Source organism: Leuciscus leuciscus, assembly GCF_965113295.1.
Source record: "Leuciscus leuciscus genome assembly, chromosome: 5".
NCBI classification, from domain to species: Eukaryota; Metazoa; Chordata; class Actinopteri; order Cypriniformes; family Leuciscidae; genus Leuciscus; species Leuciscus leuciscus.
The window spans coordinates 37,635,135-37,923,492 of record NC_138729.1 but is presented as its reverse complement, the minus strand read 5'-3'; the positions used below and the strand labels follow the sequence as shown (position 1 = coordinate 37,923,492).

Here is a 288,358-nt window from a genome sequence, read left to right as displayed (position 1 = left end):
GATTTTGCACACTAAGTACAGTCTTAAGGGTTTTGGTAACAGATGCTACCTTTGTTTGTTGTTTGTTTTGTTTAGTTTTCATCCAGGGAGACATTCTGATTCATGAATAAAAATAAAATAAAAAGAATTAAAAAAAGATTTAAAGAAAATAAAAATAAAACAAAATAGAAATGTGTAGTATGCATAAGAACTTCAGTAGACATCTGTGGCCGCACGTGAGTTTTTGACTCAAAAACACACAGACATCTGCTATTTCCTTCATGTTAAGTGTAGGACTAGTTTATGCTTAGCTGATATATTCATACGGAATTAGTCTTCAGCAAACTTTCAAGAACCAAAACATTTAATGTACGCATGCGCAGACGCGAGTGCTGTGCTGTGCTTGGTCAACGCACTGACAGCTTTTACATTGATCTGGCGGCTGTAACAAGTCTCAAGGGGGAGATTGAGTTACATTCAGGTAAGTTCAGTTGCCACAAACAAACATACTTTAACTAATTGTAGCTCAGCCACGACAGTAATTGACCTAAAAGAGAGAACAGACCGCAATAGAATATATTTTCGCTAATTCGCGCCATAACGCCCCATGCGGTCAAGTAGAGCTTGCGTCTGCGTTCACATACTTGCGTCGTGTATGTTTTGAACTTTAGTGCCCTTATATTATTTTACTCCTACACAATAAGAAATACTTTGTGCTTATGTCAGTGTGTGTCCGAACAGAATTAAGAGGGTGTGGTGTTTTCAGTCAACATCAACCCAGAAACATTCAGAATAAAAACGAGCCCGTAAAACCAACGCCCCCACCCCTACCCTCGTTGCCCACCCCCTTTCAGCAACACATAAGAAAACACAAAAGCCCAAAGGTTTCATTATTATGAACCAGCATGCAAGAATAACTGAACAACAATAGGCTAACAATATAATTATAATAAAATAAAAATAATCTTAGAATGCAAAGATGACTGTAGTAAATGCTTCCAGTTATTGCTACAGTACCTAACAGTGTCAAACCTCATATAGATACAAATTCCTCTCGCCCTCATTTCACAGTCTAATACAAAAAGCCTTCATCATATGTTTGAAATGATTTCTGACTGAATCCATTTTCTGTAATGAGCATAGAAATAGATAGAGAGCAGCTTATTCATGCTCTGTATAAATAATCTAACTTACATAAAATCCATTTAATTTCAGGAGATGCTTAATAATTACATTACATTTTAATTTGGAGCTCAGGACTGGCACCATTGCTGGTACACTGCTGCACATTGATATTTACAGAGAGAGAGCTGTTTGCTGGGACGTGCAACAAGCGATGCAGTGTGGCAATCGAGCCTGTTTCACCCCTCACCGATGGGTACACGCTTTACACACACACCAAAGCCTTGTCTGGGTAGGTTTTGTATGTGAAGAAACCGCTGTGATTGTATTTAATTCCCTAAAAATGTCCATATTTCTTTTAAAATAGTACTCTCTTTCTATTGAAAACATTAAAAGAGAAGTCCCTGAGATGGGTGCCAAGAAAAAATGCACCCAGAAATGATTGTCTTGAACAGGACACTAACAATGAAGGAATTGGAAACATTCCTTTGAAGTTGGGCTGAGAGCGTTTGGTTCAGGACTTGAACAGGTAGTATGATTGCTTCTCAGCAGACAACATTTGTGCATGTATTTAATACCATGTATCTGTAGTTATTAATCCTTCATACAGTAGTTAAGTGCTTTCAAGTGCATTTCACAATATAAATGCATCAAGATGTACAAAAAATTCACTGATCGGTGTAACCGAATGTCCTAGTTTGTGTATTTATGTTTTTTTTTTCCTTTAGAAACTGACATATGGCTTTACATCCTGTACATGCCAAGAGAAGGGGAAAAGCGCTCTTAGTGTCTCCACCTGGTGGTAAGAGATGGTACTTTATGAGATTTATGTTTGGACCAAAAGGGTCCAAACCCAAATTGCCCTTTCAGAATTCCTCCAATTGAACTACCAATCTTCCTACAGTAGCTGCTTTTGTGGTTCTATACTGCAATGTGAGAACTCAAAGATGATTGTCATTATTACCACTTGCATTAAGCTTTTATAAAGTATTTTAACAGTGGATTACAGCAGTTTAAGGATGCTCAGTGTATTGAAACATCTCTGTGCTTAAGAATGACTGTTAATGCTGTCATATTTAAATCTGCTTTCCTAAAATGGATTCTTAACCCGTTAAATTCCTAGACAATCACCTAATCCGAATTATATTCCTTTTTTATTCACAATTAAGCAATTTTCTCTCCCCAAAATAAATTAAATAAATAGATAAATAAATAAAAACATGAACATTTTCCATTTATCCAGTAGGATCTTGTTTTTGTGTGTAGAAATTCTATTTGATTATGATAAAATAGGATTAGTTCCAAATTATGATTAAAAATTCCAGTGGAATTCCTGAAAGAATGTCTTTGAATTGGACAATGCTCCAAATGATTGCTTAAATCCCATGATTGTTATCTTTGAATTTTTTTTAATAATGTTTAGATGTCTTCAGATATTCACCTTAAATTAAGTATTGACAAACAGAAAATATGTTATCTAATGAAATAAATTGATGTTCAAAATAAGGATGAGTACTTTACAATTAGCATATGGTTAAGAATACCATAGACCCAGTCTGACCTGGGTACTTAATGACACAGATTAGAAATTATTGCTCAAATCAGAGAATCTACTATAAAGGCAGCAGAAAAAAGTTCAGTACGCTTCATATCGGTGGCAGTAAATGATAGAGCTTATTTTGTAATAGCTATTTATGCCTTCACAGACAGAGGGCTGCAGCTTCACATACACTAGTGCTGTTTTATTTTTGGCAGTAAGAACAGCATTTTGAGGCATTAAGAGCAAACGGGATTATAGAATCGAAGTAGTTCTGAGGGCTTCCCATAATGTCACATTTGACTGGATTGTTTTTCAGCAGTTACAGAAACTGTTATTGCAGCTATGACTGACAAGATGGTAGTCGGCCATACAATTTTTGTAAAATATATATCTCTATATTTTCGTATGGAAAATAATCATTATCAATTATTTTTCCACTTCAAAAATCCTTAGTGGTAGGATTAATGTGGTGCTGTTTATACATATCTACATAGCCCAGACAAGGCTTTTAAACGTGACCAAACAAAGTTAGTCCCCCGTTAACCTTATACCAGTTTCAATTTCACATATTATGTACAGGTAAAACTACAAAACAAATACGAAAAATTACATTGACAAGGTACGGGCCTTTCAGGCCACCGTTGTTTTTAAATTATGACTAAAATATTAACAGAACAAAATTTAATACTGGAATACCGCTTTGTACTAAAGAAATGACTACATTATCATTTTTGAATGCACTCCCCACCTTCTCATTTCAATATACCAATATTTTATATAAAAAAGAGAGAAATCAAATTAAACAAATTAACTTACCCAATTTAAAGACAGCTTAAATTGTCCTAAAGTCTGTACATTTCTTGTCAAACTGAAGGCGCCTTTTGCTGCTGCCGCATATATACATTCTTATGACTGTACCGGTGAAATTGAGTTGTATTTTTGAAGTGCAGAACATTCCTAGAGTTTGTTGTTGTTGTTGTTGTGGCTCCAAAATCTGCGGATGCTGCGACACGGTGTTCATCTTCTGCAACACCTTCCAGGGAGGGACAGCCTGTCGATTGTTAAATGAAAGACGTAGAAGTGTGTGGGTAAATGTGTCCGGTCATTTGGGCATGACGCCAGCGGCGTCAGGATTGAAGAGCTCCTTATAGAGAGGAGGAAAGAGCATGTTAACGGTCTCTGGGTGGAGCTGCTGGAAGGCCTGAAGCTCCTCCGTGTGGAGAGTGCACAGAGCCGACAGCGTAGGGATCCGGCTAATCAGCTGCGAAAACAAAGACGGGTACAGTGGAATAAGGGTCACATGCCTAAACATGATAAAACTGCATCTATTTAAGTCGTGATCAATTCCTGTCTGAACTGTGTCATGGTCACTTGAGACGTCCTACCTTGGCCAGGGCGTCCTCGTCCAGATGGTTCTTTTGCATGATGTGCTGCAGGGCAAAGTAGATTTTCTCTTGCAGCTTCTGCACTTTCCTGGGCTCCATTAACCAAGGCCGGTCTAGAAACGCAAGATAATTATATATAAATATCTGCTGGTGTGTGTGCTATGATATGTAGGTCAGGGTAAGGGTAAGTACTGAATGTTGATTTGACCACATTAATACTCAATGAACACATCTTTATGTTCCAACTAAGATACTTGTCAGTTTTGTAGTCAGGTCTGACCTGTAGAAATGAGCACCGCAGCAGAAAAAAGGGCGATCTCCTCTTCCGTTAACTGCAGTGAACACAAACTCTTGGCAAAGTCAAACACCGCACTGACCAGGTCGTCACAACCTGCAGGAGGTAAGTATGTTAGAATCCATGCTTAAATGATCACTAATAATTTACAATTAATGCAGTTTTTATTAACATGATGTTAGACTATATTTATAGCGTTTACATTTTGTAATGCCGTAAATGATTGAGCATGGGAAATAGTTGTACCTAGAGCTTTAAATATCTGCATGCCTCCATATTTCCCCTCAAACAGAACCATGTTGTTGAGAGGATTGAATGCCCGGCACATTCTGACCAGCACTACCTCCAGACAACCTGAGTTTGAGAGAAAAGTGTTAAGCAGGCCAATTTGAATCATAAAATTTGTAATTACAGTACTACAGTCTTAATCAGTGTGTAATAGAGTATATATGGTATGTTCTTTACCTGATTTCAGCAGCAATATCTGGTCGTTCTGGCAAAGCTCCATGAAGCCAGTGATGCGCTTAGCAAACTCGACCACATACTGAATGGCATGAGTTATCTGCATAGCACACTGCTGCCACAACACGTCCCGTGTCTGAAACACACACACATAGGCCTCATAGGTAAGCTTGTCATCTGTTTTGTTCAGGAGAAATTATTACATGCTTCTGGGAAACTTTTTTTCTCTGTTAATAATTGCAGTAATTGTTCATTTTAAAGTAGACTCTTATGCTCACCAAGGCTGCATTTATTTGATCAAAAATACAGTGAAAACAGTAATATTTTGAAATATTATTGCAATTTAAAACATTTCTTTTTTTATTTTAATATACTTTAAATGTAATTTATTCCCGTGATGGCAAAGCAGATTTTTCTGCAGTCATTTCTCCACTTTTCCAATTAGTGAGGCGAAAAAAAATTAATATAGAATTTTCTGCACTCTTCTTTATAACAGCTAAATTAAACAAGTAGAGTACACTTTTACTCTTTAATTTAGTTTTAAAAAGTAATGATTGAAATTTTCAGTGCTCATCATGAAAAATCACAACAAAAAAGGCAGAATCTGTAGTTTCCCATTTATGAAACATCCTTACAGAGCACACAGAATACTGAAAATGTGATATCAGCAAATTGCTTTTGTGAGCTCTGCAATTCTCTCCCCGTATAGCGAATCTTCATAGGCACTATTTCAAAGGGCTTCTCGGTAATTACCCATAATCCATTTGACACAGGGAAATGAAGAGGGCTTGTAGTGCGTCTGGCACCCTCCCCTATTGTGCTTTGAGTGTTCGTTAGCTAAATCCGTTAGCTCTCTTGCTTTCTCTTTTTCTCCATATCAGTGCGAAAGCTGGATAGGATCAGCTCTAGGGGGCTGAGATACTCTAATGAACTCTGATCTCAAGCGTGCAATCTGACTATGAAGAGGGAACGAAGTACGAGCAAAGAGGACTGAAAGGGTGAGAGATGAGAGAGTCTGCACCAGGTGTAAAAGCATGTAAATGAATGTGCGACTGAGAACTAGGTGTCGTGAGGGGGATATGGGGACAGCGGAAGTATTTAGTATGTAAACTGAGGTATTTGCTCATTGAGAGAGTGACCTCGCACCTTGCTTTGGTACATCTTGACCTCTTCATAGGAGTGCGTCTGCCAGGCTAGCTGCTGAAGCTCTTCCGCTGTGTACTGACACGTCTCCAGGTGGGACTTTATGATGTTCTGTGCAATTCGGTCTGGTAAAGAGAAAAGCAGATGGGAATGACTGCAGTTGAGTTTTAAATACAGTGCGATGTAAGGAAAATCAAATATTAGATCACGATTTCATGCAACCAAGGTAAATGTGTTTGCTAGAAATTGTACATCCATGAACCATAAAACTCTGAGGGCCAAACTGGCTTTACTATTAGTCGTACCTAATTCCCCCATAGACACTCCAGGTGCTAGCTGGCTATCTTGATAGGAGCCGTAGGTGAAAAGGTTGGGAACAGGGGTGAGATCATATATGGGTTCCTGCTTGATCTGCTTCATTCCAGTCATGTCCAGTCCAGACTGATCCGGGCTGGCCTGTGTAGAGTCCATGCCATAGTAACCTCCAGGAGCACCGTTCGTCTGACCCTTGGGCATGTCTATAATGTGACCATTGGCGTATGTCCCTCCAATTTCATGGTTGAGGGTGCTGAGGCCGTTGGTGAGACTGGAGGAGTAAACACGAGCGAGGGCCTCCGCTTCGCCCGTCTGCTGCTGCCGCTGCTCCTGCAGCCTCTGCTGGTGTTTTTGAACCTCTGCGTACAAGGAGTCTCTCTGTTTCTTGGACATGCGGCCAAACTTAACAGCTGATGGGGGAAGGCGAAAGAAAACTAATTAGATTAGTGCAGATTTTAAAGCTATCAATAAGATCAATCCAGCTTTTCGACAAGCAGATTATTAGTATGTTGTTACAAGTTTCCTATGCAGTTCGGAAAAGTATGGAATTTCCAGGATGGAGAAGTATGGAAAAGCAGAGTATGGAAAAGTAATTGTGTTTCCAGACTATTGCCCCTGTTCAGTTTTTTGTAAAATATAAAATAAAGAATTACTATAAAAATAAGTGTTTTCATGTAAAAGTTTAGAGATCATGCAAAATTGAGAATTATGCAAAACTGTTTTCTTTACTATAAGCAAGTCTCTTTTGAACTTCACTAAAATATTGTTTGCTCAATTGCAACAGATAAAGGAGCAAACTATCATTTAATTCAGACTGTACTTTGTTTTTTGGTGATCGTGCAACATCAAACCACGTTAACAGTATCAAACCAATGTGTCAGAGGTTAATATATGCAGGTTATAAAGCGTTTTAGGTTTATTCTGATGTTATCGCCGTTATCAAGTGCATGTTATCCCTTTGAGAAAAAAAGAAAAAAAAAAACTTAACTGTACTATCCCAAATATAATGCAGAAAATTATGCTGTATGAATCATTTATGTTAAATATGGTCTGAAAAATCAGAGAGATTTGGAAAATTAGAGTCTGGAAAAGTATGGAATTTTGAAATGGAAAATGTGTAGGAACCCTGATGTGAAATCTCTCACCATCCCGGGACATGCCCAAAGCCAGGCACTTTTGGAGCCGACAGTGCTGGCAGCGGTTGCGGTTTGTTCGGTCAATTAGGCAGTTGCGCTGACGGGGACAGGAGTAGGAGGCGTTGTTCTGTTGACTGCGCCTAAAGAAACCCTACAGAGGGCACAACAACAACAGTAGATTTAGATACATTACATGCAGAAAAATCATATCTACACTGTCTAAAACAAAAAGAGTGGCAGAAATGATTACACTGCAAATGCATATTCTTTTTATTTATGATGATTTGCAACATCGAAACTGTTACTGAACTGAATTAAATCAATTCAACACTGAACTGACTTATTGACTGATTAATGTATATGTTTGCAGTGTAGGACCATTTGGAAAAGTCAATGGATGGCTGAATCACATGGATGACTAACAAATGTTCAGAAGAAAAGGCATATCTTTCACTGACCTTACAGCCTTCACATGTGATGACTCCATAGTGGATGCCTGATGACTTGTCTCCACAGATTTTGCATGGTATGACTTCAATTTGGGCTAAAAAACAGACAAAAATGAACAAAAAAATGCAGTTACATAACTATATGCCTTTGTTCCCGTGATAAAGACTGTACATCAGGGTTCCTCTCTTGACCACCATCATTCTAAGAGTGATCACTTTTAAAGTTGACAGGGATGTGCCTTTTACATTTTTGTCAAGACACTTTGACATTTTGTAATCTGCGGTTCTTGAAAGACAGAAAGAAAAACACGAGAGGCCATTCAAAGTCTAGTATTCTCTCAGGTTCACCAGTAAACCAGAATGGATTCTCAGTTGTGCTTTTGTCACCTCTTCTTCTATTATTCATTTTAAGCATAGTGTTTGAAAGATTTCCTTTATGAAACACCTTGCTCATGTACAAGGAAAAGGCTGGAGCAAGCTACAGTACACACTGAATTACGTAATCAGAACATGGCAAGTTGTTTAATGAGGAAACGAATACAAATACATGGCCGTGAGGCTCAGCTCCAACCTTTCCATCGCTTGCACGTGTGACTATGAAATGTAAAAGAAAAGATAAAAGGAGACAGAAAACCTTTAAGAGAGAGAAAGAGCAAGGGAGAGGAACACAGAGAGAGAAACCCATCTCCCTGCTGAGACGGCACATTCACAATAAAGAGATTAGCCACCCAATCTAATCCTAAATTATTTCTACACATGCTTGTTCCCCTGCTCTCAACTGGCTTATCTGATGCAACAATTCTCAATTAATCTTTCTTGCACTCAAAAGCAAATTCACATCTGCCTATAATGAAAATTTACAAAAAAGAACAAATGTTATATTTCTCTTCCACTCTTATAGGTCACTACAATCTTGTACATTTGAATTTATATATATATATATATATATATATATATATATATATACACATATCTATATATATATTTTCCCCCTTTATGAACTCCCAATTAGTATAAGCACCTAGCTAGATGAAACGCATACATTGCAACAGCAGTCTCAGATGAAATTCTGATGTGGTTTAGAAGTAGAGACCTCTACAATGCGAGTTACCATGCCAGATCCATCACTGCGTGCATAAATATAACTCACCAAAGATTATCACAATATTAATAATGTCAATAATAAGTAGTTTGAGCTGAGATTTAACTACAGTATTAGTTTACACACATTTTTGCTTTAGATTAAATCAGTTCAGCATAGAAAAGATGCATCTGAGCTATGATTCTAGATCAAAATTATTACATTTCTTCCTCACTTGCGAGTTGTTTAGTTCCGTCTCTGCATCACAGTTTACAGGAAACTGAATTAAAGAATAAGACAATACATAAAACAAAATGAAACAAGATATTGTTTTTGGAAATCAAAAAGTTACTAAATACACAAAACACAGGCTATTTTTGTTACCTGCCAAAATCATTATTAAGAGTAGCAAGTTGCTTTAGATAGAAGTGCTAAATTAAATGTTACTGTACTTGCTTAAACGTGAAGTGAACGAATTAAACTGCAAAACGAACTAAGATCTTTTTAAACCTGAAATGTTGTCTTACCTACAACATCTGTCTTCATTGTTAGACAGAAGCACTGTTGATGGAAACACACACCTGACTTGAGACTGCAGTATGAAGCTCAGAGGTTTGTAAGTGTGAGTGCATATCTAGTTATGTGTGTGTGTGTGTGTGTGTGTGTGTGTGTGTGTGTGTGTGTGTGCGCTGCTAATCTGACTGTGAGAATATAACTCAGAGAGACTGACTAGTCTATGCATTGCATGTTGGCCAGTTTGTATCTTGTATTCATACTGTGAATAATATACACATTTCATGACCGAATATGTACTTTTGTGCAAAATTTATTTAATATACGAAAAGTTTATGTTTGCTGTAAAGGTACATACACACTGTGAGCAATGTAATTGGATTAACACACACATACACGTTAACTAGTCTGGACTGTAGAAGCTCTTCCTGTCTCAGTCAAGCCCACTAGTTTTAAGCCATAGTGTCTGTGGGTTTGGTGGTTATGGGGGTGGGTGTTTGCCCCCAATGACCCTCAGCTACAGGAAGCACACACAAGGTCGTTTCCATGGCAATGTCACCTTGAGTTTACCCCTCTGTATGAAAATTGAAGCAGATTTTTAGCTAGATTTTTTACAAGGAAAAAAATACTTGGAGGAACATTTCAGTGTTCTACTGGGATAGGTTAATGCTGATGGATGCAAAATATTAAAACAAATGTTAAAAACTAGTAAATATAATTAAAAAAATTTAATACATTTTAATGTCTTATTTTTTTGGCAAATTTATTAATGTCCTTAATTAAACATCCAATCTTTAATATTTATATCTAATATTTTATTTTATTTTACAGTACAATAGTAATATTATGAAAGTAAGATATTTTTATCAAACATTTCATTTTTGATTAATTATGCTGCCATAGACCTAAGGTAAAAAATTATTCAAATAAAGCCTTTTTTTGGCAAATTGTTTTATTACCTTTTAATATTTTTACTCACCGATAGATAGATATATCTAGACCTGCTTTGCATCAAAACCAAAACAATTCTGCTTAATAGTAACTTATGAATGCTCCTGAGTGTTTTAATTTTACTCCATTACAGAATGAGTTATGTACACTTTAAGGGCTCTTCAGATAGATCATTTACTCTGTTATCACTGCATTTCATCTTGAGGCGCTAATACTATCATCTGCAGGGACTGTGGTTCACATTAAAACATGTGGAAATAGTTTTTCAAAAAGAAAAAGTAGCACACCCTGTCCTTGCTTTTAAGGTCATTGCAATACAGCATGATGTTTTATGCCCTGGTACTTAAATCTTCAGGCTTTGTGTGTGGTAACGAGGACTGTGAGTTCTGTGTGATTGGCCCCAGACTCAGAACACTGGACCGGTTCCTCTCATGACCCACTTTGACCAGTGCCAGAGCCAAACTGGGTCAAACAAGCACAGAGACTTGAACCTGTTTTGAACGCAATCAGACACAAAACGGTGTTATAAAATACTCGTTTAACTTTAAACTGCACACGACAGACATCAAGTTATGTATAGCCCGTTAAAAGCAGGGCACTGGATCGCTAGGCCATGGCAGTATTGACCACCGATAAAATATGCCATGCTGCGCGTGTTGATGTTCTGTTAGTTTAGTTACTATTATCAAGTAAAAATGTAGATCTACATGCTAGCTAAACGAATGATTTACAGATGAAAGTTGAGAAATATTCAGTTAATGTGTGTTTGAACGTTTTGTGTGTTGCATATGACAGTGTTTTGGTCTGAATGAATATATTGGATGAGTCTGTTTGTGTGAGAATGGCCACAGGGCCTGTGTGTGTAGACCTGTCATATGAAATAAGGAGACGTCCGTGTCTGTGTCACTGTTGCCAGGACGACCACAGCCTCCCTGGGTTTATGGGTAGGAGGCCTGTATAGTCTGCCTGTCAGAGCAATCATCCACACCACCATGACATTCCAACAGGACATGATGTCATCGCCATCCCTACCAATACAGCAATGCTGCACATTTGTCATTGTGGTACCTATACAGATTTTACTTCCTTAAAGGATTAAAAACCTAAAAGGACGAGATGAAATATGTAAATAGAAAAACCTAGAGGGATGTTAGCGCAGGATTTAACTACCTCTTTAAATGTTAACATCTTAGTGTTGCTAAAACCATTACAGATTTGCAAATTCGTTTTCTATTTAACTACACCAAGATGCGTGCATTTTGCATCTGTCAAAATACATCAGTGCTGAACCAAGGAATCAGAATTAGTGTACACACGTTATATATTCATAAACTACGCTATTATTGAAAGAAAAAGAAAAACTAAGCTTGTGGTTGTTCTTGTAGGCTGCTAGGCTCCTTGCACCTGTCCGCGGTTACGCATAAGGGTTAGGCCTATCAGAGGGTTACGTAAGAGAGGGAGTGCAGCGCTGGCGATTCCATGGTTAAGAGGAGCTCAGCCCTGCAGGCTTAGCCGAGGACAGACAGGAGCTGCCGAATACCGCACACATGCTAGTCTCACAGTCAGCGACAGCAGCTTAGCACACTCAAGTTACTGAGTGGGAACTAAAAGATTCATAAGGAGAAAATGTTTTGTGTGTATATTGCATCAATAATGTTGCTATATACTGTACATCTAAAAAATATATATATGAAAGCAAATATAGACAGTGGGGCTGTAACATTAAAAAAATACCATAAACAAGTTCATATGACTCATGTGCTATATTCCAAGTCTTTCAAAGCCATCCAATAACGACTGTGTGATTAAAAAGTTAAAGCGAAATTAGTCTTTATTCAGTCTCCTGTTCTTATAATCCTTTTGGCTTGAAATGTAATATATAAATCATTTAAAGAGCTTTTATGATATGTTGGTGATTTTTTTTTGCCATTGTGGAGCTTATTTTTTGCCATTATTCACTTATTCAGAACCTTATTCACTCATTACACTCTTAAAAAAGGTTATTTATTGGCATTGATGGTCCCATAAAGAACCTTTGGTAACACTTTAAATTATAATAAATTTCTCACTAACTAACTATCAACTATGACTTTTGCCTCAATATCCCCCTAATTACTGCTTATTAATAGTTAGTAAGGTAGTTGTTAAATTTAGGTATTTGGTAGGATTAAGGGATGTAGAATATGGTCATGCAGAATAAAGCTGCTTAATAAGTACAAATAAACAGGCAATATCCTAGTAATATGCATGCTAATAAGAAACTAGTTAATAGGGAGAACACTTAAACTAAAGTGTTACAGAACCTTTAATATCCATGGAACCTTTCCATTCATTTAAAATGTAAATAAAATGTTCTTCACAATAAGAACGGAAAGGATCTTTTGGCAACCACAAATGGTTCTTCTAATGGCATCACTGCAAAAAAAACACCCCAAAAACCCACTTATTTTTAAGAGTGTATATGGAGAAGAGTGGCCAAGATGTTCTTTAATATTTACTTTTTTACTGGATATGTTTAACAGAAGCAAGTCATATAGGTTTGTAACAACGGTAGGGTATTTTCGTAATTTTAAGCGAACTATTTCTTTAATTTGTGTGTGAGTGAAAAAGAGACACACACGTGGATTGTATAATTGATTCCTAATGATATGAAGCTCTTTTCTGTCCCAAGAGTAGTTCCCTCTCTCTCTAAATAGTTCTTTAATTAGCTTCATTAAAGTGGATATGAGTACCCCTGCAACTTAATTTATCATCATGCATGCACACCCGTACACGCTGGAGAACACTGATAAATATTTGCTGTCGATACCAGCTGTCTGGGTGACAGATGTGTACCAAGACACAATGCAATCATTTTGTAATTCATAATATGATACCATCACTTGTGCCGTGTCTTGAAAATGATAAAGTGATAGAGATGTAACTTAACAGTATTGTACCAACAGCTTCCTTCTGATTTCTGCCTGTGCGTGTTATACTATTTTTGTGTATTAGTTTGATGAGATGATGATCTTATTTATCAGTTGCCTCAAATGATATCCGCAAACCTTGTTTGCAGCATTCCTTCAGGTGAATATGCTGATAATCTCACCGTCTTTTAATTTTAGCCTGCAGATGGAAGGCCATTTGAAGTCTTTGTTGTAAATCTTGCCTGTATGCATATGATAAGATGTTGTTTTGTCATTTGGCATCTGGCCCAATGATATTCCAAAGCCTTTTTGGGATATGCTAAACAGTGATACTAATACATCGTGTAGGTGGGAGATTATCTTCAGCTCTCACACTTGTGAGCATGTCAACAATCCACGTCTCTTTAATACAGACAAATATTAGAGGACGCAATCATACTCAGAATGCCTGAGATTGTCCATCGCAGACAAATGTGCATGTGTTTTTGAAGGTTTAGGGGTGAGCTGGGGTGAGAGGGTAGCTGTAACGGCAGCTTGTCACCATTAGGTGGCACATTGTCCAGATTGACAGAGGCCTAGGGGGAAGTGGTTGCAGAGGGGCAGCCTGTGACAGCATGTGGTGTTCATCCATGTTTTACATCATTTCCTTCAGGGAAGGACTCTGAGATGAAGGCCCTGGGCACTTAGATACTAAACAGCTTTCACTGTCAGCAACATTAGCATTCTGATCTAACATTGATCCCACTGTGTATTGCTAAGAAAATAATTAGGACAATTCCACAGGGAAATAGAAAAGATATTCCACCCAGAGCTTTAAAATATTCAGATATGTATCTGACCTCCTGCAATATCATTACTTAAATATCACTTATAAAGTCTTCAAGTTTGCAAGAGATCAGCTTCTGTACATGCAGCCTAACAAGCCAAACTTCCCAATCCATCCGGATGAAACCCCTGCAGCATAACTAATCTTCCGGGCAGTCTCGTGGCTCATTGATATAATCCTTGACATGAAATCCTTAGCAATTGTAAATCATGTAAATGAGCTAATAATTAGCGTATATTGTTGTGAAACCCAGGATTGTTTAATATTCCATCAGAATGCAATTGCTCTACATCTCCTTGATTAGCAAACTGCCCTGTTGTTCTGCTACTTTTTCAGTCCCAGCACATCTGTTTAACATGTTGACATTTATTCAAATGAATGTATATGGCTATATGCTAACATATACTAATTAAGTTAAATTTTGCTGTACATTTCAGGCCATTTTGGTGAAGCCATCAGTTCCACCTGCTTGCACTGTACATCTTTTTAGTCTGCTGTGTAAATCTTTGTTTGATAGCACAGGCTAACTTTATCACTGAGGCCCTCTGACACCTTCATTTATGTTATGTCAAACAAAGACGGTTTCATTATGGGTAATAATACCAGTACCCCCATTCATTATTATAGTTAACCGAAACTAAAACCATAAAAAAGTAGAAGAGACCTGTGTTAGCAGGATCCCAGGGCATGCTCCCTCATGATATTTGTTTGTTTGTTTATTTATTTATTTATTTTTGCAAAATGGTCTTTTGTGGTCCACACATGCAAAGTTAGTTGATAAAATAACTGCAAAAATGTAATAGCCTCGTAAACAGTTAGAACACTTGTTTACATAGGATATATAATGTATTTTATATTATTTAAGCACTTGGAACAGTATCAGTTTGACATAAATTTCTAATTCAAAGTGCCATGAGAAGTCAAACTAACTCTACTTAACATTTTCTTATATTGAAATTGTTTTCTCCTCTTTTCATCAGTTTTTTTAGTTTATGTAGCTGTTTCAGATTACGTTTGACTTTCTCCATAGCGTTTTAAAGTTGTAAATTCTCAATAGAATTCAAATGGGTCGCGATAGGAGAAGCTCACACAAATCTTATCACACTTTTGGAGCGCGCTATTGAACGTACGCACATGATACAGTGATTCACGCACCACTCATGTAAATAAACTGGGCTTCAGTCATATTTTGCTTGGTGTGTTCAGCTCAGATGGGAACTTAACTCTTATAAAAGCTCTGAATGGGCAATGTATATATCTGATTAATAATTCTGTTTCCATTAATCGTGGTATATATCATTACATCACCTCATCCCCCCTGTAAACTACGCCCATGTGCCAAAGCAACATTTCTCATTTCATTTAACTTGATATACTAAAATAACTAAACCTGAAATAAAAATTAATAAAAACTTTATTTACATATTTAAACATAATTAAAAATGACAAAACACTACAAAATAACAAAAACTTTCATATTAAAGGGATATTTCACCGCTGGAAAGATGAATGTGTATTTAAATTGGGTCATTTATGTAGTAGAAATGTGAAATTATTTGTGAAATAAGTTGGTGCCTTCTATAGACTGAGAAAAGCCAGAAAATTTATTTTTGGCTCATGTGGATGAAAGATAACAACTCCCAGAATGCACTTGCTTCGCTGCCCTACGAGGCCACTCCCAAGCCACGTCTACCGGTTACAGAGGGCAGTATCGGAAGAAATGATACAACTAGGCTACTAGTTGACTCGAAACTGAAAAGACAACGTTTTATCGTGAGAACATACAGATCTAGCTCCTACTACTGGCTGTAGTCTCTAGCCTCTGACCAAAAAAGCCTTCGATGACGCAAAATGACGATTTTTGCGTCATCTGAGTTTTTTTTCCAGACACACAATACAGAAATCTCTGGTCTCAGGGGGACATGAGGGAGGGAAGCACGGTCATTTGAAAATACTACTGGGTTTCTACTAATACAAAGCTTAATGCTAATTGGTGAAGTATCCCTTTAAGATTAAACACAAATTCAAAATATTAATAAAAAACTATAACAGTATCTCAATTATACAAAAATTATTGTGACCCCACTACATTGGCTGTCTTTGCATCTTAACAGTATATTATTCATACACGTGTGAATGAAAGAGTAAGACAGTTAGAAAGTGCTCTCTACTGTATGTGCAACTTTCCCAAATCATCTTGCTCCGCCACAGTCTGTGACAGAGTTTACTGGGATTATTTCTCTAAGTATTTGTTGATGAGGCTGCAGGCATTTCCCCATTGGCTTGTCATCAGCTGTGCCAGACTCAGGCATCTTTGATCTGAGATGTGATTGGCTGCCTCAATGAGGCTACAGAAGGGGACACGCTGGCATGCATCCAACATTTGAACCATATAAAACAACATATATCTGAACCTACAGAAACTATATACTACATACTCTGCGTGTTTAACCAGTCAGTGTATGCTACAATACTGAATTTCATTATTGCAGTTAGTTACAGAAAGTATTAAGATACCAGTAAAACTACTCTACTGAAAGAAGTATCTTATGTTCGCTGGGGCTGCATGTATTTAATTAATAATACAGTAAAAATAACTGTGAAATACAATTACAGTTATAAAATTCAGCATCACATATGATTCTAATATGCTGATTTGGCTGACTTCTTTTCAATGTTAAAAAGAGTGGTTCTGCTTACTTTTTTAAGTACTTTTTTTCCACTCAAACCTTTATGAAATAAAATGCTGAAAAAGTTGAATTGAATTTATGTGTACATAAACATCTGTGTATGTATGAATTAGTAGTGCTAGTACATAAAAAGCATTTTGACATCTCAGCTTCCACTAAACAACTTTGCACACAGGTTCTCCCATATATTATATATATATAGATGTATAAAAATCCCAGCTTTTTAAAATACTTTGTCTAATATTTTGTATTAACATTTTTTGGGGCAATTTGTTATCAAAAAATGATAGTGATGCAATAACTTGGCAAAGTTTCATAGCAATATCTCATATTTCAATATTATTTTGTTGTTACCCTATTCACCTGTTGTGTCTCCCTAAGAGGTGAAAAGCACATATAAATACAGTGAGATACAGCAGTCAAGAAAGAACACCTATAGTACTAGCAAACAGTCTAATAGTATATAGTCTAACTCTGTGACCACTCGTGATTTTATCGCTGTTGGTGTGAACAGCTTTTATCTCAGAAAATTTCACACAACTGAATTGCTGGAACTCAGAAAAAAGAAACAGAATCAAGAAACTGCACGGAAGTCAGTTCTGATCATGTGAGTGTAACCGTTTACTAGCCACAAAAGGACTGGTGCTCCAAAAGTCTGACCTTTATGACCTGCCCGGCCTCCGCCAACACAAACTCATTGACCTCTTCAACCTTTGAACTTTCCTTTTAGATACTTTTGTGTGTGTGTGTATGTGTGTGTGTGTGTGTGTGTGTGTGTGCGTGTGCGTGTGTGTGTGTGTGAGTGTGTGTGTGTGTGTGTGTGTGTGTGTGTGTGTGTGTGTGTGTGTGTGTGTCTGTCTGTCTGTCTGTCTGCATGTGCAAAGCTGGAAGTGTTTTCAAGTTGTTGTTTTAAATTTTACTTTGTTTCAGTTAACGTTTATTTTATTTCGATTCATGGAGATGTTTTTGTGGTTTTAGATTCAGTTTTAATGAACTATAATAACCTGAATAGGTAGGCATAATGAGCTTATTACATCTTATTACATGTTTTTGATAACCATTTATAGGTTGTTTCTTGTTGAAAGCTAAATATATGCAGAAGCTTCATAGAGTGAGGTATGTCACCGTGGCCCAATGGGTTGTGTGTGTGTGTGTAAACTGTTAAAGTGGGTTAGTAAGTCACTCAGCCTAAGGGTAGCATAGCCATGTCATATCTGGGTGTTTGGACAGTGTCCTCTCTCTTCAGAATTACATAATCCTACATGATTGGTAAAAGGAAGTATATGGATGCACTGTAATGCAGAAGAGATGACTTTAGATAAGGAGCTATTTAATTGAATGAATCAGAAACAATACACTGTGAGAAAAAGAAAAAAAAGTTTAATGTGGCACTCTTTAAAGTAACAGGTGTTATATTCAAAAAAAATGTTTTAATATGATCAGTGTTGAAAATAGAAAAAGTAATATTCTCTCTCAAACTCATGAATGAATCAGAAACAATACACTGTGAGAAAAAGAAAAAAAAGTTTAATGTGGCACTCTTTAAAGTAACAGGTGTTATATTCAAAAAAAATGTTTTAATATGATCAGTGTTGAAAATAGAAAAAGTAATATTCTCTCTCAAATTAGAATATTAATATTTGATAAAACTCATGGTAAATCTTGAGTGCCTCCCGTAGCTGACATGCCTCTGATTATTGCCTTTTTAAAATATCTGTACATTATTGGTTTATGGCATTTTTGTAACACATTACATGCTATGGAAAAGGCTGGTGCTGTCAGCAGCTAAATATAGATTTATAGTTATAAATTGCCCTGATAATCATCAAAATGCCTGTTCTCTAAATGTTGGTATCTCGTAGTGTGTGTGTGTTCTGCATGCCTCTTTACGGCTTCCCTCTCAGGACGGGATGGTAATAGCTTGCCTTAGGCCACAATTTAATTCCATGTAACAAGGTCCTTCCCCAAAGTGGCCCCAGGAGCCCCTCTCTGTAAGAAGCAAATTGATCACAATCTAAGGGCCTCTCTTCACCTGAGAGCGCAGTCTCTCTCTTTCTCTCTGTCTCGTTCATCTCCCTTGAACACTCTATCTCAGTATCCTTATCTGTCTTAAGCTTTCTCTAAGATCACTCTTGCTCTTCATCTAAATCTCTTTAAGGGCCTCTGTTTCAAAAGCTCGCACAAACAGTTCTTCTGTTACACACCTTTTGTTCGACGTTTCCTCTTTACACTCAATGCCGTTCCTAATGTAATTTTCCTACAGGCTTCTTAAAACAGATATAATCACATTAGCATGCTTTAAAAATCTGGTTCAAACAGTTCACTGTGCAAGCATGTGCATGCAGTCAGGAGTCTTCAACACAGGAGGGCTGAAGGTACAATGGATCTAAGCTAATGAGATTTCTATGTATATACAGGGAGGTTTCAAAGTTTAATAGAGACCCCACTGAAAATGAAAAATGGATATACGTTTTTTATTTTTATTTTTTTTATTTTAATGAGCAGAAAATATGTAATATTCTGCATGAACAGGTTGGTAATTAAAAAAGCAAATTTTTACCATTGAGTGCTACAGCAAGTATTAAAAATACTTAGAAATTCAAATTGTCACACAAATTATGCTGATAATATAATTTATAATGATATAAGCATTTGCAGTGGTCTCTTTTCTATAGACCTCTCCATGGACAGTCTGTCTATGACCAAACAAGTCTATGCAAACTAATTTTCTGATGCAACTGAAAGTGAAAGAAGTGGAAGTGAGCATTGGACAGACAAACCTATAGACTTTAGGAGGGAAAGAGAGAGAGAGCTTCAATCTAGATCCGATTTCTGTGTTACATAACTATGTGTTTTAATTCTTTCTAAAGCGAAAAACAAATGTTCTCCTTCCTCCGTGCCAGAGGTAGAACAGTAAGCCTTATAGCGGAAAGTTGCTTTCTGGACAATATATATCACGCTGAACTGACTTTGGGATAAAACCAGCTCCATTTTAAAAACCTTACAGAACCCCCCCCCCCAATATCGTAAGCTCAGAATGCAACATCACTGTTATGTAGAGGAACGGTCCCAGTGGTGTCAGGTCCCCTTCTGCACCATATCAAAAGCCCCAGGTGTCACTATCCAAAGCACACATTACTGAATGAATGAACACCTAGTGAAGGGTGAGACCAGTCGAAGAGAACTAATAAAACCGAAATGCAGCAAAGCAGAGAAAACATGCAGAAGTACTGCAGGGAGGGCAAATTGAAAACATTAAATGGACATGTTTAGCCTTACAATTCAGTCTCTCTCAGAGCTTCTCTCATGCAAACTCAACAATCTCAAACAAGGGCTCTGCCAACATAGTCTAGTCGATACCAAGATGTGCTCACAAAAACACTACAGGGGACAAAAGCCGACATGGTCACACTTGGAAATAGATGACAAGAAGCTATCTGGTTGGTGTTATGTAGTCACCTAGAAAGTAAAGTTCACCTCTGATCTCAGTATGCAGAATACATTTACGTTGCATCCAGAATTTTGTTATTTAAAGTGTAAATGCAGATAAAAATGAGAATTAAATAGATCGAAAAAAGAACACACACTGAATGGATTAGTTTTGTGCTGGCTGTGCAACTCTGTTTCTGCCTCACTTTTAGGGATTACATATCTTGGTTTTCTTTGTGTAATCTTTCTCAGGTTACGTAAGAGCAAGCCATTAGTCAACCAAGCAAAGACTAGCAGCTACTATAAACAATTGACCAGATCATATTAGTACCTATATAAACCTGGGCTTTAAACTGAAAGATCAGACCTCTCTTGCAGTTTCACAGTCAGATATATTTTAAGATTTGATTTGTCTTTTTAAATTTCACTGAACACATTGGATGTAGCGGTAACAGCTGGTGATTGATAGTTTTACTTATAATGTTGGCCTACTGCCTGGTTAGAGATTTGAAACAGTTTGAAATGCGTAATCCATGTCTGTAATAATGTCATGTGTATGTTGTCAGTCAAACAAACAGTGCTGTGCTTATTGATCTGCCTCCAAACTGCAATATGAAAAACACCTTTAAAAGGAACAAAAAAACAACACGTTGGTAAGCTATATATATATATATATATATATATAATATATACAAACACATGGGACAAAAGATCTGTCGACTGGATCCTTCACTTCACACAGCTATAATATCTATACACACGATTTATGTTAGTTTATAGTAGGAATAAAGCTTATGGTTGAGTGGGCCATGCATATTGATCCTACTCTTTCGCAAGCTGAGCCACGCAACGTCAAGCAGGTCGATGGAGAGATGGCCTCTCACTCTGGAAGCCAATGTGATGCTAAAAGCTATTGGCATTAGCAGTTCATGCGTAACTGTCTCTCTTTGTGTCTGTGGCTCAGAGTTTCAGGGGTGCCGTAATCACTGAAATGAGCATGGACAAAGCAACAAGGCAACGCAGCTATGATTTTCATTTGTGAAAATCACAGTCAGATATGAAGTAAACAGAGGCCAGATATGTTTCTGTGCTTTAAAGACAACCGACCAAAACGCGAGTCAGAAAATTAAAACTTCTTGTGCTGTGTGTGTGTGTGTGTGCAAACGCAGTTTTAATGTGATCTGCGTGTGACAGAGTTGTGGGAAAACTAACACCAGCCCTGAAGCAGCTCTGCACACTGTAATGGAGAAGACAAGGTTTGGAGCGGATGTAGATCTAGAGTTACTAGATTGGGTACCACAGTCTATCAGATATATGCATTGGAAGACACTGCAAGTTCATCTCTGATCAATAAAGGAAACTGATAAATGTTTTGACCATAGGGCACATCTGTGTACACAAATGACACCCTCAAACACAAAAACAACAAACAAGTGCACTAATGATGTGTTACCATAAAGACAGTTTTACTTAATCATTTTCTACCTCTTATAAAAACTTTTTGTACAATTAATATTTAATATTGACAAAAAATCTGTAAATATTAAACAAAATAGATGTTTTAAGATTAATTTAATATAAATGAAATCATAGCTGTTCCCAAACACTTAAAACTTTTACCCAAAAAGGAAAATTCCATCATAGCATATATACCATATGACTTTATTTATTCAATGAAAAGAGAAGTTAGGTAAAATGACAGTCTCAGTCCCCAGTACTTTGATTGTATGGAGAAATGAAGCACACAAAAAAAAAAAAAGAAAGAAAAGAAAAGAATGGTGACTAAGACTTTCATAATATCTTTTGTGCACAAAAAAAAAAAAAAAAAGATTTAGGTGTGGAACAACATGAAGTAAAGTAAATTATGATTTATTTTTATTTTTTTATTTACTCTTTTATTTTATTTTTTTATGAACTGGCCCTTTAAGAATAAGCTTGCTGCAAAGTTGTGCACGTCCATAATCAGCTCAAAGGTGGAATCAACAGACAGATACATTAATTATAAACAAACATACGGATTCAGTGTGTGGTAATCAACACCCACCATTAACTAGAAATAATTAATAACTATGTGTCACTTTTACTACATATCAACAATCAGTGAAAGATTTATTTTTTCTCATTATATCGACTAAAATGTTTCTCTGTAAGGCAGAAGTACAAACGGTAATATAAAAAAAAGTTTTAATTGATTAATCCCATCACTAATTAAAATAAATAGCAATTATTTCCGTCCTGACACTGACATTGAAAAGACAAGTAGAGCGTAATCTGGTCTAAAACCTATGGTTCGTATTTCTGAACACACTGCCCATGCAAGGAACAAAACAATAATTGGACATTGTATAAGTTTGTAAGTAGATTTCGTTTGTAAGAAGGTTTCCTCACAGCGAAGTAGTTTAATTGTTATTTTAAAATCGTGAAGCCCGCGCTATGATTTATGTCAATGTCGGAGAGTCGGGCTCCGTGAGAGGCCCCAGATACTGATGTGATTCTATCTGACACGGTCCTCTGGGGCTCAGAAAGAGAGAAGCAGAGAGGTGCTCTGGGGGCGTGTATAGGTTGTGAACTTGTGACACAGAGATGGGGAATAAAACGGAGTTTTTGGTGTTTCTCAGGGCACACGCACTAAACTTTTTTCCTCCTTGCAACGAATAAGCGAGAAAAAAAAGCTGCAAATTTACAGATTTTGGCTAAGTGAAGACGCGGCCTATTGGAAAGAATCCAGGATATGTTGATTCGTGTAGGCTAATGTCATGCGCGTGCGTTGTGTGCTGTGTTTGTTTTTATATTTTACTATGAAACTAAAATCGAATAACGAAATAACAGCAGAAGATTGGTTACAATACAAATAAATGTATTTAAATCAATCAGTTGCCTATGAGCAAAATCTTTTAATCTGTATTTTAATTAGGTCTCTAGTTCAACATCTGCATTTCTTTTTGTAATAATCTGAATAGGCCTATATTTAACAGTTCAATGATAAAGACCTGGCTACGAACTGTAAACATTCTATAGCCTAGATCTTTAAATGTTTAGAAAAGGATTATATCTAGCCTATTTCAAAATATCATCCATAATCTAAAATAGGAATTTAAACGCCTATTGTAACAAATGGCAGAGCATAGGTAACACTTTAAAGCATAAAATAGACTACGACAAATACTGGAAGTGTTCTGACTTTGAATTAAAATTTACAAGACACATTCTGCTGTTATTTTTGTACTTTATTATTGATGCATATCTGCCGGGTTTCTTTACAAAAGGTCAATAAACACGTTTGCGTTCATCCATTCAGGTGTAACTGCAATAAGTCCGAAAAGAGCGCGTGGGATGGGCAAAGCGCGCGCTGCCCCACGCGTGTGTGAACTCTGCTCGCGCGGACATTGCTACTGCACTTCGACGCTTTCAGCGCGCAGCGGCGCCTGACTGACGGAAATGGGTCAGTAGATCGCACGACACTAACTCCACTTTACCCACACAGTGATGGTCTGACCGTCTGCCTTAACACTTACAAAAAATACCACGAATAAGTTTTGATACAACTGTCTCCCAAATGTGATAACCTGCAACAGTCTAAAAAAGCAACAATTTCTCACATGCATATAAATTAAACACAAAGCCCAAGGATCAGAGTAAAATACACAATTGTACATTTTCAGTGCTAAGTCTTTATAGGCTCAATGAATTTCCACTCTTAAGGAAAGTTGGAGTGAAGTTGTCTCAGATGAACTGTCTGAGGAAGTCGCGTGCACTCCATAAACACGAGACTGGGAGTGATGTGCGGTTCATTTCTCTTCGGATGTCTTACGAGTGCCTGAATATAAAATACAGCTGACCAAAAACACGTTTTTTAAATTATTTTTTTTATTCATGTGCACATTAATCTGGCAGAATTCTGTATCATATATCGCATATATGAATCACTTCACTTCAGTATGACTTTATGAAACAGACAGAACCAGGAAGGATATGGTCTCTGGGATGAGACTAAAAAGACACCCTTATACTTCATTATTCAAATGAGCTGTCACAAACAGTTGTATTCCTACCTCGCATAGTGGTGGCGACTCGATCCCGAACGTTTCAGTCATGAAGAAACAAACATAAACCAGAGTAAAAAAACAAAATCCTCGGTGGTGAAGTTTGGTCTCGTCAAAGTGGGAGACTACTGTGCAAAACCATTCCAGAAGTGAGTGAAGCGGTGCTCGGACTCTTCAGTTGTGCGGTAAGGCCAGCATGCGGGTTTTCACATGACATCTGCGAGCGCATATACCCAACGGAGGTTTTCACTGCCTCTGTGAGCGCAGGGGAGAGCGCACAGCAGGCTGAAGGCAGCCCGGATTGGGCTGACACTTTTCGCTCCGCCCACTTTCTAGCGTCTTCAGAGGCATGGAGCAGATACGGACACTGTGCGGTCGGCGCGTACGCGAGCGCGGCGCGGCGCGGGGCTTTGAGTTCATGCGCAGACTTCGTTTTACAGCAACGCAACAGAAAACATGTAAAAACCTTATTCTACCTTTCATGTTGTTATCCTTTTTTTGTTTTACCTTTTCACGGATTGCTTTTACTGTTAGTAGTAATTGTAGAAATAGCCATTACTTGTAGGCCTAGTCTGAATATGACACATGAATTGTGTTGGGCATAACGGAGTAAAAATATGTGCATGCTTTTTTAGTTTATCTATGTATTTAAGTTTCAAACAAACTTTATGGCAGTAGCTATATTTAAACACTAGTTATTGTGAAATGTATATTTTATAATTTAGAAATGTTGCCTGCTAGAGAGAGCAAACCACCTTAAAAGATATAATATCCTCCTCCTACACACAACACATGGGCCGCTTTCTGTCATTTAAAAAAAGAAAATTAATGTATTTTTAATATCTGGTGTCTTAATGATGGACATTTGGCCCTCCAATACAGTGTATAATAGAAAACAGAAGCTATGCAACCAGATTATATAGCTATATACATATCATAATGACCCACTGATGTTTTCTTTAAGAAGTTCACCTGATCAGCAAAGATGGCTCAGTAAGATGTTTGATTAATGTGCAGTAAGATTTTTTATTTTCTTTTTTTCAGTGTAATGTAAGGTGCCAAATCAGACAAGAGCAGTAGTCTGTAAAAAAAAGTTTTCTCTATGGTGCAAATAAAAAATAATATATATATAAACAAATTGTATTATTATTATTTTTTATTGCATTATATGTATTCATATTTCTATAAATCTGGCTGATGTACAAATAACTAAATGTTAAATCACTTTTTCATTTTGGTTAATCTACGAGCCATCAGTTTAAACAGCACATAACTATAGGAGAGTGTGAAATTGCCCACTGCCTGTGTGTTTATGGGGGGAGGTGGAGACAGAGACTGAGCTACAGACCCATCCAGGGAAAGGCAGAGACTAACTGCCCAGAGCACATCACCACTGACCTACATTTCCTTCCCCCTTTTTTATTTTCCATTTCCCCTATATGAACAAACTCATAATTGTGATGTAATGACAAAAAGCAAGCATGACAATAAAACTAGACCAGTCCATTGGAGATTGTAAAGCACTGTCCTGGAGTGACAGCACTGTTGTTGAACAAAAAGCTTTTCCTGGCTATTCAGGAAAGGGCTGAGTGTTGCAAAAAGAAATTCATGTAACCTGTGAAGTGGAATTGATAGGTTAAAGTGCGCGTCTTTTGTGAAATCAACATGCAATAATTTGATCATAAACAGAATTAAAAATCATTCTGGCACTCCCCTTATGAACTGTATTATATTTTTACAGAGCTGCAGATTCACAGCAGACCTACAGGAATAAATGAATGATCCAAAGACGGATGCAGCCATATGGCGTCTAAAAACCAATCAAAGTAAAGGTAAACATTTTTGGCACTACAAAGGCTTAAGAAAGCGTAGCACTATGTATTCATGCTTGTTGTGAAAAGCTTGTGTATTCTCTTCTTTTTATTCCACTGCATTTGTCTACTTTTATGACATACTGCTGTCAAACAGAATAGCTCAAGAACGTCTAAATTGTGATGTTATTTCACATAAGTGCATTGTTCTCCTCTAACTGGACTGTTGGTCGGGCCACTTCACTGTTAGTCATTATTTTTGAGAGAAGACAGAGGTCTAAAGATAGAAGCATTAAATGAGTTGATAGATCTCCCTGGTTTTAAGGTTAAAGCATATTTGTGCAACTCCTTTGTCCTTGAATCGACCATCAGGAAGTTAACTTAAATATAATTGGATAACTTTCCATTGAAAATAAAAATTAGGGCACTATTTCTCAAAGGGATTCCCCTTAACTCTCAAATGACACATGCCTTTATATTGTACTCTGGAAACAAGCAGGTGTTTTTTAAAAAGAGAATGTTTTACTGGGAAATTGATTTAGTATTATATAGGCCTGCAGAACATGATGCTTATTAATATACGTAAGGTGAGTTTGTGTTTGAATCTCTTATCACTGATCAACATAGGTATATAGATCAGAGTTCACTCAATAATTGTCTCCCCTTGCAAATCTACATGTGAAATGTCAACATGCTGAATCTCAGACAAAATCCTTGCTGTGGTAATGAGTCGAGAGAGAGAGAGAGAGAGAGAGAGGGAGAGAGAGAGAGGGGAAAAATACACTTGAGAAATTTACAGAAAGATACCACAAGTGACAGAGGCAATTTTCTGGGAAAAAATTACTTCATCATAATTTCAATCCCAAAAAGAATTGGAAAGAAAGCCCTGAAGGAGCCGAGTCGTGTCACCTTGAAAAATGGCAGTGGAAAAGATCACTAACTTCTCTACACACACACACATTCTTTAATGCACACATATACACATGTACACAAGCACACACAATCAAACTAATAATTCAATCTATACTGTTTCTTTTCCACAATTTTGTTCTTTGTATTACACTGTTTTATAGAAATGCTGTGATTTCCTCATAGTCATCAACAGTGTTAATACTGTACCTTTTTTCCATACATAATTACACTATAAACCTTGACAGCTTACTTATCAAAAATATTAGTACAATTTTATATAATTAGACAGTCTAAGTTTTGCACACTAATAAATGATCAGATCTAGTATATGAAATCATTTCAGCTGGTTGTCAAAATGGCCCAAATAAAGCCAAAGGGACTGTATTATAATTTTATTGCGAGACTAATAAAGTTGGAGCCCATCTCATCTGTATCAGCAAGTAATAAGCAGATTTCTCATCAAAGCTCTTAATAAGACCAATCGTGCAAAATATAACTGCCTTCCCATCAACATAGTACAGAAGACTGCCAATCAGTTGATTTTAATTGGATTTTTTTCTTAATCCATGATTTTTTTTTTCACTCTCTTCTAACAAAGCTATTAAGATATTGAATCTAATGTTACATTGGTTTTTTTGTATGACACATTAGAATATCCTCATATGCCCTGAGGCAAACTCTCAAAATAATTTCTCCTGCTGATTTAGTTTTCAGAGCCTAATAAATGTTGATGTCGGATAGGTTGAGAGAGACTTTTGTACAAAACACTGCTTTTAAAACTCTTGCCTTTGAAAACACTGATCTCAAATCACCACTACTAACACAAGTCCAGCTACTTCTGTATATCATCTAATTCTTACAGTGATAAATGTCTGAACAGCTTCTGGTATTAAGACTGTCAGAAACTGGCTAAGACAATGATGCATGAATGAGGAAAAGGTTCTTTAAAATGTTGCTCTGAAATGTAGGCTACTCACCTGATTATGCGTCTCTCCGGAATACTTGATTCTAATTGGTCAATTGTGCCATCTAGATCCGCTGCATCATCCATGGCAACTCAGTGTATCAGACCACTTTTTCAGATAGTGGCGCAACTTTCAAGACTCTCGTATCACACTGTGGACTCTCGTCTCGTTTCATACATATGCAACTATTGTGTCTCAGTTATCTATTGAAAATGACTTTGGAGGACTTCAGTATTAATATTACGGTAATATTGTAGCGATGTTCATCTTGTTTGTTGGCCGATTGTTTTTTTTGCAGATTGTTTTGTATCTGTTTTCATAGCAGAAGCTTTAAGATAATTGACTGTACAGGTAAGATTATTATATAACTTATATTTCATGTCCATGTTTTTATTAATTTGGTGAGTAGATGTGAAATATTTGGCATAATGTATAGTCAGCCACAGTCATTATCGCAAAATAAACCCAGACAAGGTGATAAGGACTCCGACACGGAGCGCAATTTAGTTGTAGGTCTAAAATCCCATTCCAATTCAAATCCTCATTTGTTGCAGTTAGAGTCACCCGAAGCGACCGGATTCTGTGTCAAAGCGTGACCTCCGTGTCCTACATAAGCCAAGTTCAAACAAATCGACACTTCTCAGAACTTCTTACTCTGCCACAGATATACACCCTTAACTTAACATTCCTTATTCATCCACGGACATAACTCGCCGTTAATAATTCACACCTACATACTTGATTTGCGCAATCATTTTTAAGGGACCATTATTGCAAATTGGCCTTTCGAATTTATGAATCTAAAGGGACGGATCTAATGGAGAAGACCTTCACCTCTCTACACCCTAAAGAGGAAGTGTCTGATGAGGAGAAGCTAATGGCTGCAGTACAGTCACCTCAGGGGCTGAAGACTGAAGTCAGAGGGGTTGAGGTAATGGAACATACGCCTGCAGTAGCTGAATTATTCACTTGATCCACTGATGCAATATACACGAACACGCAATACACACACACACACACACTACTGGCTGTCTGGAGTGAGACTAAGTTTCTCTCTCTTCTCTGATGAGCAACTTGCTGTCGTGTGCACATTTTCAAAGAGTCTCCCTGCGTTTTAACATCCCATTCTTCACTTTGATGTCTGCCATTTATCTCTCATTTGTTAGTTCCACAGATTGTCACCGTTCAACTCAACACGTTCCTGGCTACGTTTGGCCGATGACCAATCCAAATCTCCTGGCATGATTTTAAACAAAACACAACACCGTTACGGATTCCAGCACTCCTTCCCTCCCTCCCGCCTTCCTTCACTCGCTCATGAAAAACAGATTAAGTTAATGAATTGATGGGCATCTTGCCTGTGCAAGCTGAGAGTTAGGCTATGCGGACAAATAAAGTAGCATTACAATACAAGAGCACAGACAGAGACAAAAGAGAGGCTGCATAGCTTACCTATTGTTCGGCTGGGAGAGTATAGAAAGGCTTACAGACAGCTTGCCTCACGAGCCAAACGTGAAACAAAGGGGAACTTGTTGCCAGTGTTGAGGAGAAATTACAGTAGTGTCAGGATGCTTGTAGGGCTGTGGGGGGACCAGACTCATAAACGCACAAACAGAGACATGTTTACTGTAGCAAACATCCGAGTGCCGCTGACAGCTTGGACCGTTGGGGGATTATGGGGCTTCTCAAGGGAGTCTGAGTCTCGGAGAGCCATAGGAAGAGGATGAGGGTGGCTTGCTTTTATCATCCTTGATATAGATGCCAGAAAAGCGAGGAATATGTTAGTGATGCAACCGTAGAACAACTCTCACACTCTCTGAAAACTGTGACTGAAGAAACTGAAGAAAAATCTGTTATATCATGTCACAATTTGTCATCTCCATACAGCACTCATGACATTTGCCCTCTGACCATTGGCATCATCCCTGAACCCCATCAGAAATCACGTGGGCACCAGGGGCTGGGGTCTTGCTATATCCTCTTAGTGTCTGCCCAGTCAGCAATTGCAATTTAATCTTCACTAGAACTGTATAGTGTGCAAGTGTTCGCAGAGGAGTTTGAGGGGGACTGGTGTGTGCCATGTGTGTGTTTCTAATGACAATGACGGGGGGTGATGAGACCTTCTGTTTTTAACTCCACCCTCCCTCTCGGCCCTGGCTGGCTTAATCCTGAGTCTAGGAGAGGGATTAGAGGGCACTCGACCATTACAACATCTCACAACAGGCAACAATTCTTACCGCACACATCCAAGATTATGTATATAAGCAGTTTAGCGTATGATGGCTGTTGGAATATTATAATCTGCTGGGTGATAATGATCTTTTATACACAATTAGATGATGCTGAAAACACAAGCATGTAAACATGTAGACAGACACACAGATAGTAGACAGATTTTAAAAAAAAAATCTTTTTTTTTTTTTTTTGCCTTGGGAAAAGTCTTTCCTGCGCTCTCTTTCTGATAAACTGACTGGTTTAGAGCAATTGCAGGGGTTATATTTGGACACTTAATCCAGACTTAAAATGTCTGAATGTCATTGAATTAAATGCTGAATATCAAATCAAGAGGCATCTGCAAACAAATGATGCTAGAGCTTTTCGCAGAAAAAAACAAACATTTTCGCTATAACCAGCTGTGACTTCAGTGGATGTATGAAGTCATTTTGTGTTTACAGGTGTCCTAGCAGATTTTTGGAGTCAATGTACACTACAGTGTTAAAAGTAATATTTTATACAGCATGGGCACATTAAATGGATCATATGCGTCAAAATAATGCTCTTTTGAATTTTCTTTTCATAGAATCCTGAAAAAAATGTGGCATGGTTTTCACAAAAATATGAAGCAGTTTTCAACATTGATAATAATAAGAAATGTTTATTGAGCACCAAATCAGCATATTCGAATGATTTCTGAAGGATTGTGACACTAAAGACTGGAATAATGGGCTGCTGAAAATTCAGCTTTTTCAACAAAGGAATAAATCACATTTTTAATTATATAAAAATAGAAAACAGTTGTACTAATATTTCACAATATTGCTTTTATACTATATATCTGATTAAATAAATGCAGCCTTGGTGAGTATATGTGAATTCTTTCCAAAACATTTCAAAATCTTTTGAACGGTAGTGTATTCATTTATGTATTTCTGTCTTTACCTGATTCCTCTTTCCTCTCTGTAACGCTGACTGCCAGGCAGATCATTTGTCATGTCAATTTGTCTTTGTTTCGGCTGAGGAAAAATTGTTAATCTTGAGGATTAAGTAGTTGCAACAACTCTAACAACTGTGTGTATATGTGGGAGAGGAGGGGGAGGTAGAGTGATAATAAAGGGATGGAGAAAATTCCTCAGCTTTCTTATTGAAACAAACTATACACACATGTGTATAGCTGATTCACTTGAACAACAACAGCAAATTTGACATTTTTGATATTGCAAACATGACAAATGGCTTGATAACTGAAATAAACAAATTTGCGGCATCATACGAAATTATTTTTCAAGTGCAAACGCTCTCATAATCTTCCAATGTCTCTTATTGTCTGTCTCTTATGTCTGATAATTTGTATTTGTGGGAGGACGAAATGGGTCGGGGGGTAGGGGGAAACACAGCTCCATATGTAGGGGATATAAGCCTTTATTTCTGTGGTATTATGTCTGCTTTAATGTATGCCTCAGAACCACACACACTTTTGTCTAATTCTGTATGCTGTCTGAGCTCAAAAACATATTTTTTCTACACACGCACACACTCATTCGCGCAAGCACGCACAGACACAGACAAATACACATTAGCACACTCCAACTGACTCATTCAATACGTAGAGAAACTGAATGCAGAAAAATGAAATTTCTTTGACAGTCTCAGTCTGGCTCCTTTATCCTCATCTGAAAAACACGGGTGAAATATGTGCTCTTTAGACTATATGTTTGAAACTTAATAGGTCATGTGACTTGAAGTGCATTTCCCCCCTAATCTGTTTGCTTCCTCCAAACAAGGCTGTTGTATTTTCTATTGTGTCATTTTTTTATATTCTATCTATGCAATGCCTTCGGTCTGGATGCTTGATTCTTAAAAGGACAGTTCACCCAAACAACCATGAGTAAATTATAAAAAAAATCCTGCCATGATTAACTCATTCATACAATGATAGTGGATGGAGATGGGGTGGTCAAGCTTCAAAAAGGACAAAAAAGCACCATAAATCCATCATAAATGTAGTCTATACTACTTGTGCACTATATTCCATGTCATATTTAAGGGGACAGCCGTAGTCCCTATTCACTCTCATTGTATGGAAAAGAGCAGCTTCTCTTTTTGTATTCTATTAAAATAAAAGAATCAAGAAAGCCACACACTGTAAAACAGTCAAATTTACTATATGAAACGAGTTCATTTTACTCAAATATTACTTAAAGTTTATAACAAAATTAAATGGAATGGGTCACAGCTGATTTTTAATTCCCAGCATGCTTTGCTTCTGACGGTTAAAGGAGAGTAATGTTAAAATTAAGAGTTATTTTATGTATTTTGCTCAAGAGTAATATAAAGGGGGTGATCTGTTACTTTTTAATGTTGTTATGTTTGGAATTTAAAAGGGTTTCTGATATGCCTGAGTTTTACATTGTGGTGTAGAATGGAGCCTGTGGTTGGGTCAAGGATTGGCCAAATACCATTAAGAATATGTGTTGCTTTATTTAAAAAGGCATAGCTGTGCACTTCAGGACAACAATTGTCTCTTTGTTAATTACTTTAGTAAATGCAGGTGTGCTTGTGCTGTTACTAAGTTAACAGTAAAAGATTTGAGTTAACTTAAAGATTTTGATTTTAATAGTTTTATACAATTTAATTAAGTTTCAGCTACAGAAAGTATTTAGGTGGAATTATAATTTAATAGTATGTGGACTCAAACGGAGTGATTTCACAGTACTCATAAATATTCGTTTTTAAACTTAAATGGTTTAAGGCAATCGGTTTCCTCAAATGGTTTGAGTTAAGGCAAGCTCACACTAAAGAACTATGATGAGTCGCCAACACTATACAACAAGTTTTCTTGTTGTTTGTCATCGTCTTGTCTTAGCAGCACTCATACTACACAACACAACGGTGATAAGGTGTACAAACTATAAGACCTTTGGCCAAGAGGCAGCCCTAGACCAACAACGAAAAAACGTTTTCTCACATGAATTCACGCGAGACCCTCATACTCGCTGCCCAAGTAATATGTGCAAAAAAAAAGATGAGACAAAAAAAGAAAATTGGGCAGAAATACACACGAGCTGGCTGTCCATATCTGTTCAGCAAAAACTGATGGTAACTAAAATATAATATAATGTTAAATATAAAGCAAAGAAAAAAATATATTTATTGTTAGTTAGTGTAAACAATTATTACCAAATTGTCACCTTGCATTCTTGTACATTAAGGTACATGAGTAGTTTGCCATGTTGTTTCATGAGCATCTTTGACTGCTCGAGACAGGCTCTGATCACGTCGCTGACCTGCTCATATATGACAAGCATCAGCGACCCCAACGAGCACCGATTTGGCCACGATCTGGGGGTTTTGTCGCAGATCTTGGATATCTGTCTGCGACAGAAAAATCCAGCCAAAAGTCATGTAGTGTGAGCCTGCCTTAACTTGTTGGGTTTTACAGTGTACAGATTGTTAAAGATATGTGAATTTATTTAGTCCTTTAATTGTTCTTGCATTTTGTTTCTAGTTAAAACTACCCTAAACAACCCATATCACCTCATTATCTGTGAACAAACTGTACATCTCTCTGTTTGGTTTCTCTTTTATATTCCACATCTTTGTTATGCTTCTTCCCCAACTCACTCTGTCCTTTCTCCCTCCACACTCTCACATGTTCCCCATCTCTCTCTCTCTCTCTCTCTCTCTCTCTCTACCCCCCCCCTCTCTCTCTCTCTCTGTGAATGGAATGATGTCTGTAATAGTGGGATGTAGGTCATCAGGGCAGCTTGGCTGGCTCGTGTCTAGACTCAGTCTTCAGGGCATGAAGTCACAGAATTGTGCACATTGACCAGCACAGTCAAAACTCTGCTGCTAACTGTGCTCACACACACTAGCACGCAAAAGAGTCAAATATCTGACGAGCCTTCATGCAAACTGCTTGAAGTGTCTGATTTGCCAAAATGTCATTAAAATGCCATGTGATATTTACATTAGGGTGCGGTGTCCTGCGGTCTTAATCATTAACAGCTTAGAAAACAGCCATTGAAATTTGCTATGCTGACAAATATGCATGCCAGATTTGTTGACAGTTTCTGTGCAGTTTTGAACACACACACCCTCCTCTGATGCCCCAGGTGAGCATTTGCAATATGCTTGTTCATCTCTTAAACTCACTTAACACTCACACTAACATTGACAGCGCAGCAGAAATGTACGCAAACTTCTCATCTGTATTTGATTTTAATTGTGGTCAAAAAAGGTGAAAAATGGGCTGGGAAAACAAAACATATAGGCTAAGTATAACAGAGCTATAATTTCTGTAAGCCCATTCTCAATAAGCATTAACTGACTGTCTTGTTTAAATCCATCATCACTAGCTTAGATAGCTCCATCCATTATTGTCATCATGCTCTGTCCGTCAAAGCTTGTCACACCTAATATCAGTCTGTAAACTCAGTCAGTGCAGTTAGCGCATGCAACATGTATTCTCTTCACCCACAAAATAATCTGCGGCCAGCGAGTGTACAATAGCGCTCATATTCACAGCTAATATTCAGTGAGTGTAGGTGAAATCTGGTGGCCCAATCTGCCTAGCAACGCAGCCTAGTTTCTAACTATAACACTAAAGTATTAATTTATGCAAAGGATAAAACCGTACATCACTTAAAGCATGTCTGTGGGGTCAGATTTTGCATTCGTTATGGGGACCAAATGTTCTCACAAGGATAGTAAAACCTGAAATCATCTCCAAATGTTGGGATCAGCCAAAAGCTTCCACAGGAAAAACAGCTTAATAATCATACCAAATAATCAAATGATCCCAAACCACAAATGTTCTTTATTGTGAAAAATATGAGTAGAAAATGTGATTGAAGGACTTCAAAAGTTGATTTTCATGCTATCCACCATTTCTATCTTTCTCGCTTTCTCACTTGCTCTCTCACTCTTTCTCGTCTCTCATGGGTTGAGATGGTAAAAGCTACAGTCTGGCATACTTTACGATATTTTATTCATGGCTATCAGACACTGTTTTTTACACTAATGGAAAAACCCTAAGTGACCTTTCACCCTCTTACTGCAGCATAACCAAGAAGTGACAAGGTCCAACATGTCCACATCAATTTAAATCTATGTGTATATAATATATATAATATTAATCTCATGATTCCATGCCTTTTGTAACCTGGTGTTGACCACATTGTTAAAGGAGCGTCTGACTTGGCACAGTTCCGAAACCATGACTCAAATGCAAATGTTATAGAGAAACAGCTGAAGGGAAAAAAGGCCCTCCATGACCTGTCAAAGCACATTAACACACGAGGACTGCATGCTGCATGTTTCTTTGAGACAATATTCTCCTGTAATTTTCTGTCTGTATGTTGATTATTTAATATTTCCATTCCATCTGAGTGCACACATCAGTGATGATAATTAAGCAATTTCACACATAACTTTTTCGCATGACTTTGTGCCAAATGCTTTTTGTTTTGTTTTGTATTCCATATGCGGTCTGTGATCAACTCAAAATTCCTTATACACTCACATTCTTTAAAAGGAAGTCTGGCTGCTTGTCTCAAACTCCCTGCCCTTCCCTGCTGCCACCTTCTTAGGCTCCACCTTCTCAGGGGAACCCCCGGGCGGTGCTGTCAGGTTCCATCATGCAACTCCTACGGTAACGCAGTTGCCGGGTAGCTAGCCGTTAGCGGATCCGTGTGTAGGTTTAGAGCTTAACTGTTAGCGCCAGGTTTAATTATAGATTACAATGAGCTACGAGCATCCACTCTCTTTTGCAGCAGGCATGCTTGGTCATGCATGCAAAGCCTAGAGCAAAAATGACTCTGTTGTAAAATTCGTAAGGAGGAGGAAGTATAAAAACTAGAACCTTATATGCCCAGTCTGATTAATACCCACATAAATGACTATACCTGACCGTATGCCTCGTTTGTTCTTAATATAGCAATAATCAGTGCTGGGTAGATTACTTACAAATTGTAATCGGTTACTGATTCCAAATTACATGACAAAAATTCTAGTTAGTAACGTAATCCATAACTGATGGTGACTACTGATTACTTTTAGATTACTCGGATAATCGGATAATCTTGATATAAAAATACAAAGAGAAAGAAAATATGTTATCAACAACATGAAGTGCATTAAATATTACATTACATCAGGGTTTCCCAAACTGGGGTTCGTGAGTTTAATGAAAAGCTATTAAATAATTAAATCTTTTAAAAAAATTTATTATTAAAATAAATGATTTTAAAATAAAAACAGATGAAATGTTATCTGACCATGTCATGTGACCATTAACCGACATCAGAGAACTGTGAACATAATTTTATTATTTCATTATTATTGACTTAATTTTATTATTGAAAGCAGTAGGCTTTTTTAGAAGTGAAAATTTAAAAGATAAAAAAAAGTAGTAGGGAGAATCAATGAATTATGAATAATTGACTGCCATTGTGAAAATAACATATCATGTAATCAATAAAAAAGTAACTGTAGTCTGATTAAAATGTAATCTAATCTAATTACAAGTACTTCATATTTGGAATCTGATTACGGTATCCAGATTGCATGTGATCAGTTACCCATCACTGACTTTAATTGTATGACAGGTTGCATTAAAGCCTTCACATTATCACCAGCTATCATTAGTATGACCAAATCCAGGACTAAGCATGATGATTTCCCCATAAATCACCCTTTATAAGTCATTAAATGGATAGTTCACCCCAAAATGAATCTTCTGTCAATACTTACCCACCCTGACGTCGATCCAAACCTGTATGACTGTAAAATCTTCTGTGGAACATTGAATTGCTCCCTCACGACGAGCCGCTGACTGCCACACTGACGGCTATTACATTTGTGATTTTTTTTTTTTTTTTCAGTGAACATTTTGTACCCCAATGACTTTCATTGTATGGACAAAAACTGTTTTTCAAATTCATTTTTCATCTTATTTTGTGTTCCACAGAAGAATAAAAGCAATACAGGTTTGGAACGACATGAGGGTGAGTAATGATGACGGAATTATCATTTTTAAATGAACCATCCCTTTAACTAGCACTCTCTCACTATTCATTAGGCTACAAGATATTCATCCATCCATATCCTGTCCCTCTCTGTTTAGTCTTACTGTATCCATAAAATGTAAGTCTGTCACTCTCATATTTGTCCATTTGATTTACCCTCTCACACTCCTGCTTGAAGCCCCCACCCCCAAGTCCTCCATTAAACTTTAAGATCTCAAGCAGACTATGCATATTTCATTTGGCATTTTGCAAACAAAGGCTAAATAAAATATAGATAAAAACAAAGGTCTGAACCCTGTGTGTAAGCGCATCCCTCGTCCCCTCCCTACCTTGTCTCTATATCCCCCTATCTTTATCAGCAGATGAGTAATGTGGGTTCAGAGGTAGTCGTCCGGCGTTGTTCGAGCTGGGGAACATTGTATTGCTCCCTCACGACGAGCCGCTGGGCTGCCACACTGACGGCTATTACATGCATCAGCCATTGTAGACCATTATTTCTGAGATGCATTTATATAATTTGTCTGTCCATTAATAGACAATAACACACAGGCCTTAGCAGAGCAAATCATATAATTACTGTGTAGAAAAGAGTTTCCATTATGTTTCAGAGAGATGAAAAACAGAAAAAGAAAGACAGGGGGAAAAAGAGACCTTGGGAGGGTGTCATATTGCTCTCATCTTACATCGAGTATAAAACAGCTACTGTATTTACAAAACTAACAGTTAATAATTCAGGTCATGATGCTTGATTTAAATTTTCCATGCATTTAGGTTTCTACAGCTAATTATAAAACACTTCAGGTGTGAAAAGCATGCTATGGATTTTATTCTCAAATTTAACAGTTAAAAACAGATGAGATGGGTGATACAACATCATTTCTTTTCGGTCTGATTCCATTATCACTGATATTTACACTGATACCTCTTTTCAATTGATATTTTTTTTATTTTTATATAATTTAATTATGGCCTCTAAACATTACAAATAGGCCTAAGCCGCAAATTATCTAGTGTCTATTTATGTTTCCCATTTACCACAATTATAGAACATGATCAGTAATTTTTCAGCTTATACACTACAAAAACCTACTGCATGCTTAGTGCACTTCTGCTCATTTCTGTCAGGACCACTACCGTCAAATACGATTGACGATTAGCATACAGTTTGGATTGGCGGTATGGTTCCGTTCTGGGCGAGAACTCCCTGCGCATCCATGCAGCCTAGCATGGATAAGAGCAGGGAGAGCAGCAATAATCCCCCCTTAGGGTAAACAGAACAGAACCAACATGAATGTTTGCAAATATATTTAATTCAAGATTTTAAAGTACAACATAATTCAAGAATTTATTCTGATTCAAGGGGAATCAGAATGCCAAATCCTAACTGGGTGAGAGGAGGAGCTGGGGATGGAGGAGGGTAATTATCTCCTGAGAAACGTGATAGCTGCTGATAATACTGAAGGAGCTTATATAAGTATACAGTGATAGGCGTCATATTCCTATAGGTAGATGTGGATCAGCTGAGAGTCAGCTGATGCGAGCTTGACTAATGACCTGCCAAAACTAACACTACGCTTGATATTCACAACAGAAGAATAGTTAGAGAAAATGCATCAAGAGCATAGAGAATTATTATAATTAATTATAAAACATACAAATTAAACAAAGAAAACATTAAAACACTGTGGATAAAAATATGAGAAACAATGCACTAACGTTTTAGAAAAAGAAAGATAAGAAAGAAATAATCTTCAGATAATCCAGTCTGCTGAGAACTGACCCACTTGATCTGAAAAAAGGCTGAGCACCTGTAAAATGAACCGCTTAGCTACAATTAAAAAGTTAATGCTGAATAAAATACATGATATTGAAAATTATGGACAGACGGACGGATAGATGCAAAGGCAGGACAAAAACATGCCCATTCTGAGGAACTCATTGCCTGCAGTGATGCTAAAAGTACAGTCTACGTGTGACTCAGACACCAAACTGATCAGACTCTGTCAGAATCATGAATGACCTTCAGTCCCTCTGTCTGATGGACAAGACTGAACATGTCAAAGAGGCCCACAGCAAAGACACACGGACAGCAAACAACACCAATTCAGTCATGTTTCTCCAAGGCAGCGTGTGCTCACGTGATCGTAGATACTGTAACAATAGTGCATATAATTGTCGGTCAATAATTAATGGCTGATGTCAAATGTTAAAGACCAAGCATTTCATTTGTTTTGCAGACTGATGCTCTCCTTGCTGAACCCCACAGGGGACCTTCCAGCTACAAGATGTAAACTACTCTCTATAATTTATGGCTCTTTTCATTATAGATGTCCTTAGAAATGATGCAAGCCAAATCTCTGACATAATGGTCGACAACACTGCTTCCTTCTGATTGTGACTACTAGAGGAAAAACTTGGGTTGAAACCATTAAAACCAATCACACACTTTAGCAGTCGTTTGAAGCACTCGACCAGACAACCTCTTCAATCAGGAGGGAATATATTGTGAGAAAAAGCATTAATGCAGTTGAAGTGTATTGTTTTTCTCTTACAAAAAATCTATTTCTCTCATCCTCCTTATTGACAAAAATATTTGTACACACCCAAAGGAAGGTTACTCTCTCATAGCTTCGCCATTGTTTCATTTAGGTACTGCATCAACTATATTTTTCAGATGTGTCTCCTAAAATAAAATGAAAGTGCGGTTAATGTTCTGAAGAAAAAAAAAACAGCTCATACTGTAATCACACACTTTATTCAGATGCCTTCTGAAACTAGAACTGGTCTTTTTCTCAGCAAAAAGCAAGAGAATTAAGCAAAATATGACGTCTCATTTGTGTTATTCTTTCCTATGGGCAAGTCATGATACATACTTTGGCTGAATTAACTTTATTTAAAAGTCATTGTATAGGAGTAACTCATTAGAGCGCGCCGCAAACTCCAATGCGAAACGACTTAGTTTTAACAAATAAACACTGCAAATGGTTAATGCCACAGGACATTTGTGCAGCTAACGTGGAGTGGAGTGTTTATTGATTTTACTAGAAATGTGTAGTGTTTGCCAAGCTTGGCTTTTAACAGAGCAAAGCTTGTGTTTTAATGGAGAGTCAGAGGCACAACAGCATTGGTGGAGGAGCGTGTGTGTGTGTGTGTGTGTGTGTGTGTGTGTGTGTGTTTGTTGTGGGGGTGAGGGGAGGAAGTGGGTGTGGCTCTGCCTCTCACTGTCATCCAGATCATGATTATTATGTTGGCAGGATCTAAAAGATTAGACACATCAATAGTTTATGATTCTGTAGAGAGTCTCACTCAATTCCCACATCTATAAATTACTAAACAGGGGCATTTACATCTCTGTTTCTCAACTTCTATATCTCTGTTCTTTTTCTCTCTTTTCTTCTCTGTTCTTTGCTTTTGTGCCTTTATTATTTTTTTAAACTAATGTTCCAATGAACCATTGAAACTTTTAAAGTGATATTTAACCTTTCTGTAGGGGCACTCCATTACTTCCAATGTAGTTATCGGTCGTCTTTTAGGCAGGAAAAAAAACATATCATTGTAAAAATGTAAGCACCTAAAAAGAAAGACATAATTAATAGATGTGGTCTGCCGATACACATGAATAATGCAGCTTTTATATTCAAGAAAATTACAAACTATACCCATCGGGAGAGAATGGAGGGGAATCATTAACTGCAAACTAGAACCTTTGCAAAAAAATAATCCAGCAAATTTTTAATAATTTATCCACATAAACAAATAACACATGAATAAAGAACATTTTTAAAAGAAAACTATTCTGCCACCCAAGCCACAGAAGCTGTGCTCACTTCACTTTCTGTGCAACTTTTTGCATCTGGGAGAAAAAAAAGGTGGAAATAAATAAATATATATATAAAAACAAAGTTTAGATTGAGCATTATTCAAAGGAAAATAGTTAACTTTGCCTTTCTAAGTTTGCTTGAGTGTTTCCCCCGTTGTGTATAAGTTCCCTTTTGTCGGAGATCTATAGGCCTGCATGCAGAAACCTTCTGAGGTAATATATAGTAAACTTTAGTATGCTGTGGGAAAGTTTCATTCAACTCATATCTGTTTAGAAGAGATTTTAGCTTCGGCATTGACATTACAGGAACTGAATGAGTACTGTATATAAACACAACTGTGAAAAACATCTGCTTATTAGATTTTTCCAACCTCTAGAAAAATAGCAATCTGAAAATGATGGGATTATATGATAAGAAATACAAGTCTGAGATCGACGGTAATCCATCACTTTGAAGCCGGACCCATTAGTAAATAACTGGATGAGATATGCAATACAAGACACTAAAGCACTACTCTGAAACAACACTGATTTGCTGATATTTTGATCTAAAGCTAACAGAAATAACTCACTTTGAAGTGGGTTTCACTGTGGTTTATTAATTTTGCCTAGGTAAAGTGTGCGTGATGTGGCTGTTGGTACAGGTCGGGTCATCCTCCCTTCACATCCGCCTGGTTGTGATGAATGGCGGTTACATTAGAGTCAGCCTCACACACAACCTTGATATCCTGCTGTGTCTCGGACACATGGGAAATCAAGGGCATTCATCAGCTGCAGTTAAACACACTGTCAATTATGTGCGGTAGTATGTGGGTGTGTATTTGGGAGGGCGGGGGAAGGGTGTGGAAAGACACCCTGCGGCGCTGATACCGGAACGCCCATGGAGATGCAGTTACTAACTGGAAATGACCAACCGAGTTGTAACACACATTGCACTTGATTAAACCATGGCAAATATATTAACAATATCCAATGTAGGAGTTTTGGTGTTTGTCTTCTTTGCACTTGAAAATAATAAAGTAAAACAAAATAAATCAAATCAGTCCAAACAGGTCTACAACCACAAATGTACAGAATTCAGTCTTAACTATTATTTCAGTCCTATTAAAATAGGCAAATGTTTTAATATTTGCAAAACTCTTAATTTTACATCTAGCAAGATGCATACTGTACTATACAAGATGCGTCTTACAGTAGTCAACATTGAAGTTCATCAAAGTTATACATGAATTTTGAACAATACTCGTTCTTGTCTTAGGACAACTTTGATGAACTTTTTTGATCCACTTTAAATGTTGACTACTGAAGATTTTTCAGGGTCATTTCCTCTTTTTAACCTTCAGTACCCCTCCCAAAAACCCACATAATTCAAACAGATAGTGTTTTATTTTTATGCCTGGGAGTCATGGGATGGCTGGTTATCAATGAGGTGTCCCATTATCTTCATACTGAGCTTTGGGTAATTGCCTCTGAAAACATGATGATCTCTCATTGTACTTATCTAAAAGGATGTATTTAGATAAGTTGCCTAAGGAAACTATACACAGTTATTCCCATTTACAACACAGTCATTGAAAAGAGCTAATTAGAACATGCAGACTATGAAAAAATTTACGTTTTGCTTTTGTCAAGACTTTTCTTAACAACTCTACACAGAAATGTATGCTATAAGAACAGCAGTTTGAAAATGGATAGAAGATTGCAGACTTCAGTCAGTAAGCTATCTGAAAGTGTTTAATACTTTTTAAAATGACTAAAATGATAACCGAATAATGATACTGTCACTAGTAGTTTATATATTTATATAAACACAGACACATACTCATGGCTGCATTTCCAGTATGAACAATAAAGACAGATACTTTGAGTGTTATTAAAAAGGTATTTAAATGCCAACTGTCCACTGTTTAAAACACTGAAACTGCAACTGTTACCGTAAAGAGCTATATCTTATCTAACCCTGAAATTTAGCTTTGTTGGTTTAACTTAATTTATCTAGGTTTATTCAGTGATTTTAAATATTATTTTTGACTTATTTATAACCACATTTTTGGGTTAACATTATTAAAAGTTAAAAAACGCTTTCCTTTTAATGGTTAGACTTAATAATGTTTTTATTTTATTTTTTACATTAGTTAACTACAATAGGTAACGAACTAACAATGAAACTTGTACAGCATTCATTAATTTTAATGTTAATTTCAACATTTGCTAATACAATTTTAAGATTGAATTTTTTTTATCTGTTATTATAAGTTAATGCACAGTGAACGAACATGAACATTTTATTAACTAACATTAACTATACTGTAATAAATGCTGTAAAAATAAATGCTATAAAAGTTAATAAATGCTGTAAAAATGTATTGCCCATTTTTAGTTCATGTTAGATCATGCACTGAGACCTTATTGTAAAAGTGTTACCAAAACCACTACGAAAAAAAAATTGTGTTCATATTCCGGCCAAAACTTTCAGTTTGTTCACATATATTTGGTTTTCTTCTTTTGAGACGTGATCTACATTTCTGCGTCATGAAACAGATGGAAAATTCTATGGATGTTTTACCCTCCAGGTCCTCGTGCCAGTCATGTGACTGAAAAACTATGAGTTGTAGCAAGAGAGCAGACATAATGTGTGTGGCATCATGTGGTAAGCATTAAACAAGACACACACACGAACACACACACACACACACGCGCACACACACGCACACACACGCACACCCACACACACACACACACACACACACACACACACACACACACACACACAGGGGAGAATACTATTTGTAGCTATATATGTCTTGATATAATTGAGCATATAATGGATCCTCAGAGCTTTCCTACAGCCAGAGGCCTTTCTATTAAACTCCAATGATTCACACTTATCAGTATCAATGCTTTGTTTGCACCCAGCCATCATGTCATCCCTCATTCCTCCACCTCTTTCTCTCTACCTCTCCATCCATCCCTTTTTTCCCTGAGCCTCTCCAGTGTAAACACTCACTTCTCTTTTCACAGGAGCACAGTCATTACAACATTTATAATTTTTTCATTATACCACCATTTACCAATTACCCACAGCACATGTTCCCTGCTCTAGATGTCATTAACCTCTCCCGAAACTCTCTTCTCGCCCCGTTCCTCAGACTCTCGCTCCGTAAGGGGAAGGCTGAGTGTGCCGATCTGCTGGACTGATACAGGAAGAGTCTCAGTGAAATCATCGGAGTGCTCCTCGGTTCTGCGGCTCCTAATTGCTGTGTGCCACAGGGTCCTTATGAAGCAATCAAGCAGGCAATCTCAGAAGACGCCTGTGCCGTAACACGTTAACAATCCTTCCCCATCCTCTCTCGCTCTCTCTTTCCTTCACCTCTTAGTGGAGCTGGGCTACCCCAGGTCCCAGCTGCAATTAATGACCTTGCTTGGGACCGAGCTAATAAAATACAAGCATGTTTAATGACAGAAAGAGACAATGGAGAACACTATAAATGTTAAAATTCCCTTGATGGACAATCAAATAAACCAACAAGGTAATAATCCACAGGCATCCCAAACATACTCTGGGGCGAATTCACTTAACAAGTGGGCCACTTTTGTGTGAGGTGTTTTAACAAAAAAGGCTCAGAGAGCCGGTGGTAAATGGATTTTCATTTTAAAAAGACAACTGTATATTTTCTTTTAATCATGGCAGCAGTAATTCATCAAACAATGATCAAATAATGGAAGATAGTGGTATCACTGGGCATATATCCAGACATGAGTTGTATATGAACAAAGTTTCTGTATTATAAAGAGCCAGTTCAGGTACCAGGATCGTGGAGTGATGATGAGACTCAGACTTGAGTTGCACCTAAAGGGACAGTTCTCTCAAAATGATCCACTGACTTTTACTATATGAAGAAAAACAGTTCAAACTTTCTTCAAAATATCTTCTTATTGATATTTCTGTCGAAGAAATATCTTCGTGAAATAAACTTAACACGTTTGGAACCATCCCTTTAAGTCACAAAGACATATTCAAACTAGACTATATATATATAAACAATATAAATAATTATCAATCAATAAATAAACACTAAATATAGATTTGAGCTATACATATATCTTATTTTAGATGAACAAGGAAATATGTGATATAAATTCATATAATACTGTATGTATGTATATATATATATATATATATATATATATATATATATATATATACACACACACATACAGTATTATATGAATTTATATCACATATTTCCTTGTTCATATATATATATATATATATATATATATATATATATATATATATATATACACTGCCCAGCCAAAAAACAAAACAAAACGCTGTTTTGATTTAGATGGGCAAATGCTTAAGAGTCAATGATTGGATCATTATTTCAGTGATTATTATGTTTCTAGCATGTTATATGTTTGGCAGCAGTTCTTCTAACCCCAATTGATGGAGTATGTAGCTTTATATTTCTTAAATAACCATGTAGGAAGATACAACATGACCATATTCCAGGATGACAATGTCAAGATTCATCAGGCTCAAATTGTGAAAGAATGGTTGGGAGGGAGCATGATGAATCATTTTCACACATGAATTGGCACCTCTGAGTCCAGACCTTAAATTCATGGAAAGTCTTTGGGATGTGCTGGAGTAGACTTTACAGAGTGCTTGACTCTTGTATTGTCAATACAAGATCTTGACTAAAAATGTATGTTATTTACGTAAAGACATGAATCAGTTGGGGTTAGAAGAACTGTTGCCAAACATATAACATACTAGAAACATAATAACCACTGCAATAATGATCCAATCATTGACTCTTGAGCATTTGCTTATAAATCCAAACAGGGCCGGACAGATATAATCAAAAGGGATATGAGATTTTGATTTAACTTGTGACAGAAGAAGACAAAAGAAGAGACTTGACTTGAGAGAGCTATAGTTTTGAGACCTGACTTGGATTCATGACAAAAGCCTTAACTTAGACTTAGTGTGTGCAAATAATAACACTATCTGCGGCCACAAATACATCCCCCCTCAGTCTGTCAAAGAAAAGACTGCATTAGTTTTGGTTTACAATCATTTTGTCAGACAGCAAAGATGAGTGCTGAATTACATTTAATAATAGTTAATGGCCCAAGTCCAAGAACAGTCTCCAAAATCAAATAAAGAGCTAAAAACCTGCAATGACCCCAAATCATACACATCTTCCTCGTCTTCTGTGTGAAATTGGCTCTGTGGGACAGGTAACACAGAGTTCAGAGCTGTGTTAGGTGTCGGACAGCCACTCCCTCAGCCGGCAGGGCGTGAGAACAGACCAGCTGCACTCCACACCGGACCCAATCAAACCCAAACACCAGCCTAGAATTTCATCTGCCTCTTGTTTTGGACCATAAATTTGGCAGCGCCGGCGTCTCTGTGAGGGAAAACCACTCTTTTGTTCACTCCTATCACTCACATTGTGCTTTTCTCGTCTCATTGTCAGCTGAAAATGTAGACTAGAGAAGTTCTGTATCGCTCACTATTCCGTTTATGAAGTGCCTGTTTTAAAAGATTCCCTCACATGCAGCACAAAGGCGGCTTTGTGGCGTCTATGTGAAGACGCGTCTTTTTACTGCCAACATGTTTTGATGGTGGCGTATGCATGAGCCAGAGTCAGACGACACCCCTGGGAGTCCCCAAACTGAATTGATTTCCTTTCATTTGAGTTAATCCAAACTTGCACCTAAAGCAAGGAGATACAGACAGCCTGTTCCAAACAATCACACGCATGATATTATGAATTCATTCCTCATTACGCTTTCTACTGTGGAATGGATTTATCAGATCAAAATCAAACAATCGCACATATATGATAATAAAAACAACTTTTTTATGAACTTATTAGCATATGAAGTTTTTTCGTAATACAGTAAAAATCTTCCTTAAAGGCACATGCTCAAGAAGAGAAATTTAAGTGTCCTACGAACATAAAAATGAAAAGCATTAGTTACTTTTTAAAGCAAGCACTCTCTTTCATTTAAGTCACTGTGGTAGGAAAGTACTGTAATATACTCTAAACTTTTTATGCCTGACTTGATATGACTTTCTGTCCATTTTTTCAGCATTCAACCAATGGATTCCAGGAAGCCATTTACTACCTAAGGTAAGAAGATCTGATAGATAAATTATAAACACAGGATGGGATTTAATTGATCATAATCAACATTATGGGGCGGGATGAATAGTGATTATGAGGAAGAGGAAAGATTTTCTTATATCTCTCTCAAAGCATCAAATTAGCAAAACAACTAGCATCTTTTATAGGACAGATATTACAGCCATGATTATGCCAGAAGTTAAATGCATTATCATCATTAATTTGAAACATGCAACAGCATCTACATGTGCATAATAAAGACTGCACATGGAATAGAATAACAGCTGACAGATTTAGAAATTTAAGGAATATATATTTAAAATATATGGTTATTAGCAGTTACATACAAAGAAACATCAAAGGGAGGCTTGAACAATTAATCTAAATTGTGTTGGTTGATAAATTAATTTCTATATAGAGCACTTAAAAAATTCTATAACATATTCTATATCAGTTGCTATTTAAAAAATAAAATATAATCTCATTATTCTACATACCTACTTTTCTGCATTGTGACTCAGACTTGGCATTGTGTTTCTGCATTAACTGTTATGTTATGATAAACTGCTTATAAGGTTCCTCCTTTTTTTAAGTAATTTCGGATAAAAGCATCTGCCAAAGGTATACAGTAAATGTAAATATAAGTGATTTCAAATTTAAATATATCAAAGTTCAACAAGGAGAGGAGCTCGCACACAACACTGTTACGACACTGATGACGATGTGAATCGAAAACGTTTTGGGCCCTATCATACACCCGGCGGCCGGCGCAATGCGGCACCAGGCACCACACAAGTGTTTTTTGCTAGTTTCAGCCCGACGTAGTTATCATTTTCACGTCCTGCGCCACATTGTTTAAATAGCAAATGCATTTGCACCCATTTGTGTGCCCATGGGCGTGCAGGTCTGAAAATAAGGTGTGTTACGGCGCATTGTTGGCGCGTTGCTATTTTGAGGCAACTGAAATAGGGCCCTATTTTAACGATCTAAGCGCATGGTCTAAAGTGCAGGGCTCAAGTGCACTTAGGGCGTGTCTAAATCGGGTTGTCCCCATTCTCTTAATGAGTAATGGGTGTGTTTTGGGCGTAACGTGAAATAAACCAACCAGACTCTGGTTGACTGATGACAATGTAAAAGATTAATATTGTGTACATAAAAATATGGTGGAATCCGGCTTGTCCCGTAGATGGTCTGCTTGCGCGCTTTAAAGGGATACTCCACTTTTTTGGGAAATAGAAACTTTGCTGCCATACCATGGCTCCAGCAGGCGTCATGATATGATGCAGCGCCTGAAAATTGTCGACCCTATAGTCTACCGAGCTGGGGACTATTTTCAGGCGCTGCGCCTGCTGGTGGTACGGCAGCAAAGTTTCTTGATTATTACGCAGGAATGAGAGTATAGTTCCTAGCCATATCAGCCTAGAAAATCGCAACTTTTCATTTTCCGTCGGTCTTAGTACACAATGTAAGTACAGAAGAGTCAAGTTTTAAATAGGAAAAATATCGAAACTCTTTGGTCATTTTTTTGAGAGATGCTAATGGTCTTGTCCGATTCAATGATCTATGCTAAGCTATGCTAAAAGTGGTACCGCCAGACCCGGAGATTGGCTGAATGGATTCGAAATCGGTAAAATGAGCCTATTTCCCCAAAAAGTGGAGTATCCCTTTAATCTCGTGCACGAGCAGATCCGTTTCCTCGCCAGGGAAGCTTTCAGTCTTTCCGCTTGCAAATTCCACCATCTAAATAGCGAATCCACTATGGCGTGAGTGCAACTGGCTTTTAAAGGGAATGGGAGATGACTCTGATTGATTTATTGCACGTTATGCCCAAAACACACCCATTACTCATTAAGAGAAAATCTTCTACGATTATGTCGCTCCACTCCTTGTTGATCGTTTAAGTTTTTTTGAGCTTACACACCAAAGTAAGTTTTATCTACTAACACCTTTACCATGGACTGTTTGGCTGTTTAAAAAAAAAAAAAATTATGAAAATAAAAATATAGAATGTTTAGTGTAGAAATTCAACATTCAAATGTGATTCATTCTGATATGTGAACCTTGAGGGGACGGTGGCTAGGTGGACATCAACCAAAACCAAAGGGTGGTATTTTCTATAAAGAATACTAGCAACCCAAACTAATTATCATTATAATGATTCAGCTGAGTAGTCTCGTAATGGTAAGCTATAGTAACACCACTCAGTATCAAATCCACACTGCGGCCCTAATGAGAACTTTCACCACTTAAGAATAAAGCTTGGGGTCGGTGACTTCCAACAGGGGACAATAGGAGGATAAATCGGCGGGACTATGCCACGTTAGACTGACTGGAGTTTGGATAGGACACGCTAGTCTGGTAGCAGACTGTGGGATTTTATAGAAAGACCTGCAATATCACCCCATCGCCCCCCTTAGGACCTCCAGAGCCCCAAACCCAGTGTCCCACGCTGACCGAGGGGTCTCTTCTGACGGAGAAGCAGACCGCTGTTTCCCAGGATGTGCATGCACTTGTCATGTAAATGAAGAAGTCACAACCAATTAAAATAATTACACCGCATCGCCTTGTCTTCGCTCAGTGAGTCCAAGAGAGAGGGAGGGGTGAGGGATGCAGCAATGGGACCTCTACTCTCTCCTCTCTGTCTCGGTCTACTCGTTTCCTTGCATGGAAATCGTGTACGTAAGTGTTTAGAGAGGTGATATACTTGAATACATGTAAGAAAAAGGCAAGAGAGAGAGAAACCGAATGGACGGTTCACTTTGAGACCACTGAAAAATAAAAAGAGTGACTGTGTGTGTTTGGGGGGGGGGCATGGCACAGCAGGTGGTGGGACTAATGGAAGCCCCTGGCAGTGTAGCTACAGAGTGAGTGAGTGAGTGCATGTTTAGTAAAGGGAGGGAGGTAATGGGTGGATCCTCTATGGGCTGGAACCACTGATGTATCTTTATTGACAGAGCTGCTTCTCGGCCGAATAAGGGGATCTACGGCTCACGGCCACTGCCATGGACAAATGCATGAGAGAGAAAGAGAGCGACAGAAGCACCGATGGAGACTAAGGAAAGCCAGGAGGCAGATCTTTAACACACCATGTCCTGCAATGGCTCTCATCTAATCCATTTCCCTCCCCCTCTGTACCACCTACCTAGAACACACTGGTTATTACACACTGCTGCAGGGGATCCATTCACCTTCCATAGACAAACATACACACATGAGCAGAGACTGAACAAATTGTTGGGGCAGAGGGGTCCAGCATCAGACCTTTTATGTTTCCTGTTACCCAAGAAAAGCTGAAAGTCCTTTCATTGCCATTCATCAAACACAAACACACTCACATACATCACAATGTAATGTAAAAAACACATAAATCAATGTACGGTAAGCAGATCATTATCCTACTGACTACAGCTTCCTCTTCTTTCCCTGTTTTCCTGATTCTAAACATGGACATGAGTACCATACATGCAAAATATTTTTTATTTTATGTGCTCTAATACCTCATCTGCATTTTTGCATTTAAATATGTGCTTAAAGAGACACCGCAGGCTAACAGAGACCTTTCTCTGGTCACCATGTCAACAAATGTCTTACTCTCCTCTGCTCCTAGAGGCTGTATATTTAATATGTGTATATATGAAAATATGAATTAGTACATCACATTATTTTTTTCTTAATTCATGGGAATGTTGACCATAAAATGGTTTTATCTCAATTCACTTTTAAAAATCATGTTGATGCTTCTTCTCTTCAGTTCAGCCCACTTATTTTCAACAGGGTTCAGGTCTGGGGCTGGGACGGTCATGGCAGAAGCTTCATTTTGTGCTCAGTGACACATTTTTGTGTTGATTTTGATGTTTGTTTTGGGTCGTTATCCTGATGGAAGATCCAACCACGGCCATATTATAAGATTTTTAGCAGAGGCCGTCAGGTTTTGATTCTTTATCTCTTATTTGCTAGAATCCATGATACCATGTATCTGAACCAGATGTCCAGGACCTCCAGCAAAAAAACAGGCCCACAACATTAAAGATTCAGTGGTATATTTTAACCGTGGGCATGGGTTACTTTTTATCCCTGTTTGCACCAAAGCCATCTGGTGGGTTTGCTGCCAAAAAGCTCTTTTTTAGTTTCATCTGACCATAGAACCAGGTCCCGTTTGAAGTTCTAGTCGTGTCTGACAACTGAATATGCTGGAGTTTGTTTTTAGATGAGTGAGGAGGATTTTTCTTGAAACCTTCCCAAATAACATGAAACCTTCCCAAATAACATGTGGTGAGGTAGTGGTTGATTGGTTTTTGTTTTATAGGCTTCCTGACCCCAAGACTTAACTAATCTCTGCAATTCTCCATCTGTGATCCTTGGAGAGTCTTTGGCCACTCAAACTCTCTTCCTCACCTTGCATTAAGACAATATAGACACATGTCCTCTTCCAGGCAGATTCCTAGTTTATTGGAACTTCTTAATTATTGCCCTGATGATGGAAATGGGAATTTTCAACGATTTAGTTATTTTCTTACAGCCAAATTCTATTTTGTGAAGCTCAACAATCTTTTGCTGCACATCAGGTTTTACTCATTGTGATGGATGATTAAGGGAATTTGGCCTTTGTTTTTTCTTATATTTATACTTCTGTGAAACAAGAAGTCATAGCTTGACAATTTCACCCTGGTGTAAAAAATATGAATGGGAATATACTTCAGAGATATTTTTCTCATAAAAATGTCTAGGGGTGCCAATAATTGTGGCCAATTTTGGAGAAATGTGATAAATAATGTGTGGTTCCCCCCACTTTCAATTATTTTACTTTTCATTATCAATATCAATTCAATATCATTTTTTTTAATGAAAGATTAAAAGGATAAACAAAGCAGATTTGTTTTTACAGCCATCTTTGATCATAGGTGCCAATTTTTGTTTTGTAGTTACAAATAACATTAATAAATTGTAAATATACTAAATACTACAAGTACAAGTCCTCCTGCTTTATTGCTTGTGAGGTATTCTGAGAAGAGCTAATGGTAGAGGGAGTTAAACAGAACTGCATGAAAAAAAAAACTAGTCTGAATCAATAATCCACACAACCAAGTGTTTTCTGAAAAAGTTAAGTCTTAGATAGCTTTCTTGGAAAGACTAAGAAAAAATCTTCAAGCCTTGATCAAAAATAACATTAACTGAGGATGAACACAGATGCATTCACATGTATTTTAATGACGGGCTCTTTATTTCGGTCTTTTATGAAATGAAAGAAGAAGCTTATGTAATTGATGTGTTTGGACAAGCATGTATAGTTATGAGAAGCTATTTTTGTAAGATAATATTCTGAGCTTTTGGTTGTTGCTGTGTCAAACAGAAAGATGTATCATATTTGAGTAAGCAAAGAACTCAAACAGATACAGTATAATTTGACAATCAGTAACGCACATATTTTTTCAAGAATGGAAGTGTACGCATTAAAACATGCATCCATATGCAGCACTTTAAAATCCTTCAGAAACATACACTTTCAATAATAATATAAACAAATCAAATAAAATCCTGATAGATGAAAGAACAAAACAAAAACAGAAAATGTCATGAATATGGAACGCATCATTTTCCATTTGATATAAATATTCATTACACAGCGATTAGGATGTCATGATGCTGTTATTGGCTTGAACATGATTCTGGATTAAAAAAAAATAGAAAAGAGGAAGAAAAAGACTCTCAAGCTTGATTAATCTCATCAGGACATCATCAATAATGGATGTCTCCAATCATGAGAGTGGGAACTTACTCTCCTGCTGCGTCAAGGACTCACCACTCAGAAGGGGTCTCTACCTTATAGATCTGCACCCCACAATATTCAACGGCCTCTCACGCTGGGCAGCCTCAGAGTGTTCAGATAGACCCCGGTTCAGTCACACACTACAGTACGGGATGATCTCACATGGTGCCTCATTTTGTTCACATTGATTTACTCTTTCTGTGTTTTGCTTTTAAAGGGTTAGTTCACCCAAAAATGAAAATTCTGTCAGTAATTACTCACCCTCATGTTGTTCCAACCCCGTAAGACTTTCGTTCATCTTCGGAACACAAATTAAGATATTTTTGATGATATCTGAGAGCTGGCTCACTCCTCCATAGGCTGTTAGGTAATTGCATCTGCCGGAGCAGAAAAGTCAGTAAAGACATCGTTAAAATAGTCCAAGTGACTACAGTGGCTCAACCTGAAGTTTATCAAGCGACAAGAATACTTTTTGTGCGCAAAAAAATAACAACTTTATTCAACTATTCATTTTCTTCTGTGTGGGCCTCTGAGTGAGTTCACGTAGTGTAACAGCGCAGCGCTTCTGGGTTGTACGTCAGAGTGTAGGCTCACTACATAGGCGTAGGCTCACGTCTATGGAGAGGACCCACAAAGATAGTGTAACCGAGTGTGTGTGTGTTGTTCATGATTTTCTATCACTCATTGGGACTCACCATCGGATCCTATATTGAGGTCCCCATGAGGAAACAAGCTTATAAATCATACATCAAAATGTAAAAATGCAGAAAGTTTTCTGTGATGGGTAGGGTTAGTGTGGGTATAGCTTTCCTGTAGCTCATTGGTAAGAGCATTGCGTTAACAATGCAAGGTTGTGGGTTCGATCCCAGGGGATTGCACATACTGATGTATAAATGTATAGGATAATGCAATGTAAGTCGCTTTGGATAAAAGCGTCTGCCAAATGCATAAATGTAAATGTAAATGTAGTGTAGGGGGATAGAAGATACAGTTTGTACAGTATAAAAAACGTTACGTCTATGGAGAGTACCCACAAAGATAGCGAACCAGATGTGTGTGTGTGTGTGTGTGAGTGAGAGAGAGAGAGAGAGAGAGAGAGATAGAGTGTGTATGTGTTTGTGTGTGAGTGTGTGTGAGAGAGAGAGAGAGAGAGAGAGAGTGTGTGTGAGTGTGTGAGTGTGTGAGAGAGAGAGAGAGAGAGAGAGAGAGTGTGTGTGTGTCAAAAGCAAACTTAACCTTTAATAAAAATATTTAATAACTTTTTGTGGTGGTGGGGTTCAAATACAAATCTGAATTACAACTGAACAACAAAAACTACTGAACTACAACAACAACAACAACAATAATAAGAAATGATAATAAGTCCAGATGAATGAATGAAACAAGTGCAACAAGGCCATTCAAAAGTCTAGAGGTCAACTGTAAGAGGAAATGACTTGAAATGTTTTTGAAACTTAAGACAGAATGACTGTGACAACCCTGCAGTATAGTCTCGGAAATGGAGCACTGCGGTTTGAGTAAGAGTCTGCTGATATGATGCTGAATTAGTCTCAATCCCTAAGCCACAGGGCTAGAGACGCTAGCCTCTGCCTGGTCCGGCCCACCCCCACACATGAGCGCAGAGTTTGCCCACGGGCCTCGGCTGACAGACAGATAATGCAGAAGTCCTGCATTGAAAGGACTGAGCTGAAAGAGGCAGAACTGGGTTTCACTGCTGGCTTGTTGGAGTGTGGAGCGCATCACTCTCCTCAGCGTCTAGACATTCTTATACATAAAGCTCACTCTGTTGAACTTAAAAGCTTTCCACACTTGTTTCTCTTTGTATCTTCTGCTAGGTTATTTTGCCTTGCAGGTCCAACATGTTCCCATAAGCCACAGTGTATGTGAATTTAACCATATTCTAACTTTACGTACAGCATGTGACAATCTATAAAATACAGATCAATATATTTTGTATAAATACACACTGCAACACTGAAAGACACCAAATCTTAAAACCACAAGGTACAGGGTATCTTTTTAACAACTAATCATAAAGACACAGGCTAGCACAGTATTTGTCCCTCATTTGGACACTGAAGTAAATAGACTATACACTGTAAAAATATATATATATTCATGATTTTTAATTGCAACTTTTTATCTTTTGTCAAATCAACTTAGATAATGTGGTTCAAATAACATAATATTTTGAATTTCTATTTATTAAACCAATCTCCTTCATTGTATTAACTAAAATTTTTAATTTCAATGAACTTACTTTTTTTAAGTTAAACCAACAATATATTTTTACATTGTAGATGCAGTCAGAAGAAACAATTCAATGTTGCAATTGCATCACAATACTTCTCAATAGAAGGTGAACAGAAAGTGAAATATTAAAATTTCACTTAAAATCACTTTTTAATCTAAAATATTAAAATCAATCAAAAACGATGGGGGTAAAAAAAAATTCCAGACTGGTTTGCTGGTTACTTTAAGCCAGTGGTTCCCAAATTTTTCTGCCGGGCCCCCTCCCACCTACATTCACCCACATAAAGACAATCTCAGACATGACCTTGCTTGCAAAATCATAAAGTTTGAAACATTGTAATTAATACAGTACTACATCTTCTCAACTTTCTTTGTGTTGGTCTCTAAATGGTGTAAATCCGCAACCAAATGCAAGAGATACTACAACGTTGGCTTGATTGAGAAGCTGCAAAATGGACTTTTCATGATCCGAGAACGTATGTGGTAAAGAGATATTTCATCCTGAAAAAAAAAAACTCAAGGAGCAACAATACTTCTTATTTGCTGGCAGCATTGATGGCTGGAATGTTGAACAGTCTCGCATGGACAGCTGTTCCCTTGTGCGGCAATTGTTTAGTCCAGTATCAGATTGGACAATAATTCTGTTTCATTACAAAATGTAATTTTTCCAAAAATTTGCCAAAACATTTGATCATATTCAAGGTTTGAATTCCATTTCCATGTTATGCTCCTTTTGTGGCTCCTTGAAAGTTTGCTTAACTGTCTAGAAATGTGAATGATTACTTCTAAATGTAATGGAAAAAATAGATTCACCTCTTACAGAAATTAAGATAAGAAGCAAATGAAAAAACGACTAAATAATAAATACCAAGTTGGAAGAATTTACTGCACAACGTTGCTTTGTTGGGTGTATTCATTTTACCTCTGTCTCATCTCTCTTTGCCTAGAGCACAAGTAACATCTACATCTTAACCCACTAAATGAAAGGACTTACCACAGAACGTTAAGTCTGTGTTCTGAAATCCTTCTTGAATAGATCTGATAGTCTTTATTTGTATCCTTACATGACAGGTCTCAGATCTTCCTTGGTTAAAGGCGCATTTGGGCTTTTTATTTTACTTTGTATAATCCGTGGAACTGTCATCGCAGAAATGCAATAGTGACATATGTTTGTTCTGTGTTTGCATGGTTTAAATTTCAGATGACAGATTCAGATGAACAACAACAACAACAACACAAAATCACACCTTCCTCAGCCTACGGATTCCTTTAGAGACCCACAAAAGTGTTGCTTGTGGTCTGATATTCATTTAAATATGAAGAAAGACAGCAAAACCCTCTTTTCAAAGCATGTGCAGTGTTTAAAATCCAAATGCCAGCACGCTGTCTTCACTGGGGCATATTTAGCATTTCTGTGTCTCAGACCAGGAGCACTAACATTTATGTGCAGAAAAGGACACACGGAGCCACATTCCTACAGGCCCCCAGGATCTGCCAAAGGGAAGTTTTAATTCCCGCCTTTACGGTTCATTTGCTTATGAGATTCCTAAGTTGAATTTCTATAATGGCCTTTCGTGTGTCGTCATTCTCATAAATCATAAGTGGGAGAGAGTGGAAAGAGGATAGGAATATATATTTCTGAAGGATGCTGAAAATTCTGCTTTCCCATCACAGCAATAAATTGCATTTTAAAATACATAAAAATAGAAAATGGTTATTTTAAATTGCAATAAAATGTCACAATATTATGGTTTTTATTGTATTTTTGATCAAATAAATGCACCTTTGGTGAGGTTATGGAGATTATTTTCATAAACATTAAAAACTCTTACCGACCCCAAACCTTTCATTTATAGCATATTACATAAAAAATGTGCATTCGTCTGTCACGTTTATGTTCTGTCTGTTTCATTATCATGGACTTTTAGTTTGTTATTTTAGTCAACTGTGTTCCTTTGTTCAGTTTCCTGACACTTATTAGTTACTATGGAGATTCATTAATCATCACAGGTGTTTGTCATTATTTTCTTCATTTGCTTTGTATTTAAGTTCCTCCTTCATTCAGTTGCTGTCTGGTATTGTTAGTAGATACTGTTACGTTGCCTTCTCACATTTGAATTATTTTGGAGTTTGTTTTATTGATTAAATAACCTTTTGTTTGTAGAAACCTGTTTGTACCTTTTTCATCTTCATCAGAATGAACCGTGACAATCTGAAAGAAAGAATGAAGCATATGAGAGATTAAGTGGAAAGATCATATCAATCTTTCATATCTAGTAGAGATTGAGTTCAGTGTTCCTGGACACTCTTTCATGTCACATAATAAGATAATTTTAATATAACTCAAATCAATTTTTAATGTTTATTTATTATTAATTATTTATATTGTTTTTTATTATTTATATCACATGTATCTAGTTTGAATTCAAGTCTCAAGTTGATTGCTTATGAGCATAAGAGACTTCTTTCAAAAAATGTTATTGCCCCCAAACATATAATGGTATACACACACATAAACATACACACCTAAACAGCTGTTTACATTAAATCAGCTGTTGCATTACAGGCTTATACTTTTTCAGCGTTTATTTTATTTGACAGGGGTAACAGCAAAGCAATTACTGGTAGCGTAATTTATAATATATAAATATAGTCCTCAGGCTCTCAGTACACTGAAAAAAATTTGGAGTAGGATTTACTTGAAAAAAGCTAGGCAACTTTTTTCACTCAGAAAATGCTAGTAAATTTACAAAGATTTGCCAAGTAAAAACCTAAACATATTTATCAGTAGCTTTAATGAGAAATCTTTAAGTTAAATTTACTTGGAATATGGAATTAAGTAAACTTTACTTAACCTAGTTAAGTGAAAGTAACAAAGAAAATAAGTCATTTTAACTTGGCTAGTAAAAGGTTGATTATTATCGATTTAGTTGAAATTTCCTTTGCATTACATTTCACTCAAACAATAAAATTGAATTATACCAGTCATTTATAATATGTGTTTTACTTAGATTATCTTAGTAATTTGTACTACATCATGTCAGATGTTAAGCATCATGTGAATGCAAAGACCTCAATACTTGGTAGACAATACACAATGACGGTAACATCGTTTTTGTGTTTGAATGTGTCATTTTGAGCAGAAAATTTACTCGAAATGTCACAAAATGGCAAGTTACTAATGCTGACAACAAAAGCAATGATAAAACAGTGTAAATACAGCTGGAAACCAGTGAAAAATGAACCTCATTAATTATTCAAGGTCCAGTGCATGATAGGAACCCCAGTATCAGAAAAGTTTAGTAATTTTTACTTAATTTTATTGAGTTGATATTTACGCTTTCATTTCTACTCACTTGAATTAAGTACTGATATGGAATTTACTTAGTTTTTTTAATTCTTGCCTGAACTAACTTTTTCATGTAAATTACATAGTTTTTTTTTCAGTAGTATTTACTTCACCAAAAAATCCTTTTTTACAGTGTATGTTATTTTCATCATAAACAGACAACAATTTTCCCCAAAAAAACAAAAAAACAGCTAAGTGTGTGAGTCCCATGTAACATGTAGCAGGTGACTGTATGTAATGTAATGACGCTGAGAGGTGGACGGTGATATCAGATTCAGGCTCTCGGTGTACTGAGCAGTAATTAGGCTAGAGTGACACAACGAGAGTATATTTAGGTTTCCTCATTATTGAGAGGGGACCCCTTGCTCTCCGGGATCATTGTTTCAGCTCTGCAACCTAGTAACGTTTGTGTGTGTCCTCCTGCTGAGCCAACCATCAAGGGCGTATCCGAGCTCGCACCTCCGTTACATCACCTGTAAATATCCCGCAAGAAACTGCACGAGGATTCAAACTCACAGTCAGACACATAAGAGCACGTGCACTACTCACAAGACACACTTACAATGACTGTGCATCAGTAATTATGCCCAAATCTCACAAAGATCATTGCATCACGCACCAGCAACAGACAAAAACACCAGCGAGGGGGAGGTTGAGATTAAAATTCAGACAATTCAATTGGTATACATGCACACACTAGGCAGACCAGATTAAAGCTGGGCGTCTTAACTTGCCACAGATAAAGCACCAGGAGAGGCCAGATTACCAATCAACTCATCACTAATTACAAGCAGCCTACAGGCAGAGAGCACAGCAGATTAAGCAGCCCTGCTGGCACTGGCTCCACACTCTCCCCTCAGACTGGATTTAATTACTGTACAAACCAGAACCAGCTTGTTCATGCACAAAGATTATTTACTGTACCGTCTACCTTACTTTCCCTTGTAATATCAAAGGAAAACTAGAAGCGATGTACACACTCCTAATACACTTAGCTGTCACACCAGATTATATTAGGTAATATATTAGTCATATTATTTTGATTGCATCATAAATCGTCTGTTTTCTGGGAAGCGATCAGATAACATTTTCTTTCATTTGGCGTGTAAATATTCCCACATATTTTACAGAAGAGTGAAGATAGGAATCTGATGGGCAAAAAGTAGAATGTAAGTAAAATCTATTCAAATCAGATTAGGAAAAGTCTCTTTCTGTACAGTTTTATAATTTCCAGTATTGCACAGACACAGACTCATGAGTATTTTAGGGAGAGTGATGAAGAAAGGGAGAATGAGATTCATTCATTGAGTCATCTGACTTGATCCCTGTAGACCCAAACACACACAGCACTAATACACATATTCTGTACATTACAAAATATACTCAAAACATACTTTTAAATACACTCAAATATTGAAGTACTCAAAAGAATTAAACATTTAGCTATTTTGCTAGTTTAAATGTAAAAATAAATACACTCATTCAATATTTGGGGTCAGTAAGATTAATATATATATATTCTTTGGAACTTTCTATTCATTAAAGAATCCTGAAAAAATGTGTCAGTTTCCAGAAAAATATTAAGCAGCACAACTGTTTTGAACATTAATAATAAAATTCAACCAAATCAGCATATTTGAATCATTTCTGAAGGATCACTGAAGACTGGAGTAATGATGCTGAAAATTCAGCTTTGCCAACAAAGGAATAAATGACATTTTAAAATATATCAAAATAGTAAACGGTTATTTTAAATTTAAATGAGATTGCACCATATTTCTGTTTTTATACTGTATTTTTTTATCAGATAAATGCAGCCTTGGTGAGCAGAGGAGACTTCTTTCAAAAAAAATTAAAAAATCGTAACATCCCCAAACTTTTAAATGGTTGTATATTTATCAATGAAGTCGGACAGTTTTTGAGAATAATCTCAAAATAGGCCTTTTCCGAGAATAATGTTGTGTGGAAAAAAATGACAAGAATAAAGAGTAAATGCAAAAAATCTAAATGCATTTTGATTTTTAAAGGAGCAATAAAACACTGTAAAGATCAAGTCAAGTCACCTTCATTTATATAGCGCTTTTAACAATATGTGACCCTGGACCACAAAACCAGTCGCATGGGTAAATTTTTTATACAAAGATGTATACATCATATGAAAGCTGAATAAATAAGATTTCCATTGATGTATGGTTTGTTAGGATAGGACAATATTTGGCTGAGATACAACTATCTGAAAATCTGGAACATTGAGAAAATCGCCTTTAAAGTTGTCAATTTATGTTAACGATTGTGCTGCATTCACTCACAAAAATAAATGTTTTATATATTTACGGTAGGAAATTTACAAAATATCTTCATGGAACATGATCTTTACTTAATATCCTAATGATTTTTGTCATAAAAAAAAAATCGATAATTTTGACCCATACAATGTATTGTTGGCTATTGCCACAAATATACCCGTGCGACTTGTGACTAGTTTTGTGATCCAGGGTCACATTTAGATTGTTTCAAAGCAGCTTTACAGTGATAATAGGAAATTAAAGTAACAGAGATTGTTTTGGCTTTACAGCAGCTCTAGAATAAAGTTATTGTCCAGCTAAAGTTAGTTTTGTTTGATTCACTCCCGTTGCAAAGATCATTAGTTATTAACTAAGGGGCAGCTTACACGACACTTACAGAAAACCCTTAACGCGCTCCGGCCCTCTCATTCACACAACAACAGTGCCTGGTGGCTCGAGAACGCAAACCTTGAAATAGGTTCCAAGGTGCAAGCGTTGACATAAAAAAAAAAAACGTTATCTCCATGTAAACTTCAAAAACGCGAATCTGTGAAAACGCTGACGGCGTGCACATGCGTATTACGTGTTTAGTCTATAGGTATTCGCATTTGAATATGTACGCATGCTGCTTTCATGAGCGGTGCAGACCAGAAAACCAGTCACTTCATTAAAGCACAAACACAAATCCGCAACCTCCTGACCTAATAAAAGAAGATGTTTGTGATTGTGTATAGTTTATATCAGTACAGAACCAGCAGTGGTGATTTAGTGAGCAAGCCAGGGGCTGATTAATTAAGCATGTGTGCAATATGGACTCTTTTTGAAATTAGTACCTTTAATGATGGCTACATGCTTCCAATCAGGCAGTTTAAAGGCAAACCATCTGCCTGAACTTGGCACTTGGATCGGCTCCCCACCCCCACGCACTCTGTCAATATGATCCGACGCGATTCTGATCATGCAAAGACTTATAGGAAAAGTTGAACACATAACTGCACGAGCACAACTGCGATCTGAAACTCTGATCTATAATCCGTCTAAAAACTCTCACAGTGCAACTGTCTTGCATTTAATGTTGACATAAACACATGCAGGCGCACATTTGGGAAAGAAAAGGCTGTGTGATCACTGGAAAGAATCCACGCGCATGTTACATGTTAATGAAAAGGAAATATTCATATTAGGGGAAAACAAACTATTGAAAAAGTGCTCATTAGACCTTATTAATAAATGCAAGTGCTGGTAATTAGCGAAAGGACCTTGGAGCCTGTGTTTCTTCTTTTCTTTTTTCTGCTTCTTTTTGTGTTTGTTTATTTGTTTTTTTTGCCTTGTTGTTTTTTTGAAGTTGATTCCACGCCGTTCCCTCGCTTTGAGTGCTGACCTTATCTCTCCGCCCCTCCACTTCCTCTATGGACGCAGCCTCATCCTTTCATCCACACACTTCCCTAATTCCCGTGCCCAGAGGAGGGCCGCTGGTCCAGTCGCTTTCCCTCTGCAGAGAGTCCTGGCTATGGCTCTCTTGCTCTCCTTCTACCCGAGCATCTCTCCATCCACCCCTCTCAATCAAAAGCCCAAAGGCTTAGACCCACTTCCTGTTAAACTTGCGCCCTCGGTGTGTAGCTGAGTGACATACTCCATATGCCCTAAAACTTCTGCGGGCTTATAGAGCTTCATAAACAATTCATGTATGGAAAGATGATACAATTTGTGCTTTGTAAACAAATTGAGATTTTGTATTTATTTCTTGATGCATAATGAAATTGGATAATACAGTTTTGAAGAATTAATGAAGTGCTATTGTTGTAAAAAAATATTTAGTTATAAATGATATTGTTTTATTATCAATTATTAAATAAAAAAAAAATAAAAAAAAAGATTATTATCATTATAAAATGTAATAAAAAGCACTACAAAAATAAATGGATTTTATTATAAATTGCTGACTAATTTATAATGAGGCTTCTGACTATAATTCTGACGTTCTGAGTGATTTCAGTAACTGACTCATTCATCAGATTTCCATGCCTTACACTATATTTATCTGTTTATTTTTGTTATGCTTGGCTCTTTTAAAGCGTCACCTTCTGCATATCTTTTTTAAGTAATGATTCACTTTGCTCAGGTGATATTAAAATAAGGATACAAGTGATGATGAACGATCAACATAAACACTGTTGGTTGAATCAAAAGAGAAGCAAATATTAATCCAACCCAGAATATGCCTATGATTATTTCAATGCTGCAAAACACCCTCCGGTTGACCAATTAAGATAAACGACAAATAAAATGAATTTAAAATGATCCCTGGTTTACGTCCACAAACAGGAATTTACTGGCACAAACTTTACTAGTATTTCTTCCTTACATCTCTGGCCATTTAATCATTCACTATATGCCTGAATAAATGAACATGAAAAACACTCTCAGATGACTTTAAAAAAGTATTAGCTAATTGCAGCTTAAAGAAAGTTTTTTTTTTCTTCCTTTCTACTTTTTTTTTTTTTTGCATTGTACCATCTGACTTGTTCTGCTTTCATGTCACTTCATTACATTTAATTTATTAATGTCCAATACTTAATGTGCCAAAAATGTCAGATTCAAAGCTGTGAAAATGGGGCACTTTTTTATGCTTGATAAGGAGAGGCTCAAGCTGTTTGGAGCCTGTTGTTTTGGCTCATGGGGCTGAGAGAGAGAGAGAGAGCGAGGTGAGGGGAACAGAGGAGGGTAGTATCTGTCACACACACACACACACACACACACACACACACAGGCATAAAGACAAACCCATCACGCCAAAGGACACAACTTTACACCAACTCACTTAAAAACACAACACATCTCTGGCTCCAGATGCTCATCCAAAGGTTTGTTAGATTCAGAGTGAGCAGACTTAGACTTCGCCAATCACTCATCATCAGTCACTTTGTACTGAGATTAGCACAATGTTTTCGAAGTATAAACATAAATCAAGCAGAAACAATCATCTAACTGAATTGTGAAGAAGGGTTGGGTAAATTTCCACTAACACACATTCTGGGTGACTGCAGTCATTATGCAATAAATCAACACTAACAAACACCCTCCATGGAACCTAGCTGAAACTCCCCCTCATTAATCGATCGGCTCTCAGAGTTTGTCCTTGACATCTGTCCATCTATCATCACCACTAATTGATCTCTTATCGATTATCTTTTGTTACTAACACATCACAAAATGAGAGTTTCTCCACTACAACCGAGATAATAACAGGCAAAGGCTTAGATACTGCAGCTCTTTTCAGGTATTGTAAAAATATATATTTTTTTTGTTATTGTTGTTGTTGCTTGGCTGACTCATGGAGTAGTTAATTAAAGGCCTGCTTTACATCCCTTTGATGCTGTCCTCTAAAACCCATTTATGCACATCAACAGCCATCCGACGAGAAGAACTCCACAGTATAAATGAACATTATCTGATTCATTTAACATGCTCAGAGACACCGAGCACATAGAACTCGTGTTTTTGTTTTCATGTACAGTGCAATCCATCTTTATGTGTGCTTTAAGCCCAGTGTTATGTCATTAAAATTAATTAAACTACAAATTAAAATCTTCAGTGTGCTAGCAATAGGAAGTGAAGAGGCTATAATCATTGTTAATCGCAGGGCAAAGAGCTCTCAGGGCTCTCAGCTCCAAGCATTTCAGGTAATAAAGAAGTGTGTCTGTGTGTGTGTGTTTGTGTGAGTATGAATGAGAAAGAGTGTGTGTGTGTGTGTGTGTGTGTGTGTGTGTGTGTGTGTGTGTGTGTGTGTGTGTGTGTGTGTATGTGTGTGTGTGTGTATGTCAAATGCAATAAGACAAGGCATATCGTTAAAATAGCATTATATTCTTTTTGTGTGAACCCTATAATGCAGATGTGTTCAATTTTGCTTCACTTGTTCTGTTAATTAGTTACTTTTGTAGAGGGTCAGTTAACAAACTACTTGTATACTGCTATTTTATAATCCAAAATTAGCTTTCAGTGACACTTCAAAGTGGAGTCATATTACTTATTACCTCAATTACAGCAATGATGTTATACTATTATGAATGCAGTACTAAAATCCTCTAAAAAAAGCTTCAAATTTAACCTTGAATGAAGCAAAACTTTTTGTTTTGTCGAAATTGCGGACTTTTTTCAGTGATAGAATGTGGAAGCATTTGTAAAAATGTATTGGAAACTACAAAACCTATCAGTAAGGTTTGCATTGCATGTTCTTCTCTTTCCAGAAAAAGTGTGTTTATTAATTTAAAATGATAGCTGTATCTCTCTCTCTCTCTCTCTCTCTCTCTCTCTCTCTCTCACACACACACACACACACACACACACACACACACACACACACACACACACACACAAGTCAACCCTATCATGGCAAAAGACACAACTTCACACCATCTTACTTAAACACACAACACATCTCTGGCTCCAGATGCTCGTTCAAAAGTTTGCAGGTTTCGTCTGTGTGTGTGTGTGTGTGTGTGTGTTTTTTTAAAGTACACTAAACAATTAATGAAAATAAAATATTCTAGCAAATATAAAAATGCATTGGTAAAAAATAAAAATGTATTGGTCTTTTGTGGAAGGGCAAGTAAAATCGGAAGCCATCTGCCCTATTGGACAAGTAGAAAAAGTCGTTTTTGTCAAGCTGATACTGTTGTCTCCTACTATCTAAATCCTGCAAAGCATCAACACTAGTTTGAAATTATATAATATCTATAATGTTTTTGTACATTTGCTGAGAGTATGACCTATAAAATTCTGAACTAATTATGACAGCGAGACAACAGCTGTGCCCAGAATTCCTACCAGCTGAATAAATCAAAATAGAGTTTTTCTGTTTTCATATTTTCCTTCGTTTCCAGAAGTTATCTACAGACTGGTTTAGAGTCGTCTGTCTCTATAAAGACAAATACTTATAAAAACATTCACTCAGCCGTCTCTAACATCTCATGCACACGGACACGCACAAAAACTATCGTTACTATAGTAACGTCAGTGAAGCACTGAATGTTCAAGAGCCAATTTTTCGTACCATTTGCCCATTTCATTAATTATATCTTTGTGCAGGAGAGTACAGAACAGCCCCCCCCCCCCCCCCCCCTAAACACACACAGACACACAACCACTCCCCTTCCCCCCAACACTGCCCCTTTCCTCTGACCAAATCCTGAGCTATGGATGTAAGGTTGTCCTGTCGCGGACAAACAGTAGCATTGTTTGGGGCAGCCGGTCCCAGCCTAACCCCTCCCTTTAGCAGAGTCCCAGGGCGCTGGCGGACAGAGAAACAAAATGAGCGTCTTCTCTAATGAGCTGCTGCCTGTCAGCTACAGTTAGGCACTCAGAACAGAAACAGAGAGCTAGAGAGATCGGCGGGTAAGGCCTCATGTTGGGGGACGTTACACTGGCACACGTGTTGATACGTAGACATGCTTTCTCATGAATTTTGCATCAGCCTATTTTAAGACACCAAAATTAACTTTTTAATTACACCTGCCAATGGTGAATGAATTGAGAAAAAGTCATGAAACTGTCCATGTAAATGCAAACACTTTCATCATTATAGACGGTACCTCTATAGTAGAGCACTTGTATGACTTTTACTTCATACTTTTGTTCTTGCAATTAAACTTGGCAGGAAAATTCCCAAAAGTGAATTACATCCACTGTATTTACTCAGCAAAGCCAAACTGTACTCGCATTTGGTGGATGCCAAGTACATTTTGAACCCCGCGCACACTGCTGATGGAGGCTTAAGTTAAGGCTGGAATTCACTTCAGGACTTTAATTTATCTACAGGATTTTTTGAAAGGTTACAGATATAAAACTGCATTATACACTAAACGACTGTATCAGACACCACCTGACTTTGAAGTCATTCCGAACACAACAAATTAAGGCAGAAACGTGCTTCTTTGATGTTTGACAAATGAAAAACAATGTGTTCTAAAATCAGCTTAAAATGTCAAACATGTTTGATATCCCTCGACTGGATGGGATCATTGTCTTAACGAAGCTAAAAAAAATCTGACTATGTGGCCAACTTCACGATTTTCTGTGAAAGCGGTCAACTCTGACTGCCCATAATCAGCAGACTGGCTCTGACTTTCAGCAACTAGAGTCGACTCGTCCAGACTGAAAATCGGGTTGTGTATTTAAAGTAGTCAAACTATTGTCAAGCTGAAAAACTAGCTAGTTGTAATTTGTGTACAGGTACATTTACCTTTAAATGTAATAAATCATAATGACATTTTATATAGCCTATATTGAATTATAGCTCTATATGTATTGTGAAATCTCATCATAATTTTAAATACTCAAATACACCCTACAGTGTACATTAAACTAGCCATTATAGCCGTAATACCATAATGCACCCTACATAGCATTAAATGAAATAATTTACTATTAAATGATATGCCATACTGGGCTGTGATTTTTTAAAATTTTGGTCATTTACAGTTTCACAAAACATCCGAAACAAGTTTCAAACATGACATATACGAGTGAGTAAAAAATGGGTGGTTTAGAAGAGCATGTTTAAAAATATATAATAAAAACTATAAAAAGCAATACAAACTAGATTGTTACTGGAAAAGCTAAATTGTTCTGAAAAGAAATAAACTATTGTAAATTCATGAAAAAATTATTGAAGTTAGCAGCGCCACTACCTCTAGTTTAATCACTCTCCTAACACTGTATACTGAAATACTGCTAATTTATTGCATCAGTAGAACTGTTGCATGACTGAAGTTCATGTTCTTTCAGTGGCGAAACTATAAAAGATATCAAATGCTGACATACAACCTGCTTCTTCATTTACAAGCGAGTAGACGTTGTAATCCTAGGGGAGCATTTAACTGAGGCACTATAGGCTTCATAAATATCTTATGAAGGAAACTTTAATGCCATCAAGAACAATAGCTCAAGGTACTGTAGGAGAAAATCAGTTTCAGTATCAGTCTGAAGAACTAACAAATACAAACGTGTCTGAAATAAAAGCTGTAGCTTTCATCATCAGTGTCTGCAAATGTTCATGTTCTACAGCTTCTCAGAAACTGAGATGTGCAGATCAAGGCCGTGTCGGTCTTTACATATTCAATCACGGGAATCTGCTCTATCAAAAGACTAGGTGATTAATGTTGAGTTAAAAATGCCATCTACCAAATCTGAATCCAAACATGTTTTCTGGTCTCAGGAGGCTGTCTAATTTGAGCTTGTGTACGTTGAGTGTGTTTCCTCACACGTGTGTGTGTGTGTGTGTGTGTGTGTGTGCTGGGGGTTCAGATGTATGGACATTACTTACAGTGGCTGGGTCCTGCTGGGCAGTGCATATGTTTGGTACGTTTCATTCCCGCCATTATGAGAATGTGCAAAACGGCGCTCACACAATGACAGCCATCTGTCTGTCTTTGCTCTCAGATGACAAGAGACGGTCAGTCACTGAAACAATCCATCTATAAACAGATCAATAATCCAATGTCATGATAAATAAGCTCATAAAGCATGCCTTGACCAATCATCTCTCCAACTGATAACTTTCACATTTTCTGCTGAAACAGACAGAATAATCTAAAATATTGGGTGTGGCTGAAATGGCACACCAGCAAAGCCCTGATCACACTACCTTAAGGGTGTTAAAAATGTATTTAGTAATTGTGTTAATTATGAGGCCAGACGATAAATCTGAAAAATATAAAGACATATGAGCACAGATGTTTCATTAAAAAAAGGCTGCCAGTCACACTGTGGGCCCTATCATACACCCGGAGCAATGCGGTGCCAGTGTTTTTCGCTAGTTTCAGCCCGACACAATTTCCTTGCTAGAGAAGCGTTCAGTTTTTCCGCTTGGGAATTTCCACAATGTAAATAGCGAGTCCGCCATGGCGCAAGCTCAACTGGCTTTTAAAGGGAATGGGAGATGAGACTCTGATGGGTTAATTGCACGTTATGCCCAAAACACACCCATTACTTATTAAGAGAATAGGGACAACCCTTTTACACCATGTGCCGGGTGCGGCGGCCATTTTTCCCAGTCGTTAAACTTGCAGAAGTGGATTTGGACACGTACTTGCGCCATGTGCTTTAGACCATGTGCTTAGATTGTTAAAATAGGGCCCATTATCTCTCATACCCTCATCATCCGCAATACATACCCAGAAATACATCTAAACCTTCTGTTCCCTTTCTGGAGGTTAGACATTACTTTTTCAAGGGGGTTCACGCAAATAGGCAGGATGAATGGATGAATGGATGGACGGACGGACGGACGGACGGACGGACGGACAGACAGATAGATAGTACATTTAATTAATGAAAAACATAAATATTCTAGCAAATAAAAAAATACATTTCTAAAAATAAAAATTTATTAAAATGTATTTTTATCAATCATTTGTGAAAAGGCAAGTAAAATCAGAAGCACTTGATTTGGCCCAAATGGTAAAAAAAAGTCATTTTTGTTAAGCTGATATTGTTAGTATTAAAAGTAGTAATTTCTTTAAATAAATAAAAACGTACAGATTCCAAACTTTTGAACTGTAGTCTAGAGTGTGTATATATAGATGAGTACAATATAAATGTTGTTAAAGTTTGTAAACAGCACAAAAAAAACTAAGTTACAGACTTAAAAAGTACTACAACCATCCTCAGTCTCCCCAAATAATGAGCCGCTATACGTGTGTGAATTAATGAAGCGTTTGAGTGACGAGTAGGCTTTGGACAGAAACATACATCTTAATCCCGACCCTTAACATTTCACGACCCCCTCATCAACAACAGACAGCTCAGTAAATAAGAGCTGCTGATGGCTCGGTTTGCGATCATTTCAGTGAGAGTCATGATCAGTGCTGAACCAGAGTAGATGAACTCGTGATTTTATCTATCATGAGTTATTAGAAGTAAAAAGCACCTACAGTATAAATGAAGTGAAAGCTGTCTGTGTGAAAAGCTCCATCAAAAGAAACAGAGGCAGATGATGGTCAGAGATATAGGCTCTAATGGCTTGAGGATCAGTGTAGAGTACAAAGAGACAATATAGTGAAACCTGAGAGTGACAGACAGGTTGCCAAAGAAAGACCAGATGATGCTGTCACATCCTCCTCTCACATTTGAGAGATACGTAGTAATAGTTGTGTCACAGTGACAGACTGAAAAAGAGAAAGGGCAAAGTTCAGAGCAATTAAAAAGAGCGTGCTGTTGTTATTTTGACTAATAGATTTACCAGTTTATGTTTTCTAGCCATCATGGGTAATCAACAGAATGTGTATGGATCAAAACAAATTAATCCTAATGGTTTTTCCAGCACAAATAGCAAACTGAAAATTGCTACACACTATTCACGATTGTCATAACTGAGCGTTTAAAATCAAAAATAAGTTTGTATGCATGTTTGTTTGCGTGTGCCTTCGGAAAACACGCTATAGCAAACAAAGGTTTATCAACATTCATTTGCATTTTGTCTAGACGCGACATCACATTTATCCTTTTGTTTTACATAAACAATGTATTGACCCAGTATCAGCAGGGGTAACATCTCCAACTACAGTGCAAAAACATGAAACACTCTTTTGTCTTGGGAAAATGACTCACGTGGGAATTCTGAAAACTGCTTCCTGTGTCTTTCACGTTTGCAACCACAAAATGTGCAGAAAATGCCTATTGTCGGAATGCTGCTGTTCACTATGACTGCTGCGTTTACCCGAGAAGTCTACAAACTAATGATGTCAACGAGGGGGAGTGGCCAAATAAACTCATTCTGACTGTTAATTAACAAACAACCACTGCATTATTAGTGACAACAGAATTATATCCACTTCAACAGCAAATTGAAAAAAATGAGGAATTACTTGATAGGTATATATTTGGTAACACTTTGCAACTCTTTATATATATATATATTTATATATATATATATATATTGAAGCATTAGTTAATGCAATAGCTATAGCACATATTAATCTATTCTTAGTCAATGTTAACTTCAACATAAACCAATACATAAAAAAATGTTAAGTTAATATTGGGATAAATGCTCAATAATGTACACTACTGTTCAAACAATTGGGGTCGGTAAGATTTTTCTTAATGTTCTTAAAATAAGCATTTTATGCTCACCAATGCTGCATATTTTTGATTATACAGTAAAATAGTAATACTGTAAAATATTATTACAATTTAAAATAACTGTTTTCTATTTTAATATATACAAAAATGTAAATATACTAAAATGTAGGCCTATATATACTAAAAAAATGATTCCTGTGATGGCAAAGCTGAATTTTTCAGTCTTCAGTGTCACATGACCCGTTAGAAATTGTTCTAATATGCTGAATTGCTGCTCAAGAAGCATTTCTTATTATTATCAATATTAAAAACAGTTGTGCTGCTCAACATTTTTGAAGAAACTTTGATACATTTTAAGATTCTTTGATGAATAGAAAGTTCAAAAGAACAGCATTACAAATTTTTGTAACAATGTAAAAACCTGTACTGTAATGTTAATCAGTTTACTGCATCGTTGGTAAATAAATTAAAAGAAAAATCTTACTGACCCTACAATTTTAAGTGATAGCATATTATGACCTAACATGACTGAATAAAGAATTGTACAAATGTGAACATTTTTATAATATATTTATAAATTAACATAGGTTAATACAGACTGTAAATGTTGTCTATTGTTAGATAATCAATACCTAATGCATTAAGTGCACAAATTGAAACTTATTGTAAAATATATTTCCCATTTCACAATTTCATGATCCGACATAATTCTTTCAAATAATAGAAATAAATCCAAATGAACAAGGTGATCAGTCCATGTGCTACAGTTAGTGCTCGTTAAACTTAACACTTTACAAAAATACAGAGCAATTAGGGCCCTAATGAGAGGGTAGATGGGGAGGGGACTGTTGGCGAGGGGAAGGAGGTGAGGGGAGGACAGAGAGGACAGGACTTTCTCTCTCATTACCGGACAAAAAGGTTGTCTTATTCAACACCAACAGCCTGTTGCGTCATAATGATGCTCGCATCACGAGTCACTGGTAATCTCAATAAATCACTTTACAGTGCGCTAATGTGCTTTTGCTTTTCTCACCAGTTACCTGGATTGGAGTGAAAGAGCATTCTAATCTGATGACTAGACCCAGATGGTATCAATGTTGAATTTAGGGGAAAATGTGGAATAGACTCAAAAGTGGTAAAATGTGGTACACAGAGCTAAAATTGTTATTGAAGGAAAAAAAATGCCAAAATGTTTCATAAATGAACAAGTACAGGGTGGGGCATGTGTAAAACATAAAATTGTGAATGAAATGTTCCTGTCCGCCTTACAGTTTTGTTTTTTGGGGGTTTTTTTGTCTATGGAGATTGCAACAAATAGTAAATGCATTGTAGGAACATTACACTAATGTTATGAGCAGCAATCAAAGCTTTTCTTCTCAAATAAAGCTTTTCTTTCAAAAGTTTGTGGTCAGTAATATATATATATATAGAAATGTATAAAATAAATGCTGTTATAAACTTTTAATTTATCAAAGAATCCAAAAAAATAAATAAAATAAAAAGTATCATGGATGGCCGGGTTCCACAAAAACATTAAACAGCACAATTGTTTTCAACATTGATAACAATTGGACATTTCAGACTTTGTAAAATTCAGCTTTGCCATCACAGGAATACGCTACTATTTCAATATATATTAAAGAAAACAGTTTTTTTAAGAAAAACAGCTGATAAAAAGACTTTGTCAGAGTTCATTCCAGCCAACGTGAGAATATCGTCAAATAAATTTTTACCACTTTATGAGCACATTAAAAATCCCCTATTAGGAGCTTAGTGAAGGCCATGTGCCATGTGGGCCTGCTGACAACCCATAACACTTTCTCAAATGGAGAAATAACACAGATGACCAAAGACTGACCATGCAGTATAATGTTTGAATTTCACGACTGGCCTTTTCTCGTGGGTCCAGTGATGCAGTTGAGTGATTCACGTTTATAGTTTTGGCAGGCTATTCAATGGCATTAAGAGCAGGAAGACACCCTCTCTTAATGAGCAAGTCGCTGAAAGCCCTCTGATTAGCCCAATTAAGGCTCCTTCCCATCACTGAGGAGTGCCACTGTCCAAATCAGTTTATTTGAGCAGCACATCTCTTCAGTACCAGCCCCCTATATCACACTCAAATGAATAATATGGTCAAATCATTGTTTCCTTGGTTTCGCGCAACTGGAACTTCTCTCAGTAAAAATTATACAGTATGAAGCACAAGCAAACAAAAGAAACGCAACTAGAGAGACAAATGTTTCTCTCATCCTCTCTGTGAGTGGACATGGTTTGTCGTTTCGCACAGACCTCCACTCCTCACACCTACAGTCACAGTGAGACAGTTCTCTGTGTTCTTGCAGCCTGACCAGAGCTTCACAAGTTAAGCCACGTTTGGCTCAATAATGTTATGATTTGAGGAAACAAAGCCCTGTGTAAGCCTGGGTTTAACCTGTATTGGATCATCCTAAAAAATGCATTTCATCAGATATTTTGTTAATTCCTACACTTTTCAAAGACAAGCAGTGAAAAAAAACAGACTGAGCAGTGGGAGAAAAACATTTTAAAATGATTCATTAATTAAAAATAAAATAAATAAATAAAAACAATATACTCTAGATAAATGCAAGACATTGTTTCTTACATGTGAATTTTTTTAAGAATATCCTGGCCGCTCTTTACAATATCATAAAAGTGATGAGGGCCAGAACTGTCAAGCTCAAAAATGACTTAAAAAGCATCATAAAGTGGTCTATACAACTTATGCACAATATTCCAAGTCATCTGAAGCCATACGATCACAATATGTGAGGAACAGACTAAAATGTAATTAATTAATTAATTTAATTCATTATAAATCTTGTTGGCATGGCATCACAAGAGTTCATGAGAGAAGAATTGAGGATAGATGATATAAGACTTGGAATAAAGTGCATGACGGACTAGCAGGCTATAATATTTTATGCTGATTTGGCGTCCTTTTTAAAGCTTCAAAGCTCCCATTATTTGTAATTGTATGAAAAAAAAAAAGAAAGAGTTGCATTATTCAAAAATAATTCATATGGCACAATATGCAAAGACTGTGGGGTATAAAGTCCGAATCTCGGTGCTCTTTGGATGCGGGATAGTTCAACTTGCAAAAATGATATGAGGCCAAGGCACTCGAGAATTTTTGAAAATCATATGGGTTTGGAACAAAATAAGGGTGAGTAAATGATGAGAGAACTTTTATTTTTTTATAATCATCATCATTTTTTCATTTATACTTCTACGCCTTCTATACTTACACAGAAGTATAAATTGGGCTTTAATTGTCACTTTCTCTCTTGACCCTCAAATTTTTATTTTCATGTTTACAATCATACATTTTTAAGCATGGAGCCAAATTAAATTCATAAATCCCGCACTGAAGGATAAGCATAAGTCATGCAGCACTGTTTTGATTTATCATCGCCTTTTGACTTTGGAAGGAATTATACCAATAAAATAAAACCAGCGACTTTGGCAAGGCCATCCTATAATCACTGAGACACAAGCTCATGATTCCCCATTCTCATCATCCAAATAAGTCTGTGGATCAGTATCCAATTATATCCCAGGATACACCTCCACATTCATTGGTACATCCTTTGGGTCATCACTTTTGAAAGTCAAGCACTGCATTCCTCTCACATACCCACAATCTGGCTTGTTAAAGAAACAGACAATGGGGTCCATTTATGTCTTCAGAAAAGGACATTGTGGCAGGATCAAATGTTTTGTGCTGTTAGAAAGGTCAATCGCTTTAAAGACGTTGTAAACAATTTCGGAATACTAATTCAAATCTTTACACAGTGTTTTACATGAGATCAAATTCAGGCCATTCACTGACTCAGTACACAATAATGGAGGTTTAAATGACACATTATAGTGACTAATTGGGCTGTATTGTGAAGCGGGTAATCCCTAACCTTTTCTACAGATGTTATTAGAAGATTAGAAGAAACTTGAGCAGCTGTAGCCCAATAGCACAGCAATCCCTACAAACCACTGGAAAACCACTTTCTCTCAGTGTCACAAGACTCTGCTCATTTAATGACACTAAATATAACAACAGATTCAGTTGTTTTAAAGGATATCTTAACCACTAATGAAAATTCATAATTTACTCTATGTTGTTTAAACCCATATGACATGAAATATTCCTTTTGTGGTACACAACAGTGAACTGAATAAATGACTGAAAAGAATGATTTTGGTCTCGAATTGGAAATCACTAGGCCTACTTGTTATGAGCTTTGAAAAATTACAAGATTTGTAGTAAATTTCTTTAAATTTAGTTCAGCCCCTATTTACAGTAAATGCATGGAAAATGAGCAAGAACAATAAAATTAAATATAAAGTCTTTCAACATTAAAATTGAACTTTAAAATGTACAATAATTACATTTCTGTGAAATGTCACATCCAGTTTGTAGCAGTTACATTTAATGAACACGCCATTGAAAAGCACCCTTTGGCCTGTCATTTCCCGAGCCGGACTCCCCACAATGGCCGGCCCGACGAAGCGAATAGAAATAGTATTTTGAATCACGCTGCTGTGGTCCGATGAACATCCCCGCTCCACACTCTGAGCAAAGAATGTGCAGTGATGTCACAGGGAGGCAGGGGTAAGAGAGAAATGCTGTGATTTAGGGACAGGACATGGCGGAGGGAGGGAGGAAGGGGATGAACAGTGGGAGCAGTGAGGGGGAAAGAGAGGGGGATGAAATGGCGATGAGAGAGGTCTGCGGGCTTCTGCTGCCACCGCCGTAATGGCCCAAACGAGGTGGAGGGGAGAGCACTGGAGTGAAGACAGGGGTGAGGCGGTGGTGACTCTGCTTCAAGGCCATATGAGCTGGCAGCTTGTCACAACCAAACCCATCACACAAAGGCAGACACAGACACATTCCCATTATCAGATCAGACCTGCTTCCTCAGCCCTTACATGTTACCAGCACAAGTGTGATAAACACATCAGAATCAACCAGCATTCCTTGTCCACACCAAGTGCCATCATCAGGCCAAAGATAATCAGTTACACGTTCTCTAAATTGCTTGTTACAGCAATATTCATCATCATCATCCTGATTGACGTCTTTTCTCTAACAATCACTGAAGCTTCTAGAAGTATCCAAGGGTCTGTCAGTCTATCCATCCATCCATCCATCCATCCATCCATCCATCCATCCATCCATCGTATCTATCATATATACATTTATCTGAATATATCTATCTACTATATCCATCCATCGATTGTATCCACACGTCCATCCATCCACTGTATCTATCCATCCACCCATCTATCTACTGTATCCATCCATCCATCCACTGTATCTATCCATCCACCCATCTATCTACTGTATCCATCCATCCACTATATATCCTTCTATCCAACTGTCTGCTGTATCCTTCTACATATCCATCCATCCATTGTATCTATCCATCCATCCATCCATCCATCCATTCAATGTATCTAAACATCCACCCATCTATCTACTGTATCCATCCATCCACTATATATCCTTCTATCCAACTGTCTGCTGTATCCTTCTACATATCCATCCATCCATTGTATCTATCCATCCATCCATCCATCCATTCAATGTATCTAAACATCCACCCATCTATCTACTGTATCCATCCATCCACTGTATCCACACATCCATCCATCCATCCACTGCATCCTTCCATCCACTGTATCTATCCATCTATCCAACTGTCTACTGTATCCTTTTACACATCCATCCATCCATCCACTGTATCTATCCATCCACCCATCTATCTACTGTATCCATCCATCCACGGTATCCACCCATGCATCCATCCATCCATTCAATGTATCTAAACATCCACCCATCTATCTACTGAATCCATCCATCCATTGTATCCACACATCCATCCATCAACTGTCTCTATCCATCCACCCATCTATCTACTGCATCCATCCACTGTATTTATCCAACTGTCTACTGTATCCTTCTACACATTCATCCAGCCACTGTATCTATTCATCCATCCATCCATCCATCCAATGTATCTATTCTACCCATCTACTCGACCTCAGTGCTGCATTTGACACTGTCGATCATAACATACTTCTTGACAGGCTGGAAAACTGGGTGGGGCTTTCTGGGATAGTCCTAAAATGGTTCCGGTCATACTTAGATGGGAGAGGTTATTATGTGAGTATAGGAGACCATAAGTCTGAGTGGACATCCATGACATGCGGAGTCCCTCAAGGCTCAATTCTTGCGCCACTCCTGTTCAACCTGTATATGCTCCCAATGAGCCAAATAATGAGGAACAACCAAATTGCTTACCACAGCTATGCAGACGACACACAGCTGTACTTAGCCCTATCGCCTAACGATTACAGCCCCATTGACTCCCTGTGCCGATGCATTGATGAAGTCAACAGTTGGATGTGTCAAAACTTTCTTCAATTAAACAAAGACAAAACTGAAGTTATTGCGTTTGGAAACAAAGATGAAGTTCTCAAGGTGAACGCATACCTTCACTCTAGGGGTCAAACAACTAAAAATCAAGTCAGGAATCTTGGTGTGACACTAGAGTCAGACCTTAGTTTCAGTAGTCATGTCAAAGCAATAACTAAATCAGCATACTATCATCTGAAAAATATTGAAAGAATTAGATGCTTTGTTTCCAGACAAGACTTAGAGAAACTTGTGCATGCTTTCATCACCAGCAGGGTGGATTATTGTAATGGACTCCTCACTGGCCTTCCCAAAAAGACCATAAGACAGTTGCAGCTCATACAGAACGCTGCCGCCAGGATTCTGAGCAGAACCAGAAAATATGAACATATCACACCAGTCCTCAGGTCTTTACACTGGCTCCCAGTTAGATTTAGGATTGATTTCAAAGTATTATTACTGGTATATAAATCATTCAATGGCCTAGGACCTCAATACATTGCAGATATGCTCACTGAATATAAACCCAACAGATCACTCAGATCATTAGGATCATATCAGCTAGAAATACCAAGGGTTCACTCTAAGCATGGTGAGTCTGCTTTTAGCTATTATGCCAGCCGCAGCTGGAACCAGCTTCCAGAAGAGATCAGATGTGCTCCTACAGTGGTCACATTCAAATCCAGACTCAAAACACTTCTGTTTAGCTATGCATTTACTGAATGAGCACAGTGCCGCCTGTACTGTACTGTATTTCATTTTATTTTTCTAAACTGTTTTAATTATTCTTATTTCTTTTTATTATTTTAATTTCTTCTATGTAAAGCACTTTGAATTGCCATTGTGTATGAAATGTGCTATATAAATAAACTTGCCTTGCCTTGCCTATCTACTGTATCCATCCATCCATACATTCACCCATCTATCTACTGTATCCATCTGTCCATCCATTCATCCGTCCATCCATCCGGCTTATAAACCTTAAACATTAATAGTTTGTCTGGACCTACTTTTCTAGCTAAAATTACAGTTTCTATTGATTACATTATACTACATTTCTATTCAAAAAGAAATGTAGTATATAAAAATCTAATTGCAGTTATATATCTTGCTTGCTATCACAATTCAAATTCAGGAATGGAATTTAAATTTAAAAGGAATTCTAAATGAAATTCTGTTGTGTTTGACAGACTAAGCCACTACTCATGTATTGAATATTTGCCTATGAATATTTATGCAGATTAAAGTCAGGTTGGTAAAAATAGCTTTATATGATTATTGTGTGGGCACTTGGTTAAAAAAAGGAACAAAAAAATTATCTCCCTTTACTAGGGAAATAAGATGAGTCTGACGTGATTATTCATCTTTTTAACCACATGCATAAGCACAGGATAATTTTAATTATTGGATATACAGTTTCAATCAAAATAATTCAACCCCTCAGAGACTGTAATAATTTACAAGTGTAAGCTTTTCTAAATATACAGAGTTAAAAAAAAATGCATCTATCTCAAAATATAATGTAATGCTTTTGAGTAATAGTGTTTTTTTTGTTTTGTTTTTTTGTAATACAGCGGTTACAATTATTCAACCCCTTTTCAATACTGCTGTTTTTAAGTCACTTATTTGTATGGTATGGTACAAAATAGTGTTAAAACACAATTAAGCCTTTGGAAACTCTATAACTAAACTGAACTAGCTTGTGCTGTGACACATACATACATTAAGTTCACGCATGTGCTAAAGTTGAGTAGCAAATATATAGAGAACAGATGGTTTTATTACATTAGAAAGTCTATGGCTACAAGAAGATTTCCAAAACACTAAAAGTTCCTAGAGACACAGCCGGCAGCCTTATTCATACGTTTAAAATGTGTTGTACCAGAAAACCTTTGAGGGTGGTGAAGAAAAAGCACAATATCATTAAGGGGAATAAAATGTTTGATCAGAGCAACTGAGAAAAACCCTTAATTTACTGCCAAAGATTTGCAAGATGACCCGATGAAAGGAGAAAAAAATAAAAAATTCAAAGCAGAGAATAAGAAGAACAGTAGACAAGCATGGCCTTAATGTTGAGACATCTTGCTGAATGCCACTCTTGACCAAGAATAACATAAAAGGCAAACTTCAGCGTGTTCAAATTCATTTGGATCGACCTGTGGAGTTCTGGAAGTATGTTTTATGGAGTGATGTGGCCAAACTGGAACTTTTTGGACCCATGGATCAGCGGTAAGTCTAGTGCAAAATGTTTTAAAGCTTATGAGCAAAAGAACACAATCTCCATGGTCAAACACGGAGGTGGTCCAGTCTAGTTATGGGGGTGTTTTGCTGTTCCAGGAAGTGGAAAATCTTGACTGAATGAATGACATCATGAATTCTTTAAAGTATCAAGTCATTTTGGCAAAGATGGGGATGGGGTGTAGATGGGGTGTAGAGACTGAAGCTTGATGATCAGTGGACTTTCCTGCAGGACAGCCATCCCAAAGTATACACCCAAATCTACTGAAGCTTGGTTCAGGGATCAGTCGTAGAATGTTCTTGAGTGGCCTGTACAGTCTTCAGATTTATATTTCATTGAAAATATTTGAAGAAACCAGTGGTAATGTGAAAACCAAAGATTATCAGTCATCTAAGCTTTTTCAAGCGAGGAATTGGCCAATAAAGTAGAGAGGTGACAGTAGCTTCTAAGCACTTACAGCAGCGTTTTCTTGGAGGTTATAAAGAATAAAATATTCAGACAAAATTTTACTTTTGAAGGTTGAATAGTTTTGTACATGAATGTTTAGAGTCAATTAGATTTTTTTGATTTTTCATCAACTTTAAATTCTCAGAATCACTCATAATAATTTACGGATGCCTTTGTTGAATTGTTTTCATAAAATGTTGTTCTCAGCAGCAAAATGTCTTGCAGGTCAAGGGGGTTGAATCATTTTGATTGCAACTACAAATGATACTCCATTTCAAGAAAACAACTGTTGGCCAATCTAAGTCACTGAAGCTTTTTCTTGTAAAACGACCGCAATTAACCAGCACAGACTTTCAATATGTTCTCAGACTTTCGAACCCTTCTATGCTGTATAGTTCAATTAGCAGTGAGGAAATATTTGGGAACCAAAATATTGATCTCAAACCTGCTTATGTTCAACATATTGACTGTCCCGTGTGCTGAAGAGCGGCAACATGACCTTTAGGTCATCTCAAGCTTATCCATCTCCCTTCATCACAAACAAACAACAACACCTTTTCTACAATGTTGGCACACAAATGAAAGTGTTATACCTCCTAAATAATAGACTGCATTATGTAAATGATATCTGAACAGTTCTGAGAGGGTTATCAAATTCAGTCAGAAATATTCAAGAACAGGTGCACAGACTTTTGACAGTGCATGAAGAGTTTGGAAAGGCAGAGGAGAAAGAGGAGGAGAAGAGGAGGAGGATGATGAATAAAAAACGAAACAAAGAGAGGGGCAACGTGTGGAAAGCAGATCTGATCTGGCGACATGTATATATTTCGCATTCGGCAAACAAACAAAAGGCCGGTAAATAGCAAGAGAGGAAATGCGTGGTTATCCGATGCCGCCACTCCGCGCTCAGCCCGCACCTCCCGGCTAGGGTTTCCCTGGAAGACAAAGAGCCACCAGCGCATTCTGCCGGCCTGCCCACAAAAAGCTGCGCTGAAAAAGCCAACACCTCTTCCCTTCGGGGGCTCCACAAAACACTTTTGTTAGTCGATATTAAAACATGTTGCAATATCAGCCCGTCTCACGAAGGAAACTTAATCACGTGCATGAGGAGGAAGCTAGCCGGCTGGGTCCCTTTTAATACAGGGACTAAGAACATCATCAGAGGAGAGGGTTAGTCAATTTATGATGGTAGGGTTAGTTAGAGTTAACTGTTAAAGGTATAGTTCACCCCAAAATGTTTCATTTACTCACCCTAATGGCGTTCCAAACCTGTACGAATTTATTTCTAATGTGGAAAAAATAAGATATTTTAAAAGTCAATGGGGTTCAAACAACATTGGACTCCACTGACTTTTATTAAATGGACAAAAACCCTAGGACATAAGAAGAAAAAAACTCTACGTTCCACAGAAACAAAAGTCATACAGGTTTGAAACAATGAGGTAATATGAATAAATTATCAAAGCTTTTTCCTTTTTGGATGAACTATCCCTTTGACACAAAAGAGTGCATCCCTTAATGATGGGCATAACTTGTTATTCTATTAGGGCCAACAATAAATATTAAACAACTCATAAGAGGTTTTAAATCACAACCAGGGTTATTATAGTTAACTAAAACTAAAACCATAAAAAATATTATTGTTACTTGAAAATAAACATTAACTGAAATAAAATAAAAAATATAAAACACCTTACATTTAATAAAATAAATCCAAATGAATGCTTTTATCCAAAGCGACTTACAAATGAGGAATACAACAAGAAATTCATCTTAAAAACGTAAACTTATTATTTATTTTTTTGCAGCTAGTTGCCAAGGAGACTCATGTTTATTTAGTTTAACTTGATGTACTAAAATAACTAAAAATGAAATAAAATGTATAAAACTATACAGACAATATTTATACTTAACTTTATAGACTAAATTACTAAAACTAGCTAAACGTTTAAATGAAAACAAAATATGAAATAAATTAATAATAATAATTCAAAATATTAATTAAAACTATAATAGTATCTCAAAGATACTCAAATTTTACTGTTTACATTAAGGATTCGGAACGGTCAAGTTTCAAGTGAAAAATATTGTGCAAAGTTTGGATGAGACATGCAAAGACAGGCTGAAACTGAAAGCAGCAGAATGGCTTTGGTGACTGTACAGTCTCTGGACTCACTCACTCAGCTGGACAACTCCTCCCAATTTCTCGGACCCAGTCGGGGGTCTGTCTCCAATCGACACCACGAGACAAACTGTCCCTTTACTTCTCACTCTACACTGTGTCCTTTCTTCTCTTCTCAGCTTATTTCCCAAAGACCTGAGGCTCTAATGCTTCTTTCTGCTCCCAGAAAATGGAAACTCAATGCCTGGGAAAAGCACAAGAAACAACTTGAGGTCTGTTTCATGTCATACCTATTGTTTGTTGCTATTAGGTAAGACAAGTCAATTTACAACAGCTTTGCTACCTTAAAAACAGTTGGTGGTCACATTCAGCTGTCTGTAAATGGGAATCCAGGGCACATTTCATACCCAAAAGCTAATTGGAGGTTAACTGGCTATTTGACCAAAGTCTAAGGAGAAAACAGAACAACCTATGAGGCTAACAATTTAAGAAAATGTAGGCAGTGTTCATTAAAATAATCAATACTTTTTATTTTTGTACCAACAGAAATTCTAACCACAAAAAACAGGCAGAGATGGATTCGACAGACTACAATTTACATTTGACATATTTAACATTTATTTTCACATGTATTTCCTGTGTTGGTTTTGAAGGAAAAATCAGCAGAATGGACCCTTTTCACATATCTGGGGTTCTCAGATGCGGAAGTTGTCATAGTTGGATAAACTTCTGGTTAAAGGAAACTATAACAAAGATCATTTTTGCATTCCCATTTGATCCAATAGCCCCAAAAAAATCCATATTAGTGTTTCTATGATTTTACAAAAGAGAAAAAAATATATAGAGTGATTCAATATATTAGGAGATAAAACGCAAAGTATGTTGTTGAATTAACTAATAAATGTCAATGTACATAAATTCTTTTTACATGAAAATAAAAAAAGATTTATGATGTTGATCACTGTAAAAAACGCATTATCACAGACTGTGCAAAGGGTCAATTGATTTACTGTATACATTTGTATACTTTTTCATAGCTGAAAGCACAGCCAATTTAATGACGTGACATGTGAGTGACATACATTCCATTTTTGCTAAAACATGTGGACCCAGATTTAACATTTTCCACCGTAATGTACTTAAAGCAAGCAACTGTTTCTGTTTCTGGCTAAGAGCTGAAGAAACTATACAATACATACTGTAAAATAACTGTAAAAAGTGATCAGTTAACTTAACTTAAAAAAAGTGAGGTAACCCGTTGCCTTATAATTATTAAGAAAGAAACATCATGCGTAATTGAAAAAAAATAAGTTATGCGAACTTGACAATTCCACGTAACTTTTATAACCACATAACAATTACGCATGAAGTTTATTTAAAGGCAACGGGTTTCCTCATTTTTTTAAGTCAACTGATCACTTTTTAGAGTGTAATGCATAGTTAATCTATATTTCTGAATATACTTTTGAAGACTATGAAAAAACCTGCTGGAGCTCAATTATAAAGGTGCATGTAAACATACACACTCTCCATTTGACAAGTTCTCTTGTTATTTTCCGAAGGTGAAGTGTGAAGAAGACTCTCCCTTCCTTTCTTCCCTGTCCTTTTTCTCTATCTAAACCACCCAGGAAATAATGTCACAGTGAAAAGGTGAAGTGCAGGTCTATTCATGAATTACGCAAGGACTCCTAATCCCTTTGACAGATCGGGAAGAATCACCTCTCTGTCATGGTGAGGGAGAGTATACAGTGTCATGGTAAAAGCTGGGGATATGGTTCAATCCCATCAACAACATACGGTTCTACAGTTATTGCGTCATCTCATGGGGAAACATCGCCAGGCTCCATCTGGGAAAATACTTGAGTTGTTAGTATTTCACTCTGCTTTAGATCTTCAGAGCAGTGTATAAACCACAAATGTACACAACACAATATTGGATTTTCTAAAGACTAAGGTTAAGTCTTATGGCCCAGGATCTCTTGATAACACAGACTAATGGCTTTTAATTCTTGTCTGATAAGCTCACAAAAGTACAGGCACACACTGGGTTCAGTAATAGCTTTTATTTTTTAGTCTCCTACATGTATAGTCAGGGCTAATGTCCCCAAAATATGTTTTGTTTGGTAAGGCCTTTGTTAATCAGAGTATTTAATGATAACCATCAATTGGCCATACCTTTTTCAGTTATCTAATAAAAGGATGAGCTTTGAACCATTTTAAAAATGTATTATTCAGTTGTGGCTGTCTGTTTCTATTTCTAAAAAAAACAAAAAACAAAAAAACAGAAGCATTGTTAACATGAACCCAAGAGCAAAATGACACAAGACTATCCTACACTATACAAGCATGGGAAACATTTACTGTAAATGGGTCCGTGTACGCGGTGTTCAATTGTTTGTCGATTTAATATTGAAAGAAGAAAATTAGAAAACGGCTCATTTATGTGCGCTTCGCTACAACATAAAATGATCCGATCCGTGCTGTCCAGTGGGTCACACAGCTTTGCCACACAGATTCTGATAGTTGGACAACTAAATAAAACCAGTGTTGTGCTGAAGAAGTAGGCTGATGGGTAATGTGGGTGCAGATGAGAGACAACCAACATTAACATTTCTGAAATAATCAGATAATATTTCTCTGGGTTGTCAAACCCATGTCGTCCGGTTGTTGGATGAGAGAGAGATTATTTGTAATAAAGACTTTAAGAATCCATCCAGAAGCGGAGGACTTTTATTCTGCACGGAACTGTGGAAGAATGGGTTGATCTTTGGTTGACCAATCAGAAGAAAGGGGCGTTTCATGCCCTACATGTGGTCTAAAAATCTAAAATCAAGCCGAATTCTCGTATTTTTTGTTGTTGTGAAAAAACTAAACGAAAAAAAACGAATAAATATTCCTAATTTCAATATTAAATCGAAAAATGAATGAACGCATTGAACGTACACAGACCTAATGCGCTTTATACATGTATAGTTGCATTTTCATTTTTTTTTTTTTTTTGCAATTAAAATTGCCCTCCAAAATTTGTATAAAGAATTATAATATGTTATAGATTCAAGGTATCTTAAACACATTAGTTATGGCAAAATCCACACGTATACCCATCTAGTCTCAACAATATCTCCACATGTTTTGGCTCTGCAATAAACTATATAAAAAAAGTAAGGCAATTCAAACATATTCAAAAATAAAACATGGCTCAGGAAGATAGTGACTCAGGGAATTACCCACAGTCCTTTACAAGAACTTAAGGATTAAGTTTTGTATATCGATTCATGATGATAGACTAAATTTCACTGACTCAAGAACCTAAAAAAAAAAAAAAAAATCTTTTTCAGGTATGATGAGAAGCAGTTATATTGAAAAATCAAGAACAAATCTGTGTTATTGCATAGGAAATGCAGACAACTCACTATACAAAAAATACATAATTTTAAACAATATAGTATTGGCTCAAAAAAATGAGCTTGATGAGTTGACAGCTTTCAATGTAGCATTCAACTTTCAATGTACAGTATTTAACAGACATTAAAGGGGTCATATCATACTTTTTTGAATATTTTTTTCCCTGAGGTCCACTTACAATGTTAGTCAAGTTTTATATATCAAAACAGTCCTAATTTAGTATTATCATGACTGCTCTCCACCCTCTTTCCAGCAATTTTTGGTGTTGTGCCTTGAATACGTAAACACAGTCTAGGTAAGTGAAATGAGAAATAGTTGGGTCACGTTTTCTGCTGAGCCATTCTTTCCTAACATTTCCTAACAATCCTAGAAAGGATAAGCAGATATTCAGGTGCTATACACAACCAGGAGCAGCACAAGGTTTTTAACTCTCATCACTAATTCTTGTGGAGTTAAGTCATATTTTTGGGAGTTCCTGAACTACAAATAAGAGTCAATGTATAACATTGTCAAAAGGAACAGTGCTTTTTCATAGTACATTGAACTTTTATTTTCCCGTGATATGACCCCTTTAATACAAGTATTGCATTGAGAATACAAAAAAGCACTCCACTAATCATAGAACCATAATTCAATGTTCATACTGCTTCCAAATTTGCATGACTCTGAAGTCAAGCGATTCTTAAAATCCAGCATGCTGCTGATTGGTCATTAAGCTGAATGGTGTCTGCGATTAAAAACTAAAGGCATTTCTAAGATGAATACATGCTGCATATAAGGAAATGTGTAAATGACTAGGGTGTGTATAACTAAACCAAACTATACTAGACCCTTAAACAAGCTTTAAACCTTTTATGACTAGTACGATTCTGTTGAATTACACATTTAGCATTGTCCATTATAGCAAACAATGGATAAACCATTTGGTTTTTTTTTAATGAACAACTGTTGTCCTTCAGACAGACTACATAGCATGCTCACAGTGTTGCCATAGCTCAGTCTGCTTGCCATTCAGGATGACTTGTTTCATAAAAGCAAGTACCTTTAAATAGTTGACTATATGTGGCTGTTAAACATTTGCAGTGTTTTTCAGAGGTACTGAGAGTGTGCATGTGGCTTATGTCTCGGACAATGCTGGTTGTGTCATAAATAAATACAAATAAAAACAACATATTTGCTTGTCTGTCTATTTGGTCACCAGTATCTTATTCTAAGCATACGATTCAATCTCGCTCTCTTTCACCCAGACATTAACTCACTCAGCCCTCTGAGGCTCACACTGGTCACAGTGGCTGGCCTTTAAGCTGCTCCTTCAGGACACCAGTCTCTGTGGCTCTCCACACGTGCAGTGCACTGCTGGAGGTGAGGAAGAGGAAGATGATGAAGGCTATGGGAAACCCCACAGTGTCCACCATACCTCCAGCAAGGGCACTAAAACTCAGTTTGCCTAGGACCTCCAGAGTGGCCAGAAAACTGTAGTGGGTGGCCTAAAGATTGACAGACAGAGAGAGAAAAATATAGAAAGAGTTTTAGCATTAACTTTTGACTCAAGAATAGTGAAAAAGGGACAGTAAATTATAAAGATAAGGGGAATGTGTTTTGCTATTAGGCTAGACACAGATGTTACACGTGTACAACTGTAATTTATTCGCTGATCTCTACTTTTTAAAAAATGTTTTCAGATCCAGGTCCAGCACTTAATTACAAAAGAGATCTTTACATTAAGTATGCACTGATTTAAAAAAAATTGACCAATAACCCAAACATTTTTTTCCATGTTATGGCCGAAAACCAACAAATGACTTATATTACAATTCTACACTATATTGCCTAAATAATAAAAAATCTGTCATGTTAAATAATACAAGTGAATTTAAACACTACAACATGTAATGCTAGGCATATCATTTTTCAGTTTTGTCGTTGTCTTCTAAAACTATGAAAAAAGTTTCCATTGACTGAAATAAAATATAAATGTTAGATGACAAACTGTAACAAAAATGAACAAAAACTGTAACAAAATGTTTTTCCTTAGAAACTAACTGAAATAAAATAAGTTGAAGTACTTAAATTACTCAAATTAAAACTGAAATAAAAATAAATCAAAGATAAATAGATTTTTTTTTATGGTAAAAATTACATTTTAAAATTTTAATTTTAATTTAAAAGCTGAAAATATTAAAATAAAATTCAATTCAAAATATTAATAAATATAAGTATTTATAGCATAAAATAATACTAAAATAACACTATAATGTACAGTATGAAAATGGATATTTAATTTAAGATTATTAAAAAGTGTAAAGGCAAACTTTAAGAAGATGTTAGATGATGGCAAAGGTAATCTAAATGTAAAAATAGGGGAAATGAGCAGGCACAATTGAACATGCATAATTAAATATACAATATCACAACAAATAAAAAATATCTCCAATATTGTACGATAACTAATATACACTGTGCTATGTTAATTTAAATGTTATGACCCTTTATGTCTTCATAGGACAGGACAGTTAGAGATAGTACAGGAAACAACGGGGAGAGGAGGCAAAGTAAAAAAAAAAACTGAGCAGGATTCGAACTCCGGTGTAACACTCCAGATTACACGCACAACAGAAATGTTTGCTTTCCTTTTTGACGTGGTTTGATACTCTTCAAAATAACAGATGACTTTTTAACATGATTCTTATTTATCAATTTTTTACTTCGCCTCACATCAAAACAATTCCAACAGGAGGATCAAAGAGCAGTCTGAATCCCTCTCTTGTCTGGACGTTAGAGACTGTCTCCATACTCTATTCCTTCGACTTAACACACAGAATGGGAAAGCAAAGCCAAGTCCATTCCTTCACATGGCCTCGCCACCAAAGTTAAGTGAAGTACCTTTATTCCTACAAACTTGTTTAAGGTGTTCAGTTTCTCCCTCTAGGGCCTTTTCACAAACATTCACAGTATCGGTTTTCGGTCATCTAAAACCACCTTAAAACAAACACACACAAGCTGCTCTCGCTACAGTATGTACAGTATGTTATAAGGACATTTCGAATTAACCTACAGTTTACAATCATCCTCCTGGTTATTTTCTTCTAAATGTGAATCTGAAGTTTTTAATTGCTTAGAGGCTGAGGAAAAACATACAAGCACTTTCTCTTATTGTGTAATGAGTTTCGTTAGTACCATTAATTCAGCAGGTATTGAGCTGGTGAAGTGACAAATAGCAAAGAGAGCAGTGAAAGATCACATGCAAGCAGCGCAGGCACATTTAAACAGGACAATACTGTCATGTCAAAGATGAACGATGGGACGAAACGAGAGAACATGGGAGGGGAGAGATATATGAACAGTGAGAACTACCGTTTATCATCTAGGGGACACATAAATAAACAAATAGAGAGAATGAACAACTGAACTAACAAAGAGAGAAATTAGACAACACAAGATTAGTGGGACATAATAAGGAGTGGAGTGTTGTGAAGAACAGAGGTGATATAGATGGACTGTTTTTGATAGACAGGTAAGCTGTCTTTACACTATAAAAGTGGCACAGGGGTGCGTTTCCCGTACAACTATATAGCTCGCTGCTTAACTACCATAGTACGATGCATCGTTGGAGAAATCAACTAGCTAGTCACGACTGTTTCCCGAAACCGTATGTCGCAAAGTATCATTCAACCACGTTGGTTTATGACGTCTCGCACGTGGTGGACTAATAACTTATTTTAATTAATCTGTTTGAGATCGAATAACCGCTAGATTTTGTCATATAAGTTACAGACATGGCATCTGAAGACCATTTCAAATTTTTCTCAGTTATTTTGCTTTATTACCAGACTCAATACTTGGCTCGTTCTTACATAGTCTTACATAGTCTTCAAAAACGGTGCTTTAAATCTCTTGACAAACTAAAAGACGTAAATTACATTTGTATGTATTCTAAATACATAACACGGGTTGTACTGAATGTCAGCTTGCTTATTTTGCTAAAGATAAGGATTTATTCAGTCTACATCTCATGTAAACTAGAAACTATGTTTCTAACCACAGCTCGAGAGCTGTCGTTCCAACCACACAAGTTCGCGATGCTGTTTGCGAACGTTCGTTGGAACTATGGTTTCGGGAAACACAGACTCGTTGAACTATGCTGATAACGACGGAACTTGCGACCATAGTTGGCTAACGATGCTTTCGGGAAACGCACCCCAGAACAGTACATCTGAAGAGAAATACAATGTGCAATAGGTTTGTTTCACAAACTATCTGCTGTTTATTTATCTTATGCCCATATTCAGAACAAAACGGCACTGATTGTCACAAGAGCAAACTTTTGCACTGTATGCCATCTTTGTTTATAGATTTACAGCATGGATTTCATAAATACTATAGCTGTATAAATAGTGATATAATTCTCAGTTACTAAAAACCTTTTTTGATTTTTGAAGAACAAAATATTAATATTATCTCTAACATGTATAATAGAATAAATGCCCAATTGGCAACCAGAAAAAAAAGTTTAAAAAAAACAAACAAAAAAAAACAGAATCTGCCCTGGAAATGAACCCCTATAATCACTCCAGCAATTAATATTCCTGGAATAATAAATGCTTCATTCATTTACAGCCAAATGTTTAAAAGTTGAGTTGTTATGCTTTTATTAATGTATTCAGTAATGATACATTAAACTGATCAAAATTATCATTTATAATTCAAAAGATTTCCATTTTGAATGAATGCTGATCTTTGCTTTCCATCAAAGAACCTTGAAAAAGACAAACATATTACGCAGCAAAAGAGTTTTCAACATTGATAATAATAAGAAAAGTTTCTTGAGCACCAAATAAGCATATTAGAATGATTTCTGAAGGATCATGTGACACTGAAGACTGAAGTATTGATGCTGAAAATTCAGCTTTGTCATCACAGGAATAAATTATATTAAAATGATTGATTGTGCTTTCTGTCAAATATAAAAGCCTTAGTGAGCATAAGAGTTTTTGACACCATAAAATCTGAAATCGAACTTTTTTTCAACGGTTGTGTATATACAATCTTTGCAGACCTTTGCTAGGAAGAAAGTTTTGAAACCATTTGTGGAACGGAGTCTGGAAATAACACAAATCAATCTTGCATTGTTCACATAAGCACTAATGTACAATGTGTCAGAGCATGCAAACTAACCACTGGGCTACACATTAAAAAAAGAAGAAGAAAGAAATCAAAATGTCAAATCTATGAATTTGAATATACTTTCTGATGAGTATGCTTTGTAGGTGATTGATGAGTTGAAATGAGTTGACGTGCAGAGCTAAAGAGAGTGTTAAAACTGCTCAGTTCTCTGAGTGGAGATATTGACTGACAGATGAATGAGATTTTGACTGCTGTGATGTGCTCACGTATGTGGCAGACAGGAAACACTCTCAGGCTTTCTGCAGCTCACGGCCTGTTGTGAGACTCTACCTGTCAACAACTATCAAAAACTGTAAGATGCATGTTTTGCTGCCTTTGGAGCTTGGCTGCTGAAACTGTAGAGAAAACACAACAGACACAAACACAACATTTGTCCTGCTGTTGACCTCAGGTGAACATGTGTGATGCTGTTGAGCAGCCTGTTCTGACCTGTCAGGGAGAAAGAGTGGTCAGTTGAAGAGGGTGGTGTGTGATACCTGTATGCTCTCCTCGGCTCTCTGCGTGCAGTTCATCATCGTGGTGAAAGTGAGAGTGGTGATAAGACCCGCTATGAAATGCTGCAAACTCATACTCAGCACTGCCATACCTGAGGAAGAGCGGACACAATACACATTAATTCAACATTTCAAATTCTGCCCTTGTTTTAAGCCTGCGCCAAAAAGCCTCAGAACGCAGACACACCTCAAGTTTGAATTTGTGACTCTGAATTTAGATATTGCATATAAAAACTCATAATGCCTCTGAAATATTGCACTGAATATCTGCCAGTGTTAATTGAGAGAGATGGCCTGTGGGAAGAAATGTGTGCAGGGTGATGAGTTTCTGTCTTGTAGTTTGTGCTTGGCCTTACTCAGCGTTTACCGGTTTGACGATGAGCCATGATAAAAATTCCAGATATTTAGTATTACCTGTCATATTTAATTTACCTGACTATGGTGATTGAAAAACTCGCGGTAAATACTGTTCAGCATTAAGCAAAGTTAGCAAGTCTCACGCAGGCACAGCATGGGTTTTGTTTTGTGTGAAAACATGACAGAAGGAACGGTGCTGAGAGAAATTATATGAAAGAGTGTATGAATGAATGAATTCTATGAATGTATAAGAGGGAGCCTACTGTCTTCAGAAAAGTTTAGATTGCCACTTTTTCAGCGGTGCTGATTCCAGAAGTATTTTTTCCATTCATCTCTCCCATAGGGATTTAAAAAAAGTCTTTGTTAAAGCGCTATAAGCCATGAACAAAGCCAACCAACAACAAGGGGAATCATAAAAATACTAAGAAAAAAAGTATTTGAAAATCGGACAAAAATACAAAGGAAAAGACTGTGTGCTGAACTCTTTCCCCACCAGTGTTTATAAAAAATAAATAAAAAATAAAAAATAAATTGTCAGCCAGCAAAGTGTTTTTGGTAATTTTCACAAAAATGTTGTGGCCCCCAGAATATTTTGTTGTATAAATATCTGAACATGGAATATAAGAAAGAACAGACCCTCTGCATAGTATATAAACATATAAACATATTTCAAAATCAGCAACACAATCTGACATGAATTGTCCCATAAATGTTGTTTCTTATGCTCAAATAGTGTTAAAAAAGCTTATTTTTCAGGTTAGACGAGTCAATGCGCAAATAGAGTCCCAAGTGCGAGAACCGGAACTTCTAACGGCAGCTGCAGTGACAGAATGACTTTATCAATCAGCGATTGGCTCTTTGCTGTACAATAAAACATTGAGCATATAAAAAGAAAGCATAAAAAGAACCTATGCAGCGAACAAAATATAAACACATTAAACAGAATACAATCAAATAAAATAAACTTTAAAAAAACTTTTGCATATCTAATAGAAGTTAATCATCTTTCTACAGTATATCTATAGTCTGGCCCATATTAGTAGATAGAAATCATGTTTTGTTGTAGGTCACCAAAGTAATATTTTTCGTTCATTTAAAATCTGTCTGTGGCAAGCAGGGCGTGACCGAGAGCCGTGGGGGCGGAGCTCCACACCTGTCTCGAGTCACACGGAGGAACTCCGGATGGATAAAAAAAGGAGTGACAACAGTGCAAGACGAGAGAGGACCAGGCCTGAACTTTATGTTGCTGCTTTTTATTATGTTTATATGCAGCAGTCGTCCGTGAGGGACTGCTGCTTTACTGTTGTTTTGTAGTGTTTATTTATTTTGATATTCAGATTTATGTTGAAAGTTCGCCAGTTCATGTTATTTTTATGCAGACAAAAAGTGCATAGTGCTAATATTATTTGTTGTTTGTCTATTTTCTGCATAAAACTTGGTGAAATGATTTCAGTGTACATATGAGTACTTTTTGAATACTTCCAGCACATTTTAACAATACCATGAATATATTGATAATCATGACAATTTTGATCACTATATCATGATATGAAATTTTCATCCAGTTTCATCTCAACTCAGACTCAACACTGTCAAACCTGTGTTAGCAGGAACAGTACTGTACATGCTTGATATTATAACACTGAGCTCTCCCAGACTATAATTTATGCAGACAGAACCATGTCAAACTACTAGCAGTTTAACTTAAGACACAGTAAAATCTGACTTTATATGTTGCCACAATTGACGCTTAGAAATCGGTGTCTTTTTGGCCATTTTGAAGTTGATTATTAAATTCACCTGAGTAACGTCCACCCAGAGCATGAGACAGACCGTCTACCATTAAAGCCTCTAAAAATTATGAATCTCAAATCAATCATTACCAGAAGCCCATTTGCAAAAAAAAAAAATCATGAAGCTTTCACATCCAGCTCCATCTGAATTATTCACTGGAAATGTTTAGTTCTGCCTAACAAGACTTCTCCATTACTTATCCAGGAACCACAGGAAGGAAAATCAGCTCTTCTGAGGCATCCAGTCTCATACAATATTGAAAAATATTTTCTGCAGAACTTTATCATTCTTTTTTCCTCTTTTTTTTTTTTTTGAGGGGGGTTAGATGGGGTGCAGAGTTGCTTTGTTCCATTTCGTTTGGGAGAGTGGCAAAAAGAGAGACAGAGAGAGAATAAGAAAGACAGAGAGATGAGGGAGTTGTCAAACAGAAGCTCGCTGACAAAAACATCTTGACTAAAAAGCAACGACATCCTGGGGAAGAAGTAATACAGTGGCAAAAAATACAGAGTGAAACAGCTAAAGCGCAAGAGTTTCCCCATTTCCTTTTTTCATTTTCATTAAATAAACATTCAAAGCACCTGTGAGAGAAAGAGACAGCGCAAGGAAAAATAAGAGAAACAGGCAGAGGGTATGAATATGGGTTTATTCATTTATCAAAGTGAGCCGTGAGAATACTCAAGGTAAAATAGCGTTAGCTTCCGCAGACAGAAACAGAAACGCAAATCCACTTAAGCAAGTTGAACCGGGAGAGAGTATGTTTGACATAACTTCTGTATGATCACTTCTACACAGTTCATGCATAAAATTTTGCTTGAATTATGCTGAATCCAAGCACTAGGACTATGAAGATGGTTATCAGAACAGATCTACAGGAGTCTTACAAAAGATTTATGGAATAAAAGTTCAAGATAATTTCTCAGAAAAGAAAGCACACTGATATAAGTTTGGATCAATACTGAAAGTTTGTCTTCGGTAAGAAATCAGCCTCTGGTACTATGGATTTTGTATTAAAACAGATACCTAAGGCAACAAATAAACAGCCTTGAGCAGCTGATGAAATAAAACCATGTCTGTTAACAGACTCAACAATTGGCAATTATTTAAATTAAATATATTTAAATATTTTAAATATATTATATACATTTTTGTTGTTGTTGAATTTTCCTTTTTGATTCTCCAGAGGTCGCTTAAGTACCAAATAAGTTTTTGCCTTTATCATGTGATGATCATATTAATGTTTGCATTTTTTATTTATTTTTTTTACACGTTAAGCTTTGATAATTAATTATTTCTGCCATATAAAGAGTGTAAATATCTTTATTATCCTACCCATCTGCATTTGATATAGATACATTTAATTAATTAACTTAATTAAACAATGTTAAAATAACATATTTTTAATCGCACACATCAACTTTAGATTTTTTGTAATTTTCTATTCTGATCTCACCATACAGCAAGATGAACTCTATGCTGGTCTGTATGACATCCATATTAATACTCTCCCTTTTTATCAGATGCTGTTGTTTAATGCAGTGTTGAGAGTTTTATTCAGACACACTCTGCCTGAACACCTGTTTACTCTGTGCAAGGTGCTGAAATGGACACTTTAGCCTGACAGTGGAAAACGCGGGAAACCGGAGACGGCCCTATGGATTCTTAAATGCAGGGGAACAGTAGAAAGCTCAGCGGAGAACAGGTCAATTTCACTTCTATATATACATAATTACAGGTGAGCCATTTGACTCTTAAGAACAAACTGTACATGGAAGTCATAAACCTGTTTTGAATGCATTGAAAAACTTACAGTGTACAGAGTTTTTCCCTGGCCTTTCATTTATAAAGCAGTGAACTATTCAAAGAGATAAAGTAAAATAAATAAAAATGCAAAAAAATTCAAAAAATATATAAAAATATGCTGGTCCTATAGAATGTTCATCTATGCAAATTTCTCACCTTTCATCAAGGGCGAGGGCTCCAGCACTACGAGAAGTGAGCTCTGAAAGATCATGCCGATAGTCCGCATCATAAACACACGTCTCATCAGCAGGCCAATACTGAGGACATAAAAGAGAGAAAGTTCAGTTCATATCATCTCATACTACACAAATACGAATATGAATAGTATAATATACATTAAAGTTACTTTCATTTACTTTCATGAGTCACAGGACACTTTACAGGACACATTCATTTAAATTTGACAGAAGTGATAGTAAAGACATTTATTTAGACATCACAGGTAGAGGTTCCACAAAGTGTTTCTTGAGCTGCAAATCAGAATATTAGAATGATTTGTGAAGGATTATGTGACAAGGACGACTAATGGCTGCTGAAAATTCACATTAATAAAAAAAAAAAAATTGTATCAAATAAATATTGCCTTGTTGAGCAAATCTTACCAACCCTAAACTTTTGAACAGTAGTGCAATATAATTTAACTTTAAAAAAGACATATATAAAAAATATATACCAAACAAACTATAGGCTAATATTTTACAGATCAATTATTGTAGGACATTAATGAGGGTCAACCACACAGGACTGCCACACTGAGACAGAGAAGCACTCCTGTACACATGCTTGCATGCAGTGTGTTTGCTTACACACTCTAATTGATTCTCTATTAGCAGTTAAGAATCCCACTGGGTGAACTTCCGTCACAACATAATCAATAACCCGACAAGATCCACAGACACGGGCTGATTAACCCCCCGGCTAATTAGTGACCATCACACACCTCAATTTCTCCCAGTTCCAATCAGAACACCCGTGGGGCCCTGTCAATCACACACAGGGTCTGGAGTCACATCAGTTGTTAATATTTCCAATTATCAGTACAGTTCACATAATTTTACATCATGCTCTCTAAAATGAACAAATGTATTAATGCTTAAAGCAGTCAGGCAGAAAGATTAATAACCAGGCTTGAGTTAAGCTCTGGTGACAGCATCTGTTGCCTGAAAATTACTTTGACTTGTCCCTAAGGTTGTAAAAAAAAAAAAAAGTATAAAATTGCATCATCAATTAAATATCCTTTCCATGTGAATAAACTCCAAGGCCTCTGACAGAGAAAGCAAGTCGAGAAAGAGAGAAGGAGATGCGGGTAAAGGTCAACTGAACTTTAAGAGAAGAGTAAGGAATCGTCTGTCATCTTAAACCAGCCTTTTAGATCTAGATGAACCCAGTCAACAACAGCAGCCGGTCAGACAGAAAGCCAATCTGCCATCATTCTCATGCAAACACCCTCCCTGCATCCACTCAATAACACTCTTTCATATTTCACTCAGATGAGAGGAGAGAGAGAAAAAGAGAGCTGTAAGAAAGACAGACAGAGTCTTAAAGAGGAAAACAAGCAACTTAGAGAGAGAAGGATGCAAGAGATCGAAAGCAAGTCTAAAACAGGTGTATCACACGAGCAGTTAGGCCCGATAAGATTCGTACTCTCAGATTGCTGATGGCGATCAGTGTATGGGGGTCAGTTTTTGGCCACTCAAGCATTTCAGATGGGGCCGGGATAAGTGTCCAAATTAGCTTTTAGTGGCCCTGAACAGACAACGACAGAAACCCAATCTGTGGGAAGCAAGGCCTGAATGCACGACTGTGTCGAATGAACAAGCCCTCTGCGTGTGAAACTTTACATTCCTCCTCATTCACTAACACTGCCTTTAGCATAGAGACGGAGAGAGAGAAAGGGAGAGAGAAAGGTAAAGCAGGAAAAAGACGAAGGGGCCGAGAATAATAGAGGTTAGAGAGAAAGGGAGAGATAGAAAGGTAAGAAAATTTGAGATAGAGTAAAGTAGATATTTAACTGCACATATGTCCCACTCACCCAGGTCCTCATGTATAAACATTGCACAAAATGGCCATTGAAATATACATACTCAATCTTCCACGCACATATCGGGACTTGTAAAAAAAATCTATTTGGCGTAAATGTCAAACCGTCCGCACACTCCAGACCACACTTGTTAACCGGTGTGAGTGAAATAATAAAGTAAACTAAATGATTTTAAATCTCTGTTTTTCCATTTGATCTACACATTTATATTAAATATTCCACTCTCATTAATGCACTCAAATTACATTAAATCATTATCCACAAGTTAAAAAGTTTAAAATTGAAATGTGAATATTTGTAATGGATGTGCTGCTTTTTACCAATTTTCCAGTGCAATGCTACATAATTCTGCTTTAAATTGTATTCTAAATAGCAGAACAAAATATTTCCACACGAATTATGATCAGTGATGCGCACTTGACTAAGATGGCTTAGCAACACAGGCAGTATAACGACAGACACTCACGGACTCTTGTGGTGTTCGAATGGTCCGATGACACAGTACTGTACAACTGCTGCCAAACTGCACACAGGTGTGCGGCTTTTCCTGTGCAGACTGACAGTAGCCTATTGATAACACCTTACGCAGTCTTCCAAGCATCATGAAAATGCCTATTTAAAGGAATTGGTAAGATTTACACTTTTTTTTTTTTTTTATGTTCTGTGTGAAGCACTGATGTCTGAAAATTGTTAGACTGAAAAATAAGTATCTTTTTCAGTCTAAACATTCTAAAATATGCACAAAACTGCATACATTTGTTTTGTTTAAAACAATTAAAAATAGTCTATTTTGCCAAGAGGAATGAATGAGAATAATTATTTTCTGAAAAGTATTTTATACCTACAATTTTGGGGGACATTTTTTGTTTTACAGATTTTTTTTATTTTAAACAAGACAAGGATGCTAAATGAGTCTTAGCAATGTAATGTGACGGCACAAACAACATTTACAGTCTCAAATATCTCAATCTCATATTGTCCAAGTGTCTTTGAAAGCAGTAGTAGGCTATTACATGGAAGGAAATATGGATATGGAAATGATATGCAGGTGAGGATATGAATAGTAGAGTTGTAAACTCCTTATATGGTTATTTTTGGGGAGGAGGCGGGGTGGAGACAGGTTCTCGGCTGCTGTACATCTATTTTTTTACAGTCTATGGTGTACATACGGTTTTACAAATCTGAAAACATTTGTGAACACGCACACTTTTAGGATGAAATCCACACAAAGTTTTATACATGAGTCCCCTGGGGTTTTGAAGGCATGCTCATTTACAGTATCCATCTACATTTCTTAGAGACCACAGCATCTCAAAGCCCCTGAAATGAATATTCCCCATAATCACTCTAGCAATAATATTAAATGCACATTTAATTTAATTTCCATACAACATATTGGCCTGCTACCCAGTACATGATTATGATTGTTTGGATATTTGCTTGAAGGAAATTTAGAGACTGGACCTACTGAAATTTTAATTAAATACTAGGCTAGTGACTATTTGTACAATAAATATTCACTACCATTCAAACGTTTAGGGTCAGTAAGAATTTTTTATTTTTTAAGGAATAAATACTTTTATTTGAGAAGGACACATTAAAGGTAGAATAGGCAATTTCAGAGAGGCTAGCAATAGCACGCTAGCTTTGAAAGCGTAAGATCCCACCCTCCCTTCAGAGCGTCTCCAAAGCCACGCCTTCTCCAAAACACATGAACACACACAGCAGAGTCTGCAAAGCATCACAAGAGATGGTGTTAAATTACCTGTTTCAAAGCACATAGCTTTACAATAATAATGAACGTTAACAACTTGAAACCACCTGACTGCTGTAGATTTTCACCGTTGATAAGTGTTGAGATAGAAAAGTATAAATCCGAGTCTTATGACGTGAACAGCTCCGAGTAGAAAGTCACGGGTTGCCATTTTGTAATTATGGTTACGACATGGGAGTGAACGCAGCATAAGCTTGTTATTTTGGTTCAGGAGGAACTGTAAAAGTCGGCTGATGTTTGTTTGTGGCACTCTACAGTCTTGTTTGTGACTGTCTGTCAACAACTCTGCATATTCTCATGGAACTGGAGCGGAGGTATGGAAATACATAGGTTTACAGGCAGGTAAGACCTCGTAGCATTACATTCGGACTAAAGGCAATGATTGGACGAACATTTTTTTGGTTCAGAGACTTTCACAGAAGATATTTATTAAAAAAATATATATATGTTTAGACCATCCTAAACATTGCTTCTATTATTGATTGCAATCAGGATGTGAAGAGAGTTTCAACCATTATAAAATAAATATTTTTGAAAAACACTGCCTTCCCTACCTTTAAAATGCTTAAAAGTGACAGTAAAGATGTTTATTGTTATAGAAAAATCCATTTAAAATAAATGCTGCTCAATTATATAGCTTTCTATTTATTAAAAATCATGAAAAATGTATCTGTTTCCACTGTATTCCAATGTGATTCCTTAAAAATATTAAGCAGCACAACTGCTTTAAACATTGATAATAATAAATGTTTCTTGAGCAACAAATCAGCATATTAAAATGATTTCTGAAGGGTCATGTGACAACAAAGTAATGGCTGCTGAATATTCAGCTTTGCCATCATAGGAATAAATTACACTATAAAACAGTCTTGATCAGATAAAAGCAACCTTGGTGAGAGACTTCTTTCAACAACATCTTACTGACCCCAAACTTTTTGTTCTGGATGTGATGGCCTCTGATCTAGCCAATGTTTGGATCACCTCAGTGACTAATTTGTGTAGATGGTTAAATATCTCGGAAATTGCAGCTCATAGAGACAGTAGACTAAGGTTGATATACTGTCAGGCTAATAATAGACCAACATTACATCATTTTAACTAAGGTACACACCAACAGGCAAGTGCAGAGGATAATGTAATGCATTCCAGTGGTGTGTAAAACTGCATTAAAATGTATTTTCATAATGCCATAATGTAAAGAAAACCTGCCTGGAGAAAATGGCACAAGTCCAGTATAAAGAGTATCATTTCACTTTAAACTCTGATACATAACTAGATGTCTGCCCTCAAGTCTGGAACAAAATAAACACAGAACCACAGCACTTGTCTTTCTCCAAAATCCTCTTCCTCATGCCTTTCTCTGAGCACACTAACAGGTGTGTGGGCTTATCAGTCAATACCGCTCCAGGAAGATAAGCGACTTCGACTGCTCTTGGAACGGGTTAGACCACCAAAATCCTATCTTAACTATTACAAGACATAACTGGTAAAAACCGGTCTCAGGTCAGTAGACAAGGGCAACGTATCAGCAACAAGTATATCTCCATTCACGCAGTCCAACCTTATGCATCCTGGAGGCCTTTCAGCTCACACCTGAGCCTGCTTTACTCTCAGCTCCCACAAAAGGCTGTGTTTACTTCCATTACTATCACTCTTTCTATCTCTCACACACACTCTCTATCTCTTTCTCTCTCCTTCTTTCGCACCTGGGGCTGAGATGGGTGTAGAGATATAGTGAGAAAACACTGAGAAAAAGAAAAGGGCCGTGTTTCTTTCACAGAGAGACGGTGGGCAACAAAAACCGATAAAGCAAGAGGGGGTTTAGAAAAAGATGTAAGGTGAAATCCACACACCAAAGTCTTCAAACACAATTCCTGCAACATTAATGGCAAAGCGTGACTTGGCTGAAAGGGTGTTGCAGCAAGAATTGAGTCAGTTTCACCATCGTTTTATAACAAAACACACTCCCTACCTGTACTGAGAGAGCAAGAAGCCCCCGATTGATGAGCCGCAGATGGAAAATGCCATGGCAACCATGCCGTTCCACACCCCCAGCTCTCTGGCCGTCATGTGGTGGTCCAGCAGGAAGAGAGGAAACATGGTGATAGCCCCCTGTTCGCCTGGACACAAAATATAGGATTACATCAGGGCACACACACGCTCGATTGTAAATGCTCTTTTCTAGGTAAACTCTGGACTTTAGTTAGAGGGAACAAAAAGACCAAGAAAATTGACCGGATTATTGAAAATGTGTTGCATTCTTATCACATTGCATCAGACTTTTAAAAACCTGATATTAACTACATATCACAACAAAACGAGCAGAGGCCACGTTTTGTTTTGTTTTTGCGCACTTTACTCCTCAAAGGATCAGTGCCTGGATTGCCTTCCAGTCATTTTTTCCTGAGAGTTTGTCACTTAAACTCTTGACAAAAAAAAAAAAAAAAAGCTGCCAGAGAAAACGTTGCCGTTACATTGCGCCGAGTCCTGCCTGGCTGCCTCGCTGCATGATAGTGGGTGCACAGAGGCCTCGGTAACCCGCCGCCGTGTATTATTTAACGCCATTGTCATTATTTATGGAGTCTGCCTTCAGTTTGACAGCGAGACAGCCCGCTGACTGACAGCTCTGAGACCGCCGTCAAACAGAAACTGCGCTTACGGGGATCCCGGGATGAAACCGGTGAGAAACAAAAACAGAAAATCAAATCAAAAATCAGACGCTTCTGCCTGAGTTCTGCTACGGTCGCTGACAGTGGCACGTGAGCGCTTTGACGTTGCTTTCTTTGTGGAGGATTGAGTCTGACAGTAGAACTAAATTTGTAAAGAATGTTGTAAAGTCTGTAATGTGGTGGCAACAATGAACAATGGAACTCGTTTTTCACATTCAGCACATCTTTCCTTAGAGAATCATAAGGTAGCTACGCCACCCAGGTCCAATGCCTTCAAGGAATAAGAATGCAGTTCTATGTGGGATGAACATAATGTATGTTTGTACCTTGCACACATGTTACTTTGCTTATATTGTGTGTTGATTAATGTTAAAGTAGTCATTTATAACCTAACCCTTGTGAAAATTTAGCACAGTTCCTGCATAACCATAATTTATTTAAGAGCATAGTAAACACAGGTAGAACTACAGAGGCTATTACCATAGTAAAAATGTAATCGAAACTACACTTGCACTGTATTATATATGGGGGGAAAAATGATTAACCATTTAACATTTTACTATTTTTTTACATTTTTAAAACTAAATTATGAAAAGATAATATGAATCTGCATTTCTGCTAAAATCTCACAATTATTATAGTTGAAAATGTATGTAAAGGGAACACTGCGAAACAAATAGTGATCAGTGTCAACAACATGGTAGTCTAAATGTATACAAAATGGCAAAAATGATCATTGAACAGTTCAGATGCTGTAGATCATCTCATATGTGAAGTCCGGACATGCGCTTCAGCGTTCTGTCTCAGTCTTTTTATTTTCTCCTACGCTGCTTCAAACTAATTATTTTTTAAGCAGGGATTGAAAACAAACAACAAGGCTGCTTATTTATTTCTATAAATAATCTCAGAGCAACAATTGTCCATTTCACATGGGATTTCATTAGACATCCACAAAAACACAGCAGAAGAGGGGAGGCACTGGGAGGAGAAATGGGGGAGTTAGAGAGAGAGCGGGGAGAGATGCTATATCAGTTCACTCCGGTTAACAACGATAGATAATGGGGAACAGATGAAGACAAAAATGGACAACAGATTCAGGATGAGACTGAACAATTATGACAGCAAGAACTGTATGACAATCATACTACAGTGGTACTGATTGAAACCCGATGAAAGATTGGAGGCTCCTTTTAAAAAGTTTTCTGCCACTGCATTTTATATATATAAAAAAGAAAACCTGTTAATGATTACAATTAAATGGATAGTTCAAGCTAAAAAAGAAAATAGTCTTCTTGTTCTCACCCTCATGTTGGTCCAAACTTTATTTCTTCTATGGAAAGAAAAAGAGGTATTTTTAAGAATATACTGGTTATTTACATGCAATTAAAATGAATAACGGACTTTCAAGTCTCAGAAACGACAAAAAAGCACCATAAATGAAAAGACTGAAATGCATATGATTATCAACAGAGATCTTTCAATCCAATGTGTTGTTAAAATGTTCAAACTTGATAGCCCCAGACCTCAGTTATTTTTATTGCACAGAAAAGAAAGGCCAGGATATTATTTAAGTATTCGCCTTTTGTATTCCACAGAAGATAGAAAGCCATACGGGTTTGGAGCAACATGAGCGTGCATTTCAATGTAACGCCACCTGAACTAGATGCTGACTAAAACCAACTCTACGATCCAAAGTCCCAAGAGTCTTCAGCATGGGAACAGCCTGAGGAACCTGGGTCCCTCCCAGTTCATGTAGGTCACTGTGCCGTGTGTATCTGCATCTGTGTGTACTTGAGCAGGTCACACAACTCCATTGTAAATGCTCCTTAACCAACGACAAGCTCCGTACCAAGTCTCTACGGACCTCTGAGGTTAGAATACGCAAAGGTCTAGGTTATTCCCTTTACGTTCTGGGACACAATAACAATTGTTCGGATGAAACAAAAGCATAGCAAAACTCATGAGCGAAGATACGGTGGTAAGGATAGGGAACGGAGACGCATCCTATTCATAGTGTGATGTAAGCTCACATATCTAAACAGAATGCTTTTTAATGTTCACACCCGAGTTACACAATGGTCCAGACAATGGGAAAACAAGGTAGGTCAACTAAAAGACATCACATACTTTACTCATCTTCTTCCTTGGAATTCTCTTTTCTCTATCACCCTCCACTCACACGCTTTTTCATCATACCCGATGCCCCCTGCACCCCACCATCTCTCTCGCTCTCTTTCACTCTCTCTCATAGTTGACCATGTGGTGGGTGTTCATTAATTCATCCCCCCTGCAGTCCTCTGCGTTCCCTCTAGAAAATATTTGCCTCCTGCTCGCGTCACCCCTCCATCCCCCCTGCAAGCCCCTCCTTTCCCTGGCCCCTGCTGTGCGGGACAGAGGGAGGGCAGCATCAGGCGATATACATGCATATAAGCATGTATGAGTGTGTGTGTTATGTATATATAGTTAGAGAAAGAGAGTGAAAGACAGAGAGACACAGAGCAAAAGTGGTTTTCTACTCCCATACAGAGTCCAATTTGAACCCCCCCACAAGTACACTCCCATCTCCAGCTGGACTCTTCCCAGGGAAGCACCACGTCTGGCAAAATCCCAGCCCCCTCCATCCCATCACTGTCCCTCCATGACCCTTTATCAACGCTTGGGCTGAACACATTTTGGTAACAACCTGTGATGCAATACGCTCTAGATGACATACAACACCGTAAAGTGTGATTGATTTGACAACTTAGTAAGACAATCACATTATTCTACAATCCAATAAACATGTTTTTAAAATCTTGGAAGTAAATAACAGGGAACTATAGTTTGTGAATTCCTATGTACTGTAATATATGAAGAGTTCAGATGCAAAAGCCTCTAAGTGCCATCTGAAATTTTCTTCTAGAATGATCATTTTTAGAAAGCTTGTATATTTAAGTTAAGTAATTTCACTTAAATGACAATTAATAGGTAATTTGCATTGCCATTTAAGTGAAATTATTGAACTTAAATATACAAGCTTGATAAAAATGATTATATTGAAGAAAATTTCAGATGGCACTTAGAGGCTTTTGCATCTGAACTCTTCATATATGATCATATAAAGCTTTCGAGAAACAATCAATTGAAGTTAAATAAAAAAAACTGCAAACGACCATTTAAATGCATGGACTTTCTATCTCCACTCAACATCAATGTGTGTTGATAGTTTTAAAGTGATTTTTATTGTCTTTTAATTATTCTAGAAGAAAAAAAAAATCATACTAATATTTAAAATTAATCATGAGATGCAAACTCCATTAGATAAGACTTGTTATCAGAGACTAAAAAGTAAAAAAAATTATCATCCCACAAGCAAATTGATTTGTTGTTGTTTGCTTTAAACATGACCTGCACAAAATTGTTAGATTTGTGCTAAAAAAAATATTAAGATTTCTATTAAAAAGGAAAAAATCTATTTGTCAATGGAAAACAGAAAATAAACATGTCAATCCATGCATATTCTCTAAAACAAATCGTATGCAAAGTATCTTATTTAAAAGATTTGTACATATTTTTACTGAACAATGAGACATAATACTGATTAGGAGAGTGATGTTTTTGCAGTGTACTTTGCTAGCACACTTGTAAACGAAAGATGTTATTGCATTTAGAGTAATTGGTGTCATCCGAAGTGCTGTTTAATAATGATTGTGATGATGATCAGGGGGAGAAACCTTATAAGACGGATTAAGAGTGGGTCTGCCGCTTGTCCTGTCTGATTTTGTCTGCTGGAGCTCATCCGATTACAGTGCCACCTCTCTCTCTTTGCCAGAGACACATACCCATATACATACACAAGTTGCACAAAGCCTGGTTTTCTGCTTAAATTGATCAAATGTGACAAAAAATATTTCACTCAAATGAAGAGACAAAAAACAAAACAAAACAAAACAAAATTTTTCAATGAAAATACCAGACACAAAGAGACTAATCTGGACATAATCCCCTTCTGGTGCCAAACACCACATTCAGCTTATTGAAAGTGATTCATTAGCTGCTATGTATGCCTATATTATTGATTCAAATCATAACATAGAAGTTAGGCTTTTAGTTAAATGCTAGCTCAAAGTTGAATGAAAGATTTCAATATCAGTTTCAGTGCAGACATTCTGAACAACTGGATGACCCAACTGTGTATGGTTTCCTGATGTTTAGCAGCTTCAAAGTCATAGTGAATAATGTGACAGTAAGGATGGAAAAGGGCAAGGCTGCCATCTTGTGGCAAAACAACACATTACCATGACTGGCCATGAACTAAAAAAATTATATATATATTTATATATAGACAGTGGTGGCCAAAGTTATTAGAACGGTAAGATTTTTTTTTATGTTTTAAAAGAAATATCTTCTGCTCACCAAGGCTTCATTTATTTGATCCAAAATACAGCAAAAACAATAATATTGTGAAATATTTTTAGTTTAAAATAACTGTTTTCTATTTGAATATATTTTAAAATGCAATTTATTTCTGTGTTGGTAAAGCTGATTTTTCAGGATCATTACTCCAGTCTTCAGTGTCACATGATCCTTAAGAAATAATTCTAAAATGATTATTTGATGCTCAAGAAACATTAATTATTATTATCAATGTAGAAAACAGAAAGCTTTTGTAACATTATCACTACCGTTCAAAATTTTGGGGGTCAGTAAGAGTTTTTTGTTTGTTTGTTTTTTAAGAAATTAATAATTTTATTCAGCAAGGATGCATTAAATTGATCAAAAGTGACAGTATAGACATTTATTATGTTGCAAAAGCTTTCTATTTCAGATAAATGCTGTTCTTTTGAACTTTCTATTCATCAAATAATCCTGAAAAGAAATTGTACACAACTGCTTTCAACATACAATACATAATTAAATAATAATAAATGTTTCTTGAGCGGCAAATCAGCATATTAGAATGATTTCTGAACCATGTGACACTGAAGACTGGAGTAATGATGCTGAAAATTCAGCTTTGATCACAGGAATAAATTACATTTTAAAATATATTCAAATAGAAAACAGTTATTTTAAATTGAAAAAATATTTCACAATATTACTGTTTTTGCTGTATTTTGGATCAAATAAATGAAGCCTTGGTGAGCAGAAGAGACTTCTTTTAAAACATTACAAAATCTTACCGTCCTAATAAGTTTGGCCCCCACTGTGTGTGTGTGTATATACTGTATATATATATATATAATCTGCTCAGTTTTAAGTTCATGATCAGTCACAGTAATATGTTGGTGTTGTTGCTGTAGTTTTTGATTTATAACTTTCCCTCTGTCCCACCATTCTAAAATAAATTAGTCACTTTCCTGCTAAATAACTTTAGGAACTTTACTTATAGCTGTATAGCACAGCACATAAATAATATTTAACGTTTACAAATAATTGTATTAAAATAAAATGTATACACACATAAAAACAAAATAGATTTTAATAAATTATTTGTAAATGTTAAGCAGGAAAGTGACTAGTAAATCAAAAGAATGTCAGAATAGTAGGGCAAAGTTATAAATGTTTGGGGGAAAACGGCAATTTTTTCTGGTGATGTAGAAACAACACACTTCACCTTTACAAATTAAACTGTCTGAATATAATTTATTCAGTAGACAACTACAAAACAATAGGTTAGTGTGAACTTGTGTGAAACTAGTGTAAAAACGTAAATCATGTAAATTGTGTTGAATAATGACATATCTCTTACCTAGCTTGTAAGTAAGGACGTAGAACATCGTCCATGGCGTTCCTGGCACAGACAAGAGCTTCCTCCACACCTTCCAGGGCTGCATCACATCCTTTGGCCCTCTCCGTCCTTCTCCCTGTCCCCGCGCCGACTCTCCGTCCAACACAGGGGCGCCCCACACAAACAGAGCAACACCACCGTACACACAGGCCAGCAGTGTGAACATCCAGCCCCAGCCTGCAACATCAATCACAGCCAGCAGCCCCCCTCCAGCAAACACAGACCCAGCTTTATACCCTACCACCTGCACAGTGTTCCCCAGACCCAGCTCCCCCTGCCCCCTGAGCAGCCGCACGGCCACCCCATCAGCTGCAATGTCCTGCACGGATGCCAGCAAGTTCATGGCAAGCAGGGAGCCCGCTACAACCATGTACTGAACATCAGGTGAAATAGTAGCGCTCACCAAACAGGTGAGGGCCAGACCAGCCACCGTGCCCACCAACCAGTAGCGCTTGGTGCCTGTCCGGTCCACCAGAGGGGCCCAGAGCACCTTGAGCACCCAGGGGAAGTAGAGGATTTTGGTGAGGCTGATCCGGGTGAGGGAGTGACCGGCACCGCGCAGGTACACTGGGAGCAGGGATGACTGCAAGCCATATGGAATACCCTGGATGAAGTAAAGGAGACCCAGAAACACCAGCTTGTCGTTCATCATCGAGAAAGGCGGGTTTGGGGAGCCTCAGCTCATGGCTGCACTCTGGAACGAACACAAATAGAGGGTTTGACATGGACATGTCATTCATTCACGACACTGACATAATGTCACACGTGGATATAAATGATAGAACATGTGCAAATGTTATTAGACATCTTTCATAGACGTTCTGCAAACTGCTTTACACTACAGTTAAATCTTTGAGCACAAGAACGATTCATTCACAGTCATAAACAGTCCATCACTGTCCACATTTGCTCTACTTGAAGGAGACTTTCGAATAGGACTAGTACGAACAACCGAAATTATACATCAATGAACAAATGACACAATTTAAGTAGAGCAAATACCTTACTGTATTTACAGGTAAATGTATCCTTAACCCGCTATGCTCAATGCTGCATAACCTCTCGTATTTTCCAATCCTCGTTACTTCCGCGGAAGCGCGTGACGTAACGTACTCATTCAACCAATCAACATACAGCCCTCGACAGAGCCCCTGTTTCACAGCCAATAAATGAACAGCGCCACCCGGTACTGCAACCAGCGTAGGCCAGGAATCACAGCAAGACTTGGTTTGTGCAGCTGACACCTATCCGATGACATTATGAAGTACTAAACTTTTCCCAAGTCCATTAAGTAAGTCAATACGCAACTTAGTCAATATTTATCTATTTCCCACCTCTCCCATTGTTCCAGCCAAATGTGTTTCTTCTGACATCTCACAAGTCTTTGTAATCCTCAATCTTTCGTGGTAATAGTTTCTATACTGCAGGTAAGTTTATAAACCCTGTTGCAAAGAAAATGTAATTCATTTTTAAAGAATTTAGATAAATATACAGGCATCTAAAATAAATATGAAAGCTTTTACTTGAATCAAATGGTAATTCTGTCTATAATAAGCATTCATTATAAGTCAGGGGGGACTGTTTACTTAAAAAACCTTTAGGCACATTTTCCTCTCTGTAAATAGGCACTTTGTTTTTATGTCAAAGTTATAATAGATAGATTGAAAAGATTCTTGAAGCACCAATTGTGGTTTCTCAGATTGCCACACTGGCAGAACCTTCTGGAGCACCCTTTAAAAGTAAACTTAAAGACTTGTGTTGTTCAATAGGCTCTTTCATAGATATTCATTGATACACACCACATTAGAAGTGTTGCATAATTTACACACAAACATAAGATACATTAAGACAAGTTTTTATTTCTAAAAAACATTTTTTAATCCAATATGGTTGTTACATGGGGTGTATAATTCATATATTGATAGCTGGTGGGTCTTCATTTGTATACATTCATTGTTGGCACCAATTAATTGCCACACAAGGCTAGCAGGATCGCCTCGTAGTCTCCTTTGGTGTCATCCTAAAACAAACAAAACAAACAATCTTTAACAATTGAATCTTTACAGGAAAGGACCACAGTATCACACTCACTATTTTGTGTTTATGTATTGAAGAGTACAATGACAGCACAGAATAGAAAAATTTGCTAACTGAGAATTACAGTATTTACCTGGATGTCCTGGTAGAGACTCTTGCCAAACTTTTTCTGATACTCTTGCTTGATTTTGGCCAAGTCTATTTCAGAGCGGCTCACCAATATTCTGGTCAAGATCTTGCCTTTGTAACCAGAGCCCTGTGAAAACACAAAGTCACACTGATGGATCTTGCTACTGTATTTCCAACACATTTATAAAAGGTGCAATTTAAAATGTATGACTCTAGTGATATAAATGTATCAATTATATGTCGAGTTACACTTGCCTTCATTGCTAGATTCAGTTTATCAGCAAAGAATGCAGATTTGTTTCCAGCACATTTTACTGTTGAAAAGATGACAAATGACAGTGTTATGTTTTTTCTTTCAGAAATGTCATGCAGCTTCTGTTATATTGCTCAAAGCTTTCTCTTAAAATAACATTCTTGTCATATTGTTGCATACAGTAAAGATAAACATTAAAATAGCATTCTTGTCATACTTTAAGAAAGTAATTCAAGTCTTGAAAGGTATGGTTCATCTAAGGCCATTCACAGAGAAGTATACAGTGACATTATTGCATGTCATACCATTTTATAATGAGATATGTAAAGCTATAGACAGTCATGAAGGTTTGAGTGTCTCACCAACAGCAGTCAAGCAGTTCTCAATATCACCCTTCAACTCCAGATCAATGGCTTTTGCAACATCCACTTTACTGTACTTGGAGTACAGCTGAAAAACTGAATATGAAGAAAAAAAAAAGACATTATTATGTATTAGGTGGATTAGAAGACAACTGCTCTACTTATTTTGAAAACAGGGAGGTCAACCATACTTTTCCTCAGCTGAAGAGCGTTCCGTGTAGTGAGGATGTCAATGAACACAGCACAGTCTGTGCCTTTTCTTTTCTCTCCTGCCTCATACAAGGCCTACAGGCAAAATGAGAGTTCAAGAGAATGTACATACAACAACCCACCACATATTCACAATAAACACTTGATTACCCTGGCATCTTTGTCAGCAAGGTCATCTTGCACAACCTTGTCTTCACTTCTGGCAGCCTATGAATTTAAATGAAAAGAAAGTTTATTAACAAGCCAATTCAAGTCACAAATCACTCTACTAGTGAATTGAGGTGCAGAATCAGATGTGTTCGATAAGACAGACATTCAAGACATGCAGTACTGGGAGGGGCAGAATTGAGAAACACTACTAGAAAATGTAAGGCGGGTCATCTATGTAAGAAAAGCCAACCTTGCAGAGAGAAAGTAGGGCATTCCTGAAGTCTCCACTTGTCTCAGACTTGATCGCCGCCTCTAGATCATTTTTGTAATCTATAAATGTAAGCCATACATTAATTTACATGTATACTCTACTCAGATGCCATAAACCAGGGGTGTCCAATCCTGCTCCTGGAGGGCCACTATCTTGCACAGTTTAGCTCTAATTCTAATTATACACACCCGAACGACCAGCTAAGAAAGATCTTCAGGATAACTAGAAACTTCCAGACAGGTGTGTTGGAGCAGACTGGGGCCAAACTCAGCAGGATGTTGGCCCTAGAGGAGCAAGATTGGACACTCCTGCCATTAAAATATTTAAAAGACAACTGCCTAATAATTAGCATTAATGTTACCTTGTTTGTAAACTTGTTTAAGATCTCGAATCTCTTTATTGGTTCTAGAGGCCAGAATCTCGACAAGTGTATCTTCATCTGTGCCCAAACCCTGGAGAGAAAAAGACTGCGTTATCAGGAGGGGTTGTGAAATTGAGAAGATATGCAAGTATTTAAAATATTACAGGGTAAAAATGTGAAGTTTATCTTTATCTACATTTGGGAAATAATGTTACCTTCATGGCATTTTTGAGCAGAGAGGCATCATACTGAGCAGGAGGCATCAACAGGCTCAGAACCACATCTTCCAGCTCACCTTTAAGGGCAGCTGTCAGGGCTACATCTAGAGGCTGCACAGAGGAGAAGAGGTCATTTAGATGAAGGTGAATCCAGAGAGAAAGAATGTGTTCATTTCAGGTCCACTGAATGTAATACCTTGCCGGTCGCTTGCTGGTAAGCAGCCTTAATTTGCTGGCGCTGGGCATTGCTTCTGTGGACCAGTGTCTCAATGATTGTGGCCTCGTCCACACCTGTGTACAAACATTTGTGTCAATAGAGCAAACAGATGCACAATGCACAGACGTAAACGTGTTTTATAGATTTTCACTTTTCAACATATACCAACCTTTTGCCTTGATAGCTTTGTCCAGGACACCTACATCTGCAGCCGCATTAAACTGAGCAAAGGGCTTCACTGTCCCCTGTCCCTCCTAAAGACATGAGACACACTTAATACAATCCTTTAAACATAGCACATATTACATAACCTACAAACTAACTAATAGCAGATAAACGTAAGAAGTCTATAGAAATTCAAGAAGCAAATTTTAGGAAGGAAACCAGAAACATTGAAGCTCATGCCCTTTAACAGGATGGCTGTGACTATAATGGGGAGTGGAGTACATTCCTATCTCTGACTCATTCAGTCTGGATCTGCTCAAATTTTCCAGAAAGTTAAAGCAAACTTACTGTAATGTCTTGAACTGTGTTTTCTTGCATGCCCTGATAGGCAAGTTGCTCGAGAAAAGCATGGATGAGGGACATGTTGACACTTGGAACTGAACAGACAAACCTACATGTTGGCATGTTAAAATACATATATCAAAAAAGCAGAATCCTTAAAAAAAAAAATACAGTTGTAGTTTTAAGGAATTAAACATATTTTATATAGCCTACGTTCTCTAGCAGTTTTAAACTACTGGAAGGACATGATTCACCAGTAAAACAGAACATTAATACACGTACAGTCATAAAAATATTGAAGACGACAGAACAGTTTACAAAACCAGGATGTGGAGTTTTAGAGCTCAAAGTGTGCAAAGTTGTTTATAACTACTTTAAGCAACTGCATTGCATTACTTTGTTGCATAATATTCATTAGCAATTTTTTTCCGATTTTTCTCATTTGCATTATATTTTTCAGTAAACAACACAACGCTATCATAAAAATGCAACAATTATATATTTAAATAAAAAAAACCGACAGCATGTCGGGAGTAAGACGACGTGTAAGAAATAAAGAAAATACCAGTTCCTCACTTACCAAGACCGAATGCACACACACAGCAAGCGAGCAGAAGAAAAGTTTCAGCTGTATTTATACACAGAACCCCACCTAGCAACGTCAGCTTAACTCTTGCGCTACAATTGGGCGTTGTCTCCGCAAGTCTACTTTCCTCCGTCCTTCCCGTATTAAACACCCAGTTCCATTGTACGCAAAAAGAAAATTTATGGGATGCATATTTTTTTTTTAAAGGTATATTCATTCATTTATTTCCAGAAAAAAATGCACATAAAAAATAGCAGTGAAACAGTAAATAATCTACATGCCAGACGGCGATGAAGTTATTTTAACGTTGACATTCGTAAGACATTCGGTTTCATTAAACTCTCAGCCCAAACCAACTAAGATTTACACAAACAATCAAGTGCCCTTTGCATAGCACAAGGCTTAATTTCAAGAAATAAAATATATATTAATTAGCCCTATAAATGAATTAGCCTAAACAATTTAACTATATGACATTATGATGTATTATAATAGTAAAATGTTTAGAAAAATATCAGTTTTATTGCACAAGGCTCTGTTTTTGGAATTAGCATTTCATGTGTTTTATAATCATTTTGGAACTTTAAATGTATGCAATAGTCTATGGTAAATGCATTAAACTACAACACAGTTTGGCCTAACAGTATAAAACCAACTGTAGATTACTCAGAATATTATTCCCCAATGCACAAGGCTTGTTTTTCAGATTATTAATGTGATAGAAATATTTTATGTAGGCCTAATGGGTATTTTCAACATTAAATGTACAGAGATAAGTCTGCTTTATGCAGACTAATGATGCTCAGGTCAAAAGCCATATATACTTAACCAAACAGTGCTTAACACAGTAGAACTAACATATATCATATGATTAGCTTAGATCATTACAAACCAATCACCAGATCAGATCACAGTGAAGAAGACTTGAGTGACATTGATTTTTACTCAACTATATGATTTAAAATTACATGTATCTTTCTATTCAGGAGACTCACTTGGTTGTTGTGGTCAGTGATCTCCCGAACGTGAATAACTTCATTTCTACAAAGAGCAACCTATGGGAGTCATGTCAGATATTTGCTGCGCAGCTGAGGAAGAAGTTGGCCTACTAAAGAGTCTACGGTCAAAAGACCACCGCAGAGACAGTGATAGTGTTGGAAGACTGTGAGGCTGTAATACTCTGAGTTAGTATTAATGATCCTGTGTCGGACCAGCGTACACCTGAGAAGGACGTTGAGAGTGTATAGATGCTAAAGACCTGTGTGCACATGTGTGATTGAGGTTGTGATAGTAGCTTCTTGACAGGACGCCGTCACCTTACTTCAGGGAAGTGTTGTATTGTAAGTATTCAGGTAATTCAGGTAATTACCTTGAGATACTGTAGTTATTATTTTTAACAACTGGAAGTTGTTTAAATTGCCCGTGGTGAAGAAGTCAGATTAAGTAGGTTGTATTCGTATTAAGAATTTCCACGACATTAATCTTTTTTTTTTTTTTTTTACATATAAAGTAGGCTACTGAACCCATTTAAATCTAATAAACTGCAACACTGTTTGACCTAAAGGTATCAAATGAATATGGAATAATATTCTGAGTAATTTACAGTTGGTTTTATACTGTTAATGGATTTAAATAGGTTCAGATTTAGACAGGTTATGATCACATAGGCCAACTCACTTCATATTACCAATTTATTTAAGCAACCCAGCAGGTATATTCCTACCTGTAAATTGTTTTCCATTGTCATGGGAGCCAGAATGAGTCGTAAAGAATAGCCAGCCATTGTCTTCTTACTTCCTGCAACACTTAGTGCATTATTGTTGTTGCTGGGAGAGAGCCTTATAATTGGGTAATCATTTCTATTGGCATTTTATTTTAAGTATTTTATTTTGAATGTATGTGTATCTGTGTATAAATGAATATGTACGTATGGATATTGTATGTTTCAGTGTGTGTATATGTACTTGTACATGCATATGTATAGGCATTTGTCATTATTATAGTTTTTTTTAAATAATTTTTTTATTTACTTTATTTATTTATTTGTTACTGATTTGCTGGCATTGGGTGGGGGTTGTTCTGTAAAATGTGAAAAGCTTTAAATATGTTTTTTTTAATGTCGTTGCGGTTCTAGGGTCAGCTTTTCAATCTCCTGCTGTATTAGAGCACCTTGCTATAAAAAAATAAAAATAAAAATAAAAAAACCTGATAATAGACCAGCAGTCATGCAGCTTTATCCCAGAGCATCAGAAACAGCAATAACAACTATAAAAAATTATTTAAAAAAATATATTTTTTAAAATTCTAAAAATGAAAAATACATAGAAAAATAATTAGGATTCAGATTCAATTTGTTTTATCAAATAATGTATTCCTTTATTCCTTTATTTTCCTGTTATTTAATTTATTTATGTTATTTCTGCAGGTTTTGGCCTCCATATTAAAAACCCTTTTGCTCTGAAATGTATTTGTTCTCAGGAGGAAAACAACTGGAAAAGCTGTTGCGAAAAGTATGCAATGTGAATACTCTGGCTACACGCCATCAAGCATGCAAGACGGAGGCAGTTTGCACAATTCTTGGAAGCTATTTATGTGAAGTTTTTTATTGCATTTATTTACTGTGTTGCGCAAATGTTGTTGTTTTTAACCATGGTTAAGTAGCTATGATAGCACATTACGATCACCTTGAACAGTTAGTTAATTAATTGAATTTGTGAGAAAAGGGCATTGATAACAAACAGAGACGGGCAATGCTTCGGAGGTTCTAGTTCTCCTGCATTCCTCGATACACACCGACTGACTGCAATGAGGCATCTTACCTATCTATTTACATTCCTAGGACAAAAGGTTGACTGTTGGAAAGATACAACCAGTAATTGCTGTTTTCTGAATGCAGACCTGTCTGTGCACGCATTTATGAACAGGACTGACCTAACACTGCCCAAACTGATTGTGACATGTTCTCTGCCTTTGGCATTTGTTCAGTATTTCCCCACACCTATTGTAAACCTTTAGTCTTGTAAACTCTCTTGACAAGTAAATGCATCTACTAGGAATTTGTGATGTTTAAACATTTCTGCCTAGCATCCGCTAGCACAACCGGGTGATGTTGATTTACTATTTGCTAAGTGTGATCTCCATATGTATTGGAGCTTGATTTTCAACACTTGCGCAACTCAGCGAGATCATCTGGGTTTATTCCAATAAGTGTAACTCACTTGACAGCTCTTGACAGCTATTTTTTTCCCCACTTCACTGAGTAAGCATATTAAATCCTTGTAATATTTTACAAAGGGAAGGTGAACTATAGGCCTGTACTGTGTTATATTTTCAATGCCTTCAAACAGGACAGATGACTGCATACACGCTGTATAAAATGTTAAACCAAAAATAATGGGGAAATGCTTCAATAAAAAAAAATAGACCGTCCATAGACAGTCTGTATTGTAAAAAATCTTCTGTATTGTATATATATATTATAGTGCAAGGTGCATTAAGACAGAATAACATGATGTCCAATCATATGGTTCTCAGTTCATTTAAAAATATTGAATCCATTATTAAGGGAAGACAGTAATTCACAAAACTGACAGATGAGCACAGTGGAAGTTTTTCATTAGTATTGTCCCAGAGAGATAGACCAGTGTAGATCACATTACAATCTCTATCACACACATTGGAAACCTGATGCAGCTTGTGTCGGCCATTCAAGCAAACTAATCCCACCTGAAACCTCATCCACTGAGGTTAATATTTAACAAGTGTTGAGAGTTTGGTTCCTCACCAAAACAAGCATCTTTCCAGTTTTTCTCCATTATGTTTGCCAGTCAGGTCTTCCTACAGCTATAACCGCAGTCAAGTGTCATCTTGAATCCAGGTAATCCCTCTGATTTATTGATTCATTAATTTCTTTATTCTGATTCGTAAAGCGGATAGTGATGGTTTCACTGATAATGTTAATGATTATCTCTCCGATTCAACAAAAGCTATTAAATGCAAGTCTATATGTTTAGCCGGAGGTAGCTTTTGTTTATATAACCTGTACTTTCATTAAATGAAGAGGTTGTTAATCCTGGTTAACCAGTGGTACAGTAAAATGTTAACAAAGTTAAAAAAAAAATTACATCAATGATACACTAGGGGATGCTTTTATTGTTCTATTGAATATATATTCAGATGGATAGGGACTATGAAATAGTTCTTAAAATATGTTTTAAAAAAGCTATCATTTAAGTTGCATTCACCTTATTAAACTGCATTGCTCAGTTTACATGTTTGTTTGTGTGAAGGAATCCGGCTGGTACAGTCACCTCTGAGTGTAACCTGCAAACAGAGTTTCAAGGTATAGGGTGCTTTGTACCATTTCCAAACAAAACAGCTCGAGATACGAACACTCTGGCATCATGTATGTCAATTCTGGAGCAGAAAATGCGTCCATGTCTTTGAACTTCATGGGCAGGAAGTTACGTAACCACACTGTTGCCCCAGCAGCAAAACAACGTAAGTAAATATCACATGCACACAAGTGCCTACTCCTTCCGTTCATCTTAATATATCATTTGAGTCGTGTAATCAGACTGGAGTGTGTTATATTTGGTGCAATAAAGGTTTGTGAAATAGTTTTTCCTAAACTACTCCGGAGTCATTATCAATGTTCTGTTGTTCCTGTTAATGGGAGTCATTTTAGAAGAAAAAGAATATTATTGCATCAGAGCAGAGGATTCATTTCCAAAACTACAACCTCTGGCTTTTATAATACCAATAGACACCAAATGTTTAATACTTTGTTGAAGAACATGTCTGAGGACAGGCTAAGTGTTTTCTTTAACTATATAGGTGCCTGGGAGACCACTGACCTTTCTCGATATCAGGATGATTCAGTGGTCTCCACCCGAGTGGTGCTTTCTCATCCCATTTCATCAGAGGAACTTCCAGGCAGCGTGCCTGATCTGAGAGGAGAGGTTCAGTGGCGTAGACCGTGTAACATTCATAATACACTCCTAGACCAGGGTAAAGATAGAGGTGAGTTGAGTGTCCCTGTAACCTCCCAGAATCTCAAGAATCTAATATTTGCATAACATTTAAACTAACACCTAATTAATCATAATAACGTAATAATCTTAATACCACCTCACTAAAATAACTTGATGATTCATCTAAACTTGTAACCTAATTTTAAACCTAATTTTAAAACATTAAAAATGACATTCAACCAACTTCTTCAAAAAAAGTTTCATTTATTTACATCGGTTTTTCTTTTCTTTTTTGTCTTTTAAGCAAGTACGTCTGGAACAAACGTTTCATCATGATGTTTATGCCGCTGAAAATATTAGAAGAAGAAACTACTTGCATAAAAAATAAGTGAAAGTAATCTCTGTTGTGAAGTACTTAAGGAAGTACTTGTGTTTTGTCATGTACAGACATGTTTAAGTGATTTAAAAGGTCTATTCAGTGCTATTGTGGAAATATTATGATAAATAATGATGTAATTGTTTATTTAATAAAGTACATCCGGTAATGACTTTGTGCTCAGCTCTCGCCTAATTGCATATTTAATTAAACACCCTAAATCTGTTCATGTAAATTTAAACAAAGGAATAAATAAATAAACACTAAAATGAATGTGTTTGTAAAACGGTCACTTTAAGAAATAAATCAATACTTGAAATGTATAACTTGAATGATAAAATGTATAAATTAAAGATTTAATACATTTGTGTTCTGAATGGTATTGTTTATTCCGATGCATCTCAGTGTGTGACTATATAAGATGAATACCCAGATGACCTGTCTAGCTAATTAACTTTTTTAACTAATTAACATTTACTGCACCCTATTGTTTAGCATTCATCAAAAACTGTCACTGATCTATCCCACATCTCTAAAGGAAATGTTCATCAAGGCTTTGTAAAAAAAAAAAAAACCTCCAGATTCCCCAACCGAGTCCAGTATGTGAAGTATCGCTGCCTGTAACTGCATGTTAATATTTAAAGGTGCAGCTAATTGTGAGTTCTCATGGCTGAGGAAAGGTAGACTCAAATGGAACACGTTCAGGCACTGGATCGGCGCAGACCGGCACCGGGATCCAAAGCGAAGTGGCAAAGGTATAGGTTCTACCATGCAGTGGAGATTGGGCATACTTAAGTGCCGATAAAAGTTATTTCATTGTCATTGCATTTTCAAATTACAGGACCCAATGTGCCTTCTATGAGTGCAAGCGTAAGACATCCTAAAGATGAGGCTCCAATAGATGTCAAGATGTTTATCCCATATGACTCTGCCAAGCTATGCATAACCCAAGTATGTAGATATCATTCCTTTTTCTTTCGTATATGGATTATTGGGTAGGCATTGTTTTCTTTATCCATTAAATGACCTAAGCCAATATATTTTGGTCAAGACATTGGAACAGGAAATTTATTTTGTTTCTCAAGAGTTTTGGTTTGCTTCTTGCATTAGTCACATGTCTGTCACTCCCTCTGTTGCCCTGGAGCATGGGGTGGGGATGAGACATCTCATCTGATGTCATGTGTTTTAGATTCTTCTGCGAGCAAGGCCCTTTCATAACTACACATTATTAAACAACTCAAACCCCATAATTCATATTGATTCACAAAAGGACAAATCTCATCAGGTTCCAGTACACACCCCATGTAATCTTTGTTTAGTTTGCTAAATGTAGAGCTGTTAGCATTATGCCATCATGTACTGTATACTCACTTGTATGCAGACAGCTATAATAATGTTTCCCAACCTTGATTGATTACCTCTTCATGAACACCAAACCAGAAATATGTTAGTTTTAATTAATATTATACTGGATATAATTCAGTGTTATAATAAAATGTATTAAAGTGGTCACAATTATTTATTTTACATAAAATAATTTATATTTTGGGTTAAACTAAATTGACCAATAGGCTTCTTTCTTTAATGAGAGCTTAAATTGTGTACTATTTTAATGTTATGTTTTGACAGGCTGGTATGGGCCGATCATGTAGAATCTTTTTTATCGCCAGTATAGTAAATGACTGTTCCCTATACAGATAACAGATGATATGATCGCAATGAAGAGCAGACATCAGGAGATGATTCAAGAACTGGAGGAGAACTTTCTCATTGCATCAAGAGTGAATCAGGTGATGAGCTTGTTTACTGATCATTCATTTATTCAGACAAACAACTGATTGTATGCATGGATGCTTAAGTTTATTTATGTGTGTGTAGGAAAATACAGCTCTTAAAATTAAGAGGTATTACCAAAATAAGCTTAACACCCTGAAGAGAATCCTAGATATTTACCAGGAAAAGGTGGCCAGAAAAAACACATACTGGGAAGAGAAGGTCAGGGTGAGTCACAAGCATCATCAAATTTGTTTTACTTCCTCAATTTCCCCAAATTCTCAATGGCTTGATCACAGCACATGTAATTCCTAATTCAGGCCTAAAATACATGATGTAATCCTACACTGTAAAAAGTGATTAGTTGACTTAACCTAAAAAAAAGTGAAGAAATCTGTTGCCTTAAAATTATTAAGTAGGCTACAAAAACTTCATGCGTAATTGAAAAAATTAAGTTATGTTAATTGTCAAGTTTATTTACTTCAGGTTTGCTCACTTTTTTTTAGGTTAAGTCAACTGATAACTTTTTACAGTGTAGTGTCTGTATAGGATTTGTATTATATGTTTATTGTTTTAAAGGTTTTTTTTTTTTTTTTTTTTACTGTAATATTTCCTTTTCCTGTGATCAGACTCTGGAGGATCTGAATGAAAAACTTCAGGGGCAACACAAACTGCTGCAGGAGAGAAACCAAAAAGACTTGGCTTCATGGGATAAAGAAAAGGTATACAATTGTGGTGTATATATATGAGAGACTCTTACATGAGAGAATATATTAGAGATTGGCTGTTTAATAGACTAAAGGAATAGTGAAACTTTTACAGAACAATATGATGGAATTGTTCTCCTCCCGTCTGGACCTCCTTCACAGCCACCAGGCATCAAGTAAGAGTTGTATAGGTTAATATTGTATGTGATAATTTAATATTGTAAGATTGTGACTGTATGATGTTTACAAGATTAAAAAAAATAAAAAAAAATAAACATATGGTAAGATTAACAAATGTCTCCGTCTCTTTAACAGCACTGCAGGAGCTGTATTTGGCCAGGGCAGAGATGGGGAAGGTCCAGGAGATGCTTGAGGCCTTTCAGGAGAAGAAAGAACCAGAAATAACATCTGAAGAAAAGGTAGAAAATCAATAAAAACGTCTCTTCCAGCTCTTAAGACCATCTTCATTCTAAAAGATTCCCCGCAGAGAGTTGGAAAGCAAGACATGTTGTGGTATTTACCATTGGTGATGTGAGGGAACGGCATATGTGATTTCCGTGAGATAACTTGTTTTAACTGTGCCTTTGCCATCAGGACAGTATTGACTCAGATGCTCCACTAGATGGAGCACAAGCACGTCTGGAAATTTTGAAGGATAATCTGCTAAAGAGGGAGAGAGAGATCTCAATGCTCATGGAAGAACAAGAGCGTGTGACAGATCCTGTTAAACAGTCAGAATATTCTCGCCTCCTCAGTGCTGTTATACAACAGGTCATTTAATTTTATTATTACATAGTTTTCAGTTTATTAGTAAAATAAGGTCTATGAAAAATAGTACTGTGTACTAAACCTGAACATGAATTGCTAACAAAATGCTACTTTGTGCCTTCAAATGGACCATGACTGAACAAAACAGATTTCCTGCATTGTGTATTCCAGGCTCATCATGTTTATGCTGAGCTGACAGAGGCTAAACAGCAGTTTGACCAAATGGCAGAAGACAACCAAAAAATCCTGGCCGAGATTAAAGAAAGTCTTGGCCAAACAGTGGAAGAGTCCAGCCAGAAGAGTCATGAGGAACGAGAGGATGCACTGCAGAAAATGTAGGATCATGGCATGGTTTCTAAAGAGTCAGAATATAGCTTAAAACTGTCAAACTCGGGATAAGCATCGGCTAACTGAATAACGCATGTTAACTCAGGGCAGAGCTACAGGCGGATGATGAATCACAGGCCAGTTTACTCCATCATCAGGTCATACAGGTGGCTTTAGAGTGCATCAGAGCGGGGGCTAAACCCAATGTCATTGGTAAATATGGTCAACTGGTAACTGTGTAAATGATTAATATCTCTTTTTTGGATGATGTCTATATAAGTTCATTCTGTGTTATTCTTAGAGACTGGGATGAATGAGGCATGGGAGGCAGAGCTGGATGAAAGAGTCAGAGTACGGCACAAACTCACACACACACTAAACATATTCTGTACTCATTATCACTCCATACAGACAATTTTCCTCTCATTTTAGAAATTTGAGGAGGATTTCCAAAACAATGGATTCTTAAACTCTGAAACTGCTAAAAGTGTGGGGCAGCAGTTGTTATTACTTCAAGCTGAGGTGACCACAGCCAAGGGAAATATCTTTCAATGTATAATCTAAACTAAAATTAGACTTATTGCATGGGAGTCGATTTTTTTGTTTTGCCGTTTATGGCCTCATATTTCTTGTCTGTCTGTCTAGTTGAAGCAAATCAAAGATGAAAACAAGAAGATTATTGAAACCTACTCAGCTGAAAGAACTTTGAGGAAGAAGTACTACAACATGGTGGAGGACATGAAAGGCATGTAGAACCTGATTTCACCAAGTGCAACATGTTCCTGGAACAAGATCCAATCAACCAATAAGATTTTTTAGGGACATGTTTACAGTTTATGTCAAGTTTAGGCTTACAGCCAGGGTTAGGTGTTTCTACATCAGTGTTATTCAATATCATTTCCTACTGATTTTAGAGATAACTTATGGGTAAGGTTTAGGGGTAGGGATATGGTTAGGATAACATTTTTGGACAGGAATGCTATTCCAGGATCAACAAAATATGTTGACCCAAGAACATGTCTAACTCTGCAAAACCAGGACATGCTGAAAGGCATATTATCACAGTTTTACGGTTAAAACATAGAAATTAGTTGATATAGAAACTGTTGCCAACATGGTCTAGTATAGCCCTTTTTTGGGTATACAATTTTAATCTGAGTCTTTGGGCAAAATATCTCCAAGACCCTTGACTGATTTCCCAGACATTCTTTTTTCCTATTTAATCAGTTGTGTTCAAATCCAATAGTACAGATGAATGCCAAAAAGAAAAAGAAAAAAAGCTACAGGCATTTTTGACCAAGCAAGGCTTTTAATGATTTTCAAGGCTTAAATGCAGATTATTTTAAATGTTTTCTTATGCTCCATTTATTTGATCAAAAATACAGTAAAATAACGTCTTTACTGTCGCTTTTGACCAATTTAATGCATCATTGCTGAATAAAAGTAGTACCCCAAACTTTTCAAAGGTAAAGTACAATGATGTGCAGCAGTCTGAGCACACATTGAAAATTTTAACCTAGACATTTCCACACAAAAAATTGATAAAACATTTATCATGAGACATATATTAAAGTTTCTGCACCACTACTAGGTCACTAATCGTCAATTTTTTACCCTTAAAAAGGTTGTCTCTGACTTTATGTCTGGTCTTGTACAGGTAAGATCAGAGTATTCTGTCGAATAAGGCCACTGACTCTCTCAGAGCAGACAAGAAGAGGTCACACCATTGTTGCTTGTCTTGATGACTACTCTGTGATCCTGGACACCCCTCGAGGACCTCGCGAGTTTCAGTTTGACAAGATCTTCAACTCAGAGTGTACGCAAGAGGAGGTCTTCATGGAGTCCAGTGGGTAAGTGTGCTAGTACTGAGACATACTTTGCATACATTTTGTTCAACATTTTTTGCTAAATTAAAGGGATAGCTCACCCAAAAATGTAAATCCTGTCTTAATTTACTCAACCTCACGTCGCCCGTAACCCTTCTTTCTTCTGTGGAACACAAAAGATGAATTTGTTAGGAATATCCTGGGTGCTATATTCAATATAATGAAAGTTAATGAGGTATGTGGCTGTCAAGCTGCAAAAATTACAAACAATATTGGTACATGTGATGTGTTTTCTATATTCTGAGTACTCGGATGCTAATAATTCATTATAATTGTTTGGAAAACAGCGACCAACTACATAATTTAAAATTTCTCCATCAGTGTTCCACAGAAGAAAGAAACTCATATGGTTTGGAATGACATGAGAGTTAGTAAATTATGACATTTTTGTGAAATATTTCTTTAAGATATAAGAAATGTGACATTTGTGCAGATTTCCTCAAGATGAAGATGCTCATTTTTCCTAGGCTAATCCAGTGTGCAATTGATGGATTTAACGTGTGCATTTTTGCGTATGGCCATACGGGTTCAGGGAAAACCTTCACAATGGTTGGAGACAGAGATCGGAGGAACCCAGGAATCATTCCCAGAACATTCACCAAGATCTTTGAGATCATCCAGGATAATGAGTCTAAATTTGAGTTTAAGGTATGTTTAGCTACACTACGTGTTTCTTGAGCTGAACTGATATTCAACAGTCTTCATATTCTTCTTTTGTCCGTCCTCAGGTTTCAGCCTACATGCTGGAGCTGTACAACGACCGCCTACAGGATCTCTTTGTGAGCCCTTCTGAAGCTTTCAGCAAGCGAATCGAAATTAAGAGGGACAGAAAGGGGCTTGTGTTTGCCCAGGGAGCAGAGACAAAGGAGGCAGCTAGTGCCGGCGAACTCTTTGCATTATTTGAGCAGGGCTGTGCAAATCGCCACATTGCGGCCACAAGTATGTGCTTAATGAAATTTCAAAAGACTCCGGTTAAATGGTTTGGATTAATTGCTTTAGTAACAGTCAGTATGAATGCATGGTAAGAACATAATGACCTGGCACTGATGCCAAACTTCATAACAAAGGAGAAGGTCCTTGAGTTTAACTGTGTGATGTGTCTGAGAACAAGCCCAAAGGAGTGATTTAGGGTTATATAGAGCATTAACATTATATAAAAGAGACAAGTGTCTTTTTTGAACAAATGCAGATTTAATACAGTCTCTGTACATAATCTATGCATGCATCCATCTATTCATTATTGGTTACACAAGTAATATTTGCTGTCAAATGAACTTTGAAACATTTTTCATTTTTATTATACTTTCTTGTAGAGATGAACGTAGAGAGTTCCCGCTCTCACCTGATCATTGGCATCATGATTGAAAGTCGGAATCTAACCAATGGAAGTGTGAGTTTTGGGAAGCTAAGTCTGGTGGACCTGGCAGGAAGTGAACGAGCAGCAAAAACTGGAGCCAAAGACGACCAGCTGAAGGTTTTTTTAAAAGCTGATTTACAGTGGCCCCAGAAAGAATTTGGACACTTCATGTTGGCTTTTATGTGTACCCAAGATGTTGGACAGTCATTATTATGCAAAATACATAAGTGGCTAAACCAAAAACAGTTATAAATAGTTGGAACACGATTTATTTTGGTTTTGAGTGGTTGGTGAAACCAATTGTTTTTGTGTGCAGATCTCAGAGCCTAGGCTGCCTACAGAGACGCGTTTTTTTTGACGGTCTGCTTATGGGGCGGGTAGCTAGCGGATCGTTAGGAAAGATTAGATGAATGTGATCATTTATGTTTGGGCCTTTTTTGGGCCTGAAATCGTTGATACAACCTTTAAGAAATGAGTTCAATTCAGCTTTAAGCAGCTCTACAGAAGACAATAGTGTCATTTTTCACTTTGAGTCATTCAGTGTTGATGCAATTCAGTTCAATAACAGTATAGATGTTGCAAAGTTCTTCCATTATGAAACAGTTAAATCAGTAATAAAGCAGCTCTGCTGAAAACAGTGGTGTTATCATCTGGCTCAAGTCAGTTCAAGTTTTGTTCTCATCCAACAGTCACTGCAGTGAAATCAATAATATTACTTTATATTAAGTGAATAATAAGAGAATACACTTGCAGCACTTAAAAACACAAAGTTTGACAATCACAGTGTCCAAATACTTTGTCTTTTTTTATAACAATATATTTGTTGTTTTATTATTTTCATTTTTTACTGTTTCTGATGTTTTTCTTGCAAATACTACTGTTTAATATTTTTTTTTAATATTTTGTTATGGCAAATATGTTATTAAGTGTGACTTAAAATGTCAAAATACTAACTTATTAATGCATATTTCCCCCCATGACTTTTGACTTCTGACATTCACCCTTGACTTTTGTCTTGTATTTTATTTCAAATACCTCTTCCCAGGAGGCAAACGCTATTAACAAATCTCTGAGTGCTCTTGGAGATGTAATTTCAGCTTTATCAATGGAGCAGCCTCACGTGCCCTACCGTAACAACAAGCTGACCCAGCTCATGCAGGACTCACTGGGGGGCAATGCCAAGACCCTCATGTTCCTCAACATCGCTCCCTCCGACTGCAACCTGGACGAGACTCTCACCTCGCTCATGTGAGATCCAAATACCTTGCATGTATCTTTCATGCTCAATCACCTAAATTAATAGCAGCACAAGGCTGCTTCTTGGCACTATCACCTTTGGCTTGCTCAGCAAAAAGAAAATTACAGATTCATCAACATTTTGAGTTGGTTGACAACTCTACTGAGATGGATAATGACACGAACCTTGTAACATTTATTGTTTTTGTTATTGAATAGAATTTAACTGACTTGAGCTAAAAAAAATTAAAATAAATCCCTTCTGCTGCTTATAGCTGATTCATAATTAATTAACTTTTCAACATTAATAATGTTATTGAACTTGTAAGAAAAAATGATGTGGACGTCGAAGATCTCACAAATGAAGTTTATTACAGCATAGCAGTGGCAAGCAAGGTACACAAAGCACCTTGGGTTCACCGGCGTCAGAATGAACCCAGAACATCCGAATCTCAAACCTTTTATCCTGTTACAGTTTACCACTCTTAATGTAAATGAAGTTGCTCCTGTTGTAACAGCTGTGGTCTGTATGTTAATGAAGTTGTGACACCCCATTGTCTGAGATGGTTCTCTGTGTCCCACACCCATTCCCATTCTACAATTGACCATTTGCTCAGGATGTGATCAACCCAAATGGTGAAGAAACAATATAACTTGACTTTCTTTCATCTCTATTATAATTAAGCCATTTTGGGGATGAGCTTATTCTAAAATAAATTTTGGAGTGGAATCTGGGTCGAGGCAGACCACAATTTCTTACAAACTGAACTGAAACAACATCGAACTAAACTGACCTGAATTATGACACTATTATTTTCTGTAGAGCTGTTTTAAAGCTGAATTTGAACTGGTTTCATAATTGTTGAGTTTTACATTAATAACACTATTGTCCTGTTTATTAACGTAAAGCTGCTTTGAAACAAATCTGTATTCTATAAAGCATTATATAAATAAATGTGAAACGAGTTCTTCTAAATTCCCCCCTCAGGTTTAAATAAAACTTTGGACCTCACTTCATATCACTGTAAACTCTAAATAGTTAGCAGAACAAAAAAAAAAAAAAAAAAAGGTAATCAGTTACATACGTTAATAAACTCCCAAGATTAAGTTTATAACTTTAGATTTTGTACCACTCTAGCAAGTTTTCTGCTCTTAACTTGAAATCTTGAGTAAGCTAATCATATAATTGTATATAGTGTTGCAGCATAATGGCTGTTTTACAAGGAATATACAGTAATATACACTTTCAAATTTGTTTATGTCTTCCAGCTATGCAACTCGAGTGAAAGCCATCACCAACAATGCTCAAAGAAACATAGACAGCAAGGAAATTGCTCAGCTGAAAGAGGTATGTACATTATTAATCAAAATCACACCTTTTTATTGTGTGAGCATACATTTATGTCTCATTTAATCTGTGTACTTCACAGGTGATTTTAAAATTGAAGTCAGGTCAGCCTGTGGAAGAAGATGTCTAAACTTCCATATGGTCCTGGAGATATGGCTGTTTTAAATTAGAGCCGTTTCCATTTATGCATGCTATATACCTTTCTAACCATTTCTCACAACATATTATGAACACTGGAAATGTACTAATACAAAAACACGGTTTGAAAAATGGATTCATGATGTAGTCGCTCATTATACTGTATATATTTTGTAAATTTAAAACACAAAGTTATGGACTGCAGCTTTAATTTAAAACAAACAAATAAAATAAACAAAGTAAATTAACAAACCTATATCTTTCATTTCGCTATACATTTGAGCAATTGCAGCTCCAGTCATGGCCTTTTTTGTGTGCAATGTGTTTTCTTTCTGTGAGAAGGAATTTGAACCCAGTGTGTCCCTTTTCACCCCTTATCTAAATGTGCGTGTCAGGCTAACGCCGAAGGCAAAGGTGGGCCAGCCATCGCATGCAACCCAATCAGGCACATATGGTGCCCAGCGGCGGGAACAGAGGAACCAGTGCCAATTATGAAGTCACTTGGCCAATTTATGCTGCTAATGTGTGAAAAGGAAATGAGCGTGAATGAAGCCTCATTTGGCAAATACAGGAGGCAAATGAATGCGAGAGAGTTGTGCCGATGATTGAAGCTCTCATGCAGTCAGACTCAGATCTCAATGCAAAACACACACAGAGTGGTCTGACATGAAAGGCCCATGTTATGGTTTGAGGACAATGGTAATCTCAATCAATTTAGAGTCCTGTTTTACAACCTCTAAATAAGAATGATAAAGTAGACAAATGCAAGAGAAACTGTAGAAGGCCATAAGCCCATGCATGAGCTGTAGGGATATTTAAAATCTTTAACATTTTATCTTTAGAGTAAAATGTATTTCAGTTGATCTAAATGCACATACAATACCATTCAAAAGTTTGGGGTACATAATATTTTTTTTAATGTTTGCATAAGTCCCTTATGTTTATTAATGCTGCATTTATTTGATCAAAATACAATAAAACCATACTATTGTGAAATATTATAATTTATCAAAAATAACTGTTGTCTTGCTAGTACCAGGTAGGACCCCCTTTTGCCTTCAGACATGCCTTATTTCTTTGTGGCATAGATTCAACAAGGTGCTGGAAAAAGAGATTCCAGAGATTTTGGTCCATATTGACATGATAGCATCACACAGTTGCTGCAGATCCATGATGCAAATCTTCCATTCCACCACATCCCAACGTCTTGGGAAATCTTGGATTGAGATCTGGTGACCGTGGAGGCCATTTGTGTATAGTGCACTCATTGTCATGTTCAAGAGATGATTTGAGCTTTGTGACATGGCATGTTATTCTGCTGGATGAGTACACTGGTTATAAAGGGATGGACATGGTCACAAACAATACTCAGGTAGGCTGTGGCATAATGCTCAATTGGTATTTAAGGGGCCCAAAAGTTTCCCAAGAAAATTTTCCCCACACCCCGCCTGAACCGTTGATATGGATCCATGCTTTCTGTTGTTTACACCAAATTGTGACTTGACGATCTGAATGTTCAAGAAATCAAGACTCATCAGATCAGACATCGTTTTTCTAATCTTCTATTGATGAGCCCGTGCGAATAGTAGCATCAGTTTCCTGTTCGTAGATGACAGGAGTGTCACCGGTGTGGTCTTCTGCTGCTGTAGCCCGTCTGCTTCAAGGTTTGACGTGTTGTGTGTTCAGAGATGCTCTTCTGCAGACCTTGGTTATAACAAGTGCATATTTAAGTAACTGTTGCCTTTCTATCAGTTTGAACCAGTCTGGCTATTCTCCTCTTGACCTCTAGCATCAAGAAGTAATTTTCACCCACAGAACTGCTGCTCACTGGATATTTCCTCATTTTTGGACCATTCTCTGTAAACCCATATGGTTGTGCGCAAAAATCCCAGTAGATCAGCAGTTTCTGATATACTCGGACCACCCGTCTGGTACCAACAAACATGCCACATTCAAAGTGACTTAAATCATCTTTCTTCCCCATGATGCTTGACCATGGCTGAATCCGAAAACTTAGGCAGCTGACCTATCAGGCAAGGTACCTCACGGAACTGATTTCGGACAGACTTCTGAAAGTGAAAACTAAATTAATATTTAATGACTAGTAATTTCTTGCTAGAAAGGAAAACGTTGATCAAATATGTACATTAACACACAAACTGACGACCAGCAGCAACTTTCAGACGCCCACTCAACTGTCACCCTACGTCTCAATGCCCATCCATCTTAAACAGTTTGTGAGATTAAAATAAGTTTGTCCCAAAGCATAGTATGTTGAAAAGAGTATGCCAGAAGTCCCCGGATGGTCTACTATTTCCGGTAGATTTTCGAAGTGTGGATCCATGCTTTGGAGGATTCAGAACTACAAACATGAGTAAAAAGTGTAAAAAAAATGCGCGACCGAGAGTGAGAGGTTTAGATATAGGTTTGAGTGACTAATCAAAGTTTAACCTGATAAAAAATTTTTTTATATATATATATATATATATATATATTTAATGTTATCCATGCCAGTGATGACAGGATTTTTTTTGAGAGAATTTGCTTTTAATGTAAGTATTAGGTTTCAATTTAAGCCACACATTTACACGTTGACTTATATTTTACTAAGATGCGATTATATATAGTTTATACTCTTTATTATGTACAGAAATGGACCGTGGTGAACATATTTAGACTTAGAAAATATAAACCCTGTACAAACGTTACTGTCAGTCATCAATGACAGCTGTCACAGTTGCTAGGCGACAAGACCAGTCCTCCATGGCTAGACAGTCCCATTTCACAACGCTCGGCCCGACCTTCACGGCCTTCAAAGGATGCAGTCTTTGAATTGGGACACGGCCTATATTTAAAAATGTAATTTATTCCTGTGGTGGCGAAGCTGAATTTTCATCAGTCATTACTCGTGCTCAAGAAACTTTTCTTATTGTTACCAGTGTTAAAAAACGTTATTTTTTTTCTGGATTCTTTGATGAATATAAAGTTTTAAAAAAACAGCATTTATTTAAAATGGATGTCTTTGTAATAATGTAAAAGTCTTAAACAATTGAATACATCCTTGCTGAATAAAAGTATCAATTTCTTTCAAATAAATAAATAAAGAATCTTACTGTCCCCAAACTTTTGAAAGGTAGTACATCAATACCAGCTCATGCTATAGTCAAGAGACACAAACAGATTTCAATCACTCATCTCTCTTCACAAACTTTGAAAATGAAAAACAAAAAGAAGAAAAAAAGCAGCAAATACATTTTAGGGGTTTTAACTGTCCTTTATTCTATTAAATTCTGTGATGTTCAATAAGACGGATAACAACAGTTTAGTGATATGATAGAGACTTGACAACTTTAAAGTATTATAAATATATCATTTTGTATAGTCAATATATTATATTACACTGGATTACATTTTATTCATTATTAACAATATTTGTTTGTTAATGCAAAATCAGTAATAGGCCTATTAATTTTGATTCTCTCTGCCTGATTCATTTATCAGATATCAGATATCACAAAGCAGCTTAACAACAGACATATATTGTGGCTTTCTTTGATCTTTCAAATATCTGCAAAAAGCAGTAACCAGAACACTTACATGCTAAAACCTTCATGCATGATCACATATATTGATACACTCAGAGTACAAAAGTAAACATTCAAGTAACAGTTGAGCTGAATACTCTACTAAAACACTAACATTTAAAACAGAGGTAGAGAAAAGACCACATGATGATTACTAGTGACGAATTAGCTTAACAGTCCAGTGATGGCCAACATTAGCTTTGTGCTGTGACTTCAATGATTCTGAGGTGCATTGTAGGTGATTTGGGGTGCATAAAACATAACATCTGGAACACTGAGAGCATAATAGTTTAGTTACGAGGTGAGATTTTTATTAGGAAGGGTCTGGGCTTCATGGTGAGTCCAAATGTAGAGCTCAGGTCAAGCTCTTGCCCTGGAATATTCTCTATGTGCAGACGATGCAACAGGGTGGTTAAGAACACAAACATCTCCAGACGGGCAAAGCTGTCTCCGAGGCAACGTCGTATTCCCATGCCAAATATCATTACCTTCTCAGTCACATTTTTATTTAGATGGCCAGACAGGGTGAGGAATCGTTCGGGTCGGAAAGCCTCAGGATCGCCCCAAATGTCCCTTTTTGCCAAATAATGAGTTTAATTCAGTTCAATTGAGTTCTTTTAATTTATTAACGTTTTATATATATATATATATAAAAGAAAAAAATTCATGTAAAAATATACTTAAAAATATATAAATATAACTTTACTTTTATTTATAAAATGATGTAATAAAATGATTTATGATCATTTATTTACATTATATTTCATATTATAATATCATATTAATAAATAAAATTATATTTATATAATAAAGAGAGCCTTAAGAAACAAATATAATAAGAATGTGTCAGGAATGTGATACTTACACATCGTGATTGACTTGATATTGGTTGACGAACACACACGTGTCTTTGGGGATGAAGTATCCATTCAGTATTATGTTTTCAGTTGTGCTAGATAACATGATAGAGGAAAATGTGAGTACCTGTTTATGAATGCAGTCCTATGATAATAGTATGATAACACTATGATACTATAGAGAAACAGAGAGAAAAAATGGACTCACCAGTGAGGTAAGGTGAAAGGCACATAGGATGCATGACGAAACACTTCAAATATAAAAGCTTCTATGTACGGCATGTTTGGCTTGTCTTTAAACTGTGGAAGCCTGTTCATACCAACCTGATTATCTAGGAAAGCACGTATAGCATAATAAACACCCAGAACAGAAGATGAAGAAATACTTCATACATTTTGAACTGAATTTAACAACATTATTTTGGACCTCACAAATTGTTTTAGCACTGGAAGATTTCTAAATTTTTTTTTTTTAAATTCAGATGTCTTTGTTTGCAGTCAAATAACCCTGTAGATAAAATCTCATTTAAAACAAAATAATTTCCTGTTTATAGCAGATTCCAAAAGACCAAAATAAAGCGAGGCCACAGGAAAACACTTTTAGTTCTCCATCAACATATTTTAAACTCCACTTTCAAAATTGTGTATCGAATTGTCTATAATTTTTGGTTTCCTGTGTCTCACAACAAACCACAAATCCCGCTCATGCATATTCAGTTTCCCCAGGATGCCGCAGCATAGCTGAAGAAAGGGACGTGCATGATGGGAAATTGTTTTTTGTTGTTGTTTTTTCCAGTAAACACAATGTTGTTTTGATTGGCCCTTTCTAGTCTTCACCTATCTCCTGGAGGATTTTAGCCTGGATGTCTGGAAACTTGATCAGGTATAAAAGGCTCCACTGCAAACCGGAGATGATAGTGTCAAAACCTACAAGGGGAAAAAAAAGGCATTGTTTATGATCATAATCTGTTAACAGCCTCAAGACACAAGTCACAATTAGCATATGGGCAACCAAATCGAAAGAAGATGTGCTGAGGGCTGTTCTCAGGCTAAAAGAATGAAAATGAGTGGTTTGAGCTCCTCATGGGGGTTTGTTAAATACTGTTTAATGAACTAGAACTACCAAGATGCATAAACTGAAACAGGAATGAACAGCACAAGCCAAGAGCAGATGAAGAACATACATCTAAAGCAAATTCTCAGAAAAACTCCATGTCTAATTCTAGATCAGTCTGCAGTGCCTCCCCTGTGACAACAAAGAGCCAGGAAAAACATCTGGTTCTCTAAAAGCACAATGCCACATTCGCACATATATTCTCTTGACTCCTGGTCTCTCACCGGCTCCAAAGATGTCAATAACACTGTGGACGATCTGCGAGTTGCTGAGCATGGCCGTTTGCTCGTCCTCCTGCCTGTCCTCACTCATTGCTATAAGGGCATCAGTGATGTCCCGAATACAGTTCTGTACAAAAACACAGAGAATCAGATTTGCAAAATGTTTAAAATGTGGGAAAATAAACAGTGAATGTACTCTCTCTATGACATTTCCATCCATCTTGTTCCTGGCCATGTATGCGGGTGCCTTCTCCACACATGCATGCATTGTTTATACCAAATTCAATTGTGCATGTGAATATTTTAGTTGTATAAACAGAAACAAAACATCACTTCACATGAGCTCTGAAAGAGAAATCTCTTTATATTTTGGAGTATAGGTCAGATAATAGTTACTGAGTTACTGACCACAATGTATAAAAAACACCAATATAACATACTGTTCAAAGTTTGAGGCCATTAAGATTTTGTTTTTTAAAGAAATGAATAGTTTTATTCTTTTAATCAGCAATGATGAATTCAATTGATATAAAGTGACAGTAAAGACAGTTATTTTCCAAATTGCTTATAATAAGAAATGTTACTTTAGCAGTTAATGCTGCTGAAAATTCAGCGTTGTCATCACAGGAATAAAATACATTTTAATATTAAAAAATATATTATTTTTTTTAAATGTAATATTTCACAATGTTACTGTTTTATTGAATTTACTGTATTGTATTTTGAATAAATAAACACAGCCTTGGTGAGCATAAGAGACTTCTTCCAGAAACACACAAAAAATTATGCCGACCCCAAACTATATATATATATATTCTGCATATGCAAGCATGCTGACAGATTTTCTTTCTAATGAAGCATGTATAAATGTATGGAGTATATAACCTCTGTCCGTTCACTCCTCTGATCTCATTCTCATCTCATGAGAAGAGATGTAATCTGAGGCTTCTGACACTAACAATCTGCCACTCATCTCTGGGATAAAATAATCATGTTCCTGCAGGAATGTTTTGTCTTCTCATCTTTATATTTCAACAGTATTACCCTATCAAAGGTGATGAGATGTTCCCTGATGTTGCGCTCCATGAAGCTGTTCATTCTGCCGATGTGCTGGACCATCTTTCGCAGAGATGGACTGGGCAGGTAACGGAAGATAGGAAAAAAGTCTGCCAAATTCCCTGCAGCAAAGAGGCGCAGGACTTCATTATTGATTTGGACGATGGTGAGGAACTCTTTATCGTTATGGGCATACCGCTTGCCAAAACACAGAGTGCAAACCACATTGGCAACTGAGGTCACTAGCAACTTAACCGGGTCGAGCCCTGAATCTCCAACCTTATCTCCTTGTTCCTTCAGAGCCTCCACCATCTCCATAGCCTCTGTGCAGATATGTTCCTCCAAAAGACACGAGGCACTTGAGTCTCTGGGCTCAGCTTGGGAGAAGGTCCTCAAGGCGTTTCTGCAGATCTTTTTGTGAAGCACCCAAGCTTCGCCATATTTCTCACTAAATGTCATACTGGTGCCATTAGCAACGGCAGAGAATGTAAAAAGGTCAGGGCGTCCAGCAAATGCCTCTCCTTGCCGCACCAGAGCCTCCTTGATTGTAGAATAGCCGCTCAAAACAACTACCACAAGAGAACCCATTTGCACCTGGAACACATCTCCATACTGAACCCTCAGGTTTGTTAATGACAAATGGATTTGTTCCCCCATCTGGAAAAGGTTGCCCACTAACGGCCAAGGTTTGGGACCTGGAGGAAAGGAGCAGCTTGGTCCTCTCCGTCGGCCATGGAGAGCCAGCAAGAGCAGAGCAAAGGCACAGAGGCAGAAAGTCACTCCAGATGTAACGTTAGTCGTTCGGGAAATCTCCTCAAGATACATGGCACACACTGCAATAAAGGAGAAAATTGCTGTGATATATTTAAAAATAGGGGGTTAACGCATAAAGCATAGGCCTACTCTATTTTACACTCTATAAATAGCTTTAAAGAGAAACTTTAGGGAAATTAAAACTTTATAATAGCTATTATTGTATGAATGTATATTACTTTCAAATAAAACGGCACTGAAGATAGAAGATAGAAAAACCGACAGAAACGGAAAGGACAAATAGGTAAACTAAATCAAGTAATTTGCATTAGGCTATCTTACCTTTGAAACCGCTCCCGCGTTTGCAATCAAATACTTCCAAAGTTTCACCAGCTGAAAAATGGCTGTGCAAGAACTCTTTTTAAGAACGTACGTGTCTCCATGACTGCACAAAAACAGACTGATTCTCAGAAGCAGAGAACACTGGAGGGCCGTCGAGATGATCGATGTACAAGCATGAATGAAAGCCAATGAGATATTAAGTGCGTGTTTCCACACGATGGCAGTGTTTTAAAACCCTGAAAGCTCACAGCCTTTACATATCGAGGAGGTAAGAGAAAGCAGACTCGATTATGATTAGAAAATTGCATCGAGTTATATGACAGTCTGTTAATGAAATAATACTGGCAGCTGTGACTGTTTGCGTCTATAGTTTCTGTATGCATTTTAGGGAGGGTTTTAAAATTAGATTCGTAAAATCGAAAAAAAAAAAATGTAAAATCAAATTGGTAGACATTGCTTGGCCTAATAAAATACTCAAACCATTATCCTTAAAAAATAAATAAAATTCATACTTTTTTTTTTGTCAGTAGTGGACCAGTAGTAATTGCATTCTTGTCTGTATAAGTGCATTTGTCATAGACGAAACTCCTGTAATTAAAGTAGCCTTCTGTTCCACTTAATTATTTAATATGTGGTATAAGGGAACATTATGAAACAAGGATATAATGACTGGATTCTGGGTAAGCTATTGAACATACTGGATTCCCAATACTTAGCACTGCACATATAATTTGATTTGACTTAAAAAATATTGAATAATAATATTAAACTTAAGAAAACAAATCTTATATTAACAACGTTGCATTTATTGTTCTGTGACACTGAAAGTTATTTAAAAGGTTCAAATTAAAGTTACATTTATGTTTTCAGGTTTCCTCTTGATGCCTGCAAAATATTAAATATTATATAATATAAATTAATATATAAAGTAATTCTGACAACTATCCAAGCATAAAGGCACAACAAGGGGGATCATAAGAAGGGTATCCAATTCATGAAAACATGTTTATTTCATATATTCCTGATATGTTTGCAATAATAATGGAAATGATTTGATGAATAAACCACCACAGACATGTATATCCATAAACCTTTTATTGCACTTTTTTAAATAGCATACAAATACATTTTACACAAAAAATATTTACAACAACAGCACCTCCTCACTGTTATAGTATTACAATTCGATTTGGATCCATATGTAGTATGACTGTGGAGTGTGTGTCTATATACATTCTTAAAGCCTTATCTTCGTGGTGGTGGTCCACCTCTCCCTCTTCCCATCCCTTGACCTGGTGGAGGTCCACGGCCATTACCTGGGAGAGGCCCGGGTGGCCTGGGACCTGGAGGGCGAGTCACTGGTGCCCGAGGATTTGCCGCAGCCAAAGACACATCTCTCTGAACATGTACCCCTTTCCCGGTGGCTGCAGCGCCTGGTTTTCCAGTTACTTTTGGTGACTTGCTAAGCTGGTCAGTTGATTTCTCTGTAATAAAAATGGCAAGTTTGTCACAGAAACAGACACTCCATTGTGAATGAAGACTGTTCCACTCTCAAGTTTGAAGATCACAAGAGTTTGGAAGTATCTCCCTACAATGTGAACACCAGTAGGGGAAACACGGCAAAGAAACATGTCATGAGTAGTTCAACGAGTTGTTTAGCCCACTGACCAGCCTCTTCAGCAGATGGAGGGGGAATCAGGGACTTGTTGGGCATAAGATCCTCCAGGTCTTTCATCACCTGGTTGGTGCTGTCCTTGTTGTTTCTCCTGTTCTTCTCCTCATCTCTTTGCTATATGATGGAGCAGAAAATATAAACCAATAGCTGACACTGCTGATGTCAGACAACTTTACCATCATTTACAAAAAACGTTTACCAACCATTTGCATTTTGCGTTTTAATTCCATGTTAGCGTTCTGATATGCTTTGGACACAGCATTCAGGTAATAAATAGCCAACCTGTCAGAGACAAGACATACAGATAGTTTTATTAAATGCAAATAAATCATTACATTTACCTTTATACTTCACATTAGGTGACTACTCACACCATGAGCAGGACTGCAGAAATTATGAGGCCTGGGTTGGATGCATAACCGAAGATGTCTGCCATAAATGGTGGCAAGTCCTTCTCTATAGTCTCCGTGATCACATCAAACATCTTATCTTTACCACTGTGGAGAGACGTGGATCTCATATTGCTCAGGACATTTATGATTCAACAGAAAAATTCAAATATGAGTTGTGGTGGATTTTTAATGAATAAAATAGTAAACTGTATATCAAACTAATATTAACTCTAACATCTAACCTTACTTCCCTTTTTAGGCCTAACAAAACTAACACTTTGAAACACAGTGTACTAAAACGTTCTGTCCTCTGTTTTTGAATGTTGTATGTTGTGTTGCCATACCCCTTTGACTTTGGTTGTGTGAGTGTAAAAATAACAAATATGGGAAATGAAACTAGACAGATAACTAGGTTAGAACCTTGTGATTAACAAAAGCTTGCTTTACCTAGTAACAGAAGGGTTTGCATAAAGAACCAATCAAATTCATATCATTTTGCCATACCTCCCTATTCTATAAAAACTGTTGTATTATTTTAACTGGTGGGATTTTCAATGGAAATTGTCTGAGATCCTCTGGCCTTGCTTCTTCTTGGGAGAGATTCCCTGAGAACTGCTCGGGAACTCTTCCAGCTGAGATTAAAGCATTTAGAGGACATTTGCTGAAGTCTGTTTGTCGATCATTGCTGCGCAGCAAGAAAGCTAGTTAGGGAAGCAAGTTAGTTAGGTAGACTATATATTGAACGTACTTTATATTGAACGTCGATTGGAGACGTTAGGAAACGTCGATTGGAGACGACCCAGGTAGACTATATAGGGAACGTCGATTGGAGACGACCCAGGTAGACTTAGAGTAGGAAGGGAACGTCGATTGGAGACAACCCAGATAGTTAGGTTTAGGGAAAAATCTACGACAGAGTTCACGGTCTAGGCCCTATTTTGCTGGTCTAAAAATGTATGACAATTTAAAATATACATTTTTATTCCATATTGATGGACCAACATGAAACAAGCTTGTTATTATACTGTAGTAAGATGTTTTTGTAACATTTTAAGACATACTTGTTCAATATCCTGCAAATAACACACATTTTATGTTTATTTAATCACTGTTTATAACCTCTTAGCTAAGTAAGTTGCAGCCAGCTAAGTATTTTATAAGATCTCCTGTATTAATTTGCCTTTAATCATGAAAGCTCATTTCCCCATAAATAAGAAAAATATCATGCATAATTGAGATTAAAAAGACATATGAAGTAATTATGAGATGAAATGTTATAATTTTGTACATTCTGTACTCTAAATAAATAAAAAGCCAAAATTATGACTGTACTATGTACATACATCATATATAGGCCTATAGCTGTAATCGAAATTATACAACCCCCATTGCAAATCAGGTTTATTGGCATAATTTACAGACTTTCAGCTGTTTGCAATGAACAAAAAAATTTGTTGCACCTGGTGTGATTGAGCTAGAACACATGAAATATCTGAAATGGCTAGGTTTGTTGAGTGTCACGTTTGACTGCATATTAGAAATATTGCTAAGTCAAAAGAATGGTCCAAAAAGTTAAGTGAAGATATCATTGCCCTTCACAAACAGAGGCATGGTTCGTAAGTTTAAAGTTAAAGACAGTGGTTACTTGGAAGGGGCAGAAAAAGGAATCTATCAATGGCTGCAATCAGATTTCTGAGAAGACAGATTCAGAAAAAACCCTTGAGTGACTGCAAAAGACCTGCAGCAAGACTTGGTGGCAACAGACACTGAGGTTTCAGCTTGCACAGTAAGGCGTGTACTAAATGCATGCGATTTCAATGCCAGAACTCCATGACATACACTGCATACTGATTCAAAAGCACAAGAAAAGTGCTCAAAATCACATAATTTTTGTGATTCTGTTCTGTTGAGCGATGAAACAAAACTGGAACTTTTCGGGAGGAAGAAGAATGAAGCATATGCTGAAAAGAACACTCTGCCTACAGTTAAGCATGGTAGTGGTTCGGTGATGCTCTGGGGCTGCTATGCATCCTCTGGCACTGGAAACCTGCAGCGTGTGGAAGGCAAGATGGATTTATTGAAGTATCAGGAAATCCTAGGAGAAAATGTCATGCCGTCAGGGAGGAAGCTGAAGCTTGGGTGTCATTCCAACAGGACAATGATCCCAAGCATCCTCAAATTCCAACAAGGCTTGGGTGCAGAAGAAGTCCTGGAAGATTCTACAGTGGCCATCACAGTCACCTGACCTGAACCCCATAGAAAATCTCTAGTGGGATTTGAAGAAGGCGGTTGCAGCACACACACCCAAGAATATTACTGAACTGGAGGCCATTGCTCATGAGGAATGGGCTAAGATTCCTCAGAAACGCTGCCAGAAGCTGGTGTCTGGTTATACATCTTGTTTGCAGCAGACAGCAAAAGGGTGTTCTACTAAGTACTAAAGATGCTTGCCATGAAGGGGTTGAATAAGTTTGAGACTGCAGAAGTCATTAAATGTTGCATTTTCAGTTGAATTTGGGGAAACCACTTGAAACATTTGTTGTGTTGAGCTATTTCAATTACTTTTATTAGATTTTTTCAAGGCAAACAGCTGAAAGTCTGTACATTTTGCCAATAAACCTGATTTGCAATGGAGATTGAATAATAAATTACAACTGTAATTTCGACTTTATCTTATAATTACTTAGTATGTCATCATTTTGACTTTTCATGTCATAATCATGATTTACCAAAGGACGATTTATTTTTCTTATGTGGCGTAAATGGGCTTCCATACTTAATACATGAATAGGGATAACACATCTATTCCTACAGGAATAATTTGTTCAGGCATTCTGTACTTTTCCCCTTTTTCCCATTTTTGACCACAGTGAGCCTTTTCAAGGATTAGTATATAAATCTTGATAAGGTTTAAAAGCTATACCTGAAGGGTCCACAGTCAAAAGACGGTGGCAGGGTCATAATGGAGTAGATCACAGGCATGAGACTGAGGAAGAGGACGAGGAGGAGCAATCCCATGTAGAAGTTATTAGAACGTGAGGCTTTGAACACTCTCTCATGGGGAACGTTACAGGCCATCACTGCCCAGCACTGGTAATACATGGAGCTCAGCAGACGCAACACGTTTACTCCCACCAGCCCAGGGGCGTAAAATGCGCCCATCCTGAAACACACACATTATGTGAGGTCATCACACTGTCCATCGCCGAGATGCTGTGTTTTTACTTGCATGATCTACTTACCAGATCATTCCCTGGTTGAAGATGAGCCCAAGTACATTACCACTGATGTCAAACTCTCCATAAGATGGCTGCAGGAACACAAACACACACACACACATGCATAAATATCTGTATGCATGACAACACAGAAAGAGATGTCACAGTAAAAGATACCTCTCGCGCTCTCTCTCTCTCTCTCTCTCTCTCTCTCTCTCTGTAATTAAGTGCCCTGAATGGTGTAGTGTGTCTCTCTGTGACTCTGGTTGTAAAGCAGCCCTATCACCTATCCTGCCACCTTCTCATGGAGTTCAGTTGACCTCGGATGAATGAGTAGTATGTTACCTATATCAAGTAACAGGAAAATGAGGGCGACAGGGCAAAGCCATATAGAGCAGTCATTTCTGAGCACAAAAAACTTTTGATGAGAATATACTTAACCTGACATATTCACAGTCAGTCAGGTTTCTAACATCTGCCCTCTTCTTGATAGGAACGTCCCATCATCGCTAAATTGCTAAGAACTAAACTTAACAACTAAAATGTGCATCTGACAGAGGTCATCCAACTGATACTGTTCCAGCTTGTTTACACAGTGTTACGTGAGTAACTTGAATAACAGCAGGGTGTGAGGTGGGACTTACAAACCCAGCTTCAAGATCCCAACACCAGCAATAGTTGAGGAATCTCACAATCACGGCTCGTAGGAAGTCCCCTATCAGAATGGTCAGATATGTCACCTGGATGTCGGATACGGTGAGCTTCACAAACTCCTGAGGAAATAAAACAGTACATTTTAACCATATAAAGCCTACTGTATTATGTTTGATACATGCATTTCTAAGGCCTTTGAATTATCAACATGATCAAAACATTGCTGAGAAACCTGTTGCACACAATCTACTGCATGACTTCGGCACTCTGATTTATAGATCATACGTTTTTACCAAGTAAAAGGCCTTTTAGTATAATTCTTTAGTATAAATGTATAACTTTTGTATTGTCAGTAATATTTCAAGATTAACATTTACTAGACTGAAGCAACTTAAGTTCTTGTTGCACTTGTGCACTTGTGCGTTTGCGCACAAAAGTACCTCACAAATCTGATTTCAGACAGACTTTTTAGGCAGTGTAACGGTTTAATAATCTAAGGCATAAAAGAGGGAGCATTGGTGAAAACAAAGTGAATATTTTATATCAGTAGTAATTTCTCAATAGAAATGACATCAGAAGTGGCCAAACGTTGGCCAAAAACGTACATTTACACACAAACTGACCAGCAACCGCAACTTTCAGACGGCATCTTTATTTCTTAGCTTAACTGTCACAGAATGAAAAGCACGGGATTGTGGGATATTAAAGTCAGCGAAAGATACAACTATGCTGCCTTCAAAAACCGAACAGATGAAGGTATGTCAGGAGACCGGAAGTGAAGCTAACATTGGATTCGGACGTTCCTTGATACCTTTCTACCTTGGAATGCATCCTCCTAAGGCAGCATTTTTAAGCTTTCAGACGTGGGCCCTGATGATCTGGTTCAGGTGTTGTTTGATTGGGGTTGGAGCTGAACTCTGGGGTTCGCCACCCCTGCTGTGACTATATCACACTCTATGAACCGTAAAACCCTGATGTATCAAATATGATAAATGCAATCTTTTTTTAGATTTACTTTGACATTTTAGGGTTAAACTGTTCCATTTCAAAAAATTTATTTTTGTGATTAATATTTTGTCAAGCTCTATAGGGTCAACTTAGCAACTTGTCAGCTAACAACAAATATAGTGATATTTGGACTGCTGGTTAACATGTAATCAGTCACTGTGTCATACTTGTTCCATTTTCTGACAGAAAATATGTACATGAGAACAGCTTTATTGGACATTCGGCTATATATTATATTAAAAAACATGTGAGCACGGATTAGGAGAAAAAACAGATGTAAAGTGCTGACAATTGGCGCATTACGTCATCTAGTAACTTTTTGAGCAGGCTTTAGCTACTTTCCATTGAAAATAGTAGGCAACACTGTACATGTTTAAACACTGACTGTTACTGACGAGTTTGGTGATGGTGATGTTGGTGCTGACGATACCTACAATGCCAACTTCTGTCTCCCAGCATGGCCCCCTGATGACATCAGCTGGGGAGGTGATTGGAGGGGGAATGTTTTCTGTGATATTGTACTGTAATGTGTAGTTGTCATAGTATTCTTTAAGAGCCCAGATGGTATCATTTTTTATCTGTTTCTCGTTTTCAAGCTGTGAAGATACAAGACCAAAGAAATGATTCACATAAAATGTAACAGGTATATGTAAAAGGGCTGATCCCAAAACTCTTAAGCAGAGTAATATCCTCTTTTCATTATGTTTATGGTTACTAGACCCTCTATGGTCATACCTTTGCATTGACTTCATCAAACAGAGCAAACAGAAAAGTGTACAGGTTGCCCAGAAAGAGGGCAAAGATTCTGGCCAGCTGCCATTTTAGGGCGATTCGAGGGTGATAGTCTTCCAGCTCCCCTATAACCTCAAACAGAGGTGGACACACCAAGCCCAACAGGGACATCACAAGTTCAACCTGACCGAAGAAGAAACAGAGTTTCACAATTTCCTCTTTTTTTTTTCATGTGCCATCACATTAATAAATTGAAAGGTAAAAGAAAAGGGGTACCTCATTTTTTTGAAGCCATGTCAGTTCATTCCTGTCCTTTTTGGCAAATTCTTGAGATCTTTTGACCACAGTGTAGATGAGGTATCCACTCCCACCCAAGCAGCACAGGATGAGAACGTTGGCTAGGACACGTAGAAAGCGGCGCAGGTGAATGTTCTCATCCTTTAGGTTTTCCTGCTCATCCACTATAGATTCCTGAAGGAAAAAGACTCAGTTAATGTTTGATTTGATCAGTCTAGCTATGCAGAAGTTTTCACAGCACAGTGCATCCTTCTTTGATACGATTGCTTTTATTAACCTTGAAGCTTGTGGTGGTGGAAGCAAACTTGTTGTCAGCTGTCTCTGGGTTTCCTATAAGGTAATCCCAGCTGGTAAACAGCTTCCAGCAAAAGGTGAAGGCACTATCCTCTGCTCCATCTCCTCCTTCATTGGCATTTCTTGCCATTCTAGAAGAAGGAAGGTCATTAAAAAAAGAAAAAAAGAGGCTCCACATTGTCAGCAAAAAGAGCATTGTCAGTGAGCAAAACCCTATACAGAGTGACACTGTCAAACTGACACTGTCAGCTTTCCTGTAGCTCAGTGGTAAGAGCATTGCGTTAACAATGCAAGGTTGTGGGTTCGATCCCAGGGGATTGCACATACCTATGTATAAATGTATAGGATAACGCAATGTAAGTTGCTTTGGATAAAAGCGTCTGCCAAATGCATAAATGTAAATGTCAATGCTGCAGATGTAGTTATTAGACTCACGTTCTGATAACCACCATTAGACTGTAGCCAAATATCCCAACACCAACCAAAAGATATGACAGAGGTAACCGGAACTGGAGGAATCCGATACTTCGTTGATTATTGTAGAAACCATAAAACATAACGGAGTACTTGCAATAACCCTGTGAAAAAATGCAAAAGGTATAATTCAAATAAGACAGTAGCAATCTTACAACCTCTTTTACACAGAATCCATTAGTGAAAAATCCTTACGCCAAACTCAAACAGGACAGAGTAGTCCATGGCAGTATCCTGTTCCTCTCTGGGGACTGTTTTTCTGGGAAGGGAGCCGTAAGGCATGCCCATCAGTACCTACAAAGAGAAAGACACAGATTGTATTAGTGTAGGTTTTATTTAAATGTTCTCTTTTATGACATGAAGGCCAAGTATGATATGATAACCCATTCTTGGAATTTGTCCTCTGCATTTAACCCATCCAAGTTAGTGCTCACATTAGGAGCAGTGAGTAGTGAACACACACTGCAAACCATGGACACACACAACCGGAGCAGTGGGCAGCCATTGCTGTGGCACCCGGGGAGCGATTGTGGGTTGGTGCCTTGCTCAAGTGCATTTCATTAATTTCCTGCCGGTATTGAGAATCAAACCCGCAACCTTTCGGTTACCAGTCTGACCAATCACGGTTTCCACAAAAATATCAAGCAGCACAACATTGATAATAATAGGAAATGTTTCTTGAGAGGCAAACCAGCATATTAGAATGATTTCTGAAGGATCATGTGACACTGAAGACAGGGGGAATGGCTGCTGAAAACTCAGCTTTGCCATCACAGGAAGAATGACTCTTTAATTTTTTTTAATTTTTTTTATAAAAACAGTAGTGTACATTGCCTAAAAGGTGTTTAAACAAAGACATCTCACATCTCACCTCTGGCATGACAACAAGTCCAAACACAAAGCCGAAGAGAACAAGGTTTAATCCATACATCCACCGCAGGAAAATGAAGTAGGAGGCAACAGATGACCCAAAGTGACCTATGAGAATAAAACAGATGAGAAGAGAATAAGAAACACACTGAACTCTGAAAATACAGATTTCGATAAAAAAGAAAAAGAAAAAGAAACAGAGATGAACATACTTTCCACTTCTTTTATCCGACTCTCCCAGGGAATGCAGGCTGTCTTGAAGTTTTCAAAGTCTCTATTGAATTTGATTAATTTCTGAGAAACGAACAAACACAAAATATTCAGTGATTGCATTTAAAATGTAACATGTCAATATGGAATATTTAATGCTGTACCTTAGTCATCATGACTTTGAATGCATAGAGTCTCCTCCCTTTTCCTTTGCCCAAAGCCCCTTCAAACTTTTCTACAAACCCCTGGGCTTCTCTAACAGGTGATATCAATAGAAACTTGTGTTAGCATGGAAATAAAATGTATGACACAATATCTAAACAAACTTTCTGTTTTTGTTTCAGATTTCAACAGGGCATGAGTACTTCTCTCTGTCCTGTTGGGGTTGTAATCTTTGCATGCTGCTATACACGTGTAGACGGACCAGCCCATTGACTTACTGGCTGGTTCTGCGTGTATTACGCAGCATGGCCATTCAGCATTGTATAGTAAGCACCAGAGATAATACTAGGAACAAATATCATGTTTCACTCACAACCTTCACACTCTGTAACCTGAGCCTACAGCCAATTAATTAACTCATCAATGAATAATGAATGTGAATGGTCCAGATGGACACAAGATGAACTAATTCACTAATAAACGGATATTACTTAACTTATTACTTCACCCAAATGTGAAATTTCCATCATTATTTACTCAAAAAAAGACTTGAAAGCTCTCTTTCTGTGTTCTGGGGTCCATAAAATGAAAGTCAGTGGGGTCCAGTGTTGTTTTAGACCCCTTTGACTTTCATTGTATAGGCAAAAGAAGAAAAGAAGTCAAACAGGTTTGATTTGAAATTACATGAGGGTGAGTATATGATGAAAGAACTTTCATTTTTGGGTGAACCAACCCTTTAATGTTTTCACATGGAAATAGTAGGGGTACCAGTGTAATTGTAGTTAACTGAACTAAAACTCAAACCTACAAAGCACCTCATTATAACCCGTGGTGGACCATATCGACATCCGTGTATTGTTTGGACATGACCATATGACCTTATGGCACTTTGTACATGAGATCTCTGAAGATAATTGTACCCAAACATGCATGCAAAGACTGCCCTCAAGAAACATCAGCATGCATAAAACAGCATCAAGCTCATGAAACTGTAACATTCCACTCACCAACCAGAAGTTACCCATGAAGCTTTGCCAAGTGAGTGTCCCCTATGTGGCACTGTTTCTTTCCCTACAGCTTCAGGGCCCATGTTATTGATGCTTTCTTGGGCAGTGTGTCAGTCTCTACTAACTTCTGAGGGCACTTGTCCAAACTCTCGTTTGTCACCCACACTGGTCAATTCCACTGGGCAGTCTGAGGTAAAGGTTCAAACGGAGGCCACTAGGTAATGAATGCATTGGCGTAGTCTCTGTGTCAAGTGTTTTATCTCAAAGTACAATCGAGCGCATTTTGGATGATGGTGATTCTTTACCGAAACTTTTTGTAAACTTCAAAAGCGCCATGTTGTCATACTGATCCTAATTCAAATTACTTCCATGCTTCCTAAAAATAATTTTCAGAGGCAGTAAGAATATGTAGCCAATAAGAGCTCCTTTAAACATCAGCTTAAAGTGCATTAAGAAACGTGAAAATGCAAGAAAGCAGAAGCACAGCAACTTGTAAGCTTTAATGAAGCACATAAACAAACATGAAACTCATGCTAAATAAATGAACTTCATTTGAGTAAGAGGTAACTGAAACAAGAGCTCAAACAATGAGTAGGAGGAAATCCGTTTTACTTCAGGCATTTGAGTTTCCTCTTCATGCGCCAGGGTTTGTTCCGAAGTGTCGCTATCAGCTTTTTCTTCTCCTCCACTTCCTCTTTTAGTCGGTCCATCTCTCCCTCAGACAGAGACTCGTCTTCTGAATTGTTGTCTGATGATGAACTGCTGCAGAACAAAGCCGAGACCCAAGAGTCAGTCCTTTAAGTCCAGTTTAACAGTATATTCCACAAGGATATTGTTGTTTTGGTCAAGTCAAGTCAAAAGTCCTAGTGAGCAGGATGGCCATGAAAAGCACTTCCAGATCATCAGTTGGAAGGCAAAAAAAAAAAAAAAAAAGAATGAAATGTCCAACTGAAACCAAAAAATGTATAGCCAATAGCAAGAATACTACTTTACATTGGTTACTATAATACTCTATAATATAGTGAAAAGTCTATATATATAGGAGTGAATTCAGGTTGATTGGGACACTTTTTCCAAGTCATTTCAATGGCAAAAAGTGTCCCAATCACCCTGAATGGACCCTATATATAGGTTTAGTGAATGATTAAAACTTTAAATAAATTAAATAAAAAAAATATTTATAGCAATACAATCAATACAATACAATACAATATTATGATAACAACACTTTTTCGGTTGTTCAGAGGTTTTAGTTCCTTGGCTGCATTTTACCACAAATGTTGTAATATGAATAGTAGAGAACATTCAAAAGTTCTTTTCTGGCAATAGATGTGTATGGCTGTGGAGGTAATGAGGAGTGAACGGCACCGTGTGTGTGTGTGTGGCGTGGAGAGGGAGGCTAGAGAATACTGCACCTGCTGTTTTTGCCTTTGTTCTTTTTCTTATCCTTATCTTCCTGTTTATCCTTCCCTCCTTTTCCTGCTGCTTTGCCATTCCCCTTCTTCTCCTTGATATTCTCCACCTCTTTGTCCTTCTTAGTTGTGCCTTTTTTCCTTCCTTTTCTTTTATCTCCTTTCTCCTCTTCGCTCTCCTCTTCTGAGTCATCTTTCTTGGCAGCCCTCTTCTTCGCACCTGCTGCTTTCTTTCTTCTTCCTTTCTGCTCTTCCTCGCTCTCGTCTTCACTTACTTCCTTTTTCTTTCGGCCTTTCCTCTTCCGTGGAGTCTCCTCGTCTTCGTCGCTCTCCTCCACGCTATCGGCAGGCTTGGCTTTCCTTCCTCGAGCAGCAGGCTTCGGTTTATTCCTGCCTTTTGCTCTTCTTTTTGAATCCACTGAAAATATAGAGCAAACGTGTGTATATGTGAGAGTGTGTGTGTGTGTGTGTGTGTGTGTGTGTGTGTGTGTGTGTATATATACACACAGATACATTCATATTATATTTTAATAAAAAAAAAATTTTTTTACAAAATACATTTTGTAAGATCACTGCGTGACATGCACATTCTAAATAGTAATTAAAAATAATACAATAATATTATCGAATATTATCGAAAGTAAAATAATAATAAATAATATTGATAAACAATAATTATAAATAAATGACCAAAAAACTTAAAAATCACTTCAAAACTTACCATCACTTCCACTATCATATTCTGCATCAATTTCCATCCCAACTGTAACACACACACTGTATTAATATCTAATATAATAGAGAATTTCTTTCATTTTAAAAATACTGTCACAATAACTCAATAACACAACTATTTAACATCCTGTCAGATGAGTGCACTGATGGCATACATGATATATTGTGTTAATCATCAAAACAATTAGCATAAATTAGGTAAACCTGCTAAATAAGGGTCATCATTCAAAAACTCACTCACAAAAATATAACAGCAGGAAACACAACAGCACAACACATGCCTGCCAGTTGTAAAATCATCAACTGCACTACATCAGAATATAAAAACTATATCAGAACAGTAAATAAAAGTTGCAAATAGTTACCCAACCTATTCATATGTAGATGGATGCGTTTGAAACAAACAGTCTACTAGTATACACTGAATCAAATTGAATCAACATGCATAAGAATGATCCTTTTCTGATAATCAAATCTACTTACCATCATCCACGGTTATCGCAATATCATTTTTTCTGAGAGGCATCTTGCCGGTTTGAGTTTGAGTCCAGCTATTCAGTCTTGCGAGGCATCTAGAGCTGAAGACACACCTGACTGTCAGGTGGGTCTCTGTTAACAGGCTCTCCACTCCTAAAAAAGGAATCAAATGTCTCCTTGACTACAGAAAATGGTAGTCAAGATCTAAAGCCGTGAGAGCCAGCAAACAAAACGCCAGTGTACAGGGCAGATTCAAGATTCAAATAATCAGAGAATAATCAAGGTGTCTCTCATGATACCTAAACACAAGCAGGTCGGCTAAATGAAGTACGGCAAGTATACCCGAGTTTCATGATAAACACCTGAAAATATTCTTTCTAGAATTAAAATAAGAAATTATAACAGATTGTAAATAATGTGAAGTTCTGATTAAATTATTCTTCTTTACGACAAATTTATCATTCTTTATGTTAATTAGAAAAAACTCCTTTTTAGACCTCAGTAAAAAGAGGTCACTTTTATTTATTTATTTATTTTTATTCTCACACCACACTTTTTTTTCCTGGTTCCATTTAAGTACAAGAGATTCATATACTGAGCTATAGTTTAAACATGTTTAACTTTGGTTCAGTTTGTGTCTTTGTTCTTAATGTGTAAATGATGAGGCATTGTGTCAACAGGAAGTTCTAACCTTCTTGTTCAGACACAGCGCAGCAGAATACCATTAATTGCTTTGAGTTAATTATATACAAGAGGTCTACTAAAATAACATCAAGTAACAGAACTACATTCACACAGATCAGATATCCAGCATATAAAAGCGGTTTCTCTGTAGTGACCGCGAGTAAGGAAGGTTCACAATAAATGCAAAAACACTGTGAAAACTGTACTTTTTGAGTTTGACTTACTTCCAAAAGTTGAGATAACTTTATTTAATTTGAATTCCAATACATTGGACAAATCAATTGGATAAACACAGTAAAGAATTTACAAGGTTTTTACAGTGAAGTTTAATTTATGATTCAATTAATAATTGAATGAATTAAATTATTCATTAATATTATTATGAGCCCTAATGCTATCACTATTCTTGATTTCTAACTAAAAGAATTTAAAATGAGCTGTATTTTCAATTAACAATGACTACCTAAATGAACAAATAAACAAAATCTCAAATGACTCCTGTTAATAGTTAATGACGACTGCCCATGAATTATAAATGACCATTTGCATTGTTAATGAAACTTATGTGCCAATTTTCTTATAAATAATCGTCAAGATTTGATACAGGGATATCATAAGGTTCTAAGGATTGTAAGATCTCTTTGATCCATCTTCAAAACAGGTGCTCTTTATATGTTCTTATATTCTTTACGGATGTTTTTTTACCATCCTCTAGTAGGTTTGTAACAAACTCCCCTCACTTAAATGGTACACAGCGTAACCCCAAACAGAGCAGCATGGGCCGTGGAGTGACAAGTGAGTCACATGCATCTTTCCTGCCAAATCTGTGGCTGTTGGAAAATAATCCAGGACATTAGACACCCCTAGAGCTGAGAGCAGATTTGAGAATACAGTACTGCGCATGGAAATGTTGTGGGTCACCTGACACGCTGATCAAGATAAAGCTGCATGGATTTGAGAATAGGAAAACAATGAAATGGAGACGTAATGTTGGGCAAAGCCAAGCCGTCAATCGGTTCAAAAATGATTTCGCTTCCAGATCTATGAGGGCCGGTGTCTTGACAAATAATGCTACCTATAAAATTGTGCTACCAACACTATTTTTGCATTGTTTTAAGGGTAGGTTTAGGGTTTGGGGTAGGTATGGATGTTAAAAAAGCCTCAAACCATGTCACACCACATAACTATAACGCTGGTAGTCTGATAGGTAGCGATTTTCGATGAGCGGGGAGCACAAATCGGTTCACACAGAACGCATTTTGTGGTCTTTTTGAACGCAAACGTTTTGAACGCGACCAGTGGTCAGGGTTCCTCAAATCCAGCATGGAGGGCCACTGTCCTGTAGAGTTTAGCTCAAACCATGATCAAACTCACTTACCTGCAATTTTCTAGTAACTCTGTTGACTAGCTTTTTCAGGTGTTTGATTAGTTTTGGAACTAAACTCTGCAGGGAAGTGGCCCTCCAGGACTAGACTTGAGGAACCCCTGGCATTTTTATAATGCCCTGGCATGCCCGATGCTGCAAAAGACACAAACACAATGGTTAAACACGTTGTCCGTCTATCACTTTTACATTGGAAATCAATGGAAAGTAGCACAGTGGAACGGAAAAACACGTTTTGTGTGAAGATTGCATTTTGGGATTGCTGACAGTTAAGGGTGATTTATACTTCTGCGTCGGACCTACGCCGGAGCCTCTAGTCTACGCTATAGACTACGCGTTGGTTTTCATTTATACTTCTGCGTCGTTGTCCGCGTTGACCTGCAATTACACATGCAGAAGGAGCATATGAAACCCGAGGGAGGGGTTATAGCAGACCGATCACAGCGCTTGCGGTCCGCGTAGAATTGACGCGTTGTTACATTTTTGGAGAGGTGCATGTCAGGGTACGACGTAGCTATGGCGTATAAATTGTATAAACTGGGTTTTACACTGACCCCCAACAAAGCAATGATGCTAGGCCTTTTTTAAGAACTAGACTTTTAACAAGCTGTTAAAAAAGTGTCTTTTGTCTTGATTTCAACTTTTATATCTGTTGTTTTATGTGATTCTTTCAAATTGGAATTCTTTTTGTATTTTTTTTTTTAAATGTGTTCTTGCTATCATAAATTAGCCTAGGTCCAATCAGCGAACAGAGGGAGTGGCTGAGAACGATGACGTTGAGGTCGTGCGCTAGTTTGAATTGTAGGGTTACGTCACGATCAAACATTAGCGATTGGTTATGGCAGATCCAGAGTGGCTCTGGGCAGATCCAATAGTTTTGAACTTCAAAAGAGTACCCGCCTTCAAGGAAGTTAACGCTTGTCAATGGAGAGTGGCCAGACTCTCTGTACAAATGAAATGTACAAGAATCTGGTAAGACCAGGCTAATCATAAATGCCATTGATTTAAAATGTTGTTATATAATGCAATGACACCCATACATTTTTAAGTGTAGCATAGATGTCCAATCACTTTCCACTGTAAATAAGACACACGTGTTCCACCTCTGTGTAGCTCTTAGAATAACATATTACTCAAACAAATGTTTACTTTATCTGATGCATTTTAATAACTAGTTGTAATTGGCATGTAAACCAACAATCAAGAAGCATTTTTTCTAAAACTAAAAATATATATAAAACATGAGTCAAAATATGAAACAAAGCAAGAGATGAAGAGTTTGACCCCAGTTTGGCCAGTGTGTAACAAGAGCAGTCATTTCTCTTTCACAGAGACAAGACTTATCAATCTAGAGTTACATAGTCACCTTGAGCATAACTGAGACATTCATGACATGTGCGGCAGGCCTGGGCACAGTATTTATACAATATCAGCAAGAAATAAAATAAGTGTCATATAAGTGCCAAATGTTGTGTATGCAACATAGAGATTCACATCTATTTACATCTGTGCTATTTATCTCTTGTTTGAGTGAGAGTTTTTCTGTGGCTGATGTGGGTGACCTGGAAGATGTCCAGATGATGTGTGTCCCCGGGATGCAGGGGTTCTGGTAGTTGTGTGGGTCGCGGTGACGGGAGGTCCAGAGTTTTGAGTATGCTGACTCTGTGATGGGTGAATAAAGTGACCGTTCTGCCCAGCTTGTCTGTGATGCCCTGCTTCATCTAGGCTGCTGCTTTCTTCATTCACTCCTGAGAAAGAGGAGGCAGAGAGACCTTTCAACTGCTGTCTCAGAACAACACTGTTATACAGAAACAAGGGCATGTTGTTTTAATACTGTGGCCACCTGTTGCCCAAACACAGCACATTAACGCTTCAACATTAATGGAAAGTTTCCCTGCACTGGTTCCAAGACGCTGTCAAGTGCACTGACTGATGGGAGCTGTGACCCGTTCAATGTCCTCTCACCCAAATCGGAGGCGCTGTTGCTGCGTTGTTGCTCCAGTTCATTGGCTGCCTTTAAGGCTGCAAGTTTGTTCTTTTTCTTGTTTTCCTCATTTTGCTGTAAATGCAAAATTGGAGAATTCAGTGACATGACAATAAATGACAAGTAACAGTAGTGAGTAGATCTATGTCCAATTATAAAAATAAATTGAAATAATATAAAATATATTTAGGTCTATGTGAAATAATAATAACAATAACAATAATTAGTCATTATAATAATTATGATCTATTATCATTATTAATATTATCATCATTATTTATGATAACTCAATGTTAGTGCTTCCACCTAGTGGTAAGTTTACATAATATAATCATAGACAGTATGAATACAATCTGCTCATTTGGGTTAGTAAGAATTTTCATTTTGGGTGAACTATCCCTTTAACTGACATTTACTGTATTTGAACAGACATTTGGTCTTCCCAACTTACTGTTTGAAGTTTCTTTTTCAGCTCCATGTTTACCCTTTTGTATGTTTTAGAAGTGGACTGCAGATAATATATTGCAAGACTAAAATAACAGAAAAAACACCATTACACACATCTTTATAGAAGTACAGGGAAAACACATGGATGGATTTCATTTTAGACATTCCCACTTACACCAAGAGCAGAAGAAAGGGCAGCACCAGTCCGGGGTTCGAGGCATAGCTGAACACTTTACCGAACCAGGCAGGGAAGTCTGTCTCCAGGGTCTCCTGAATCACGTCAAACATGCGGTTTTTCCCACTGCAGAAAAAAATCCCTAGTTACAATAAGTAGCCAAGGCTAACAAACGAATAAGTAGATGGATTCAGCCTCGTCAACTGGCTCCCTGAGTCCCTGAGAGGGGGATTTATAAATAGTTTAATTCTTTTATAAATGTTTATGTTTATTTTTATCTTTTAATTTTAGTTTATTTATGTCGACTTTTAAAAAAAAACTCTTCATGTATTGTAGGCTAATGGTAACCGCATTTTGTGCGGATTTTAAGAAAAAGGATGTGAGAAAATTGTAGACTTGCACTCTGCTGCGCTCTAGTGTTAAAGATCCGGCATTGCAAGATTTGACTTGTTGGCAGACCACTTTTAAATTGTACTTTTGAAATAAATACATATAATACATATATGCATACAGAAATAACCCATTACTCTAAAGTCTAGTTATTTGTATTTATTCTTAATTTAAGCTTTCACCATACTGACCAATTTCTGAAACACTATTACTTAGTTCTTATGCTAAAAAGACCTTCTCCATAATCCCCACCATTTCTGATTCATAAATTAAAATTTAAAACCTGAAGGGTCCGCAGTCGAAGGAGGGGGGGATGGTGACAATGGTGTATATAGCAGGCAATGTAGAAAGGAAGAGGATGACCAGCAGCATGGCCATGTAGAAGTTATTGGAGCCTGAAGCTTTGAAGACCCGTTCCTGAGGCACATTACAGCACATCACCGCCCAACACTGCAGGTACATGGACACGTGAAGCCGTAGAAGATTTAATGCTGGAAGACATGGAGCGTAGAACGCCCCCATCCTGGTACACACACAGACAAATATTTGGTGCGATTTAGAGGTATAGCCTACAGGTTTCATTCGGAAAGAAAGAAAACATGCTACATAATATGGTGATATTTCTCACCAGATCATTCCCTGGTTGAAGATCAGCCCCAGAACATTCCCACTGACGTCAAACTCTGAATAGGACGGCTAATAAAGAAAGCACACTTCAGTTATAAATGAGAGGGAATCCCTGACACTGATTCTGCATGTGTTGTGGATACTCACAAAGCCAAACTCCAAATCCCAGCACCAGCAGTTGTTTAGGAATCGCACCAGTACGGCACGGAAGAAATCCCCAATAAGAAGAGTGATGTAAGTCGTCATTGTGTCAGAAATGATGAGACGAACAAACTCCTGTAGACGCAGAGGATGCTGATGTGATGATCTCTAACGACTTGGTGTAAAGCATCATAACATTCATTTAACACTTTATTTTAAAACTTTGTAGTTATCTTTTTTAGGATTTGTTCAAACATACACTCAATATTTGTAACTTTATGCTAACTATAAAATCGAATTAATGCCAAAGCATTTGTACTTGCTTTTCCATTTACCAAATTTCGTCTGAAAATAATGTTAATATTTTTCAATAATTTTAATGAAATGCTTATATTTACAAATATTATACTTACAGTACACTACCATTCAAAGTTTAAAGTCGGTAAAAAAAAAAAATATATGTTTATGAAAAAGTCTCTTATGCTCACCAAGACTGCATTTTTTTAATATAAAAAATACAGTAAAAACAGCATTTTGAAATATTATAATTTAAAATACCTCTTCTTTTTAAATATATATTAACCCTTTCCCCCCCAGCATTTTTGAAAAAAAGTTGTGCGCCAGCATTTTTGATAACTTTCACAAAAGTTTCAAGGCCCCCAGAATACTTGTTAATAATATCTGAACATGCAATATGACCTCTGCTTTTAAACAAACAAAAAAACTTTTATTCTAGCTTCATGCATTATTTTTTATCAAAACTTAAATGTGGGCAAGTTTCATTTTAAAAAAGCAAAAAAAAATTGCAAAAAGCTGAGATAATCGCGTTTTTGTCAAAGACTACGGTTTGGATCAGATTCAGAACCTGATGCATTGGCTGCATCCGAAATTGCATACTTAAAGTTAAAATGTCACTTGATCCTTTAGAAATCATTTCAGAAATCTGATTTGGGGCTGAAGAAACACATTGATAATAATTAGAAATGTTGTGCTGCTTGAAACCGTCATGTGTGTGTTTTTAAGGATTCTTGGATTAATAGAAAGTTCAAAAGAACAGCATTTATTTGAAATAGAAATCTTTTGTAACAATGTAAAAGTCTTTTACTGTCATGTTTGATAAATTTGATGTCTCATTGCTGAATAAAAGTATTAATTAGTTTTTAAAAAATGAAAGTGACCCCAAACTTTTGAACTGTAGTTTAACTCAATGTAAATGTGTCAAATGATTGAAATGTGTAAATCTTTAAAACAGGCTGAAATGTTTTTAAATTGTATAAGTCATTAATAGTAATCTCACCAGTGTCTTAGACTTATTTTTAGACTGCTGTGTAAATTTTCAATGTTAAAATACTTCGCCCTCTAACATTTCAATGTGCAATGAAGTAAACCGTTGCTGATTGATTAACAGAAGAAAAAAAAAGTGTAAACACTGTTGGTCTGTAGCACTTGAGCAGCCCAAAATAGCAGCATCACCTCAACAAATGGCGTGATTTTGGGTCAGGAGTGGGACTGCTTGTCTAAACAATTCAAGATGGGGTAGTGTTTGGGAAGTTTTTGCAAGTGTATACTACATTTTTCTCACTAAAGGTTGGGTTAGGACTAGGAGTTATACAATACTTTGTAATGCTGCTTTGGAATGTATTGTGTTCCAGTTGTACTGGAGTTTGGATTATGAAAAGAGCTTTAAGCACTCTTCCCCAGTACCTGTCCCACCATTGTCTCCCAGCAAGGCCCTCTTGGAACATCAGCAGGGTGCGCTGTGATCGGAGGAGCAGTCGAGTTGTCTGGCATAGTCCCGTTGTATAGGTTAGCCTGCCATATTGTCATATTCTTCTTCACAATCTCCTCTTCTGCCCTCTTGAAAATATGTGACAGTTAGGAGAATAAATGACCTTCATAAGAAGATGATTTAGCACAGATTCTGTGGCAGCTGGACAGAAATAGAAATACTGAAAATGGGACTGTGAGGGCTTTAGTCTTTGTTAAATGAAGCTCTACCTTTAGTTGGATGGCATCCATGAGAGCGATAATGAATGTGTAGAGGTTCCCCAGGAAAAGGGCGAATATGCGTCCCAGCTGCCACTGGAGGGCGATGCGTGGATGATAGTTCTCTAAAGTGCTGATTACATCAAACAGCATCGGACAGAACATTCCCAACAGAGACATCACCATGTTCACCTGAATGTATGTAAAACCATGCAAAATTCATTTTTATTGATTAACAAGAGGATTACCATTGTGCATTGTTACATGAGTCTGACCTCATTCCTCTCCCACCAGCCGTATTTCTCTAGTCCCTCCAGAGCGAACTTCTGAGACCTGCGTACTACAAAGTAGATCAAGTACCCACTCCCTGCCAGACAGCAGAGCACCAGGAAGTTGGCCAGCACTCTAAGGAATCTTGTTAGGTGGATGTTGTCATCTTTTCTGCTCTCTTGCTCCTCCACAATGGTCTCCTGTTAAAGTGCTGAATTTATTATGAAGCCAAGAGACGCCATATTAAAGGGGTCATATCATTCTTTTTTATTAGGCTATTGTTTATTTTGAATTAAATTTCAGTTTTGACAATATGGGACCTCTAAGACTTCTGTGTAAATGCTTTCTTTGGATGTGAAGGTATAGCAGGTATAGCCTAAGTTTCTGAACACTGAATAGCGTCATCGATGTAAATGTGGCATTTATTTGTTAATATACTCGTCTGTCTGATATGAAAGCCCATTTCAGAAAAAAATCATGTTTTGGTTAATCATAATTGGGCCATTCTATAGAATTGGTGCAAACTGCTGTCCCACAAACAAAAAACCCATTTAAAAAGAATTTAAGTATTCAAATTTGAGATGTTTACAAAGATCCTTAGATTATCTATTGAATCCCACAATAATATAAAAAATATCAGTAAGCTTAATATATATAAAATCATAATGTATTGGGTACTTTCAATTGGGAGGGGGCTGTCCTGAACCCTAACCAATAAATTTCAGCTTGTGAAAATGATATTGAGATGTTTTTCTTAAAAAAAAAAAAAAAATTTTTTTTTTTTTTTTTTTTTAAATCATGAAACTTTATGTAAAAAAAATGTGTCCCACATTTTCATGTCACTACCGAAACAGTGTGTGTTTTAGTCCATTGGCTGGGACTGATTTTAACCACACATTTTTTTATCAGGAAATATTCCTGTGTCCCTCTCTCTCATAGCCTCTCATTTATTGTAGATAGGTACCATCATGTTAAGGGAAATGTGTTCAAAAGTCTGAAAAACTGTGTAACTTTAAGGAACTTCTCTACCAAACACCTTTTTTCTGCAATTAAGCAAACTTTTTTGGGTGTAATTCCATAAAATGTAGTTTTTATGTGTGGACAACTGTTCAGAACTGTGCTAGGTAACCTTGTGCTGGTTATCACCTTTGAGCTAGGCTAAGTATCTCAAATTTGTCACTACCCAAACAGTCACTACCAAAACATGTGGTGAAGTTTCGGTTGTGATATCATGTTTTTTTTTGTTGTGTGTTATTTGATAAAATGTAGTTTTTGTGTGTGTACAACTGGTCAGAACTGTGCTAGTTAATAATGTGCTGATTAGCATCTTTGAGTTAGGCTCAAAAGTATCTAAAATTGTCACTACCGAAACAATCATAACCGAAACATGTCATCATTGTTTTGGTAGTGACAAAAGGGAACACATAATCATTTATTTGGGGGAAATAAACTAAATTTTAGTACAGTTATGCATATCATTAGTATCTTAGTATGTTTTATTAGTGTTTTAGTATGCAAGTTAAAATTCTGTAATGTGATGTGGTCGCTACCAAAGCATTACTGTAACTACTGAAAATGTACTGTCATGACCGAAACATGCATGTTTTGTCTAAAATAAAGTATATTTAATTATCAGCTAAGATTTTATTATAGTGTTTGGTTTAATGTATATTCAAACTAATGAATCCTTAACTTTGAAATCAGTTTGATTAATTTAATGCCTTTTAAAATGAAAGATTGGATTCAAAATACAACAAATCTTATAAATTACTCTTGAAATATTGTTAAAATTGTAATTGTTATTGATTTACCTGTGACATTTTTTTTTTTAAATAGCAAAAAATATATTTACAAGGTAGATGTAAACAAAATATGAATAGGCCATTGAGGCCAATAAAAACCTTCTTATTAAATTATTTATTATTGTGTTTCGGTAGTGACAAATTTGGGGAGAGGAAAAATATTCCAAAACTTTCTGAAAATACAATATGATAATTAACTGCACAATTACTAGAAATGTGTACCGTGGATATTATACAATTTGCATACATACAAAATTTGTGAAAAAAGTCCAAGACGTTTCCAACTCCAATTCTGAATTTCCAATTCTGTAGAATGGCCCAATTTTGAGATAAAAGAAGTTATGACATACTAAGTCATAATTATTAGATAATTTTTAATTACTAGATAAAAAGTCAAAGCTATGATATCATTATTATTATTATGTATTATGGAATAAAAAGTCATCATTATGATGTAACAGTTGTGTTGTTTTATCATCTCGCCGTAACCAGCACCCTAAATGATGAAGCTATCAAGGCCTGTTTTCGGAAGGGGGCAAACTTCGTCGATCCGAGGGAGCTCCCAGATCTTTCCGGTCTGGACTGGAGAGAGGCGCTCTCCATTTGTCTAGAGAGCTTCATCCCTCAGTACGCCGTTCCACAGCCTGATCTTCACGACGTTCCAGGGTCTCGTCCCGCCGAGACCGCCCTTCTTCACGTCATGCCTGACCAACCTGATCATCACGTCTTGCCTGCCGAGCCAGCGCATCACGTCAGCCCTGCCGAGCCTGCACTTCACGTCAGTCCTGCCGAGCCAGCGCATCACGTAATGCCCACCGAGCCAGAGACTGTACACGTAATGCCCGCCGAGCCAGAGACTGTACACGTAATGCCCGCCGAGCCAGAGACTGTACACGTAATGCCCGCCGAGCCAGAGACTGTACACGTAATGCCCGCCGAGCCAGAGACTGTAAACGTCATGCCCGCCGAGCCAGAGACTGTTGACGTCATACCCTTCTTCACCGCTGCCCTTCACGCGCTGGACCGTCCAGCCCAGAGACTTTTTCACCGCTGGTCCCGTCCAGCCCAGAGACTTTTTCACCGCTGGTCCCTTCCAGCCCAGAGATTCTTTCATCGCTGGTCCTGTCCAGCCCGGAGCCCGTCTTGACACCAGAGCCTGAATTCCCACCCAGCCTCCCTCTTCCACCTCCCTCCACCACTGCCTGGCAGCCCCTCTGCTCCTGTATCCACCTTTGCGGAGGTGGAGTCGCCGAGGATCTGCCTGCCACCAACTCCTTCAGGGTTGGTGGATCCCCGGTCTCTGCCTCAAACCTCCTCGAGCAGGACTCTGCTGCAGCCTGTCGGTCCATTACCTCCACCATGGCTCTTACCTCCCTCACCTCCGCCGTGGCCCATCAGCCCACCAGCTCTGCCGGGCTTCCTCGTCCCCCCCCGGTTCCACCTTGGTCCTTCCTCGCCCTGCCCTCGCCTTGGAACTTCTCTTCTCCGACTTCACCTCGTCACTCCGTCCCTCAGGCTCAGTTGGGCTCCTCACTTCCTCCGGCTCCGCTTTGGTCCCTCGTCGACCCCCCCTCGCCCCGGGACTACCCTCCTCCGGCTTCGCCTCGTCACTCCGTCCCTCACGCTCAGTTGGGCTCCTCACTCCCTCCGGCTCGCCTTGGTCCCTCGTCAACCCGCCCTCGCCCTAGGACTACCCTACTCCGGTTTCGCTTCGTCACTCCGTCCCTCGGGCTCAGTTGGGCTCCTCACTCCCTCCGGCTACACCTGGGTCCTCGGTCACTCCAGCTTCGCCATGGCCCTCTGGATCCCCACCTACGCCTCGGTCGCCATCCGTGTCACCATGTCCCACCAAGTCCCTCTGCTCCACCCCCGTCAGTCACCCCCCTGGTGTCGTCATCCCTACCTCCACCATGGCTCCTCCCTCCGTCTGCTCCGCCCTGGCTGCCAGCGCTGCCTGCTCTGTCTGCTCCGCCCTGGTCTCTCTCTCCCTCTGCAGTTGGTCCCTGCACGGCACGAGGACGCGCCTACCGGGAGGGGGGAGTACTGTAACAGTTGTGTTCCTGTTTAGTCTTATTAGTCACATTTCTTTTGTTTTCCCGCCACTTATCCGTTGCCATGTCTACCATCATTAGTTCATCATCATCACCTGTGTCTTGTCTATGTAACCTCGTTACAAGTGTGTGTGTGTATCCTGCCTGTTTGTATCGCTGAAGTTATATTTGTAAGTAAACACTTTGTATTGGAGCCTTATGCCTTCCTCATCTTCTTCTGCCTACACACACCTCATATGACAAATGTCGAAATTATGACAAAAAGTCGAAATTATTTGATAAAAAGTCATCAATATAACATCAGTGTCAAGTAAATTTTCACATAATTTCATTTTTTTTATAATTTCATATTTTTGTCATAGTTATGACTTTTTACATAATGTTAACTAATGTCATAATTTATAACTCAGTCATAATTAGAATTCTGTTCTCATAATTGTGACATTTTATGTCATGATTATGATTTTCCAAGCATTTTCTTATGTGGTGGAATGGGCTTTCATAGGGTCTTACATCAGAAATCCCAAAATAGCCATTTTTGCAGCTCCTTGTCAGTTCATAGTCTTTTTTTAAATGCATTACAGCTTTGAAACTTACAGAATCTTTTTATGGTATATCAAGTTCTTTTTTTAGATAATTTTCATTCCCATTATAAGACTCCTCTATTATGGACAACATGGACTTGGGCCCAGCACAAGGGGGAAATCAAATAAAAATAAACACACCTTAAAGCTTGTGGTGATGGAGGCAAACTTGTTGTCTGCTGTCTCAGGATTTCCAATGAGGTAATCCCAGCTAGTAAACGTCTTCCAACTGAAATTAAAGCTGGTGTCATCTCCGCCACCTTCTTCATTTGCATTGCGGGCCATACTGTTCGGTAAGAGTGTGGAAATCATTAAAGAAATGTTTTGTGTATGAACTAAGAGGCAGAAATGTGCTTATTGATACACTCAACATATAAAGGTTTCTGATATAGACAGTAAGACTATACAATAGATTGTCATCACTCACGTCCTGATTACCACCATGTAGCTATATGCCACTGTGCCCACTCCCACCAGGAAGTAGGAGAGGGGCATGCGGAACTTGAGCCACCCAATGGCCCGCTGGCTGTTGTAGTAGCCATAGAAGAGGACAGAGTACTTAGCATAGCCCTGAAAAAAAAAGAAAAGTACTGGACTAAGATGCAAGAGAAATTATGTACTTGGATGGTGAGGTATTTACACTATATTGTTCAAAAATTTGAGTCTGTATGTCACGGATCCACTCAGCACACCTCAGCCAGCGTCAACTCAACACACCTGGTCTCGATCACACTCACCCGAATTCTGATTATCTGCACCTGCAACTCATCACTTCACATGCCACGCTCACTCTGGATATAAACCCCAGTCACACCACAGTTCACTGTCCGGTCTCGTCTTCAGATGTCTGTGACTCCCCAGCGTTATTCCCAAGTGTCTCTGTGATCCCGCAAGTAGTGATGGCAAAATGAGGCTTCCTGAACCACTGATACCTCGCAGGCCATTGCTTCAGCCAAAGGTTCATTACTCGAAGCTTCATTCAGCATTGCTCACTAGTGACACCTAGCTACTGTGCAAAGAAATAGCAGACAAATTCATTCATTCTGAACCAGTGTGTGTTTCTGTTGAGCCCAGACAGGGCAGGATTCCCTCTTTCTTGCTGGCTCCATTACCAGGAAAAAGGAAGAGTCACAAAAAGCAAACAAATCCAAAAGGACAATCCAAATAAAAAAATCCAGAGCAATCCAAATAATCGTATCTAATTAATATCACAAGACTATAATATAGCTAAGCCTACTATAATTAATAATAACAATATACTATAACTATTCTAACCTGATAATGTAATAATATACAGCCCTAACACATATGACACAATAACGACAACGACAATGACAATGATAGTTATTTAACTCTCTATGACTCTTTAACACTACTACATCTGCTTTTTACTACTGCTGACAACACCCACAAGGTGGCGCGAGTTTCGAACCGCCTTTTATCCAGAAGCGACACTCAGACCGAACCGATGACGTATCCACACAAACCGAGGCCTCGTTTGTCATCAGTCACGTGATTTTCACGTTAACAACACAAGCCTCGAATCGCGGCTTCATCTGGCACGCCCATTTTTTCTCGACACAAGCTCCGACGCCTCGGTTCAAATGTCACATCACTACCCGCAAGTATTCTCAAGTTCAGACTTTCCATAACTCTCTGTGTGTTCTCTGTCTGTATTCAGTGATCAGCTATTACTGTACCTGGACAACCTCAAGATCAAGACCCGTTCTGTTTGTCTCCACCAGCGAAGCTTCCTGAATCCCAGCTCATTGCCCTGAGTGACTATATCTGTTCCATGCATACTAAAGACTCTAAGTTCAACGTTATATTCCCTGAGTTTGACCTTTTGTGCTTCCTTGCTATCCGGAGCTGCATACAGTGTCTAAATAAACCTTTGTTACCATTATCTCTGTGTCCTCGTCCATACAGTGGTGTGACAGAAGACCGGACCACACACAATGCAGGCTCCCACGGCTTCCGGAATCTCCGCTTCATCCATCGAAACCTCTCAGAGTACCCCTGTGCACGCAGCCGTCACCCAACAACCTACACTTCAAGAAACACTAAGGGAATTCCGTCATACTCTTCTGAACTACCGACCTGCCTCAGTAAGTCCCATGGCCAAACCTGCAAATTACTCGGGCGACGGAGAGTGCAAAGGATTTCTGCTACAGTGCAAGCTTTATATGGAGGTAAACGCTGCTCAGTTCATTTCTGAAAAAGCCAAAATTGCTTTCATAATTTCCCTGCTCACAGGTCGAGCGTTGAACTGGGCTCAAGCTCTCTGGGATTCCGATGCACCTGCATTACAGTCTTTTGACGGGTTCCTAAATCATTTCAGTACTGTGTTTTCTCAATCATCCAATGCCATATCGATTCCCGATCAGTTGTTTCGCCTACGACAAGGCAATTCCTCTGTTTCAGATTATGCTCTGAGGTTTCGGACGATCGCTGCAAGCAGCGGATGGAATGAGATTGCCTTGATGACAGCCTATCGTCAAGGACTCAACTCTGACATCTGTTTACAACTGGCCATTTATGATGACACCATCGGGATTGAAAAACTTATCCAACGCTCAATTCTCATAGCCCAACACCGCACTGCTTGCTTCCAAAATCCCTCTGCACGACCCCCTCGCCTCTCCGAGCCCGTAAACCCTCCAGTACCAGAGCCAATGGAACTCGACTCAGGACGACTAACCACAACAGAACGTAATCGACGTCGTACCAATAATCTGTGTTTCTACTGTGGAGCTTCTGAACACTACCGTGCTGAATGTCCCGTTCGTCCCAGTCGTTCGGCGGTGAGTACAGTTGAACTGCCATTTCCTGTATCAAACCTGAAGCAAACTCCAGTATTACTTACCTACCGAAAACATTCTGTTCCAGCGAAAGCTCTGATTGACTCTGGTGCAGCGGGGAATTTCATCTCAGCCTCTCTGCTCAACCGGTTACAAGCCCGCTGTCGTCGCTTGAGTCATCCATTGAGTATTCACTCCATTCTGGGCAAACCTCTCAGTAACAGAAGTATTCTTCACTGCAGTCCCGAGTTACAACTTTCCATCGGGTGCTTACATCAGGAAAGATGTTCATTACTGGTACTGGAGGGCTCCACATCTGATATCGTCCTGGGACGCCCTTAGCTTAACCAGCACTCGCCGGACATCTGCTGGACATCTGGAGAGGTACGCCAATGGAGTAATTATTGCAAATTGCATTGTTTACGTCCCATCAAGAAGAACTCAACGGCCCCGTCCTTGTCCACTTCTCCTGCTATCCTGGGTTCAACCTCCATCGAGAGTCCGGCCACAGATGTAGCTCCCAAGATTCCACCAGAATACCGGGCGTTCCAGGACGTGTTTAGCAAGCAACTCGCCACCACTCTTCCACCTCATCGGCCATGGGACTGCGCAATCGACCTGCTGCCTGGGGCCACACTACCGCATGGGAAGGTTTACCCATTGTCCATCCCGGAGCAGAAGGCCATGGAGGAGTACGTGGAGGAAGCTCTACGTCAAGGATACATTCGACCATCCACGTCCCCTGCCGCTTCAAGCTTCTTCGTTGGAAAAAAAGATGGAGGACTCCGTCCATGTATTGATTATCGCATCCTTAACGCAGCCACAGTCAAGTACAGATATCCGTTACCACTGGTGCCCTCTGCTCTTGAGCAACTCCGTTCGGCGAAAATCTTCACCAAACTCGACTTGAAGTGCATACAACCTGGTTCGTATCCGCGAAGGAGACGAGTGGAAGACGGCCTTCATCACTCCTGCGGGGCACTACGAATATCGGGTTATGCCCTTCGGCCTGTCCAACAGTCCAGCGATCTTCCAGGGCTTCATGAATGAAATCTTCCGAGACATGCTCCACCGGTTTGTGATCATCTACATTGATGATATCTTGATTTACTCCTCCAACCTCGATGAACACATCCTTCAGGTTAAGAAAGTGCTAAAACGCCTCCGTGAGTACCAGCTATACCTGAAGTTAGAAAAATGCGAATTCCATCGTGAATCCATGCACTTCCTGGGGTATGTGATCCGTCCAGATGGCATCTCCATGGATCAAAGTAAAGTGGAGGCTGTAATCAATTGGCCTAAGCCTCAAACTCTGAAAGAGCTGCAACGCTTCCTCGGCTTTGCCAATTTCTATCGCCGGTTCATCCGCGACTACAGTAAGATCTGCGCTCCAGTGACATCCATGGTGAAGAAGGGTATCAAGCGGCTAACCTGGTCTACAGAGGCGTGTCAAGCCTTTGAAACTCTCAAAGAAGCCTTCAGTTCTGCTCCTATGCTGAGTCATCCAGATCCCGAACTACCATTCCTAGTGGAAGTGGACGCCTCCACCAACGGAGTTGGAGCAGTTCTATCTCAGCGGCAGGGGACCCCTTCACGACTTCATCCATGCGCCTTCTTTTCACGGAAGTTGTCCCCGGCGGAGCAGAATTACGATGTCGGTAACCGAGAACTCCTGGCCATTAAGTTGGCTCTAGAGGAATGGAGACACTGGTTGGAGGGAGCCAATCATCCGTTCCAAGTGATTACAGATCACCGCAACCTTGAGTATCTCCGGGAAGCCAAGAGATTAAATCCTCGCCAGGCTAGGTGGGCTCTCTTCTTCACACGCTTTAACTTCACGGTTACTTATCGCCCCGGTTCCAAGAATCTCAAAGCAGACGCCCTGTCACGTCTATATCAACCTGAGTCCTCCACAGAGATCAACGAAACCATCCTCCCTCCAACTATGATTGTCAGCCCCATCCAGTGGAATATCGACAAACTCATAGCCGACGCCACCGTTACCGAACCTGCTCCGCCGGGAGGTCCTGAGGGGAAGATTTTTGTACCCACCAATCTCCGTCTTCCCCTCATGGACTCCGTACACACCTCTCCGGGATCTGGACACCCAGGCAGTCAACAAACCCTCTCACTCCTTCAACAACGCTACTGGTGGCCCAGCATGGCTCAGGATACCTCCCGATATGTGCAGGGATGCACCGCTTGTGCTATGACCAAAGTACCCCGACGTCTTCCCGAAGGGAAGCTCATGCCACTGCCTCTTCCAAATAGACCCTGGTCCCATCTAGCCGTGGATTTCGTCACCGATCTACCATCGTCCGACTCCAAGACCTGCATTCTAGTGGTCGTGGACAGATTTTCCAAGTCCTGTAAATTGATTTCCCTCTCTGGCCTTCCCACAGCCTTCAAGACAGCAGAAATGTTGTTTACCGAAATCTTCCGCCATTTCGGAATACCAGAGGATATTGTCTCGGACCGGGGACCACAGTTCATATCAAGAGTCTGGAAATCTTTCTTCAAACTTCTGGGGGTATCGGTCAGCTTGACGTCGGGGTACCATCCACAGTCTAACGGCCAAGCAGAACGTAAGATTCAGGAGATCGGGAGGTACCTGAGGACCTACTGCCATGAAGCTCAGGACCGCTGGAACCAGTACCTCCCATGGGCAGAGTATGCCCAGAACTCCCTGCGCCAGACATCCACCGGACTGACGCCGTTCCAGTGCGTTCTAGGGTATCAACCACCTCTGTTCCCTTGGACAGGAGAACCATCGGACGTTCCAGCGGTCCAACACTGGTTCACCGAGAGTGAGAGGGTCTGGGACTCAGCCCATGTCCATCTTCAGGGGGCAGTCCGGAGGTTCCAACAGCAGGCCGACGCACGTCGTAGAGCCACACCCCACTATACTCCTGGCCAGCTGGTGTGGCTCTCCACCAGGGATATTCGCCTCCGGCTGCCCTCTCGTAAGCTGAGTCCCAGGTTCATAGGTCCATTTGCGATACTGAGGCAGGTCAATGAAGGCACGTATCGACTCGCACTACCCCGTCACTACAGGATTGCACCCACTTTCCACGTGTCACTGCTAAAACCTTACACTGCACCTCTCTCTCCCCCTTCCACAGAAGCTGACGCTGGTGATGTGCCTCCTCCTCCAGTGGACCCCACTGACGAAGCCGTGTATCAGGTCCACGCCATTCTGGATTCCCGACGACAGGGGGGCCAACTGCAGTATCTTGTGGACTGGGAGGGGTTCGGACCGGAGGAGCGCTGTTGGGTACACCGGGATGACATCTTAGACCCCACGCTCCTCCAGGACTTCCACCGTGAACACCCGGATCGTCCAGCCCCTCGTCCTAGGGGTCGCCCTCGTCGTCGGGGCATACGGCCCTCAGGAGCTGGCCGTGGAGGAGGGGGTACTGTCACGGATCCACTCAGCACACCTCAGCCAGCGTCAACTCAACACACCTGGTCTCGATCACACTCACCCGAATTCTGATTATCTGCACCTGCAACTCATCACTTCACATGCCACGCTCACTCTGGATATAAACCCCAGTCACACCACAGTTCACTGTCCGGTCTCGTCTTCAGACGTCTGTGACTCCCCAGCGTTATTCCCAAGTGTCTCTGTGATCCCGCAAGTATTCTCAAGTTCAGACTTTCCATAACTCTCTGTGTGTTCTCTGTCTGTATTCAGTGATCAGCTATTACCTGGACAACCTCAAGATCAAGACCCGTTCTGTTTGTCTCCACCAGCGAAGCTTCCTGAATCCCAGCTCATTGCCCTGAGTGACTATATCTGTTCCATGCATACTAAAGACTCTAAGTTCAACGTTATATTCCCTGAGTTTGACCTTTTGTGCTTCCTTGCTATCCGGAGCTGCATACAGTGTCTAAATAAACCTTTGTTACCATTATCTCTGTGTCCTCGTCCATACAGTGGTGTGACACTGTAAGAGTAAAATATTAAATATTCATATAATGTAAAATAAATGTTTTTCTATTTTAATATATATTTAAATTGTAATTTATTAATGTGTTGGTAAAGCTGAATTTTCACCATCATTACTCAAGTCCTCAGTGTCACATGATCCTTCAGAAATCATTCTAATATGCTGAGTTTGTGCTCAAGAAACATCTCTTATTATTATCGATGTTGAAAGATTGATAATAGATTTAATAGATAATAGATTTTTGACAGGATTTTTCTTTTTGATGAATAGAAAGTCCAAAAGAACAGCATTTATTTTTAAATATAATTTTTGTAACAATGTAATCTCACTTTTAATCAATTTAATGCATCCTTGCAGACTATAAAATTATTAATTTCTTTTGGAAAAAAAATCATACTGAATTTTAGAATGGTAGTATATAATCATATAGACTCTTTACCCCAAAATCCCATAAGACTGCAAAATTCATGGCACTGGCCTCTTCCACTCTGGGCACTGTCTTTCTGGGTAAACTGCCATACGGTTTCCCCATAAGAGCCTGGAAAGTGAATACATTCATAGACTGATACATTTAAGAATGAGCTAGTTACATTGAAGGAAATAATGTGGTGTTCTTTACTAATATCTTATATAATTTTAAATTTTGCAAGATTTAATATATTTCTCACCTCTGGAACCATCACCAGCCCAAACGTCAATCCAAATAAAATCATATTGATGCCATACATCCACCTTAGAAATATGAAGTAAGAAGCAACTGATGAGCCAAAATGGCCTGTAAGGAGATAAAAAATAAGTTTGTAAATGAGAAAAGATAAGGGAGGGAAATGCAAAAAAAGGAAGTAGAAAAAAACAGCAGGAGAGAGAAGTAAGCTCAAACTAAAACGCGTCACACTTTCTATTTCCTTTATCTTCATCTCCCACGGGATGCATGCAGTCTTGAAGTTCTCAAAGTCGCGCTGAAACTTCATCCATTTCTGAAATCAAAGTAAAAAAGAAAAATGATGATCACTCTGAAGCTGTAGAAGGAGATCTCCAGCTCCATTAGTTTCATAATGACAGTCATCTCCTCACCTTCATCATCATGACCTTGTAGGCATAGAGCTTTCTGCCTTTGCCCTTTCCTAAAGCCCCTTCATATTTCTCCACAAACTCCTGTGACTCCCTGAGACAGAACACAAATTGCTGGCATTTTGAAGGCGGGTGTACATACACATAAAAACAGCAGTGACGTACCTAAGGATAACTAGTTTTTTCCTCATGGGCCAGGGCTTTCCTCTCAGTGTGGCGATTAGCTTTTTCCTTTCGTCCACAGCTTCTTTTAACTTTTCCAGCTCCTCTGGGGTCAGAGACCCCAAAACTCCCACTGGCGGATTGTCCTTTGACTCCGAGTCAGAGTCGGACTGAGATTCTGACTCAGATTTAGACTCAGACTCTGAGCTGGGAAGGAGAAATGGAAGCAGTTATGCTGAGCGAGACTCAAACGTCTGAGACCACAAATGGGATGCTTGCTATTTTGTATTTTTCAAATTCAATACAACATATCCAATACAAATGACATCCATAGCAAAACCATCTCAGAGAAAAGTTGAATTGAAAATTTTACATGAATTTCAGAATTGTAATAAATCTTCATTTTGCTTTAGTGCAAAATGTTATAATAATAAAACAATATAAAATAAAAACAGCTTAATATTATATTATTTCCTTAACATCATTGAAAAAATATTCTAACAAGCTAAAAAATACTTTAAAAAACGTATTTAAACAAACTTTTCAGGTTTCTATTAAAAAAGACTCCATATGGTCCATCGTGTGCATAGTTTGACAGAAGTTAGTGGTTATATATTTATTGATCTTAGGGATGCACTATATATTGGCCATCATATCGGTATCTGCGTTTATTTTTAATGCTATCGTTATCGGCCCAGTAAGAAAATTTGGCCGATATCTTAAAGCCAATAAATAACGGATTATTCTCCTTCACCTGCGACACTTGAGATGCGCACTGTTCACCATTAAGGTTTTTGAATTGCTTGAAATATGATTGGAATGACTTCAAAAAGGAAACGTGCAGCGCAAGTCTATCATATAGGCTTGGGCTACATAAAATTATTATGAGAACATTATAATTGTGTGCTTGGGACATGGATGTAATGATGAGACTTCTGTTTTTGTAATCAGGCTCTCAAAAATTATATAAAAATTTGGACCAATATATGGATTTGAATTATCTGTTATCGGTATCGACCAAAATGTTCATATCGGTGCATCCCAAATTGATTTACTAAAATGATTCGCAAAATAAAACAAACTTACATCGTTTCTGGTCTCTTTATTTGCTTTTTCTTTTTCTTTTCCTTCAAGGGCATGTCTTGACAATCTTTGTGTTTTGTCTTTCCATGCTTTGCATCGTCCTCCTCATTTGCATGCTTCTTTCTCTTTTTCTTCACATCTTTTTCCTTCTCATCCTCCAGCTTCAATGTCTTAGTTCTTTCATTTTTAATGTTCTTTTTCTCCTTTCTGGATTCTTCCTCAGCCTCCTCTGCATCTGCATTCTTTCTTCTTTGCTTTCTTCCATGTTTTTCACCCTCTTTCCTTGCTGTTTTGTGCCGTTTATCGTGCTTCTTCTCTGCTCTTTTAATGCCCGCCTCAGTTGTTCTATTCTCTGAAGCTCTTCTGCTAACTTCACTATTTCTCACTCTCCTCCGCTTGCCATCTCGTGTTGCCTGCTTCTCTTTACCTCCCTCAAAATTTTCCTCCACTTCTACATAGTAAAGGCTGAATTCATTGTCCTTCCCTACAAAAAAAAGGTTTGTACGTAGATTAACATACAGCACAAAATAAAAACATGCATACAGAAAGCAGTCAACCTTCCTACCTTCATCCTCCACCTCAATGCTCACTGTAAAGGCAAACAAATAAGAAAAAAGTAAAAATAATGGACATAAGTTCCAGACATTGTTTAGAAGACATTGTTAAGTCCTGAAAGGTCAGACATGTAGGGTTCCCAGCAGCTGTTCAGCGTCTGTTGTGTTTGACCACAGTGTAACCAGACCGGTAAGTGCTGACCGGGTCATTACATGCTTAGCTGTGTTGCACAATAGACACAATGGTGCTTTTCATCTTCAGTGTCAATGCAAACTGTCCTCTTACATGGGGTCAAAGGTCAAAAGAATGAAAGTAATGTTCACATACACATACTTAAAGTTCACATTTTCTGCATGACCATCTTGGTATTTAGCACAGCTGAAATACATGATTACGTCAATAGGTTTTCATCAAAATGAAAATAAGGCATAAAATATAAATTGCCTTTTAAGTAACTAAACATTTCAAATAATTTGATCAGAATAAAAAATCATTATCAGATTTTTAAATATTGAGACAGACTGTGTAAAGGAAAAGACAGTATGTCTTTGCTAAGCTGCTAATCTCTGCATACAATGTTACATTAGTTTTTATTATTTATAACAAAAATTACAATGAATAAATTGAAATTATAAATCAGTTGTTAGTTGTGGCTTAACACTGATAAACACAAACATCACATGTTTAAAAATGGTGTTAAAAATATATCAAATACACAGAAAGTAATAATCATCTTTACCGTCACTTTCAGATGCGATGAGTTTATGCCGTGGCATCCTCCTCTTGAGTGGCCTTTACTCTGTGACCTCGCGTGTGTGTGTCCATGCATACAGGAGAGAGAGTGAGTGAGAGTGAGAGTGAAAGTGTGTGTGTGTGTGTGTGCGCGCGCGCGCGTGTGTGTGTGTGCGTGTGTGAGTGATGATGATGATGATGATGATGTAGCATTGGACCATGGCCTGATTGAATAGAACCTGGAGGGTGATGAGTACCGTGCATGAAGAGTTCACTTTTTACTAGCATTCAGCGACCTCTCCCAGGAACAATAACCAGTCGAAACTCTAGAGCCTCTCAATTTCACCCCTTTGAATTATTCAACAGAATTATGACTCTTTTTTCAAAAAGAAAGGATACACAGTACCAAGCCAAAATAGATGATGATGGTCTAATGACTGACTATAGAAAGATCGAAGAGGCAGATAACAGAAGTTTAGTGCCACAGGGTCAGTGTGAGCTGTAGTGCAAAACGTATACATAAAACTTACTTAAATACTGCTTCGGTTTGCAGGAAATAGTACAATCGTTTTACAAATAACATACTTAAGATGTTAAGGAATGACTTTCATGTAGGAAAGTAAGATTTTAGAAATTCATGTTGTAAAAGACTTTTAAAAAATACATACATAATATACATGGACAGCTGACATGACATAATGTTTTCACTCCTTACTGAAAAAATCTACTTTCTGAATATATCTCAATTTTATTATGCAAAGAAATATGGAAGTATATTTCTCAGTATATGCCCACAGTGTTTTATGGGACATTCATTTTTTGTTAAAAATCATTAAAACACATCTGGCATGAAGTCATAGAAGACGTGTCTACATTTGATTCATAAAAAAATATGGTGTTGTTTGTTAGTTGTTAGTTAATGCATTAGGTAACATTAACTAATGGGGCCTTAGTGTAAAGTGTTACCAAAATAATTTAAAATGGTCCCCAACGTTTCCTGATTTTGAGGCAGGCAGTTTTTTTCTGCTACACCTTCTGAATTTGACTTGGGACTAAATGCTAAAATGTTCAAATAAAATACCCCCCTCAGTTTAAATTGTCCTGCAGTGTGAAACTCTGAAACGATGCAGTGCTACTGTATATCAAACAGCGTACAGTATCTGGCTGGCACATTAGAACCAAAGCTGTCATACAGACTAAAAACAGAAAGTCTGGAAGTGTCTGTGGAGAAATTAATAAGAAGATAGATTTTACTCATATATGCCTGAGGTGTCCTGTGGAATAATGCTCCACAGAACAGTAGACGCATGGAAATATTAGAGGTATGGAAAAGGAGGAAAAAGAGCTCTATAAATAAATCTTGATATGCTGCCATATTTAGCTGAATCTTATTAAGGTTGTCTATCTTTATCTTTCTTATATTGTGCCTAAATTATCTCAACAATATTGAATAAAGGAATTAGACAGATAGAAAGAAAAAAGAAAGAACAGAACAGAACAATACTAAACACTAAACAGAACAGATTATACTGAGACCAGAAGGCAGTGGTACCTTATGGTTCATTGGGACGCTAATACTAATCAATGGCGGGGATCAACCAGTAATTTGGAGTTTACTGATAGAATCTTATTATTATTACATCCTTAAAATAGGGATTTCACCTATTTCTCTTTTCTAACTAATGTAAAGACGATGTTCAGTGCATGTGATAGATATAGCTAACAAATAAGTGAGGTCTTTCTCCAAATCACTGAATCAAACACCGTGGATTCCTTCATTGCTGTTACACAGCCTGACCACCTGATGTCACTAAAGATAAACGTTTGAGGCTGTTCTGTTGAAATGAATGAGCTGTCTGGGGGAATTCAGATGATGTCAGGCTACATTGAATTTGGAATTTTCAGTGTTTGACCCATTTCTGATGCACATTACCCACCTAGTCAGCAGATATTTACATTTACACAGTGTATTCGTGCATATTGTGTCAATATCTGTGCGTGAGTGTCTACCTCAGTATTTGTCTGTTCGCCCTGCAGAGAGCTAGATTGTTTTCCTCGGCTAAGTTTAGCAGCACCGTTTGGGGATTCCATCTTCGGAGGATTGACACAGGCTGTAACTGTATTCTGAGCATGTCTCCTTCTCTCCCCCTCATTCCCTCAGCCACTGGCACACCTTTGATAAGAGAAACAGAGAAACGTTCCTCTTTTCCCAATCATGTCTTAAGAAAAAGGTTTTTCATATACTTTAACAGTATTTGACCAAACCTACAGTACGTGTACAGTACTGTACAAATAATGCTCAAAAGACACCATAAAGAGCTATTTAGCGTCAATAGACGCGTGACTAAAACTATGAGCTGGCAGCTTTTATTTGTGGAATGACTCTGTTATGAGTCACATACAGTGTCTCTTTTTTTAATGTTGTCATCAGAACCACCCTCAGGTGATCATGTGAGCCGACGCTGCTGTTCTGCATTCCATTACTCTGAAGAATCCTATAGTCAGGATATTTAATAGCATGGGTGGATGAAGGTTTATATTTATAGAAGAGCCGGTGCCCTGTTACTCTCACGTTTTCATTCAGGTCGTATTCTCAGTACTGCATGTCCAGGAAAAGAAAAGAGTAGCCTACCCACTGGAAAGATGATTCATTTCTATTTTGCACTCTTCGTTGTTCATTTGCTCAAGGTACAGGACGAAACTTGTGATTGGGAAATTGTAGATCCTGTGATTAAATATGGATGAGTGTACTAGAACATGAAGAAAACTTTCTAGCATTACATACTTCATGTTTGTTTACATCACATTGGTGATAGAGGACTAAACGTATTCACACTCACGGCTGCTGACTGGTTTGTACTGCACTCAGACAGTTTTCCTCTGATTGTTTGTTCATTTAACTTTAAAAAAAAAAAATTAAACAGAACCAATACATTAATAAAGCTGTAAAATTCATAATTATAACATGATTCAATAGCCTTTGACTGAAGACTATCATTCTGTGATGGATTTATTTATTTATTTATTTAAGTGCTGGAAGATGTCAAATTATGCATAGATGTGATTGCTGAAGACATTTTAAAAATGTTGATAGTTACAAGCAGGGTCACTTTTATATAAAATAGTAGAATAAATACACTTATACTGAATAAACACACTTATACTGTAAAGAACTGTCAGAATATTGGGTACTTTTGAGCAACTGAACAACAAATCTCCCTTGAGGAAGAAGAGCCAAAGTAAAAGCATACTTGAAACAACTACAAGGGCAGGAAGAAGCTGTCAAAATAAAGTGGAGCAACTGACAGGTAAATCAAGGCTGGTTTAAACAGCGCATTTTATGGATTTAAATTCTGTCATTCTAGAATACTGGCAATGTGTTATTACCTCATTTCAGTGTTTTTTAGACATACTGTTAAAGTTTTGATTTACATTGATATTAATATCAATAATAATATTGAATTTGTTGTTAATTTGATTTCTATTTTAAGTTTTAGTCATTTGTTATGTGTTTTTTTTATTTTTATATATAATCTAGGCTATAAATCTAATATCTAGTTTTTATTAAGATATTTTGTATTTAAGATTTATTTAGAAATTTAGCCTTGGCAACTAGCTGAAATGAAATGTTTAAACTTTATATTTATTTTATTTCAAATAACAAAAATGTTTTTTTATGGTTTTAGTTAAGCATCATAACTCATAGTTTTCTATCGTTCCATATAGTAAAGTATTTTGTTTAAAAATGTAGCCTATTGTCTAACCAGGTTTCATTCATGACATGAAGAATAAGCGGTGTGTGTGTGTATATGTGTTTCTTTGGAGATAATCCCATATACGTTCATTAGATCATCATTGCCTTAAGGTGAAGACACACTTAGTGTTTATGAGTGTGAGGATGTTCAGAGTGTTTATCTGATCCTGATGCTGTTATGGGCCAACACAAGTAAGCCAATGGCACCAGCAGCTGTTACAACTCAACTTTATGACACGGTTGGCAACCTAACAAACACTTTATGGCACAAGAGGTTACTTAAATCACTGTACACTATAACAAAACATTTCATGTGAGTGTTATTTTTGTTTCAACTCTGTATTCAGTCATTTTGGAGCTTATCACTTAAAAGCATAAATAGACGGAAGGAAGGACAATTACCTTACTGTACAACTAAATATCTAAATATACAATATCTTTTTGTCCACCATTTTCCACGAATGATTAAAAAACACATATCTAATTTATTTCCCACAGCCAAGAATGGTATCCAAATGCAAAACTACTTCCACTTAAATGGCTCATAAAAAGAGCAGTTATATTATGTAAATAAGGAAAACATTATATTATATTATATATAAGGTGGATATCTTGAAAACTTCTGCGAAATGTAAATGCAGTGAGGTTCTGTGTGCTTAAGGATGCATGCAGATAAGACAGCATTTACACATTTACCTTGCACTGAAGAGAGTGACCTACTGTCCTACTGTTATCTATGCATTGTGGTAAAAATGCAAAAATCACATGTTTGTTTGCCTTGTTCTCACGTTTGACATGAGCTTGATCTCTACTTCAGCCCTGACACACCAAAAACATCAGTTTAAAGGAAAAACATGCTGTAGATTAAGCCACTCCCCTGTACAGCATATTGGCACACACAGCAAATGCATCCAGACACACACAGACACGGTGTGACAAACCAAACTTAAACTAGTTCAGGCAGGTTTATTTCCCCTATATTTGCAGCTTTTAAACTCGTCCCCCTCCTCCACCTCAAACTGTTCTTTTCACAAACAACCATGCGGCTTCTGCCTTTGCTCATGTGCAAAGCCACCCTCAGGACACACTGAGTTGGGTTACACTGAAAAGAATCTCCCTCACACCAATGCTCATGGGTTCATGCAGTTCACATGTTCACATGAGTGTTTGCTGACTGACACCTGGGTATGTGTGTATTGAAAAACACGAGAGCTGTCAGCATCTCCAGGAACAGAAGTAACAAAATGAATGAACTTCTTTGAAATAAGATTTCCAGAACGGACAGTGTAAACATATTTTTTTACACAGGCTGCTCTGAACAGGCCTTAAACTTCACTGTTGTCCTGACAGAGAGTATATATCTAATTATATCTAATTCATTTCCCTCTTATCAATTTATCTATCTACATTTATATTTACTTACAAACTAATTTTCATAACATTGTTTCTGCAATTGTAATTCCTATGTGAATGCGTTTCTGACACCTGGCAACATTAACCAGTCTGTGTAAATGCACCACTTCAGATGCAGTTCCTGTGCCACCTTTGCAATGTAAAGATGGCATCAGAGTGTCAACACATGCCAAATGTTGTAGTGCCAACAACAAAATTGGTCACTGATAAATGTGGAAAGTACCAAATAAAAATGAGAATATATGTATTAGACAACATGTAACTGTTAAATCAATGTCATGAGTCTGTTGTTGACTTTGCCGGTGTCTTCAGAGACTTTGTCGGTGTCTTCAGACTTGGGAGACTTTCATCAGGAAGGTTTGAATTCGTCATCAGTGAGTGTAGGTGGCAAAGGCAAACCTTAAAGAGGATTGTGCCCCTCTTTGACTTCCAGGCCCCGCCCCCAAACGTCGAGTGACCAATGAATACCTGCCTCGACGTGATGACGCTAACAGCCACTCCCCTTTACTAAAGAAGGAAACAAACAGAGTGAAAGAAGAGAGAGCTTGGGAGAGGACAAGAGAGGAATTGACTTATTTACATCACCGACACAAAGCCTCGGGAGGAAGACAAACTCATTTTCGAAGAGTCCCTGTTTTTTAACCGAGGTTCATCGACCGATTAGATTTTAAAATCCACCAAGGTAAGCACCGCATCGTTTTTTTGAATTTTATTTTAGGTGATAATCTGAGGTTTGTCGCTGTGATCACGGAAAGACTGGCTGAGGCTGACCCCGAAAAAGGGAGCGATTAACGATTACCGATTCAGAACGTGTAGCACAGCGAGTTAAACCGCTCGCTCGGATCTATAAACGCTAGGGTTGCTCGAGGTATTGAGCTTTTTTTGTTCTACGGGTGGATCCCTAAAATAACAAAGTGTCCCAAGTTGTCAGCAGCACCTTCATGAACATCACAAGCCCCAGAACGTGACTCGCCTCTACATAAAACACAAGACACGGACAATCGCCAACTTCTTTCCATCTTGTTCATTGATCTAGAAGTCGAATTGCGACTGTCGGTTCTTAAATCTTTGATTAATTCAGAATTTCAACTGTGGTTTTTGAAACAGACGCACAATCCAACGGATTATCTTCATTGTGCGGTGGGTTGTTTATTGTTCGACCGTGCCCTTATAAATCCAAGGAAATCTCGTTTAGTTTTTCGCGTTTTCCTGCTCTATGATACTAGTAAGTAACTCAGACAAACAGCTGGCTAAACCAGTTAGCTTTTTGTTTCGGGCTTGTTCAAAGGGCAGTCTGGGGAGGAAATCCTGGAGCAAAGGGACAAAGAAGGAAGATTAAACAAAGCCAGTGCTGCTTCATAGTCGCGATGGTTGCGTTTGGATGTGTCATGATATTTGATGTCTTGCTATTTTGGGCTTTTACCTGCCTGTCTAGTTTTTTCAGTCCTCTTCAATCCACCCAGTTTAGTTTGTCTGTGAGATTCCACAGAAGTACGCTGCCTACCTAGGTAGCCACGCGCTTATGATGCACCCCATTATGCTGTCTAGATAGTCAGCTCGCTGGGTTTTGAGACGCAGCCTTCACGGACACGGCTGTCCCGTCATCTAGACGGTTAGATTACCTGTAATTCTCGGTTAGTGAAGGTTTAAAGTTGTTAACACGCCAGCATTGACTAGCACGAGTGTTCTTGAGCGGTTATCAGTGGTGTGGTGTCGGTGCCTTGACTTCCATGGTTGATCACGTGAACACTGTCCTAACAACATTTGTGTTTTTCATTTGCTTAAAAATATTATTGGAGTCTTAGATGTCTTACCTTTACGGCCTCCTGAAATTGCATATCACGCTTAACACCCACTCGTTTGTTTAGTCATGGTTTGGTGGGAGAGCTTGTATCGTGCTGTTTTACGTACTTTATTTTGGGATACCGACTTTCAGTTTGGATGTGGCTAGAAATAGATGCAGCTGAACTCTGTATTAGTCCGGTCAGACGGTTGACTTCACTGTAATTACTCTGTCCTGAGGAGGGTGGTTGAGGAGCTTGTGTCTTTATTTTTGGCTGAGATAAAACAATGCCTTTTAATTATGGGCCAGTGTATTCACGCCTAGAGACTCTAGAGAAGTTTAAACCCTTCTGCTTTAAAGGTACACAAGGTGACTTTTGTGCCAATTATTTTTTACACAAAGAAATTAGTTGTATTTTTGTTAAATGTCATTAAAATGACGTACATTTACATGAGATAAGGATCGTTTTCTAGAAAAGTTATTTTGTTCTACATGGAGTGGGGCCCCCTCATGGGTGCCGCCATGTTGAGGTAACATGACCAGTTGTTACTACTACTAATAAAAGTATGTAATTTGCTTTTTGGGAGAAAAAATATTTCTTTCTTTACAGCATATTTTATTTGGGTATGTTAATATTGTTTTTTGAAGTAATCTTTACTTGTTTATTCACTGTATTATACATACACACACTATGGTTCTTATCATAATGCATATTTGTGACCTGAACATGGCAACATCCATGATGGGGACCCAGTCCATGTAGGTTAAAACGGTTTAATAGCTAGTTTTTAGCTGGGTTGGACCTCGAAAACAATAATCTCCTCTACTCATTGCATGTGCATGTAAGCCAACCACAATGCAGTCATTATTAACAAGACATTCCTGTTCTGTCTCTTTTTTCTTTTGTGATATATTAGCAATGGCCCAAGAGACAAACCAGAGTCCTGTGCCTATATTGTGTACCACAGGCTGTGGTTTCTATGGCAACCCCAGGACCAATGGCATGTGCTCGGTGTGCTATAAGGAGCACCTGAATAGACAGCAAAGCAGTGATCGTAGTCCCATGAGCCCCCTGGGTAAGTCGCACTGAAACATTAACCTGTTTGTCTAACCTCCTGGAAAAGCTCTCTCTATGGTTACAGACCACACAAACAACTTGGTTATACTATGGTATAAGGGCTCTCATTCATTGCACCTCTTGGAGACGATGACATTAAAGTTGTTACAGCAATAACAGACTGCCATATTACTGCTTGTAAGACATTTCAGACCCACCTGCACCCAGTGATAGCTGAGTTGTTTTAGAGCTTAATATTTTTCTTGAGGTCTCTAGCTCTGTGTTGGGCCTTCCCAGAGAAACTGTAAGAAGCTGCACTTGTTTTGAACTAGGCAGCACTGCTTTGTGTCACAGGCCTTTTGTATACTGTAGCACAGCTGCACCTGTGCACTGTTTGTGATTTGTGTCTTTGTGTTCTTTTGGACCAGCTGGCAGCCCCTCAGCAGAGGCCTGTGCTATACAGAGACTAGAAGCCAGCATAAACAAAGCAGAGGCCTCACCTGCACCCAGAACAGATACCATGAGAGAGTGAGTACTTCACATGTGTGTTTGTTGTTAAACCTCAGATTGAGAAAGGATGCATTTTATGTTCAGCTGCTTGACATTACAATGATCTCATGTGTTTCAAGAAAAGCCAGGTGTTGAAACCCCACTGTTTTTTTGTTTTTTTGCAGCAGTATTCCTTCAACCTCCTTACCTGTGACACAACAGATGACAGAAATGAGTATTTCTAGAGAGGAAAAGGCCCTGTCTCCTAAAACTGAGGCTATTGAACCAGGTAATTGCACTTAAAATGAAGTAGACATACAAAGCTCCTTGTTTAGTCTAACACAGGGTGTTTCAAACTTTGTCATGTCGACAAAATGGACTCACTTTCTGAAATATAAAGTATTTATACTTAATATAAAAAATATTAAGTGAGTTCTTGCAAAGACAACTGAATTAAATAATTGTTTCTAAAATATTATTTTAAAAAAGTACATTGTCATTGTTGCAAACTGTTAAAATATACTCTAGAAAATATTAGCTTTTTATAAAGTTTAATCTGAGATTTGATCTTTTTTTTCTTCCACAAAACTATATGTAGATTCATACTGTTAAAAGGTGGTGTTGTCATTGGAAAAAAATTGTGTTTGATCTCATGATTTCTCACCAGTATTTAGAAAGCAGAATGAAATGTTAAATGTATTAAAATTGGTAAATGTAAATAATTATGCTAAACATTTGATTCATATCACAACCAGGGCTTGACATTAACACCTCCAGAATGCAGGTGGATTTCAATTTTATATATGAAGAGTTCAGATGCAAAAGCCTCTAAGTCCCATCTGAAATTTTCTTCTAGAATGATCATTTTTATCAAGCTCGTATATTTAAGTTCAGTTATTTCACTAAAATGGCAATGCAAATTACCTATTAATTATCATTTAAATGAAATTACTGAACTTAAATATATGAGCTTGATAAAAATGACCATTCTAGAAGAAAATTTCAGATGGGACTTAGAGGCTTTTGCATCTGAACTCTTCATATAATGTATACATTTTTCAATTGTAGTCTTTTAAAAGGGCATCTGAATAATAAAGTGCAATGTAGTTTTGTCAAAAAAAAAAAAAATTGATACATATCAATACTGAAATATCTTAAACTCTCCCAATACTAATTTTCTGCAGAATAGATACACGATACACGCTGTGCTTTCTCACTCTCTCATCTCTCCGACAGTTGATGCACAAACCCGCCTCCCCTCACTCACACGTTTCTTTTGCGCCGGATGAATATTGGTGCTGTTACAGGGCTTGAATTTAAACTTAAACTTTTTAAAACCACTAGCCATAGTGGCTGGAGAGCAAAAAAAGTTAATGCTTTAGCCCTGATCACAACCCTTAAAATAATGTTTAAACAAATTGTGCACCAGGGGGAATTTATAATGTCTATATTGGGATTAAAAAAAAAAAGTCTGACGAATGTTGATAGACCAAAACGTTTTTTTCAAATTTTTGCTGCTACAGCAGTGAGCAAGATTACTTTTATTGGTTTTATCACTTATCACCATTCCTGCAACCATTCAGGTGTTGCAAGGTGTGTTTATTCATAAGACTCTGTTTACAATGACAGTCTCAAAGGAAGTACTGAAGCGAAGTTTGTGGTAGTAAGCTCTCTTTTGTCAGTTCCTCTTTTTATTAAAATGAACTTCGCTGCTATAAATTTAATTGCTAACATGTCTTCAGAAGTATTTTGGCATCATAGACACCCGTTGTTTAGATATGTACTCTTATTGTCAGCCCAGACCCAAGAACAAACAGAGCCATCTTTGGGTCTGCTCCAGTTTTAATGCGAGTTCATGCAGTGTTAATAACTTCATTCTGACAGAAATTGGGACTTTGGGGTTTGTGGCAGAGCTTATTTTAAGGAACATTCCTATAAAATTGTGACCATACTCATTTTCCTTTAAACCCCACAAACTGCTTCCAGAATCCACCCATGCCACATTGCAACTGTTTTATTTAACAATCCTTCTTGTCTCTATTCTTCCCACAGTTATAACACAGCCCACCTCCTCCTACTCCCCTATCGCTGTGACTCAGGGAAGCGACGAGGACAAGATCCCAGACTCCATCAAACCTAAGAAAAATAGATGCTTTACCTGCCGTAAGAGAGTCGGCCTAACAGGTGAGGCTCATGGATTGGTCATTCTGTTATTAGTTTGACAGCCATACGTATCTATGAACGGAGGTCTTATGTTTTCTCTTGTTTTACAGGTTTTGACTGTCGATGTGGTAATCTGTTCTGTGGAATTCACCGGTACTCTGACAAGCACAACTGCACGTACGATTACAAGGCGGAAGCCGCTGCTAAGATCCGTAAGGAGAATCCAGTTGTAGTTGCCGATAAGATCCAGAGAATATAAGCTTTTCCCTCTTTCTTCAAAAACACTGGTGGATAAAATGGACGACTTGAAAAACGGACTTGTGTTTTTCGATCACCTCAAGAAGAAAACGAGAGAACTGTACCGTCTGAGGCTCGTGCATGAACGATCTGACAGATTTTGGTTTTCTAATAGGTATTCATTTCTTTCCGTTTTTTTTTTTTTTTTTTTTCTTCCCTCTCTGTGGTGTTTTATGCTAGTTATTATTGCAAATTCTTTTTTTCCCCTAAAGCATAGGACACCTTTTAGGAAATTTTAGCTGTTTTTTTTTTGTTTTTTTTTGCTTGTTCCCGTCCTCATGCAATGGGAGTGGCAGATACTCTGTGCCAAAACGTGGCCGTGTAGTTTCTGAGTAACTAGTGTTGTTTAGCCTTTTGTCTTATGAAAGACGCTGGATTTTCAAGAGATGTGTCAAAGCTCTACCTGATGGTGTGTGCTGCATGTGTTGGTCTGTTAAACTGCAGTTTGTCATTCTAACGAAATCACTTGGAATGTGGGGCCGCCCAGTCGTCAAGGCCATTTTTTTTTGCATTATTTTAGAATGTGAACTTGCTACTGTGACATCATACCTTTTCTTTGTTTTAGAATGAAAGATTGAGATTCATCTGTTGTAGGCAACTCTGTTCCCACATTCTAGAACCAATAATCCTCCAATCTGTCACAACTGCGCTTTAGAGTTTCAGTGGTCTGGGAGTTTTAATTTTGTCAATTTTGTGTGAACATTACGTAGACTTTTTAATAAGACTGTGAGGTGGTGCAGTCGGTTTCCGTGTGAGCGTATTTGTGCGCGCGGGGGGAATTTTGCGCACAAGCCCTTCTTCCTGTTGTCAAAACGAGATGAGCTGACCCTCCTTAGTGCATTTGCAACACCGCAATAGTATACGCATAAAGTCAGACCCGAGTCTGTGAAACATTGTTCTTTTTGTTGGTTTTGAAATGCACCCACAATGCACCTGTCATTTTTGTGTGTCTGCATATCTTAATGTAAGCGAGTCCGAGTGCATATGTTGTGTATATAAACGTCTTTTCTTCTTTAGGGAGTGAGGTTTCCTTAAAAAAAAGATGTAACTGTTGAGAGTATGTTGAATTTCAGCCTTTAGTTATATGCAAATTTGTATGAAAAAAAACATTACTATGTTCATATTTATGTATTGCATTTAATCCTTTTACCTGGCATTAAAAAAAGTATTGTAAATAAAAATATACAGAGAGAAAATATACAGTCAAGCTGTTCTGTTCATTTGTTGCATTTTGAGGAAAATTCCTCAACACCATTGACTCAATTGAGTCATTTTTAGGCATTATTTTACACTGAATAAAATGCTGCTTATTTGAAAGCAGAGGGCCCAAACTGTGGATTCCTTGACACCTGTATGGTTTTTCAGATGTCGTTTGTTTTGCACACCTGTCCCGGCTGCTGACACAAAGACATCCTGTTTTGACAACAGCTGTCCTGACAACCTTTAGCACTTCTGTACTCTCACCCAAAGCAGATTTGACAATCCCTGCCTGACCCAGTAACAGCTGGAGAGGTGTGTGTCACTTTTAAGGAATGACAACAGGTGGTGTGGACCCTAAGTGTCAGCCTCATTCAAAAAAACGCAGGATATACTTTTCCTTTCTTGTTTTCAAAGTACATATCTGTCCCTTGAAAGAAAATGTTTTTGTATCATTGTCTGACACAGTCTAATCAGTTTGTGTTCTTGTCAGACTCTGACTAGTCAGCGTCTGTGGCCCGCTCTCAGTATTTGTACAGAGGGGGCTGAGCGTTAAGCCGGTCTGGGTGGATGACTTCACAGTGACGGGTGGTGACAGATGTTAAGGGCAGATGACTACGCCACTGTGTGTAGACGGGCGTCAGGGGGAGGGGTACACCGAGGGTACAAAGAGTTATTCTGAGTGTATATTAAGGCAAAGTCGAACTGGAAAGTGAGATGATTAGAAAAACAGTGTGGCTTAGAAATGTGTATCACGGGCAAAAATAAATGCGGCTTAATTAAAAGCAGGATGTAGGAATAGTTCAGCAGGGGAGAACTATTCACACATGTTCTTCTCACGTTAATCCTTGGTCAAGTCAGAGGATGTAAATTGGCTTCACAGTCATGAGTTTGGCTGAGGAGAAGAGGGCAAGGCTCATGACCATGAGGCAGAGGAGCTTAAAGAAAGTGTTTCGTATGAAAACCAATTATGAAGCTTGTGCTGGAAGGAATGAAATGAAAATGGCCATTGTGGTCATTACATGAAAAAAGAAGGGTTTGGAAAAAATGTAAGAGAGAGGACAAAAGAGTGGAGAAGGGAAGAAAATTGGAATACATTGACCATTATTCAATCAAATGTAATATATATATATAGTTGCAATCGAAATTATTCAACAAATTGCATTGCAAATCAGGTTTATTGGCTAAATTTACAGACTTTCAGCTGTTTGCAATGAGCAAATCAAACACAAGTCATTCAACACAACAAAGGTTTCCCCAAATTTAACTGAAAATGCAACTTTTAATGATTTCTGCAGTTTCAAAATTATTCAACACACCACAAATCTGCAAAAAGGTGTTGTCTCAACACACCTGAAGCAACTAATCAAGGGCTTCATTAGTTGGACCAGGTGTGCTTGAGCTAGAACACGTGAAATATCTGATCTGGCTAGGTTTGTTGAGTGTCACGTTTGACTGCATATTAGAAATATGGCTAAGGCAAAAGAATGGTCCAAAAAGTTAAGAGAAGATATCATTGCCCTTCACAAGCAAGGAACAGGATACAAAAAGATAGCGAAGGCACTAAATGTTCCTAGAGACACAATTGGAAGCATAGTTCGCAAGTTCAAAGTTAAAGGAACAGTGGTTACACTATCTGGAAGGGGCAGAAAAGGAATCAATCAATGACTGCAACCAGATTTCTGAGAAGGCAGGTTCACAAAAACCCTTGAGTGACTGCAAAAGACATGCAGCAAGACTTGGTGGCAACAGACACTGAGGTTTCAGCTTGCACAGTAAGGCGTGTATTAAACGCATGCCATAACTTTTTATATATATATATATATTATACACACACACATTAGACTTAAATGGGATGTTACAAATGAATAGGAATGTAAGGGATATTGATGGCTAATATGATCTGCAAAAATGTTGACTGTAAAAAGTAATTTTCTTACTCTGTATTTTTGCCTTTTTTTCCAGTGCAAATATAAAGTATAAACTAAAATTCCAGTTCAAACATTCTTAAATCAAGAAACATTTACTTGAGCAGCACAAATGTCATATGATAGTCTTGTTTTCTGATGAATCATCAAAATTAAGTCATGCTTAAAATATGAAAAAATGTCTGCAAGTGTGGTAAGAACATTTTGAATTTAGATTTTTTTCTTGTCACATTGGCAGATTTTTGTTTTGTTTCAAGTTTAAAAACAAATGTGTTAACTTGTCACAATAATTTGTCATTTCTGCTTAATTTTGTTTCCCCGAGTTTCACATTGAATTTATCCATCAGTAATTAGTGATAAAAAGTGTAATGAGAATTTGAAGGTTGCAAACTTTAGTTTTCAGTTTCAATTAGTTTATTACATTTTTTACTGTGTACAGTGAGAATGGCCTGTCAACAAAGCCTAACCAGATTATGACAGATGCACTGAACTAGGGCGGTATGATCTCACAAAAACCCTCTCAACAGGGCTGGACTGGTAATCTGGCATACCAGGCATTTTCCTGGTGGCCTGACACATTTTGGGGCCAATACAGTGTTTGTTTGTTTGTTTGTTTTTGCCAAGGACTGGCCAATCATGTATTGACAGGCAGAAGCAAGAGAGTGGCCTCCCTGCACTGTTTTTTAAATTGGAGCACTACAGTTAAACTCTGGATTCTATGCAAGAACTATGGTAAATTTCATTAGGGCAATTAAAGGTTCATTTAACAAAACAGCTTTAAAACCTGGATCCCATGAATTAAAGATTAAGCTTTTTTCTCTTTAAATATGTTTTATACACTTTTTAATAGTTCTAATGTATTTGAATTAAAGTAAAATGTTAATTCAATGACATCCTGATGAAAGAGAGATGTCTTTTTACTAATGTTATTGCTTTAAAGGGATAGTTCACCCCAAAATGCCATCATTTAGGCCTACTAATGTCATTCCAAACATGAATGACTTTCTTTCTGTGGAACATAAAATAATATCATTTTTTACATTTATTTTAGTCTGTTTTTTTTTTTGTTTTTTTTTGTCCATACAATAGAAGTCAAAATATCTTCTGTGTTTCACAAAGGAGAGAAAGTCATTTAGGTTTGGAACAACATTATGACAGAATTTAAAAGCAGCAAATTTACTTTACGGCATTCTAGCTCAAATTCAGTGCTTTGTCAAATGCATTTTTATGTGACAAAAATGCAATATTAAGTTTGTTAACTGCATTCGCAGTAAATTCAATAATATCTATCATTATTTGTTCCTGTTCTATTTTATCAATTAATTTATTTACCCAAATTTAAGGCCCTAATTCCAGTAAAAACATTCTAGGGGGAACTGGTGGGCTGGTCTGAATTTTAGCTTCCAGCCCTGCCTCTCAACCTAACAATACCACGCACGAGCAAACACTCCAATCCGACACAATTCTCAGTTCACAGGAAACTCCAAACTTACACGTTCTCAACTTCACCGGAACGTTCTCGTGCTGCGTTTCGTGTGTACTTTTGTTCCTTGAGGCGTAATCAGGAAGATGCTAATCAGTTAACAGTACAATGTAAAACCCCCCTCTAACTTGTGTGTCTGGGTGTGGCTCACAAAGCTGCTTGTGTTCCTCATGCAGGAAGTTCAGTCAGTCAGTCAGTCAGATTACATGCGAAAGGGGATAGTGACAGATACGAGAACCTGTTTGACTCATGAATACACAAGGAGTCAACACTCTTCCTACATCATATGAAAGGAAGCATGAAATGGAAGTTGTCATAGTCTTTTCTTCCCTATTGTTATGTATCCAAGTGACATGGCTTTTCAAACAAGAAACATAGGGCGGTACTTAGTCCATTAAGAATTCATTGAATCATTGTGGTTTGCTATTGCTGCGATCACATGTGAGTGACAGGTTGCCCCGTCCTCACGCCAGTAGAGACAGTCGTCAGAGAAGAAAAGAGATGTTGCTGCAAGAGGGAGGGGAAGTCCTTTTGAGTAAAGATTACAAGGGCACATGAAATTCAATTCAATTCACATTCGTTTGCATAGTGCTTTTCACAATACATATCATTTCAAAGCAGCTTTACAGAAAACATATGTGACTACATTACATTACAATTTAGAATGATCTGTTATCAGAGGTGACTGCGTGTAAGTAAAGTATTTCAGAAATATACATATACAAATCATGCAGCTAGCTAACAATGTATTAATTTAAGGCAGAAACAAGGAGCTCATTGAAGTAATTCTACAAGTTGTGAACAAAATGGTTACAATACATAGAAAATGTAGCATTGGTGCATGTTGATTCAGAGTTGGTCATCTGAAGTCCTTGCAGGAGTTGGAGTCATCTCTTCACACAGGTGACTTCACACTCTTCATAAGATGGACATCCCAAGGTAAAACAGAAAAGCAAATGGAAAATAATTAGTGTAGCTGCTGTTCATAAAATTAAGCAAAGATAATCTTGTGCATTTTATCTGATATAACTGGAGTACAAGGTTATGAGATGCATTATGTGAATGCTTGGCTAAAGAGGTGTCTTTAATTTAGATTTAAACCCGAGTGAGTTTGAGCCCCGAACATTATCAGGAAGGCTATTCCAGAGTTTAGGAGCCAAATGCATAAACGCTCTCCTTCCTTTAGTGGACTTAGATATAGGTAGCCAACAACCAATAGTCCAGAGTTTTGTAACCTTAAAGAGCATGATGGATTGTAGGGCAATAGAAGATCTATTAAACACACCGGACCTAAACCTTATGGGTCAGTAGCAATACTTTGTAATCAATACAGAACTTTAGATAGTGTAGAGATGATAAAATTGGTGTTATATGATCATAAATTCTTGACCTGGTAATAACTCAAGCAGCTGTTAGTTTAATTTAAGCTGATAATTAAAAAAAATAATTATATGTAGCCTACAGATAAATCATTTATGATAAATACTGCAATATTCCAATAAAAAACAAAACAAGAACTGTCTATTCTGATTTCATTCAATAGTACATTCTGGTCTAAATTATATTCTTTATGACTTCGTTGTGAAGTGCTTATGTGTGCCTTAAATATGTAATGTACCTTGTGTGGTCTAGCCAGGAAACTCCAAGCCAGACTAATCCAGCTCTTGACTGATTCAGCACTTCTGTAAAAGAGAGAGCTGGCAGGAAGGGGGCGGGATTTAGATGGGTATTATGTCGTCACTGCATATGACACAGGCCGCCTCATTCCTCATTCACATGCTTCCACCGCGTCTGTGTGAGAAGCTCCGCCCACTCACATGCGCTTTACTCATGCCTCTGTCTCATTCTCAGCGCTCACTCGTCTCTCTCTCTCCTCAACTGTGTGCCTCTTTGTCTTTCCCATGTTTATACACTCGCCCTCACTTCTGCTTGCGCGGTCCGTCTGGCTTCTCTCTCACTCTATGACACTCACTTTATGCTGTCTGTTTCAAAGCCCTAGGGCCAGAACGCAAAAGCAGTCAGTTTCCCTTGTCACACAGACAGAGCTGTGTATTAAATAGCCTACTAAAGGTGTTTACTTACCAGACAAAGCAGATTAAGAGCACAAAGTTGGGCTACAAAATAATTAATTGTCATAATTAGTGATAATACTGTGTATTAAAAGAAACAAAACGTATTTAGCAGTTGCTGTGGTCGTGATAACTGAGGAACTGAGCATATTATAGCCTATAGGTTAGAATTGGGTAAAGATGCCCCTCAGTTGTAATTTTATCTTCTAACAATAGATGGCACAAAATCTCATCTCAATGAATCAATTGCCATGCTCTTCTTCATTTTTTTGAGATTTAGCCTAGTCAGTCAAAACAGTTTTGAGTTTTTTTGTGTCTGTTTGTTAATGAAATTTGTAGACACGTTCATTTTTTCAATTTGTGGATTAAATATTTTTATTTTGAAGTGAAAAGGTAGGCTAAATTATGTCACATTTATGCTCCAAAGGTGGCACAGCAGCGCTTCGATGTCTTTATACAGGCTGTTTAATGCTGCTCAGAGGTGGCATTAATGCATCTGCACAACAATTTTTACTGTATATTGTTATAGGGGCTGATGTGGGTCAGAGCAGGTATAATTTAGTCTAGTTTTTATGCTGCATTGCTTCTTTACACATAATTTTGAGCAGGCACAGAGCAGCCTTAACCCAGCTGTGTAAAGATGCCTTTAGTTTAGACCATTGGGTTAAGATGGGGCCTTAGAATGAGGACAGAAGGCCCAGATTGTCATGTTGGTGATGGTGGTATTATTTAATTTAATACATAATATAGTTCATGGGGTTATTATTCAGTAATTCCATATATACATTTCAGACACCTTTGCTATGCATTGAAGTGAACCATGTATGCTAATTGAGCAAAACCATTCAATTTGAATTCATGGTGTTAATAATGACATCTTCAATTAATATATAGGCAAATAAATATGTTCATAGGCCTGTATATAAGTCACAAAAATTACTATTCAGATGAATCTCTTTTATTGGGATTCTGCTTTGTCTGTTATTAGGCCAGATAAAATAGAATAGTTGATTTAGTATTTTATAGAAATGAAACCGTAAAAAACGACATATATAAAAGTAAATGCATTTTGTTCTTAAAGGGATGGTTCACACAAAAATAAAAAACTCTCTCTAAATTTACTCACCCTCACACTGTTCCAAACATTTATGAATTTAGGTAGCCTATGGGCAAACCAAACAATTGACAGGCCCCCATTGACCGATATTCTTCAGAATATATTTTTTTGTGTTCAGCAGAAGAAAGAAACTTATACAGGTTTGGAACTCGAGGGTGAGTATATCACAGATTTTTCATTTTTGGGTGAACTATCCCTTTAAGGGGGCATCTTCCCTCATCTTATCTCAACAAAGAACATATTCCTTATAGGGAACATTTTCTTTGAGAATATTCAGGTTTCTAAACATTTCTGTAAATGACACCTATATATAGGTTGAAGGCTCATGACTTCTGTTTTCTAATGAGGATTGGCCATTATGAAATCAAGATTTGCAAGTTGAGCAATGTGTTCAGATATTATTTTCCCAACACACAAGACAGACCTGCCTGACAAAGAGTTCAGAACTGGAATGCTGGCAATGTGGTTCAACAAACTTCAACTAAGCGTTTCAGGTAATTAAATAAACAGAGTAATCTACAAAACAAAAAGCATAGGCCTATCCTATGATATAGGCCTACTAACATAATTTTATCATTAGTAAATTGTTCACTGATATTTTAATATAAAATGTGAGTCAAATGTAAGTATATTATGAAAATATGAGTCAAATGTGACTCACCCTCACTGAAGCAAATCAGATTTTATGGTTTTTGCTAAAGCCATTAGTGTGATAGGCCTATAATTGCGACATCATCATCACTGGAGTCAAAGATGGAGTGTAAAACAGTCTTGTAGCGCCTCCATGTGGTTACCAATTATTTTTGCTAATAAACCAGCAGCTGACAGAAAACAGGAACATAAACTTTTCAAGATTTTGCCACCATGCCGACCATACCTGTGCTGCGTTCCAGTCCACTTTTAGACATGCACTTGCGAACTTCCCTAAGCACTTCCCCTTGGGGGAATCCCTGCCGCCATTTTTAAGTGCGTTCCACTTCGTGAAGTGGACGAGGGAAGTTTATATGGACAGACCCTCGTTCCCTCGATTTTGACCGAGGGAGCGAGTCTGCTTCAAATGTACACTTCAGGCACCTATATGTCCCACAATGCAGTACGATTGTGACGTCACCACATATCTCATCCATAGACAGTATAAGAAATGGACAGAGTCATCTCATTGGAACTCAATTGAGGCAAGTGAAGCCCGTTTTCAGCGATTTTTTAGGACTTCCGTTCCTGACGCGCAGACTCAAACAGAGCTTGACGACGTAGATGTGACGTGAGCAACCCGTCTGTCTTCTAGTGGCTGTGGCATGAGAAATCTGAATCATTCCCTTCCGAATCTTGCAGAGACGGAGAGCGTGAGTAGGAGGTATCCATGAGCTAGGAGCAGGAGAAACTTTTGCTAGGTATTCTGATTAATTGTTTTGTCATTTTGCCTCCACATCTCCCCGATTGCCCGCGAGCTTCTCCTCCCGTCAATACGGTAATCTCTCTACTGTGCGACAGAGAGTCGCGTGGTTATGACGCAATCGTTAGCCTACTTTTACAAAAACTGTTTTTACGTGGCCATAACGTAAGCTACAAGGTAATGGAGCATTTTATACATTGTCGTGTTTCTTTAGAAATAAATAATGGACAAATGGAGTCTTTAAACGCCTCAGATGTAAAGTTATTCGCTGTCAAAGTGACGCCAAAATGAATGGGAGTCAATGGGATGCTAACAGCAGGTGAAGTTCTGCTACAAGATGGTGGCACGCGGCCGGCTTCAACTTCCGGTCGACTTCCTTCCCGCTTGATCTCATCTAATCACCACCACAACAGACAACTCTATGATATATTAATAATATATATTTTTAATTTAAAACAACCCAAACACACCTATAAACATTTGGATGCTGCATTAAACAAATTCTTAAAGGGAAAAAAAAAGTAAATAATAAATAAACTCTACAGCTGATTCCAAGTGATCAAGGGCTTAGGACGTTCCAATTCAGCCCATTGCAGTTTCCGCCAGTAGTGAGCACTCGCAATGACGTACATCCGAGTGAACGAGACGGAGGGAAGTTTGCGAGTGAAGGGCATGACAATTTTGGACTGGAACGCAGCCCAGGGGCCTGTTTCAGAAAGGTGGTTAAGTGGTTAACCCTGAAATGAGGGAATCTCTGGGTTTTCTGTTTCAGAATGGGAGGTATGTTAAACCTGAGAAAGCAGAGTAAGTCAAGCCCGTTTCTGAAAGAGAGGTAACTTATACTCAGAGTCAGTTACCATGGTAACTTACTCTGTGAACCTAACTTGGTCAGGAGCAGATTTTCTTCGGTAAACCCAGAGTTTCTATCAGTCTCCTCCCCTTTTTTTAAAGAGGAAGTGGTGTTTAAACACCTCATTCATTCTTTCAGTAAATTTTTATTAATAAAATTCATCTTTTATTAATAAATAAAATAGTGCTATTTTTACTGCATTTTCCCCCCAAATTTTTTAATAAGATGAAGTCTATATAACTCCTTAACTGGCAACTGAAAATACAGTAGTAGATTAGAGTTACATAATGTAGTTGTCACAGGTCGGGGTGGGCCAAGCCAGACTGCACCCACCCCTGGGGACCGGGCACCGCCTCGAGGAGCGTGTCAAGGAACCAGACAAAACAGAGGATAGGAATAACAATTTCTTTATTCAATTAAAAGCAGGTAAATTCGAAAAGTCCTAATTAAAATCTCTTCTTTCGCCAGAAGCAATTCGATGGGCCCCTGGACCGGAGCGGGATGGACGTTCGTGGACACCCTGCGGCTTGTCGGAGAGGAATCGGAGGAGGACGCACACCACTCAGGTAGGCCACTGGGTAAGTACTCTTTACAAGGCTCTCAAGGAAGTCTTGGCTACACGGACCCCATTCGGACTGGAACCAGGTAGGTATTCGCAGTGAGGATGGAACGAATGCCGGAGACTGCCCAGAGGTAAGTATCCAGAGGACGGGGGTCCTCGACTCAGACGGGTCACAGGGACGCAGGCGGCGAACGGGCCGGGCCAGGAGGAGACCCTGAACAGCCGAACAACACTTTAATCGAGACACATGCCGTAGTTACTCTCTTTCCTTCTGAACAATAGCAACATTTTGCAACACGGGCGTGGAGGACCACCCGGCAAAAGGACACTTCACTTTGGCTGTGCCCTGCAACGATACAACAAGGTTCAATGGTTCAACAAGATGCGACACTCGACAATGATACCTTCTCTCCTTCTGTACAGGGCGGAGGCTTCCAGTGGAGACAGGTGGGAACCACCAGACGGAGAGGACACTTCGAGGGAGACACTCCACTTAACTGTACACTGTAACCAGGTAACAGGATTCAACTTCCCAACAGCATATGGAACGTTTCAATTACAATACCTTCTCTCTCTTTCTGAACAGGACAAGCCTTCAATGGGACATGTAGAGACCACCAGACGAAGAGGACACTTGAGCGGGACACTCTTCGGCTGTGCACTGTAACCAGGTAACAGGATTTAACTGTTCAACAGCGTATCAAATGTTCATTCAAATACCTTTTCCGAACAGGACAGCGACTTTCAATGGGACATGTGGAGACCACCAGACGAAGAGGACACTTGAGCGGGACACTCCACTTCGGCTGTGCACTGTAGCCAGGTAGCAGGGTTTAACTGTTCAACAGTGTATCAAACGTTCATTCAAATACCTTTTCCTTTTCCGAACAGGACAGCGACTTTCAATGGGACATGTGGAGACCACCAGACGAAGAGGACACTTGAGCGGGACACTCCACTTCGGCTGTGCACTGTAACCAGGTAGCAGGGTTTAACTGTTCAACAGCGTATCAACGTTCATTCAAATACCTTTTCCTTTTCCGAACAGGACAGGACAGCGACTTTCAATGGGACATGTGGAGGCCACCAGACGAAGAGGACACTTGAGCGGGACACTCCACTTCGGCTGTGCACTGTAACCAGGTAGCAGGGTTTAACTGTTCAACAGCGTATCAACGTTCATTCAAATACCTTTCCCGAACAGGACAGCGACTTTCAATGGGGCATATGGAGACCACCAGACGAAGAGGACACTTGTGGAAACCACCAAACGAGAAGGATGCTTTAAGCAAGACGCTCCAGTTCAGCTGTACGCTGCAACAATGTAACAAGAATTAATAGATCGGCAGCATTAACAGAGCGGGGCTGTCTCGAATAGTAAGTTGGACGCTTGATGTGACAAACCCTGTTCAGAAACAGCGGGTGAAAGACTATAGAGGAGAGTGCACAGCAGACTATTAATACTTCTCCACACGATAAACCTCACTCCATCACACAAACCATGTGAATTGTCACTTCAGGCACTGCATTCCACTCGCACACCGTGTATTCGGGCCAGCACTCACCCACCGGTCTTTCTCCCACCAGATCGACTCTCGTCTCTCACAAGGGCTCCACTTCTCTCAGAGACAGTCAAACAGATGTAGTAATCGTCATATTCAGTGCAGGAAGAACAAAGGTTGGAGACAGATCATTAATTCACTCGGTGTAATACTTCACTCGTGCCACACACTTTCCAGACTCTCCACACCACTTCAGTGTCAGTGCATATAAACAACGGATCAAATACTCATCACTTTGCGTCTTTCCCACTGTCGACGATAATCCCTTGGGTTTCCGTTGACAAATACTTCACTTTCTTCTTTCCACTTCTCACTTCAATCTTCGCCCGCTTCACAGCCCAGCCTCAATACAAACAGCCCACCGACAATCCACAGTATCTCACGGGAAGAAACCCAACCTCTCACGGGGGAGAAAGAACCACACTCTCACGGGGGAGAAAGAACCACACTCTCACGGGGGAGAAAGAAGACTAATTACTGATGTATTTTATGTCGTAGAATAAAACGTGAAAGTATCTTGAGCTTGTGTTCACCACAGACCTTATTTCAGTAATTTACCCAAAAACCCATTAAGAAAACCGATCAGGCCCGGGGTGGGTAATCGGGAGATCTTTTTTGTTAAAAATGTTGCCTTTCTTTATGAAACTTACCGACATTCAGATTTTGATTAAAAAAAGGAATGCATGAAGCTAATAAAATGTTTTTAAAATTAAAGTTAAAGGTATTTTTCAAGTATAAAAAATAATATCTACATTTGAACATAGTAGTATAAGGCAAGTGCAAAAATAATATATAAATAGTAAACTATAAGTATGATGTTATGTTCACTTAAAGAAAACTTACAAGCAGGGCCTGAAGTTAACTTTTTTGACCACCAGCCACTGTGGCAGGTGGATTTAAAAATCCACCTGCCACAGTAACTTTTTACCAGCCAGTTTTTTTTTTTTTTTGCCTTATAAAGGTGAAAAATAGAAATCACACAAACATTGTTCTTTAACTTGTAAGAATACACATATAAGTGCTGCATCTTTTTATTCATTGATTTGCTGTGTCACAGACATAGTCATATGTCATATTCATATATACTGACTGAAAAAAGGAGCTGATGCACTCCTCTTCCTCCACTGCTGCTGCATCTTCATGAGGTCTGGTCTCCTTGACATGTCCCCACCACTTTTTGACATGTCCCCACCCCCACCAGAACTGGGGCCCCCCACACCCAAGACAAAAATGGTTTGGCCACTGATCAAAATTTGATGTTGTCATTTAATTTGAAGTTCAGTCCACTCAAAATGCCCGGTCAGCACCGCTCAGAAGAGGAAAGAAAAGAGAAGAAGAAAATAGAGGTTTTCTAAACAAATATAAAAAAAAAGTATAAAAAAAGCGGTGACGATGAAGCTGGAACTAGTAAAGTCAACGTAAAGCAAGGTAAGAAACAGCGCAGCAAACGCTTACGAGCATTGTCAGGAGTTTTCCTGCATTTACATTTTTTGGGCGGCCGAAGATTTTTGTCCCGCCAAAGCCGTCTCGATTTTTGTCCCGCCAAAGCCTTATTTGATCGGTAAGTGATGTAGAATAGAATGACTGCTGCGCCTGACAGGGCGATAACGAGCAGAGAGAGCCCCGGCCACGCGCGCGCACTCTCACGTCTTCAAACAACTGGTCGAGCGGTGTCTTGCGCTCTCTCACTCGCGCATATTAATCAAAGTCAATTGAACCGTTAAGCAGAACTAAATTAATATTAATATTACTGGTAAAGTTACCGGGTACCGGACATTTTCTCACTGGTTCCCAACTCAACATACACACGCACACACATCTGTGTAACTGTCATTGTACCATAACCAACGTCAGCTTTGCTTTATCTCATCTCATCCCATCTCACCAACAGTTTAATACTGTTACTCGCACATCCAAAACATCGTATTTTACGTCGCGGACTTCAAAAATAAATTAAAAAACCAACAACTAATGAATCACTCAATTCTCATTGGCTACCCGCCAATGTGGCAGGTAGATTGACAGTTTTACCCGCCAATTGCAAAATTCACCCGCATTTGGCGCGTGGTCGGGTGTTAATTTCAGGCCCTGCTTACAAGTATACTTGCAGTATAAACTACTAAACTAGTAGTTTACTGAGAGCACACTTCAGTGTTTACTTTCATAAACTAAAAAATGTACTACTTGGATTAAAATAGTAAACTACTAGTATACTCATAAGTTCACTTGTAGAACAGATGCATTACAAATGAGAAACCTAGTTGTGTACTTAAAGTTTACTACTCTTACACTTACAGTACACTTCGTATACTTTTATATACTAGGCATATTACTAAGATAATATACTAAGTATATTGCATTACCACATCCAAACCAAATATATATTTTTGCTCTGGATGGATTAAGAGATGTAATTGCTCTTAAAATGTATAATTCAGTGACTGCCTTTAAAGTAAAGGCTTGTTCCACTGTATTAGCTAGACAAACTTCTGTGTACTCAGGGGAAAAAACTTTGTTTTTGTGAAGTTGTGACGACAGAATCAATAAAATAATGATTAAGTGCTTCGGCCACTTCAGCTGGATTATTAGTCAGCTTCCCATTTCCTATCAATTCAAGTGATGTCCTATCTTTCTTTTTAGTCTCCTTTTCATTTATTCAGCTAGTTCCAGATTATGCCTTAGCTTTTCTGAGTGTCTTTACCACCTTGTTCCTTAACATAACAAAATGTTGGCTATCATGGCTTAACTTTGATTTATTCGTTTTTAAAGCAAGATCCCGTTCTTTCATCAGTTTTAAAATAGCTGAATTTATCCATGGGACAGTATGTTTTTTTATTTTTGACTAACTTTTTGACTAAAATCTTTAATAGTGTGCTCTAATACTTTGGAGAATATTAGTCTGTCTTCCTCCTGATCTTTTCCTATCAATACATCACCCCATTTAATATGATGAACCGCACTTCTGAAGTCATCTAGTTTATGTTTTAGTAATTGTTTCAAATTTTCATAAAAACTACTATTTGAAGAGGGAGGACTGTAAATTACAATTAATACAAAGGACATTTGTGGTGATAGAATAAGATTCAGGCCAATACATTCCAAATCCATACAATTTGACCAAGCGATTTCATTACACTCAGGGTGCGATTTGCCGGGGGGGATGCGTGGGATTTCCCCCTTTCTGGTCAATGTATCCCTGCCTCTGCTTAATTATTTTTATCCCCGGTGGGGATAAATTTATCCCCCCCTCAAAGTGATCAGTGCTACTACACTAGTGGCGAGGCGGATCACAAAACTTATCACGGATCCGTGGTTTGATTAAAATCCTTTTTATTTTAAAATGCGCTACTTTGACTGGCTCCGCAGCCTCTCTGTAACCACCACTCTGCAGACTTGCTCAATGTCCCGCCCACGGCGCTATATGATTGGTTACACCTCACGAGTAATAGCCTATCAACACTTGCGAGACGGTTGCAGGTCTTTTTTTACGCTGCATATGCAGCATATTACTGAAGCGGGAATAAACATCACAATCTGATTATCTGTTTCTATGATGACAAGCAGAGTTAGTGCTGAACTTGCACATACGGTGTTTTACTCAACTGAGGCTAAGCAAAGGTTTTTTGATTACTCACTCACTCTTGAGTGTCTGGCGTGAGTGATTTCAATGTTAAGTCAATGTAAAGACGCGTTTACGCGCGTCTAGAGGTCCTGCGGCGCGATGCGTGTCGCGCGGCGCGGTAGACGCGAAGCCCGAATGAGGCGAATTGACTTTGTCGGCCCGGCCCGACACATTAACTGTATGTTATGAGCCCGAGCCCAATTTAAACCCAGGGGTGGCGCCAGGGAAGTTGAGATGAAGCAAAGATGAAGTTGACGATCGCCATTTCCGTAGTGAATGCGCATATATGGAGAAATGCATGGATTACATCAGAGTGTTGCCTATTTCTTTTCGTTTTGAATTGTTTCGTTTAAAGACATTTCAAGCGTTCTTTAGATATATTTCTTAATATTCTCTTTGAGGCATACACTTAGTTTCGGTTAATTTATGATGAGATCCGCTCAAGTTATCATGCAGTGCAAGTAACCGCGGCGGCGCCTCTGATTATAGCCTTTGTCTGCTATATTTGCTTCTTATTTATTAAATACACGCAATTCGTTGATGAAAAATGTATTAAAATTAAGATACAATTTATACAGAACGAAATTCACTTTAAAGAAAGGCTTTCTACAAAACAAAACTTAATGAAATAGTCAAAATCATGTCTAACCCACTCCAAGTCTCCCGATATATACTGCACATCCTATCTTACTCGTGCTGCTGTTCACTTTTCATAAATCAACATAGATGGAAAAAAATAACAATAATATTTTAACAAATATGAAACTAAATGAGCTTATTTAATGGCTACAACACATATAGTAGGCCTATACAGACACTCTATTTGTACAAATTGCTGCACATTCATTTACTGCTTCTGAATTTTGCACACATAAGTTGAAAGGCATTTGTTTGTGCATAGTAAAACATATCTGCAACATTTATCAAGTTCACGGATATTGTGCGTGCATTTATTAATTATTATCATAATGAATAATGCAACAAGGACAAATCATGTAAACTGCCTTGTTTGTTTATTCAGAATGAAATGGATCGCAAATGGATCTGAAAGAAGAAACGTAAAAAATAAATAAAATAAAATAAAAATAAAACGTGAAAAATGATGAACACAGAAACAGTGTTGTTTTTGGCAGCCCTTTTAGTTTTAGTCTTAGTCTTTTGGACGAAAATGCTTTTTAGTTTTAGTCACATTTTAGTCACTTATAAACTTGATAGTTTTAGTCAAGTTTTAGTCGACGAAAACGCAAAAAGGTTTTAGTCAAGTTTTAGTCAATTTTTGTAAAAAAAAAAAAAGTAGTCTTTAACAAATTAATTTAGGTTAAAAAGTATTGGAAATGGGCTTAGGTTTGACAGGTTGTACTGTAGCAAGTGTTGCAATTCATAAAACAACAGTTAACCTTAAAACATTTGCATAATAAACTAGACTTTCTCATTGATGGAGATGCAGTGCTGCCAAGCTGTACTTCATTGTCGCATCGGGCAGAAACCTTTTATCCCCATATTTCAAGTTATATTTTTTCCATGAATTGATGCTCTTCTAAAATTTCAGCACATTGGCTATTTTCACCAGTAATCACAGTAATAAAGGAATGGTTTACAGTTTAAACAGCAAAAAACTTTGAGCTACTACAACATTACACACAGATAAAGTGGTAACAGTGGAATCACTGTTTTACTAAAAAAAAGCCAGGAATAAAAACATTCTTACTTTGGCAATTGTGGCTTTATTATATAATTAGTTAAATAATCATTTATGCTATCTAAGTTATATAATAATTATATATTACTTTGTACCAATTAGCCCACTAAACTAATGCTCGGACACACTCGGTCTCTCTCGCGTACACTCGGTCTCTCTCGCGCGCAGACACACTCGGTCTCTCGCGCGCACTTTCGGTCTCTCTCGCGCGCAGACACACTCGGTCTCTCACGCGCACTTTCGGTCTCTCTCGCGCACTGTCGCTCGCTCGCGCAGTTCGTTTCGCTTTTGTCCAGTCCGGCGCCTCATATCGAAGATGTGTGGCGACTCGTGACTATAGCCGCAGCCGCAGGTGTGTTGTTGTTGTGTGGAATCTGGTGCGCGGCATAGGCAGCCGGGTGGTGGGCGTACCCAAAACAAGGATAGGAAGCTGCAGCATTGCTGATACTTTTTTTTTTTTTAGCTCAAAACAGACAGATTTCACGCAAATTAGGCAGAAATGACATGCATTGTGAACGTCAGACTTATAATCATTTTCGTTCCGTCTCGTCTCGTCAACGAAAACTCGAAAATGTCTCGTCATGTTTTAGTCACCTTAGAGCCATTTTTAGCTAGTCATCGTCGCGTTATCGTCATAAAAAAAAGGTGCGTCAACGAAATCATTTCGTTATCGTCATCGTTGACGAAAACAACATTGCACAGAAAATGAACTTTGGATGAACTTTGGATGGCCTAGGAGGAGTAGCCCTAGTAGGCTACAACTCTAATTTAATTCAACAAGGTTTTAGAATATAGAATATTTTTTAAACAAAATAAATATTTTTAAAGATTATTATCCCGGGCCGGTGTGATGCGTGCGAGTGGAGGAGCATGACACGTGACGTGTTGCATTTTGTAACACAAGTGCTGGATCAAGGGCCCGGGTCGGGTCGGGTCAAATTCGGGCTCGGGCAGAGAATCTAAACTCTGATTTATCTGATCCTGTCCATTAGCTTTGATCCATGTACGGCTTTTCAGAATGTCACCAAGTACAAATATTTGTAATAGTATGTAATTTTTCAGCACGAAAACTCTTGTTAGCTAGCTGGGAACAATGAAAAGGGTCCAGAGCAGCAAATGCAGTGAATGAAGTTCTTGTTCTCATGATTTATTTTTATGAATAAAAATGTTTCAAAACATCCCCCCCTCTGTTTTTTTCACAAATCGCACCCTGATTACACTGGATACCAGTTTTCACCAAGGGCGTAGGTTTGGCCTCAGCTTCGGTGGGGACATCCCCCTCCCCCTCCCCCTCCCCCTCCCCCTGCCCCTGGAATGAGTTTTCTATATGTAATTAAATAATGAACAAATTAATAAAATACACACGTATCATATACTCTTAACCTTAGTTGAAAGATTGCTGCTGCTAGGTTTAACTGTAACAACATGGTAACACATACTATCACCAATCAATACTATTTTCCACAGTAGAATCTACATTTGAAAGCCTGGTCAGTCACTACTACTGCTAGTTTATTTGTGTGGCTAGTTATTTTGCCTACTTACACTCTGCTTTATGAAAAAGCTTCGTATGTCCCCTTTCTTCTTCTTGGGTGGCATAGCTGATCTATCTACAAAGTACAAAAAGTGGCAAAAAACGGAATATTACAATGTTTTACTCTGGCCTTTGTATGTGGCAGAGAGACAGCCCTGGTAACTTACCGTCGGCGTCGTCGACGCGCGCGCGCACACACACACACACACACACACACACACACACACACACACACACACACACACACACACACACACACACACACACACACACACACACACACACACACACACACACACACACACACACACACACACACACACACACACACACACACACACACATATGGCGCTCGCTTTGTGTCATTTCTTTCCTAACCAAGCTTAAAGACGTGTTAACGTGCGTGTGGAGAACGTCTACCCGTCTGCCCGTCTGAACGTCTACCCGTCTGCCCGTCTGAACGTCTGCCCGTCTGCACGTCTGAACGTCTGCCCGTCTGCACGTCTGCCCGTCTGAACGCAAAACGTGCCTTGGCTAATTTAAAAATAGCGCACGTACTTTTATGCAGCTACTTGTATGATGGATTAATAAATGACTAACTTACTAATTGTATTTTTCTATGTACATTTCTGAAATGCATTTTCTGTAAAGCTGTTTTGAAACAATATTGTGAAAAGCGCTTGGCTACAGCTAAATTTGAATTGAATTGAATAGACTTGTCTTATTTGAGACACTGTTCGAACAGTGTGGGCTAGAAGACTTGATCATTTAGCTATTAAAGCTATTATTAAATTAGATGAAGTAATTTTCAGCAGAGAAAATCACATTAATAGCTATTTAACATAGGCCTAGCTTTTAACATCCTCGAAGACTATTAAGAAAATACTATTTAGGTTTGGATACATAAAAAAACGAATCTCAACAGTAAAAAGCTTTGAATGTAGGCCTATTTTGCAATATCAATTATGCACGAGCATGTGGGAATATGAAATAGGATATAGGCTACAATAATAATAATAAAAAAGCTCTATAGTAGAGTGGATGCATTACTTAAATATATTCTTAAATTCTATGTTATAAAAAATCGTTCTATGAACTTCTAGCAAGCTCATTTAAACCGAGTTGTAAATGCCGAAATGAACGGAGGCTAAATAAATATTAAACTACTAAATATCAATATAAAATTGCCGGTAGATGGCGCCAAGGCCCTGTTCTATTGAGATTACTGGTTGATGTTCAACCTATTCTTTCAAAAATACAAATATATATTTAACACCCACACAACTACTCCTTTTAGACAATTGTTCTGCTGTGGCGATGTTTGGAACTGTATTTTCATTGACTTTTGTGTGAAATGCCAGTCATTATTATTGTTTATTTACAGGCATTCTGGTTTTCTAAAAACTGCTCATTACAGAAACATTCAAACAAATATTTACAAATTTGTGTTTTACTTGGTATTTTTTGATATTCTTGGCATGTTGGTAATTCATTTTCATTATATATATATATATATATATATATATATATTTCTGTTACTCAGATGTGAAACATTATGTGAATTTAAAGTGGCTGCGTTATAAATAGAAATATGGGTATAGCCTAATGTATGTGCTGTTGTTGGTTCCCATGACATGCTACATTTGAACATTTTAATGACAGTGTCTTGGCTATACATTTTGCATTTCACTAATGAAGGGGAATGTAAAGCATTAAATCAACCAGGTCTCTGAAATAGCTCAGAGCTGCATCTCCTGAAGCTTCATTTGACAAGCATATATTGACAGAGCACAACTCCGTGTCACACATTTAGATAATGGAAGAACAACACAGAAACAAACAGGGTCAACAGTCTGGAAGAAGAGGAGTAATGATGTGTGGTGGAAGAAGGGTACAGAGGCAAAACAGTGGAAGAGGTCAAGATTGTGGACATGTTTCTAATGAAATAAGGACACTATTGCAGACAATGTTATCAATCATGACCTTACAATGACTGAGGGTCAAAAGGTAAAGCCGAATGTTGGGAGAACAACAGTGTCTTCAATCATTCAAGACAGAACAGGTGTGTAATCAGACATTATTTTCAGTACTGTAATACTGTATACGTACTCCACTCGCATTTTACATACAGTAATACAGTAAATGTACTTTATAGAGAATGTAACACACACACACACACACACACACACACACACACACACACACACACACACACACACACACACACACACACACACACACACACACACACACACACACACACAGTGTGTGTGTGTGTGTGTGTGTGTGTGTGTGTGTGTGTGTGTGTGTGTGTGTGTGTGTGTGTGTGTGTTACATTCTCTATGAAGTACATTTACTGTATTACTGTATGTAAAATGCGAGTGGAGTACGTATACAGTGTGTGTGTGTGTGTGTGTGTGTGTGTGTGTGTGTGTGTGTGTGTGTGTGTGTGTGTGTGTGTGTGTGTGTGTGTGTGTGTGTGTGTGTGTGTGTGTACCAGAGTTTCCGCTAGAAAACAAGTGACCGGCAGAGGTTTCGTTTTCCGGACATTTTGATGATATGCTGGTCAAAGATACTTAATTAGTAAAGTTGAGGAAAACTGGAGGCAGGCTATGCAACTTAAAAAATTACATAATCAGGCCGAATGCAACATGTTTATTAGCCTAACTTTCAAATAGACGAAAAAAAAAACATTTTCTACTATGGTTCGTTTCTTCATTCGGATCTATTTGCGATCCATTCCATTCTAAACAAACAACGCAGTTTATATGCTTCGTCCTTGTTTCATTATTCATTAAGATAATAATTAATAAATGCACGCATAATTATCAGCGAAACTTGATCAATGTTGCAGATGTTTGCTATGCACAAACAAATGCCTTTCAACTTATGTGTGCAAAATTCAGAATAAAATGAATGTGCAGCAATTTGTACAAATAGAGAGTCTAGGTATAGCCTACTATAAGTGTTGTAGCCATTAAGCTCATTTAGTTTAATATTTGTTAAAATATTATAATGTTATTTTTTTATTTATGTTGATTATGAAAAGTGAACAGCACAAGTAAGATAGGATGCGCAATATCGAGAGACATGGAGCGGGTCAGACATGATTTTGACCACTTAATTAAGTTTTGTTTTGTAGAAAGACTTTTCTGAAGTGAATTTCGTTTTGTATAAATTGTATCTTAATTTTAATAAAAAAATGTTTATCAACCGATTGCCTGGAAATATAGCAGACGATATAGGCCTAATCATGCAGGCGCCCGCGCGGTCACTTGCATTGCTCGTGAACTGGAGCGCATCTCATCTAACAAAACTCAGCATAGGCCTCACAGACATGAAATATATCTTAAGAAAGCTTGAAATGTCTTTTTAACAATTTAAAACTAAAAGAAATAGGCTACTCTCTGATTATGTAATCATGTGCATTTCTCTCTATAGGCGCGTTCACTACGGAGATGGCGATCGTCAACTTCATCTTTACAGCTGTTGTTGCTGTTAATAAACTACAAATAATAGGCCTATAATTTTATTAAACAATAAATGAAATGAAATTGTAATTGTATTAAAAAAGCACAAAAAAAAATCCTGTTTAAGTGTTTTTTTTATTTTTTTATTTTTTTTTTTACCTATGCTAATTACGCATTAAATTCAGGTTGGCTACTGAGTCGCTGTCCTCAGTGCCCAGAAAAGCGCTGAAACGGAGATGAAGGGGAAACCGTTCTTATTTATTTTTTGGCTTATTTTAACTGGGCCATCCAGTTTTCTGGAGGCCCACCTAATCAAAATCCTGGTGCCGCAAGTGCTTCAGCGGTCTGATATCAAGAAATAACAGACCGCATTCCACATTGGAATTCAACCAAGCCATGTAATAGCCTAATGTTTAATAACTTTAAAACTGTAGAGCCTGTTCCTTTATAACATAGCCAAAGGTCGGTGTATTTTTGCTTTATACATTTTAGGCTTATTCTCAAATTCAGATTGTGTTGGGGGGCGGGATTATTAGGCAATTTTAATCGGACAATTTGACCGGAGAGATTTAATTTTGTCGGACATTTCAACGGAAACCCTGATGTGTACATATGTATGTCATTGTGATATAAAGAATATAAATATAAATCGTAGCCATATAGTTTAAATCTGAAAATACTGAACACAAAATACTGAGCATATTGTCTAACATGTAGGCCTACTTCATTAACTGCAAAATTGTTAAGTGAATGCTTTTTACTGTAATTCTTATTTATGTAACAAACTTTATTTCCCAGGATTTAAAGATTTAGTGTAGCATTTATGATTATTGTGTGCTTAAGAGCAGAATAAAGGTATGGGTATTTCATGTGCTAGACAGGAAAAGGACCAGCATGCAGACAATACCATAGAATAAAGCAGTCATACTCTGACTATTTAAGTCTATTATTCTGTTATTAAAAAATGCTACAAATGACATTACAAACTCTTCGTTTTGACATAAAAATCCATTTAAAAAAAATAATTAAGTCATACATTTTACTTAATATTTATCTTGTGGAATAACTTCCAAAGATGCATGCAGAACCCATACAAATCTGTAAGACATTTAAAGCACTGAAAATATTTTACAAAAGCAAATGTATACTATAGCGAACATTGCTCCTTTCAGAAATTGTTAATGCATTGAGCCCTTAATGTACAGGAATAAATGACCCAAGACTTACTGAAACTTCTTACAAGTATATCAAGGAGTGGACATGGCTAATGAGCAGATGAGTGTCCCTCTGCTGCCACCTACTGACTTTAGTGGTCATTTACTGCCATTTTTGTTTTAAGTGTTTGTTTTTCCTGCAGGTGAAAACAAGATGCATCCGTTTAAGCCTTTTACTTTATTTATCAGGGCTGTCAATTGTTTTGCCTGAGTTGGGTGATATATTTGTATGCTCTTAACATAGTAGCAAAAAAATTTGCAGTATGACTAGGCTAGATTTAATAGAGTGCTAGGCTTTATAAAAACTGTAGTGTAGCTCTATTAAATAGTATATTTATGTTAAACTATTTTAAATTGAATGATTAATGACCTGTTCAGAATAAGTATAGCAGTAACCAGCAATCAGAAGTATGATAATTCATTTTAGTTTAAAATCCAATACGTTTTAAAGTGGTTTCTGAATGGTTAATTAATACTAAATGCAGCATCTATGAATGAACTTGAGGCATGCAGACCGGCTGCTGCAGGGCTTTAACAAATCTTTAACAAACAAATATATGACCCACTTTTTCTGAATTTTACTAGCCCATTTTATTTGTCTCTCATCGTATACATGACAATATACTTTTATCTATCATTGGGATACAAAATGCATACTTAACAGACATTCATCATCATATAAATAAATAAATCCAATTTAGTCCTAAGTAAACTGCCAAAATAAGATTATCTATAATGTCTATAACAGTAGCCTAAATGTAGCCTATGAGAAAATAAGGAAAATAAGGCGGGCAGACGTGCAGACGGGCAGACGTGCAGACGTTAAGACGTGCAGACGTACAGACGTTAAGACGTGCAGACGTTAAGACGGGCAGACGTGCAGACGTTATCCACACGTTAAATTCTAACGTGACGCCGCCGTCACGTCTGTAAAGATCAACAGCTACACGTTATTGACGTGTCTACGTGACGTGATATTTGCGTGTACGTCTCCATATAAAACAAATGGAGACGTACACGCACGTATACACGTGTGTTATCTGTCGTGCTTGTCAGTCTCGTCGCCGAATGGAACATTTCGAGCGCCATACACACACACACACACACCACCCGCTCGCTGCCAGTGCAAGCACAAAAGTAGTCCCGGCCCGCGCGTGTAGCCTGTCAGATACACCGCCGCCAATCAAATTACGGCGTTTCTTGTACTGTCGTTGTTTTGGCCGTTGGAATCGATCCAAATAGCAGCGCAAAGATCCAAATAGCAGTTCAAAGGAGCTTGCTAAATATTGGTGGGGACAAATTTGTCATCTCAAAATATTGATTGGGACTAGTACCTAGCGTCCCCCCCTAAACCTACGCCCATGGTTTTCACATAGATCATAACTCCACCCCCCTTAGAACCAACTCTATTTTTCTCATGCAGTTTAAAAGCAGGCACTTCTAATGCTGCTGACGGGGAGTATACATAAAGCCATGTCTCAGATAAAAAAAGGACATCTAAATTAGAGTCCAGTAAAAGATGATGAATTTATTTTCAAATGATTTCAATTCAATTCAATTCAAATTTATTTGTATAGCGCTTTTCAGGCGTCGAGTCGTCTCTTCACGGGCGTCGCGTCGTCTCTTCACGGGCGTCGCGTCGTCTCTTCACGGGCGTCGCGTCGTCTCTTCACGGGCGTCGCGTCGTCTCTTCACGGGCGTCGCGTCGTCTCTTCACGGGCGTCGCGTCGTCTCTTCACGGGCGTCGCGTCGTCTCTTCACGGGTGTTGGGGCATCTGAAGTTTCCATGAGAGGCTGGATACAAACTGGAGCTGACGAACTCTATTTACCTCGGGACTAGCGTCCCGAGATAACAACAGAAAAGTAGATGGGAAATAATTAGCATAGCTGCCGTTCATAATATTAAATGCATTCGATCTGATTCAACTGTAGTATAAAAGGTAAGTATTATGTGAATGCTTGGCTAAAGAGATGCGTCTTTAATCTAGTTTTAAACTGGGACAGCGAGTCTGAGCCTCGAACAATATCAGGTAATTTACTGTAGTGGATAAAGTAAGGAACTTGACCTGGCAGCGGAGGGCACATCATCTCTTGGTCGCTGTCGGAGCTCCACTCGACGCTGTACGTCCCTCTGCTGCTGAGGCTCAACTCTCCACACGACCGCCTGGCCGAACATCCATCATCTGGGCTCTGCTGGCTGCCGCTCTGCCTCTTCCTCTTCCCGTAAGCCTGACCTGTGAACACAGAGAAAGAAAACTCAGAAGACAGAGGAGCTAAATCATCAGAACAGAAACTACAAACCTCCAGATCATCCGTCTGAGTGGAAGCAGCTCCTCTGGATCTGGAGAGGCCTGAGGCTGGAATATTTCAGACATCACATAGTTAGTTATGTTTTGATAATAATCAATGATCAATGTCAGTGGTCAATTACAAATTGTTACAATAGTTACTCATAATCGAATTCATAATCGCGTCGCTATATCAACTAAAATTCGAATCATCATCGCACGCACATCTGAAGTCGGCATCAATTAATCTACTTGTACTTGCAAAACACCCCGATGTACATGCGAAAATGTCATCATTCAAAACAAATAAAACTATCCGGACATAAATACAAAAGATGGAGTATTTGCATGCTGATGATGACTATAGTGACGTTTAAAGCCCGACACGCGCGCTGTGACTCAGATAAACAAAGAACATCTAAATTAGAGTCCAGTAAAAGATGATGAATTTATTTTCAAATGATCACCTAAGAGACCCTTTGGCTTACCTTTATTCCCTGTCCGAAAGATCCTCCATGTTGAGTGACTCTGAGCTAAAGAACTCCACCAAGGTCAGCAACTTGACGGCTGGGAGATCTGGCTCAGGCTCTGGGTCCAGATCTGCTGGAGGGACGAAAGGCTCCACAACATCCACAGCACTACTGTGACAACAGCAGCCGAAGTGTTGTTTCATAGCCTTCCACACTCTCATGAGGAAAGAACGAATTCCTTTCCTCTTCCGACGTTCTGTAGGTTTTTCTGAAATCACACAATTGAAAAGACATCTATTAGAAACATCTCTGACCTCAAATTAAACAGTGACACAATGACACTTATATTTACTGTTCAATTATTATCTGTAATGTTACAAATCAAGTAATGCAAATATATTATACGACGGCCCTGCTTCTGCTTAATGCCTGCATAAATGCCCCAAAGTCTTATTTCACAATATTAAGCATTGACATCCAGTAAACATCCTTTTAAACATGTTTTTTCTCGGTTATACAAATGTTCAGGGAACATTCTGTTTTATAATTTTGCAAACATTATGGGATGGTTACTTTTGAATGTCCTGTCAATGTTCTGAAAAATATGTTAGACAATGTCCGACTAAAATATTTTGGAAATCATTTCGGAAAGAAAATTTCAGCTAAATTTTGCTGAGCAACGGTAAATATGACTAGACCTTAACCTGTTAAAAGCTTTAAGCAGTCTTATGCACGAAATCTGTATCCGTACACTTTACACCCCCCAGCCTTATTTCAATCTCACCTGTTGAGTTCTTGTTCGCAGGAGAAGCCTCCACGGCACCCTGAGCTGTTCGGCGAGTTGAGGTCACTGTTGGCTCCACAGGAACTTGACCTGGCAGCGGAGGGCACATCATCTCTTGGAGGCGGTCGGAGCTCCACTCGACGCTGTACGTCCCTCTGCTGCTGAGGCTCAACTCTCCACACGACCGCCTGGACGGACATCCATCATCTGGGCTCTCCTGGCTGCCGCTCTGCCCGTAAGCCTGACCTGTGAACACAGAGACAGAAAACTCAGAAGGCAGAGGAGCGAAATCACCAGAACAGAAACTACAAACCTCCAGATCATCCATCTGAGTAGAAGCAGCTCCTCCGGATCTGGAGCGGCCTGAAGCTGCAATATTTCAGACATCACATAGTTAGTTATGTTTTGATAATAATCAATGATCAATGTCAGTGGTCAATTACAAATTGTTACAATTGTTACTCAAATTGAAAGGTTTATTTCACATGCAAGGAATCAAATACATGTGATCACTTAGCTGGGAAAATTGGCGGATCAAATCAGGTTAACGTTACCTCGCACAAGTTTCTGCACATTAATTTAGTCCATCATCATACCATAAGTGGGGACGTTCTGGGAACATCACATTTCCAAATAAAACATGGTCCCCTAAACATTCCGATAACGTCCTGAATGAGCCGTCGCATAGACTGTGCGAACTGTGCAACCGCACAGGGCCTCGCACCACTAGGGGGCCTCGCAATCCTGCTGTTTTTTTTGTTTTTTTTTTACCACTTTTTAAAACATCTCGCTGCACGAATGTAACAATTCTACAAATAAATAAAACATCTCCAGTTAACTGGCCAGTTAACTATTTTTAAAATAAGAGATGATCTAGCGCTGATATGAGTTTTTTATCAAGTGATCAAAGTGCTCCTTGCAGCTGCGATCAGTGGCGCGGATACGGTGTTTTCTCGTGTGGCTCGCGCACACGCCGAACTGTCTTCCTTTGGACGCGCGCTTCAATCCGTTGCGGATACTCTAACATAATGCACACAAATGTGTCCCTGCTTGATATACAACCACTGATGAACATAATCGGTTTTGATAAAAAATTGTTTTTAAAACTAACGTTATACGAGAAAGATAAAATAAAAATATATACGAGCGCGGATTCGAACCCAGAACCTCTGACACGCTTGGTGAAAGTTCTACCACTGGACCATTAAGATATACGTTAGTTAAGTAGGCGGATCTATGTATGTATTCGGACAAATTCTCGAGCTGACTTTATGTAAAGGACTCGTTGCACAGTTGATTTTTTTCCCTTTGAAATAAATAGCAAAAAGTCATAGCTGAGACTATGTGCATGATTATGCTGTATTATTCTACTTGATAAAAACGTATTGCAGCGAGATTATGCGTGCAATAGAACTAGAACAGCTACGTCCGTGTGACTGTTATTCATGCGCAATTGAGCATCCACATCAAAGAGCAGGGCCTCGCATTTCAAGTTCACACAGGGCCTCGCACCCTACCTGCGACGGCGCTGCCTACAATATCACATCAGCAAGAGTGCCGTTTTCCGTGCACAACTGCAAATGTGATATTTATTTTATATAACAGTTAAATTAACAATAAATGAACATTGTGAGTTATTGAACGAATCAATTTAATATGTTAGACAAACGTCCGACTAAAATATTTTGGTAATCATTTCGGAAAGAAAATTTCAGCTAAATTTTGCTGAGCAACGGTAAATATGACTAGACCTTAACCTGTTAAAAGCTTGAAGCAGTCTTATGCACGAAATCTGTGTCCGTACACTTTACACCCCCCAGCCTTATTTCAATCTCACCTGTTGAGTTCTTGTTCGCAGGAGAAGCCTCCACGGCACCCTGGCTGCCGCTCTGCCTCTTCCCGTAAGTCTGTCCTGTGAACACAGAGACATCATCAAAACAAACGAAATCATCCGAACAGAAACTACAAACCTCCAGATCATCCATCTGAGTAGAAGCAGCTCCTCCGGATCTGGAGCAGCCTGAAGCTGCAATATTTCAGACATCACATAGTTAGTTATGTTTTGATAATAATCAATGATCAATGTCAGTGGTCAATTACAAATTGTTACAATTGTTACTCAAATTGAAAGGTTTATTTCACATGCAAGGAATCAAATACATGTGATCACTTAGCTGGGAAAATTGGCGGATCAAATGGGTTAACGTTACCTCGCACAAGTTTCTGCACATTAATTTAGTCCATCATCATACCATAACAAACCATAAACAAATGAAAAACTAGAGCACTCACCTCCTCTTTCACCCATGTGAGCCATCAACGTCCTCCTCCAACCTGCAATAGAGACAATACAAAATACAATACAAAAACAACAATACAATACAACCCTCCTCTGAAATACTACCAAAAAAAGTCAAATAATGAATAAATAAAACAAAAATAATCAAATTAAACACACAATTAAATACAACTACAAACTCCTAGTTTAACTCCCAAATAATAACTATTAGATAAAATGTCCTCAGAAATAATATGAATATGAAAAAAAGGAAAATATTATATCCTCCGATCTGCTCCTTGGTTTTCTCTCAGGAATTCTCCGAATAGCTTCAAAATCGCAAGATCTGCACAGAAAATACTCGGCAAAAGTCAATCTGAATTTGCCTCGTCTCAATCAACAGACAGCGATGTTTGAGTGTAGATTTCTGATTTTGAAGTCAGAATTAATATCATATCACGCGTCGCTAATAGCAACTAAAATTCGAATCATCATCGCACGCACATCTGAAGTCGGCATCAATTAATTTACTACGCAACCAATCGCAGCGTTCGAGAGGAATCACATGACCTCCAGTCAGCTGATCATCAAATCCTGCGTCCTGTAGCTCTCTGGTCATAGCGATGGTATTATAATCGTTTAATCGTGATATTACTTGCAAAACTGTCATCAAAACAAATAAAACTATCCGGACATAAATACAAAAGATGGAGTATTTGCATGCTGATGATGACTGTGACGTTTAAAGCCCGACACGCCTCTGAAAGGATTGTTGTGTGTGAGAGAACGTCATGATGTGTCTCTCTCTGTCTCTCTGTCTCTCTGTCTCTCTCTCTGTCTCTCTGTCTCTCTGTCTCTCTCTCTGTCTCTCTCTCTCTCTCTCTCTCTCTCTCTCTCTCTCTCTCTCTCTCTCTCTCGTGCGCATGCGTGAGCGTCTGTTGAGTGAGCGTCTGTTGAGTGAGCGTGCGTGGAGAGCGTGTGGTGAGTTTGAATGAGTTTTCTGCCCGCTGTGGCCTTTTTTTCTTAGTTGAATATCGCTATTTTTTTACGTTTAATCTGTATTTGAGTAGATAAAACAATATATATATATTTTTTTTTTTGGCCGTTGGTTATCAGTGTATCACCGAGGGCATGGCGGCCCAAGGTGTTGACTCACTTGATTCATTAACACGGCGTCACGGGGTTAAAGTGACGGCCGCAGCAAGTGTGGAAGATTGTGTCTTAGCTATCGGTGAGATTGTTGGACATAAGAGTATTTTAGCAGCGTCAAGAATGAGCAATGCGGTTGTTTGTTTTTTGAACACTGTTGAAAAGGCCAATAATGTTGTAGAAAGAGGAGTTGTAATTCGTGGTCTTTTTACACCTGTGCTTTCTCTTTCAACACCTGCGAGGAAAGTTATTTTGTCTAATATTCCACCTTTTATCAAAGATGAAACTTTGGTTAAAGAATTGTCACGTTTCGGGAAGTTAGTTGCTCCTGTGAAAAAGATCGCGATCGGGAGTAAATCGGACTTAATCAAACATGTGGTGTCTTTTAGGAGATTCACTTATATGATTTTGAGTGAGAACAGAACTGAACTGAATTTAAATCTGAAATTCAGATTTGATGATTTTGACTATACTGTCTATGTATCCACTGACACTACAATGAAGTGTTTTGGATGTGGAAAAACGGGGCATTTGGCTCGTGCTTGTCCCGAAAATACACGTACAAGGCAGGACATGATAGATGAGAGTGTGGTGCAAGATGTGGAAAGTGTTGCTGGAACATCTGTGTCAGTACCTGTGATTTCAGTAAGCCTACCTGTAAATTCAGCAACTGTGAATTCAGCACAGAGTGTCAAAGACACAATTAACAAAGTTGCCTGTGAACAAACAGTTGAAACTGTTGTTAAAACTATGATGGTAGTGAAAGATTCGGATTTGACTGATAAGGGTCAGGCAAAGTCAAATGTAAGCTTGCTTCAAGAAGCTAATGTGATTTTTGAAGAATTGATGGACACACAAAGCAGTTCAACGAATTGTTTATCTGATATAGAGTCTGTATCAGACAGTGTAAATATGTGTGAAGTAGACATGGATCAAGCTGTCTTTAAAACTCCTCTAAAAAGGAGAAACAACGATAAAGAAAGAGTTTCAAAACAAGCAAGAAAAGATCAGAAAAATGATACAGATAATATTGAAAGTGAAAGTGAATTGTCTGATTCTAGTGCTTCAAGTTGTTCACAAAGCGAGTGGATATGTAATGATTACAGTGCTGAAGAAATTAAGAAGTTTTTAAAAGTAACAAAAAATCAGAGAGGAGTACAGGTTGCTGATTTTTTCCCAGACCTGAAACGGTTTGCAGAAAGTACGAAGAATCTGATGAGCGACGGTTCCTTTCTGGATAAAGAAGTATATCGACTGAAAAAATTTGTTACAAAAATCCAAAACCAGCTGAATAATGATGATAAAGTGGCATAGATCCTTTGCCTTGAGTGGCTGTGTGTTTCTGTATAGATTATTTTTTGTAATTTTCTTTTTTTCTTTACACATGGCAGATATCCGTATAGCATCTTTAAATGTGAACGGAGCTAGAGATGATGTAAAGAGAATGCAAGTGCATGAAACAATAAGGCAGAAACAACTTGATGTTCTTTTTTTACAAGAAACACACAGTGATGATAGAAATGCTACAGACTGGATAAAAGAATGGAATGGTCATATATTTCTAAGTCATAAAACTTCACGTAGTGGAGGAGTTGCCATCATGTTTGCAAAGAAGTTTACCCCATGCTCTTTTAAGATAGAAGAAATAGTGAAGGGGAGACTTTTAAAAATTCAAGCTTTTTTTGAAAAATATGTTTTGGTTTTTATTTGTGTGTATGCTCCCACTTTTCCAATAGAGAGAGTTGCTTTTTTAGATATTCTATGCTCAACTTTAGATAAATGTAATAGCGAAGAGTATTTATTTCTTGGTGGTGATTTTAATTGTGTTGAACAAAATATTGATCGCAATCATATAGAGCCACATATGCCTTCTCGTAAGCGGCTTTGTGAAATAATAGAAAGAAACGATCTATGTGATGTCTGGAGAAGCATAAACGGAGATTCACGGCAATATACATGGGCTCATGCACACGAAAATCTATTGTCTTTAGCAAGACTAGATAGATTTTACAGTTTTAAACACCATTACAGTGTTTTTAAGAACTGTATAATAAATCCGGTTGGTTTTTCAGACCACAGTTTAGTTATTTGCAGTGTTTTCTTCAATTCTGTCTCACCAAGGAGTGCGTATTGGCATTTTAACACTGCTTTGATAAATGATGCCTTTTTTAAAGAGACTTTTGATTTTTTTTGGAAAAATTTTAAAAATGAAAAAGTTTCTTTTTCTTCTCTGCAGAGTTGGTGGGATTTTGGCAAGACTCAAATCAAGGTTTTTTGTCAACAGTATACTCAAAATATCACAAAGGAGACCGCTAAGTCAATAAGAGTTTTAGAAGCTGAAATTTTTAATCTTCAAGATATGGCACAATTAAGTGAAAATCAAGCGTATGTCGATTCTCTTTTTTTAAAGAAAACTGCTTTATCTGACCTACAAGAGATGAAGGCACAGGGGGCGCTGGTCAGATCGCGTTTTAAAACCATAGAACAGATGGATGTACCATCGAAATATTTCTTTGGTTTAGAAAAAAAGAATGGCCAGAAACGTTTTATTCATTCATTACTTTCTGAGTCTGGATCTTTGTTGTCAGACTCTAAGGAAATAAGAGAAAGAGCAGTTCGTTTTTATGAAAAACTTTACAAGTCTGAATATAAAGAAGATAAGGACTTAGAGAAGGCTTTTTTTGGACAATTACCAAAAATTTCAAAAAAAGCAAATATAGCACTTTCAAAGCCTATTGGCCTGGAAGAATTGTTTAAAGCTCTTCAAAGTATGGACAATGGTAAAGTTCCTGGGTTAGATGGAATCCCGATTGAGTTTTACAAAAGTTTTTGGTCTGTTATAGGAGAAGATTTGTTATTAGTTCTTAATGACAGTTTAACAAAAGGACGATTGCCAATAAGTTGTAGAAGAGCGGTCTTGACCCTTTTGCCTAAGAAAGGTAATTTAAGTGATATAAAAAATTGGAGACCCGTGTCCTTATTGTGTTGTGATTATAAACTGTTATCTAAAGTACTAGCTACCCGTTTGGGTGAGTTTTTAGATGAAGTTATTCATCCTGACCAGTCATATTGTGTGCCTGGTAGGTCAATTTTTGACAACATTCATTTAATCAGAGACTTGTTTGATGTAACTAAAATGTTTGGTCTTGACATAGGCTTGATTTCCTTAGATCAAGAAAAAGCATTTGATCGCGTCGAACACAACTATTTGTGGAAGACGCTTCAGGCTTTTGGTTTTAACTCAGATTTTTTATCTTATGTTAAAATCCTATATTGTGATATTGAGAGTATTCTGAAGATTAATGGTGGCTTATGTGCTCCTTTCAAAGTGGGTCGAGGAGTACGACAAGGCTGTTCACTCTCAGGGTTATTATACACCCTTGCAATAGAACCACTTTTAAGTGTTTTAAGGAGAGTTCTAGAAGGAGTGCCTCTACAGAATTGTAAGATTCCTCTGTGTCTGTCTGCATATGCAGATGATGTAGTGGTGATGATTAATAAACAAAGTGATGTTGATGTATTACTTGAGACACTAAAAGATTTTGGATCAATTTCATCTGCAAGAATTAATTGGAATAAAAGTGAGGCAGTTTTGATGGGAGAGTGGAAATGTAGAGCACTACCAAATCTTCCAGGAGGTCTATGCTGGACAAGAGATGGTTTGAGATACTTGGGAGTTTTTTTAGGAAATGAAACAGTATCTCAAAAAAACTGGATTGGAACTGTTGAGAAGCTTAAGAGCCGACTTGAAAAATGGAAATGGCTTGTACCAAATTTATCATACAGAGGACGTACTTTGGTGATTAATAATTTGGTGGCTTCCTCTTTGTGGCACCGGATGGCCTGCATTGACCCACCAGCTTATTTACTTGCAAAGATCCAGTCTGTTTTATTGGACTTTTTTTGGGACAAGTTACACTGGATACCGCACAATATCTTGTATTTAAAAAAAGAAGAAGGGGGTCAAGGACTCATACATGTACAAAGCAGGACTGCGGCCTTTCGGCTACATTTCATACAACGCTTGCTTACCAGCTCAGAGAATATGGCCTGGAAGTCAGTGGCCTGTGTTATACTTCAGTCCGTTGATGAACTCTGTTTAAGCGAAAATTTATTTTTGATGGATCCAAAGAGAATCAGTACAATGGAGCTTCCTGTTTTTTATAGAAATCTGTTTAAAGTTTGGGACCTTTTTAAAGTGAAAAGAACTGAGACAGATTCTCTTTTTTGGTTACTCGAAGAACCCATGATTTATGGTGCTCGTCTGGATATCTCACATGCATGTGGACTATCAAATGGTGCTCTTATTAAATCCAAAATTGTAACACTGGGGCGTTTAATTAATGTGACTGGTCCCTATTTTAAAAATGTGGAAAATGTGGCTGCCTTATTAGGTATTAAATCAGTTCGAATTGTTGAAAGATTTCTTCAGAATTTGCAGTCTGTATTTACAGCGAAAGAGTTGAACATGCTTGAAAACTGTTTTGCTAAGAAACTTCTGCCTAGCGATAAAGATGCTTTTCCAAAGTGTTTTTTGTCCCCAAATATAGGGGAAAATTCTGGAGTTTTTTTGGAAAATGTATCCGATATGGATTTATATAAAGTTGGGGGAAAAGTTTTTTACAATGCTTGTGTAAAAGTTTTCAACAAAAAAGGGTTGCATGAAAGAGTTGATTCACCTTGGCGCACTATTCTTGAAGTTGATGAAAATGTAAAACCAGAGTGGAGGGCACTTTATAAGCCACCATTAACAAAAAGAATTGGAGACTTACAATGGAGAATTATACACGGTATAATTGCTGTTAATTCTTTTATTTCTATTTTAAATCCAAATGTTAATCAAGAGTGCCCTTTTTGTTCTCAAAGAGAAACAGTTTTTCACATGTTTATGCACTGCTCAAGACTTAAGCCTTTATTTGACTTGTTGAAGGATATTTTCATTTGTTTTGATGAGAATTTTACTGTAACAGTTTTTATTTTTGGTTTTAAATATACCAGAAGAAGACAAGATGAATGCCAATTGATTAATTTTATTGTAGGCAAGGCAAAAATGGCAGTATATGTTAGCAGAAAGAGGAAAATTGAACAAAAAGGTGATTATGATGTTGTGATGATGTTTAGAGCCATGATCAAAGCTAGACTGCTAATTGATTTTTATTTTTACAAAGCTACTAACTGTCTAGAAGCGTTTGAAAAGATATGGTGTCATAGAGGGGCATTGTGTTCTGTTATGGACAGTGAAATTGATTTTTCATATTTTCTATAAACATGATGTGATTTACATTTGAAAGTTTTAAAATTGTTAAATATTTTTGTAATAAATGTTTTTTGAAAAATCAAAATCTCTCTCTCTCTCTCTCTCTCGGTATATTGGGTCAGCACCACACGCTTCGGCTGTTTCCTCTCTCTTAATGCGCGTTCCTCTCACAACACTCTCTATAATTCTCCTCACCTGCTGTCAATCAGGCAATTGGCCTCGCTGCCATGGCAACAGATTTCGCGGTGCGATGAGACGACCCTCCACAAGAGGTCTCCAAATAATACTGCCTTCACGAGGATTTTACTCTTTCTCTTTATCTGGCTTTTGTCACACGGTGACATAGTTTTAAACAAATTCTACATAATTAAACTGTGGCATTTACTGCGAATCACTGAACTGGGTTCATCTGTGCACCAGAAGTTGATGGACCGTCCTCCTGCTGTTCTTCCACACTCTGGGGGCGCGGGGAGAGATAAGAATACCCGTTTATACTTAGATTTAAACTTTGATTCTATAGGCTACTCCACATAAAAATGTGAAATAATCAGAATGTGTAGATTGTTTGATGTGTAGACACATAATATTAACATTACCTCTGTAGGCCTCTCTGTGGCAGCAGAACTCTTTATCCCCATCGTCCTGTGAAGATGAGTATTTGGTTGAGTGCACTTTATAACACTATTTGTCATAATTTCTGGTGTATTGAGTAGGTGACTTACAACTGCCTGGGGTTCTGTTGGGACAGGAGGCTCCAAAAGACAGATATTACGATCAGAATATGTTGGGACCAACAAAAAACCCAACCCAAAGTAAAATAAATGGAAATATCAAAAATAACATGTATGTAAACCTCTACATTTTATGAGGCCCTTGGATCTTGGGGAGTGACTGGCTCTGAAGTCCCTCCAGGAATTCCCTCAGCCAAAAATGCTGCTGCACTGCTAGACACTGGATGCTTTAGTTATTTAATATGTCAAATGTTTGTAAAGTCAGGTAGCCTACACCCATGTACACTCAAGCCTTACTTGATTGAATTATGTTTTTATATTTAATTTTCAGCTGCTGCCATGTTCTTTTAATACCTGCAGGATTAAAATTAGATTGAATAACATACTGTTCTTCCAGTTTCACCTCTGATATTATAACAGTTGGGTAAGTTACTTGTATTACTAACTACAAATGACATCTTCAACAGTGTAATTAGATTCATGTAATAATGACTATCTTTAGAAAGTATTGGTCTACTTATTACTAAATCCCATATCAACCTCAACCATTTGAACAATACAAGGAGAGACAAGAAACTGCACTTTTAATGCTTTCAAATAAACAATATACAATTGCATGAATTATTCTTGAATTGACCAAAGTGTGTAGAGGGAGAATGTTACATTAAAAATATACCTTTTAAAAATGTATGTTAAATATACAGAATTGTTCTATAGTCTAATATAATTACATCAGATTTTACTTTAAATTACAGAAGAATTAAGAGTAATCCCTTTAATTAAATTACAGTATTAATGTTCTAATACTGTAAAATTACAGTAATAATGTTCATACTGGTGAGAAATATGAAGACCTCTTTTTGTCTGCCGCTGTTGCCATGGTGACTCTGTGTCACTGTGAATATCTGTGCTCCATTGATAATGGCTTTTTATAGTTGTGGTGCACGCGCTTAACTCAGAGTAGGTCAACTCAGAGTTGATTGAACTAACTCATTTCAGCTGTTCTGTAACCGAAAACTCAGAGTTTCCCATCTCAGGGTAAGTCAACTCAGAGTTCAAGTTTTAATTCAGAGTTGGTTGAACCTCCTTTCTGAAACAGGCCCCAGGACCCAGAAGAGCAAGACGAGATCCGCAGACAGGTGAATCACAGGACTGAAACTCACAGGACTTTATACTTTTGACTGATTAATATTAATATTTATATTACTGATCTTGCCCATCAAAAGTCGTAAATAAAAATTTCTGTCATAAATTTACCAAGCTCTTTCAAACCGTATGAATTTCTTTCTTCAGAATTTGGGTAACCAAGCAGTTGACAATAGCCATTGACTTCCATAATATTTTTGTTTTTTCCATTTTAGGGAAGTCATTGGCTATTGCAACTGTTTGGTTACTTTGCTCTGTACGATGTAGTTTAAAAATGTCTTCAAGTGTGAATCTCGCAAAACCATTTAACAGGTCACAGTTCACCCCAAAGAAAGAAAGAAAATATTTTTTTTGGTATGAAGAAAAAATACTGCACCTTTTCAGAAAGTGAAAAAACAAAAACATATCTGTCAACAAAACAGTAGGATTTGTTATAGTGCTTTTAATTTATGCATAAAGACATTTAGTACTATAAGCGATGTACTTAATTTAATAAACCATACGTGACAAACCAACCGTATGTCACGATCCCTGAATGGTCTTGGGGTTTCTAGGAATTTTATGTTAAAGTGAATTCTTAGTTCCCCATTGTTTCTGTGTTCACTTCCTGTATTTGGTTCCTGTTTTGCCTTGTACCTTGTTTGTCACCATAGTTACCTTATTTGTTTCCATGACGTCAGTCACCAACACCTGTCCCTCGTTAGTTCCTGTTAGCCTGTCTATTTAAACCTCTGTGCTTTAGTTGTTGTTTATCAGTCCTTACTGCTGTTTGTGTATTCCTGTCAGTGTTCTCCAGTAATCTCTTTGTGGATTTTACCTTTCGTTATAGCATAATTGCCTAAGTCATATTTCAACGTCTTTGGAAAACAAGAAAAAACACAAAATGACTTAGGCAATTATGCTATGAGGCTAACGCTTTGTTCCTGGATTATTTTTTGTTTATGTTTGTCTATTAAAACTTGTGCTTACATCTATTCTCTCTCTGCTATGGGCAAATGAAGCCTCATGAAGCACCGAGGCTTTCCCCTGATTGTTCCGGGAAAAGATTCGAAGCATCAGGAGTGCTGAAAACACCAACAGAGTTGCTTGATGCAATGTTGGTCTAATTATTTTATGGTTTCTATGGTGTTTATATGGCAGAATATATGATCATGCAACATCCCAGTAAACAATTACCGTCTTTCAACTTTTAAATATGGTTGAAAATAAGTCGGTCCGCCTTGGACTGTTTGACTACGTGTTTTCAACTGATCATCTAAGACAGGATAAGTCTGTTATTCATGCTAAAATAACAGAGAAAAACAAACTACCAAACCATGTTCATTATTATCTCAAATAAATTTAAAGAGTTTTACATATTCCATCAAGACGTTGAAGATCGACCTGTTTTCAACGTTGAAAAGTCGCAATTAGACGGTGAAGATTTACATCTTTTCAACGTCTAATAGACAACTTTTTGCTAGCTGGGATAGGCTATAGGCTTATTTATATTAAAAAAAAGTTAGTAAATGGACTTAATTTTCCAAAAACCTGTAGAGTAGTTGTCTGGGTTTAAACATTCCGACAAGCAAAGTGAAGCATTCACGTGACTTGAAAGAAATTGAGGCTTTGTTTTTCGTTGATCACGTAACATCACTATTCTCTGCCTCGTCCGTGCTTACACGTTACAAATAAGTTTTGTTTTATGCTTTACATAAAATGATTTGTTTTAATGTGTCAAATGCAAATGTGTCCTTAGAACACGGAAATGCATGTGATATTCAAACCAGGAGATGAATCCAAACTCTGTGAGTGTGGAGAGACTGGAAACAAAAACAATGGGATGTTTCGTAAACAGCCCTGATGTGACGCTTCAGTGTGTGAATCTAAAACTATATTTTATCGCTCAGAGGTTGCTCTTTCATATCTCTGGAAACGTAATCGTTTTTTAAGTTATGTTTGTTAACTTTGTCTCAGATGTTTCTCGCAAAATTCTGTAGGTGATCTGTAGGATCGTCACCCCGCGTGAGGCCAAGAGCACTCTGACCCCTGACCCCTGCTTTACTGCACATCAGAACACATAGAATCTCACAATGAGTTTGTGTGAGCAAGAGAAGCATCAAATACAACTGATGGGTTTTTAGCGGAAAACTAGATTTGCATCTCCTTACAGAGAGAATATTTTTGATGTTTTAGATAAAATGAGTCAGAAAAGTTATAAATCTTTCAAATGGCATGACTTGATTTCTCACTCAGACACAGCCAAAAAATGAATATGAGGGCATAACGTTTTAAAGAATAATTTTGAAAAGATGCTGTTTAAAATAGTTTTAGATATAGCTGCAAGACACTGCAAGACACAGCTGTCTGCTTGAAATGTTAACTACATTCAGAGTGTCGATGAACATTAATCAGACTATCTGATAGTAAATTGGAACTCTTGTTTGTTGTAGAGGACATGAAGAAAGTATCATTGAGAGCTGTATTTCTACTTGAGAAATGTCATAAACAGTGAAAGAACAGGTGAGACGGACAGCTAAGAGACTGATGAAGCTGTGTGTGAGAGTCACAAATACTTGTTTTGCAGTGTATTATCATGAAATAAGCAATCAAAACAAAAAGCAGGATGACAGTAATATATCAGAAATCATTTTTTTATTGTCAGTAGCCATTTGTCAATGATTAAAAGTTGATTAAATTAATATAAAATATTACAAGTGATATTTTATAAAAAAAATTCCCATGATCAACACAACTAGTAAATAGAATCCATTACTGTAATTTAATAAAAAAGAAAAGGAATGCTATTTGAGCATGATACTATCTTATCATCGTTTAAATAATAATAAAAAATTGCTAAAGCAAGACATTTAACAAGATGTTAAACCGAATAATATAAATCTAAAACATATATTTTTTTAAAAAGCAAAGTGTGATCTTATGAAAATGTTTGTCCTGAGTAGATGTAGAATTTTTTTCTTCTTTTTTTTTTTTTCTTGAATAGATAGTAACTATGCATCTGGAAATGGAACCACCTGTCTTCCAGCCACATAAACTTCAGTAATATTTCGGTCATCACCTATTTAAAAAAAAAAAAAAGTGTAAGGATTTAGATAAGGGAAGAAAAATTGATGAATTAAAGGGATATTATACAAGTATTTAAAAAAACAACTTACCTAAATTTAAAAACTTCTCCAAAATGACCTGGTAAAAAAAACAAACAAAAAAAACAAAAAAAAAAACATCCGATGAGACATTCTTTATCATCTCAACACATTAGAGATTTTGTAATGAAACCAGTTTCTGTAGTACGAGGGGGGAAAAGATCAGTAAGAGATCATTCAAACCTTGGGGCCTTCACCAGGAAACAAATCGATCGGTCCATCAGGAACACAAACATTCACTCGCAGGGCATCAAAGTCCTTCCCTACCACAAAGTTTCCAGTCTGTTCATCCATTGAGAGAGCTGTGTAGGGGGAAACAGCCAGGCAGGTTTATATATTGTCCTGTACAAGTATCTTTGTCAAATTATAGCTGGAATCTTATACCTTCACTTCCCCCAAGTGTAGCCAATCTGAAAACCTCCTCAAAGGTTAGAGTCTGATGCTGAGGGTCCTGGATGGTCAGGGTTTTGGACGTGTCCAGAGTCCTTCGAATAGCATCTAGCATGGATGGGGAGTAGCCTCCTGCAACATCTATGGCACAGACAAAACCATAAAATGCAGAATTAATACATAATGACAGACTGATTGTACATATTACATGGCTACTCACCATATAAATACATAAAACAGGCGACTGATTTGAGTTTACATGTATAGCCTATTATCTTAAAGATTTCAGCTAAGAAAGAAAATTCCACTACAATGTGCAAAATGGCCTATAGCAACAATTTATTTAGCAGGGATTGAGTAATTGAAATGCAAAAAAAAAAAAAGCCTCACCTGTCCCCAAACCCAATTTCACTTTGTGTTTCAAAACATTGCGTACATTTAGCATCCCACTGCAAATCCTGGGAGGGAAAAAGAGACAATAAATTAAAAGACATATATTAAAGGGATCTGAGCATTAATACTAATAGTAAAAGGCTAGAGGTGCTCACGAAATGTTACTGTTAGGACAGTGAGAGATTGCAGATCCAGTTTCATGAAAGATCTCCAGTTCTTCATCGGTTAGGTGACACCCATGGGCCATTACAGTCTGCAATAACCCCATCATCATCAGCTTACATGATTTAATTCCAATTCAGTTTTTATTTTTCTGCAAAAGTTCAATTTAACTACTAGAGTACTTACTAGAGTACTAAAGTAAAAAGGCCCAATAATTGGGAAGTTGCTTTGTCAAAATAACTTTTCCATACAGATTCAAATGTTCAAATGTTTTGTTCCACAAGAGTGAGGTAAATAACGAAAACGGGTAAATAATACATTTTTTGGGAAACAATTCCTTTTAATCATAGGCCTCGTAAGCAGGTCCATAGCTGGGGTGTCCGGGGCCGTTGGAATTGTGTTCCGGGTGGGAGGGTTAGTTACCCTCGGTGGAAATCATGGGGCCCACTAAAGCCAAGGGGGCCCTAGAATCGTCACCACATTTCTCCCCGCTACCAACGGCCCTACTCATAGTCAGAAATAGGATTTGCACTTGGTCCTACATAGATCAATGAGGACGAGCATCTTGGTTCATCAGTGCAGGGCATGTGTATACTCAAACAAATGACAATGCTCTCCACTGTACTGAACTCTTGAGCACAAAACTCATATTATAAAGCACATGATTCTGAACCTCTCATGTATCCACAGGGCTAATGACAACAAACCAAAATACTGAAAAAAGCCCTTCTATGTAAAAACATAATTTTTCATCAAATATGTTCAGCTTTATATGATTTTAATCTTAAACTTATGATACTGTATATTGGCAATCAGCTGCATATATTTGTGTTGCTGCAATACTGAAGACTCAAAGCCCTCCTATAACATGGGCTCCTCCCTATTTCTTTTTTTAAGTGCAATGGTGGTTTAAACCACTAATTAAATATTACCACACAAAAATAAATAAATAAATAAATACAAAAAGTGACAATATTTCATACATCTCATTGCAGACTCATAGTACCTTCAGGTAAGGCAGTTTTTGAATAATGAATGTATTTGTAATGGGATTACAGAAGAAACTGCTGACATTTCTTTACCTCATGCATAGACTTCAGACCCACACTTGGACTCATATGCTCATTTAAGATAAATAGATATGTTGCAACACAATTCAGAACACAATACAATGAATCAGTAACAAAGGTGTCTGTAAAATTGCAGACTAATATATTAGACAGAAATGTTTCATCAGGTCTTTATGACGACAATCTCTACCACTCACCCTATCTGTAAGTAGATTGTGCTTGAGGTAAACATCAGTGTAGGATTTGCATCCTGGGAACAATGTCTTCACAAGCTCAACTTCCCCTTTGCTCTCACTGATGTGACTCTATAGGTTTAATTAATGCAGAAAAACAGGTGTTATTAGTTTTACTCATTGTCTAGTTTATCCTACGAGTTACAGCAGCTAACTGTTAATCACAATTATTGAGTTTGGAATATCAGTTTATAATATTTCTTTATTATATCTCTCATAATTACAATTATAGTTTATAATTATTTTATAAAGCAAAATTGCTACAAATAATCACGTCTACATAAATTCCGATCGAGTGTCTGAATGTGTGCATATTTCTTAGAAATATACAAGCAGAATGTGAACTTCCATCTTAAAGTCAAAGGCCAGTACGCAAAGCAGAACACACCCATAGTTCACTTCTTTATTGCCTTTCAGAATAATTCTGAACATAAAAAAAGAGTTGACATTTAACACCATAACAAGTATGGCTATGTGTCAGTCAGAAACGCTTAGTCAACATCACGTTTCAACCTTCTGTCATGTGATATGAACAATGTCATAACTCAGCTGTAAATAGTAATGTTAATTTAATGTTATTTAACCATTGTAAATATCTATCAAGTTGATGTTAATCTGTGGAAGGAGGACAAACCTGAATGTGAAGCTTGTTGTTATTGGCAATCTCACCCAATTCACTGAGTAGTGAAGCAGAACAAGAGGGAGCGAATCGAGGAGTAACCACAGGCTTAACATTCGGGTACTAAAACAGTTAGATAATACAGTTTTGTTTTTATATTCACAGAGCCTGGAAGAATTTAAACAAAACTTCTCAACTCCGATCAACTGTGAGGTTTTTTTACCTTCTTTTTGAGAAGTTCTTTGATGAAACTGCAAAAGACAAGAGGAAGCAGAATCATATCTTCAAGTTCATTGATCAGATTAGATTTGGTTTATATCAGATTAGATTAAAACACACAAATTCTGACAGCAAATTAGTCATTTTGTACATTGTACACTGTACAATTCAATCTATTTTGTTACACTCTATTTGAAAGTTTAAAGGTTTTACAGGTAATTTAATATTTTCATATTAATATGAATTATATTCTTGAATGTCAATGTTATAAAATACCATTTACTTGTAAAGTGGACAGTTTGAGTTTGCTTTTATAAAGCTATAAAGACTAACGCTGCGTCCGAAATCGAATACTTCCCTACTACTATACATAATGTGAAAAACAGTATGCCAACAGAGTACTATGTCCGAATGTTCGGAAAACAGTAGGTGAAAAAAATCCTACTTCTTCCGGAGAGATTCTGAAGTGATGTGCATTCGATGGACATGAGGCAACGGGAGAGGATTTAGGAATGGCAGTGAAGCGACGTAACTGACACTGGAAGGTCATGTGACAGTAACAACATGGTGGATGTAGTATGTCCGAATTTCATTAATATACCCACATTCATAATGTACTTTTTTAACAATCGCAAAGTACGTTTAAATTCAAATGTAGTGCCTGCTCAGTATGCGAGTTACTGAGTATGCCCATTGAGAATACCCATAATCCCTTGCACTTAAAATGTTTACGAGGATGTGTACATTAAAGGATAACATCTATTTAGTAAAAAAAAAAAGAAAAAGAAAAAAGTCACCATTAGTGTAATTAGTGTTCTTTTTGTTTCGGTTTGTTCAATTGAATATAAGCAACTATAAACTGTTAAGGATTTTTGAATCTATAGAATTGAGAGACATGCAGTTTGATCTTCATCTTAATATTAGAAAAATTCTTTATTTAGTTTCTTATTATTTAACTTGCAACAAATATTTAATGTACGTGCTGAGGAAGGGTGAGTGAATAACCAGTATAAATGTCAAAAATGAGTTGTCACAACTACAACTTTTAAAGTTGAGAAAACTCAAAAATGCTTTGCAACTCAGTGCTTTATTTTTTAAAGCTAACTCAACGTTTTATTTGTTTACAATGTACATGAGGTTACTGACCCTGTTGTGTCAGCATCACAGTCACAGTCACACAGTCCTCCAAAACTCACCGATCTGTCTCCACTTTACATTCACTTTGACTTTCTTTGTACTGTGGAACTGCAGAATTGCAGTCCATGCAAACTTTACCCACTAAAGCTCTCTGTCCAAACTTATCTGGTGGAAAAGGGGAAAAATACTGTATATCACAATCTAAAATCAATGATTGATTTACTATCTTGTGAGATAATGATTAAATACAGCAATGTAGTTGACAGTGTTTTTTTTTAGATAATATTACATTTTAGACAGATTATAATTTTACTTCACAGAATGATAGGTCACATCAATCTCGTTACATAATATAAAAAATAAATAAAAAATAAATAAAATAAAAACAGAAACAAATGCAGTTACTCAGCAGACTGTCAGGAACAAGAACTAAGACAATATAGGATAAAGCAAGGCAAACTCCAAAGGTTAGAGAAAGGATGTGTGTTTGCCACCCCAGACGCTAACCAGTCACAAGGGAAATTCTGTCAATATGTGTGTGTGTGTGTGTGTCCTTGGTCGCACGTGTTGTACCTGCGAGTTCTCCAAGCAGAAGGGAGGCATCAGTGTGTATTGTGGCAAAATAACACGCAGTGGTGGTGCCGTTCTTTAAGGTCCTTCTCTTCAATTCCAAACAGTCAACATAAAAAAAAGGAAAATAACATTTTATGCATTCCATATCAATAATTTGCCTTTGCCAGTTTTATTAGTTTAATTAGACTTTATTTAGTCTGTTTAAATAAACTTACCACGACTTTAGTGTAGACATCTTTGGCAAAATCCAAGTCTTTATACTTTGCTTCCACAGGGAAAGTGTAAGTGTTGAGCCACTCCAGCAGAGGCAGATCTAAGGCAGTGCCACTATAGCTGTACTGAGACGCATGGATGTGTGTATCAACCATTCCTGGCATGAGAAACTCACTGAAGAGCAAAATCGAATGCTAAATGAGTAAAATTAAGCACTGATACGGCAGAAGAGCAATGGATATGGAAAGATTTCTAGCTTTAACATGTTCATTATACCACAAATATTGACGTTGACCTTAAAGCAGGTTTACAAAAGGCGTTGTCTCTTTGTTGTTAACTTTAGACTATGCAATTCGTATTGATAAATGTACTCACTTTTGTCCAAGCTGTTTTATGTCTGAAGTTTCAAACCCCCATATTTTTGAAACACTGACCAAATCTTTATCTTTTTCAATAAATGCAATCTGTTCAGAGAGAAAACAAATAAAACAATTAGAAACAAATGTTTTGATACACGTATAGCATACATTAGGACAGCCTTTATCTTCGAATGAAAATAAAAAGGAAATGACACAATTTGTGAATGAAAATTATTTAAACAAACCTTCCCCTCATCGTCGACTCCCAAGACACAGTTCTCCAGTATTTCGACTGCAGTTTGCGGTGTGGAGTGCACAAATGTTCCACTGAAGACGTGCGCAATGCGCGCTGTTGAGTCGTTCTGACGCATTGTTTGCACAAATTTTCAAATGTGACTTGTGATGTGACTCTGAACTTTTATATGTGAATCAAGGCATTGCAAAATTACTGGGAGGTGTATAGCCTATTGTCATAAACCAGTAATCATTACAACAGCTCTATATGCGCGTCATTGCTTCAATCCAATCAAACTCTCATGCGCCATTGGGACGTTGTGTAATTGGGTGATCTCGCACCAACGACTGTTTTGTAGATTTTGTTTTTATTAATTAATCGCTACAGTGACACAAGTAATAATGGTAATAATAATAATTTTAAAATAAGAAAATGAAAGCGTGCTTTCTAGTGCATTTCATTAGGCTATGTTACGTCTCATGGTGCGCGTGGTCATGGTGATGTATGAGCAGTAGCAGCTGGAGTCTTGTTTCAGAATCATAATAAACTGTTGAATTAATAATAAATTATATACAACATATTCAACCGTCAGTAATCAATTTAACAGTGCAATCGGTATTAGTATCTTGTTGCATTTACAACAAATGAATAGAACTGAAAGTGCTTTTGAAATGTTTTGTTTGGTTGTGCTACTAATATGAGAATGAAATAAATGAGAAGGACTTCCTATAGCCTTTGTTTGCAAAGATTATATGAATGAGAATCCAGCACATTATTTTCAAATGACAGCAGATTCAGATTCTTTTATTTAATGCCATGTCAGCATTCAAAGCTATTTTCATGGCAAAAATGCAATTACAAAAATACAAATATCATATAAATACAATAAAAACAAAACAAACAAAAACAGCAAGATTTTTTAAATTAATATATGATAAAAAAAAATCCAAAACCTTTTCAGGCATAATCTTATTAAATATGTCCTTAAGTGAAGTAACTTCAGTAAGTCAAGGACAAATCCAATAAAATATGTTTGACAGATAAGGGAATCTTACAAAACATACATAAAGTTGGGTCTTCACTTTTAAGCAAAAAAGCATGCATGGTCAAACTTGTATGACCCATACGACATCTGGTGTAGACCACTTGATCAAGTCTAGTTTTAAGAGTGATAAAAAGTCTGTTTGTTATTTCCAGATGAGTTTCATACAACTTACTAGTCTTGCACATATTCCACTCTTCTTGCCACTTACTTAATATGTATCGAACCCAGCAAAAGGTAGTACTGAAGAACTGATTTAGTAGATAATCCACTTTGGTTAAGATGCAATCCACTAAAGGATGATACATTTTTAAAGTGTCCATTGCTTGAAAAATTATAGAATCCTTTTGTTGTGCATTTTCAATATGTTCCAAAGCTAAAAGTAAAGCACGTGCTTCAGCAGAGAAAATTGAGCACTGTTTTGGAATACGGATTCCATAGCGTTGATGTCCAGTCACCATTGCTGCCGTTACACTATTTTCCACCTTTGAACCATCTGTGAATATTGGTACGTGAAAAGGGAATTGGTTTCGTCTAAATATTGCTGTCTATATACATTTGGATGAGTCACTCCTTTCCTCTGATGAGCCAAATCCAAATTGATATTAGGCTTCTTTAATTTCAGGGAGATATAGAATTGAAATGTATTTGGTTTAAAATGTTCACATTTATATTTAAGTTCTCCAAATGTGGCTTAATACGAATACCAAAGGATCCGATGCTTTTAGGTTTGCTCTCATACAAAGGAGTAAATTGTGTGTTAAAGACTGTAGAATAGGCTGGATTGGTTTTATTTGCCTTTATTTTGACAGCATATTGAAGTGAGAGCTTCAATCGTCTATTTTGAAGTGAAGGTTCATTGGCTTCAATGTACAAACTTTGTACTGGCGAAGTTCTAAATGCTCCCAAGGCAAGTCATATTGATGATGTACTGAGTCAAGCATCTGCTTATAAGATTTCAGAGTCATATATTATGCTTCCATAGTCCAGACGGGAACGGATTAGTGTTCTATAAAGTCTCAAAAGAACAATGTCATCTGCTCCCCGTTTTGTTTTTGCCAATACTTTCATTATATTCATAGCTTTAAGACGCTTGTTTTTTTATTGTTACTTCCTTAACAACAGTAATCGGTTCTCTATTAATGAAGAGTTCTGGATCATGATGAAGGGATCGCTGGATACAGAAGTGGGTACAGACTGTTTTTGATTTAGAGAACTTGAATCCATTTTCAACTGACCACTGATATATTTTGTGAATACATAACTGCAGTTGCCTTTCAATTGTACTCATGTTCTTCCCTCTATAACAAATGCAGAGATCATCCACATATAGGCTGCAGAATATATCAGGTCCGATGATATTCTCAATGCTGTTTATTTTAATGCTGAAAAGAGTGACAGAGAGAATGCTTCCCTGAGGAACTCCAAGTTCTTGTTTGTGAATATCCGACAAGGTGTTTCCTACTTGGGCTTGCATCTGCTAGCCAAAAAATTTGAAATGAAGATGGGCAATCGTCCTCTAAAACCCATGTGGTAAAGATCTTTCAAGATTCCATATCTCCATGTTGTATCATATGCTTTTTCCAAGTCAAAAAAGACAGCGACAACATGTTCTTTTCTAATGAAACCATCTCTGAAATAAGTTTCTAATCGGATTAATTGATCCAAAGTGCACTTTCCACGTCTAAATCCACATTGATAATCACTTATTTGTTTCTTCGATTCCAGTGTCCAAACAAGTAAATTATTTACCATTCTCTCCATTGTTTTACAGAGGCAACTGGTAAGAGCGATTGGTCGATAGTTATTTGGATCTGTATGGTCTTTTCCTGGTTTAGGTATTGGGATTACAGTTGATTCTTTCCAGGAGGATGGTATTTGTCCAGAAGACCAGACAAAGTTGAAGTTATCCAAAAGAAGAGATAATATACTTTGGAAAAAAATGGTTCTTCAGGGGTTCTTTGCGGTGGTTAAGGTGCTTTATAGCACCACTACCATTTAAAGAACCTGTTAAGCCCAGTTTGGTTCTTCAGCGGTTCTTTGGGGTGGTTAAGGTGCTATATGGCACCTCTTATGGTTCTACATAGCACCATTTGACAAAGGTAGGTGCTATATGGCACTTAAAGTGGTTCCCCTATGATTACAAGCCAATGAACCACTTTTAGTGCTATTTAGCACCATTTTTGTTTAGAGTGTATGTGCTTTCAGAATTGATAATGAATTTTGTCTGGACCCAAATTACAGCACAACCAATGAATAATAGTTATTTTAACACAAAAATTATAATTAGTGAACTTTTCAAAAGAGTTGTGGTGACTCTTTCATCAACACTAATAGGCTCTTTTATGTCTTATAACAATTGCCATTTCGTAATCACTTACTCAACAATAACAGTGTCCATGGAAACTTGACTGTACAACACTTGGGCAAACAGAATATCACAGTCTCATCTGACACAGTCAACAAGTATTATAACAAGAAGACAAACACTTAAACTACATATACAACAGACAAAAAATTTAAAGGCATTGTAATGATACAGAATAAAACGGCATGTATTGTCCATTGCACATGAGACCTGCTCTGAAATGAAGTTACATAATCGCCTGCACATAGCTGATCTTATTCAGTAAGTTCTGCTATTGGGGTGAAAAACAGTCATTGACAGCATTTTCACTTTCCTTATGGCTTATATTAACTTGGAAAAATAATTAAAAAAAGAAATGAAGAAATCTGTGCACGCAATGAGTTTGACGAATAGTGAAGAAGATGGTAATGTGCTCAGACATGTGATACTGGACTAGTCTCTTGCTTCATTACATGTGCATGGTTAAACATCATTACATAAATCCAGGGTTAAAGGCTACAGTTTCTTAAATATTCCACTAAACAGTCTATTTTTGGATCCTGTTCTGACACTCATGTTATTAACTTCTCCAGAACTTTGTCACAGGTGGTTCAGAATGATTCGGCGCAAAGGGTGAAACGGACTATTCTTGTTTAAGTTCCTTAAAAATCATGAGTTTCCCCTAAAAATCTTGAAATAGTTGACTATGATCTCACATAACCTCTGCGATCACATGGTGATTTAACATGTTACTTGTCACTCTTTTTTTATTCAGAGAAGTTATTCTACAGATCTGTGTTGGTCTTTAACCTCTACTTTATGTACTTACAAAAAATTGTTTTAGGCGCAATGTATTGTGTTCATATTGTATTGCGATTAATTGGAAGTTGGAATTAGTTAATGGAATGGATATGGCTTAAGGTTTATATCAAATTATTATTTAATGCTCATAATGATATGCAAGAGGATGTTTTAAAAAAGCTATAAAAAAACAATAAAAATCAGACAGCGAAACAGGACAAAGAAGGTGTAAATTTGTGCTGTCTAAGCAGCATGTCAACATTTGCTTGTAGGTTGTTTATTAAACAGACCTGTTCCATCAGTACTTTCTGTTTTGCCATTTACATGAAGACCAAATGTACTTAATATAAACGTGAGGCATTCACACAGCCTCTCATTCATAATAGATAACATGAATGGCACTGTAAAAATTATTGTAATTTTAACTGTAAAAGACTGTGAAAATGGGGCAATAAAAACCTGTTTACTGGTTATAGTACGAAAAACTGAAATAGATCTAACCAAACATTTTGTGTAATTTTACAGTAAAATACCGTTAAACGTACTACTTTCTTAAGTAAAAAGAGCAAATCATCTTGTAATTGTCAATGAAAAGCTGTAAACTGACTTTTTCTGAATTCCCTGTGACCCTTCCAATTTTATGTTTTTAATTTTGTTTTTTGTATAATTTATGCACATTAGGGTTTTATTACATCTTATGTTGTCAAATGAATATTTATTGCATTATTTTAGTGTCACGTCATGATGTTACCATTACGGTGTTTTGTATTTGTGTGCATGACACTGTGTGTTTTCTATTTATTAGTAATATTTATTATCAGCTTGTAGAAAAGCTACTTGTGATGAACATTTTACATGTGTTTTTCTCTGTACCACCAGTATTATGATGTTGGATATCAGTTTAAGCTAAAAATACAAAACAGATTTAAGTAGCAAAATGGCCTTGCTAATTCAGAAGGAAAGGGCTGTTGGATTTACCTTTTTTTGAAAGTTAGGTCATTCTGTAAATGTTAATTTTTACTGATTTTAAAGAAATATCTACTTAAAAACAAGAATGAGGGTTACTTTGTCAGTTCCTTCTAGATCATAGCAAGTGTTCAAGATGGGGAAAAAACAATTACAGCAAACAGGAAAACATCTCCTGGGAGTCTTTCCCCAATTGACAGCAGGTGAACAGGTAAGCAAATGTCCAATATCCAGCCTCATTTTCCCTTAGATACAGTGTTCTTGGGTTTAGCGGCTTGCTGGTAATGCATACAGAAGATGGCAAATGTTAATTCACGTTGGCTTCTTAATCACTATCAAATTCATCATTGTTAGTGCCAGTGTCATTGAAATCTTCATCCTCCTCCTCCTCCTCCTCATCCTCCTCCTCATCATCTCTTTTTTCCTGCCCCTTTGCTTCTACCTCTCCTTCCTCCTCCTGGTCGAGCCTAAAAAAAAAAAGCACTGAATTCTAAAAACAGCAGTGAATTCTTAAGCACACTTGATTTGTCACCGCAAATAGTTCAATTCACTTCAACATATATACACAACAGATTTAAGTTAAAATAATCTTATTAATGAAGTGTCTCTAATAATGCAATGTTGAAGGAATAACAGAGCAGCCTGAAATATATGAATAGCTTGCTGTAAAAACAATAAATTCACCATTTACTGTACATGTCCACAAGATGGCACATGTGCTGCACTGAACAAACACATTTTGTTGCCATAATGATGTACAAATTGTGATAAAACCGATTTTTAGATAAAACTATTATTTGTGAACTAATGTTCAGCTTTTCTTTTTAATAAATCAACTTATTTTCCTCAGTCACCAAGCTTGAACACACTGGTCACAGACACGCAGATGTACCTTTAATTTCCCCAAGCTGATTTCTTACCAAAACCCCCCACAGTCATGTTTCAGGCCATTTCAAGTTTGATTTTTACACGACAAAGCGGTGATATCTAAGTGGCCGAGTTGTGTGTTTACTTTTTAATTAGTCTTTCCATTAACGCCATCACTGTCTGATTATACGGTGGCCGAGAGAGAGCAACGCGCTGCAACTGAAGAAAACACATGCAAATAGAAAAACACCCGCAAATTAAGAAAACATCTTCATCAGTTTCACAACACGTGTGCTCCAAATACTCAAAACACAACCAAATACAGAAACGCGCTGCAAAAGTTAACAACCAAATACAGAAACAAATGTACAAATAGCACAGACCACAAAGGAAATGTTTCCAGGGGACCCCAATTTAGTGACGAACACGGCTGGGACGTGCTTACAGCTCAAAATCTACTTTATTTTATTTTATTATTATTATTATTTGCAAAACATACAGAGATGACGTTTATGACATACAACTTTGTATACAATATACAAAATGTTAACAATATGTTCAATGTCATCAGAATACTAATGAGAATAGAACACTGAGCTGAAAACTAAAATAAATAAAAAAGATAGAGAAAAGAACATGAGGGAAAGATGTTAATCTATACATCAGTTACATTGTACAAATGTTGTCATGTTATGTTTAAATAAGTTTCATAAGAAATGTTAGGTAATGCATGGTCCAAAGATGAGATGGAAAGTTTTAAAGTTGAGACACTCACACACAGATAGCCTAGGCCATTGGTTCCCAACAGGGGGGTCGCGGCCCACAAGGGGGCCTCAGCGAACTCTGTGGGGGGTCCCGTCATATTTTGAAAAGTTTTGAGCAATGAGCATTAAATAAAATCATTAACTTTTTTCTGTTAAAAATATACAAAATGTATATAATGAGCGAGTTCATCATGAATCCATTTCCAATCCGTGTTTTTGTCTTATCCGGAACCACTATGGTACACCTATAATAAGTGTTTACATTGGGACTATTTCACACTGGTTCGAATCGCTGCCGCTGCGGAGTAGCCCAGTACCTGCGTGACTCGTCATAGATGTACACAGAGAGAAGTAGTTCCGGCTACAATGTTCTTCCGAAAGACGCATTATTCTGTTAATAAACGCAAGTTTACTATCGCTCGCTATAGCGCCAAAAGCGTCAAAAATAAAGCCTCACATTGATAATGCCTCACAAATAACATGCAAGTATTGAGGTCCCAGACAGCAGTCATTTAGTAGTAGCCTAGCATTTTTTTTTTTTTTTTTTTACCTACACACCAGTATGAATATTTTTGTTATTGCATTTCAAATAGGGCCAATTTATAGGCTACTCCTACGTTTTTAAATTACAAAGGGCCTACTGATGTTTTTGTTATTGCATTTTCAATATTATAGGCTATTATTTGTGCATAAACATATCTGGTTATAGTAAACATACCGTTTGTTTGAAAACAACATATTTTGTCATCCTTGCTGCAAGCTTACAAGAGCGATAATATCATTAAATGTGAAGGGGGGCCCTAAAATATTTTCTTGGGGAAAAGGGGGTCTCAGACAAAAAAAGGTTGGGAACCACTGGCCTAGGCTATATAACGCATATTTTAAAAACTTTTTTTGTATAAAATAAATATTTATTTGCAACGGTTATGTTAACAGCAATAATAATATATTTCTGGTAATAACAGCTATTCAGCTGATGGACACAGTGCTGCGTTGTCATGGGAACATCCCAGGTGAAAATAATGAGGAAATAATGTTGCATTTCGTTGCTCTCTTCAGCAAGCGCGTTCCAAACGGCTAACATAATGGCACATAAGTGCCCTGCACCCTCCAAAGTCCCACTTCAAGGGCTCTGCCGTCTGCCCTTAGAAGGGAGTAGAAGGACATAGGGATGCTCACAAGCAATAAGTATGTCCCAGCCGGGTTCATCACTTATTGGGGTCACCTGGAAACGTTTCCATTGTGGTCTGTGCTATTTGCAGTGCGTTTCTGTATTTGGTTGTGTTGTGAACTTTTGCAGCGCGTTTCTGTATTTGGTTGTGTTTTGAGTATTTGGAGCACACATGTGTTGTGAAACTGATAAAGATGTTTTCTTAATTTGCGGGTGTTTTTATCCTGCGATTTATCGCAGGAACCAATCATAACCGATAATATCCAATCAGAGCGCGATGGAGGCATTGCCTCCTCTCACGTGACTTTTCCCCATTCATTCTCAATTACCCCCCATCAAACTCACAGCATGCTTTTGGGGATCTGTTAAAAGGAGTGACTTTTACACTTTTTAATGTCACATTTTGTAATATTTGCACTTTTTATTTGGTGTAATATCGATTATTTTCTCATCCAGTTTTTTTGAGAAACTGCCTCCCTTGCCTCCTCAGAGGAAACGACCCAGATAGATAGATAGATAGATAGATAGATAGATAGATGTTACATGATGCAGTCTGAAATTTACAGTTGAATATTGCAGGGCATGTTTTAAATATTTTCTCAAGTATTTACATTACATAAATATAGATGTATACTAAAGTAGTGCACTATACCAATTTGCACATGTTTGTACATACATGATCGGCTGTTTCAAAAAGAAGTCTGAATCTACTTACGGAATAACAATCTCTTCCTTCTTTCCACATTTGGCACAAAGCTCCAACTTTAGTGCACATGGCTTACACATGACATGATAGGCATCCTTCACTGTTTTCTGAAGACACTTCACACTAAAAAACAACCCCACAGAAACAACATATTCAGAAGAGGTTAAAAGGTTAACTGTGGAAGAGTTTATTTGCCTATTATCCGTTACTATGCAATAAATCCTCGCTCATCTCACCATTTTCGTAGCTGTGTAAGGGGCTTGTATTTGTTGTACTTGACTTTCCACTCCAGCACACCTTTGCAGTGCTGGCAAAGACCATCATGAACCTTTGTTTTGGCTTTCTGGAAACAGAAGAATGCATACAAATTCAAACAAAATACACGAAAAAATATCTTAAACATCGCAAAAGCAACAAAGCTGAGATTATATAAACGTTAAATAAGAAACTACAATGTTTATTTTAGCACGAGCTTACCTTAACTTGTGCGCTTGCACCGTACTTGTCATTTTTGAAGGCAATTACATTCTGATGTTTTTGGCCTCGCGAACGGGAAACATTACCTTTTTGATTGCTCATTTTAACGTTAAAACATATGAACTATATTAACGGTAAACGTTTAAAACGCCTAAACAAGAAACCGCGTGGCTTCACACGTTTTAAAGTGACTATTGACGCAATGCGAAAATAGCGGAAGTAAATAGCAATTGGTTAACGCTTTTCAACTTCAAACCGAAACGAAAGATTGCTAACTTCACAAAGCACGGCAAACGTTAAAAATGTTTAGCTCTATTTAATTCTCAACAAAGTTAGCATTATATAGAGTTATGGATAAATAACGGCAAAATCATTAATCAACTTGTTATTGTGTTTTCGACATCAACCGTGTGCAGAGAGGACGCGGGTGATTGGTCGAGCATATCTATCCATTAATCTGATTGGCCAATAGAGCTTTCAACGTTGACGTTGATATCCGGCATTCCGCAAGAAAATCAGAAGAAAGCCAGCGTTTGGCACTGGGCACGCGTTGGTGAGAGATGAGATCACCCGTACCGGACGGATTAGATTAGGTATTAACGTTACGGCCGTATTAACACATTCAGCCTTTGATTTCGTTTGACTATTAAACAGTGGCCACATGTTGACAAGATCGGACGGACTAGAGGCAGGTTTTGATGAACTCTTGATCTGGCTAAGGGGACGGAGTGATCTGTTAAAGGGGATCTCATATCTGACTCATCTAATTCTGCGACTTCACCAGATCAAAGCGTTTCTGCACTCACCAACCTCAAGACATTCTAACACAGGTAATTAGCTGACCGAGCTAACAAAATAGCTCGTTTCAGCCTTTTCAGTTCAACTGTTAACGTTGCACTCATTAAATAATGTAATTAATATGTTAACTAAGCTTGTTTCAGTTAGCAAACACTTTTGATTCCATTTAGTTCAGTGTCATTGTCACTGATACCTTCTAAATATCATCTTGTAATATCTATGTAGATCTTAATATCATCTTGTAATAACCCTGTAGATTATTATATCGAATACTTAAGTTTTATATATATATATATATATATATATATATATATATATATATATATATATATATATATATATATAGTGTGTGAATAACAAGTCTCTAATGTTATTTGATTATAAATTCATGTGGGCCAAGTGTCTGATTATTACTTAAGGGGAAATAGGCTCATCTTTAAAGGGATACTTCACTTTAAAATGAAAATTCGGTCATCATATAAGCACCCTCATGTTGTTTCAAACCTGTATGAATTTCTTTCTTCTGCTGAACAGAAAGGAAGATATTTAGAAGACTGTCTGTAACCAGACAGTTTCTGGTCTCATTGACTTCCATAGTATATATATTTTTCCTACTATGGAAGTCAATGAGACCAGAAACTGTCTGGTTACTGACATTCTTCTAAATATCTTCCTTTCTGTTCAGCATAAGAAAGAAATTCATACAGGTTTGAAACAACATGAGGGTGAGTATATGATGACCGAATTTTCATTTTAAAGTGGAGTATCCCTTTAAAAACCTTCTAGTGAGTGAAATAACAGGTTCTTGTACCCCCCACCCCCAATTTGACCTTTAATAATAATACTAAAAAGATTAACCTCAGCTAATTATTTGGGATGTCGTGTGTGATATGTAATATTGTGATGATAATTTTAGCTTTTGCTTTCCCTTCAATGTGAAGTCCAAATGCCCCAGACAAGATGGTTTCCTGCTTAATGAAATTGAGGGTGGGGATTTGCTTATCATAGGTCAGATCTGAGTCTGATTCACAGTGTTTTTTCCTCTCTGCTACCAAATTCTATGGTCTGCCAGTAAATTAAGAATATTGTTAAAAATGGTTCTTTTGGTACTAAATTAATGTGGTCACCTACTTGGAGTTCATAATAAGGTGGTTAAGCGGTTTCAATGAAATTCTAGACAAATGTTTGGAATATTATGAAGCTGTGATGTGGATTACTGATGGTATGTTTCTCAGGTTTGTAAAACATTGGCAATAACAAAGGAGCCTAGCCTAGAAACCCCAAAAATGAAGGTGTTTTTCAGCTGTCATGACATATAGAAAAAGTGATCTGATCGATGATAGCACACATCAAAACTAACCTCAGGGTGAAGTCTGAGAGTCATTATTAATGACATCAAATTAGCACTACGATGGGGTGAATATTGAACATTTTTGTTAATGAAATCTGTTTAGTTTCATCCCAGATACTGTTAAGTTTGTATTTTTTGTGTATCCTAACAGTGTGGACTTTTAATATTGATTTACTTTAAGCTACATGGAATAAACAATTTAAGGACATACTCACCCATTTTACTGGATCACAACATTTCTGTCAGTTCAGAATCAGAATCAGAATGAGCTTTATTGCCAAGTATGTTTACACACACACAAGGAATTTGTCAGTTGAGTTATAAGAGGTCTGCATATATTTACTCATCTTAAGTAAACTATTATGTCTTCTTTGGGTAAATACATTGTTTGTAAAATGCCAATGTCTCATCTTACTATGCAGATTCAATCTTGATGCTTCACCTTTAAAAGTGTAGTTCACCCAAAAATGTAAATGTTATAATTTATAATTTTGTTGTTTTAAACCTGTATGACACTCATTATTATGTGGAACACAGAATTTTTTTTCCACCCTTTTACTTTAATTTTATATATAAAAAAAAAAAAAGATATTGTTCAGAATATCTTATTTTGTGTCCCTCAGAAGAAAGCTATACAGGTTTGAAACTACATGGGGTTGAGAATTTTCATTTGAGTCATTTTAAGACAAACATTTAAATTTTTTGTGTTTCCACCTCACTCATTTTCCAATCTGCTGTGTTGTTCTTCTCAAGTGAAGGATGAATCACCTGTCATTGAGTGAGCTGTGTTGCCTTTTCTGCTGTCCACCGTGCCCGAGCAGAATAGCCTCCAAGCTGGCCTTCCTTCCTCCGGAGCCCACTTACACCCTCATGTGTGACGAGAGCGGCAGCCGCTGGACCCTCCACCTTTCTGAGCGTGCGGATTGGCAGTACTCTGCCCGGGAGAAGGACGCCATTGAGTGTTTCATGACCCGGACATCTAGGGGAAACCGAATCGCCTGTATGTTTGTGCGATGTTCTCCAAACGCTCGCTACACCTTGTTGTTCTCCCATGGTAATGCTGTAGACTTGGGTCAGATGAGTAGCTTCTACATCGGCTTGGGCTCCCGCATCAACTGCAACGTGTTCTCCTATGACTACTCTGGTTATGGGGCAAGCTCAGGAAAGCCTTCAGAGAAGAATTTGTATGCTGATGTGGACGCTGCCTGGCATGCACTGAGAACAAGGTGAGAGTACACTTGAAAGCCACTTCATTCGGATAGTTGTTTGAGGCTTTTCACAAATAGACTGTTTCTTCTGTTGCATTCATCAGTTGTGTTTATCAGGTTTGCTTTTTGTTTTTTGTCTCTTACATCACATTTCCCCATCTGAAGTCACACTGGCCTCTTACTACACTTCCTAAATAGAATGACTCTATTCAGTAGTGGCAGTAAGAGTTTTTTTTTATGTTTGTAAATATTGCAGTTTAAAAAAAAAATTCTATTGTAATATAGCCTACTTCAAAAATATAATTAAATTCACATTTATTTGTATAGAGCTTTTCACAATACATATTGTTTTATTCTTCATAAGAGGCTGGATCCAAACTGGAGCTTGGGTAATCTCTAGATACCCATAAAGCAAATGGAAAATAATTAGCGTAGCTGCTGTTCATAACATTTCAAGCAATAGATAGTCATGTGCATTTGATCTGATATAACTGGAGTGTAAGGTTATGAGATGCTTGGCTAAAGAGATGTCTTTAATCTAGGTTTAAACTGGGAGAGTGTGTCTGAGCCCAGAACATTATCAGGAAGGCTATTCTAGAGTTAAGAAGTCAAATATGAAAATGCTCTCCCTCTCTTAGTGGACTTAAATATCCAAGGTACTACCAAAAGTCCAGAGTTTTGTAACCCTAAAGAGCATGATGGGTTGTAGCGCGACAGAAGATCAGTTAAACACACAGGAGCTAAACCATTTAGGGCATTATAGATCAGTAGCAATACATTGTAATCGATACAGAACTTAATAGGTAACCAGTGTAGCAAAGAGATGATAAAATTGGGGTTATATGATAATATTTTCTTGACCTGGCTAGAACTCTAGCAGCTGCATTTTGGAATAACTGTAGCTTGATTATTAAGGACGCAGGACCACCTAGTAAAGCATTATAGTAATCTTGTCTAGAGGTCATTAATGCATGAACTAGCTTTTCAGCATCAGAAACAGATAACATTTTCCATAGCTTAGCGATGTTTCTGAGGTTGAAGAAGGCTGTTTTTGTAACATGAAATATAATTTTCGAAAGATGAGTTACTGTGTAATATAACACCCAGGTTTTTAACTGTAGAGGATGAAGTAACAAATGCACATTGTACTCTAAGAGATTCTGTGTACATGTTTTTGGTCCAATAAGTAATACCTCATTTCTTATTCAAATTTAATAGAAAACAAATACTGGTAATCGAAGATTTATCTGTCAATTTGGATAATTTAGAGATTTCATCTGGACATGATGAAATAAATAACTGAGTATCATCAGCATAACAGTGGAAACTAATTCCATGTTTACTAATAATATTACTAAGGGGCAATTGAAAATAGCAGAGAGCCTAAAACAGACCCTTGGGGCACTCCATCATTTACTGGCGTTAACTTGGATAATTCCCCGTTTAAATAAACAAAATGAAATAAATAAAAATGTCATAAATATAATTGTTTTGCAAAAAGGATCACACTTGAGCGGACACAACTGTTTCTAGTTTTTTTAGACATGGGCTAAATGGAAGATTTGAAATGGGTCTCTAATTTGTGGTTGGTTGTGGTTTCTTAATGAGAGGCTTAATAACAGCCAGCTTGAAGGGTCTTGGGACATGACCCAGAGTTAGAGACGAGTAGGTAATGTTGAGAAGGGGATTTTCTGCTATAGGTAACAACTCTTTCAGTAGTTTTGTGAGTATGGGATCTAATAAACATGTTGTTGGTTTCTTTAGATCTTCCTGTCATATAGTTGTAATGCACTGCAATAATTAATTCTTGTGATGGCAAAGCTGAATTCTCAGCAGCCAATACTTTAGATTTCAGTGTCACATGATTTTTCAGAGAACATATTACACTGATTTGGTGCTAAAGAAACATTTCTTATTACCATGTATGAATGTTGAGAATTTTTTTTTTTTTTGGAAACCATTAGTCTTTTTCAGGATTCTTTGATGAATAGAACATTCTTAAGAACAGAATTTGATTTAAAACAGTAATCGTTTGTAACATTATGAAAGTCTTTTACAGTCAATTTTATCAAGTGATCATTCAAATTCTCATTTACTGCAGTAAATGAGTACGGTAAAGTCCCCCCCCCCCCCCCCCCCCCCCCCCATTTAAAGCTCTTATGCCACGTCTCTTGTTTTTAGTGTATTGTTTTTGAAAATGGCGGGCAAGTTAAATATAGTCTAGCTTTTAAAAACATGTGCTGAGTTGAGACCCCTGCATTCTGTTTTATTGACTTTAAAAATACTTCTCAAGGAGCTTTTGTCCTGTGTTCTTGTCCTTTTTCCGTCCTGCGCCTTTTTAAATGCAAGAATGCTTTGTGTGAACCGCGTTTAAAACGTGTCAAGTGAACCTGACACCACTCTATTTATACACAGCAACCCCCCAACTGGTCGATTTAAAAAATATGTAGATTTGAATATCCCAAATACTACCCATTCATATTCCTATGGGTCTATAAAATAATTACACAAATGTTTGAATATCTAGCCGGTTTACTCTGCTTTTGGTCTTTGTCCATGTTAGTTCCTAGGGGGGGGGGGGGGGGGGGGGGGATATATTTAATATTGCCTTTACCCCTTGAATCCCATCCCCCATCTGCATGTCCTGTGCTTTTTTTTTAATCCTTTGGAGTCCTTTGCGATGGACTTATAATGTCAAGAGTCATGTTTGTTTCAAATTGCGGTTGTATTTAGATTTTTTAAGAGTGCAGCAAAGGAAAGTTTAATTTCCTCATAGATAGCTGAATCACACTAACTCAGGCCTCAGATGGCTGAAGTGTTTTTTTGTTGTTTTTTTTCTCCCAGTGGCAGCTATTTGAGACACTGTGGACATAGAGAAACTATCTCAAGGCCGTTCACTCTATCATGTGCCCTAAATTCCTATTTGTCTTTCCGTACATGTGTGTCATCTGGGGTTACTGGTCATGAGAACTTAGTTCTGTTAATTGCTATGTAACAATATTTTGCATTTTCGTTGTTCTTGCAAGAGGGAGAATAACATGCAAAATGGCTTTGTGTTCGTGACCACAATAATGTTTTGGGTTTGGGTGTGTGTGTGTATAACAGCCGTGTTCTGCGTCTGTATATGTGTGTGTGTGCATGCATGCATGTGGTGTCAGAAAGTACAGCTGATGCTCTTGAACACAGTCCACGCTGTTTGACAAGTCATATCCCTGAGGGTTAGGTCGTACCTCATGAGGCAGTCCCACGCTGTTCTTCTGGTCACTTTCAATGTTCCCACGCATTGCCATATCAGCCACAGAAGATGCATCAGGCCGTCCCACACAAGGACACGATTCAGATTACAGTGCAGATAAACTAGTCTGACTGCCTGCCACTCTGAAGAATATAACTTTATTGTGTGTTTATGTATATGTTTGTGTAAGGTGTTTTATGTGTTTTGAGAGAGGAGTTGGAGTAAGTAGGCTGGCCCATCCAAATCTTCTCTTATTCCTATAAAACTGTGGCCCCTGCTGGGAATTTCTTTTCTTTATTCATAGAAACACATTTTTTAGCTTGGTAGGTCACCATTGTATGCAGTTCTTTCCCCACCATTTCTGGAGGATAATTGGCATTTTAATCTCATTTTGTCAGAGCTGGCCAGCATTGCCTGTTTTTTATTATTAAATTGTGCTCAAATAGAGGATCGTGAGAATCCAGATTACAAATTGTGCTTTTACAGATCTCCAAACCTTTTATTTGGAAAAAAGGCTGTGGTGTGAGGGCCTTTTTTTTTCTTCTTTTTGTTTTAAAAGAACATTTGTGGAAGGAGTCTTTGGGCTTTAAATGTTTCACTGCAGTATAGTGTTTTTAAAGGCACATATTTCTGTGTTTGTGTGAGGACTTTGGGTTTTCATCTGCTTTTCAGTTTTTGATGGTTTAAACATCCCTCAAAAATAGAATCTTCCAAACAGCTAGCATAAAGAGCACCTGCCTTTAGATGTCTGTTGAAAATATTTGCCTTGGAAATTCTCCATCTGATCTCAATAGACGAGAGTGCTTATCAGACCATACTGATTGACTCTGCGAGGCGTGCAACAAAGCTTTTTTTGCTCGTCCCTTTGTTGAATGGCCAACGGAATATGATTTCTAATCACAAAAAAAGCAGCTTTTACATCAGGTAGCAAGATCACAGTTTTGAATGTGTACCATGTCCGTTTACTGAGTTCATTGATCACTCTGTCTGGGTTTATGTATTATTCTTCTTATTACAAAGCTACTTATGAATAAATGGACATTAAATGTTGATTTGACTTTTTTCATGTGAGATGAAATCCATGAAACTAAACACTGCAAAGAAACTGTATAGTATTGGAAATCAGTTGTCACAAAGGTCAGATTATTCAGTCAACATTATATAAAAATATAGAAAATTGGCTATTATTATTTAACCTCCTTGAACTAGTAAATAATTTTTAGGTGTATAACAATATTTAAATTCTGGCTGATGGAAAAACTAATAATTGTATTTGTGTTATGGATGATATCGTAAAGGTATACTATACTCGACAAACATGTTACTTGTGCATAGTAACTCAATCCAACATGTGTTTTTTAAAGCCACAATTAATTATCAGACAAGAAATTGGTTCTATCCATCATCATTTGTTGACTGGATTTTGAAATGTGCGTTTTGAACTCAAAAATGAATGTGAGCTTGCAGCTTGGGGCGGGATTTAAATAAATGTAATGATTGGAGAAGTCCGGCATAGAGAGAAGTCTGTCGTTTTCACTAGAATTTATTTCCCCCCCCAAAAAAGAATGGGATACATGGATGAATTAATTTTGCTAGTGAATTTTTATTTAATGCAGGAAAGCATAGTGCATAATGCTCTTAAGAGTTAAACTTTCGCCATAACCTATTGCTATCATTTTACTGGTGCTAGATGATGATCTAACTCTTAAAATAGGTGTAAACAATTAAATGTCCAATACCGATACATATCCCAATTCCCAAAGATTTCCCAATCAAGCTTGAAGTATGTTCATGTTTTTGCGAGTGTTCAAGTTCAGTCCTAGCCACTGGTACAGGCAGCATTGCCTTGCTTAACCACAGCAGAGAATCATTATGAGATTGTTTATATTGTGTAATGTTAGTGTAGGACAGCCACACCTTTCTGTCTGCTCAGCCAGGTGAGTCAGTGTTGAAACATCAGGTGGTGTTGACGCACGTACATGGACACTAAGCATTTACAAGAAGAGCGGATGGCACTGGGAACTCCAGTGCAATATTTTGCCGCAGCCTGAATTACTCGACTTGGGCCGGGTTCATATCTAAGGGGTTGGTCCGGATAAGACCATCTGTTATCACAGCTAGCCATTGCAGCATGTGTGTGTTTCATATAGGTATTTGCAACCAGACTTGGTGTATGTCAACTTCTACCAAACAGAACCATCTGGTTTCGTCTTCAAAACAGTAAAACGGTGATGTGTATTGTCTTCCAAGTCCAAGAGTCTGAGACCGTTCCCCTGAAAGGAAGAAGCAAAGGAAATGGCTTTTGTCTGCGAGAGATTTTCCCCCCTCAGAAGACGATGACTGTGATGTCATAAAGGAAACGCCACGGCAACCAGCAGTAGCAGTTGTATTGAATGAGACCCCTGTGCCCTCCTCCCTCCTGAAGTGATATAATGACCGTTGTGCTTGAGTGTTTTTGGGCTGAGGGCTGAGAGGGGCTCACTCGAGAAGCCTGGGAGAATTTAGTATCCGTCTTTAATGGAGCGCAGCTCCCTCTGAGAGGTGAGGGAGGGAGGTGCCAGCAGCCAGTTCTCCAAGTCAAATATTGATTGGTTGCCTAGCAACTGATTCCCAGGGAGTCCTGGAGGGACAGGCCCGATTGCAGTCATGGCAACATTGTCTACCCAGGAAGTAAAAAATAACTTCCTGATGGTTTAACTCAGCAGGTTTTTGTATCTATAAGTTTATCAGTGTAGACTTGCTGTCAGCCAGCTGCTATATTAAATTAAGAAAGGTAGTCTGGTACATGTTATTGTTTATCTGAACAATTTATGATTTGTTGTCAAGGCAACAAATAGTGCTGATTTAATTTTCTTATCTTTATAGCCAACATATTGAGCAGCTTGAAATTAAATAGATGTACTTCATTTAGTGTTTATGAGTACTCTATATCATTAGGTCTTTGGTGAGGTCCTACCATCTTTTTCTAAAACTGACTAAAAAGCCATTCCATAGACCATCAGAGTTCTCCAGAATCTGAAAGCATGTGACCCTTTTAAAAGCCTGAATATGTACTTGAAATGAATTCGAATTGGTCATTATTGACCTACGGTTCACATTGACCATGCCTGTCAAGCGGCAAAAAGATAATATAAAAAAAAATTGTAATGTGAAAATAAAAGGAGTCCATCTTCTTACACGATAATGGTTAAACTGATAAACATGATTATTTTGCTCAAAAATGAGTACATTGAACACTACTTACTTACCATTAATGTGACTTCTGATAATGCATGGTTTTGGTGAGTGCTTTGTAATTTGTCTTTATATTAGATATTTTTATTTTATGAGAGGCAATTCAGTTGCAAATGAGAGGTCGCTCCACAAATGCAAATTCATCAGACAGCAAAGAACGATACTAGTCTTTTTTTCATTTGACTTTTTCATCTTTGAAATGATTAAACACTGCAAACAGACGATGGCAATGTAGTTTTCAACTGCTTTACATGATGAAAAAAAAAAAAGGTAAAACCTTAAGAAGCTTCTATCAAAAGCTAAACCATGAAAATGTTTTACTTTGTATTGTACAGAGAGGTTGCACGGACAGCATTTATTCATCAACCATGATCGCAAACAATATGCTCAAGAATCATTACAGATTTATAGACATTATAGATTTATTACATGTTGTCACAGATTTATTAGCAGCAAATCGCACACGCAGTCTTGTGAAGGAACACAGACTGGCTGTATGACATTTCAAACAGAATTTCACAATGAACATCGCTAAACTCTAATGTACATGTTTGTCACTTGTCAGATCATCAGCGCTTGTTTGCTGCCAGAGAGGTGTGCGTGGTTGCCAGATTAAGTGAAACACTGGGCAGAAAATGTGTCCTTTTAAGAGAAATGCTCTATTTGGGGAATTTATTCTCTTAACATCTGGCAACCCCCAAGCAGGAAAGTTAGTGGAGGCTTGTTACCAATGTAAGATAATGGAATGTTAATTAATCAGTGGGGTAAATATTGCAACGATTATTTTTAATTAATCGTTACCACGATTAAAATACGATTAATCGTGCAGCTCTAATACTAGTCAAATAAAATACACATTTTACTTTAAACTTGACAGACTGGATAACTATGAACTGTTGGATGGCATTAAATTCCTGCTTGTTCAGTGGAAAATAATAACAGCATATGGGTTTTAAACAACATGAGGGTGAATAATGAAATCATTTTTATGTTTGAAAGAACTGTTCCCTAAAGAATGCTCTTTTTGAGAATGACTTTGTAGAGTCCCTTCTCCTTTTTCTCATCCTTGACCATCTGTTCTGCCTCTCTCCAAAACACATTCCACCTCCTCTCACATGATCACACAGAGTAATGTAGAATCATGTGATTTTTGTCCCAGAGGACAAACTTGATGACTGTATTGGTCTTAACGGCCCATTGTATAATCTGAACAAGATTGATTTTTTTTTATTGATTTTTTAAGATGGCATGATTGTGTAGGTAACTGAATGAATGAATTGTAATCCATGATGTGTTACATGTGAGGTCCACTTGTGAATCAGATGCAAATATTTATATTTATTTTGGTCACACAACAACAATTTTCAGTTTCAACTTCAAACCAGTTCTATCACCTTCTGTTTGCCAGCAAGACAGCAGTCAAGCATTTTAATGCTGTGTAATTGCACACTGGACAGAGTACAATGTACAGCATAAGTCCATTGATATGTGTTACTTTACGCTTATCATATGACCTACTTTTGGAGTAATTTCTCTTTACATCTCAGGTCCATGATCTCTTCACCCAGACCTCTCTGTGGCACTGCAGTCAGCTGACTAAGTGATCATGCGCTTTATAATATGGCATGGAATGTGGACACACCGCCTAGGATAACCAACCTTTACACCATCCTCTCCATAGTAGAGGTGTTTTGATGGTCACGGTATCATTTGCTGATTTAAATACAAATGGTCCTGTGCAAGTTTCACTGTACAAGAGAATTGAATCTGAGATTCTTGGATTCTTGACTCACTGGATTCCTTGAAATCATCTGTTCTCATGGCTTTTTACTGTAGACCGTAATTGATTAATTGATCACGATCATGCAGTGACTACTGTCATCAAGCTCACTTTTTCTCTCCTTAGTTGTTGCTCAGCATACTCTTGAATGCATATTGTATTAAATTGCATATATATGACTGGTCATGTTCGAGCATACGGCACTCTCAATGAAAAAAGTTTACAAAGAGTGATGTTTTTTTGATCATCCCTGTTGGAATATATTGGGAAGCCAGAATGTGTATCCATCGTCAGAAAATACATTAGCGGAACTGTCTGTTTTATGAGTTATTTAAAAATTAAAAATAAAATAAAAAAGTGCGTACGGAACCGTGGGTGGAGAATATTACTGAATATATCAAGTTAGTGTTTGTTTTTAGTGTAATCGTTTATTAGACCAGAATTATAATATCAGTGCATACAAAACAAAACAGTAACACTTTACCGTAAGGCTTTATTTGTTAACATTAGTTAACTACATTATTTCACATAAACTAACATTTATTAAAATCAAAAGTTGTATCTGTTAATAATATTATTTAATGGACATGACATGAACTAACAATGAACAGTTGTATTTTCATTATCTAACATTAAATAAGATTAAAATATACTGTAACAAATGTATTGTTCATTGTTAATGTTATTAATTAATTATGACATTAATTAATAGGACCTTATTGTAAAGTGTTACCAAAAAAAAGGTTTTATTCTCTTTATGCAATCACATGATGAAATGCAATGGAATGGAGACTGTTGACTGCAAGCAGCTTGACTTGCAGGAATGGTTTGATTTAATGACTTGAATGATTAAATTGTTCTAGTATCTGCTCTTAAATCTTGGCTCACGCCTATGCCTTTTTGTGAAAGTAATAACACTTAAGTTGGGCATGTCAATTGAGGTTACGTAATGTTTATGAACGGTCTATCGAAAGATTCGGTCATTGAGTCTAACTACAAAACAGCAAGGGTGCTTCCCAGTTTGTCTGGTTCTAAAAGTGGGTTAAACAACCTGTACTCTCGATTCATGATAATTGTGTTCTGTTCTCAGCATCATCAGTGTAGATGTGTATGTGCGTCTGTATTTTAACTCATCATTTGAATGTCATGTTCTAGGTACGGGATCAGGCCGGAACATGTGATCATTTACGGCCAGAGCATCGGTACAGTCCCTTCGGTGGATCTGGCCTCTCGGTACGAGAGCGCTGCCGTCGTCCTTCACTCCCCTCTGACCTCAGGCATGCGGGTGGCTTTTCCTGACACAAAGAAGACGTACTGCTTCGACGCATTCCCCAAGTGAGTCTCTCTATTTTAGCTTAGACTCTCCATCTTTTCATAATTCTTCCACCACATTTCCCCCCTCATTTGTCCTGTATCTCACACCTATTAGACACGTACTGTTCATGAACTGTTCACGCCTTTCTTTCAGCAGCCATGTTGCGGACGAGGCACCTGGTTGGTTCATCCGTTTCCAGCACTTTAACCATTACTGTTATTGTGTGCCCTCTAGTGACAAATATCTTCCAACTAGTAGTTCAGTGTTTGTGCACTTGCATTTTAAAACAACAGGTATAACTGATAAACAGTCTGATTTCAGTTGAAATTTATATTTTCATGCTTGATTTAAAAATACAATTAAATATTTTTTTTTTACGTATACTACAATTCAAAGGTTTCGGGTCAGTAAGTGTTTTCTTTTAAAGAAATTAATACTTTTATTCAGCAAGGGCACATTAAATTGATAAAAATTACTTTTATCATGATTTCCACAAAAATATTAAGCAGCATAACAGTTTTCAACTTTAATGCTAAGAAATGTTTTTTGAGCACCAAATCAGAATATTAGAATTTTATATATATATATATATATATATATATATAATATTTTAGGATCATGTGACACTGAAGACTGGAGGAATGGCTGTTAAAAATGTAGCTTTTCCATCACATAAATCAAATATATTTTACTGTTAATAATATTATATTATTGTTCGGACTGTCAGTCCAAATCCAATTTTCGTGGATATCCGATTGGAATCCAATCGGATTTAGCAAGTGTGAACGGCAAAAAAATCACATGAAATGCGATTTTTACAAATTTGTTCTGAGCTACATTCATGTGTGGTTCGCTTTTCTGGAAATCTGTCTCAGTCTGACCGCTCTGATCGGATTTTCCGTGGTTTATGTCACTTTCTCACGCCACGTAAAAAGTAAACATGTCAGACTCTGTTATAGGAAACATGCTGAAAGTCACTGCAGAAACATGTTGTTGCAAAGTGGCAGTAAAACAGAAAATTACAATTTAATGGAGACGCCCTTAAATTTTGATACCGGCGGAGACGACAGCACGGAATACCAGCCTCCGACGTTTCTGCTGCTGCCTTAGAAGACGTAGTCCAGCGCAGCTTTTACATTGCCATGTTATAAATAAGAAAACATCTGTGTTGCAAACCCCTCCGTGTTTTTGGCGGAGACCTACCGATGCAAAGTCATTGCCAAATAAACCAATGCAGATACGGCATGCTGGAAAACAAAAGAGCGCCTTGCGATACACAGTGTGGACAGTCAATAATTTAGATCAGATTCAAATCAGGATACACAAATAATCAGTGTGAACATAGCCTAATTTAGGAACAAATTTCAGCTAGATACTTATGAAGGTTAAACAATATTTTTTTTTTTAGAAAGACAAAGAATGTGCATTTAAGTTAATGGGGTAATTTGTTATTAAATTTTAAAGGAAAATAGTGTTCTTTAGATGGCAGTAGAAAATACTGGACATCCAAAGGACCACTTTATACCTCAAAATCAGTTTTTAGTTTTGTTTGTGTTGTTGTTACAATTGCCCTTTGTCTCATGTACAAATTACTTCGCAAAGCTTCACACGTTATGATGATTTAAAAGACACTGTATTGCAGAACACTCTGCTCATGTGTTTTTTTTGTCTGTTTTTTTTTTCTTTAGCATTGATAAAATCTCTAAAGTCACCTCTCCGGTGCTGGTGATCCACGGGACGGAGGACGAGGTGATTGATTTTTCCCATGGGCTGGCCCTGTACGAGCGCTGCCAGCGGCCCGTGGAGCCGCTCTGGGTGGAGGGTGCGGGACACAACGACGTAGAGCTGTATGGACAGTACCTGGAGCGCTTGAAACAGTTTGTGGCTCATGAACTTGTAAACTTATAAATGGACCTCAAGATTAGGACTCACCTTGATGAACATGCCCCTGGTGCCCAGATGGGAACTGTGAACTTTACTGGGGGGGAGGTTTTCTCACCATTTGTTTTTTTTGGGGGGGTTATTTACTTAAGGTGCAGTTCTCCACGCTATATAGAAAATGGGGAGCAGTCTCCTTGCTGCCTTTCTTAGGGGTGTGTTCGTGTAACTGTACTTCTACAGGTGTGAGCGAGGGGTCTGATGTTTTGGTGACCCGACTGTAAATGTGTCTTGATACCATGTACTAAAGAATCAAACCCATTCCATTTAAGTCAAGTTTTTGTTTTGCTGTATGCATGTTCTAATATCATGTAATGGAGTACTGTACAAACGCAGCATTCTGACATAAACAATTGCCATACAGGGGATGCCAAATACTCAGAATATTAAACTTTGATACATTACTTTGTGTACATATTTCTAAAACATATCTGCTTAAAGTACAATGTGTACAGTTATACATGTTCTCACACTTGTCTATGTTTTACTTGTCTTAGACCTTGAAAACAATGCTGGATAATATGGCAGTTATATCTGTTTTAACTTTCAAATAAATAAATAGACTTTTCAAATAAAGAAACACTTGAATATTGTGGCTTGCAATAGCCCAAAGTAAACACACATTATGCTCAAACAGGGCATAGGGCATATGCCAATATGCTTTGTCATATTAGTAACAGTCATTTCTGTTTTGTTTTTTTCACTTTTTTAAAATTAAAATAATACATTTGATTACACACATAATGAACTTAACACTTGATTCTGTTTGGAGTCATTGCATTGTCTTTTATTCAAATGTAATTTATACTGTCTTGTCTTAGAAGAAACCCATATAAAGAAATGCACACAACTTTTTGTTGTTGTTATTGCTTAGAGCCATGATAAGGCTGTTACTCTGGACCGCTGCTGAATTTAGACGGCAACGTTTCGTTTCTCTTTGGAGAGCTATTGGACATTGAACGATGCTCTAAAAAAGATCTTCTTTAATATCAAAGAGGATTGTCGCCCTGTTCCACTTTGAAAATAAAATTAATTTGGATGGTGTTTTTTTATTTTATTTCCTGAATGTCTGTATTATGAAAATGGTGATAATGCTGTTATTAAATTGATTTATTATATTACATATGGCACAGAATAGATTGTTACTGGTCAGACTGAAGCACAAACTGACATGCTTCAATCTTTCCAGACGTGTTGTTTTTCTGTTTTTGTAAACATCCATTGTAAAAGAAAATTGTATGTAATTATGATCTTGAAATAGTTATAATACAAAAATGGAAATAAACATGTATTTCAGAGGCTAGAGAACTAAAAGTATTAAAAGCCAGTTGTGGTAGTCTTGACTTGAGTTTTCATGTGTGCTGACCTGCAACATGCTGCTGTTAGGGGTTGTATTTTAAAGCGACCTCTTGTGGTTAGTAGTCGTAACTGTTTTCTGAATGGAGTTAATCAAAACACAATAACTTTACAACCCTATCTATCTGTTTAGTAACCATATATAATGATGAGTCATTAACATGTGGAAGAGCCATGAGAAACGTCTGATGCTAAAGTCAAGATCTTCTATCTCATCTTTCTGAGAAGCAGCTAGGCTTTTAATTAACTTAACAGCTCAACTTAATTGCTTTTAAAAATTATCCTAACCTTTTATGTGTATTCACTTTTACTCAACCATTTTACTGCACAGAGGTCAACCGCGCCTCCGGGGCTCAGTGACCTTTGAAGCCGGGGGCCTTGAACATGGAAGTTAAGAACACATGTGACCCATTCATTTTAGGGAGGGGCAAAGTTTAAAGACAGACATGGACACTTAAATAGGTTCAAAGGATGAGAACGATAAAGACGTGTTTCTATGTAGAGACTGTTGAACATTACACACTGTAATGTTTTAATTATTAGGCAAAGTGAAACTTATTAAAAAATGTCACCGAATAATTTAAGATTATTGATGTAATTAAATAGTTATGGGTGAGAATTAGGCTTCATATTGCCACCCCTGCTCCTTACAGTAGCCTACAGAATCTTAGCAATGTTTGAGGATTCTTCTCTGTCTCTCTCTAGCCTGCGTGTCATGCGCACACAGCCCGGTGGTCTTCCTCAAGGGGTCGCATTGGAGCTCCGGAAGCCGAAGTCTCCATTGAGTCGCATTCAAAATCTCAGGATGAGTTTAATCATACTGGAGACATTTTGTACAATTAATACAAAGTGTAATATTTAAGTGTAGCCTATTACATTCAACAATTTGTGCCTGTCATGCAAATATAAATCTGCCCCATCAAGCTCTACTAAATTATAAAAAAAAAATAGTTTAACCATTAATCACAAACGACTGTGATTGGTCAATTCTTTAAAGCGTTGAGAAAAGAAGTGAAGTATGGCTCGTTTCCTCAAGCCGATTCTTTTGAATGGTTCATTTCAAAGAACCGGTAAAAAAAAAAAAAAAAAAAAAAAAAATATATATATATATATATATATATTTACATTTACATTTACATTTACATTTAGTCATTTAGCAGACGCCCTTATCCAAAGCGACTTACAAATTAGGACTAAGTTCAGCGAGTCATCATAAAGAGGCAAAAGCAACAACAACGCAGGAAGTGCTCAAAATACGAAGTTCTGGTATTATTCAGAGTAGCATAAGCCTGATAAGTGATGTTTCAAAGGGAAAGGATTTTTTTTTTTATTTTTTTTTATTTTTTTTTTTTTTTTTTTTTTTATAAGGTTAAGTGCTCACGGAAGAGATTGGTTTTCAGCTGTTTTTTGAATGTTGTCAGGGATTCTGCATTCCGGATGAGGGTGGGGAGAGCGTTCCACCAGCATGGAACTGTAAATGAGAATGTTCTGGAAAGTGATTTTGTGGCTTTCTGTGATGGAACCACGAGACGTCGCTCGTTGACCGATCGTAGGTGTCTGGTAGGGATGTAGACTCGTAGGAGTGAGTGAAAGTAGGAGGGAGCTGAGCCTGTGATAGTTCTGTAAGCAAGCGTCAGAGCCTTGAACTTGATGCGAGCAGCTAGAGGTAGCCAGTGCAGAGAGATGAACAGAGGAGTGACGTGGGCCCTCTTGGGCTCGTTGAAGACAAGACGAGCTGCAGCATTCTGGATCATCTGTAGGGGTTTGGTCGCACATGCTGGGAGTCCAGCCAGAAGGGCATTGCAGTAGTCAAGCCTAGAGATGACCAGGGCCTGGACGATAAGTTGTGTTGCATGCTCAGTTAGGAAAGGCCTGATCTTCCTGATGTTGTGCAGTGCAAACCTGCATGATCGAGCTGTCTTTGAAATGTGATCTGTGAAGGTCAGCTGGTCATCAAACGTTACTCCAAGATTTCTGACCGATCTTGATGGGGTGATTAATGATGACTCTAGCTGGATGGTGAAGTCGTGCTGTAGAGACGGATTGGCAGGGAGGACGAGAAGCTCAGTCTTTGCCAGGTTGAGCTGCAGGTGGTGTTCCTTCATCCATGTGGAGATGTCCGCCAGACAGCTTGAGACCCGTGCAGCTACTGTGGGATCATCTGGTTGAAAGGAGAGGAAGAGCTGTGTGTCATCAGCATAGCAGTGGTAGGAAAAACCGTGTGCCTGTATGATGTGTCCCAGTGATGTGGTGTAGATGGAGAAGAGGAGGGGACCAAGAACTGAACCCTGGGGAACCCCTGTGGTCAGCTGATGTGCTCTGGATACCTCGCCTCTCCATGCGACCTTGAAGGACCTACCTGTGAGATAGGACTCAAACCAGTGGAGTGAAGTTCCTGTGATGCCCAGTGATGAGAGGGTGGACAGAAGGATCTGATGATTCACCGTGTCGAAGGCAGCAGACAGATCCAGGAGAATGAGGACTGAAGATTTGGAAGCAGCTTTTGCGATCCGTAGGGCTTCTGTGACTGACAGTAATGCAGTCTCAGTTGAATGTCCTTTCTTGAAGCCAGATTGGTTGACATCCAGCTGGTTGTTTAGAGACAAGAAGGATGTTAGTTGGTTGAAGACAGCTCTTTCAAGTGTCTTCGCAATGAATGGTAGGAGAGAGATAGGTCTGTAATTCTCTACCAATGATGTGTTTAGCGTTGGTTTTTTGAGCAGTGGAGTAACCCGAGCCTGCTTGAATGCTGTAGGGAAGGTGCCAGTGTGGAGGGATGAGTTGATGATGTGTGTGAGTGATGGTAGAAGTGTGGGAGAGATGGCTTGTAGAAGGTGTGAGGGGATGGGGTCAAGCGTGCAGGTGGTAGGGTGACTGGAGAGGAGAAGTGTAGATACTTCTTCCTCGGTTAGCGAAGAAAAGGAGGACAGAGGGGTATTGGCTGTGGAAGGGGTCGGTCTGGGTTCCTGTGTGTGTGGAGCTGAGAACTGACTGCTGATAGCTGTTGTTTTGTTGGTGAAGAAGGTCGCAAAATCGTCAGCAGTTAAGGAGGAGGCGGGAGGTGGTGGAGGTGGACAGAGGAGAGAGTTGAATGTCTTGAAGAGTAATCGTGTGTTGGAGGAGCTGTTGATATATATATAATATATACACATTTTGTTACTCTTTACATCAGAACGCAATAACCTTGGTTCCTTACAAATTAGCGTTGCATAGGCTATATAATTTATTTTATTGCTTGAAGTAACATACAATACCAAACAAACCTCAAAATGACAAAGCTTAATACAATTCAAATAAGTCCAAATAGCAACAAACAAAGAATAAACAAACAACATAAACCAAAAAAATTAAATAAAAACATAAAAAAATAAAATGAAATTAAATGCATAAATAAAATAGGCCTAGTACACAAGGCGGTTGATTATCATAAACAATTTTTTTTTGTTACGCATGAGTTTTAAAGTTTTGAAGAAGACCATTAAAACTTGTGTTCTTAAAGAATCTGAATTTATGTATGAAATAATTGGCCAACAACACAATATTGTTAACCAAAAATTCACTGCATAGGCCTAATTCAAAGTAAAATACAGATATTTTATAGTTTTAAAATAAAAGGTAGCCTATTACATAGCTATTTCAGACTTAATCTAACATAGGTAATCCCAGATTTTTTTTTTGAAAATGTGCATAAATAAAGTGGTTTTTCTTAGTGCTTTACAAAAGGTGCACTCATTACAACCCAATAAATCTAAAACAGCCCGTTAAAGCCATAGGTAGGCATATGTTTTACGATTCAGATTTAATAATACCTTTGTTTATTTTAATTTAGTGCGCCACGCTTCGTTTTTTGAGCCACTATTCAAGTCATAAAAACAGTAAATCTAAATATAATTAAGCTTAATTAACATTTCTCAGCAAGCAGATTTTTCCAGCTTAAAAAAACCCTCAATTTAATAACACCAACTGTTTTAACAAATATGTGTCTTACAATCTAATTTAATTTGAAAAATGTCCAAAACAGGCACTCGATCCGATCGAATCAGTTCCAGACCAGCTTGTTAACCGGTTCATTTAAAAGATCCGACTCATAAGAATGATTCGGTCACTAAACGAGAAATCTATACGCTTTGTGTTTCGTCGTCAGCTGACTGAATGCGACCATAATAAGTTTGACATGAAAACAGACTTTCAAATACAATTTAACTGCAAGTATATAGTGAAGAGAGCGTGTTGGCTCATCATATGTCGTGGTCTGTAAGACCCGCCCACTTGAGAACCCCTTTGTCATGCTCATGGCTCTTCCACAAGTTAATTTCCTTTCTAAGTCGCTCCCTCATCCTTCCTCAGTACACGCCTCTAATTTCACTTCCTCCGCGAGCCGCGCCTGGGACGGGGCTGGCTGACTTCAGCCCAGGAGATAAAACATCATGTAAAAGAAGATTAAAACACATTTAGTGCTCCCTGTCAAATAACCCCTTGAGTTGCGCGTGGTTCTCTACGGTGGATAGAGAAAGGAGCGGACGAGCCAAGCAAGTGACAGTGAAAAGAGACCGAAAGGTAAGAGATCTCCTCTTCTGTCTGTCTCATTGTAGGCTATAGAGACTCCCAGTTTAGACCTTTACTGTCTTTCTATGGATTTTTGGTCGTGCATTGTGCATCTGTTGGTAGATGACTGAAGGAGGAATGAAGTAACGCATGCATGCAACTGAAGTTGAAACTTTGTGGCATTGTGTAAACTTTAGAGGAGGGCGCGATGTAGCGGTTTTGGTGCCAACCAGCTACTATTGAGAGACAAAGGTGGACAGAACAAATGTTTTACAGTACAAGCCGAGCAAAATGTTGCATTTGAGTTTAGATATGTTAATAATAATAATAAAAAATAAAAAAATATTGTAAAGTTTTCCTGTTGAAAAAATGATCTTACCTGCCAAAGCTTGTTTGTCGATCTTATAGCTGATATCCCAACCTAGTCAGACTTGATTTGATGGGTTTTAGCCACTTGTCAGGTTGGGAGACCATTTGACTGACCTAAACCAGAGTCTAATTGTTTTTGCATTTGTCCTTGCAATGTAGGTCATAATGAGAAAGTGAATTAATTTTTGTAATTGAGTTCCTGGGTTTGAGTTATTTTGTAGCTTTATATTTGTTTATAATGGTAATGGACTACACAATCTGGATGAGACTAAGTTTCTGTCCATACCCTGCCATTGTCCATTTGCCCCTTCAGACTGTTGAAATTCATTGCTCATCCCCCTTTAAAATGTGATTTGATTTGTGCAGGGGTGAAAAACTACTTGAAAAGTGGGGGATGGGACACATTAAAGCATTGGGTATTGATTATCCCAAAAGAAGGGGGGTGGTGCATGCATGTCCTCCTCAGTTATAGTGATTTCTGTGCCCCTCTGCATTTGTGGATGAGGAGTTGCAGATGGTCAGATCAGGATCTGGTGATAGTGCAATCTATATGTTGATCAAAGCAAGGATGAAATTGGTATAATAGTATAAGCTATGGTTCAATAGATGTTGTGGTCAGATTGGTCGTTCTATTCCCCCCTAATGTTTAAAAGATCAGGAAAAGTTGTGATTGATTTTTGCCCTGGAGAGTCTAACTTGAGTTTATAAAAGCATTAGGAAGAAGCCAAATTGTTTAGACTCTCTGTTTGGAGCTTTTAAGTCGCTTTGAATGATAATAAAGGAATTTGGCTGACATGGTTATTGGTAAGCAAACAGTTGTGTGACAGGCTTTATAGGGAGAATTTCTTTACAGGGCCAGTATCTGTTGTTTTGTGGCATGGAGGGGCCACGGGCTGAACGACTGAGCAGTGATTTTTTTTTTCTCGTAATTGGTGCCATGTGTTTAGTAAATAACTTGAAAATGTGAAAACCCACAGAAAGCTTGCACTTCAAAGCACGCTGTAGTGCCACTATGAAATTGAGACCCGATCGGAATTAAGGTGATGGAACAGTTTTATGCCAGTTTGGTTGGCTCACAGAACTGTGAGTGTAATGCATAATGCCAAAAGTGTGGTGTAGTTTTGTCAATATCAGATTTAAGTTAATAAGTCCTTTTCAGTGTCATTAAAAAACCACTTTTGCATGATCTACCATTCGAAGTGTTTGGGTCAGTTGGGGGGAAATGTGTACTTTTACTCAGCAAGGATTCATCACATTGATCAAAAGTGTCAATAAAGACATTTTAATGTTACAAAAGATCTATTTCCTATATATTCTGTTATTTTGAACTTTCTGTTCAAAGAATCCTGAAAAAAAAAGTATCACAGTTTCCACAAAAATTGTAAACGGCACAATTGTAAAACATTAACAATAAGAAGAAATGTTTATTTCTGAAGGTTCATGTGACACTGAAGCCTGGAGTAATTGCTGCTGAAGATTCAGCTTTGCCATCACTGGACTAATTACATTTTAAAATATATTAAAACAGGGCAAAAAACGAGTAAAGAATTAAAAAGCCGTTTAAATTGTAATAATATTTCTGGTGAGCGTAATTTACTCTTGCCTTGAAACATGTAAAAGTCGAACCAACCCCAAATGTTTGAAAGCTAATGGATCTTTTATGTTTTTTCTTTTCTTCTCGTAGGACGTGGCAGACAGTTATACCATGCAGGTTAATGATGGCCCCAGCAGTCACCCCGTTTTTGTGGCTCCTGTCAACGGAAATGCTCAGCGGTCATCAGGATATGTTCCAGGCAGGATTGTTCCAGTTCGTTCTCCACCTCCAGCCAAGGCTCCTCCACCGCCTCCACTGAAGCCCCCTGCTCCGCTCGCTGCACGTCCTCCAGTTTTTAATCTGACAGTAGATGAGAGTCGAAGGGAGCGTTCCCAGAACCAGCAGAGGAAGAACACTTATATTTGTGTTGGCGTCTTCTTCTGTCTCTTCTTACTGATTCTGATAATCGTCCTCAGCCTTACCTCTAAAGATGAATTGGATGGTAAGATACGAACACCTTGTGTGTGTGCTTAAAGGGATAGTTCAAGTTCACCCAAAAATTTTAATGATCATCTACTCACCCTCAAGTTGTTCCAAACTTGAATGGATTTCTTTGTTCTGCTAAACACAAAATATATTTTGAAGAGTGTTTGTGACCAAACAGTTGATGGGCACTTCCATAGTATTTTGTTTTTCTCCATACTATGGAAGTCAATGGGGCCCATCAACTGTTAGGTTACTCATATTCTTAAAAAATATCTTCTTTTGTGTTTAGCAGGTTTGGAACTTGAGGGCGAGTAAATGATGACAGAATTTAAATTTTTGGGTGAACTATTCCTTTAATACACCAGCATTCAAAAGTTTGGGGTCAGTAAGTTTTTGAAAGTAGTCTCCTTTAATGCCCACCAAGGCTTGAATGATCATTTATTCCTGTAATGGCAAAGCTGAATTTTCAGCAACATTACTCCAGTCTTCAGTGTCTTGATCCTTCAGAAATCATTCTATGCTGATTTGGTGCAAACATTTAAATGTTAATGTATGCGTAAGTTAATGTGTGGTTGCTTGAAAAGTATTAATTTTACTAATCTAAAAAGTAATCTAAAATGTTACTAATCTACTAAATCTAAAAATAAGTTGCTAAAGATAAGTATTTTGTATATAAGTATAAATCACTCCTTTGTGGTGGGACAAGTTACATTCTGAAGTTCTGAACTACTGGTCTGGGAAAGTAGGAAACAAATCCTTATTGTTGATCCTTATTGTCACTATCAAAACTCTATGTGGTCATCTTGTACTCAGACTCTGAAATGTCTTCCTTTATCTTTTTGTAGTGAACTGCCCTAATCACAACCCCGCGCTGCGATCCTGGAACCCAGGCCATGATCTCAAAAAGGTGGTGGTGGTACGCAGTGGTGAGCATTATCGCCTAGATTCATCTGCCACTCTGTACTCTGTCACTATCCAGGCTGGAGGTAAGATCATTTGTCCAGAGTGTAGTACCCTAAAAATAAGAAAATGCCTTTGAAAACACTTTGGCTTGTTCATTTGATGTGTTTCTGAATGAAAGTGAATGATAGTACTTTTATTAGGGTTTAAAGTCTGATTCGATTTATTAAATTATAGGTTTGGTTGTCTTTGCGGATGATAAAAAAGGTTCCAAAAACATTACATTGCGAACACGCCACATTTTGGTCGAAGATGGCGGCGCTCTCCATATCGGGGCTCCAAAATGCCGCTATCGCTCCCTGGCCACCATCACCCTGGTCGGCCGATCGGACGAGACCGCCGTGACTGAAGTACCTGGGATGGGCCGCAAGTTTTTGGGTGTGAATGGCGGAGGAACTCTGGAGCTCCACGGGTCAGAGAGGCTGTCTTGGACCTTCCTCACTTGCACCGTACCCACTTCAGGTTTGGCTACCGGTGACCATGCCTTCCAGAAGAACTTCAGCCGTGGAATTAACCTGCGGGTGGTTGATCAGGACACGGCGGAGGTGCTGAATAACGAGCGCTTCGACACGCACGATTCTCGTAACGACAGTAAGAGGCTGAGTGAGCTGCTGAAGTCTCTGCCCACAGGACGCATTGTTGCACTGGCCATTGGAGATTCTGCAGTGAAGAGCCTGCTGGATGAGACCAAGAAAACCATCCAGGATCTTCTAGGCAGCAACCATGTCAATAATCTCAAATACAGGTAAATAAGGCAGGCCTTTTAAAAGCATGATTACAAAAGTATTTCTACTGAAAAGTTATCTTGAACCAGCCTTAAGTCGGCTTGTTAGTCTCCCTGCTTGATCAGTTGGCTGGTTTTAAAGTACATTTTTTATAGATGTTTTGGCTCAAGCTAAAACCAGCTTAGGCTTTTTTTTTGTTGAGCAGGGATAGGATTATGGCGCTTTTCCATTACCAGTACCAGCTCGACTCGACTCGACTCGGCTCGCTTTTCGCTCCGTTTTCCATTGCAGATAGTACCTCCACAATAGTACCTGGTCGTCATAGCGACGCCGCAGGAAACTGCCGTGACTTAATCTTTTACGCGAGACACGCGCGATACACCCGCTACCCACACACACAGGACAATGGAGGAAATCGAGTGTATGCTGTTTTTGGATGTTTTTGTTTTTGTTTTTGCTGTTTTTTATTCAGAATACTCCGTCTGGCGCGTGCAATGATGACGCAGTGAATAGTGACGATTCTCTCTGACCAATCAGCAGTCTGCCTTGTTTTCACGTCACATTTTAGTATCGCCTCAGCTCGCCTCAGCTCGCTAGAACCTCGCCGGAGGTGGTACGAAAAAAAGTACCTGGAAGCAGGTACAGGTACAACTTTTACACAGTGGAAAACCAAACAGAGCCGAGTCGAGGCGAGGCGAGCCGAGGCGAGCTGGTACTGTGTAGTGGAAAAGCGCCATTAGAGTTTGTCAAAAAGTACTGACTTCGGTACCAAGTCAGTACTGAAATTGTAAAATTGTGCTCGGCGAAGAGCGTTACTGATGTATATTTACAACATGTTTTTGAAGCGCTGATCATTGTAGCCAGTCACAGACATTTCTGATGAGCGCGTGACAATGGGCAATCAGAGGTGTTTACGATTCCACTCAACAGCGCTGTCACATTTTTTTAAATTTCAGTACCTAGTCTGTACTTTGTGTATGATTCTCCATAATTTTCCTTGCCATTGTAGTCCGAAACGTTTTTATAGCTGCAAAATGAATCCCTGAAGGGTGGTATCAGAAAAGAAGCTTTTTCCAATCTGATGAGTTTTGCTTTGATATCTCCGCGCACAGCTTTGAAGTTACTGTGATTGGAAACAGAAAGTATCCTGTTGTTCCATGAACCATATCCTAATTCAGACTCACCCACCGAGGACCAACCACTGAATCCCAAAGGCAGCGTACATTGTGTGTACTTTACGAGTCCCATTCATGCAATGACGCAAACGTATTGGATACTTGTGCCATGCTTAAAGATGTAGGAATGTCTTTGCATTATATAACTAAATATCAAACAATTTGGCATGTTAGGTTTCATATTATAGCACAACAGATATACTGTGCAAAATGAAGACAATGTATTTGGACCCTTTCTGGTTGTCAGTTGATAGTGGATCACATACATAGTTAATGCCATAAACTACAAATCCAACACTTGGGACCAAAAATGGCTCAGGGAGTTAGTTCTGAGAAACTTATGCCACTTGGTTTAATATTCAATGTTACTTACGGATTGTGTTTAATGTTGTCTGCAGTGACATTCAGAAATTTTTAAGTGTGACTTTGGTGTCCAAATACTTTCTGGGGCCACTGCACATTAATGTTAAAGGAAATTTAAAGCAAATATAAAAGTTCTTATTTATTTAGTCGGCATGTTGACTTTTGCCAGTATATGCATGAGAAGTCTAATATAAGCCAAATGTTAGTAGCAAATAGTCCTAAGCACTCTTGGATTTAACCTAACTGGTTGGTTGTTCCACAGAAACGCATCTAAAGAAGTGTTTCAAATGGCAGTATTATGCAGGAAAAGCTGGTGAAAGGTTAAACAGGCATATTTCCAGGATTTGTGTAAAAAGAGCTGACGTGTGTATCTGTCATCTCATTGAAAGGCTTTTTAAAGAGTTCAAAGGCAGAAGAAACGGATGCTGTCTCTTCTGGTTACATTGCAGATGAAAAGTACAGGTTTTTATTTTCAATGAGGGATATATTTTTTCTTACCATGCAACTGAAATATTTTGTAAAGAGTTTAGTGTCAAATCTAGAAATTCCTCCTACTTTTACAGTCCACTACAAAGGCACTTGTGTGTAGCATTCTCTTACTATTGCAAGAAACATGGAAAATATGCATTCTTATTTTAATGTTCAAGCTGTAAACTATATCTCTAGACACATTAGCTTGGTCAAAGGTCTTGGGCATGAAAACTCTTATTTCTGTTGCATAACTAGAACTGTAAGGCAACGAAAACGCATATCATATGAGGATATAATATCTGTCTTCTGACTACTGACTTGGTGCCATTGCAGTTATGTAATTTCCAGTGAAACTGGTGTGGGAAATGGGCAGGATATGGCTAGTCGTAGGTGTGACCAAAAAAATAACGTGAATTTACTCATTTAGAGACTTCAGTTTAACACATTGCGCACATAGAAATCTCGTACCTTTCCACCCTTTACCAGTCAGACTCGCCACATCTCTGATGAAAACATGCAATCTTGGCAGCTCCCTTTGCAAAAACAGAACAATCTGGCACAATCTAACTGAAAACTTGCGCAACATAAACCAGCCTGTCCAAGTCTAACCCCCCCAAACCCCGTAGGCACTCCAGAGGGGGTGCATTGCAGCGCCACACATATCTTTGATAAAAATAAATTGACAAGCCTATTGTTGGTTAGTGATAAATCTACTATATGGGTTCTGCCAATCTCTGACAGACCATGAGGCAAATTACCAGAAGTTGAGGTATGAAAGAATGTTGATTATTAAAGTTTGACTGTGTTGTTAAGAAAGCACTTAACTTACCTAGTTACTCAGGGGGGATTGTCCCTGTGGAAAGTGGTGTATATTTGGATACAAAGCATGTGCTAAGTGAGGGACATGGGGACCCCCAGGGGTTGCAAGGGGGTCAGTGAAAAAAATTAGAATAAAAAATAATATATTAATAAAAAATAATGTAATAAAATGTAAAGGGTTGTTGTTCTAAATGAATTCTAATAGTGGTTAGAAAAAAGTAAATATTTTTTGAGATGACATTTCAATCATTTATTTTGGCTATGGTACAAATACAATATAAAAGGCAATGATTTAATATTTTTGCAAGTTTTTAATTGAACAATATGTTGTCTATAATATCATGTTTATAGTTCGTTCTCACATTGTATAAATGGGTCTGTTTAAGTAAAAATATTTTGTCATTTTATTTTTCTAAAAAGATCTTTGTCCTTTCAGAGTCAATGATATTATCCCTGGTGGTTGATTTATCTGAAAGAAGAAAGAGTTTGTTGTGCTAATTGTGGAAAATGGTTTGTTTACTCAAATTCCATGCAGCTTTTGACATCATCGTGGAATCATGAAAATGATTGTTGCCTGCTTTTAAACTTTGAAACAATACTCCATGATTGTTAAACTAAGACTTCTAAGTTTTAGTGCTACTCAGAGAAAATGGAATTACAATTGTTTCACATGTTGAAGGAGGACTTAGTGCAGGAAATGTTGTGACGATTCACTCTTTAATGATATTACACATTAATCTCCCCTTTGAGGGTAGGGAATGGCCAGGAAAAAGACAGGAAAGGTTCCTGTGTTAGTCAGACATAATAATCATTCTGAGAAATTAGGTAATCTTGCCCTGGTGACTGCTAAAAGATGAAAATATGAAAGATAGAACAATAATACAAGTGTGGTTTACTGGCCATTACAGACCTTCCACCTCACAGCAGCTAAGATGGCCTTATTGGTTTCTGTGCGGGTAGTTTGTCTCTGTTTATACACACATTTTTATTAACTTGCTCTAAACTACAGTGAACCACATTCCTTAATGGGAGAAAGTTCAGTGAGACACTATTTTCCAAACCTCTGGGGGCTTTTGTGTCTGAGGCTTGGCCTTTAGAGCTCATATGTGTCAGTAAAACAAATAGAAGTTCTGACCTAGTTGCTGTTAAGAAGTGACTGCTATTTTGTCACAGTGGAAGTATTAATGCTACTATAGAAACAGAAGCCAGTTGTTCCTGAGCCTGCTGAGCCATAATAGTTTTGTTTTGTGTATTTTTACCCCCCCTTTTCCACTCATTTTAGTTCAATTCTTGCCAAAGCTGAATGTTGCCATGTAGGAAGAGAGGAACTAGGATTGGTTATATTATGAATAATATTATAAATGAAGTGTGAAAAAAGGTCAAGACACTCATTATGTTTCTTTTTTAAATGTTTAAGTACTTGGTCATTATTTATCACTCCCATGTAATTCCAAACATGTATGTATTTCTTCTGGGGGAAAGAAAGAAAAGAAGAATAAGAAAAAAAGAGATGTTCAGAAGAATGTTCACGCTGCTCTTGTCCATGTCCAGGGGTTGTAATGCTCCCAAAAATGACAAAAAGCATAATACAACTGGTCCAAATGACCCATGCACCCAAGTCGTCTTAAGTAATACAACAGCTTTGTGTATGATCAACTAAATAAAAAATCTGTCATCATTGACTCACCCAATTTTTTTCCTCTGTGTAACATAACATAAGATATTTTGAAGAATATTTCATTCCCAACACTGAGCCATTCCTCAAAATATCATCTTTTGTGTTTCGAAGAAGAAAGAAACTGTTTAGTTTGAGAATGACATGGGGGTGAGTAGGCTAAATTATGGCAGAATATTCATTTTGGGTTAACTTAGTATCATCATATAGTAATGAGTTTGAGGATGAGTAAATGAGAATTTTAAGAACCCTTTAACTCACATTGGGATTACTCTTCTTTATGAAAACAGAATTCCACATTTTGGTTTATATTATTATCATAGACTAATGACAGACATTCAGTTACCTTCAGTTGAGGGACAACTGCTCTTTTCACTGTACTAATGGGCTGACAAGATAAATAATACGAAAGGAAGGGTTTAATAAGTCATTCTCATTCATCCTTGACAGTGTTTGACTTTTTCACCCCAGAGTTTTGGCTGCTCTCCTAAATTCCATTTATGCGCAATAACCGATCATCACTTCCACATGGGTGTGCGTTGACAAGCCTAAATGGAGGAGTCATTGTTACAAATTACAAACTAATTTGTAATTTATATTTTATTGTTAATGAACAACTGATCGGTTTTAGCCAATTTATATTTTATGAACACACAATTCTTCCAAATCTGTTGCATCTTTTATCTGGCATGTTTTTATCCGTTACTGGCTTTCTTTTGAGCTTTTTCTCTCCATCCTCCATCTCTCTTTTAGGGAGGCATGGGCCTTGGTCTCAGTAATTGGAGGAGGGAATGGTTCTTGCACAGAAGATGTACGAGAACACGAGAACCATGATACAGGTGGCAAGGCGCTGGCTCGCCGAGACTTCGTCACTGTGGACGGTGTGGGTTTCACTGTTACTGCTTTCAGTGAGTGGAATAATGGTACGTATTGGACCGCACATAATCAAATCCACAACATCGACCAGTAATGTATTAAAAGAAAACCCTTTTAAAACTAATATTGGTTTTTGCTCAACCATAAAGGTTACCCTACAACAGGCTTCCAAGTGGATGCATTGGATAAAGTGGTTCTGAACTTGCAAGATGATGTTAGCAGCTGGAAACCGGGCGATCGGATTGTGGTGGCCAGCACAGATTATTCCATGCATCAGGCAGAGGAATTCACCCTGCTCCCGTGTCCCCACTGTAACAGGAAACAGGTTCGAATTCAAGGTGAGGCAGTGGTGTGTTCCCGCTAAACAGCATGTATTTCCTCCGGTTTCTTGTGGTGACAATTTACAGTGTTTCTGATCTGAATCTTTCTGTGAATTTGTATACAGCAGAGTTTAAATGATTGTAGTGTCATTGAGTTTAGGACAGGAAAAGGGTGAGGACTGTTTACCAGAATCCCATAAACAAACTGTCATTTCTGACCTGAGGCCAGCAATGGCTATATAGAAAATTCCACCATTATGTACTCCACCCTGTTAAAAACGCAGAAACATTTTCACTAATTGCTTTCCAATGCTAATGTCCCAGCTGGCCTTTAGTGAGTAAAATTTGGACACTTAAGTCACACAAATGTCTGGATGTCATTTCATTAGATAGAAAGAAGTCTCTCTGCATTTATTATTATAATTAAAATTACAGGACAAACAGATATATTGTGAAACAATATTATTATAATTTAAAATAACTGTTTTCTATTTTAATATATATTTTAAAATGTAATTTATTCTTGTGATGGCAAAGCTGAATTTGCGGTGTCACATGATCCTTCAGAAATCAAGCTGATTTGGTAACATTTGTAATTATTATCTGTGTTAAAAACACAGGATTTTTTGATGAATAGAAAGATCAAAAAGAAAAAGAACAGCATTTCTTTTAAACAGAAATCTTTTGTAACATTATAAATGGCTTTACAGTCAACTTTGTTCCATTTAATGCATCCTTTCTGAATAAAAAAGTATTTAAAGAAAGAAGACCGCAAACTTTATGTTTGTGAATATCTTTCAAATAGATGTCACTTGAATTTATATTGTTGTATAATGCTAAAACATTTATACATTATTAAGTGTTATTTAAGTGTCCAAATAGTTTCTTTGGTGTATCGTGTATGAATTACTGTATGGTCATTATTCCCTGCACATGCGTTGAATTGGAAATATCTCCAATCTGTGGCCTTTATTGAAATAATGTAGTTTAAATGTCACCTTGTGCATTGTGTCCTGTTGGCAAAGCTGTTGCCAGCCCTTATCCTTCCGGAAGGATACTGTGTGCAGACTGTGCACTCCGGGTGTGCGTAAAGGGCAGTCCGATCGTGTGGACAGGTTGCTTTCCTTCCTGGATCCAGTATTTATTTAACTTTCTTTTTTAGATAATTAATCTAATTAAATGATCAAAATATTAAATAGATGCATGTTATTTGTTAGATGTTGTAAGTTCATTATTTAAGACAAAGCTCTCTAAATAATCATATTTTCAAACTTTATCATTAGTTTAAAGGGTGAGTTTTTCGGTGTGTGTTAATGTGTTGGAATTTTTCAGGAAAGCCTCAGTTCACCCATGTGGGAGAAATACTGGACGGTGTGGACATGCGTGCAGAGGTGGCTCTCCTCTCAAGGAATATCCTCATTCATGGAGAAATGGAAAACTCCTGCTACGGAGAAAACTTGTGCCAGTATTTCAGCTACGACACCTTTGGGGGACACATCAAGGTCTGTTTGAGGGTCTGTGTGTATGTGTGTGAGAGCGGTTGTGTGTTTATTTAACACTAAGCTGTCTGGTGATGTCATGTGGAGAAATGACAGGCTGTTGTTGTATGTTGGGGTTAGCGCCAGATAATTGAGTATAGCTCTTTTTTGAATGGAAGGAATTGAAAGTATAAAATTTGTGTGTTGTGTTTGGCAAAAGAATGAACAACACACAGTAGCACTTATACGACTACTCATTTTTTACTAGTCGACTAGTTGACGGGTCAATGTTTACCTTATGTAAATTACTAACCATATATCATGCAGCAGTCTTTGCTGTTTCTGGCAAGTCCGGTGCTGTGGTTGTAGAGAACAAAATGAATGATAAAAAAAAAAAAGTATTATAATTTGTTAATATAAATGCTTTTATGTTACGTTATATTATATTATTTTGTAATTAAAAATAATTTTTAAGAAAATTTGTATAATTAATACCCTTTTTACTATATTTGATATTTTTTATTCTATTTTGTTTTATTACTATATTATATTTTTTTGTTTTAATATAATTTTGTGCAATTAAAAACAACTTAATGATTTTATTGACTATTTATTATTTTAAAATAATATTAGAACCACTCACAATTAAAAGTCAGAATTTTTTTTTTATTTGTTCACCAACACTTTGTGGTCTTGTGTTTTTGGTCTCCTCTTTGTGTATGTTTAGATTTTGGGGAACTTCTCATCGGTACACCTGTCTCAGGTGGAGCTGAAACACATGGGACAGCAGCAGCAGAAGGGCAGATACCCTGTGAACTTTCATAGGTGTGGAGATGTGGATCAGCGCGGGGGCTACAGTGACCGCACCTATGTGAACTCCCTGTCCATCCATCATTCCTTCTCCCGATGTGTTGCTATACACGCCACTAACGGCCTGCTGGTGAGAGAGAAAGATACCGAGCGATAAACAGCAGGCTTGTGTGCACATATAGTTAGTCTGAGACCGCATTGAAAATATGAGATTTTGTTTCACCATGATGTCTTCCTTTTATTATAGGTTAGGGACACGGTTGGCTATGACACGCTGGGACATTGTTTTTTCCTGGAGGACGGGATTGAACAAAGGAACATATTTTTCCATAACTTGGGCTTGTTGACCAGGCCAGGGACCATTCTACCTACTGACCGCAATGATAGCATGTGCACAGAGATTATAAACAGGGTGAACAAAGGATATATACCATCTCCTGCAACCGAGTGCAAGTAAGATACTATAAACACATATTCATTTAATATTGCTGAATCGACCTGTAAATATTCCCAATATTCACACTGCTTAAAATTGTTCATGCGTGAGTATTTTATCTGAAAGTCTCCTGATGTACAGACTACAGAGAGATTGTTCTGCTCTGACTAGCTGACCTTGACAACGTGACCCACTGTATTGTTTGGTCAAATAACAGGAGAAAGAACAGAGCTCTCATTTCCTGAGACTCAGCGATAGTCCTTTTCTCTAATCTGGGTAATAAAACACCCAATGTCCCAGGCGGCTAAGGAGGTGCTGTTTTCAAAAGAATAAAAAATGTTTTGGGAGCTTGTATGTGTTTGTGTATAGAGCTGTAGAGGTTCAGGATGAAGATAGAGGTTTGAATAGGTTTCAGTGTTGGCTAGGCTATTCAGTTGCAGTTCAACCACCAACTGTTTTTTTTATTTTTTATGTTTTACACTGTTAAAATGATCAGCACAGAATGTGCTATTGTTAGCTACCATTTTAACTTATAATGCAGACAGGTTGTACATTTATAAATATTTATATTAAATAAAATATGTGTGCCTATTTTTACTTTGTTTTAGTTAAAAAAAAAAGAAAAAAAAAAGAATTGTGTTATGGCATTTTAGTTTCAGTTTTGTCAATTAATTTGACGAAAATATTTTGATTAGTTAGTTTTTGTTAGCAGAACTGTTTTGCATGCTATATTTCAACATAAAAACCTGTCTTACTAAATCCGGTTTAACCAGACACTGAATGCACATAAATACTGCATACTGCTATATTTACCTGGATATGAATAATACTGACTGTAAAGTGAAATATATACAGTACCTAGATATGTCCATGCTTCATATTTTCAATATATTTTAAGGTCACACATTGAAAAGATCCTGTCTTATGTGTGTATTCTAGGGCAGTATCTACATTTTGGATCGCACACCCCAATAATCATTTAATCAGTAACTCAGCAGCTGGATCACAGGTATGCACAATCTTTGATATGACCAAATTAATAATTTTCACAATGATCTGTAATGAACAGTGAGTAAATGTTTGCTTACAACATTTTCATGGTACTTTATCATTGAACGACTATTTCGTGAGCTTCTCTGATGGAACTTGTGCTCTTTGAAATGATGCCCACATCTCTGTGATATTGATGAGAACATCATGGAGGTTATGCAATCATAGATAGCATCTCCTCATTCCAATCCTTTATTAAAGATGTTTTATGCCAATATAAATCAGTTCAGTCTGGTGGTATTGTTATGCTTTGCTTTGCTTTGTTTGTTTGAGGTTTTGTATATAAAAAGGATGATCCCTCCACCCTTTTTTTATTAAGGAAAAGCTTCTTATGAAGCTGTGCTCTTAGCAGGCCAGGTTAATAGAGACTCAGTCTGGTTCCTGGATCAGAGGACTCAGGAATAAATATTATTCACAGCCCTTCCACTAGTACAAAATAGGGAATTTTTAAAGGGAATTATAAGGTGAAGGAGATGTTTAACCTACAAGGGTGTAGAGGAGTTTTACCATATTTATGAAAAGTCCCCCTAATTCTCTGTTTCTGATATTTTTTGTTTTTCTCTCAGGATGCAGGAATTTGGTACATTTTCCACAACTCCTCTACAGGTGACTCTCACGGACTGATTCCAGAGACGAAAGCTGAGCTCACGCCTCTGGGCATCTTCTTTAACAACCGTGTTCATTCCAACTTTAAGGTAATCAAATGCCTTATGACTCTAACACCAAATTATCTTGTAACAAACCTTCAAATAATAAAAATGCCGCAGAATACTTAGACTTTTTGATTTTATAAACACATTCCTCTGTCCTTTTGTACACAATCTTCAGGTGATATCAAACAGTATCAGTGCTACTGCTTTTTCTCCATCTACATTTAATTCCCACCTCCCTGTGGTGAAATTAGCATTTCCTCCCTCTGGCTCATAACAGTTCAGTTCAGTTCATAAATCATTTGGGATTTAGAACATTTTATTAAATGTGGCTTCAGGAAAAACTGATGAAATCAATTACAAGTTTAGGTTTTTATTGCACGTCCATAAGGCATCTTCGCTGTTTCTCTGAAATGCCTCATTGTTCAATGTCCCGCACAATGTGCTTGTGTGACAGGGTGCTCACACATACATTTCCCTATACAATAGTTCTCTGTTATCTGCTTGTTTATGTTGGGTAGCTTGAGCTGAGTGTTAAGTGTCGAGACTGTCCAGGTGCAGAGAAAATCCAGGCTTCACTTTCACTCCACAACTCACATGGTACCTGATATTGAACATACAATTTCTAAGTGAAGAGTGATTGCTTCTTTCATCCTGTGTCAGGCTGGCCTCTTTATTGATAGAAAAGTCAAGAGCACCAACGCCACTGCGGCAGACCCACGTGAATATCTCTGTCTGGACAACAGCGCTAGGTGAGTGGATATGGTGAACGTTTCTCTGTGTCCAGGGTCTGTTGATTCTGCTTATAAAGAAAACACATCTTCGCAGATAGAGTTTCTGCAGTAGTTAGGGAATGTGGTAGAGCCGGACAGAGCTCTGGTCTCTTTTTAGACCACAAACCACAGTGACCACACTATAAATATACATCATAGTGTCATGGTTTGTATATGCTGTAGGTGTAAGTTACTCCTGTTTTCATTTATACTTCTGTGACTGCATTTTGTCAACATGCTGTTCTTTATAATTTGTGGGTGAATCTCACAAAAACGTAGTTCACATTTTACAGCAAAATCCTTTTCAAATAAACAAATTCTACAAAATGTTTCATTACCATAATGTGTCTGGACATTTTATTTACTTTTTACCTACATTTACATATCAATTTATTTGTTTATATAACATTTACACAAAAATATATAGATCTTTTTTAGTTGCGATAAAATAGAAATAGTGACATCTTTTTGTCCATTTTATGACGTACATTGAGTGAAATGGATTAGCGGAAAATAAAAAAATGTAGGGTGAGGATTGGATTTTGAGATGTGGGCGTTGCTTAAAAATGGAGGCTGATGAATGTGAACTTGCAGGGGCGGGGTTTAAGTGTACTAAATGATTGGAGAAGTCCTGCATACATCACCAGAGAGAAGACTGTTATTTTCGGAAGATCCAGTTATGACATTTTGGTTGTAAAAAAAATTATTAATAGTTCACAATGAGATCTATAATATAGATATCTAGAAAATATAGATATCTATAATATCTAGAAAATAGACTTCAATATAAATCAGCATGTATTTCATATTACAGTAGCAAACACCTAGCAGTCACACAGAAAACTACATAGCACCAACCTAGTATAAAGACATTTGCATGGGAAAGAAGCACTCACATTTTCTTCTGAAGGAAAGATTGAATTTCTCATTGTTTGACATTTCTTTCTCAGGTTCAGGCCTCATGAGAACTCTGATCCAAGCAAGCCACGGGTGGCCGCACTCATTGACACACTCATCTCCTTTAAAAACAATGATCTGGGGGCCTGGATTCGCGGAGGTGACATCATCATACAAAACTCAGGGTAGGGGACAAAACCTCTTAATTGTAGACCTGCTAAGCTTAAAACCTTTTGAGAAGCTCATTGCATGAAAACAATATTGCAATCTTCTAATTACTGTTTTGCTTTTCTGATAGATTTGCTGACAATGGTGTTGGACTGTCATTTGCAAGGTACTTTGTCATTTTACTGTTTATTAGAGCTGCCAGTCATCTCATTATGCGCATCTATTGTTAATCACATATATCATTCTTGAGAAAAGTCCTCAAATGAAAAGAACGCCTTCTCATAAAAAATGAAGGCGGTACAATGTCTTAGATTGATCCAATGGTAGGAAATCCCTGATTACAAAATGTACATGCGGTTCAAAGGACGTGATCAATTGCATTCATTTGATCACACTATTTTAAAAAATAAGAAGAAGAAGAATGGCATTAAACATGCTAAATTGACAGCCATATTTTTTATGTGAGTGTGTGTGTGTATGTGCAGGCATGTTCTTGCTGTCTGTGTCTCTGGCTGCAGGCGTAGTAATTTAAAGGAACATCTTTTTATTTTGCTGAAACGGTTACAATCTGATTGGCAAATGTGTGCAAGTGTGTGAACTTGCCTGCATTAGTTCTACATAAACCTCCTAAGGCAAGCAGTTAATGAAACAACTAAAGTGTTTCACTCCCCTCCTCCTCCTCTTCTTCCTCACTGCAGTGATGGCAGCTACCCTAAAGATGAAGGCTCCAGTCAGGAGGTCTCCCAGTCCCTGTTTGTTGGCGAGAGCAGAAATCGTGGCACCAATGGAAGGCAAAATAAATACTGGGGAATTGGTGGAGTAGACGGAAAGATGAGGACTCTACCAAGAAACAAGTATGTGAGAGAAGAAATAAAGGGAAAAGAGAGAATAGTGTTAAAGGTATAGCGGAGGATGTTTTACTTCCTGGTGGGTAGTCTAAACTATTGGTCCTCCTAATTGTCAATCATTCTGGTGAATCAATCAAACTTTTCAAAAAGTGGAGAGGGCGGGTCTTATCTAAAATTTGGAAAGATCCTCCGCTATACCTTTAACATAAACTTTGTCTGGTTTAGCGGGAAAATAAATTCTTTGTTTAATCTGAATATTTTTTTTGTCTTTTGCTCTGTTCTTGTCAGGACGTTTCCGATCAGAGGTTTTCAGATAAATGATGGTCCAGTGAGAATCTTGGACAGCACGTTTCGAGCCTTCAGTCCCACTACGGAGCGCTTCACCATGGCTGTGGGATTCAGCCTGAAAAACATCTGGCAGCTGACACCCAGAAATAACCTGTCCTCTCTCGCCTTCCACCCTAGTGTGAGTGCACATACACATTTAGCCTTGGAAACTGTTCATACACCCTGCTGTACTGCTGTACTTCTTTACTGTTGTACTGTGACTGCTAAACCACCTAACACACAGGGACATAAGTTGCTTAGTTTAATTGCTTCTGTGGAAAAAAAGAAGTCGTCAATACTACAGAATAAAATAAATAATACAGAATAAATAATTTGTTGTACATTTTTATTTTATTTGAGTATATTATTTGTTTATTATAGTTTTGTTTTTTTATTTTAGAATTTACTTTTTTATTTCTGTATCTTGTATTAACAGTTTGTCATTTGTTTAGTTTAGTTTTCGATCTTTAGCTGTTTTTTTCAGTGTTTTATAGCTTCCATTTGATTTGATTTTTTTTTGCGACTGCCAAAGTTAGTGTGGTAACTTTTAAAATGTATTGTGTTTCAAAAACAAATTTGTGGCCTTTTTTTATTGTTTCAGTTTCAGTTTTTTTCCATTTTCACCTATGATTAGATTTTTTTTTTTTATTGGGTCAGAGATGACTTTAGACTAATTACAGTCTGGGATACCCTGGGGCAACCTGGACTTTATTGCATTACTCAAGGTCATAAAGACTCTTTTCTCCCAGATAACCCACCCGGTCTGTCTAGTCTGTAATAGCGCTTATTTACCTTAAGTGCTACTAATGCTTATACTTATTGCTCATTTCTCAGGGAGAGTTGACACATCTGGTTGTTCTCTCCTGATTGGACACCATCTGCCCTGGTGCTGAGTAATGAAATAAAATCCTGTTCTGGCAGCTGCTATTTAGCATATGTCTAAAAGAGCCCTTGGAAAGGTCTAAGTGTGGTCATATTTTGCCTCACTTGATGTGTGTGAATGGTACCACATTGATTCTAGGTCTGTCCGGATGTTTTTTTCTCAGTACCAAATCTCAATTTCAGGACATTTTATAGGTTTTAGAATCTTTCTGTTTACATTTCTCATGACCAGTGATCCTCTTTTTATCATCTAGGTGAATCTTAGAGCATTTTTTGGTCGACCGGGCGAGTGGTTTGAGCAGAATGATCTGGATGGCGATAAAAATTCCATCTTTCATGACCTGGATGGCTCGATCAGTAATTACTCAGATACATATGTGGCAAGGGCCGACAATTTCCTGATCCGTCACCCTCAATGTGTGGATGTTCCTCATTGGAATGGGGTTGTGTGTAGTGGCAAGTACTCTCAGGTAAATTAATAGATCTCTCACTCTCCATTTACATTTTCATGTCATGTTCATATGCAAGTACACAACCATTCAAATGTTTTGGGTCAGTAAGATTTTTTTTTAATGCTTTTGAAAGAAGTCTTATGTGCTCACCAAGAGTGCATTTATTGGATCATATATAATATAAAAGCAGTAATATTGGCAAAGCTGAATTTTCAGCATCATTAATCCAGTCTTCAGTGTCACATGATTCTTCAGAAATCATTCTGTGCTGATTTGGTGCTCAAGTAACATTTCTTATTATTATCAATATTGAAAACCGTTGCTTGATATGTTTGTGGAAACCGTGATTTTGATCCACTTTTGATCAATTTAATGCATCCTTGCTGAAAAAAAATAATAATTTCTTTTCATTTTCATTTTACTGACCCCAAACTTAACTGTAAAATCTTAACTGTTTTTGCTTCCTGAACAATGTTACTTATGTTCTATATAGGTGTACATACAGACACAGGGCGCATCTAATCTAAGCCTGTCCATCATCAGAGATGAGTACCCTGATAAACCCATGGTTCTCAGAGGTGTCAGAAGCCAGACAGCACCAACCCAGCAATACCAGCCTGTAGTGATGATGGGCAAGAGCTACACAGTGCACTGGAATGGACCTGCACCCAGAGAAACTGTCCTGTCACTTATTAATTTTGACCAGTAAGCAAAAAAGGAGGAATGCAATTCCCCCATATCTAATACAAAACATTAGGCACGGCTAATGAAGGGATGTGCAACTTCAGTCCTGGAGGGTAGGGTTACTGTCCTGCAGAGTTTAGCTTGATAAAAAACACCAGCCTGTAGCTTTCTAGTAATCCTGAAGACACTGATTAGCTTGTTCAGGTTTGTTTGTTCTGTATTTTAGGGTTGGAGATAAACTTTGCAGGACAGTGGCCCTCCAGTTACCCATCCCTGCACTAAACTCTATATTCATGAGATTTAGTAAGTAACATACATGTTTCTCATACTTGAGACAATCTGATGTTTTTTTTATTTTCCTGTTGCTCTTGTAGGGGTGATTGGGCTCTACTTGGCCTCTGCTACCCCGATGAAACATTATTCCAGATCACATCAGACATCTACAACAAGCAGACCAATGGCTTTGATGGCATAGAGGACTATGGCCCTGTGTCGTCCATTTCAGACTTAGAGAAACGACAGCAGGAGAGGAAGTACTTTTTCGACAAATCTGCTGGGTAGGAATAAGTATATTTTAAATATTGCCTTTCAAATGTATATATGCCTTTATCAACATATTCATTTCACAAAAGTCTGTAGGGCAGTAAAAACTGAAATCTGTTGTTTTAAGTGCCAAGTGAATAATAATATAATGTACACTATGAACATTTTTTTTTTATCTACAAAAGATTTAACGGTAACACTTTACGACGAGGTTCATTAGTTAATGTATTAACTAACGTGAACTAACAATGGGCAATACATTTGTTACTGTATTTGCTTATCTTTGTTAATGTTAGTTAATAAAAATACAGCTGTTCATGTTAGTTCACAGTGCATTAATGTTAACAAGATTTTAATAAAGTATTTGTAAATGTTGAAATTAAAATGAACAGATTAATAAATGCTTTAAGTGCAGTTCATTATTAGTTCTTGCTACCTAATGTAGTTAACTAATGTTAACTAATGAACCTTATTCTAAAGTGTTACCGATTTAACAGTGTTAATTATTAGATGACGACAAAGGAATTCTAAATGTAAAAGAAGGGAAATTAGCATGTGAACATGTATCCAATTTTAGCCAATTTCAAAGAGATCAAATAAAAATCTCTCAGTATCATCATGTAATAACGATTATGGATGTGGTAGCGATATAAACTACTGTTCAAAAGTTTGAGGTCAGTAAGATTTTTTTAATGTTTTTGAAAGAAGTCTCTTATGCCCACCATTTTCTTTATATAAAAAACAGCAATATAAAATATCTCTTTTAATTGCCAATTTCCACTGTAATTTATTCCTGTATAGAAAAGACCAGTGTTTATTTGAAATATAAACATTATAAATGCCTTTACTGTCACTTTTGGTCAATTTAATGTGGTCTTGCAGAATAAAAGTATTCATTTCTTTCAATCATTCAAAGTCTTATTGACCAACAAACATTTGAAGGATAGTACATTTTTTGGAATGAGTTAGGTTTTCTGAATGATTCCTCTTTCTGCCATTGGTTGGACAAACGGATAATTCCAACCCAGATTCACGCCATTGGCTGAGACAGAAATTAAATAGTCAAATACAGTCTGACACATTAAGCCTGTGTTTAACCTCCAGTTTGTTATGGCTGTATGCACGAGCTCGGCACAGACGAGATGGCCATAGCTACTGCTCCACCGCAGGCTGTGAGAGGGTGAAGATCATCGCCACCATACGTGCCAACCAAAAGACTCAGGCCTGCAACTGCACCGCCAATGCCTACCCCAAATACAGCAAGCCTGCCAGCAACATAGTGCCTATGCCAAAGCCGAACACTGAGCCCTGCAGAGCCTGTGGGGCCTCACAGGTAAGTACGGTCCAAGCTCCATATGAACGGACAACATAATTTGTGTAGCTCTGTTTGTGTGGGGCAGGCTTTGAACTGACTGTCCATCTGCCATCCTGACCAAGAGCTTTACCTTGCGTTTTCGGGGTAATTGTAACATGGAGTCATTAAACTGTCAACACTGAGTGACTTTTATTTTCCTCTCTGTAGTTTGCCTTCTCAAGTGAGCCATGGAACAGCTACCTCCAAACCCAGATCAAATCCCTCAGTGTAAAAGAAGAGCAGGATAATGACACACAAGCCTATATCACTGTAAGTGTGACCATTCAAAGCATGATTCATATAATCTTGGGAAAATTGTGCATGTTCACCAGTTTAATAAGTAAAATGTAGGAATATATGTACAGCTTTGATTATTTTCTATTTATCATAAAAAAAAAAAAAAAATTATTGTAGTTTTAGTATTTTAAGGCTTATATAGTTTGTGTTAACTAATATCATATACATTTAAAGTTATAATCACTTTAAGTTTGTAAAAAAAATAGATGTCTAGTGTTATCACTAGTACCATATTGTAATGAAAGAAAGTTATGACATTAAAAACCTTTACAATTGATTGTGGTAATTTTTGGTTTACTTAAGTTAGTTTTGCTGTCATGACGATGTATTTTAGTTTATGTATATGAGAATATATGTAAAGATTTTATTCACACACACACACATACACACACACGTACACACACACACATGCACTCACACACATGCACTCACACATACTTGTAGTTGTAAATGTGGTTTACGGGGACTCTCCATAGGCGTAATTGTTTTTATACTGTACAAACTGTATATTCTATCCCCTTACACTAGCCCTACCCCTAAATCTACCCATCACAGAAAACCTTCTGCACTTTTACATTTTTAATAAAACATTTAGAATGTTTTTTTGTAATCATTTTCTTTTTCCACAAATTTTGTATGTATGCAAATTGTATAAAATCCAAGGTACACATTTCTAGTAAATGTATACAGTATATTGGGAGGTATTATAGAATATTAGAATTTGTGTTTCCTTCATTTTACTTGCATGTTCTTTTGTGGATGCATGAAGGTTGTTTACATGTAAAACTGTTTTGAGGACCTGTTTCCTCTTTTACTTATCTTATAGGTAAATGCAGAGAGGTTTGACCTCAACCATTCAGGGTTCCTCCTAGTTACTGTGGACGCATGCTCTGGAAAAGTCAAAAAGAGCTCATTGTTTTCGACGCTGGACACTAAAATGGAACAGTATTTTAAAACTGGAATTTTGAAGAGGTGAGGGGTGAAATTTGCGGTTTGGGGTTTAAAACTGCATGTCTGGAGGTTAGGAGAAGTTGGCAGAGGAGGAACAGGTTGAGAGGTGGCTTACAGTGTTTATTGAGGGAGCTAGTGGTGAGTGGAAGGATTTGTGCAGTGCCGATTTGATGTACTAAAGATTTAAGTATATACACTACTGTTCATAAGCATTGGGACAGTCATTTTTTTTCCTTGAAAGGGAAATTTTTTATACCAAAGACATTATATATGTTGCATGATATCTCTGCACCCAAGTAGCAGTGCTTCGCCTGTGCTTCCCCCTAATATAGTCCCAAGTCAATTTCTGCCTAGGAAATCGCCTAGTGTTAATCTGCATCGCTATTTGTACTCGTTGTGAATACGCAGGCCACAAGAAGTAATTAGGTGGGGTTTTTTTTTTTATCACTTTTACTCAGGACATGCTAGCTGGCAACAAAGGATTCCATTCATTAAGCTAAGCTAAGCTAGGGCCGACCCTGTCAAACTAAAACAATGCATGCACTGAGACAAAAATGCATTTGCCCACCTATCTAAATGTAGGAAAGAAGGTGAATAAGCCCTATTTCAAAAAACGGTGGAGTGTTCCTTTAATATTTCACAATATTTCTGTTTTTACTGCCTTATTGATTAAATAAATGGTGCAGCTGTATTTTTGTTCAGCCTTGGTGAGTATAAGAGTGGTGAGTCAAAAACATCTTACCAACCCCAAACCTTTGAACAGTAGTGTATGGTCTCTATTTTGGACCTTCTGCTATTATGAACCTTTTCTTTTTCTTTTTTTTTTTAAGGTGAGCATTTCCATATTTCACTGTTTAGACTAAATCATTTTGGTTCTGTGTAGGTCGATAGTTCTTCTTGCCACAAGAGGTCAGCCTTCTGACATTTCTGGTGTTGCACAATATCTGGTCTCTTTGGGATCTGCTAAAACGCCAGATCTTCAGAAGAAAGGTAAGGTATTTCTACAACACTTAAAATAACGGTCAAGATCTGTTTTTCCTGGTTGAGGTTTACTCTGGGTTTGCTGATTCCCATGACGTCTCTTTACAGACGCCATTGCTTTCTTTGGGTTCCTCGGTCAAGGAGGACCTTCACCACAGCCATGGTCTGCTCTGTTGGCCTGCCAAGGCACTAAGGTGCTGGGATTACTGGAAAGGTTCATTCCCCTGTCCCTTGAGGAGTACTCTTGTCCACCCCAAAAACACCCTCCCACACGGATGGATCTTGAACTCCTGAAAAAATCTCTTAGCCAAAAGTGAGCCTTTACTAGATGTGAACAAACAACACAACCAGCGAATGAATGTGAACTTATGAACGTAATTTATTTCGGCAAAGACAAGCGTTAATGGACTTTAAACAAGTATTTTAAGTGAGTTGAATGTATTTGTTTGTTTGTTGTTTTGTCCTGCGTGGTTGTGTTTTGTCATAAATGTTACAGCACAAAGTGATGCACTTTTTTTTTTTAAGACACACCAAACATCTTTATTCTAAACTGCATAACAAGTGGACAGGACAAGCTAGAAGTACATCGTAAAATGCTGAGGGATGGTTTTGCATTTCAGTATCAACTGTGCAGAAGTACAGCACAATACAAATTGTCATTTGAGGGTCCTATTTCCCTCATCCAACCATCCGCAGGTGTAAATGACACTCAGGCTTTCCTTATTTATTCCTCTTAAATTGATGGGACATTTTGTTATTTAATTGTCATTCTGGTTTTTACTGCACACACACACCAATAACTCTACAGTATATACTTTCACACTTAATATTATACTGTATTCATGTTTTGTTTTTTACACAAAACATTAACTACAGTTAAAATATTTTTCGTAAAACAATAAACAATTGTCTAATGTTAGATATGTAGCCTACATGCAGAAAAGGTGTTTAACCAGTAAGCACGCAAGTTTTGTTTACTATCAGGTCACTTGCCATTTATCACAGGAAATCACACCAAAAGATTTGTATGACAGATATTAACAAAACCTTAACTTAATTCATATTCTGTTATCATTTATTCACTTTCGTGTTGTTCCAAACCTGTATTTCTTTCAAAAGTGGAACTCAAAAGGAGATGCAGAAGCAAGTACCATTTTATTTCCGTTGCATGTAGGAAAAAAGTAATGAAAGTGAATGGTGACTGAGGTTGTGATTCTAGCTGTTTAATCTAATTTTGTGTTTGAAAGAAGGTCTAGAGATAGTCATATGTTTGGAACAACATGAGGGTAAGTAAATGACAACAACTTTCATTTTTGGGTGAACTGTCCCTTTAAAATGTTTTCCATTATCAATTATAATGCATTTTGTAGTGCTGTCACTTAGCTTGAGATATATAACATCCCATTTGAAATGTATTGTCATTATTTTGATTGAAATGGAAGCCTGAATTGTCTGTATGTAACGTTTTTATTTGAGTTGAATTAGTTAGGCTACTTCTTAACCACTGTACAAAGAGTTTTATTGGTCATTTGAAACAAAGATAGTAGTTTTGTAAACTGTTTCTTAAAGATGCAAAAAGTTTTCTCCAAGTATATGGGTGTTGTTGCCTCCAGAGTTATTTTTTTATTTGTAAAATGCTCTTCTTTTTTTTTTTTTTTTACTATATGCTTTTGTGCTGTAATGTGATGTTTTTGTTTTTATTCAAATAAGATTTTACAAAGCTTATAAAACAAAAAACTCGTATTTGTATGTTGAATTTTGTGTGACGTAAAAAACTTGTAGGCACTCAAGTGACCAGTAGGGGGCAGAGTTGCTTTACAGGTTTGTTAAAGTCATGGAGTAACTTACTAACGTTACCACTATACCACATTTTCCACCAGTGCTTTCCCGGTTAACTGAAGACTGTCATGCGTGATCCAGGTCATCGAGCTTAGTCCCATAAACAGGAACGGGATTCAGGCGGGACTAGAGTGTGGAGTGTGAAATATGAAGTGAGCCACTCGGACACTCAGAAAGGAGATCTCATCAATCATGTAGGCTTCAAACACACAACAGCTAGCCTATGTTTTCCTCCAATTACTATTTTATTCTGCCTTTCTTGATCCTTACTCTTCTGAACGAGAACATATGCATGACAAGTTACTTAATCTAAATGAAGCCTAGCAATACATCGTTTGTTACAGCACTGTCGCTACATCTGACAGAAATGTTTGTCTGTTTAACATAAATTGGCTAAATTATATAAGAATAATTAATTTTTAACTAAAAATACTTTAGCTTTACAAAGAGACGTCTGATCGATCACATAAATATTGACCGTGCTGTAGCATGTTTTTCGTCAGACATTGACTGTCAGAGCAGGCTAATGTTCCCGCCGAAATCTTCCAACACGTGGGACAGTGGCGGCTGGTGCTAAAGAAAATTTGGGGGGCGCAACAAACTGAATTATTAATCCAGGATTGAATGTAGGTGTAGGCTAATTGTTAAATAACAATTTAACAGTGATAATAATGTAGCTATCATTAGCCCAAGATTTAGCTAAAACTTCAGCCGGTAGGGTTGGGAAATAGCCAATTGCCAAATAAATCAGAATTTTTGGGCTAAACGGTATGGTATAATCTGAGTATTTAATTATTATTTTTCTATTTTAATAAAAAAAAAAACTGTATTTAATTTTTTTTTTTTTTATTGAATATCCTGATCAATATTGTCCTACAAACAATGTTCATATTGAAGGTTATAAAAACAAACATAGTGTAACCTTGCTGTCTATCTGCAGTCTATCCAAAAAAAAGGGGTCAAATCACATTACATTCTAACATTGCAACATTACAATCTAAAAACAAAATAATGCTTTTTAAAGAAGTAGTTAAATTAACTAAACTTAGAATTAAAATAAAAAAATAAAAACAAAGCTAATATAAAAATACACATGTAGGTTTGAAATTCTCTAGCACATTTATGTTCACCAACAACAACAAATATTCAACAACAAATATTTTAGCTAAATATATTTATAATTTAGTGCTAAATATTTGCGCTCCTATTCAATTGCGCTCCGTCTGATGCACGCGGCGGCGCTCGTTCAGGGAAGTTTAGCTTGCAGAAAGCTCGCCCACTCATGACAGCAAACTGGAAATATTGACTTTCTAACATTTAGAGATGGAGAATGTGTCCGTGAAATGTAAGTTATGCACTGAGGAAATTATTGGATGTCACTTCAGCTTATGGCTAAATATTATTAGAGGTATATTTGTTTCCACCAATCGCTGCCCAAGTGAAGTTTACGTATGATGACGAAAGCAGGTTAGTACGAGCCCTCCCGGAACCCATAGAGCTGGTAAGTCCCGCCCATCCATAAAACCCAAGCGGGAAGGAAGTCGACCGGAAGTTGAAGCCGGCCGCGTGCCACCATCTTGTAGCAGAACTTCACCTGCTGTTAGCATCCCATTGACTCCCATTCATTTTGGCGTCACTTTGACAGCGAATAACTTCACATCTGAGGCGTTTAAAGACTCCATTTGTCCATTATTTATTTCTAAAGAAACACGACAATGTATAAAATGCTCCATTACCTTGTAGCTTATGTTATGGCCCCGTAGAAGCAGTTTTTGTAAAAGTAGGCTAACGATTGCGTCATAACCACGCGACTCTCTGTCGCACAGTAGAGAGATTACCGTATGGACAGGAGGAGAAGCTCGCGGGCAATCGGGGAGACGTGGAGGCAAAATGACAAAATAATGAATCAGAATACCTAGCAAAAGTTTCTCCTGCTCCTAGCTCGTGGATACCTCCTACTCACGCTCTCCGTCTCTGCAAGATTCGGAAGGGAATGATTCAGATTTCTCATGCCACAGCCACTAGAAGACAGACGGGTTGCTCACGTCACATCTACGTCGTCAAGCTCGGTTTGAGTCTGCGCGTCAGGAACGGAAGTCCTAAAAAATCGCTAAAAATGGGCTTCACTTGTCTCAATTGAGTTCCAATGAGATGGCTCTGTCCACTTCTTATACTGTCTATGGTAAAACCCCAAGTGGACCTCTAGGTTGAAAAATCGTCAATGCAAGTGAATGTGAGAAAATAATTATTTTCTGGTCCCGTTTGATTTGTGCCATGAATGTGAACATATATTGTCTGAATTTTTTATATAATTTTTCATTGTTACGAGTTTAACCGTATATTGTATGATTCTTTGGCTAGCAGTTGTGGAAAAGACATAACGAGAAAGACTACATGTCGCCTATGTGACGTCACCCCATAACACATTTTCCCTCCACTTGTCAAATCACGGTGCTAATGCTGCGATAATCTATGGAGACAGATCGAGATGCCTGTGTGTTTTGTACCCAAATGTCACCATTCAAACAAAATGGGCTGTTCTTTCGTATATCAAACGCGTCGAAAGCAGCGAAGAGTTGTAGTCCACAAAGTGCTCTCACACAAAGTCTAACCGTATCAAACTTCTACCCGCTAAATTGTAGCATTCTTCACACGAAAAATTATATAAAAAATTCACAGACAACATATGTTCACATTCATGGCAAAATTCAAACGAGACCAGAAAATTATTTTTTTCTCACATTCACTTGCAGTGACGATTTTTCCACCTAGAGGTCCAGTGTGGTTAGCGGAATGGGCGGGACTTACCAGCTCTATAGAGAATGCATTGCAGTGCCTGCAGTTTGAAAAAAACAAAACTTTGAATGTAAGTCTATGTAAGCCATAGTGAAATCGCCCAAAAAGAGGCGGTACTCCTCAGAACGTGACTTGGACTGTATCCAGAGGCAGAACAACAGTGAGTGACTGCTAGCGTAACTCTGTGGTTGAATGAGATTGTGATTGAAAAAGTCCCTTTCACACTTTGGTGGTGCGTTGCCCGATCGCCCTGATGAAGAAACCGCCGCTGGCGTGGGAATATTGTTATCATGATTAACTTCTGTCACGCTGCTCACAGTGTTCACACAGAACTCGGCATGGCACGTTTGGCCGAGCGGTGGGCCGCTGACAGAACCAGAACAATAAAAAAACCTCGGCTCACTCCTACTCAAATGCTACCCGTGAACCGTATTAAACCCTCTGATAGTCGGTTTCATCAGCTAATGGCTAACTTGCCACAGTGAATCTGGGCAGAATGATTCTAGCGGTCTGGCAAACAAACATCAGTGTAATCTGATACAGTAATGGTCTTGTTGAGTATTCCTTAAGTTCCTAATTTTATAGTGTTCATACATTTGAGCAAGGCCGTATGACCATGCCTTGAACATTGGGGGGAGTGAGTGTTGGTCTTTCAATTTCAAGGGGACCTATTATGCCGCTTTTAACAGGATGTACTATACGTCTCTGGTGTCCCCAGAATGGGCCTGTGAATTTTCAGCTCAAAATGCCCCACAGATCAATTATTATAGCTTTTCAAATTTGCACCTATTTGGGTGTGAGCAAATACACACCGTTTTTGTGTTTGTCCCTTTAAATGCAAATGAGCTGCTGCTCCCTGCCCCCTTTTCATTAATTGCAATTCATCACAGCATGCAATCGTGAACGGTTAGTGGATA

The 288,358-nt window shown here is 37.6% G+C and overlaps 13 protein-coding genes and 3 long non-coding RNA genes across 23 annotated transcripts in view; 6 read left to right on the top strand and 10 right to left on the bottom strand.

Moving 5' to 3' along the window:
* rorb (RAR-related orphan receptor B) overlaps positions 1-24,531 on the bottom strand; it is a 27,109-nt gene extending 2,578 nt beyond the window's left edge. The window contains exons 1-10 of the mRNA XM_082169873.1: positions 24,278-24,531; positions 7,836-7,921; positions 7,387-7,528; positions 6,232-6,651; positions 5,930-6,051; positions 4,787-4,919; positions 4,568-4,675; positions 4,307-4,417; positions 4,027-4,139; positions 1-3,902 (exon numbers count right to left, since the gene is read on the bottom strand). The exon at positions 1-3,902 is cut by the window's left edge and continues 2,578 nt beyond it. Of these exons, the coding sequence (XP_082025999.1) occupies positions 3,744-3,902; positions 4,027-4,139; positions 4,307-4,417; positions 4,568-4,675; positions 4,787-4,919; positions 5,930-6,051; positions 6,232-6,651; positions 7,387-7,528; positions 7,836-7,921; positions 24,278-24,284 (1,401 nt within the window). The 5' untranslated portion in view covers positions 24,285-24,531 and the 3' untranslated portion in view covers positions 1-3,743. The remainder of the gene's footprint in view (positions 3,903-4,026; positions 4,140-4,306; positions 4,418-4,567; positions 4,676-4,786; positions 4,920-5,929; positions 6,052-6,231; positions 6,652-7,386; positions 7,529-7,835; positions 7,922-24,277) is intronic.
* A 57,538-nt stretch (positions 24,532-82,069) lies between these two features.
* LOC309499522 lies at positions 82,070-85,699 on the top strand. Its single transcript, XR_014206282.1, has 2 exons — positions 82,070-83,392; positions 83,550-85,699. It is a non-coding gene; the product is annotated as an uncharacterized lncRNA (long non-coding RNA).
* mfsd3 (major facilitator superfamily domain containing 3) lies at positions 84,191-108,559 on the bottom strand. Of its 2 annotated transcripts, none has more exons than XM_082170793.1 (6): positions 108,433-108,559; positions 107,392-108,124; positions 100,964-101,111; positions 95,333-95,433; positions 91,208-91,317; positions 84,191-87,034 (listed from the first exon to the last, which is right to left on the bottom strand). In XM_082170793.1, the coding sequence occupies exons 2-6, from the start codon at positions 108,080-108,082 to the stop codon at positions 86,831-86,833; spliced, it is 1,254 nt and encodes a 417-aa protein (XP_082026919.1). In that variant the 5' UTR covers positions 108,083-108,124; positions 108,433-108,559; the 3' UTR covers positions 84,191-86,830. The 2 variants fall into 2 exon arrangements, with proteins under 2 accessions (XP_082026919.1, XP_082026920.1); XM_082170794.1 differs by having other exon boundaries at positions 108,438-108,548.
* Positions 108,560-109,269: 710 nt separating this feature from the next.
* On the bottom strand, positions 109,270-112,760 carry anxa1a (annexin A1a). Of its 2 annotated transcripts, none has more exons than XM_082170791.1 (13): positions 112,722-112,760; positions 112,152-112,254; positions 111,808-111,892; positions 111,618-111,712; positions 111,419-111,532; positions 111,204-111,294; positions 110,822-110,901; positions 110,572-110,628; positions 110,403-110,496; positions 110,212-110,307; positions 109,852-109,910; positions 109,601-109,723; positions 109,270-109,450 (listed from the first exon to the last, which is right to left on the bottom strand). In XM_082170791.1, the coding sequence occupies exons 2-13, from the start codon at positions 112,224-112,226 to the stop codon at positions 109,397-109,399; spliced, it is 1,023 nt and encodes a 340-aa protein (XP_082026917.1). In that variant the 5' UTR covers positions 112,227-112,254; positions 112,722-112,760; the 3' UTR covers positions 109,270-109,396. The 2 variants fall into 2 exon arrangements, with proteins under 2 accessions (XP_082026917.1, XP_082026918.1); XM_082170792.1 differs by having other exon boundaries at positions 112,152-112,240; positions 112,722-112,748.
* A 2,205-nt stretch (positions 112,761-114,965) lies between these two features.
* LOC309499517 (uncharacterized protein) lies at positions 114,966-127,868 on the top strand. Of its 2 annotated transcripts, XM_082170787.1 has the most exons (23): positions 114,966-116,608; positions 117,021-117,231; positions 117,568-117,753; positions 118,725-118,835; positions 118,922-119,031; positions 119,778-119,870; positions 119,959-120,081; positions 120,483-120,575; positions 120,676-120,736; positions 120,876-120,979; positions 121,155-121,331; positions 121,500-121,663; positions 121,762-121,868; positions 121,957-122,006; positions 122,088-122,177; positions 122,301-122,400; positions 123,313-123,505; positions 124,009-124,189; positions 124,270-124,480; positions 124,855-125,015; positions 125,944-126,146; positions 127,404-127,482; positions 127,565-127,868. In XM_082170787.1, exons 2-23 carry the CDS (start codon positions 117,135-117,137, stop codon positions 127,610-127,612), a joined length of 2,742 nt encoding a protein of 913 aa, XP_082026913.1. In that variant the 5' UTR covers positions 114,966-116,608; positions 117,021-117,134; the 3' UTR covers positions 127,613-127,868. The 2 variants fall into 2 exon arrangements, with proteins under 2 accessions (XP_082026913.1, XP_082026914.1); XM_082170788.1 differs by having other exon boundaries at positions 114,966-117,231.
* A 3,011-nt stretch (positions 127,869-130,879) lies between these two features.
* On the bottom strand, positions 130,880-135,723 carry cyp1d1 (cytochrome P450, family 1, subfamily D, polypeptide 1). The gene is made up of 7 exons (XM_082169871.1): positions 135,548-135,723; positions 134,441-135,285; positions 133,400-133,523; positions 132,899-132,988; positions 132,270-132,393; positions 132,070-132,156; positions 130,880-131,777 (listed from the first exon to the last, which is right to left on the bottom strand). Exons 2-7 carry the CDS (start codon positions 135,275-135,277, stop codon positions 131,495-131,497), a joined length of 1,545 nt encoding a protein of 514 aa, XP_082025997.1. The 5' UTR covers positions 135,278-135,285; positions 135,548-135,723; the 3' UTR covers positions 130,880-131,494.
* Positions 135,724-136,625: 902 nt separating this feature from the next.
* tmc2b (transmembrane channel-like 2b) lies at positions 136,626-152,271 on the bottom strand. The gene is made up of 21 exons (XM_082169695.1): positions 151,227-152,271; positions 149,171-149,317; positions 148,674-148,715; positions 147,956-148,370; positions 147,153-147,302; positions 145,536-145,626; positions 145,374-145,455; positions 145,163-145,269; positions 144,487-144,585; positions 144,253-144,395; positions 143,801-143,948; positions 143,503-143,697; positions 143,230-143,409; positions 142,929-143,090; positions 141,477-141,605; positions 140,857-140,924; positions 140,538-140,777; positions 137,594-137,719; positions 137,426-137,504; positions 137,216-137,336; positions 136,626-137,031 (listed from the first exon to the last, which is right to left on the bottom strand). The coding sequence occupies exons 2-21, from the start codon at positions 149,211-149,213 to the stop codon at positions 136,793-136,795; spliced, it is 2,859 nt and encodes a 952-aa protein (XP_082025821.1). The 5' UTR covers positions 149,214-149,317; positions 151,227-152,271; the 3' UTR covers positions 136,626-136,792.
* A 105-nt stretch (positions 152,272-152,376) lies between these two features.
* Positions 152,377-177,587, bottom strand: tmc1 (transmembrane channel-like 1). Its single transcript, XM_082169694.1, has 21 exons — positions 176,497-177,587; positions 172,054-172,487; positions 171,325-171,348; positions 170,763-171,243; positions 169,680-169,883; positions 169,518-169,608; positions 169,339-169,420; positions 169,112-169,218; positions 168,883-168,981; positions 162,117-162,259; positions 161,831-161,975; positions 157,258-157,452; positions 156,995-157,174; positions 156,701-156,853; positions 155,003-155,131; positions 154,857-154,924; positions 154,512-154,751; positions 153,839-153,964; positions 153,668-153,746; positions 153,198-153,291; positions 152,377-152,980 (listed from the first exon to the last, which is right to left on the bottom strand). The coding sequence occupies exons 2-21, from the start codon at positions 172,088-172,090 to the stop codon at positions 152,748-152,750; spliced, it is 2,910 nt and encodes a 969-aa protein (XP_082025820.1). The 5' UTR covers positions 172,091-172,487; positions 176,497-177,587; the 3' UTR covers positions 152,377-152,747.
* A 153-nt stretch (positions 177,588-177,740) lies between these two features.
* zfand5a (zinc finger, AN1-type domain 5a) lies at positions 177,741-184,200 on the top strand. Its single transcript, XM_082169696.1, has 6 exons — positions 177,741-177,895; positions 179,914-180,072; positions 180,482-180,581; positions 180,728-180,831; positions 182,595-182,726; positions 182,816-184,200. The coding sequence occupies exons 2-6, from the start codon at positions 179,916-179,918 to the stop codon at positions 182,962-182,964; spliced, it is 642 nt and encodes a 213-aa protein (XP_082025822.1). The 5' UTR covers positions 177,741-177,895; positions 179,914-179,915; the 3' UTR covers positions 182,965-184,200.
* LOC309498791 lies at positions 183,830-190,753 on the bottom strand. Its single transcript, XR_014206039.1, has 2 exons — positions 189,229-190,753; positions 183,830-188,526 (listed from the first exon to the last, which is right to left on the bottom strand). It is a non-coding gene; the product is annotated as an uncharacterized lncRNA (long non-coding RNA).
* A 7,548-nt stretch (positions 190,754-198,301) lies between these two features.
* LOC309499523 lies at positions 198,302-201,662 on the top strand. The gene is made up of 2 exons (XR_014206283.1): positions 198,302-200,626; positions 200,699-201,662. It is a non-coding gene; the product is annotated as an uncharacterized lncRNA (long non-coding RNA).
* Positions 201,663-208,072: 6,410 nt separating this feature from the next.
* On the bottom strand, positions 208,073-213,132 carry LOC309499521 (uncharacterized protein). Of its 4 annotated transcripts, XR_014206281.1 has the most exons (7): positions 213,000-213,125; positions 212,537-212,949; positions 212,082-212,270; positions 210,245-210,613; positions 209,479-209,728; positions 209,004-209,059; positions 208,073-208,936 (listed from the first exon to the last, which is right to left on the bottom strand). XR_014206281.1 is itself a non-coding variant. In XM_082170795.1 (4 exons), exons 1-4 carry the CDS (start codon positions 212,559-212,561, stop codon positions 209,481-209,483), a joined length of 831 nt encoding a protein of 276 aa, XP_082026921.1. In that variant the 5' UTR covers positions 212,562-213,132; the 3' UTR covers positions 209,180-209,480. The 4 variants fall into 4 exon arrangements, 1 of the variants encoding a protein (XP_082026921.1); XR_014206279.1 differs by having other exon boundaries at positions 208,073-208,917; positions 208,997-209,059; positions 212,537-213,132; XR_014206280.1 differs by having other exon boundaries at positions 208,073-208,521; positions 212,537-213,132.
* A 10,287-nt stretch (positions 213,133-223,419) lies between these two features.
* Positions 223,420-229,765, bottom strand: gda (guanine deaminase). The gene is made up of 14 exons (XM_082170692.1): positions 229,562-229,765; positions 229,333-229,421; positions 228,960-229,131; positions 228,745-228,832; positions 228,231-228,336; positions 227,039-227,066; positions 226,831-226,938; positions 226,161-226,268; positions 224,887-224,984; positions 224,729-224,796; positions 224,333-224,479; positions 224,132-224,250; positions 223,961-223,988; positions 223,420-223,863 (listed from the first exon to the last, which is right to left on the bottom strand). The coding sequence occupies exons 1-14, from the start codon at positions 229,685-229,687 to the stop codon at positions 223,796-223,798; spliced, it is 1,353 nt and encodes a 450-aa protein (XP_082026818.1). The 5' UTR covers positions 229,688-229,765; the 3' UTR covers positions 223,420-223,795.
* Positions 229,766-233,970: 4,205 nt separating this feature from the next.
* Positions 233,971-239,048, bottom strand: cUnh9orf85 (chromosome Un C9orf85 homolog). Its single transcript, XM_082169870.1, has 4 exons — positions 238,693-239,048; positions 238,452-238,558; positions 238,225-238,338; positions 233,971-235,174 (listed from the first exon to the last, which is right to left on the bottom strand). Exons 1-4 carry the CDS (start codon positions 238,792-238,794, stop codon positions 235,033-235,035), a joined length of 465 nt encoding a protein of 154 aa, XP_082025996.1. The 5' UTR covers positions 238,795-239,048; the 3' UTR covers positions 233,971-235,032.
* A 174-nt stretch (positions 239,049-239,222) lies between these two features.
* abhd17b (abhydrolase domain containing 17B, depalmitoylase) lies at positions 239,223-254,894 on the top strand. Of its 2 annotated transcripts, none has more exons than XM_082169867.1 (4): positions 239,223-239,522; positions 241,600-242,067; positions 251,454-251,633; positions 253,302-254,894. In XM_082169867.1, the coding sequence occupies exons 2-4, from the start codon at positions 241,601-241,603 to the stop codon at positions 253,519-253,521; spliced, it is 867 nt and encodes a 288-aa protein (XP_082025993.1). In that variant the 5' UTR covers positions 239,223-239,522; position 241,600; the 3' UTR covers positions 253,522-254,894. The 2 variants fall into 2 exon arrangements, with proteins under 2 accessions (XP_082025993.1, XP_082025992.1); XM_082169866.1 differs by having other exon boundaries at positions 239,224-239,522; positions 241,595-242,067.
* Positions 254,895-259,262: 4,368 nt separating this feature from the next.
* On the top strand, positions 259,263-284,549 carry cemip2 (cell migration inducing hyaluronidase 2). Its single transcript, XM_082170786.1, has 24 exons — positions 259,263-259,464; positions 261,506-261,857; positions 262,687-262,827; positions 262,979-263,546; positions 268,783-268,952; positions 269,055-269,243; positions 270,558-270,727; positions 271,431-271,643; positions 271,761-271,966; positions 272,889-272,958; positions 273,566-273,694; positions 274,313-274,401; positions 275,373-275,504; positions 275,618-275,653; positions 276,186-276,341; positions 276,624-276,801; positions 277,799-278,014; positions 278,490-278,701; positions 279,055-279,237; positions 280,328-280,556; positions 280,746-280,847; positions 281,701-281,846; positions 282,709-282,815; positions 282,915-284,549. Exons 2-24 carry the CDS (start codon positions 261,527-261,529, stop codon positions 283,121-283,123), a joined length of 4,182 nt encoding a protein of 1,393 aa, XP_082026912.1. The 5' UTR covers positions 259,263-259,464; positions 261,506-261,526; the 3' UTR covers positions 283,124-284,549.
* The last annotated feature ends 3,809 nt before the right edge of the window (positions 284,550-288,358 follow it).

Excerpts from the sequence above, each read along its gene's own strand:
- mfsd3 (XM_082170793.1), bottom strand. The coding sequence starts at position 108,082 with ATGATGAACGACAAGCTGGTGTTTCTGGGTCTCCTTTACTTCATCCAG. Across the intron at positions 101,112-107,391 it reads CGTCCTTACTTACAAGCTAG|GCGAACAGGGGGCTATCACC; the intron begins GTAAGAGATATG and ends TTTTGTGTCCAG. Across the intron at positions 87,035-91,207 it reads GAGCCGAGGAGAGCATACAG|GCCACCCACTACAGTTTTCT; the intron begins GTATCACACACC and ends GTCAATCTTTAG.
- anxa1a (XM_082170791.1), bottom strand. The coding sequence starts at position 112,226 with ATGTCCCTCATCCATGCTTTTCTCGAGCAACTTGCCTATCAGGGCATG. Across the intron at positions 110,497-110,571 it reads TTGCTGACAAAGATGCCAGG|GCCTTGTATGAGGCAGGAGA; the intron begins GTAATCAAGTGT and ends TTTTGCCTGTAG. Across the intron at positions 109,451-109,600 it reads GTCTCTACCAGGACATCCAG|GATGACACCAAAGGAGACTA; the intron begins GTAAATACTGTA and ends TGTTTGTTTTAG.
- LOC309499517 (XM_082170787.1), top strand. The coding sequence starts at position 117,135 with ATGTATGTCAATTCTGGAGCAGAAAATGCGTCCATGTCTTTGAACTTC. Across the intron at positions 117,232-117,567 it reads TGCCCCAGCAGCAAAACAAC|GTGCCTGGGAGACCACTGAC; the intron begins GTAAGTAAATAT and ends TTAACTATATAG. Across the intron at positions 121,869-121,956 it reads GGCTAAACCCAATGTCATTG|AGACTGGGATGAATGAGGCA; the intron begins GTAAATATGGTC and ends TGTTATTCTTAG.
- cyp1d1 (XM_082169871.1), bottom strand. The coding sequence starts at position 135,277 with ATGTATCTTGAGGAGATTTCCCGAACGACTAACGTTACATCTGGAGTG. Across the intron at positions 132,989-133,399 it reads TATTGACATCTTTGGAGCCG|GTTTTGACACTATCATCTCC; the intron begins GTGAGAGACCAG and ends TTCCCCTTGTAG. Across the intron at positions 131,778-132,069 it reads TATCAAGTCAATCACGATGT|GGACATTTGGGGCGATCCTG; the intron begins GTAAGTATCACA and ends TTTGGCAAAAAG.
- tmc2b (XM_082169695.1), bottom strand. The coding sequence starts at position 149,213 with ATGCCTCTCAGAAAAAATGATATTGCGATAACCGTGGATGATG. Across the intron at positions 143,949-144,252 it reads CTAATGGTGGTTATCAGAAC|AATGGCAAGAAATGCCAATG; the intron begins GTGAGTCTAATA and ends TCCTTCTTCTAG. Across the intron at positions 143,410-143,502 it reads CATGGCTTCAAAAAAATGAG|GTTGAACTTGTGATGTCCCT; the intron begins GTACCCCTTTTC and ends TTCTTCGGTCAG.
- tmc1 (XM_082169694.1), bottom strand. The coding sequence starts at position 172,090 with ATGCCACGGCATAAACTCATCGCATCTGAAAGTGACG. Across the intron at positions 162,260-168,882 it reads CAGTCTTATGGGATTTTGGG|GGCTATGCTAAGTACTCTGT; the intron begins GTAAAGAGTCTA and ends TTTTTTTTTCAG. Across the intron at positions 152,981-153,197 it reads CAACAGCGCCTCCGATTTGG|GAGTGAATGAAGAAAGCAGC; the intron begins GTGAGAGGACAT and ends CCTCTTTCTCAG.
- zfand5a (XM_082169696.1), top strand. The coding sequence starts at position 179,916 with ATGGCCCAAGAGACAAACCAGAGTCCTGTGCCTATATTGTGTACCACA. Across the intron at positions 180,832-182,594 it reads AACTGAGGCTATTGAACCAG|TTATAACACAGCCCACCTCC; the intron begins GTAATTGCACTT and ends TTCTTCCCACAG. Across the intron at positions 182,727-182,815 it reads TAAGAGAGTCGGCCTAACAG|GTTTTGACTGTCGATGTGGT; the intron begins GTGAGGCTCATG and ends CTTGTTTTACAG.
- LOC309499521 (XM_082170795.1), bottom strand. The coding sequence starts at position 212,561 with ATGGCTCACATGGGTGAAAGAGGAG. Across the intron at positions 210,614-212,081 it reads TGCGAACAAGAACTCAACAG|CTTCAGGCCGCTCCAGATCC; the intron begins GTGAGATTGAAA and ends GAAATATTGCAG. Across the intron at positions 209,729-210,244 it reads TGCGAACAAGAACTCAACAG|AAAAACCTACAGAACGTCGG; the intron begins GTGAGATTGAAA and ends GTGTGATTTCAG.
- gda (XM_082170692.1), bottom strand. The coding sequence starts at position 229,687 with ATGCGTCAGAACGACTCAACAGCGCGCATTGCGCACGTCTTCAGTGGA. Across the intron at positions 228,833-228,959 it reads ATGTCTACACTAAAGTCGTG|AGAAGGACCTTAAAGAACGG; the intron begins GTAAGTTTATTT and ends TTGGAATTGAAG. Across the intron at positions 226,269-226,830 it reads ACAACAAGCTTCACATTCAG|AGTCACATCAGTGAGAGCAA; the intron begins GTTTGTCCTCCT and ends TTAAACCTATAG.
- cUnh9orf85 (XM_082169870.1), bottom strand. The coding sequence starts at position 238,794 with ATGAGCAATCAAAAAGGTAATGTTTCCCGTTCGCGAGGCCAAAAACAT. Across the intron at positions 238,559-238,692 it reads GTGCAAGCGCACAAGTTAAG|AAAGCCAAAACAAAGGTTCA; the intron begins GTAAGCTCGTGC and ends TTCTGTTTCCAG. Across the intron at positions 238,339-238,451 it reads CTTACACAGCTACGAAAATG|TGTGAAGTGTCTTCAGAAAA; the intron begins GTGAGATGAGCG and ends GTTGTTTTTTAG.
- abhd17b (XM_082169867.1), top strand. The coding sequence starts at position 241,601 with ATGAATCACCTGTCATTGAGTGAGCTGTGTTGCCTTTTCTGCTGTCCA. Across the intron at positions 242,068-251,453 it reads TGGCATGCACTGAGAACAAG|GTACGGGATCAGGCCGGAAC; the intron begins GTGAGAGTACAC and ends GTCATGTTCTAG. Across the intron at positions 251,634-253,301 it reads TGCTTCGACGCATTCCCCAA|CATTGATAAAATCTCTAAAG; the intron begins GTGAGTCTCTCT and ends TTTTTTCTTTAG.
- cemip2 (XM_082170786.1), top strand. The coding sequence starts at position 261,527 with ATGCAGGTTAATGATGGCCCCAGCAGTCACCCCGTTTTTGTGGCTCCT. Across the intron at positions 261,858-262,686 it reads CTCTAAAGATGAATTGGATG|TGAACTGCCCTAATCACAAC; the intron begins GTAAGATACGAA and ends ATCTTTTTGTAG. Across the intron at positions 271,967-272,888 it reads TCTCCTGCAACCGAGTGCAA|GGCAGTATCTACATTTTGGA; the intron begins GTAAGATACTAT and ends TGTGTATTCTAG.